The sequence below is a fragment of the Pteronotus mesoamericanus genome, unplaced genomic scaffold (genome assembly GCF_021234165.1).
Source record: "Pteronotus mesoamericanus isolate MK-2021 breed Mesoamerican mustached bat unplaced genomic scaffold, CSHL_Meso_final contig_32, whole genome shotgun sequence".
Lineage (NCBI taxonomy): Eukaryota > Metazoa > Chordata > Mammalia > Chiroptera > Mormoopidae > Pteronotus > Pteronotus mesoamericanus.
In genome coordinates this window covers 11,343,482-11,593,917 of record NW_026555134.1, presented here as the reverse complement: position 1 = coordinate 11,593,917, position 250,436 = coordinate 11,343,482, and the positions used below count along the sequence as shown (strand labels likewise).

The 250,436-nt window shown below is 40.6% G+C and overlaps 2 protein-coding genes across 5 annotated transcripts; one reads left to right on the top strand and one right to left on the bottom strand.

The window, feature by feature from the left end:
* Positions 1 to 54,821: 54,821 nt before the first annotated feature.
* SPMIP2 (sperm microtubule inner protein 2) lies at positions 54,822 to 118,497 on the top strand. Its single transcript, XM_054576098.1, has 5 exons — positions 54,822 to 55,003; positions 71,909 to 72,141; positions 83,283 to 83,341; positions 104,773 to 104,962; positions 118,364 to 118,497. Exons 1-5 carry the CDS (start codon positions 54,895 to 54,897, stop codon positions 118,409 to 118,411), a joined length of 639 nt encoding a protein of 212 aa, XP_054432073.1. The 5' UTR covers positions 54,822 to 54,894; the 3' UTR covers positions 118,412 to 118,497.
* Positions 110,848 to 231,062, bottom strand: FNIP2 (folliculin interacting protein 2). Of its 4 annotated transcripts, none has more exons than XM_054576095.1 (18): positions 230,780 to 231,062; positions 174,254 to 174,380; positions 169,457 to 169,606; positions 167,030 to 167,130; positions 166,869 to 166,940; positions 165,140 to 165,240; positions 164,877 to 164,966; positions 163,257 to 163,328; positions 153,653 to 153,782; positions 146,678 to 146,879; positions 146,290 to 146,378; positions 144,200 to 144,346; positions 143,912 to 144,081; positions 136,795 to 138,115; positions 135,781 to 135,937; positions 119,148 to 119,348; positions 116,503 to 116,618; positions 110,848 to 114,586 (listed from the first exon to the last, which is right to left on the bottom strand). In XM_054576095.1, the coding sequence occupies exons 1-18, from the start codon at positions 230,884 to 230,886 to the stop codon at positions 114,508 to 114,510; spliced, it is 3,432 nt and encodes a 1,143-aa protein (XP_054432070.1). In that variant the 5' UTR covers positions 230,887 to 231,062; the 3' UTR covers positions 110,848 to 114,507. The 4 variants fall into 4 exon arrangements, with proteins under 4 accessions (XP_054432070.1, XP_054432069.1, XP_054432072.1 ...); XM_054576094.1 differs by lacking the exon at positions 230,780 to 231,062 and adding an exon at positions 194,891 to 195,602; XM_054576097.1 differs by lacking the exon at positions 164,877 to 164,966.
* Between the last annotated feature and the right edge of the window lie 19,374 nt (positions 231,063 to 250,436).

Sequence of the window (250,436 nt, the reverse complement as noted above, 5' to 3'; positions counted from 1 at the left end):
TTTAAAAAAACTAAATATAATTTTTATATAACAGGATAAGTGGCGGATTGTTTCCTTAAACAAGGTGATCTCAGCCCTGTTTAACATTCAAGGGTCAAACATTGTTCTGGTTTCTGTGAGGAAGTTTTGTAACGCAAAATACATTTGATAGCTTTGTCCTACATAGATTTTCAAAGTACATGATTGCTCTACCCTCTGTAAAGAGAGTGCATTAACTTTTGTAATTGTGCCTCTGCTCTCAGCACAGCTCCTGATTTCACATGCTTCATCCCCGCTTGTATCCTGACATTTGTAGAAAGCTAACTGATTCGTAACACCCATGGACACAGGACCTAATCCTTAGTTTTTCAACCAAGCAGCCTTGAGTCACTTCAACCTTTCCTTAAATCAAAATACCCCACTAACATTTACTGCACTTACTTGTAACTATGTAGTTAAACTGGGGAACATTGTCCCCTGGGGTTCCAGAAACATTTTAAAATTAATGGAAATTACAATGCACTCTGGGGAGATTTATGAGAATATTAATTAAAATCAACTTGTCCTAGTTTTCATAGTTTTTCTAGAATTGAGAAGGATGGTGTATATGGCAAACTGACATGTTTCCATAATATGACTGCTCCCCACAGCCATGGTTTTAAACAAAGCTGAAAGAATCTTCAGAAAAGAGGATTTCTAGTAGAACATAGCATTTTTACATCAAAAAGTTTACAATAGTTTATACTTAGGTACACAAGGGACTCAACTGAATTAACAAAATATGAAAGAAATAGGCGATTTCTGAAAGTATCTGAGAAATCTGTAGCATTTCAGCTTCCAAGGCATGGCCTATTCATAGCTTTACTTTGATGTACAAACACAGTATGCTTAACATGGACAAGAGTTAAGCACACAGTTTAAAAGAGAAAAATTGCACCGTTTTGAATCTATCTCCCAGATGATTAATAAAAGCCAAAAAATCACATTTAAATCTAGCTTCAACCATTAAAACAAAATGAAGGGGGGTGGGGTAGGGAGAGCCACGAGTGTAATTTCAAACGTTGTAAGCACTTACGCTGTTGAATTGATTATTTACCTACCAATGCAACAGTCAGAATTGTCCTTCCAACCTGGTTTTCTGGTTATAATTCAATCGTGGTAGATGGTTAGATAACAGGAGCAGAGCAAGGCCACGGGCCACGGGCCACGGGTCGCCAAGGTGGAAAGCCCCAGGTGCCTAGCAACTGGGAAAACGAGGACCCTTCCCCAAGGGTAACCTTTCCTCCCCAAGCATATTGCTGGTCATGCGGTTTAGACTCCCTCACCTGCCAGATCACTGGTCATGCGGTTTGGACCCTCCCTTGACCTTTCTTCCCTTGGCATGATGCTGGTCATGTGGGTTAGACTCCTTCAGAGGGGGAACCAAGAAGGGAGTTGGAAAATAGCCCTTAAGCACTAAGACCCCAGGACAAGGAGGTTCTGACCCACATCAAATAGACCTAGGCCTTGCCTTGGCCGGGTGGCCCAGCTGGTCTCAGCACCACCATATTCACAAAAGGCTGTGGTGAGCTCACCCCCGGCTGGGGGCACATGCAGGTAGCAACTGAAAGCGATTGGCATTCCTCTCTCCCATTGATATTTCTCTCCCACTGATATTTCTCCCCCACCCCACAACATCCTCTCTCTACAAAATTAATAAACATATCGTCAGGTGAGGATTATTACAAAAAATACATCTAGGTCTGTTTTGTTTCAGCTCCAGTCCCCGAAAAGCAGCAAAACCAGGCAGATGATGCCTAGATCAACAGCAGTGACTAATGACTCCCTGCCGTGCCCCTGGCCAATCAGCGGGGACCACAGCCCTGAAAGGACACACCTGGAAAGCTGTGTGTCCATTCTGCTGAAATGCTCCCCAGGGGCCTCCCCTAAAATCCCCGCCGTGGAAAGCCCTTAGGCCAGCGGGCCCAGCACACTGCTTTTCTGCCCCACTCTTCCCCTCCCAGCTTCTTACTTTACCTTTCTCTCTCCTAAGCTCCGAGGGCCCCAACTTTTGCCTCTGGAACTTGTTTTCCGAGCCTCCCGTTCCTTCTACCACTCCTTTTTTCTACCTGTGATTTTTCTAAATAAACACGGCTCTTTTTTTTCTTTTTTTTCTTGTTCAAATAGATTTGTCTCCATTGTCCCGCCACCACTTTCCCCTGCCCTACCCTCAGTCCTTCGCCACTTTGGCTTTGTCCATGGGTCCTTTATACATGTCCCTTGACTTGACCCTTCCCCTTCTTTATAGTTTGAGTCTTGACTCTGAATTCTTTCCCAGCCAGAACTCAAGTCCCGAGGTTGCTGAGCCAAGGTCCAGTCCGGTCTGACCCCACTGGTCCGACACCTGGTGCTATTCTCGCTGCCACCAACAAGATTACTTACATATATGAAAATGTTATTAAAACATTTTTGACTAAAATTGCCCATTACTTATTTGCAGATAATGTTTCAGCACTTACAGCTTGTCACCAAATACCATTCCTAATTTCCCAATTCTGGTCTAGAGTCCCTTCATGTTTGCTGAGCTCATAATTGATCAACCTTCCAACCATTTACTCAGGTACAAAAATAAAACAAAATAGCGCGCGCTCTCTCTCTCTCTCTCTCTTTCTCTCGCTGTCATGCACACATAAACATACACAGAGAAAACTTAAATTGTCAGATTTAGATTATCCTTTGTTCTGCTTGTTTTTTTTTTTCTTTATGGCTTTTTTTTCTTCTCAGTTATAGTAGAAGCACAACTTTTAAAGAACACTTATGTAAAACAGGTACGTTAAATGACCAAGTGTTGAATCAATGTGGATTTGACTAGAAAAGATGGAAAAATCAAGATTCCAACATTATATGGACCTTAAATTTCAGGCCCTTCTTAATTCATCATTTTATTCCCGGAAATTTATTACAAGTAAGTAATCAAGATTTATTTGTAGCACTATTTATAATAATTTTTAGTAAAAGTCGAAAGATCTGTTCATTCTGAAGAGAAACAAGAGCATATTTTTTATAATAATTTGTCAATAGTGGTAACAATCTAAATGGTCTACAATAAGGGGTTTATTAAATAAATCATGCTAAAGCAATACAATAGAATACTATGCATCAATTAAAATCACATGTTCAACAGTATTTAGTAACATAGGTATATGCTCACATTATATTTAGTGAGAAACAAAAGTACACTCCAAACCTGAATTTACAATGATATCCCAATTATGTTTTTTTAAAGATATATAGATAGGTAGATCGATATAGACACAGAAAGAGAAACAGGGACATTTGTCATGCAATGGCATGTATGGAACACCAAATTAAAGTAGCACCTAAAATAAAAGTCAGTGTTCCAAAACTCGTGCTTTAAATACACAGTAGAAGTCTGGCTGGTAAAACTATGCAATTTACCAACCAAACAACAACCACAAAAATCTGCTCTTCTTGAATAGAAATCAGTATGTTTCATGGTGTCCAGTTGGATTTCAGATGACAAATTGTTTTATCAATTGAAACTACTGATCTAGTAACTTGAGTCCTGTTTGTGCTGTTACAACGAGCTCCATCCCCACAGGGAAAGTGAGAAATTTTATCTTTTCACTTCCAGGCTTCCCCTTGGTGTCCTACCCACACAATCCTCAAGTTTTTTTCGCCTCCTCACTCTTATCCAGTCTCTGCTCAATACTACCAGGCTTAGGAAATGTTCCCCAAAAAATTTGTTCAGCCTAAGATGAAAAGTGCTGGCTGGCTTGATTGTGTACTTCCACCACAGGTATTGCATTTTATAGGGAATAAGTCATAAAATCCCCAGTGTTTCTCAACTAGTGCACTATTTGCACTTGGGACAGAACAATTCCAGCACCAGTGGGAACTCCCTTATCCCGCACCCTGAAAATCAAATAGTCGATGTCGATTGAGTGTCATCATGTTTTAATCTGGACTGCTGTTGATTGCTCAGGATAGTAAATTCACTTAGTTTATGGACAGTTTGGTGGGACAAGCCAGGCACTGTTCCGGAATTTCAGAGCAGCTTGGTGTTCCTGGCAACACAGGGATCATGAAATAAAACATATAACCCACTGCAAACTTCATTAACTTCAAGGTTATTCTGTGCCACTTATTCAGTCCCCCTCCCCACTTACTCATTAAATTTTGAAACAAAAACAATAAAATAAAATTTTAAAAGGCTAGATTTAGTTTGAAAATACCCATCTCACCGGGCCTCTGTTTACCACCATCCCACCCTCCCCCACCCCGCTTCAAATACTATTTTTATTTATTTTTATTTTTTAATTATTTTAAATTTAAATTATCCTTCATTGTTTATGTTGTTACAGGTGTCTCAATTTTCCCCCTTGCTTCCCTCCATACAGCGCCCCCCACTCTCTCAGGCAGTCCCCACACCGTTGTCCATGTCCATGGGCCATGCACATAAATTCTTTGGCTACTATGGTCCCTAAGCTCTACTATACATCCCCATAACTATTCTGTACCTATCAATTTGTACTTCGTAATCCCTTCACCTTTTTACCCATCCCCCCGACCCCCCTCCCATCTAGCACTAATCAAAATGTTCTCTATATCTATGCTTCTTTTCTGTTCTGCTCGTTTATTTTGGTTTTTAGATTCAGCTGTTGGATGGATATGTATTTATTGCCATTTTACTGTTCATACTTTTGATCTTCTTCTTAACGAAGACCCTTCAATATTTCATATCATACTGGTTTGCTGGTGATGAACTCTTTCAGCTTTACCTTGTCTGGGAAACACTTTGCCTGCCCTTCAATTATAAATGATAGCTTTCCTAGATAGAGTAGTTGTGGTTGTAGGTCCTTGCTTGTCACCACTTTGAATATTTCTGGCTAAGCCCCTCTGGCCTGCAGAGTGTCTTTTGAGAAGTCAGCTGACCATCTTAAGGGGATGCCCGGTAGGTAACTAACTGCTTTTCTCTTGCTGCTTGTTAAGATCCTCTTTTTGTATTTAACCGTTGGCATTTTAGTTATGATGTGTTCAAATATTATTTTTAGAGGCCCCTTGCTTTTTTTTCTTCATCACATATTATGGACTTGAGACTCCTTATTACATCCCCTCTTTAGTAAATGAATAAGAAAATGAAAGTGCCCCCTGCCTGCTACTAGATAACACTGTTTTGCATATCCAAGTTTCAATAGTTTACCTGAGAGAATGATGCTTTGTTCAATTAAATTGGAGCCTCTGGGCCTCCCCCCCCCCCACCACCCACCCCAGATGTTAATCACCATCACTCTGTTATTTAAGAGGTTTTATCTAGGTAATTAAAGATCTCTTCATATCATGCTTGAATATAAAGTCTTAAATGAGTCATGCAGTGAGTGGACTTTGGTTTTCTGAGTATAATAAGGTCTGTTTTAATGTAAGAAGTTATTTTTAGGTAAATTTTAAAACTGAAAAATATTTTGATTGTACATTCTTAATATAGCTTGATTGAAATAGTGTTTAAGCTTATTAAATAATGAGGATAATTTACAAAAACTGATACAAAACTCAAACTTTGGGTCAAAAAAACAAAGAAGCAATGCCCCCCCCCAACCACAAACACACAAAATACCCTCCTAATAGAAAAATTCACGAAATGAAAAACTGTTTAAAGTGTTTATTATTTCTATGACATCTTTTTTTATGGACATTTAGATTTTACCCCAATTTTTCTTATGTTTAAAATAATGAGAGATTCAATTTGTGGATAAAAATAATGTTTGTTTTAAAAGAAACATTTTTCTTAATATACTAGTTGTTCCATTAATATTCTAGTAATCAGATATATATGTATATTTCAATAAATAAAAATAGAACAATCACAAAAATAATCAGAAATAACTGTGTAATGATCATATCTTGCTGTTTTATAATAATATAAATGTATTCACACAGAATTAAAACTGTAGGTCATAAGAGCAATCTCTTCAAATCAATAGTCTATAGCCATCAGGACAAGAATGGAACAAGACAGACCAGAATTTGAAAATGGGTTTTAATGCTTATTAGAAGCATGACCTTTTTTTTATTAATCCTTTCTGAGCTGAAGGTTATTTACCTGTAAATAGGGATTATAGTAACTGAGTCAAAGTTGCTGGAGAAATAACATCTGTGAAGACAGTACATAGTGTTCCATAAATGACATCATCATCATCATCATCATCATCATCATGCCTTTCTTTAAAGAAACTAGGAACCAACTATTGATTTAAAGGCTTAATTAATGGCAAAACTTTCTGACTACTTGAAATTAGTCCCACTAACCAGGTTTTTTTTTCCCCTTGTTATCAGTAGTTAAGCAGAATTTTTAGCATTTTCCAGTGATCATGGATGTTCATAACTGCAAACCCAGAACACCAAAAAGATTTTAGAACTTTAAAAATAAATGAGTCAAATTATATTCTGCTTGATAGCCATGATATCACTATTTTATTGGAGCTAATCATTTGAGTGTGGCTGATTTAGGTGCAGTGGAAATTGTAGAATATTGGGCTTCGACACATCTAGTCTGCAGATACAATTGCTCTGGCCCACTTGGTGTTGGCAGGTACAAAGTTGAAGTGACCAAGATTAGAGCACAGGTTCAAATCCAAGTTAGCTTGCCTCTACAAGCTTTCATTATACCACGTTGTCTCTCTGAATTTCTTTCAGGCAATATATGCAATACATAATAATAGAATTATTATATATTTTGTAATACATTATAATTATTATGTATTATGTAATATATAATAATATTCATTAGACAGTCAATTGCATGGTTGTTTCTATCATATTGAGTGTATATGTATGTGTAAGACTGTGCTGGAAATTTTCCATTTGTCCCTCCAGATTTCCACCCTTTTCCACTTTGGTCTCTGCACTGGTAGGCTGACCTGTGAGGACTACATCAATGGATTTCCTCATTCATTGGCTTCTAGACAGGTTCAGCCAATAGAGTACATCAGCAGGAGTTGGGAGCTAAGGGACAACACCACTTTGGATATATATTCCCAGATTCCTCCATAAAACGGTCACTGTGAGAGAAAGTGGGCTGCATCCCTTGACCAGACTTCAGATGGGAAAGGCCCACACAGGTAAGGCCCTTGCTCCTACAGCCCCTGAGAACTGCATCACTGTGGTTTCCTGGCATCCTCCTCACATCTATGTAAATAGTCCTTTTATTAAGATCTGTTCAAATTGCCTAATATAAGTGTCTTATGTTACCTGTCCTGACCCTCTAATGGATACAAATTCTTAACAGTAATAATCTGACATTCTACATAGGTAGCATTTCCATCTGCCTCCCAGCTGTAATCTTCTTCCAGTGAACGTCCTTCTGCGTTGGGATTGTAAAATACAAGGCCATTCCACACTCCCGCACCGCAGCACCCACCCTAGGGCCATGGAGGGCCAACCTGGAATTGTTAACACTGGGCTGTCCTTCCTGGAATAATCATTAGTTTGCATGATGACGCTGCAGTCTAAGCCAGTTGGTATGGACTCTTCACTCAGATCTTTCCAAATTAGAGGGAAAGTTTGCCCTCTTGAATAGTTCTTGAACCAAGAACTATTGAAAGTAGCCTTGGGCTGTCTGTGGCCATCTTCCCTGTTCTCAAGTAGCGTGATCTGTAGAACGAAGACGAGCAGAGACAAGTAGGAATGAATGAGGGAAAGATGATGCTAACAACAGGTTCCTGGAGTCCTCATGCTCAGCTCCGAACTCCAAGGCCCTGGTCCCCGCAACTCCCTTCAGCAGCTGGCCTCGCTGTTATGTGAACAAATACACTGCATTTTCTTTTTTCCTTGAACTAATTGGAGTTTCTGTTACATGCAACTAAAAAAAAAGTACTGATTAAAACTATGGCAAAAACTTTGGAAGCTGATACGTTTATAATATTTGAATCTAATTTTTCTTGAAGAAGTCAGTGACGCTGGCAAGAAGCGCACTAGAGAAGTCCTGATCCATACATACATCAAAATCAGCGCGGCTTTTACTGCCAGGCGGCTTCAGAAAGCCTCTTCGGAAATTCACTTTGCTTAAGGACGTATTTTGGACATATTCTGAGTCCAGGTTATTTCCCAGAGGGAAAAACACTGATTGGGGAGGTGACACAATGGGGTATGTAAAGAGGGGAGAGCTTTCATTTTCAAATTTTCAAGTATAATTATGTATGAGTGATTAATAGTGGTATTTTGGTTTTACTACTCAATGTGGAATTTTATTTATTTATTTATTTAGGTTGAACAGAGCCTGAAGGGATGTTAGTATAAAAGAAGAAAATGTATTTTTCCTTAACTGAAGGAATCCTTTCCTTCAAAAGTGTGATACTGTGTGGATTCCAGCCAAACACAAAAGCAGCACAAATGACAAGTGGGTATGGCATCCACGACGGTGATTTGTTATGTATTAACAATACCTGTTGCCCGCTCCCCTGGCAGCACCACTGGGGGCCTAACTACGAGAGCCCTTAAAAATGTAGGAAAAGGTCCAAAAGCATTAATTACAGTGTGCCTTCCTTCATTTAGAAGCAGCAAGCCAGCATGACTCACCACTGTTTGTTGTGCCTATCAAAGCACATCTTTTCACTAAAATTCTAACTTCCATCTTAGAACTTCTATACTATTACTGGTACAGTGGTTCTCTGAAGAACTTGGGGCGCTGACATAAGAATTTATAAGATTAATGATGAACATATTTAAAACACCATAAAAGAAAAGATCAAGAAATGCCCACTAACAAGGGTTGAGGAATATTAGAAAAAAATATTCCTCAAGGAGAGGATGAGCAAGGGAGACATCCAAATTCAAGTTGTCCTCAATCTAACAACCGCGGTTGTTCACTCTCAAAACAAGTATTTGTGAATTCATTTGGAACATAGAAGGACATATTCCTAGGGGAACAGTGTTAAAAAATGGCGGATAAAAAAGTTAAGGAGAATAAAAAGCACAAACTGCAAGTTATAAAATTGGGATTTAAAGTACAGCATACGGAACAGAGTCAATAACTATGAATGGCGTCAGCCGGGTACTGGCTTTGTTGTGGTGATCACACTCTAAGTTATGTAAATGTCTAATCATTATGTTGTAATCTAATATAATATTGTATGTCAACTATAATTAAAAAATAAATTAAAAAAAATGTTAAATAGTGGTTGGGTTTCTAGCAGGCTTTGCAAGTCTCCAAACCCCCACATAGCTGCACCAAAGAACTCTAGTTCCCTACTATTCCTGCAGGAAAACAGTGACATTTCAACCTGCAATCCAGGATGCTGGAGTATCCCCCTAGTTCCCAAACCACACCTACCACAACCCATAGTTTGGAAAGCAGTAATCTTCTAGTCTTCTCTCCTATTGGACCAACAAAGAAAAAGAATTCCTTCCCTCATAGTGACAAAGGAGAAAAGAATTCTCAGGTAGCTAATGTTAACAGGAAGGCAGTGACTCACATTTTAGGGATCTTGATGTTAGTTTTCAGGGTTGGGAAGGGCCCACGTGCAGGTACTTGCTTCATTTTCTTTCACAGTAAGTTGGCTATTGCTGCCCTGTGTTTGGTTTAGTTTAATAGAAATAGCTATGTTGCTTTTTGATCATGAGACATGACAGGTGTTTTGAATCTTCTTTCCTGTGGACAAATAATAGAGTCTATAAATCCCAGGCTACTCCCCTGCCTTGCCCTTTGTCTGCCTTCGAGCCTCAGGGGAAGGTCACTCTGGGCAACTTGAACTGAGATGCCAGAAGCCACACACAGATCGTACCAGCCACCTCACAGTATTCTCTGAGGACAGACCTAAGCACAATCCCCTTTATGTTATCCCAACAACAACTAAAGCCAGAAATATGTCTAACATTAAAAAATAATTGAGCCTCAAAACCTTTCTTTTTTCCCCCCAAAAAACATTAGCATGCAAAGAAGTAAGTAGTCACTAGTAACTTTTTTGCTGAAAAATTATTGGCTAATTATATCAATTATTGCATTCTTAGCCTATCAGGACATGCTTTGATCATCCAGAGACAAAAATGTTTCTTGGAACCAGTCCACAGGACAACAAACAGAGCCTGTTTTGACTGTTCTTTCTGAAAACCATGTTGCCAGCAGCATCCGTCATCACTGCTGACCACCGAGGCGTGGCGTGCGTCCAGAATGAATGCTCGCAGCGCACCACGGAAAGTTCTTAGGAGATGAGCCCTCACTTGGCAACCCTCCCTTCTAAAACATTCATAAAAAAGAATAATCGTCACATAAACGTGTACTCTCTGACACACAGTTATTACTCTATCTTTCAAATACCGGAAATTCTGCCCTGGCTGGGTGTGTCAGTGGTTTGGAGAGTCACCCCGGGCACCGAAAGGATGCGGGCTCGATTCCCGGTCAGGACACGCACTAGGCTGTGGGTGTGATCCCCGGCTGGCTGCGTAGGGGAGGCAACCGATTGATGTTCCTCCCTTGTCTTGATGTTTCTCTCTCTCTCCCTCCCTCTTCCTCTCTCTATAAAATCAATAAACATATCCTCAGGGGAGAATTAAAAAAATACTGGAAATCCTGATTATGTGAGTATGCACGCTTGGGTGATAAAAAGCCTGTCTTGATTTTAGAGCCCCCTATCTTATACACTGTACTAGATTACATATTGCCTTATTGACAACAATCTAATAAGACTTACTTGTAAAGAAGCTAAGAAATATCAGTGAAGTTAGCAAGATATTCACATATCAATTACTTGGTTGATATTAATAATTTTAGATTCTTCTAAAGCCTATGGGTATCTTTATGTTTGAAAATGTCCAAGGGCCATGTAGCACTAAAACTTAATCATCATTCAGAAAAGTTTTCTCCACATAGGTCAAAGCTTCGTGAACTATTAAAGCAACATAAGGTTAGAGTGGGATGGTCATTATGCCAGACAACATGATGGTAATATTAGAGCGCACCTTAAAAAATAGCTTAAAACATATTTACATTTGATCCTTTGCCAGGGTCTTTATTACTTTGAATCAATTAAATACTAGATGACTGTTGACGTTTATGATGCCAAAAGTTTTTCTGACTTCACGGTGTTCACTGTATTATAAATGCATTCATCATTACACTGTGGTTTTGAACAGTTCGATGGCACACACGACGATCGTAGATTTCTGATGATTTTCTCCCTCTCAGTTTCCATACCAGCGTTCTGGTATGGTAGGGCGCGGTAGTTCAGGTTAGGGGAGGTCTGTGACAAGAACCACCTGTCCTTTGTCTCATCGGAGCCCTTCTGTCACGATGAATTGTTTTCTTTTAAAAAGTACCATCTCTTTACTGGTACTTGAAAGAGGTTAGCAATCGTTGCCTTTTTTGAGAGAAATGGTGCTTAAAAGGGTGCATGCTTTGCTCTCTGTGGCACTAGCCAAGGAGTCCCTGCTGTTGTGGTTCCAAAGCTGCCCGCAGACTGTGAGAGACGGGGGGAGGCCACACTTGCACAGATCAGAGTCGAACACAATGGAGACAATATTTAAAAGGCTAATCAAGAATGTTGCATTTTTTAAGCATCTCAAGTATTTGTTTCATAGAGAATTTCCTAAAACTGAAGAAAAATATACCTATCACAGTTACACTGATAAAACTGAGCTTCTAAAGAGTATGAGATAAAGGCTTGTATCGCATCAAGGTATATCAATGTTTGATAGAAAATAAGTTAAAAACATAAATCCACATTTCCTAAAGATGTCTGCCATTGCCTGATTTTGAAAGCATCTCAAGAGAAAGTGAAAGGGGCCCAAGAATTTAAATTTTTATTAGAAGGACACGCATTCCAGGAGAGACCAACGTAGGACGTAATCCAGGAAATGAAGGGTCTGCTCAGAGGTGTTCCATTGTTAGCCCTGAAGAGGCGGCTCCTGAAGGATCTACTTCAGTTCAGGCAGAAGTTATTTGTTCACCCAACACTTATTAAGCACCTTCTGCGTATGCAGGACTGGATATAGAGAAGAGGGAGAAGACACAAAAGTGGTGAAGGATAGTATTGTTACTGTTTTTAATCATTAAGGAACTTGAGTCTAGTTGGCAGACTGTGCCATACAGCTCAGGATAGCCAAGAAATAGAGAAAGCCTCTAGTGAAGCGACCTCAGGGGCCACAAAGGCTCCTCCTTTTTGAGAACATCCCTTTTCTTAGCCTCCAAGTTTTCTGAAGTCCCCCTGTTAGGGCTGTCCTTCAAGTTCAGGCTTTCTACTTAGATAAAGACGTGGAACACACACGTACAGGGTGCCTATAAAGCCCTGCATGACTAAGTATGTATGTCATTTAGAAGGGCTCATATAGTTACAAAATGACATTTCAGTTATTACATAATGCAAAACAAGGTTTTAAGGTAATGAGACATAAGACATGAAACAAAAATATACATAAGGAAGGAAAACGAAGTGATCCAGAATAAGATGTGGAAGTAGCTAAGGGGAATTATGAAACTGAGAAAGTGAGTTCAAGCTACAGGTCCAGAACATCAGGGCATTTCAGTGCTAATGTGATAAAGCTAGAGTTTTACTTATGAAGAATAAAGAGCCAAGGGAGGCTCTTACCTGGGAGAAAGTATCGATAACCTAGCAACAGCATTCAGAGTGGATCAGAAAAGATGAAGACTGGGATCCAGAAGATCCCGGAGGAAGCCATTGACCACTTCATGAATATAGAGACAAAATACTTAAATGAGATGATGTGACAATGAGAATAAATTAATATTTTGAATACAAATAATAAGTTGTAGTAACAGACTGGGTATAAGAATTGAGGAAAAGGGGGACAATAATGCCCAAGCGTTAATGTTCAGTAACTGGGAACTGATGATTACATTGAAAGAGATAGGGGCATTGGAAAAGATACCCAATTTGGCCACTGGTGGCAACTTTAAACACTTACAGTCACACAATCACATGGCCATTATGACCCAGGACTAGAGTTTTGGTGAGATATGGGTAAAAGGAACAAAGACCTGAAAACTTGAGGGTGAATGATGAAGGGCAGAAAGCCAAGAATAAGTTTTCTTGGAATTTTCACAATTTAGTTGGAAAGAACAGAGACATTGTAACTAAGAAGTGGATAATCAGGAAAGTAGAAGGAAAGAAGAAGAAAGAACTTTAAGAAGGATAGGATAATCAGTGGTATGAATTGGTAGTCTAAAATATGAATTTTTTCCTCACCCTCAAATGATTGTCTAACTGGGTATAGAATTCTGACAGACTTTTCTCTTAGTACTTTAAAATTATCCACTGCCTTTGTTCCTCTTATTAATGTTAAGGAGTCTGGTATCATTCCAAAGGAATGGTCATTCCTTTGTCAGTAATTTGTCTTTCTCACTAATTACTTTTAAACTATTCTGTTTAAGGCCCGTTGTGAATCATGAATCTGAGGACCATGTCTTTTAGCAATTCTAAACATTTTTCAAGTATTATAGCTTTCAATATGTCATTTCTCCCATTCTCTTGATTCTCTTTTCTCAAGAGACTCATAAGTTTTATACAGGTAGTTTTAAGTTAGATCTTTTAATTTTCTTCTTCATCTTAATTTACCTCTCTTTTATATTTTCCATCTCTTCATCTCTCCAAGTAATATAGTATGGGTGATTTTCTCAGACCTAACTTACAGTTTATTAAAGCTCACTTTTGCTTTTTAAGTTTTATATTGATGTTCCATTTCAGTAACTTTTGTTTTTCATCTAGTTCTATTCAATTATTTTTTTTCAAATTTACATGTTGGTTTTTCCTAGCCTCTTATTATATTCTTGTATTTTAGAGACTTTCTTTTATACCCTTAATCACATTATATTTATTTCATAGTCCTTATCTAATAATTCTGCTATCTGAGGATCTCAGGAAACCTAGTCATCTTGCTTATTGTGTCTCCGACTCTCAGACATGGTTAACTACTTCTTTGTAGGCTTTGTATTTAGGAACGTATGTTTATCTTCAGCATGGGCATTCCTCCCAGCCTGAGCTAGTTGGTGATCCCTTCAGAACACTCTTTGTTTGCCTCTTCCAGGAGGCTTAGGGTTATCATTGGACAGAACCAATTATTATATCAGGTGTTTTTTGGGGACCAAGCAGACTATAAATCAGCATTCAGCAAACCACCATCTTCTTTTGTAAGTAAAGTTTTTAAACATTTTTATTAATGCTAGACATTAATCTGACAGGTGTGAGGTGATATATCATTATGGCTTTAATTTGCATTACTTTGATGATTAGTGATGTTGAGCATCTTTTCATATATCTAGCAGTCATCTGTATGAGCTCTTTGGAGAAGTGTCTACTAAGATCTTTTGCCATTTTTTAATTGGGTTGTTAAATTTATCGGGGTGACACTGGTTAATAACATTATATAAATTTCAGTGGTACACTTTATAATAAAACATCTGTATATTCTACTGGGTGCTCACTACCTGAAATCCAGTCTCCTCCTGTTACCATGTGTTTGACCCCCTTTACCCTATTCATCCTTCCCCACGTCCTGTAAATAAAGTTTTATTGAAACATAAACAAGCTCATTTGTTTACATATTGTCTGGCTACAACAACTGTCTTTCTACAATGGCAGAGGTGAATAGCTGCAACAGAGACTGTATGGCCTTTAAAGTTGATAATATTTACATTTCTTTTAAGGAAAATGGTTCCAAACCCTCCTGTAAATTCAAATCCTAAACCAGAGTGAGAGCTTGAATAAGGTCATAGATGCTCAGGGGAGAGACTGTTTCCTTCCACTTAGAATCCAAACTGACAAGCTTCTTTGTTGACTCATGTGCTACAGAGGAGGGGCTTTACAAAAAAAATAGTTCATACTTTCATTAAGAACATAGCATTTTGAGGGCCCTGAATTCATGCAGATGTATTGATTCTAACTCTGTGTTTTACATGAGCCCAGAGCCAAAGGTATCGCACCCTGAGGGCATTTGAATCCCAACCCCTGGATCTAGGGAAGCACATTTTCCAGCCACACCTGCATCCCCTCCCCAGGGCCGCATCTCCTCAACTAACTGTGTAGTTTTGTCTCCTGCAGATATCACTTAGGAATCAGCTATGTAGTAACTATGTTCTTTTCAGCAATAGTAGGTGTTTATAGCAAAAATTTTTCAATTTATATAATATGTCATATTTCTAAGACTTGAAAGTTGTGTGAAATGTAACTAGAGGCTTGGAGGATTGAAAAATTTTAAATTTGCTAGAACAATTTTAGGATTTTAAATAAGACTATTTATGTGGAATCAGAAAGATGGTAGCCATTTAGGAATATTGAGAAAGAAGTGGGCAATGAGTGAAGTCAAGAAACACAGAGAGCCACTAATGATTGGAGGTCACATAGCAGAGAGGACTCTGATATCAGATTTGTCTCAACTTGAATCTTACCTGTATGATCCTTAGAAAAGTTATTTACCTTCTTATAACCTCAATTTCCTTGTCTTAAAAATGAAGGTAATAAGGTCCAACACACAGCAAAATCTCAAGACTTGACCCTTGCAATGAACACAAATGCATTACAATGTCTTTAGAATGTTACTCGCTCTTCAGATTACCTCCCTCCTGCTTTGAAGGAAGGAAAGAACCACATTGGACATCTATAACAGCAAATACTTCTAGCTGAGTTTAGCCATTGGCATCAATTTTATGTCAGCTACACTCTGAGAGGCAAAACACATAAAGATGCTGTACAAGACTTACAGTCACATATTTGTTAGGATCTTCATGACTCTCAGGGTTATAAGGGAAGGGGTTATCCCAAATATGGGGTAATAAAACTTAAAGTAGTTATCAACACTTGCCCTTGGAAATGTGTTTAGTAATTTTTAATTGTGTAATAACCTGGACTCATTTTTAACTGTGCCTTCACAGCTGTCCTAGGAAGTCATCAGATTGATATAAATAATTTGTCAGAGTATGTTCATTTGGTAGACATTAAGAAGAGGAGAATTAGCCAACAAACATGGTATGAGGAAAAAGGAGAGGTTCAGGTGTGGAGAAAGGTAGGCTGTTGTTTCCGATCATGGAGGCTGGCAGATGTGGGGGAGCCTAGAAATAGCAACATACCTGGGGGGAGAAGGAGACAAGGACAACCGTCAAATGAATAACCCAGCTCACCAGTACTCGGACTGTACCGGTGGGTATACAACCGCTCTGAAGGCCTTGCCTGCATCTTGTTTATTCAGATGTGTCATTTTTTTCTCCTCAAATGAGAGCAAGGACTTATTTCTCCAATAAATTCTTTACATTACCTTTGTTTTCAAATCTAGTGTTTTCCAGCAATATCTCCCATATGATTTTTTTTTTTACTATCTGATGGAACTCACAGAAGACAATGCAAATCTACTTCCCAGTGAGTTTTCTATATTTTACAGTGTTTTTTTAATTAGTCAACAGTTTCCTTTCTTAAAATCTTTGACTCGTTTTCAATTAGAACCTATCTGACTGTAATGAACATAGGAATACAAGTTCCCTTTGGTTATATATTTTACATGACTTCTAAACACATGACAATTGCCATAGTATAATATCACTCCCAACCATGCCAAAAAAAAAGAGGAAAGCAATATAGTGCTTGATTAGCTTACTTTCAGTCTCTGAAACACAAACACCTTCGTGATGTTGTGAAGCCTAGGTACTATAGAGAAAAATAGCTTTAAAAAAATAACTAAAGAAATAAATGCATCAAAAATCTCCAATTTATTTACTGTGGAAAGATATTCTTTCTCATGATTAGGTTATGATGAATTTGTCTAGAAACATCCAGGCCATCTACTTTGAAGGTAGAGAGTAGATTCAACCCCACCCCTCCTTTTCCAAAACAGGTGCTTCAATTGGGTCTCTATTTGTTATTAAATAAACAAAACCAGCTATCAGTTTGCTATAGACTGAAAGTTTGTGCCTCACCCCCCCCCTCCAACACACACACACAAAAGTTTATACATTGAAACCTAATTCCCAGCCTGAGGGTATTTGGAGGTGGGGCCTTTAGGGGGTGGCTATATCATGAGGTTGGAGCCTTAGGGAATGGAATTAGTGCCCTTACAAAGGAGACCCCAGGACCCCTTCCACCAGGTGAGGACACAGTGGACCCTCTAGGAGCCTGGAAGTAGGCTCTCAGCAGACACTGAATCTGCCAATGCCTTAATCCTGGACTTCCCAGCCTCCAGGGAAACAAATGCCTGTTGTTTATAAGCCACACAATCTTGTTATAGTAGTCTGAAAAGTCTATGACAGAGTTCTAAAAGAAAATCAGCTTAGAGAGGAACTAGCAAGACAGCTTTGCTCAGGGGCCTTCCTGAATAAAAGTGCCAATGCTCAGAGCTATGTATTAGTGAGAGTATTAGTGAGCGTATTAGTACAGACGTAGCCTTAAAGCCCCCTGACCAAATGCGTCTTCCTAGGAATGTAAAATTCTGTTTGCAAATAATTGCATGCATTATTAATGTGAAGGTACAGAACCAAATAAGAAACCAATGTTGTGTTATATTAATGTAATTTGAGAGCTAATCATTGCTATAGAGAGAGGAAGCCCTAAACACAAATGTTAGAGAAGAAATTAACATGAAAGCCGACAACGCTTTTTTGAAACAATTCTGCCAGCATCGTTTTTTAGTAAGATAAAAGAAAAGAATATTATTCATCTATATTTCTTTCAAACAGGAAAGGACGAAGAATTCCAAGAAGCTCACTGACATCAACAACATGATGTTCCCTAGTAATTCTTTTCTAGACTACCTGACTTGTCATGTTGCAAGTTAAAATAGAAGAGGAAAGGAGGGAATTTCTTTTAAATACTATATGATCATTGAGAGAGAATAGCAGGGAGGGTACTTATGTATTGCTTTTATTTCCCCACAAGTTATTTTTTCCAGAAAGACTTTACAGAAAATTTATCTGAAATGTTTTTAAATTTTCAGATACATTTTTCTGGTTTTACATGACCCTTTGGCCTTCATAATATTTGAAGAATGCAGCCCACGGCACACCAAGCATCAGTCACTCTACTCTAACCACTGCTCAAACCAATTTTGTTGATTCAAAAATATTCATTGTTCATCTTGCTATTCATGATTTATTCATCAACTCTTATTAATAATACATTTCAAATATCAAAGTTAACACTCTTCTGGCTGTCTTTTGACATTATCCTTGCAAGTATATACCTAAATAAACAAATAAAAATGAAAGCTTAAGGAATACGGTTCAATGAAAAAGAGCAAGAAAAATACCACTGTCTTCGAGATGCTTGTTTATTTTTAGAACACAAAGAAGCTAAATAAGCTACCGAGTCAGTCCAGCTTTCAGTACATGTTGCAAACCCCCTATTTTTGCTCAGTATTTCCCCTTTTGTTGATCTTTAAAACAAAAGCACTGACTCTTTGCTTTGCAAAGATAGTCTAACATGTTATTCTGCAATTATCTTTGTGGGGTTGAGTCATAAGTAGATATACTTAAACCAAATGGTAATGCCTCCATACATTCTTATCAGCTTGTTTTTGGTACAGGCCATTTAAAAATGCAATCAGTCGGAATGAACTAAAGATAAGTGGGTCAGCAACACAGGGAATCAAGGCACAGTTTTCAAGACTAGTCAAGATCGTTGAGACACCAAGTTTTACAGGGTAACCATAAAAGAAAATGGTGGGGGAATAGTGGGGAAAACCAGGGATTGAGTCTCACTTAATCTTCCTGAGTGTCACTTTCCTCGCCTGAAAAAGGGGGATACTGAAGTCTTTCATTTATGCGTAAATTCCTTAGCCTATCATAATCATGGGCATATAACAGTTTTAAGAGAGTGGCTTATTAATAGGAAAAAACACTAAACAACTCAAATTACTTTAATGTGGCAACAAAAGCCAATTATTTTAGTTTCAAATCCATGTAACCCATACTTTCTAGGCCTTAGCAGACTGGCCAGGGACAATCAATGGATAACTGCTTGAAAGGTAATGTTAAAACAGTCTCTGGTTTGCAGTTCTGCACAGTGGAATCACCGAACCTCTCTTTCCTCTGGAAGAATCGCTGGGTGCTCCTGTCTCGTCTTTGTAGCCAGGGAGGTTCTGCCGAGGTCCAGCTTTCTCCACACACACCGGGCCGGCCTTCTGCCACTCGTTCCTGCAGAGGGGGCCTTCGTTTCCCGCCCTCGCTGGGTTGCCTGGTCACCACCAGCCTCTGTACCACCATTATTTCCGGCAGCTGATGTTGACAGCCTCACCCAATGAGGTCCTGCACCCCCTGGCAGCAGCGGGAAGACCTCTGCCGGTTTGCCAGAGGGATGCGCGTCGTTGCCACAGTGCTGCCGCTGTGGGAGCTCTGTCAGTGTCCAGTTCTCTTACAAGCCCATTTTCTGGGTCCAAGGGGTTCACAGAGGACCCTGTGTCCACCAGGATAAGAGCCCCGGGATGGCGCCAAGGGCCCGGTCGCAGGGTGAGGCAAGTGTCTGAATTTGGGGGAAGGAGTAGTGAGGTATCCGGGCACCGGGCCTGAGGGTGATGAGGACACAGGGAGAGACACACAGGCCTGGGGTCCGGTCCCAGAAGCCTAGAAACGGTGAGATTCCCCCAGCAGAGACCCAAGCTCAGGGCCCAGGCTTTTTCCTAGGGATTTCTGCTTCCCCACAGCTTCTCCCGCATAGTCAGTGTATTTGGACACGTTACACATACTTAATGCTGCTCTGTGAGAGAGATGCGGGAGGAGATTGTACCTATGATTCAGGAATCTTACAGGTAGAGGTTATGTTGGTTGGTTTGCTTGGCATAAAGATTAAATCCCAGGGTGACTGCAGTCTCCACCCCTCCCGCTCTCCCAAAGTCCCTCAGAAGCTCACGTGTTAGCAGCCCCTTTCAGATACACCGATTCAGAAAATGCTTTATCTTCCCATTCTATACTACCTCCACCCACCATGCCTTGTTTAAATTACCATTGTTATTAACTCCTTCCCACTGTCTGGGAGAATGAGATTCTTTCTTACTTAGCCCCGAGGTCCACTCCCTGCGCCCATGGTCCCAGCCCCCCGACAGTGGGTTACGTCTGTGGCAGGTGCTGGCCCTCTGGCACCACGTGAGGCTCAGCTCCGCTGCAGTTCCTGAGTTGGGCGACAAGCACAAAGGTCCTCAACGGGAAATTACTGTGAATCTCCTAATGGGACAGACTAGGAAGCAATGCCCCTGCTCTCCGCACGCGGCCTCTGCGTTGGTGTCCTTCCTTGTCCCAGCCTGGTACTCAGACTCCTCCTCACTAAAGTTCCAGTTCCTCTGTTTATTCCTTTATCGGATCTGGCTGGTAAAATTATCAACCTATCTTGGTCCCTGTTGTGGAGACTTTGGTACGTACTGTATTTTTACCGGATATTTACTTGGCCCACCCAAAGCTGGTGCCCTGAGCCCGACGGTCACGTCTGGCGGGCGTCTTGGACGGCCCGCCTCCGGCAGGGTTCGCTGTGTGGGGGCCCTGAGCACCCGATGGAGCCCTGCCACCTCCCTTCAGACCTTCCCTGGACCTCCGCTTGACTGCAGAGTACTCTCACGCTTGCTCTCCCTGCTTTCTCTCACCCCGAAGAATCTCTGAGGTCAGCTAACAGCCAGGCACACAGCATTTGTATACGGTCAGGGAGAAAACCCAGCCACATCAGCCCCCTGCCCCATCTTTTGGAAGCCAGTCAGCTATGTCGTCTTATTTGACCCTGTGACTGTCTCCTCTCCCTGCTTGGGCATCACCTACCCGCCAGCGCTTGCATGTTTTCACAAAACTTATCTGCATTTTGAAATGAACTCTTAACCAACTTCTATAGCATGTTCAAAATATTCAACCCCATATTTTATCACTCTTAGATTCACATTCATGTGTTGGGACAGGGAAGCCCAGGAAAACTTACTTTCTGGTATTTGTGACAAAGAATACCCTCAACCACCAGCTTCTTATAGAACTGCATTGCACAGGGCAGTGTGAGCCGGTATTGTATTTGCAATTCCCATGTGTCTGCTGACAGTACTCTGCAAGTTACGCTATTGTCTTTCCCTCTTTGTTCTTCATCTTCCTGAGCTATCTGTCCTATGACGCATGTCTACTTTCACGTTATCCATTTTAGAACATAAACTCTTACAGATCCGGTTTATGTTCACGACATGTTGTTCTGTAGAGCACCTGTCACAACGACACCTGCACTTAGATTTTTTTAACTATTGTATTTTCATAATAATGATTATCCTAAAATTAAAGGAGGAAGACAAATCAAAGGTATTACAGCCACTTGTGCATCAGTATTGTAGTTTATGTGCAACTGTAAAGATAGTGGGGATGAAAGTTCTTTGTAAAATACTATTTAAATTATTATTTTAGTTCATCTTATATTATTAAATTTTAAAAAATGTGCCAGTTAAAAATAAAAAGTTCTATTTTCCTCCATATTATAATGATTCTTTGAACCAGAAATAAACCACTCTTAGCCATGCTGCCGTTATTTCCTTTACAGATATTTATTTTCTTTATCCTGTAATAGCTGTGAATTCTAGAATGGTAGTCATAGAACTATACATCTAAAAGAGACTACTTAAAAGCCTTTATCCATTTCTTTGCCTTTAGGCAGAGCTGCCCTTAAAAACCTATTCATACAGATGAAGAAATATGCAATTGAAAAAAGTAAAGTGACAGTTTTCCTGATTATAGATATAAGACATACATTTTTAAAAAGAAATTCTATAGCTTCCCTTCATTCAATATCAAATATTTCTGGTGTAACAATATAAATAATAATCAAGGGCAAAACAAAACGAACAACCATATTTTCTTTGCTAGAACTTAGCATAAAAAGCATCAATGGTGATTTGTTTTACTGCTCTTAGTGATAGGTTTTCTGTCCCTTTTCACCTTAGTTGTTTCTGTCTACAACCATGACATTTAGAAAATAATACCATTAGAAAATGTTCACAGCAACAGTACCAGAATTTTAAAGAAAAAAAATGCAAGCCAATACAATGACCATTTTTTATATATTTCTCCTGTAGTTACTAATGCATATACCAATTTTTTAAAAATTATAATCCTATACTCATTTTTCTCATGGAACATTACATCATAAATATTTTTATATTCTGACATGGTATTGTTACACTTCATTTTAATAAATGTATAGTATTTTATTAAGTGAATGCACTATTATTTTTTTATTTTTATTATTATAAAATGAGAAAATAAATATGTTGGGTTACACAGTTTTCTTGAACTGATGTAGTGTCTCAATCGAAATTTCCAAAAATTAACATTTTCAGGACTTCATCTCTAACTTCAAATTACTTTTCCAAATGATTCTCCTAATTCACCCATCATCAGCCACATGGGAGGGCTCTGGTGCTGAATGTTTCAGTGATTTTAATTTGCACTAAGTTTGCAATAGGTGCTTCTAATGTAATGAATCTTTTAGGAAGCAAACAAAGAGGAAAAAAGTCACCTCAGCTGCTGCACACATCAAATTATTAAAAAGCTTAGATTAATATCAGATTATTATACAATGATCTAGAATCTTATATCCCATTATTAGTTGTCAGATGTACCAGACGGGCAGTCAGGAAATGAGAACCACTGCTCCTTGCCTGCTTACGGCCCCATCGGGACCCCTGGCTCGGGAGGCCCTTCCGTAAATGGAGGAATTGAACTTATTAAAGATGATTCTCCTCTCTGATATGATTGTATTTATCCCTTGCTGAAAGAATCTTCATTGGCTTCTACCGCCCACACATAAGTTCCGCATCCTAAGTCCTGGCTCCAAGGCAACAGAAGGGGCACATGGCCAGCCGCGCCCGAGCACTCGCGGGCCGCGGGCTCAGAGCACTCGGCTGCAAGTCCCATCCCTGTGCTGATACTTAGCCCTCCCGTTCGCTTCTCTGCGCCCTGAGAATGATAGTACCTATTTTACAAGGCGGTTCAGGAGACGAGGAGAGAATTCACTTGAACGGGTTTAGAATGAAGGGCCTTGCGTGAATTCCTTTCTTTCATTCCCCTTCGATCTGCGCTCATCCTTCTTCACGCCGTCCAGCGTGGACTACCCATACTCGCTATTGCTTTTCTGTGTCTATGCCCCTGCTCATTCTATTTTCGCCACCAAGTGTTTGTTCTTCACATCTTCAAAATCTGAGCTAAGACCCAAGTAGGAAGCCTTTCCAGACCGATCTCCCCAACTGAAAGGCCTTGTCTTCCTCCGAGCATTCATCATACTTGGCCGTATGTGGTAACTGCCACGGGGCATACCTTGTCTTTTGGAGATGGAACCCGTGTCTCCATGTTCTTTGCAACCCTATCACAATGCCTGGTACAGAATAAGCACCTGTTTATTGTTGGTGTTGTTAAATTCAATCCTATCATACCCCATGCGTTTTTCTCTTGCTCTCCCTTCCCTGCCTTTATTTGTTGTATTTCATAGACAGGGAAATTCCACATTGAACACATCCACCGCGAACAATAGAGATGGAAGGCGGTGAACTTCCCCTAACCTCCAAACAGCCACACCAAAATCCCAATAAGTAAATGAAATGACAGTTCTAAGAAAGGGAGAGAAAAGAAAAAAAACCCTAGCCTGTCAAAGAAGCAGCTTTTGCATGTCTAAATCTGTCTGTTTTGGGATGAAAGCCAAAGTCAGGGGTCCAAGACTTTTCCAATTCTATTGCATTCCATTTATTATTTATATAGTGCATATTGCTGTAGTCTCTAAGCACTTTAAAATGAAATACAACATACCTCTGGGAGTGAAAAAGGAAATGAGGAATGGGGGAGAGGGGGAGGTGTTGGAACATTGGTTATCATCGTGAGCGTGGTGAGGTCTGAGCTGAGATGCGATGCTCCTCCCCTGTCTCACACAGGTGAGAATAATGTATCGTTCAATGTCAGGGGCATAAATTTATAATGGGAGCTGGAAGCCAACCTTGAAAAAAAAAAAGCTTTATTTTTTGCTTGAAAAGTGCAGTCCTGGTGGGCAGGGGGTGGGGAAGAGAGAGTAGGACCCCTCCTTCTCTACTGTCCCCCTGGAAATTCAGAACCTGCTCAGAATATAACTGATATCCACGCTCACCATGCAAATATCACCCTTCAATATTTTTTAAAAATTCTTTGCGACAACAGACACTACAAACACTAAAGCTCCTGGATGCTGCGTTTCACTCATAGGGTTCAATTTCCTATGTCGTTTGGCAGCTGTCAGAGGAGAGAAGGAAGGGAAAGAGCCAGGTCACTCCCTCAGAGCACTGTGGAGCACCCCACATTCTGCCATTTGCCCCAAGGGGAGGGTCATAAGTGGGAGGGTCACAATGCTTGCTTTTCTTTTAACTGAATTCTTCTGATATTTCTTAATAATGTGTCCTTCATTAAGGAGGTCTGAGGAACCCTCAGGATCTCTCCTGAGATAGAAGAACATCCAAATGCTTTTACCCTCGACCTCAACAGTTTTGATGCCTTTAAATGTGGTCTTTAGGCAAACTCCAACTTTATTGGGGGGAGGGGCTTCGATAAGCTTTTTTAGGCATGCAGAGTTTCTAGGGGAAGCCTTGGACCGGAGTTTCTAGTGGAATAAGCTAAATAAAGATGGCTTACTTAGCCTGGGGTGTTCAATATTCTCTTTAATGATTAAAAATGCAGATTCCAGTGGGAGCAGCGCGCATGCTGCAGAGATTATTACAGTTGGAGGCATGTTCTGTGGGGGTGGGGAGGGCAGCATGGGAGGGGCTAGGGCATGAGACCCTGAAAGACAGCAGGTCCAGCGGCGAGGAGGCCAGAGGGCCTCCGTGATTCAGGGACTCAGCGGGAGGACAGAGGCAGGCAGGGGGCCCCCCAGGGGGATGGCCTCTGTCTCCTACAAACAAGGTTTTAAAAACTTCAGTCTCAAGTGGTTTTCCATTATGTGTAAAATGTCTCTCAGTAACTGCCCACCCTTCAAAATGAGACGCAGCAGCTTTCTGTGAGCTGTGCACTGAGGGCGAGGAGGGAAGCCCGTGTCTGAGTTCAGGGAGGGAAGTGGCCTGGAGAGAGGTGTTAGCACAAGAGGGGACTGAGGGAAAGTCTGAGTGTGGTGTGCAGGAAGGGGGACAGCTGCTGCCACATGGGCTCGGGGAACATGGACACAGGATCGCTGGCTTCTCGGGATTGTCAGGAGTCAGGGCTGCGTGGCCTGCATCCTTGTACCATGGCGGAGGGATGGGTGTGGGAGGGAAGATCATTACTCTGTGAATTTTAAAGAAACAGTTGAAATCCCAATGCTGGAACAATGATAAGCTGGAATAAGAACTGCTGAAGTATAGATTCATTTCTAATTGAAGGGGAGAGAGGGAGGGAAGGAAGGAGGGAGGGAAGGAAGGAGGGAGGGAAGGACGGAGGACAAGAAAATCTCTGCTGGCCTGCCCTGTGCCGCCTATGGCTTCTGCTGAGAGTGGGTCCTGGGAAAGACAGCGAGGCCGTCTGTATCTCCCCGGAATGGCTTCAAAGGGTGGGGAGCGGGGAGTGGGACTCGGACCAGAACATGCTTCGAGGTTGCAGGAACCACGCTAGGTCCTCGGAGGCAGCCTGAAACAGGAAGCTGTGGGCCAGGGGAACCCAAGACTGAGCGGCGCTGGGTCCTGTGCCCAGGGGCCCTAACGGGGTCACGGCCGTCCTCACGTTCTCCCAGGGGTGATTCTGCATTCCTCAATCAGTATGGTACCCATTCACATCTAGTTGTATTTTAAAAGATTTCACATAGAATAGAGAACACAACCCAGAAGAATGACCAGTAAAGATATGCAATTGCATAGGTGCTTGGTACTTTCACTTAAATCGTTTTTTAATGAAAAGTTTAAAAATTTTTAATTGAATTTATTGGGGTGACATGGGTTAATAAAATCATATAGGTTTCAGGTGTGCAATTCTATATTCATCATCTGTATAGTCTCCTAAGTCAAGTCTCCTTCCGTTGCCGTTTTCCCCCCCTTTATCCTCGTCTACCTCTCCTCACCTCCCTCTCCCTCTGGTAATCACCACACTGTTGTCTGTGTCTATGAGCTTTTTGTTTGTTTGATTGGTTGGTTTTTTCCTTAATTCCTCCACCTTTTTCACCCAGTCCCCCACCCCTCTGCCCCTAACAGCTGTCAGTCTGTTTGTTTCTATGAGTCTGTTTCTGTCCTGTTTGTTTATTTCGTTCATGAGATTCCACATACCAGTGAACTCCCATGGTGTTTGCGTTTCTCTGACTGGCTCATTTCAGTTAGTGTCCTACTGTCCATGTCCAGCTGTGCTTGATCCCCAGGACAACCTGGTGAGAGCAGACAGCAGCCTCACTACCGATCTACAGAAGACAAGAGCGCGGTTCACCTCTAGGAGGTCACGCAGGAAGTGGAGGGGCTGAGTTCTAAACCCCAAACTCCTTGCCATTTTCAGCCTGCTTTACGCTGCACAGCTGGGTAGCCGCGGTCTGCGACATCTGGGCAGGTAAATCTTTCATTGTGTGCAAGAGTTGTGTGTGTGTTTGTTTTTCCAGGGCCTCCTTGAATCACGGGGCACAGGGAGGTCTGCTCAGCTCTTGCTAATGGCTGCCATGCAGGCAGGTGAGCCCAGGTCTCCCGATTTTTCAAGAGTAGCTGGACATTTATTTATATTTGTGCACAAAGTCTCTTATTTTAATATCGGTGCACTCGACAAGGAAAAGAAAACAAAACATTGTGCAAGCTAAGCACACTGGCCACCAGCATGAGATTTAACTCCTTAACTCCTCCTGGGGTTCCTCGCAGAGAAAGAGGAAAGGCGAGGCTGCCCACATCTGCACCCCTTCCCGTGGCTCTCCCCCCACCCCCAGGCTTGCTTGGCCTGAATATCTGCCCCTTTTGTCTATTTCACTTCATCTGAGTCATTTTCACTTTTCTTTTGGGACATTTAGAAATCAAGTGCTGGCAAGGGGAACTTGTTTTGCTTGCTTGCTTGCTTACTTGCTTGCTTGTTCAGCGCCCTGGACTGGGGTGAGCCAGGTAGGGGATAGCTGGAGAGCTTGGGGCGGGCAGGGGCGAGCAAGGAAGGACTTGAAAGCACCAGGCACAGGCATTGTCTGCAAAGGAGAGGAAATGAAAGAATGGAGCGGATAGCACTCTTAGTAAATATTAAATAATAATGAAATGCAGAGTAACAGGCCACCAAGTAACTATGATAAGCATGCGACTTGTTCACTGTAATTTGGCACACAGCTGGATATGAGAGCTGACACATCTTTTTGACGTTGCAGACAGTTTTACTGTACTGGGAGGAAAAACCTGAGTAATGAACACAAGGCAACTGTGTCTGTTATTATGGAAACAAATACAATAAATTGTAGAAGAAGAATGACAGATTAAAGAAGATATTCTATTTCCGTTGTTCTTAGTAGATATTCTATCTTGTGGCAGATAGGATTTTGTTAATTAGCAGCAGATTTTGGAAGTAACTATGGTGTAAATGGTCTCTGCTCTGCATTTGGTAATGAAAGTGCTTTTGACTGTTATGCTTTAGTAATTCAGGCAACAATATTTCTTAACCCCTATTGTGTACAAAGTAGCAGGCACTGTGTGGGGAGGCAGGGAAAGGATGGATGTAACATTTTCTTTTGAGCAGCTTACAGTCTCATGGTATTAGATTTGCAAGAAGAATGAAGCTCCCCCACAAAGCCTATATAAAATCTTAAACAGTTTTAGGCAATAATAAAAAAAAAATCTATTAGACACTTCTAGAAAATACGTCTCTTTGCATTTGTCTGAACATAATTTAAACCACATTTACTAAAACCCTCTGTTACCCTGTTATATGGCCACTTTATTTTTATGTTTCTGTAAGAAAATGCAAAGAACAGCATTTCTTAGAAGCATCTTTAAGGTTTTAAACAATAAAACAGTGTTTATATTTATGTAACCTTAAGGCTACGTGAGGCTGGAGGATTCAATTACTATATGCAGTGACCCTTTCTTCCCACACTCCTTTTTTCCCATCCCCCCTTTCTTTTTTATTATTATACTTGCACTGCCACGAACTTCATGCATATTTATTAAAAATACTACCACTTCTCTCTCCTACTCAATGCAGCAGGCCAACTCCAAAGTTAGGTACTTGTCTTCCTACCTCTCAAGCCTGCCAGGTTTATCAGCACACACACAGGCAAAAACTATTAAAATAGAACAATGGTCGTACTACTCAGTAAAGATGAATGGAATCCAGATGCTGTCAAAATTAAGAGAGGTTTGACTAATGCCGCATTAACTTTATTTTCACTGCTTCCCCCACTGGGTCAAAAAATAAAAGTGGCACAGGGCCAGAGTGAGGTGCTGACCCTAAGGAGTATTTTTAGTGAAACACAACTTTGAAAATAATGCCCAAGTTACTTGATGTGTTGTCAAAAGATCACCTTATACCTATCAAGATGTTAGTTCTAGGAATCAAAAGTAGCCTTTCCCTCAAGGCCCACTTCCTACCAAGACCTCTCCACTATCAAATTTACTTTTGCCTCTGTGATGGCTGAGTATCAGGATTAAAATGAATGCCGTCTATATTTGGGATCTCTATGCGTCAAATCCTATTTTCCAGGCAGACATAAAATGTGAGTGACTTTTAAATCACTTTAGGTAGATCCTGCCCTAATATTAAAACATTGAGAACAAGTGACCAATATTCTCAAAAGAATCATAAAAATGCACAATGTTGTCAAGAATAAATACGTTCAAGAAAAGTTGTTTGAAAGTCCTATGTTGGGATCAAACAAGTGACTGTGTAAAATCACTTGGCATTCCACCCTTTAATCAGTGTCTGAGAATCTTGATACCATCTACGCATTTCTAGCTTCTTTCTGATGTCCTCTCAACAATTTTCAAAGCTATTTATTGTGCTGCTTTCAGGAAATCAATAAAAACGACTTAGACGTTTGTGTAGTAAAAGAACAGAAAAACAAAACACTTAATTGGTCCAGCTGTACCTTCATATTTATTTACATAGAAAGAAATAAGGTAATCTGTGCTGAATGCAGAATCCATTGAAATGTGACAAACAGATGTTATTTTTCTTGACAGTGATTTTTCAGAAATCTCTATCACTTTTTTGTAAATTTACAATAATCAGAAAGCTCTTTTGTTTTCTTGCTGTGAAAATCAGTGATTGGTAATCTCTTTATAAGTACAATGAATGTTTTTGACATTACCATAAACTGTTGACATTGATATTTAAAAAACTTCTAATCACATTATTTCAACTTAAACACTTGTTTTATATTTTGATGTTAACTTTTAAACTCTTTTTCATTTTGTAAATTATCTCAGTTTCCAAAAGCAATTATTAGTGATCACTGTAAACAAATTTCTTTGACACTATCTTCACAAGTAAACGGATATGCATTGGCAGGCGGAATGTGGGGACAAAAATTCTGCAGCGCCGTCCCCTCCCCCAGCCGCCTTCTCCGTAGCTTCGTGGCCATGGTTCACGTCTAGGTGGCTCGGTGCCAACAGAAATGCCTACGGAAAGGAAAGCCTGTTCTGAACAGAGGGCCGACTGCCTTTGTGAAAGATGAGAAGACAAAGCCTAATACAGTGAAACTTCTTTAGAACATTTTCCAGGGAACTGAGCATTTTCAGTGCTCTACGTGGGAACGTGCGCAGCACAATGACGCATTTCACTGTCCTCACGCTTGCCAGACATTCCAGTGCACTCCGCGTGCGAGGCTAATAAACTGGCTGGACCAGGAGGGGTCGCAGGCCCAGGAAAGCTGGCCTCCCGTCCCCTTTGTGGTTACATGGGACCGTCAATTACTTCCGTCTGAAACAGAGGCCAGGTCTGTTCTCAAATCCCATGCTCTGGAGGAGGCCCACGAATATCCGATGGTTACTCGAGCTTCTTCAGGTGGCTTGCAGAAGGGGAAAACAACCTTTGTGTAGTGTCAAAATCACTTTCAAAATGAGCTAGCGTCTCTGGGAGAGGGTAAGCACACCGACACTGTGTCACCTCTCAATACTGGGAGTTGGAAATGGTTAACGTTTTTTTTCTTTTTTGTGCTTTTCTCCATTAAATACGATTCTGTTACGTGTAATCTGTGATTCCATGGTTCTTGTGTTTGAAAACCCCTCTTCTTATACGTTTTATGTCAGAACCTAGAGGACAAACTCATAGAACACCAGGTAGCAGGATGAGCCACGTTGTGCTTCCTTACTGTCCATGGTGGGGTTCCAGCCTCCTTTTTTTTTTCTTCCTGGAGCGCTTGTTTGGTGGATGCACGAAATTCTATTCACTGGGTTTTTTCAATCATCTAGGATCATTTTGTTATTCAGAATACCAAGAATTTGTTGTAATGTGACTGTGATACAACAGACAAAGAGACCAAGATAGAAGCTGATGGAGACTGTGTTTTCTAAAGAATGAAAGATAAGCTTTAGCAGATTGAAAAACAAAATGTAATCAATCAAGTCATGCAACACGGCAGGATTGAGAAGAAAACTTTTGAATGTAAAGTCTAGTGTATCACTCACATGTGGAATCTAATGAACAAGCTGAACTAACAAGGAAACTGGGGACAGACTCACGGATGGAGAGCAGGAGTGCAGCTACGGGGTGAGGGATGGGGGTGGAGGGACTGAGCGAAAAGGAATAAGGACTCACGGACACGGAACATGTGGGGATTGTGGGGCTGGGGATGGAAGGTGGGTATACGGGGGCTAAATCATAATGGGAAAAATTACAATAAAGATTTTAAAAATAAATAAATGAAAATTAAGAGATATCTAGAGTAACTTTTGCCCTCAAAATTAGAGAAAATCAGAGGAAATTTTTAAAATACACAAGAAAGAAAAGTATTGCTTAAATAGATGAGTAAATGGTTTTAGACATTAAAAAAAGGTACACATGTATGTACATTTGGGGTTTTTCCTTCCCTGTTAGGATTAGAGTAACTTTTAAACTAAATGTATTTAGGAGTTTATTATTTAGTTTGTCAATAATAACCAACTTTTTGTAACTCTTTTAAAAATTACTTGAGCACAAGAACAGATGTTTGTTTTAGAAGAACATGAACAATATTTTTAACATTTTTAAATGCTAGTTTCCAGAATACCAGTGGTCCAACCAAACTGATAGTCAGGGTCGCTAAAGTGGAATGCTCCGAAAGGCCTCGCAGAATACATCGCTGAAAGAGTGAGACACCCAAATAGCAAAGTCTGGATAATTCCCAACTCTCTATTATTCACCACCCCATACCACCTCTTTTGGGTCAGTCTCCCAGCGATTGATGGATGGTGCAAAGGTTGGATTTGATTTTTAAGAAACTGAGGCAGCTCTATAAACAACTGAAAGTTCAATAGTCAACATTCTTGCTCTTAAAACTGCCCCAGCCACACTTCCACAGAGGATTTCTCCTTGGCTGTGACAGACAGCCTCTCAATAACCCCTAATGATTCCTGCCCCCTGGTGTAATGCCCTCCCCTTCAGTGTGGGCCAGGCTGGGTTTAGTGTGTTGATTCCAGCAAATAGAATTTGGCAGAGACCATAGATGTTACTGACAAGATTAGGTTACAAAATGGCTATGGCTTTTGTCTTGGGTACTTTCTCTCACTTGTTCCATCTGAAGAAAGGCAGCTGCTGTGTTGTGAGCTGCCCTATGGTATGAGAAGCCTGCAACACAGCCTGGGAGCCCTCAAGAAACCAAATCCCACCAGTAACTGTGACGGTGAGCTTAGCCTCAGCTCCTCCACCACCAAGTCTTCATGTGAGACCTGAGTTCCACCTGACACTTGGACAGAAACCCAGTGAGAGACCCTGAGCCAGAGACACAGCTACGCAGCATGCGGATTCCTGACCCACAGACGCTGTGAGATAGTACATGTTTGTTATTTTAAGCCACTGAGTTTGGGGATAATTTGTTACACAGCAACAGATTAACTAATACACCACTTTTATCCACTTCCACCCTTCCAAGTTCTTTAGTCCTGCTCTCTTCCTACTTCCTGTCATGTCTCATCACATTCCCCAGCCCCCACATCCTTTTACTTTTTTTGTGGAACAGTTTAAAACTCTTTCACAGGCTCCTTTAGGCCCATGCCCCAGGCCTTCTCCTTCTTCACCTAAAATGACCTAAAAATAATAAAGTAAGTTTTCAACCCAAGAGAAACTCTCATGCTGGCTGCTATGAGAACACTTTTCAGCTTAAATTAAAAAAAAAAACAAAACTGCACGTTATCCAAAATAAATAATGTATAACATATCTGATTTTGTCAACTTAAAAATACTCTAGCTTTGGTACATTTTATAAAGTTGGGATAAAAAACCCCAATGATTCAATAATCAAGTCCCTGGTTACTTAAACTTTTTATAGTAATAAAACATTTTTTTTCAAATGTTTTAGTTATTTTTTGTCCTACCTTTTGATTTTGACTATTGCCATGTGTTAGTGTGAGACACCCGCACCTGAAATCCTCGGGGTTCCCAGCCTCCTGGGCTCAGCTCTCCCTTCAGTCCCCCTAATGAAATGCCTTGTGCCCCTCCTTTCCCTCAGATCGTGGGAGGCCCTCTCTGCTAGGATTTGGGCGGATACCGCAGGTTTATGCGCCCAGGAGCCACCGTTCCCTCTGGAATCCCTCCCCCGCCTCTCCCGGTCTGCACACTGAGGGGCTCCTCCTGCGGAGCTGTGTTCTGCAGCAGGCCCTGCCCTGCTTCCTTTATTCTCCCCGAAAAGCCCACCAGCGCGAGGCTGCCACACGAAACTACAGCAAAGCACGAGAGGACGACTTAACGCGAAAAGTCGGCATTTTCTGAAATCAGACTGCTCCAGCCTCTTGGCAACCAGGGCACAAGGGAAGTGGGCGTGACCGTCCCCCTCCGGGTCCCGCGTGCCCCGCCCGCAGCGGCCTCGCAGGCTGCAAACGCTTCTCCTCCGTCCTGCTCCTCCTCAGTCCGAGATCCGTGCCCTCAGTACCACCTTCATGTTCTCTAATCCAGAGTGTGTGAACTTGGCCTTCTTTAAACCCCTCTCATCTAGGTTGTGTGGGAGTGGGAGGGGGGAGTGGGCAGGGGTCTTAATTTCTCCCACCAATGAGGTCCCAGACCCGTCCCTGTGTCCTTTCCTCGCTGTACCCTCCTTAGCTCAAAGTGCTCCTAGTTGGTTGAAATAACATTTTCAATGTTACATTAGAGTTTAATAAAAAGATTATGTTTAAAAAGTCCACATGAAATATCTTAAATGTTTTTCTCTCTTGAAACCTGCTCAATTTGCTAAAAAATAAAAAGTTACGAAGGAAGGGGAGTTCTTTCTTAAGACTAGGCCACACACCCATACTATAAACCGTTGCATTATCCATTTCAAGTAAAAGGTAACAGCTATTTTTATGATTGTAATTCTAAGACCCAATTTCAGGCTCTACTTCCATGTATTTGAATGCTCATTCTCTGGCATGGCAGATGATTGGCAAATACTAGTGAAGCTCTGTCTTCTCTCTCAATGTCCAAGGCCTGACATTGAAATGAAACATTTCAACAAGGAACTGCTGTAAATTATGCTTTGTCTCAGGAAGCTCGGTGAAAATAAGACACAGCCTCGAAAGTAAAGTTAGAGGAAGAAATACCATATGACTTCACTTATATGTGGAATATAAAGAACAAAATTAATGAGCAAACAATAAGTGCAAATACTTATATTCTATTATGAAAATACATTTCCTCAGGGCAGCAAGAAGGCTTGGTTCTGGGCTATGCCCCGGGGAACATCCCCTCTCTGCTTCTCTCCTGGTGGCTAACTGCATCCAGTGTTGTCAAGGGGACCTGGGAGTTTCTAGGAAAAATAACTTGAGGCCTTTCTGATGAACTGCCTGAGAGATAGGAAAAAGGTCATTGGGTGGAGGGAGAGTGCTGATGAAAGACATTTGCCACAGGTAGATTTTTCGAGGCAGCAGAAAAATTCATCAGGAGTAAAGGTTAAGTATGGCATGGGACACTGGATTCAACTAAAGACCCGAGGGTTAGATTAGTTGGGCTTCCAACTCAGAAGTATCTAACCTGACCTTACCCGGTCAGTGGATTGTGTTGCCCTGTTTGTTGGCGGCCCTCTAAGTGAGGATCTTTTGTCTCCCTTCCTGTTGTGTCAAGAAGTCTGAGTCAGAATGGTGGTACAGAGAATGGAATGGTAGCCAGGGGCCCAGTGGTATTTGGGAGCAGAAATTACCAGAATATCACTTTGGCCAGTGGCCAATGTGGAGAGGCACTCCATTAGTTCAAGAAAAATGTGTCTGAGCAATAATCAAGTTACAAAACTTGAAGAGTAATAAGCCATATGAGAAGATGCTCAGAGTCACTAATCATCAGAAAAATACAAATTAAAATCACAATGAGATATCACCTCACAGCTGCCAGCATGGCTATCATCAATAAATCAACAAACAACAAGTGTTGGTGAAGATGTGGAAAAAAGGGAACTCTCATGTACTGTTGGTGGGCTTGCAAATTGGTGCAGCCATTATGGAAAATAGTATGGAGCTTCCTCAAAACATTAAAACTAGAACTTCCATATGACCCAGTGGTTCCACTTCTGGATATTTACCTAATATCCAGAACACTAATTAGAAAAGATATATGCATCCTTTTGTTCATTGCAGTATTACTTGCAATAGCCAAGATATGGAAGCAACCTAAATGTCCATCCACAGACAACTGGATAAAAAAGAAGTTGTACATATACACAATGGAATATCACTCAGTCATTTAAAAAAAATTGAAATCTTACCATTTGCAACAGCATGGTTGGTTGGACCTAGAGGTCATTATGATAAATGGAATAAGTCAGACAGAGAAAGAGAAATACCAAATGATTTCACTTATGCGTGGAATCTAATGAACAAAATAAACTAACACACAAATCAGAGATAGACTCATAGCTACAGAGAACAGAGCGATCGTTGCCAGGTGGGAGGGGTCTTGGAGGACTGGGTGTAAAAGGTGAAGGGATTAAGAAATAGAAATTGGCAGCTACAGAATAATCATGGAGATATAAAGGATGGCAAAGGGAACATAGTCCTTAGTTTCATAATAACTAGGTATGGTACCAGGTGGGCACTAGACTTATCAGGGGAATCACTTCATAAGATATAAATGTCTAATCACTGTGTTGTACACCTGAAACTAATTTACTATTGAATGTCAAATGTAATTGAAAAAAATAAAATAAAAATTTGAAAAAAATAAAGCAACAGTGTGTAAGATAGCAGAAAAGGAATTATATGGGACCTCCAGAGATTCGAGCTGGTGGAGGGGAAAGAGGAGAAATTTGGAAGGAGACTGATTTTTCTGATTACAAAGGTAGGAAGGGTGTTAGTGTTAGAGAATTGAAAATTGAATGTTCCTGTCACCGCATTTGCATTCACAAGCTTGGAAGTTGCTAGAGTGTCCAGAGAATAGCTTCTACCTATGGTCACTTTTCCATGTGGGAGAATTTCACTGCTATTCAAAGTACCATTTTGACAAATGTGGTTGTTGACAATCAAACTTAGATTTCTGTTATACCAACTCAGAAATAATTAAGCAGGTTTGGGATTCTACATTCTCTGTCATGGATGGGCAATAAGACAGAACGGTGACACTCACCTCCGAAACTCACTGAGCTCGTCACTCAATTGAGGAGAGTAATTCTGTGCCATAGCATTATTGTGAAGATAATGGGAACACTTTTGGGAGAGTGTTTAGCACGGTGTCTGGCATATCATAAGCATTCGATTATATTTGTTCATTGCTCAGTGAGGAAGATTTTATCAGAAAATTAAACTAGCGGCAGAGAAAGAGCACATAAACATTAGAGCAAATCCCCAGGGCTTTGATATCCACAGCACTATGCACGAGGAAAAGAGAGGACAGATTCTTTTGTATCATAGAGCAGGAAAAAAGCTCCCTGGACTGGGGAAAAGAGGGTGGTGGGTTTTTGTCCTGACCCGCTTCCTGCTCTCCGGTGCCTGTGACCCTGTGTCCGGCCCCTCACCTAGCCTCTGCCCGCATCAGAGCGCTCGGCAGAAAACCCGGGGGCTCAGTCTCCGTACCCAGAATTATTCACACATTTGTAAGATGTGACCATTATTGTTGCTAAAAAACCTGCTTTAATTATTTATTGTTTCTTAACATATAGTTTAGCAAGTAGGAGATAGCAATTATGTTTAGTGGTTTTAATTTTTTTTTAATGACTGTGTTTTTATAGGAAAAGTGCTATAATCCCGGATTAAATCAGCTGTAGCCAGCTGTGGGAAGTCAGGTTGCCACGATGGGCAGGAAGTAGCACCAGTATAATTGTGGTGCCATCTCACCCAAATTCTCATTAAATGAGTAGAAGGATACAGATCCTTTTGTGAGCTGGCCTTGCAAACCCAGATATAAAATGTAAGGTCATGATGGTCACACTTTAAATTTGGATTTGTCACGTGTGTTTTCTAAGAGAAGGTCAGGGAGTGGGAAAGGTAAAGGAGAGGTGTGACAAGACTAATATTATAGCGAATATTTACTGAGCATGTACCATGTGTCCTGCAGTGTGACAGCATTTTATATACATTGTCTCCTTTGCCCTATAGGTAGGCACAATACTTCTCATTTTACAGAAAATCCCCTTGTCAATATTATACAGATAAGTGGTTGAAGTCTGAAGCCAAGTCTGTGACTCCATTCCATGTGTTTTCCAGACTGTTGCCTGAAAATTAGAATTTAGGGAAAGGACATTAAGAATGTTTGGTGTTGAAACTTACAAAGAAAGATTTACTAGGACAGGAGTGGCAAAGCTGCGCAGTTTGCAGAGTGTGCTTAGTAATAGGATATTTGAACACAAGTATGTAATTTTAGCAAATCCTGACCTATATTCACCTGGAGATATATAGCACTGCTGCATGAGTTTCCAGTTTGTATCACTTCTATGTCATTAAAATGCAGAATTTAATGCGTTCCAAAATATAAGAACCAGATCCTTTCGCAGGGCCACTGCCTTGTCCTCCGCAGGTGCGCTGTTGAAGTGGTGATCAGTTCTGAAGCAGCTGTGAGATTAGTGAGGCAAGACAATAGCCACAATGCCAAGCAGCAAACCCTGAGTTTCGTCAGAGGAGGCTGCTATTGTTTCATAAACAATAGGGATTTTATCCCACAGAAATGCATCTGGTGGCCCCAGGAGATCATCTTTAATCCCTTATAATGAGTTCAGTAGCTGTCACAACATTGTATGATTATTGGGCTTAATCTTAACTGCTCTATTAGTGTGTTGTGCAACCGTCACAAATTCACACTTAGTTAGCACCATCGCTTTATTGGTTGGCCTTGGTTTTCTTTCTTTTGTTTTTGCTAATTTTGTGGTACGGCTACTCGTCAGTCACTCAAGCAGGGAAACTGGGGACATCCTGACGCCTTATAACCTCTGTTCAGCGCGTTTCCTGAATGTGTCTCACCACTTCTGTCACCTCTGCCTCAGTCCAGGCCCTCATCTTGGCGCTCCTGGACTACTTCAACCGCTGCCTGCTGGGGCCCTTGTCGCAGCCTCTCCTCCTCAAGCTCATTCTCCGCACAGTCAAGCATCTTCTATTTGAACCCAAGACTGACGAGTCTCTGCCTGTTTAATACCCTTCACTAGCCTTCACTGACTACAGAATAAAGCCCAAGCCCCCGGAATGGCTTTGAGAGCCTCTCCAGCCCCTTCTCCCCTTATAGCCATGACCATGACCTCCAGCATTGTTGAACTTCTGGTACTTTTGCTATGCATAGTCCTGCTGGCTGTTTCTTCCTTCTGAGCCTTTTGCTCAAGATGTCTCTTTTTTCCCTCGATGCCCACCCCCATCCCCCACCTCCCCTCCCATTTCTTGCCTAGGCTCTCATCGTTCTTTGAGACACAGTTCGCGTGGCACTCCCTCAGGAGACCCCGCCTCACCGCACTGCGAGCCCTCACCCCCCGTTCCCGGACGAGCCAGGAATCCTCTCTGTTCCCACGTCTCCATGGACACATTTGGTATTTTTAAAAATGTATTACTGTAACCATCATTGCCCTCGCTACATTTTATTGTCTTTCTCTGTTGAGGCATCTGTTGTCCTTCTTTAGAATGTAAGCTCATTCTTTTGGAAGTAGAATAGAAAAAGGTCGATGGCCTGTAGTAAAATACACAAGAGATATGACCAGAAGGCCCATAGAAAATAACTCAGTGGCCCTTACACACATGAAAAGATGTTCAATCTTGCTAATAACAAGAAAAACGTGCATTACTATGTTACTACTACTTACCTGCCAGAGTGACCTAAATCCAGAAGTCGGACAACATGTTCTGTGAGTGAGGCCACGTGGGAACAGTCATTCTCAGACTTTGCTCGTTGGAACACACAATGGTGCAACGCGCAAGAGAGTTGGCAACATCAAGCAAGTTTATTCATACTTTTCTTCTTTGGTCTGGCAGTTGCATTTCTAGAAACTTGTCTCAAAGATGTACCATAAAATATATGAGAAGATGTATGTAGAAAGCTATACTTTATAGTAATTTTTGTGATAGCGAAGGATTGGAAATGGCCCATGTGACCATTAAAAAAAGTACTGGTTGAATAAATTCCGATAAATCTATTCCTTAGAGTATTTTGAGGCTGTAAAAAAAATGAGAGAGATCTTTATGTAATGTCACAGAGTGATGGGCAATGTGTTAAGTGAAAAAGCAAGGCAGAAGAATGTGTTTAGTTTGCTACCGTTTTTCTGAGAAAGGGGAAAATATGATTATAAATATAGACTTATAGTTTTTACAAATTTTCCTATAATAAAAAGGAAGTAACAAGATGGAGATAACAGGATAAAAAGTAGACTTCTCTAAATACCCCTGCTTTTAAGGATTTTACTGTGACCATGTAAATACCATGTAAACACTTTACTTAATTACAAAATAATTTTTTAAATCTCTAAAAAGTGAAACAAAACAAATAAACCTAAATCTGTCTTGAGTTGGTGGAATAATCTCATAGGAGAGAACTAACTTTGATTTTCCTCCACTATTTCACTTCCCTCCAGCCTGTTGCCATCAGAATTGCTGACCCTGAACCCACAACAAATTGTGAGATCTCTGACAGCCTTTAAGGCAAAGCAGAAGCCTACATTTCTCATTATGGGTTCATGCGTGGTCCTCAGCCAAAAGCCGCAATCTCTTTATTTTCTGTCTTGGTTATTCAAAAACTATTTTTCCTCATTGAGGTCCTTCTTTCCTTTCTCTTTTCAGCATCATGAAAACCACAAGTGACATACCTCAAATGGGCAAGTTCCCATTTTCCACGAGGAGGTTTCAACTTGGATGATGTGGAAAATGGCAGTTCCAAGGACACAGATAGGACATTGTCAGAGAGAAGCTTTCACCTGAAGACAGACACCCCTTGACTATAATAACCAGAACATGGTCACCTCAGAAGGAATAGAAAAGCTTCTGAAACTGCTGAGGGCCAGTATGCAGGGACAGAAGAGAGCGTGCAGGGCCCACCTAAGGGAAATGACAAGAAGGTGTTTTCTCTTGAAGATCAGTAGCCAAAGTCTGACTCTAGTCGCCTGTACTGGGAAAATACAACGATTTTCTGATTAGAAGGGATGTGTGGTTGAAATACATTTGAGTAATACATTTGTGGGCTTACATGTAGCCTGTTTAGCTCTCGCGAATTGGGTTTTCTGGAAGTTGGGGGTCAAGACGGTTATTTGGAGTCCACACATATGAACAGAAAGGGGCTGAAGTAAGATCGGCAGAGGAAGAAGCTGAACTGTGAGGAGGGCTCAGCAAAGCCTCGGCCCACCAGGAGAAAAATTGTTCGGTTATAGAGATGACAGGCTGTTCAAGCCCCACCTCGCTTAGTCGCCTGACACAGGCTGCTCCCGGAAGGGCTTGATCTCAGACAAAAGAGGTAGTTCTCTGACCTAAGGCAGACCCTGAAATTGCTGACTGCTGGAGGCTGTGTGCTGACTGCATTTCCTGCAGCTGACATATAGCCCTTCCCTGAAGAGGGATCTGGGTGGTGTATCTCTCTGCCTACCATACTAGCAAACCTCTCTCTACTTAACACAAAGTATTTTTGTCTTAATTTCTCTCAACAAACAAAAGGTATATTGTATTTTCTGGAAAGAATCCCATATACTTAGTACTGAATTTGGAATTACTATCAGAACTTATATTCCATGGATTATCAGGGAGTCAGTATTATATTTCTGGGCAGGCTGGAATTAGCTGTACATTTGTTTATTCATCCCATAAACATTTATTAAACATCTATTGCATTGCAGTCTCTGGAAATTGAAATATGAATAAAAATGCCTTTTCCATAAAGTCATGGGAATTAAGAGCCTAGTGGCGCAGCGGGGCGGGGGGGGGGGGCAAACAAAATAGACATAACAAAGTGGTAAGGATTAAAAAGATAGATATACACAAGATTCTATAGAAGTTAAAGGGGCATGAAGGAGGAAATACTTTGCTATGTCCACAGACATCCCCCTAGAAGAGGAGGTGTGGGCTCTGGCTCTGAGGACAAGAAATATTTACAAATGTTATAGGAAGAATGAAGGGCACGTGTAAAGCTCAGAAGAATGAAAGAGTGTCACACATTATGGGAACCACAGATAGATTGCCGATAACAAAGGCACATATTGTGTTTAAGGGAGTATTGGAATTTGGGGCTAGAAATTATCTTATTCATCTATTAATATAATTTTACTTTATTTTTTAAAAAATATTTTTTTTATTTATTTATTTTTAGAGAGAGGAAGGGTGGGAGAGAGAGAAGGAGAGAAATATCAATGCGTGGTTGCCTTTCATACGTCCCCTATTGGGGACCTGGTTCACAGCCCAGGCATGTGCCCTGACTGGGAATAGAACTGGCGATCCTTTGGTTCACAGGCCAGCACTCAATCCACAGAGCCACACCAGCCAGGACCATTTATTAATATAATTTTATTAAAAATTTTTATCTACCACAAGTTTCTCAAATGCATTTAACCATGGATTTTGATTTTCATTTGTTTTTTTGCAATAACATCCCTCTGCAGAATATTCTTTGGGAAATGCTGATTGAAACTGTCAGGTCATCTGTGACAAGCCTGAACAGGTGTGTTCTCACTTGATATTGATAGATAAGGAAGATATATTATGGGATGCAATTCCTGCAAATGCTATTGCTGTACCTCTCTGGTCTTGGGGATTGGAATACTGAACTCTGCGTGAAGGAACACTATCTCCCTGTCACAATGAGTCCTTAGCAACCACTCAGTTCAGGGCACAGACAGGGAGAGTAAAGACCACAGAATCTCTGGCTCTTGCTGAGGCAGATAAACTGGTCTGACGAAGCCAAGGAAGCAAATCCAGTAGCGCAGTTCAGACCTTGGCCATGGCATCTGTTATGTATCGAGAGCCCCTCTCTACCACAGTGGGAAAACGCATGATTTTTACAGGTAAAGAGATTTCCTGTATGCTTTCACAAGGAGACCTATACTTTCTTCATTCTTCACCCATGTGATGCTCACACATGATATTCACATAATGGGCATAAGAATGGAATAATCACATGCATTTATTTTATATGACACTGCTACTCTGATTCCGCACACCCAGCCTGGGCATCAACGTTGTGCCGCCATCAGCAGATCTATTACATCCCAGTTCTCACTATGTCTGAGCTAACTTTCACAAAGGCATGTTTTTATACCATAAAGTTTGTTTTGTGTAAGAGGAACTACTTTGATGCTAGTAACAAGTATATCTTGATCAAATTTTAATTATTACTGATTAAAGCTTCATGTACTTTTATAAATTTGACGTATTTGACTGATAAAAATTTGAGCAAGATGTGCACTTAACCTAGTAAAATTTTTTGCTTGTGTTTGTTCCTTTAACTTTTTAAAAATTATTTGCGGGGTATGTGTTATGTAGAATTATAATAAAGTATAATTAAATAGTCATGATAAGTCTATAAGAAATAATCTAAATTTTCATCTTATTTCCTTTATACTTTTAAATAACATCCATATTTTATAAGCATATCCCTTTGCTTATATGTAAATTCCCACTCCAGTTACGAGAAATCTGGCCTCATCTATTTGCCATTTGGTTTACTTGTTTAAGTATTACATGTATACAGTTATCAGAATCGTTAGCCTGTAGTCCATGGTAAAAACAAACAAACAAAAAACTATCAACTGGAGTAATGTGCTTCCTGCAGATGCTTTTGTTTGAAACTTACAAGTTCTCCTCAATTTCAAGGTTATAACCTTCGGTGAGGCTGTGTTATACTTTCGAAAGACAGTTCGATTCTCTTGCCACTGTCTGAATTCTCCTTTATAAAGGAATGATCACAACATGGAGTTTCTGTTAGAAATATATTAGAATTGGAAATATTCTCTGGGACATGGCCAAAAGCAATATGATGAATGAAACTATAAGTGGTGGGAGAAGTACATAAATGTGTATGTAATTTTGAAAAGCGTTGCTCCATTAGCCTGGTTCAGACCCATTTGTTCATCTCATTTTTTGCTCTGTGAAACTGCCACACTCACAGTTATGTCTCAAATTCAATTACTTTAAAAATAGAAAATGACTTCACATTGAACTGCCAGTGGTTTCCTTTTTGAAGAAAGAATAAAATAGTCCTAAAATTCAGCTGAAGTCTCACCACTGTAATTCATGAAGCAAATATTTTAGATTTTTAAAAACTAAATTGTGATGAAAGCTTACACATTTTAATGGCACTGACACACTTGGTTGGCTAATCTGCATTTTATTCTATAATCATAGGGTGTGATTTTCCTGAATCCAAGTTTATCTACAAGAGACAGCAGTTCCAACTCCTTCCTTAAATTTTTGGTCATCTAAGTCATCACCAATGTGATTTGCAGGAAAAAAACAGGAGTTGCTGCCACCACTTTGAAAAGCATTTAAACCAAGTTTTTAGAAGAGAACTTCTAAGGACAAGCTTTGTCTCATACCCTAGCTTTCCTGTTTTTGTTTTTTTTAGAATTATAAACTGAGATGGGAAGGAGGGATTATTCGCCTTCCTGGATCTTGATGTAATTTTCCAAAGTCAGTATCTTATAGGTTACATTAATACAGTCTCTTTAAATCAGGGAGAAACGCTGAGGATTAAGTAAAAAAAGCTTTTTATTGTTGAAACAGTGTTTGAAAAAATTCTTTTGTCAAAGATTAATGGATTGTTTACTGTGCAACCTTCTAGGAAACAGAAATAAACTCAAAGATCCTATTTCAGGAAACAAGGACTGTAAGCATAGACATTAATCTTGGCTTTTCCTCTTAGTCTTTCTGATCTCAGTTTTTTAAATCTTTAATTTGGGGACAGTATTGCCTATTTCATAAGGTTTTCTATGAGAATTTAATGAAAGTGCCTGCACAGGCCACAATTTAATAACATTTTTGAATTTTTATTTTTCTTAAGTAGTTTTTTCCTTGAGAAGCTGATTATCTGGAAGAGGAAAGTGTTGGAGAGGACAAAAAAAAAAAAATCATCCTTAAAATTCTGTTTTTTCATAATAAACCAACCAAGTACACTTTATTCCCCGAAGTCTGAAGCCATAAGCAAGTTTTTAAAGGGCTCAGAGAGAGGTAATCTAAGACTATCTAAACCAGTGGTTTTTCAACTGGAATGTGCATATTCATCACCCAGGGAGTCCTGTTAAAATGCAGGTGCTGATTCCATTGGTCTGGAGTGGGGAGTCTGGGAATCTGAATTTCTACCCAATTCCCAGGCAATGCCATGTTGCAGTCCAGGGACCACACTTTGAGCAACAAGGATCGAAACTCGTCTGGCTCCACTGTTTACTACTGTGACCTTGGACAAGACATTGACCTCTTTGTGTCTTAGTTACATCCTCTGTAAAACAGCAATAATATGCACTTCATAGGGTTTCTGGGAATTTTCAGTGAGTTACTGTGCGTAGAATCCTTAGAACAGCACCTGGCCTGTGGTGAGCTCCATATGCGTGTTAACTATTGTCGTCTGACATAGACCACTAGCCATATAAGTAAACTGTGGGCCATGGGCCCAGAAGATGAAGTCATTTGTGATTCTAATAATTAGAACCCACACAAAGATATTTTTGTTACCTGCTAACTATTGACCTTTGGGATCTTCCTATAAATCTGATCTAAATAATACTAAAGAAAAATAAGTTCCATTGGAAAGATACTACGGTAGAATGGCAAATTTTGGAATAGTACCTATAAACCTCATTTAACTTATGTCATCTTGGCTGATGAAAGCAATATGCTTTTCTATGTTCAAGAAGAATAAAAAGATCTGCATAGCGTGCCGTGGGCAAGACGTCTTTCACCACAGACATCACATTTGTATGTTTATCTTGTGCCTGTGTCCCCTTTTTTTTTTCTTCCTCTCCTGCAAGAGGAGAGGTAGCACATGCCAAACTCCAGCAAAAAGCACTTTACCCCTGACACCTGCTGGGTATGATTCTAGTCAATTTCACTCACAGCAAGTGAAAAAAAATAAAGTGCCTCATTGTCTTGCTTACCCAGTTGCCAGCAATTATCTCAGAAAAGGGTGAACCTTTCACAGAGCCTATTAAAATGTCCCTTTGACCACAGATACCATCTTTAAGAAAAATGCACTCCAGGAAAAGTCCGAGGCAGATAGCAGATTATCCGTACCTTTAAGCATAACAAGACCGAAAGAGACGGCAACTCACTTATTTGGCCAAATCATTTATTTGGGACAGCACTTTCTAAAATAAAAGAAATAATTTCTGGAAATAATAGAATTGCAGGAGAGGCAGTCATTTAAAGGGAAGAAATAAGTAGACTGATTCTCCTGTTGTATAATAGGGTGGAACTAGATGGCAGAGTCTGAAAAGGACTGAGTTTCTCTGACAAAGACCTAGAACCACCTGAGGAAATCTGGCAGAGGAAAGCAGAGATTTGGTTTATTCCTAAGCCTCATTCTTGGCAGTCAGGTGCACTGCCTAAGAACGAAGGTGGGGGCACCAGAAGGCAGAGCCAGGGACCCGAAGGGGCTGGAATAAATGCAGCAGTTCCCAAATTCAGCAAACGATCAAAACTCACCAATGCATAATCGGGGGCCCAAAGTGGCTACTGAGGAACAAAGAGCCATGGTGTACCGTGAGATGTGAGCCAAATCCAGTTTTGGGGTCCTTGGTCAAACTCTACTGCCAATAATACAAGAGCTCCCTGAGGGCTTCCCCTTAGCTAACTAACCACAATCCCAAATCTAGGGCACCAATTCCCAACATTTAATATGGATAAGAACTACTTATGAGAATGCTATGAATGCAGAATTGCCAAAATTTTGAGTTAGACTTTCTGGGGCCCTAGAACCTGCATTCTAAATAAATACACTCAGAGACTGTTATACACGGATTCCACGGGACACGCTGTGGGGAGCAGAGTAGATGCGAGGGCAACGGGCTGAGGGCGTTCTGCGCCTGGAGGCCCACTCACGCTCCAGTTCTACTCCTTCGTAAGGTCTAACTTGCCTCCAGTCAAAACAAAAGTCTCAGCTCACAACCCTTGATTTTGAAAAGTAATTTAAAAGCCCACAATCTAAAAAGAAAGAAGAATAGGAACATTTGTATACTTCAAAATAATGTGCATTTTATAATTCTGTAATTGATTATATAAAAATGAAACACATTTTTCAGCCCAATGAATTAGGTTATTGATGACAGGATAATTAGGAGTCTAAGTAGTCAAAACTCATGCAAACAAAGCTATCTAAAGTTAAAGGAAGATTAGTGAATAAACATGGATAGCATTCAAGTTAGAGAAAGTCTTTGAACATAGCAAGAAAATAATACCTCCTACATCTTTTTCTATTACAAGTTTTTCAGATTCTTTCAAAATTCAATTTACAAGCTAAGTAGCTATTACCACCCTCTTTTCACAAAATAGAAGCAGAACAAAGTACACATGCTAGTCATGTGGACTAAATAAAGAAATTAAGAAAAAAAAAAGTAGGATTCTACAATCCTAGGAACTGACATGGTAATTCTATTCATTTCCTTTTCTGAGGCTTGTGTCACCACTTAGAACACAGGATCCACCTCGGAGCCACACTCCCTTCCCCATCGCTGTCCCTCACACCCTACGTATGTGCCTGTGTGGCCTCACACGTACCCTTTCACATGTGGAAATGCCCTGAGGAATGTCAGCTCCTCTTGTCTGCAGGGATACCAAAAACAAACAAACAAAAAGCCCCAAACAACTGAAAAAACCTAGTTCTAGATCTCAGGAATTTCTTCTTTTTTTCTCTCTCAAACCCAAGTGTCTTAGCCTCCCTTGAAACGGTGGGGGAAAAAGATAGCTTACCATTGATCTGGGCGTATACTAACTCAGAAGATCAAGATCGAAATGAGAGTGCAGTAAATCCCCAGCGCTGCGATAACTTTACCTCCGCTTCCAAGGGAGGGGCAGTGCTGTGGGAATGCTGCCTATGTTCGGATTGTTTTGTGTGAGACTATGAAATAGGATGTTATTTACATTAGTCTAGATATAGATCAAGAACCCCATTAATCATTGTTAAATAAACAGCTCCCCACTGTTCCTCCCCCCGAGCACGCTGGGCCTGAGCAGCGGCAGTGTGGGGGACGGAGAGCTTTTGTGAGTTTGGGCTTGAGGACCATGGCCGTCCGGGTCCATGACATTTTCATCTGGCTTTCTCCAATTGACTGTCACAGTTTTAATGGCCTTGGAGGATGACTTTGGAAGAGCGATGTTCATGTGCCACATCCAGCCATTGAGCCAGACTATGTCAAACATTATCTCCAAATTTGGATGAGAGTTTGTCCAGCCATTTTTGTGTGATGATGTCATACAAAACTTAGACAGAAACTACATGTAAAATGTTCACCTCACCCCTGTGAATCACCTAAAATGATGACAGCGTGCCTTAGCTTAAATGTTTTGAAGTTGAAATATACATCTGGGGCTGAGATTGTGCCCAAAGGAAAACTACGTATTGTATACAAAGAGTCAGCTCTTAAAGCAGAGTTCTCAGAAGGTGGGATAGGGTAGCCCCACACATAAATGGAAAGACACCACACCCCTGCCTGGCCCGAAGCCAGAGGGGTCCAAGTCTGGGGCTACTTCAGTTTACTGGCCTTCACTTTCTTCTCAACTAGACACAGTGAATAGACAAAATTTTGTGCGACTCCTACATAAGTCAGCTTCAAAGATAATGTCCACCCTAATGGTTATTCCTGTAGTCTGTTCATCAAAGGGGATCACAAGTGTTTGGATCTTCTGCTCTCTCCTACCTTCACCAAAGGATTGATAGGCCCTTAATCTCTGGGTCTACTATCCAATCTCTCCCTATTTTCTTCTCTCCCACAGTTACCAAATACATAAATAAAAATTTAAAAAGCTGTGCATAGATCATCAAAAACCCTAGTTGATATCTATTCACATTTTTAAAAAAGCCGCTACCAAAGAACATTTAGGGAATCTTGATTAGAGCCTGAAAATTCAGCTCCAGTACAGAGCTGATTCACTGTCCCCACCCCCACTCCCAAGAGGCAAATCCAAAAGGTCCAATAGGCTTGTTCCACCTCCTTGTACATTTATTTTGTTCTTTTTTCTGGTTTTAGCTTCTCCCCTTGTCCAGGTTGAGCCACATCCACATTTTTAGGATGACGAACTGTCCCAGTGTCCCCCGGATGAGGCGTTCCCCAGGACACTGAATTTTCAGGGCTAAGATTGGGATGAGTTGGTCATCCTAATGCTGACCCTCAGTTGCTGCCTTTGCCAGGCCAGCCTCCCTGCCCCCAAGTCATCCATTTCAGGGCGCAGCATAGAACCCATTATCTGATTTCTGCATAAAGCAGGATGGGGAAGTGTTCACAACGTCAGGGCTCTAGGCAAGGGTTCCCTTATATATAAGCCGTTACTAATGTCTTCCCTTGCATTCAATCAGAGAAAGACTCAAAGGTCCATCTATCCCACAGATATTACTAAGTAGATGTCCACCCCTACTCTAAGGAAATCTTGCCCAGTTATAGAAAGATGATAGTCACTGGCCTCTTCACCTCTGTCTGATTTGGAACTGCTATTGCTCTCCACTAAAGACCACTTGCATCAAACCATCTATTGAGTTTATTGTAAACTCAAACAGAAGACCCTGACTCCATCTCAAATTGTTTCCATAATTCAAGATGGCCTCATATTTTGCAAGGAGGGCAAGACTAGTATTCTGGGCCATTACTCTTGCTTAGGCAAAAAAACAAAAAACCAAAAAACACCCCATAAAATCTCCTCTCCCTTTTTATATTTTGAACTTTTTTTGTCCTGTTTAATGATAGCTGCCCATGTATTTGTCCAGTTTCCATCATTAATTTATATATATTATCTAATGTTAGAGTCCAATAAGATATGTAAAGTGCAAATAGGAGGACCACCATAAACGTTAGCGAGGCTGAACTTATTGCCACAACCTAAATGTGGTGAGTTTGTACTGTGTCAACTTAGCTAAGCTAGAACTACATTTCCCAGAATTCTTTTCTCTGCATAGTTTTGTATTAGGCTGGGCCACAACAGACATTTTGTGTGCAATTTGGAAGACAGAAGGGCAGCAGTGGACAAATTATTTCTATGCTCAGAAGGTTGGTGCCAGCCACCAGGTGATGTTGCAGCTCCTGCCCACTGTTGCTGATACGTTGGCTCACCTTGTTGGGGCAGCTGCTCCAGAGCCTTCCGCACTCCCTTCCTCAGCTTCATTGACATCTGGGACAGGCATTTACCACTGTGACAAAAGGCACCAGTTTTCACATGGATCATCAAATTTGGACACTTGGAGGCATGAGAGACCTATTGGGATCCAGTTAATCCTTGTGGATTCCAGTTTATCTTACAACAGTAGAGGCCATGTGAAGTCTGCCAGGAGCATTCCCAAGTCACACATGGGACAGACACAGTAGCTAGCATCCTAGATTCACACGATTCTTTTTTGTTCTAGCCTCACTCCCCGCTGTGTCTTGCCTCCTTGTCTGTATAATCCCCCAAGACTCCTTCTGTACATTTTCAAACCCACACTGGCTTGACCTATTTCTTTTGATCTGTGGCTTGTTTGCCAGCATCTAAATTATTTTCCTGATGGGGTGGGGGGGGACTGCCTTTCCCTGGTGGGTATACAATGGCCAGAGATTTTCTTGGCACTCCAGCAGGGGGACCAGGACTTCTGGGGCTCACCTTCTTTCTGGTTCCAGCTTCAAAGGATAGGCAGACAGCACCAAGGGAAGCCTAATGCAGAACACACTCAAAAACTTTTGTAGAGGAAATGGAGGAATGAGCTGAATAACTGACAACTCCTTGAGAAGTTCACAGCCTAAGGCATTTTCCTTTATCCTATTATTCATAGGAACTAATTTATATGTGTGACCAAAAGTTCTGCTCTCCAGGGAGTCATTCTGGGTATCTGATTGTCTCTAAACTGAGTCACTAAAAAGGACAGTTCAGCAGGAACACATCATTGTTCACTCTTTTTGCTTATATTTTTTTCCTTAGACTAGATTAGTGTGTTGCTGGAAAGGAAAAGAGTCCTCCGGAAGATCTTCCTCTTTCAATCAAAGTGTCTCTAACACTACTGACTCAATGATTTATATAATTTGTTCACTAACAGAGCACTGCTGAGAGCAACATCTAGAAACAGGTTTTAGACAGGGAGCTTCCACCTGCTGCCTCCAATCGATACTTGGTTCACACAGGTGCTCCTCTCTGGCCCCACCCTACATAGCCTTCCAGGGACGTGCTGACTTATCTTCATGTTCCTTTGAGACAGAGAGTTACCTTTTAGTAGAAACGGTAAAGTGAAGATAGGGCAGATGCATTATGGGAAGTAATGGTTGGTGGCGGGGGTGGGGGATCAGACAAGTTCAAAGGGAATGCATTTAACCGCCTCCTGCTTCCAGGGGCCCAGCTGCTGCTCACCCAAGTGTCTCTCTGTGGGAGGCAGTCTGCTGTAAGAAAAAACAAGAAATTGAGAGCACAGTAGGACTCCCCACTTTAGCCTTTTTAACTGACAAACAAGCGTAAGGTAACTAGGCTGCAATTTCAAGGGGTTACCAAAGAAAACATAGGAAAGCAACACTGAAGAGATGACAATCTAGAAAGCCCTTGTAAGAGAGAAGAAAGAAAAAAAGCTAACAATTCTCTCCTTTTTTTTATTAACTAGAAAATTAGACACTAGAAAAAGATCTATAACTTTTAAATTGTTGTATTTTCCCCCACTAATAGTTAGCATTGGATGGAGCGAAGGCAATGCTGTTTTGTAATTTGTGAACACTGCAATAGTAAGTGGGCTAAAGGGAGTTCGGCTGCTTGGCCCATGTCTGTCACTTTCATTTCTTCATCTGCTCTGAGGAATAGCCAGCGTCTGGGGAGGGTAGAGTCTATGAGACTTTTTTTTTAATAAACCTACACATGGCGCAGTGGTCTGTTGGGTGGACACTGGCAGTGATGTTGGAAATCTGCTTTACATTCCATTTCTCTTACACAGAGAGCAGGGAAAAACGAACAGAGTCCCATCCCTGCATTTCACATGTATTTGATTGTATACTTATATTTTTTAAATTATAAATTCTAATTTTTCATACTTATGTGTTGACTTCACTGATCTCCCCAAGTCCTGCTCAAGACCCACATTTTCCATGACTATTTCTTATTGATCGTGCCTTTGAATTAATTTCTCTTTTAATGAAAGACAGCTTCATGCAGCTCTGGTCTAGCTATTCAGAGTGTAGGATGGTTTTCTTAGCTAGATTATAAGCTCTCTGAGGGCTGCATCAAGACTGATCCTATGCCGCCGCCTCCACCCATCAGCATAACACTGTGCATGTAGTAAGCCCTTATATAATTTTTAAATAGCTATAATCATTAGTCTAATTGCACAGAATTTTAGGTGTTAATCTTTTGTCAGTATTTTAATATATTATTAATATTTATGCATAAGTCACAATGCAAGACAATGTAAAAAACTAAATTTCTTCCAACTCTCTCCTTTCTAATAGACTATTTCTCGTTTTGTGGCCTAGCAAATCTTGAAACTTTTGTATTACAATATTTGCAGAAGCATAAAGACAAATGCCCAGAAGTCATACCTTTATTGCTGGCTTTTACTTTACAAAAAAGACTAAGTGATAATTAAATTTCATTCCTAAATGCTTTGCTATACTTGCAAAAAAATTCTTCCTAAGTGAAAAATTATTAGCTGTATTTGAATAACTGAATCATTCTTGCAGGAGAGCAATACCACTTCCAAGTATGCTCTTTAGAGGTCTACACCTGATTGGTTCCCTGAGACATTGGATTTCTCCCTTCGTCCAATAAGGGAATTCTTTCTATAACATGTGTATGACACATGTGTTCATTTATTCTGCAAATATTTAGTGTGTCAGGTCCCAGGCATTCCCTGCATTTGTATGTTGGTTGAGGAAGGGAAAGAGACCAAAGGCTGAACAAATCTGGGACTTGCTAAGACTCTAGTTTAGCATCTAGTTAACATCTAGCAATATTGTTCAATTAATTACATTCTTTTAGAGCTTGGAAGTCCCCATGCTGATTTTTCCACAATTCAGTAAATATATGGTTTTATTACCATCACTGTGATAACAACACTTGAGAAAAATTAAATTGTAATTCCCACTGAAAATTTAGGAGATTCTACAGAAAGATGGATGTAGAAGATATAATGCCAGTCTCATGCATTTGAAAAGGCAATACAGGAAAGGAGCGTAAAACGAAGAACTAGACTGCTGGTTGGTAGACGGATGGCACAGCGCGGTCACGTACCGCTTGTGTTTACATGCGTCTCAGGAGGAATACGCCCAGCAAGAGGGAGTGCCATTTGGTGTTACCGACTAAAGCGTCAATGGTCTAAGAGAGCTTTGCTAATTGTTTTCTTTTAAAAAATTGTTATTTTAAAATAACATAAAATGATAAACTTACAATTTTAAAACATAAACTGGTAAATACTTAAAAGCATACAGTTCCGTAGCAGTGAGCACATTTCCATCGCTATGCAACCATCATGCAGTCCACCTTCAGAACTTTTTCATCTTGCAAAATTCAAAGTCTGTGTCCATTAAACACTGACCCCATTTCACCCTTTCCCGCCTCTGGCAACCACTGTTCTACAATATTTTCTGTCTGAATTTGACTGCTTTAGTAATCTCACAGAAGTGGAGTCATTTTTGTGACTGGCTTATTTCACTTAGCATAATGTCTTGGAGTTTTATCTATGTTGCAGCTTGTGTCAGAATTTCCTTCCTTTTTAAGGCTGGATAATGATTCATCGTATGCTTTTATGGACTGAATGGTCCTCCCCCGACCCACACACAATTTTCATGGGTTGAAGCTTCAATCCCCCATGTGATTGTATTTGGAAACAGGTCCCTTAGGGAGGTAATTAAGGTTAAATAAGGTTGTAGGGTGGGGCTCTAATCCCATGAAACTGGCATCCTTATAAGCAGAGGGAACCCCAGAGCTCTTTTCCCTCCATGTCTGCCCAGAGAAGAGGCCATGTGAGGGCACAGAGACGAGGAGGCCCTCTGCCTATGGAATACAAGGGTCTCACTGGAAACTGACCCTTGAGCACCTTGATCTTGGACTTCCAGCCTCCAGAACTATAAGAAAATAAATTTCTGTTATTTAAGCCACCTAGCCTAGTATTTTGTTATAAAAACCCTAGCAGACAAATGCAGTTATTCATATATATACCACACTTTGTTTATCTGCCCATCCATCAAAGAACGCTTGGGTTGTTTTACCTTTTGACTGTCGTGAATAACGCTGCTATGGCGTTGCTGGATCATATGGTAATTCTATGTGTAATTTTTTGAGGAATCATCACACCATTTTCTACAGCACCTGTACCATTTTACATTCCCACCAGCACCACACAAAGGTTCCGATTTTCCTGTATCTCTAATTTTTCAAATGTTTAATATGACATTTTGGTTACTGTGAGAAAGCTGTGACCACTCACTCAGCAATAACTAGATTTGGAACTGTTGATCACCTGCTCAAACGTGTAGTTAATTTGCTTTCCTGTAAGCAGCAATGCAACAGCACACAATACTGCCTTTGGCGGGGGAGGGGGGGAGGTTCAAAATAAGCCGAGTCATTTGGTGGCATTTTGTATCAACATTATTCCTTTAAAAATTGTTTCAAAATCCTGCAGTGCTAGTCTGGCCAGGGTTATTCCTATTAAAAATGACAAGGGTACCTCCCCCTCCCCCTCCCAGAGCCCTCACCAGTGTCACCTAGAACAGATTTTTAAATCTTTCTCTCTGGGTTGTCTAAAGGTATCGGATCAGAGAGCATGTCAGAATCCCCCTCCTGCATTAAATTATGGTGTCTGTGAGCAAGATGTTGTTTGATTTCAGCTCCACATTTTCCAGAATCACATAGCTCATAAGTGGAGTTTAAAAATATGTTTCTTCATACAGCTTCTAAGTTGTAAATGCTAATAACTCTGTGCAAGCAGGGTATCTTTTTAAAACATTTCTAATTATGTAGAATATTTATAGATTTAGAGTCACTTGAGGAATAATTTTTATAAACAAAAATAATTAACTCAAAGAAAATTGCAAAAATTAAACAAGTTTTGTAGTAACATTTTCCAGTAAGCATAAATATTCTCCAAATACTTCATCTAATCCAGCATCATTACTAAACTTTTTAATTATTCTATGTTATTCTTAAACTGCCTCCTTCTGCACACATCAAAGAATGGGGATATATATTTCAAATATTTAATATCTCTCAGGTATTCTAAATGTTCCCTAGGAATTATTTACAGTGATTGCAGCATTTTCAATTTTCAGGCTGCTTCAGCTGAATGACAACTGAAGTAAAATTGGCAGGTGAAAGTCAATATTTAACTGGTACTTCACTTGAACACTTTATTCTAGTTTCCAGCTTTGATGTTTAATAATTAATTGGGGGAGGGGAGAAGGAATTAGCTCTGTTTTGTTCTCTTGCCATCTGCACAATCACAGTGGCTGAGCCCCTCAGAAAGGCTGCGATCATTCCTCTACAACTGATTCAGGGACAGGCAGCATCTCCAAATGCCAACATCCATATCCTGAAGGAGAAAAGTTGCAAGAGGAAGTTGGAGAGCCTGGATGCCACAACGCCGAAGGAGAAGGCTGGGGACTGACTGTTGAAGCTACAGATCAGCCCAGGGCTACCGGCCCATGGGCGCCAACAACACTACATATGCTGAACGAAAGCTCAGCCTGGGATCTGCAGCGCATTGGCCAAAAGAAGGCCCAGTCCATGGAAGGAGTTCCTTGGCCCTTCAGCCAGGTGGAGGACTTGGAACATGTGAAGGTCAAGTCAGGGAAACAGCTGGAGTCTCTCCGGAAAACAAACATCTTGGGTCTCACCACAGGCCAGCACTGCGGCCCCTCTTGACTGCCAGCTTCTCCCTTTATTTGGCTCTTTTTTTTTTTCAGTCCTTGTAGAACCATTTCTTGTTTAAATACAGTTTTAACACAAACACACACTCCCCTCAAAAAAAAATAAATAAATAAATAGAGGAAGAAATAACTTGCTGTTAGGTTTTCAGAAGGCATAAACATAGGAGAAAGAGAGAGAGGAAACATTCGATGACAATGTGGATTGTAAAAGGTAATATTTTAGAATTAGGGGCTGAACCTAACAAGATAATAATTTAACAGGAATAAATATGAACCTTGCACTCAGGGTTAAAAATCAACAGAATAAGCAAAGGGCAGGTAAGATGCTCATTGTGTAATTGCTTGGTGCAGAGGTTGCAGGCGACTGTAAATTCAAGAGGAGCCCAGAGGGTTCCTGACAACGGTGACGTAACCACAGAGCTCTGTGTTCCACACACAAGTGGACTCTGCCTTGATTAGACTACATTGTAGCATTATTTTTGCTTCTGAGTGACACATTTTAAGGGAGATGTTAAAAAATTTAAGAGCATCAGTATGCAGGATGGTGAAGAGCCTGAGAATCATGTTACATGAAGAGCACTCAAAAGAAGGAAGCCTCCTTTACCAAAGACCTTCGTGTGAGTATCTGCCAGGCTGGCTGATGGGAAAGGGACTATCAACTAGGATTCAGGCTAATGTGAAATCAGCAAAGCAGATCTCAGTTCAGCATATGGAAGAATAATTAGACCTGTCCAAAAATAGAATGTGCTTCTGTGGCTGGAAATATTTTGGCAGTGGGATGAACACCAGCCAAGGGAGGGAACCCTACCCAGGGTACTAGGCTGTACCTGCTGACCTCTAGAGGCTGCACCAATCCAAACCCCCCAGAACACACTGAAAACAAGTACGTCCTGTGAATGCTGTGGATAGTATAACTGGATTTAGAACTGTCTTAATGCAATTTCCAAATAACCAACTGGCAACCCAAGGGGATTAATATGTCTACCAGTGCGACAGGGCATCTACTTATTTTAGCACAGGAAATTTGCCCATGGCCTCTACTGCAGAAGCCACCAGAAATCACAACCACTAACACTTAACTACTGTTCTCAGAGACTCTGAATAGCAGCTGAAACATGGAAATATTTGAAGACGATATTATTAGGTTGGACAAAGAATTCATTTGGTTTTTTCCATAAGATGGCTCTAGCAGTACTTAGTTGTCTTTAACTTCATTCGAAACAATTTTGTTAGACTGTATTGTGACAGCTGTCATATCAGCATGCAGTAAAAAAAAAAAAATCACATTTGGTGAATTTCTGTGTAGCCATTTTAATATTAAAGATAGTAGAAAATATGCAACATTTTTGGCATATTATGCTTTATTATTTCAAGAAAAGTAAAAATACAATGGAAACACACACAAGAAGATTTGTACAGTATATGAAGAAGGCACTGTGACTGATCAAACATGTCAAAAGTGGTTTATGAAGTTTTCTCACACTGGAGATTTCTCATTGGACGATACTCCACAGTCGGGTAGACCAGTTGAAGTTGATAGTGATAAAATCAAGACATTAATTGAGAAAAATCAATGTTATACCATGTGGAAGATAGCCGACATACTCAAAATATCCAAATCAATAAAGTTATTGGTGAAAATGAAAAATGTGACTTACATTTTATTGAAAAAAATCACACAAACTTTTTGGCCAACCTAATAAAGTATCAGTTTAATACACTTTATTGATGCCAAGAATATGTGAGTTACAATTTCAGGAGTCGTAACTAGGTGCTTTTAAGAATCGAAACACCAACATGATTAGCCTTGGTAAACTAATTAACACATGCTAGAGCTTGGCATTTCTGCTTCTTCAGAAAAATAGCAATGGTATAAGGCCATGGTGTCCAAACTCTAATCGTGTGTCAAAATCACATGGAGGCATTGGTAAGGCATGGGTTGCTAGGCCCTACTTTCCAAGTTTGTGTTTCAAGAGACAAGAGGTGGGGCCTGAGATTCTGCATTTTGAATAAGTTCTCAAGTGATGCTTATGCTGTTGGTTGGGGACTACACTTTGAGAACCGCTGATATAATGAATGAATGGACACAGCATAAGAAGCCATGTATAATCAGCAGATTGCTAAGTGTCTATGTGAGTGGTGTGTACAGGCTGGCTTATATCTGTTGATTGTTAGCAACTCTTTCTAACTCTGCATTCAGTGACATCAGCTTGGTAGTTTGAAACTGGCCATGCATGGTAGGAATATTTATACCACAGTTATTGGTAAATGCTAAAATCATATTTTTTTTCCTCTGAGTGCCAGTGTTAAACATTTACCAGTAAACCACTACTATAGATTCAGAGCAGAAAGGAAATAGTGGATGATCTAATGTCTAATGCAACATTGCTCAAGTTTACTTAATTCATGGATTTAATGAGTGTTTCTTGAATCATGGCTATGTAAACATAGTAATAAATTTTTTGAAAATTATTTTTTCAATTATAATGTGCTGAAAGGATTTAATAAGAATGGAGTTCATGAAATAAAGTATACTCTTGGATTAAAGCAGACAATGAAATACAGTTTTATTTATTAGTCATTTGCTGTAAGAAATATTTAACATTTGATTTATTTCATAAGTATGTATTAAAAATATGAAAATGAACATAGACCAGTGATCATTTAAAGTACATATCAGTTCATCTTCATCATCTAATATTAACTGCTTAGAATGTGTCAGGCACTATTCTAAGTTTACATGAATTATCTCATTTAGTTCTTATAAAAATCTGTCACTTAGATATTGTTACCCCATTTTACAGATTTAAAAAACTGAGTCACAATAACAGGTATATGGTACTTACATATCAATGTTTATGGAATATCAGACAGCCATGTATCAGGTGATCTCAGGTGTAATGTCTTAGAAATTGCATATACAGCATTTCTCAAAGACAGTTTACTGACAACAACTACATTATTATGATAAAATCACAAGTCTTAAATATATGTTTAATGATAATTAGAAGAAAATATCAATGGCACCAATACTTTTAAAAACAATACTAGAAGAACACTGTGTTCCAGGGACAACGATGTTAACGATTAGCCTAAGAGTGTTACAACATAACAGCTGGCCATCCTAACTCTCCTCTGTTGAGCTATACTTCTTAAGACACTCAGCCCTCTTCTGCGGTGGGTGGACACAATCTCCATTGGCCAGTCTGACTTCCCAATTTACATCTTTTCCTGAAGTCGACCTACCTATGCTTGATATATTTTTATTTATACATCATTATTATGAGTGCTGTGACTTAAAAACCTTCCGTCTTTAAGGTCTTTTGTATCTATATGAACATAACTAGTATCGATCCTGGGGGTTTCCATTTGTCACCACTGAGCATTGCCTACTCTTCATCTTTTATGCTCTGTGTTTTGTTCAAAGCCATCGTATGGCCTAAAATGAGCATTCTGTGTAGTGAAAACTAAGCAACTCTCAGAGATGTCAGCATGGGCAACATATCATGTAGGGAGTGTACTCTCACTTTAAAAGGAATCCAACTGTGAGCAATTAGCTATAGAAACCTGGGGGGGCAGGTTTCAGGGATGAGTAACAAGTTCAACATTACATTGCAGTGACAGGGCGTGGTATGTTTATCCACACAGTAAAGCCACGAGCATTTCCCTGCATAAACAGGGTTGCTCAAATTAGTTTCATTTGGGTCTACTGAATGGACATTTCCAGTCTGCTTCTGTCTGACTCTTTAGTGAGTTGTACATCCTAAAGACCTCACCCTCTCTAGCAAACCTTGCAACAACTTTTCCCAATCTTAATAAGCCATAGTTATCATCATCTACCAGCTTAAGTATCAGAATTTCACAAGTTTCCAAACTCTCACCCAGAACCATTCAGTAGGAATACAATGCAAACCACATACAGAATTCAAAATTTCCTAGTAGCCACACTTTAAAAATTAAAACAGTCAAAAATAACTTTAGAAATATATGACAATATCTCCAAATTGTTGTGATTTTAATATGAAATGAATATCAAAAGTTATTAAAGAATGTTTTACATTCTTTCCTTTGAACTAAGACTTAGAAATCTGGTATGTGTTTTCAATTGACAGCACATTTCAATGTGGGCTAGCCACTTAACAAGTAAGTACTCAGTAGCCACATGCGGCTAGTGACTACTCCATGGAAAGTACAGCTCTAGGCTTGTTAAAGCTCAGGTTAATACTATATTGGAACATCCAATATGCAAATACCCCAGTTGATGGGTTCCTAACTAAGTTTCTAGGATACAATATCAATTAAACACTCCTGACTTGTAGCTTCTATTCCAGGTCAATTTATAATTAAGGTTATAATTTAACCTTAATTTATAATTAAGTTTAGAAAATAATGAATGAATTATGGTGAAGAACAGCTAACAGCTTATGGTAATAAAAATGAGTAAATGTATTAAAGTTGCAATATAGTGCAAAACTAGAGCAACCATACTAGCTGCCAGAATTACAATTATTTACAATCAGGTAGAATCTCCTTGGGTTGGTGATCTAGAAATTCATGGAGTGGCTCCTTGGTTATTTTTAACATTTAATGAAGAAAACATAACAAATACAGAGGAGGGTCAGACAGCCTCCAGCCCCTCTTCACCGTGGACTCAACGGGCGATAACTCTCAGACAGACAGCGATCCAATCTGAGTCTCTTTTCAATGCCCAGCATGTCCTTATCTGATGTACGTTAGAATATGCTTGCGCCCATTAGCAATCACAGAGCATTCTTATTTTTGGCTTTTAGATTCAAAAGAATGGTAATTTAAGCTACAGCTCTGACCCTCTTAGCTGAATGGTTAGCATTTCTAGTAGCTGTGTTCTCTTTAGAGAGGGAAATTTTTTTGTTTACCTTGACAATGGGCAGGAGATTCTTAAGGTCTCTTTTGTGGAAGAAGAACCTTCCTGTATAGAGTAATATTAAATCTGATTTCCATCTGTCTGGCACTATCATACTCCCTGTGTAATATCGTTCAACATTGCCACTGCAGTTGTTCAAGGGCGTTTAATCAGGCCAGGCCTGATATTGCATAGGCTACAACAGCACTAGCATAGATGAAGGCACAGGCATGGTAGAGGGTGACAGAAATAACAAATGGTTAGAAGTTACATAGTTTGATAATAACAATCAGCAGGTATCTGTTTCGTGCCAGTTACATGTCTAGACATGACAAACTTGTGCTACATACAATATTATCCCTTAATCTTTACAACAATTGTATGAGGTGTGTAGATGTTTTATTTTTCAGATAAAGAAAAGAAACTGAGCCTGAGAAAAACAATAAGTATTTTGAAGAGGGTTACAAACTTATTATGAGATGAAGTACGGTCTATGTCTTCTCCACACCACAATGCCTCCCAATAAAGTAAAACAGATGAAAAAGGAAAGGGTTTGCTGCAAACCCCCAGGAATACTGAATGAAAGGGCAGAGTGTGAATTATACAGAGAGTGATATAAACTTAGTGGAGAAAAATAAAACATTTCATCATTTCCCTGGATAGCAGATAGAAGTGGGAAAAAATGAAGAAGCAATGAATACAATGGTTTCCTGAGGTGATCATAAAAATGCTTCCACAGAAAATGAAGTTTTAAAGGAACAGGGGGACTTGAAAGAGTAGGAAGGACTGAATGTATAGAAGCGACAAATATGATTAAGAGCCCAAATGAGAGAGAGAAAAAGTAATTTGGCTTTCAAACTTTTCTGATGAGAGCCCACAGAAATACATTTTACACAGGGATGCACTTAACTAACAGTGTGCGTGTGTGTAAATACACACACCTATACACATATATTTAGTGAGATATATATTTAGTGATAAATATTTAATGATATATTTAGTATATATACATATATAGTCACTAAAACAGGAACAAACAAAGGCAATTTATTGAAGGAAGAATAGTCTTTTTAACAAATGGTACTAGAACAATTGGCTCTCCATATGCACAAAAATTGAACTTCAATCCATCTCTCTCATTTTATACAACAATTAACCTAAAATGAATCATAGATCTAAATGAAAAATTAACTTGAAATGGATCATAGGCCTAAGTGAAAAATTTTAAACTTTAAAACTTCTAAAAGAAAACATAGGAGAAAATTTTTGTGACCTTAGGTTAGGTATGGTTTTTTCTTTTTGAGATCCAACACCTAAAATATGACCCATAAAAAAACAAATTTATAAATTGGTCTTTATCAAAAATAAAAATTTCTCTTCTCCATAAGCACCATTAAGATGATAAAAAATATAAGGGCAGACTAGAAGGAGCTATTTGCAAAGTACATATTGACAAATGACTTGTACCCAGAATCTATAAATAATTCTCAAAACTCTCAATAAGAAAACAAAGCAATTTAAAAAAGATCAGGACACTTCATCAAAGAAGGTATACGGAAGGCCAATAAGAACAAGATGCTCAAAATCATTAGTCAATAGGGAAGTGCCAATTAAAACCACAGTGAGGTACCACTATACACCTATTAGGGTGGCAAAAATTAGGATCAACTCTACCAAGTATTGTCATGGATGTGGAGAAGCCAGACCTCACAGACACTGCTTGTGGGAATGCAAAAAATTACAACCGCTTTGAAAAGCAATTAGACAGTTTCTTAAAAAGTTGATGCCCACACCATATGATCCAGCCATTCCATCCAGCCATTCCACTCTTAGGCATTTACCTAAGAAAAACAAAAGCATTTGTCCATGCAAAAATCTGTAAAGAAATGTTCATAGCAACTTTATTTGTAACAGCCCCAAACCGAAAAGAATCCAAAAGCCCATCAACAGGTAAATGCATAAACAGGCTGTTGGTATATATCCATACTACTCAGTAATAAAAAGGAATGAACTATTGGTACATGTTATAGTAAGGATGATTTCAAAATAATTACGCTTAGTGTAAGAAGCCAGACAAAGGGGAGAGTACACTGTAAAATGTCATTTACATACAATTCTAGAAAATGCAAATTAATCAAATTGTAACAGAAAGGAGGTAAGTGGCTACCTGGGTATGTGAAAGGGCGGGGAGTGGGAAAGAGAGGACTTCCAAAGGGGCACCGATGGACAAGGTCTTTATCTTGAGTGGGGTGCTATTTCATGGATAGGATTGCCAGGTTTGGCAAGTAAAAATAGGAGGCAATCAAATGTGAATTTCACATGAAGAACATTGTTAGTATAAGTATGTACCATGCAATGTTTGGAACATACTTACCCTAAAAAAAATTTATTGTGTATACAAAATTCAAATTTAACTGGGTGTCTTTTATATGGCAATTCTGTTCAGATGAATTGTATGCCTTAAATATATGCAGTTTATTGTATGTCAGTTACACTTCAAAAAGGATTTGAGGTTAACCAACAAAGTAAAATGACCTTTCAAGTCTTCTTGGCCAACGGCAGCAAGGTCAAGACCAAAATCCCTATTGCCATTCTCCCCATCTACACACTCCTTTTATTATACCACGTTAATTCTAGAAGAAAATGTTTGCTCACCAGGATGGAATAATAGGTCCCTAAAAGTAAAGATATTCACATATGTACTCCTAAGAAAATTTAAGTTAATTTATAATTTATTAATCTCTGCTTTCATGTGGCTTTGTGAGTCTAATAGTTCACCTGCTTACAAATCTATTTTAAAAGCAAAGCGCTGCTGCATAGTGAAATCTATTCTTTGAATAAATAAAGAGTCATTTTATCTCAATCCTCTTACCTGTCTGGGAGCACAGCCGGTCCCCTGGCTATGTAAGTAGACAAGGGCAGAGGTATAATGAAAGATACAGAAATGTCAAGAGTACTTATCTATTGATTGCCACTTCCTTGCTTTTCACAATGAAATATTTCTCAATAATCCAAGTAGCAGTTCACATGTTTTTCTTATAGCATACTTTTAGCCATTTATACTTGTTTATTATATAATTTACAAGGTTGAGAAATACCACTTCCTCATCTAAATGGCTCTGGCCTAAACTGAAGTCACTTCCTGCTGTCTAGAAATAGGCAATCCTGCCCTGATATACTGCTTATCCAGGGACTAGAGGAGGAAATTGCCATATTTCATGTAGGCTAAAAAATGTTATTTTAATAAATTACATTTTCACTGGTCTGTTATTGGGATGTGCCTTACTATCAATGCCTACATGTAAAGTGGTACCTTTCTTTTCTTTTCTCTTTTTAAAGCAAAGCTGGTGTTCAGTCAACAGTACATTTTACAACCCATAGCACCATAGCTCGGGTAGCTATTTCCACACAGGCCAGTGTTAGTTACGTTCTTCTCTAATTACTGTCATTACTCAGAGCACTAATAGAACAACACATTCCCTCTTGGCTTTTTCCAGAGTGTAAAACCAGCGTAATTCCTACCTACTGTTATCATTTCCAATCTGTCTGTATAATTTAGTGTCCCACCCCACTTTTCCATTTCTTATTTGCACAGGCAGGTTAACTGTGCTTGCATCTCCTCACTGGCCACTTAACACAACTCTAATAAGAAAATCAATGATCACAAAGTCAGGACTGAGGTGGGGTCAAATGAACATCAGCAAGGTAGAATAAAGCTACGCTCTCAACTGCGACCTATTGTACAAATAAAAAATGAACTCTCTCATGCATAGCATAGATGAGATGCTTATTTTTGCAGTGACGTAGTCAACATTTGACTCTAAATAGGGAAGCCTCCTATCTAAAATATTCACGGAGGACGTGTAGGGTAAAAGGCAAATATGAGACACACTCTAGATCGGGGGTCAGTAAACTTACAGCCTGTGGGCCAAATCTGACTCAATGCCTGGTTTCATGCAGGTAAAAATGGTCTCTAACGTTGGATGAAAAATTAGAAGAAGACTATCTGTGGACATGTGGAATTATATAAAATTCTAATTCTAGTGTTTATAAATAAAGTTTTATTGCAACATAGGCACACACTGGTGCACATATTGTCAGTGGCTGCTTTGCCCTGCAATGGCAGGGTTGGCTGGAGATGTGACAGACTCAGTGTGGCCCTCAAGCCTAACACATGTACTCTTTGGCCCTTCACAGAAAAGTCTGCCGACCACTGCCCTGATCAAAAGGTTTGAAGAGAGAGAAACACCAGCAGCTGGTCTTTCTCCCTTGCTTATTCTGGAGGAGCCCCTGGCTTGCCTCCATTTCTCTGTGTTGTTTCAGTATAAAGCCACATCCTCAAATATGAGAGCCTGAACACCAAACAAATTATAATTTAGTAGGTCATCAAAGACCACAGGAGAGTGAAGTAGGACTTTAAATAATTTCATATCATCTTAAAAGTAGATGGTAAAGCAATAAAAAGTTGCATTGTGTGTGTGTGAGAGAGAGAGAGAGAGAGAGAGAGAGAGATTGAGATTTCTTGTCTTTCTGGGGGAGATGTTGCCCTCTATGTTTTGTAGCAGGCAGCCCAGAGGCCAGTATACCCTGCTTCCTTTCTAGGAAGCTTGCATTTTGTCTGGGTGCCTGCCCTGGCCTCACATGACTCAGGATTAAAGCCTGATTCATCCAAGCCAGTCACTGAAATCCAATCCTCGTGCCAGTGCTTAGTGTTCGGGAGAAATGAATGACTCAGTCCTGGCCAACAAACGGGGCGAGGAATTCACCTGGGGTTTTCTAGGAAAAGCTTCTCCACTGATGAAAGGCACACCCCCCCCCCCCCGCCCCGGTCTAGGGCATCACAGCATTTGCACATGACACCTGATACTATGACAGCCTCTTGATAGGTCAAGGGGACCTCGCCCGAAGGCAGCCTGGCACACTGAGGATGCTGGGCACAGACATGGGAAGACCTGTGTTTCTGAAGACCTCATTGACCTAGCAAATTAACCCCGAATGCATCCTGCCTCAGATCTTATTATATGACATTATTTTCCTCATTATCTAATTCATTTTGTGACGGATTTCCTGTTACTTGCAGTTTTCTAATGGGTTTTTATGAGTTCTGCACACATAGATCTTATTAATACCCGTTTTCATGGGAATGTCTAGAGTCTATCTCCCTGAATGGTAAACAGTTTCTTAGAATAGAATTGACCAGTTCATGCACACTTATCGGATGAAAACCCCAAACCAACCGCCCCAACCCTGAAACCCGTTTATGATTATGCACTTAGGTCTCCCCACCCGGTGAGATGAAGATGTGGATAGGCGCATGGATGCCAAGTTTTGTCAAGATGAGTCTGTCAGTGTTGTTTTTAAAAGCCCAGAATGTTTGTAAAACTTTTGACCCTGCCTTTTTTTCCTCTACTCACTAGGAAAAATGCAGAATTTTAAGTTTTGGGATTATAGCAGCAACTTTAAGGAAAAACTAGTCCTTTCAACAAATATGACCCAGAATTTGCTTACAGAATTGCATTGCTCCAGGATGCGATGGAAGTTACAGAGCAAAGAGAAGACAGTTTAAGTCTCTAAAGGGCACTAATAAGAGGTTGCTTGATAAGCAGAGCAACAAGACACATTCACGAAGCAGCTGGGAAACCTATGTGCACACATGAAACATATATCAAACTGTGTTTTAAAGTTTCAATGAATAATAACTTCTGTCTTGAGAGCAGACAGGGTTTCCTAGAGGAGGTGAACATGGCCTTCTATAAGCTGTATGGTGTGTTAGTCCATTCAGGGCTGCTATAAAAAAATACCATTGCTTGGAGACTTGTAAACAACAGAAATTTATTTCTCATAGATCTGGAGGCTGGGAAGTCCCAAATCAAGGCATCTGGCGAGGGGCAGACTCTGTGTTCGATGGGAGGCTGCCTCCTGGCCATTTTTTCCACTATAAACTCACAGAGCAGAAGCGGTGAGGGAGTTTTCTGGGTCTCTCTAATAACAACACTAAACCCATTCATGTTAGCTCCACCCTCATGATCTGATCACCTCCCCAAGTCGGCATTTCCAAATACCATCACACTGGGCCTTAGGTGTTAGCATATGAATCTAGGGGCAGGTCATAATCATTCAGTCAACAGCAGATGAGAAACCAAAAAAAGCAGAGGCCATGCCATATTAATCTTTGTTCACATTGAACTAGTGCTGGGGACACAGTAGGGTACCACCAATATTTGTAGAATCATTGGTTGAACTCTGCTTAAGTATCAAGTGAATTCTCTAATTCTTTGTAAGTCTGAATTTCAATTTATTATTCTATGCATAATTATCATATAAAATACATTATTGATTCAATAATCCCATGAGTTTATTGGAGGCAGTTGGGTTTCTTTGAAGCTTCCCCTAATGTTTCAGATTGTCCACAGGAGGTTTATTGCTTGAAAGTAAACAAACGTATATAGCAAAGATGTTTCTGCCTGATGTTTATTTGACTCTCTCAGAAATTTGATAAACTGAAACTTTCAGTCTGTTCAGTGATTAGACCCCTTGAACCATTGCACCAACTTAATTGAAATGCAGCATTTAAAAATGTTCCAGCCCATGAGTCCATTCTGTGGTAACTGGTGAACTGGGGAGTCCTATTCACATTAGCAGATGCAGTCATTAATCTCTAACATCATGTGTCCATTAGAGTTCATTTCAAAGCTTCACACTGCCACCAGCACCTTCAGACCTTTATCTTGCCCTGATTCTCCCATCAAGTCTGGCTGTTCTGCACAGCACATCTGCAATGGCTAATTTATGCCCATAGCATCAACAGATTTTCAAATATATTGATTAAAATACTCACTTCCATGTTCTACTTGATTCCTTTTGAGTTATTTCCTTGGTATGTTTTGTTCTGGCCACTGAGGTGGAGCCCTGGCCTCATGAGGCAATGCTATCATAGAATCATGTAAGATTGCTATAAGCTCTCACCTTTCTCTCTGCCTCTAACTATTAAAAATAAATGTTGTGAAAAAGCGGTTCTTTCTCTGACCTTACCCTTACATTTCATAAAGTCCAGAATAGGAGGATTTAAGGCAGTTCAGGAAGTTGGATTGCTCTTTAGGTATTTCAAGAAGTGATTGTTTAACTTCAAGTATATGAAGTTAAGACTCCATATGCTTCCAGTCTTAAGAAGGAATTCTTTAATTCACTTATGCAATATACAATTCATTTCAACATTCAACACATATTTCATGAGGACCTACTATGTTCAAAGCACTGTGCTGGCAATGAAGAGTTTACAAAGATTGTGCGTGTATGTAATGCAATATTATTTGTCCATGAGAAAGAAAGAACATCCTGCCACTTGCAACAATATGGATGGGACTTGAGGACATTGTGCTAAGTGAGATACGTCAGAAAAAGACAAAGGCTGTGTGATATCACATATGCAGAATCTAAAAAAGCCAGGCTTGAAAAATCAGCGTGGTAACCAGGGATTTGGGGTTGGAGAATAGGAGAGATGTTGTTTAAGGGCACAAACCTACAAAAAGTAGTCAGTCAGTCTTGGAGAGCTGATGCACGGTCCAGTGAATATAGACAGCAGTGTTGTATTATGATCATCAAACTGAAAAGACCAGATATTAATTATTCCAGCTACTAAAAAGAAATAATAGTTATAGGGTAGGGCAAAAGTGGGTTTACAGTTGTATGTGAAACACAAAGATTTTTCTTGTATTATTATTTATTAATTATTCTATTATTTTCTATATGAACAACTGTAAATTTACTTTTGCCCCATCCTGTATGTGACATAATAGAAGTTTTAATAATAACTATAATTGCAGTCAAATTACAATATAAAACTGTATCAACTCACTATGTTGTATGCCTTAAATTTATATAATGTCATATGTCAAATATTTTTCAAGTTAAAAAAATTGTTTTATGCTTATAGAGATAAGATATAGCCTTTACCGTCTAGGAGCTTACAAATAGAGGAAATCCAGTACACGTAATATAAAAAAGAAGATGAAATTAAAAAAAAAAACCTACTGTGAAGGCAGCATGCTGAATGTCTAAGTTTGACTTTGGGGGATTTAGGGATGTCTTCCAGAAAAGGCAGTCCTCACAGTAAGCCTTGAAAGATGAAGTCTGATAACAAGAAAAAGTGAAGGAAGTTGAGAATCAGTAAGTAGGCCAGGATCTGATGATGAAGACACCAGTCAGCAATCTTAAGAAATCTGGATGAAAAAGTTTATAGGCACTGGAGGGAACCATTCCAAGTTATTTTTTAGAAGAGGAGGTATTTTATTTTATCTGAGTTTTAGATCATTCTCGGCAGCTCTAGGGAGGATGGGTTGGAAAAAGCAAAAGCCAGAGCCAAGACTAGTTAGGAGGTCGTATGACAGTAAAGATGAAACCAAATGAAGGACTGTTTAATCTAATTGCCTGTCTCTTAACTAAAATGTAGGCTCCATGAAGGTAAGGCCTTAGTTTTGTTCCTGCTATATCCCCAGCACTCAGAATAGTGCCTGACATAAATAGTACACAAAATATTTGTTCACTAAATTAAGAAATCCGTGTAAGAATATATGAATGAATGAAATAAAACAATGCAAGTGCAGGAAAAATGTCAGAAAGAGACATTTGCCTCAGAGATGGATTCTCTTTGTCTGTTGACACCGTGCCGTAGATGGGTCCTTTTTGAGTGCTGGCAGCAGATGAAGGCTGTTGGAGAACCTCCCAGCTTCGCCTGTCTGTGCTCTTCACAGCATCTGTGGCATCTGCCCCTCCATGCCCATCATCTTCCCACCATCTAGAATGGAGGTTGGCAAACTATGGCTCCTGGACCAATCGGGTCCTGCCACCTGTTTTTTTTTGTGGGGGGGGTGCTTATAAACAGAGAATGAAAGTGGTCGGGGTGGGGAAGCAAAAGAGGAATAATGCTTCTTTGTAAAATACATGAAAATTACACAAAATTACAATTTCAGTGAAAATTACATGAAATCTCATTAAGTTTTATTGCAACACAGCCATGCTCATGTGTTTACATTATGGTCAATGACTATTTTGACCCTGAAGCGGAGGCGCTGAGTAGTTGAGACAGAGTCTATATGGCTGCATAATCAAATACGTTTACGTTTTGGTCCTTTACAGGAGAAGTTTGCCAACCTCTAATCTAGAGGAGCTCTCAGAAAAGGAAATGAAGCTTACACACAATAATGAGTAAATCTTTCATTAGTGAAATCTCCTAAAATATGTATATTTTAAAATTTAATAGGTGAGACAAAGCATCAAATTAAAAAATACCAACAGGAAAGGGGAAAAGATACTACTAATAATATTAGCTGTATATCATGTGCCAGGTTCTCAACTAAGCAATTCTTTAAATAAAATTTTCTCCTTTCCTTCTGACAAAGCTGCAAGACAGGCATCACTTTTCCCATTTTACAGAGAAGGAACCTAAAATTCAGGAGCTGGATAATTTTTCCCTTGATCACAAAGCCAACACAAGACAAAGCCAGCATTTGAACCCACAATAGTTTACCTTCAAAACCACATTCTTAACTGTAACTTTAGAATTTCAGACACTAATGAACAAGTAATGTTGGGCATGCACACAGGGGAGAGGAGAAGTAGGATCTTCCTACCGTCCTTGAAACTGCAGTTTTTCCAGGGCAGGAAGGTGGAAGGATGTGGAACCATGAAGCCTGGCGCCCATTTTAATGGAAGCACATCCCCTTCCCAGCTATCATGGCACGTGAGGCATTAGGGCTGATTGAGCAGCGCTGGGCATTTCTATTTAAGCATTACAGCTGCAGATGATCCCACCAGAGTTGGTGCTTGGACATGAAAGAGAACTCCAGAGAAGATGAGCAGGCGATGGTTTTATTAACCCAGCAGCTGTTGGCAAAATGAGGGCTAGAGTTTTCGGGAAGAGGATGAAAGATCCAACAATAGTTGCCATAGGGTGAAAAACCAAAAAACAAACAAACAAACAAAAACTAAGAACACACCAAGGGGTATAACAATAGTAGTAGAACAGAGATAATTGTTAAAGGAAAAATAAAGAGAACATAGACTGAACATGAATGGGAAGTTTTACTTTTAAGCAGGGAATCAGATCCAGCATAGAGTCTGGGCGCTGAGGATGAGGTTTGGGAGAGGGAAGGCGGGCCATTTAAAGCCAAACACCCAGGGAACTGTCTCATGAGGCAAACCACATTTCTGCGTGTTGCTGGCCGGGTAGTGATATGTGAGTCTTTCAGTTAGGTGACGCTGGGCTGGCCATAGACCTGCCGTGAATGTGGGGCCCACCTCAGCCCCCGGCCTCCAGCTACCTTTGCAGCACAGGCAGATGCCTGAGTCGGTTGCATGGCCGGTGCAGGGTCTTCCCAGGGATCTCCTACGTCATGCTCATCGCATCACTTTCTTTCTAAAGTGCAGATGAAGAAGCGATGGTCTAGAAAAGTCCAGTGACTTGACTAAAACCATGGAGAACTTTGATTGGAGCCACCCCAAAATCCCACCCCTGACACACACTTTTGGCTGGCATAGTGTGTGCGGTTTTCACTTTACACTAAAGCTCAGTGCTTTTAACTTAGCTGTCAAGGAACGGCTCTCTTAAAAAACTTACTGCAGTCCACAGAGTGGACTAACTAAGGAAATAACTGTGTATCTGCTCTAATACTTGTAACAGAATCTGATGATGACAAAATTTTAATAATAACAGAAATATTACACACAGGATCAATATTTCCCCAAATCTGTTGTTGTCTGTAAAATTCACACACATGACCCCATGACCCAGTAGAGAAAAATGTGGCATGTTTAAATATTTGAAAAACTGTAGATGACATAAATGTAAACAGATTTATTTACCATGGGATTTCTCAAAAGTTTTAATATACTTTCATATTCTGGGAATATCTGAAAGACAAATGTAGCAAACAGTGTTTCCAAACATATTTGACTATGCAGCACCCACAGCCATGCCCCTACCCCCGCACACATACATTTTTAGGTACACTCATGGGAGCAGCGTTTGATGAAACATTTCGAAAAGTACTGGCCTAAACATACACAAATCCCAGCCAGACTAACACAGTTTTTTCTGTATTTCTTCCTGTTTAGAGGAGATTGCAAAAATTTCCTTAAGACAAGAGTTTTGTAGGGGCAACCTCAACACCTGTCATATTGAGAGAGAAAAGAGATTTTCATGCTCTGGTCATTCTATACTTTACCAAAGTAACGATGCACAAGTGAATACCTGAAGCAAATAAAATCGAAGCCACGATGTGTTCATCAAGGGAAATGAGCCACAGTGAATACTCAATGCATCATGGGGAGCAATGAAGACTAGGAAGCTGTGGAAACATCTGCCAAAATCATGTGCATGAAGAACAATTTCTCATGCTTTCGACCTCTGTGGAAAGCGTAGATCACTTTTCCAAGCACAGACTTGTTACTGCATTGTCCATGCCACCGGAGTACCCGGACAGAGCCCTGGTGCAGCTGTGCTCTCTGCAAACACTGAGCTCCCTGATCCACAGGCCAGCAGGGGCCCAGGGGACAGACCACGTGACCAAAGAAGCTTCTGACTCTGAGGTTTTTGGTCCATTTTAATAATGGGCATGAAGTTCTTCCTTTGGTCTATAGCATCTCATTGTCTGTTTTTAGTCAGCACCATTCTTCCCAAAAGTCTTAGCTCCCTTTTATATTTGCACATCATTAGTTTTCAACAACCAGTTTATTTCAGTGATCTTTCCCCAGACCTCCTCTTATTTGTGCATGTTTCACCCACTTCATAATTCATTGATTGCTTCTTGTTTAATGTCTTACATTTAAAATACCAATTAAATACCCTTGCTTCTATCATTACCTGTTATGAGCTGTCCTTATCACCAGAAAGTCTTCTCTATTTTCCAATTTCTTCTGATATATTTGGGGAATTTTCTAATTCTTATTTCACATTTTCTCTATTTACATGAAACACCCCCATGTCTGAAGGCCTACATCTTGCACAGGTGACATCGGTGAGCATTTTTAATGAATAAAATACATCTGTAGTAAGCTGACTATAAACAAAGCAGTTCAGTGGGGCAATTAAAGGCTCAGTTTGTGGGACAGACTGTCAGGGAATGACGAGCTCATTAGCTGTAACTCTGGACAAGTAACCAATCTTTCTGTGCCTCATTTCCCCACCTACAAACTGGGGAAAATATATTACCTATCTCTTGGTTATTGTGAGGATTAATTGAATTAACATATATAAACGGCTTATAAGAGCACCTAGAACACAGTAAATGCCATGTAATTATTAGCTGTTATTATTTCTACCATTTAAACTAACAAAAGCATCTTTGCTCTGGCTATGTGACTCAATTGGTTGGAGGGTTGTCTCATTCACCAAAAGCATGCGTGTTCAATCCTAGGTCAGGGCCCTTACCAGGGTTGTGGGTTCGATCCCCAGCCAGGGCACGTACAGGAGGCAACCAATCAGTGTTTCTGTCACTGGATGTTTCTCTCTCTCCCCCTCTCTAAAATCAATAAACATATCCTTAGGTGAGGATTAAAATTAATTAATTAATTAAATAACAAAAGCATCTTCAAATAAAGTGTGGAGATTTTTTTTTTAAAGTATTTTCTCTGTCTTTTGAAGGCCCAGATTATAGAAAGGATCATTTACCTAAAATTCAACTGCACACCTCGTATATAGGAGAGAAGCGTCCAGCATTGGAGAAAACTGGAGATCTCAGATATTTATGGAGGCCTGCCTCACACATAAGCTTACCAGCAAAATACAAACACGAGTATGTTGGTGAAGTTGGCTGGGGGATACCGGAGTATGATTTTATCAACAAAACAAGGCTTGAGAGTGGCTTTCATATCAAGGTATTGCTCTTAAATTTATGTTCTTCATAGTATACTGTTGTATGATTGGAGTCTTCCTGGTTTGGATTCTTCCCGAGTTTGCTTCCATAGGAAACATCATGTTCCTATGGAAACACCATGTTCTTGTTCTGTCATGGGGAAATAATGGCATTTGAGTTTTGCAGAAAAGTAAATGTGTGGAGAAATTTACTTGCTACCGCCCTTCCCGTTTAGGCCCCGTAATCTGCGACAGGAGCGGTGTGAAGAAAACCAAGCCACGGGTAACGTGAAAGCATCGGTGTTTGGCTTGGGGATGCGTTCAATCCACATTTATGCTGCGACGTCCACGCCCGGCCCCCTGCCGGCACGGCTCTGCGAGTGGGTGGTGTGAAAGCGGGCTGTGCTGGGTGGGCAGCGCCCACAGAGCTAACAAACAAGCCCCGGGTCTCTAAAATCCACCATGCGGACAGTGCCTCTGAATCGGGTAACCCGGCGGGTCCTTAGAAACCTTGTCTCCCTTCTCTCGGTGATGCGCATGCTGGATGAGACCCTGCAGGTGCCTCTGTCACGGAAGGCAGCACAGGTGATTTTAGAAGTAAGATCTGAGAATTCAAACTTTATTCCAGGCAGGCCTTTGCATTCTCTGAAAATGGAATGTGTGTCAATTATGCACTAACTGATTTCCTTGAATCTTAAGGCAAGGTAGTACAGCCTCACTCGGTAAAGGTTAACAAAAGGAAAAGCCTTTTTCTGGCCCAATCTGTACAACAGCACAGGGAAGTAATTGAGAGCTCAGTCTCTGACATCGGACAGACCTGGGTTCCAACCCTGGCTCGGAGGTTGGTCTGCCTCTGTGACCCTGGGCTGGGAAATTCACATGTCTCCACTCCCTCCTCTTTCCCATGGAAGGGTGTATTAGGTTCCCTTCCTAAAATCTCTGAATTCCTTTCCTAGTTCTGCCACCTACTAGCTGAGAGTGGCCGTAGGCAATTTCCTTAACCTCGGGGGCTTCAGTTTCTTGATGACATATCTTGGTATTTGCCATATTGGGCTGTTGTGAACATTAAACAAATTAGTATTTGCAAAAGTGCTGGGAATGGGGCCTGGCACATATCAAGCACCCTATGTGTTTACCGTTATTATTCTGTTGTGAGGACTAAATATGAGAATGCAAGGAAAGCACTAAGCATGATGCGTTGCACATGGTTGATATCCAAATTTCAGCTCTCAACACGGTGCTCGTGTCGGTTATCAGTACTGTGGTTGTGGTTAGTGTCACTTTGTGCCAATGAAGCGGAATGAATGCTCAGGTTCTTCAACTGTGCCTTGTTCCACTTAGGCACTAAAGATGAAGATCAGAAATTTGATTAAATATCAAAACCGGCCACCAGCAGGGAGAGTACAGCCCCAGAGCAAGGCAGCTGGTTTGAAAGGAGGCCAGAACTTGCGTTGCCTTGTGGCTTCTCTGTGGCCGATGCCCTGCTGCGGTACAAAGTCCTCAATCTGTCTGCCCATCTTGAGTGCTTATAGCATCTCTTCCTTCTTTGACTTTAACTGAAAAACACAGTTTCTGCTCAAATGAAAGGTCTTTGAATCCAAAAGGGATGTCAGCCACAACTTCGCCGTCCACGAAGGTATTTATCCTATTTCTTTCATTCCTATTTCACAGGTGGCTTTAAGTCACTGCTCTGCTTGGCAACTCTGTCCTCTTAACCCCCGTGGGACAGAGTGTGAGCCATACAGTGATTTTCTCTCCCAACTCATGGCACGCACAGAAGCTGGTCTGGCTTGACACAGCTGGAGGGGCTGCTGTTTCTCATCTGTGCACTTTCTTGGCTGTGCCATTTTGATAATGATATTTTCAAGGATTTACCTGTCGGGTAACAATCTCGAACAATATCTTCAAGGGTTTCTTGGACTTAGAACTTTATAATGAGAACAAAAAGATTCACTGAGAATGACTACGCATATTAGCAAAGAATCAGACATAATTTTCCCATGTGAAGGCCTGGGCTTTGTCATGGAAGCTGCTGATCTTCTCGGTACCCCATATATGGCAGATGGCGATATCTGTGCTTCGGTCTAGCCTCAGACTAGAATTCCTTATCAACCCAGTGCTTTACGCAGCTACCCCATGTCAGACTTGGCTTGAATTGATGTTTGAGCTGACATGTGCGTGCGCGTGCGCGCGCGCACACACACACACACACACACACTCCATGCATAAAAACAAACTCCTAATTACAAGCAACATATGAGAGGAGCTGGTAAACTCCCTCCTGTGAGGTCAGTTAATGAAATGTCTCAGTCCACGTCCTGTTCTCTCTCCGGTTCCCTGTCATTAGTGGACCTCTATCACACCTTCCACCATCTGTATCCTTAATAGTCCCGGTCAAGACAGCACTTGGTTTCAGTCTAACCTCAGAGACATCTCAGTGTCTCTCGCTGCAATTGCTGGAACTTTGATTTTGAGCACAAACCTTTACCTAGTGGATTTTTATAGACCGCACAGACACTTTTCCTAATTTACTGCCCCAGGTTTGCATGAGGCTGGCAGCTAAGGGAGCTCAGGCCTCTCCAGTAGACAAATGGTAGAAGGCCTGGAGCAGCTGCTTCCTACCTGGGATGGTCTCTCCTATTTGGGGCCTTGGGAGGGGATCCGTAGATCATCTGGATTCGGGTAGAAAAATAATAACTTCCAGGTTGAGTGACATGTGAAAGATTTCCGCACATAGCAAAGGTCAGTACAAATCACAATATCGGGTTTCTCTTCTAGATCTTTTTGTGTTTAGCTATTTCCTATTCACTCATATGTGGGTTACAATGCCATAATGATATATGTGGATATATGCCAGGAAACATCACTGCTTTTGTTATTATCTCGATTTAAGAACGGTACATTCTTTTTTAAAATGGATTTGGTCTCTGCCAAACTTTATGTGTTGTTTCTGGAAGAATATATGGAGACCGTTAAAACAATTCCTTTGGTTTCAACCGCATGCTAAACTGAGGACAAATTCTGACTGCTGCTTAGCTGGGCATGTCTCCTCTTTGCTGGCCTTTCTTTACTCCAGATCTGGACAGTATCAGCTGGCTTCCTCATGCCCACTTTCTGCTTCTGCACTCTGACCTGGTGACCAGAAGATGGAAGTCATTCGATTTTCCCTCAGAAACAATGTTATCCTGGACTTGATGACTAACTTTTCATAGGTGTGAGCCCAAGAAAATACTGTCAATTAATCATAACATATATTACAACCGCTGTATCATCATACAGTATAATAACTTGAAAAACCTACAGATGGTATTAAGGAGAGCTATGGGAACCTATAAATATATTTATATGTAGAATAGTATAATATAATAAAAGTAAAATCTTTGAGGCTTTGAAACTTCTGCCTCACTTATAATTGGGTACAAGTTCCATTGTTACAACACACAGAGGGCTTGTTTGTGACAGTTTTATGGACATTTGAACAGACTTCTGATGAGACATTGAGTCTCTTGATGGCTGTTGAATAAATGGACCCACATTTGGTTTTTTCAGCATTTTCTCACTGTGATTTATATAGAGAGAGTAAACATAAAAGAGCTCCCATTGACTGAGCACTTACTATGTGAGGAAGGTACTCAGATTATTTCCACTTTACAGATGAGGAAACTGAGGTATTAATGGGTGAGGTTCCTTGCCTGAGACCACAGAGGTGGTAAATGTTGGAGCCAGGAATTTAACCCAGGCTGTGAATTCAGGACTTAGAAGGAGTGCAGTGTGTGTGAGACAGAAAGGAAGTCAGAATGTCTTGTTATCGTTTATCTTTAAGGCCAGGTCTGGCTGGGGCTGGTTCCAGTTGCCTCCTCTAATAAGGTATGCATCCTTTCTTCACGGTCCCCTCAATTTTCTCCCAGCTTCCCAGTCTGCATTCCTTGCTCACAGTATGTTTCATTTATAATATTAAAATGAATTCCTAGTAGTTATCATCCACATATTTGACATAATAAGAGGTAGCTTAGTAAGAGTTATTTTTAAAAATTTATATTTAATAAAGACTTTATAGTGTTTCAAAATAGATGATTAAATATAATCTTTGGCATTATGGGAAAAAAACAGAGAAGACAGTGAGGACTTCTACCAAAACTTACTGTCTTTCCTCATCCCGGCCTGACCCTGTGTGTCCTTCCAAACTGTTCACCTTCACATGACTGTGTCCAGGAAAATTTTCAAATTCACCTGGAAAAAAAAGAAATATTGCCAGTGTGGAGTTGATTAGTATGTAGACCACTGATCACATATTTCAGAACTTCTGGCTGTCTTTTACCCTTTCTTATTTACCTTTGGGTTCATTTGGATGAATCACAGTCACCAATATTGAGCCTCACACCCCTAGTCTCCAGGTAGTGTAATCAATACAAAAAAAAGTTTCAAAGATAATAAAGCTTCCTTTTTCAACCAAGTTATACAAGCGATATAAAAAAAATAGCCTTTCTAAAATTAGACATGTCTTTGGGTTGTTGCTGTTCCTCCCCAGGTGGGTATGTGTTCAGTTCTCACTTCATACTTATCAGAGTTATTTGCATTCTAACGGTTTGTGGTTTAATATAAAAATAAATAATTAGCACCTTTTGTCCTGAAGTGCTGTATGTACATTTTCTGATACCGCCGGAAGCCTTCAGTAATGGAATGCCACATGCTGACCATGTGTGAGGGAGGAGAAACATTGGCTAAAGAGGACAAATAATCTTCCTCCTTCTTGTAAATAATGTATCAATACCTTTAAGCTCCTTATCCACAGATGTTATATTGTTCCCTTTTCACAAAACTTGGCTCTATAAGATTCCTCAAATAAATAGAAGGAAGTAATTTCCTTATAAAGTTTTACTTGTCTCTGAACTTCTGTGAATAAATTTTACGGCTGATGCTTCCTTTCTCTAACAGACCATGTAGCGACGAGGGAGGCATACATCACTGCTGTGTGCTCCCTGCACTGTGTTCAAAGCAGCTCCGTGGAGAGTAATGTGTTTGGAAAGGGAAGCACCTCCGTGGGTAGCTAGGGACACTGCCACCCCCGTGTTCCGCCGGGCAGCGCGGCTCCTCAACGAAACCAAGGGCTTTCTCCTCTCTCCCTGAGGCTACTTTATAGATAATTATTGGTGAATTGGAAAAAAATAAATACTAATTTTCATATCTTTTGTTAGGATGTAGAAACATGAAAAAGGAAGAAGGAAAAGGAACTCGGTGTTCTTTAGAACCTAATGGGGGCTTTTATTCCTTAGTTAAGGAAGGCTAAAAATACACCATAGCGGTTATTAAGGGTTGGAGATCTCAACATAACATCTTGAGTCTGTGTCTAAATATAAACATCACCTTTTAAAAAAATTATACTTCTTACAGGTAATAATTAAGCATATGTCACAGGTTTTCAACAAGTATTATTTGATGGTGATGGGGAGTTTCAAAGCTATGAAAAAATTGTATACAGTAGAATAATAAACTTGTGGTTTGACTCCATAGTCAGGCTCCTTTAAATGTACTGTCAAAGAATTTTGAAACTTGGGCGTGATTGAATATCCTTAAGCACAGGTGGCTAAAATACCAGAACATCTGTTTTCTAAATCTGGCATTTATCCTGGCTTTTAAAGATCTTTAGGAAAAATTCTAAAATCATTAAAAGTTTAGGCTTATAGTTTTTCCCCACGATTCACATACGACGCTCCCAGAATACCTCAGCTGTGTTGATAAAAATGCATAGACTGCACAGCACATGAGACTAGCAATCTGAAGATCCCCATTCTTTTCCCAGGACTGGACCTTGGAAATCAAGTAATCTTAACAGAGCAAATTGGAAATGATTTATTAAATATAAAGGGACGCTTGCTATATCATCCCAGCTATGTCTCTGGACACAAAGAAAATGGCACTGAATTAAAGTGCTGTAGGAATTCATGTGAATTCCCTCAGTTGAGGAAGAATCCATAGGAAAGTGTTTGTTTGTTTTGTTTTGTTTTTTTGCATTGTTAAAGTTTTTAGTGCAACTATTGTTAGCAGTGAGACTGCACAATGTCAGCCACATTCCCAATGGCTTCAGGCAAACTTGAGGTCTGAGATCTGTTTTATTTGACCTTGTACTGACAGTATTAACTCCACACCTCCTGGTGCTTAGAATGGCATAGACAATTACCAATAAATATGGGAGACAGGGACTGAATTTGCTTCCTTTCTCACACAGTGTCTTTGTTGAGAGACCAGGTAACAGAAGGGGAGAAATGGATTTTTAAGTGAGTATTAGATTCAGAACTATTCTACTCTTAGCTTATTCGATAGTTGTTTGAAACTATTTACCATTTAATTTTTTTTGCTGACACTTAGTTCTACTATTACTGTTCACAATGCCTGAACTACCTTCCCTAGCATAATTCTGTATTTTGAAACCAACTGGACAATTAACTTGGAAGAAGCATACTTTTTAACCTTTGAATTAGCAACAGTGCCAATATATTGGAAAACTCCAAGGGTGAGAACAGTTGCAAAACAGGCACTTGATTATATTTTAGAAACTGTGCACTGAGCACACGTGGGAAGCCTCTGTTTAGCTTTTCTGAGCTTGAATAGTTGAAACTGCTTAGACTTCGGACTCTGGTAGGAATCATCAACCAACTCTAAATAAAGGACTCATAACCGAATGATTGGTTACTCATTACAAATCCTAACAATTCCCAACAGAATGAGCCCTACTCTTGCTTTAAAAAGAAATCCTAGTGTATCTTGAATTACAGGAATACTATTATGAATAATAATAATTCATAATAGATGAATAAGGAAAACATTACTGTCCCTGGAGTAGTGCAGGGAGAAAATAATAGATATTTGCCTTCTCTCAGAATGAAGGAGGCAACAGCATTCATAATGCTTTTCAGAGTAAATCTGTATTTGTGGCCTTAATGAAAAATTGAATGTGACTTATAAATGAAAGTAGCCAGTTGAAAACTTCATTTTCCCCTTCTCTCTTTGCATGCTAGTCTGCCTACTGGTTTTTATGTCTCAGTTTTCCTATCTATAAAGTGGGGATTGTATTAGTTTTCTTTTGGGCATAGCAAATTATCACAAATTTAGCAGCTTAAAGCAACACCCATTTATTTGCTCACATTTCTATAGGTCAGAGATCCTGGGAAGGCATGGCCGGGTTCTCTGCTCAGGTCTCACAGGCTAAAATAAAGGTCTCAGCTATGGCTGTGATCTCATCTGAGGCTAGAGGTCTCTTCCAAGTTCATGTGGTTGTGGCAGATTTCAGTTCCTCATCATGTGGTTGCGGCAGGTTTCAGTTCCTCTTGGTTGTAGGATTGAGGATGCATTTCCTTGCTGGCTGTTAGCCAGGGGCCATTCTCAGCATCTAGAAGCTGCCCACATTCCTTTCTGCACAGCCTCTTCTATCTTTAGATACAGAAAATCTCCTTCAAGTCAAATCCCTCTCACACTTTAAATCCCCTTTGCCAATAGGAGTCAGGATCCTTTTAGGAGCTCACCTGGTTAAGTAAGGTCCACGGAGGATAATCTCCCTTTCTTAAAGTCAACTGATTTTTGGATCTTAATTGCATCAGCAAAATCCCTCACAGCAGTGCCTAGATTAGTATTTGGTCAATGCCTGGGAGAAAGTGTGTATACCAAGGAGTGAGAATCTTGGCGGGGGTTGGGGGTTGTGGGGGAAGGAGGTCTGCACGGAATTCTGCCTGCCGCAGGGATGGTAATAATAATACCTTAGAGGACTGTTAAATGGATTGTGTGTAAAGCACTTAGCATAGCATCTAGTGTAATAAGCCTCAATAAATGGGATCTAAGATCATTAATATCTGTATATACTCTATTTTCCTGTCTTCATGGACTTTTGAATTATATTATTCTAAGCATGTTAGAAACACAATGGAATATGTTGCTCATTATTTGTATACTCCGCAAAAAAAACGGAGATACCGGGGCCACCAGCAACAAATTCACAAAGCCCAATGTTTAGTCATTTGGTGAAAGTCGATGTATGTTTTCAAATTATTTAAAAACACTGCAGTTAAAAACAGAGAGAGACAAGAATATAATTCATATTGGTGCTCATATATAATGTATCCTAAAATGAAGTATGAGTCTCCACATTGTTCACTTTTTGCTTTTTAATAAGAAAAATGCATCACAGGCTCCATGCCTTAAACACTGACATTTTTCAGAAAGAATTGTTTTGTTTCTACTCATGCTCTGAATATAAAATGAATACTTTAAATGCTCCATTTACACAAAGGCCTTTATGCCCCCTTGCTCCCTACAATAGTTCTAGTCTAGAATAGACAACATTATGCAACTTGGTGATCCAGCTACAACAATGAGAATGCTTCTCACAGGCTGTGGGAAGAAAGACACCTAAGGGGTTAACAGTAATATTTTGCAAATTGAGGCAAGTGAAGGCAAAAATCTATTAGCATAAGAAAAGGTAGCCTTAGGGGATTTTCCACTCAAATGTTTGGTACTAAGAACTCTATGTTACCAAGGAGGAGGTTGGAGAAGAGAAACCCTAGTGTCTATGCATTCTTAAAATGCATTGCCATTGTATTTATTCTACTGGAGAGAAAGACCTCATAGTTATAGAGACAGAAAGTGGTACTTTCTAGTAAGGAAAGTCAAAATTGAATATATTAAGAAAAGCATCTTGAGTCATGTACGGCAACAAAGCAAAATGATTCCTCGCTGGTCAGTCCCCAGAAAATGTGCTAAGTACGTCAGGACTAGACTAGAGGGGGTCTGAAAGTAAAAGTGAAGTATAAAGCAATGATTTTAATTGTTAACTAGAATGCGCCACAAATGTCTGCAATTAAGTCAAATTTAACAATTTTTAAGCATCCAGAAATTGTGCCTAATTCATGGTATCTGAATGTAGTTAGCAGATATTTCCCTTTTATTAATGCCTAGACTTTTTGAAAAATGGCTCAATAAGAAATATCCAATTTTGAGTTTACAATTATTTTTGTTAGTTGAAAACATTCAAATTACTATAAAAGATTTTCACTAATTTCCTCAATATAGAGAATATACCAATCATTGGTACCTGTTTCTATGAAGATGTTGAATTTTTTTTTGAATCAGTTATTTATTTACTCTTATAAACAACTGACCAGTGAAAAAATATTTTCAATTCTGAATTTCACTAAATTTAACACCACAGTAAGCATGATTATTCAAAAAAAAAACCCCATGAAGAATTTCATTAATATGTTATGATAGAGAAGGGCCAGCTTATTTTAGATAACAAAAGTTTTATGACATCATATGCTGATATCTATAGGAGAAATGGAGGGAGAGGATCTGTTATTTTGTTTCAAAGAAAAGTCTTTCCAGATTAAGGACATGCAATTTTTGGTTCTTAAAAATGTGAACAGAGATCAAAAAGATTATTCAAATCCCAAACAATTTGCCTAGAAGCTTATAATGAAATTATTTATAAGTTAATCGATAAGGTCAATTTTCAGGGAATCACTGTATTAGAAATCAGTCGAAGAAACAAAATTATACCATGATCTTTCCATTATATACAGATGATAATTTTTCAAATATTCTATGGTATGGTGATGCAACCTTGCATTAAAATCCCATTTGTCACTTTCTTTATCCTATATGTGGACATTCAAGAGAAAGGATCAAGGATCCAGGTCTTTCCCCCTGAGGAGATGACTTAAGGAAATAGATCTGTTTTTCTAGAGCAAGTAACTTTGAAGCATTTGATCAGAAAAGTCATTCTAAACCAAAGCTTGAGGGGGAAAAAGAGAAAAAAGGGAAGATATTTTTAAAAGTACTACATCATTGAAATTATTATAATATGGTTTTGCTAGTTTGTACGAATATAGCATCCCATATCAATGTAAACAAAAACATGCATTTCAAAAATGAAGTGAAGTACATCTGATAATCCATATCATTGTTTTCACACCCTGGTATGGGAAACTTAGAAATGATTGCAAACCAAAACCCTTTTCAGTATAAATCTCACACTTCTATTCCCCATGCTTATTCATAAGATGTGCCATCCATTGGCTAGTTCCTGGGGAATGGGAGGCAGCATATAGAGGTCAGTGAAAATAGTTAATTTCAGTGTACACCAGAGGATGAGAGATTATTATTTTTTTATGTGAGAACTGGTTCTAAGCTAACAAATATTTATCAATATTCCAAATTATGCTTTCTGAAAGGAGTTTTCAGATCTACACTTTACTACAGTTATCTACGTATAACCTAACTCTTCTGTATGTTACTACCACCACATTTTCTAATTCCATGGAGGTAACTCGAAAAGGACTAAACTGTTTGAATCTAACTGATAAATAGTAGTTTTGAAGGCCTGTTTATTTAGATAGGAATCATAAACAGAGAAAGGGGATCAGAGATCACTGACAACACTCTTCTTGCCACTTAACATCTGCCCTTTTACTGAGAGAAAGTAAAGTGCATAGGGTCATATTTATTTCAGTTTCTGTATTTTGTTCCCCTCAATTCAAAACTCATGTTTGCTGGAGGGGAGGGGGGTAGAGGGGCTGCGTAAACAAGGCCAAGGGATTAAGAAGTACACATTGGTCATTACAAAAGAGTCAAGGGGGTATGAACTACAGCACAGGGAATAGACTCAGTAACACTGCAGTATGTGCGTATGATGCCAGGTGGGTACTGGAAGAATCAGGGGGAACACTGTATAAAGCATGTGACTGTCCAGCCACTATGCTGTACACCTGACGTTAATACAAAATAATATCGAATGTAAACTGTAACTGAAAAAATAAAAGATACTTTTGATAAGGCAAATCTTTATAATGCAAATTTAACTTTGTTTAGGAAAAATTATGCCCAAATATAAATGACACAACTGATGATTCTATTTTCTTCCCAAAAGCACAGGTGGTATTGCCATGATTTTAGTTATTTGCTTTGAATTTGTACTTATTCAAAGAATTTGAATGGTGCAGTACTTTTATATAAATAGATAAATAAATGAAAAAAATCAAAAGACCACCTTTTTTTAACTGAATTTAACATTTTCTGTTTAATTGCTCACCCTGATTTCACTTTCAATTAGGAACGTAGACCCTTAGACACATTGGTGCCTATTTATTAGGGTACATTAATTTTCTTCCTTTTACAGTATCAAGAACTAAGTCAAGCTGCTATTGATGAACTAAGCCACAGATACCAAAACCCATGGTAAGCACATATGAATACATTTTTAACTAATTAGTTTCCTTCCTAAATTTGTAAAAGAGATAATTTTTTAAAAAAAACTTTTAAGTATATTACCACTTTATTTCTTTCTTTATTACTAATAAATACAAAATTTCCACTATCTATAGACTTTAATTATGAGGAGAAAATGGGGAAAGCAAGCATAGACTATAAGGGAGAAAAAGAAAACCAGCCTGCAGCAATTAAGAATAGCAACTGAGTGAGTAGGGTAGCTTCAACTATATAAATACTTCTTTTTGTGGAAAACAACAATGTAATTGTTTTTGGTTTAAAAAAATAGCTCATTTCATGCTGTTGGCCTAGAAACCATCATAATGGGTAATCTCAGTTAATAAACGTAGTCCTACTGAAGTCACGCAATGCCTTGAATGCACGCTGTCTTAAGGCAGCCTCTAACCTAAATTAAACATGTCTGGCTCAAGGTATGTTAAATTACAGGAAAAGAGCAAATCTAGGTTTGTCATCTAGATGTAACATATAATTCAGATTCCTCAGAAGGAAGGGAACAACTAGCGCTGCTCTTACAAGACTGCAGATTTGGTAACGTCTTTGTTGGCCTCAGGTGTTTGGAAGCAAAGGCTTCTGGAGCCTATTTTCACCTCATTTTTCATGGTTGAAGGATACAGCATTAGTGTGTGCAAAATTAATGGATTTTACTCTCTTTCTGCTATATTACACAACATAAACTGCACCAAAAAGAGAGACCCTCAACCCCCATGTTGAAAGTTTTAGTTACTGCAACACAATCTTAGGACCAAAAAAGACCTCACAGGTCAATTCTTATATCTTATATATAAAGCATATCCTACATTTAAAACCATAGAGAAATAGTTGCAATTTATTGCATGCAAAATACATGTTCTAATTAAACGATCCCACTTTCTTTGTTCAGATAATATTGCAGGCATCTACCTACAAATCTCTTATCAAATATTTCCAATCCCCACCCAAAGCATTAAAGGCTACTGAAAATCAAACTTCAACAAGCATTGATAAGTGTGAATATTTGCTGCATTTATTTAAACATTAAAAAAACTTACTAGAAAGTATCTGAGAAACAGTGAAGTTTGAAACATTTCCCATGGATGAAAGAATACTGGCAACATTCATTTCTAGGGAATATGATATGGATTGTACCAGGTCACGAGGATTCAAAGCATTATTGAAAAAGACCTTGTATTTAGGAGATTATAGATTCAGTTGGAAAATTGGGTATTTATATATACAGATATAAATGAAGAAAAATAACAAAACCAAGTTGCATATGTTGAGTGACAAATTAATAATGAAGGCAATTATAACTAGAAAAATTATAAGTAGAAAAGTTAAAAAAAAATCTTAGTGTATTGATGACCCCTTGGACTCATCAGTAGCCTCTGGCTCAGGTCCTACTTGTAACTAGTTCAGGTGTCAGTAACCTAAGTGCGACCTCCCTCTAGAGACTTTAAGCACATCCAACTGCTTAAAAGGCTGGGAAGATGCTCCTGAATAAGATTCTGACAGGGCAGGCCCAGGTGTGCCCCACTCCCTTGCATTGCCTAAGTACAATTGCAGGCCTTCTTTTTCCTGGGCAAAAGATTAGTGCTTAGCCTCCCAATTAATTTTCATGTTCTGCCCTTCTCAGTTAGCAGCCATCACTCGCTAAATTGAGTACTTCCTATGTTTTAAGCAATGCTAGATTCTGTGGCCACAGTGGTGAACAAAACAGACCTGGTATATGTCCTTCTTGGAACTTGTATTCTAGAGAAGGAGGGAGACAGTAAACAACTAAGTGACTTTTTAAGGCTATTATACTGTGCTTCATGCTTTTAAATAATTTTTTAAGTACAAATATAATTCATGCTATGGCAATAAATCAAATGATATAAGAGGTACATCAAGAAAAAGTTTATATTCTTACCTATTCCATCTCGTTTATGATAAAACATTTCATTACAAAGGGCATTTATGGGGTATAAAGAAATTTTACTAGGGGCATCTACTTGGACTGATGATCAGAGAAGTATTCACCACACTGACTTTGAAAAGGTGAGTGCAAGCTCTTTCCTGGTAGAGGAAACAGCATGTACAAGGCCCTGCAGTAGGAAATGGTGTTTCACATTAGGACCAGTGCAGCTAGAATACAGAAAGCCATGGGAGAACACGAAATGAAGGTTAGATTTTCTAGAACCTTGTGTCCTGTCCAGATTAAAGAATTTGGATTTTATTCTAGGGACAAAGAGAATTTATTAGAAGATTCAAAAAAAGCATCATGATTCAGTTTTTTTGGTAAGAACAGTGGAACATTTGAGTGCTATGTGGAGAATGAATTGAAAGGCGACAAGAACAGTGGAAGGAAGATCAGCGAGGAGACGACTTCACTTTTAACAGGCCCTTCTTCAGTTTTCAGTTCTGTGTTTTGCAAACAAGCCAAAATAAATAGTGATTATGGGCTGTGGGAAGAAAGAGGGATTTGAGTGAGTTTTCAAAGAAACATGGGTTTTAAATACATAGAAAAAAATTGCTATAATGATGGGGGGTTAGAATGTATTCAATACTGTGATGAAGCAGATTTTAACATCATCTTAACTGGATTTCAGAGGTCAAGTTACATGACCAAGGGTCACAGAACTAATATTTCAGTCCAAGTTGACTGATTCCATTAATATTTGTTGAGATCTGGGCTTGGATGTTTTGAAAGGGCTCTCCAGGTGATTCTGATATACAATTAGTGAAGGATGAGAAAAGATGGGGAGCAGGCCTTGGGGGACCCTGCCCACACTGAGGACGAGGTGAACAAGAGCCACTGAAGGAAGAAAGGAATCCAATGGTAGGGCCCTTAGGACAATAGAAGGTTATAAAAAGTCATTGAAGAATTTTAAAAAAGAGGGTTTAATATAAGAAAATGGAAACCCAAGAAAACAATAACAAATAAATATGAGGAAACTGTCAGTGGCCTCAGAAAAAGCACCATAGGAAGAGTAGGGTGATTTGAGTCAATATGACCAACACTAAAGAATATTTGTCTTCTGCATGATGGAGCCAAAGTGCACGGTGCTTTTGACTTTGGAAGTACAGTAAAGGGCAATTAGAGGATTGTCTTTTATGGGGGTGTCAAGGAGGCTTAAACGCCAAGGTAAAGACAACCTAACCAGATGTCAGCCACAGAAGAAAAGAGCAACATGAGTCTTAAAAGGTCAGAATTAACTACAGCCTTCCCTAACTTTTCATTTGCTTGAGAGTCACAGAGACATAGCTCTCTTTAGAGGGTTAACTCTCCCAGTCTACTTTCTTGTCTGCCTTTGCATTATCACAAGATTTGTTAGCGAGCAACCATTGTCAAGAAGTGCACAGTATGGCATAGTTGGAAGAGTCTTGAATCAAGAAAGCTAGTTTCACTAGGAATTTATCTTTCCCAAAGAAATAATATACAAGATGCACAAAGGCTTAGCTAAAAGGAAGTCCAAAAGTGTTTGCAGCGATTCCTAATATCCTCCAAATAGCGGATTGTAAGCAGTTATGAAGCAGTACCTATACAGAGATCAAGAGCAAGGGCTCAGAAGCCAAACTTTCCAGCTTCATTGCCTAGTAGCTGTGATACCTTGGCAAATTACTTAAGCTATTTATGCCTCAGTTTCCCTACCTTTAAAATGATGGTAAGAGAATCTACTCCACTGGGTTGTTGTATAGATCTGCTGTTACATGTATAGTACTTGGAAGAGCATTTGGTACAGACTAAATACTCAGTAAATAGTGTGAGCATATTATTTACCATCTAAAATAGGACACTTTGGAGAGTGAAACAAGAAGATAACTGAAATGGTCACAAGAACAACAGACTAAACTGAAACTATCCTGACAAAATCAAGCCAACCTATTAATAAATGTTATCTATTAGTTAAATAAATGAAGTACATTAAAACAATGTAGCTAAATGCATCAATTAAAATTCATATTATATTGTTAGCTAAAACCAATCAATATAGAGATTCAACAGAGGTTAGACATCTCATATTGTATAGCCAAGTTACTCTCCTAAAAGTAGAACAAAAAGTCCAGGAGACAGAAAAAAGTAAGAGGAAAAGTATGAAAATACAAAAATCAATTAAAATTAACTTAGTCTAATATCTAACTAGTAAGAGATCAGAGAAAACAGGAGGAAATAAAAAGTACAAAAAAATTCTCAGAAAGGATAACATGAATTTCCACATTGAAATTCTTCACCAAAGTAAATTTTAAATAACAATATCAAGGTATGTCATAGTGAGACTTCATTATAGTGGGATGAAGAGACAATTCTAAAGCCTTCCATAGAAAAACTAGGATATTTAGAAAGGATCAGGAATCAGTGAGGCACCATACTTCATTATATGTACAGCAATACTGGACTATAGAAGGCAGTGGGGCAATGACTCCCACATTTAACAGAAAGTGACTTTCAACCTTTAATTCTATCACCAGCCAAACCATCACGTAGGAAGGTGGCAGAAAAAAACATCTTCAGACATGTATTTTCTTGAAAAAGAAACAAAAACAAAAACAAAAAAACCCTCAAAGCATTTTTTCTTGGAAGGAACTGGAGAATATTATCTAGCAAAACAAGGGGGCGGGGATAAATCAAAGGAAGAGAAAGAAGCATTGATCCAACAAACAAGAGTCACAACAAAGGTGACAGGCAAAGGGAATTCCCAAGATAGAATAAAGAAAAGAACCAAAAACGTGACCTTTCAGGGAACTAGTGAATATCCATGCAGACACGAGTGGGACAAGCGAGGACCCCAGAAGGGACTTTGACTGTGTACAAATTTTGTTTAAATTCCAGAAGCACCAAGTAAGCTAAAAAAAGTGCTTGCATTTGGAGAAGAGAACATTGGGCTATGGAGTAGAGAGAAAGGAAACTTTTTTATTTTTATAAGTATTTTATTACTACTTGCACATATTATGTACATGGACCAAAATTATTTCATTAAAATTGAAAAAAATTAGCACTACATTATGTAAAATGCACAATCATTTTATTTTGATAAACATAACAATTATAAAATGGGAGAAATAGCAATAGTCGACTATAATTTTAATAGTTAAGGGCTCCTAAGTTGAAAAAATTTCTGTTTAAAACCAGGACTTTTAAGCACTAAAGAATTATTCATTGACCTGAATAAACAGGGCTTTCTGTTTCTGCGGAAAGGTGTAAGGTGTTCTTGTGTTTGGCCCTAGTTAGGCGGTGTGTAGAAAATTGCCTGTTTTATTCCATAATGAAATACTGCTGCCAAAGCCTCTTGTTAAACTAGCACGGGTTTAATGACAGCCACGATTTAAAATATATTGGTACGTAAATGCATGCTTTTTTCTTGGAGTTGTTTTCCTCAAAACATCCATAAATCTCGACAGCTTTCTACGGTTAAGGCCATAGTTCTTGGCATGGGGGATGGATTTCCATAAGCAATAAGTAGCAAAAGTCTGCAATTTTTGAGATCTGCAAGCACCCATTCCCACTTTGGCCCTTCAAGAAAACTATATTCATGTTTCCTTCCTCCAGGCCTTCTCCCACCCTAGTTTTTTCTTCAGCTGCGTGCTGAGGGAAGAGGGCTCTCAGGTACAGCTGCAGGTACAGCCAGGCCAGTACAGAGCTCCCATGTCACTCTGTAGTGCCACACACTGTGCGAGGCCTGGAGTTTCAGGAGTGAGCAAGCCAGACCCAATTCCTGTCTCCTTATAACCTGTCAGGGGAGACGCGACACAAATAGCCTAATGTTTGATAATTTCACTGTAGGAGGCACAGAAATGTCTGTTGTTGAATGAATGAATTTTGTTTATCTCAGGATGGAGCACTTACAGCCAAAGGATAAGATGCAACAGTTTTAGAAAGGCTACTGTTTTTGAGAGAAAAACCAGCTAAGGAAGACATAGTGCTGGTATTCTTATGAAGAAAACTTACTAGGCTATCCCCTGCCCAGATGGGGAAAAATTCAATTCGTTTCAGAATGTGGCCTCTTACTGCAAATTACCCTTCGTGTAATAAACTGATATTAGCATGTGTTAGAAAGAGGCACTGTCAGTCCGCTGGCTCATCACCTGTAATTTCTCAGCATTTCACGCATCAGAACTGTAGCAACTGGAGCCTGTTTCAGACCAGGGTTACTGACAGAGCAGATTCTGGACCCAACAAAATTGTTTATGGCGATGAAATCCAAGCATTCATTGCAAACTAAAAATAAACAGATGGGCTAAAATTTTAGGCTCAGGCAAATAGAGTGCAGGTACTGAGAAGAGTACAAAAAAAAAAAAAAGCTATGTTATTACAAGTATTTTGATTGTTTTTTATTCTCTATTACCTATTCAATTTTATAAAGCCACAGACATGTCCTGATCATGGTAATTTCAAACATTCTTATATTACCAAACAAAGGGTTGATAAAGTCGATAATATCATTTAGTTAATACCTATATTACCAAATGAAACAACAAAATAATAATAATCCATTCCATTTAATGCACGTTACTTACTATCATTTTTGCTTTTCGTTATTTTATTTTTACTTTTTCTTTTAAGACTCCTGATAATTTTAGATTTTCATAACTAGAAGGTCCTATAAACAAGACTTTGGAGTTGGACATTGTTGGGTTAATTCCCTTCTTTTATAAGATGTAGATGCTCTCTGCACCTCAGTATCAAAGAGAAAAAGGAGAATGATAATAGCTGCTACATAGGGTTTTCCTGAGACTGAAGTCAACCTTTGTGAAATTCCCAGCACGGACACAGAGAAGTTCTGAGGGTTCAGAGGCCAGGCCGCGGCGTTCAACCACAGTTGAGAGTTCATAAGTATGTTATCACTTTATCTTTTAATCTTGCCTCATACTTACAGCATGATCCTCAAGAGCATCTTGTGTTTTTCCTCTATTAATTCTAATTCCGTTTTCAATAGTATCACTTCTGTTCTTTATTCCATCCAAATTACAGACAAATACAGTAGTAAGGAAATAAGAGACAGTTCCTGCCTTCACAGAGCTTATCATAGAGTGGGAGGAAGAGACACATAGAACAGATAATTATACTACAGTGTATTACAATGCAGTGATCAAAATATTTGGTCAGCCAATATGTATTGTTACCTGAGTGTGCCTGGCGCTCTACTTGGTGCTGGGTTTAGACACTTAACAAAGTGTAACTACTAAGTGCAACGCCTGTTTCAACAGGGAGTATTTGAGCGGGTACAATGGAAATGTGTATTTGGGAATGTAAACTTTGAGGAGGCTTCAGGAAAGCTGCACAAGGTCACCGGAGCTTGAAGGACAGATAGGAATTAGCTCTAGAATTGCTGTATTCAGATTCCAAGATGCTATCATTTTAGAGAAGGAGCTTCACATGTTCAGATGAATTATCTTGGGGCACCACTACCACAAATTTGACAACAACTTCTCATTTCTAGCCTCTGCAGCAATGAATAGAGATGGCAGGGTTTATACAGAACCTGCAGCTTATTTTCTGTCCAGCAGCTTAAAGGCTAACTCATTAAAATTCAAAGACAAATTACATGGTGGGTGACAGAACAAATGTTTTCTTCACTGAGCAGAGCTAAGGCTTTCAAGAGATTTTCTCCCAGAATCAAAGCCACTCTTTGCAGCTACTCTGTAAGACATGATTCAGCCATCGCCACCTCCAGATCAACTGCGACACACCCAACTCTGCCTGCGGGTTAGAGGGTGATGACAAGAAAAACATAGGAAAGTGTGACTGGTTCCACACTGGGTTTCACAACTTACATATAAGATGTACCTTATATCTGACTTCTTGTTTGTAAGATAAATTAATGTAAATATAAAATTTTTAAAAATCCTAAAGGAGTATCTATTAATAGTTGATTAACTCACAGAGAAAAGTTATTCCAAGGGATTTTAAAGCACAGAAATTTGAGTATAAATGTCTAGCGGGATACGTTCTAAGAGCAAAAAGATCTACTAAAAGCCTGGTGGAAGTGTTGGTAGCGTTGCACTTGACTCTATTGAGGGATAAAGCAAATGAACATTATTCAATCATTCTTGGTTGAATACCAGGATTCTTAGAGTGGGAGAAAGGAAATATAGATGTTAAAGTAAAAGAGCTGAAAAACAAATCCTGAATGTGATTGGAAGATATATGTGTACATATATATGATTGTGTGTGTGTGTGTGTGTGTGTGTGTGTGTTTTCATGGCTCTATTCACTATGAAGGCCTAGTGAACCATGGGAACCAACTCAGTAGCTGTGAGCTCCACTAGTATTGGATTCTGTTCTTCAAAAAGCTTGTCTACTAAAAGGAATTCGGCTTGGAGAAATAGTTAATTGCATATTTGGAGGAGGAAATGGAAAACATGGGCCTGGTACCTCTTGCCATACCAGGCGAGGAAGCTTTCCAAGATGACTACAGTCCTATCTAAGGAGCTTAGAAGCCAAACTTGAAGAGACTTCCACTGGCCAAAAAAAAAAAAGGCAACTTGAAGAAAGGTGTAGTCAGTGCAATGGATTCATATACATCTGCCTACATATACATACACACGAGCATTCATGAGTTCATAATGTCACTTAAAAAAAACAAGACAAACTAGTCACATCGGAGAATTCCCATGAACCAACTTATTTTGAAAATGAGTAAATAAAAGGAAGGAATTGAATATTAATATGCCTTTCCACTACAAACTATACCACTGCAAACCAAATAGAAGACGAGGTGACTTTAAAAGAACCAAAGTAATCCAGCTAGCACACAAAGAAGGAATAAAGGAATTAAGACATAATGGCTTGGCAAATGCTAATAAATTAATGAATCTAGGCACCAATCATCAGAGGCTGCCAAAACCAGAAAAAGAGAAACAATTAGTTATTGCAGGGTAGGACAAAAGTAGGTTTACAGTTGTTCACATGGAAAACAATACAATAATTAATGTAAGAATAAACTCTGTGTTTTGCTTGCTCACAACTATAAACTTACTTTTGCCCTACCCTGTGTGTACTTCTTGATGTAAGAGCACATCGCCACTTGGGAAGTAGTTGTTACAAGTTAAATTGTGTCCTCCCAAAATTCATATGTTGAAGTCATAACCCCCAGTACCTCAGAATGTAACTATGTTTAGAAACAGGTTCTTCAAAGAGGTTATTACAATGGGGTCACTAGGGTGGCCCCTACTCCCATATGACTGGTGTCCTGATGAGATTTGAACACAGACACTTGCGGAGGAATGATCACGTAGACACATGGAGAAGATGGCCATCTACGGAGAGAGGCCTCAGAAGAAACCAACCCTGACGACAGCTTGGTCTTGGACTACTGGCCTCCCGAATTGTGAGAAAATACTTTTGTGGTGTTTAGGCCACCTAGCCGGTGGTACTGTGTAATGGCTACCCTAGCAAACTAGACAGTAGTCTTGCCCCCCAAACCTAACTTAGCTCAGGCCTCTAAATCCAATAAACTATGCAGAGGAAGCAAGAAGAGAGCAGAAAATGCTGAATGACAATATGGAGATGTTGTCTGAAAAAATGTATTGTGGGAAATTTTATAGAACAAATGGAAACAAAATTTTTATACAACAAAATTTTGTTTCTTCAACAAATAATGAGAAGAAGGATGAGGAGGAAGAAGAGGAAGAAGAAGAGGAGGGGAAGAGAAGAGAGATGAAAGAGAACTTATGAATCAAAAGAAACTTAAAAGACTAAACCAAGACATGACATTTATTTGGATTCTGCTCCTAACAAACAAACTTAAAAATCATAACATCTATGAGAAAGCTATAATTTTGAAGTCTAAATATTTGATGAAATTATTATATTTTTAAGAGAAAAAATGGCATTATGATTATGTTAAAAAGGTTTTATTATTTTTTTTAGTTATATCGGAAAGAGGAGGATTACTAAGTAGTAAAGAAATTAAATAAGATTGGGTATAAATTAATAATGTTTGAAGTTGAGTAATGAGTACTTAGGAATCTTTAAACTATTTTGTGTATATTTAGATTTCCAGAGTAACTTAAACTGTATCAACTTTATCTTTAGTTAATGAAGGTCAAAATGTACCATTTGGATTGGTAAGCTTGTCCCAAAGCGAAATTGAACCAATACTGTGATAGTCGCCCAGCTAACCTTCACCTGCCTCGCTGCCAGGCTGCAGGCAGCAGCGCAGCTCGCTTCTCGTCCGTTTGTTGTTTACACACACACACACACACACACACACACACACACACACACACACACACACACACACACACACACACGATGCTCAGGAAGCACCCTCACGAAGTCTCAGAAGCCCTGAGGCGCGGAGGCTGTCAGAATTTCCTGGATGTCTTACGTAAACTCTCTCCTATCTCTGGTAACATCAGGAGTCACATTCAACAGTCCTCAGAGGTGACCCTAGGCAATCTAATATGCCACATTTCTGGTTAGATTTTGGACAGCTGCCCCTGAGGCTACGTGCGTGAGTGAGAATCACTTCATATCAATCATTTAGAAAATGCTGAATAGAAGTCTTAGTAAACACCTCTGTGTATTTCTACATCATGGACAAACTCCTGGCAACAAGAACCTTTTGGATTATGTTAATCTGCACAGGAAGATGACATGTTTGATTCAGATTGTGTAAACCCCATCTCAGGAAGCCAGCTGGCGCCCATAAGGACAACCGGTAAGTGCCGGTGACGACATACTGTGGCAAGGACAGCAGTTTTCACATTCTGGAGCTCAGGGAAGACAATCTGGCAAAGTAACAAAGAAGTGTTCACTTCAGGTAATGTGAGGCCTTGCTTGTTTCAGTTAATTCTTTACTTCATTGTGGCACTAGACTATTTAACAAGACTTTCAAATAGAGTGCTTGTGTTTTCTATGAAATAAAAGCAAAAAGTTAAACCAAAATAATCACAATCAGAGATCTGAGGCATATGGTTATGTGATTTCACAAAACCATTTAAACCTTCAATGTTCTCCTAGAGGAAAACCCAAGAGCGGGTCTTGTCTTATCTTTTCCTTTCTTTTTTTTCTCTTCTCTCTTTTCTCCTTCCTTCCTTCCTTCCTTCCTTCCTTCCTTCCTTCCTTTCTTTCTCTTTCCTTCCTTCTATCTTTCTGGATTAATTTTATTTTATTCAATAGTCACAGTGTACAGAGCAAAGGACTCAGTATCCGGGGGCATGTTATAAAATAAAGAAAATGGCTCAAAGAGAGAAGTGATGATCACATTTCATAGTTTGAGTCTGTAATAGAATTAGCAATATTACATCATTGTACAATATTATATAACTAATAGCACAGATGAAGCAAATAAAAAGTGTATTAATTACCAAATATTACCTCCTCAGGTTTTTTAAAAATAAAAATGGCAAAAAAAAAAAAAAAAGAAAAGAAAAGAAAATGATTTAATTAAACTGTGTTTAATGAGCATGTTCAGGGGAGTACCGTGTGTTGAACTCTCCAGTTAACTGGTGAACAAATGGTTATTTCCCCTTTATTTCCCCTTCATAGTAAGGAATACTTTTCTACATCGGAAGAGCACATTTTCTTGCATTACAGAGAAATCAAGTTTAGTAACTATAAGAGACCCATTTCTTTGTGATTAAGGCCATTGTAGCGATTCACGATTACCATTCCAGCATGAAATCTTACATCGGAGGGATGATATAAGCTATTAGATGAGTGTACATTGGACTCCATGTTATTCCGAAATTTTGTTTCTTTTACTGAGCATCACAGATGTGAGCTTGTTTGATCATTCCTTGTCCACCCCTTCTCAGAGGAGCAGAGGAGTTCGGTTAGAGTGTCCCATCAGTTTGATGAAATGTAACTGAGGTTCGGCTCCAGTAACCTCATTGTCAGACATTCTGGTAATGGAGTCTGGTGGCATTTATGTGCGAATAAACTCTGTCACTGCCTTTGGCCCCCACATGTTCAGATGGGGCAGTCAGCACAAAATGTCCAGGAGCTTGTTACAGATTTTCAAATGACAGAATTTGACTGCGGGAGAGCATTTCCACTTCATTCTCTTAATAGTTATTTTATGAACAAGATGTTCCTTTTAAAGTCTCTAAAACGGATGGGAAATCTCTCAACTGTGCTTTAGCTTTGAACCAGTGGTGGGACAGCTGTTCCCTTAGGTAGCATAATGTCTTTGAATGCATATTGGGTACGAGAGCCTAACTCTGACTTCACCTGTGGGAACAGCTTGCTGGAGCCACGTGGCACATCAGGAGCCCTCTGCGAGAGCCTGTGAGCGGTGGCTGTGGGAAAAGTTCATCTCACAAGCTGTTTCCAACCTGAGCTTCTCTTTCCAACCAGCGAAGATTACCCACTGGTATTTGCTGCCTGCTGATCATATTTCCCCTGGCTAATCAGCATTCTTGCTTGAGGAGTCGCTGGCTTTTATTTATTCACTCAACAAATATATACTAAGCATCTACTCTGCACCAGGCACTTCCTAGGTGCTAGATTCTGGGGCCCATTAGTGAACCAAAAAACAGAAAAGGCCCCTGTCCTCATTGAGGTGGTGTCCCAACGGGAGGAGGAAAGACAAGGAAATGAATGAGTGAAGGAGGTAACACGCAATGGTGATCACTGCTCTGGAGAAACTCTAACAGGAATGAACGGGATGTACTGAGTGGTGCTGGTGACTTGATTGTATTCTCCCAAAAGCAGGTCTTCAGACAAGGATTCAAGGACGAGTAGTTTCTTTGGGTGCCAGTCTCTTCTTGGATTATTATTTTTTTCCTTTTACTGTCACCAGGGATGGTGGAGTCAACAGTTTGTCTCAGGTCCTAATTGTGCTATGAAAGGGTGAAAGTGATGGGCGAAGCTTTCCAAAGCCTGAGGAGGCAGGGAATCGACTCATCCCTCGGGGGAGTTCTGGGCCCTGCCTGGCTAACCTAGCTGTGCCCGGGGCCAGGGGAACAACCAGAGATTGGTGCAGCTGGCGAGACTGGCAGTGGGTAGCCATCTTATGGGAGCTTCGCAGGGCATTTCAGCGTTGTTTCAGGTGGAATGTGGCTTGATGTGGCTTGAGTGGCGCAGAAGAAACAAGGGGTGCTGAGAGTACATGTTCAGGAAAACAGGCAAGCTCAGGTGCATCCCAGGCCCCAAGTGCCTTCCATAGGTGATCCAAAAAGGAGAGACAGATATTGGTAGAAGGTCAGTCCTCATCTACCCATCTGGCAGAGTGTTCCATTGTGGAACTTGGCTACAGGGGTCACGAGCGTTTTTCCATTTCAAGCTTCCAATCCAATTGCCCCGGATTCATCAGTTATAGCCAGGGCCAGAAAAATAAAGAATCCTACACTTAGTTTTCTTTTTCTGTCTTTTAAAAGTAGGGTTCAAACAATGTTCTTATGTCTGCAGTAGCTATGCTGGCAATTTGGGAAGACTTCTCTTGTGTTTTCCCAAACATTTCTTTGGGAAGCAATTTCATTTTTATCCTTAATGTGACTCACACGGTTGTGTTTATAAATTAAAATAATACTATCTATTTCTGCAAAAGTAGTTTGTGTCTATAGATAACACCCATTTAATAAATTTTATTTTGAGTTGTTAATGATGTAAAACTGATCGGAGGCATTTTTGATCTGTTGGGAAGGAGGGAACTGCTAAACAAGCATAAAAAATCCAAGCAGGTGTAAAATTTTATCTTCTATAGTTTATCACAAATGGGTAACCTTGGGAGTTTATTGCAGTCAAGTAACTTCTTAGTAGCCCTTTCACTGATTTATAGGCACAGCAGTAAATGAACAATTGTTTAGTCATATACTAATATCTTGATCTGTTTGCCATGGATCTATTTTACACAGACTATTGGCTTTCCATGTGGTATCCCAGGAGACATTCACCATGGACAGACCAGGTGTATGCTAATACACTCTGGCTAAGACTCTCATCTAAAGACAGGATCCATAATATAGACAGCTTCTGGATCTTTGAGGCTATAAATGTCCTCCAATATTGTCCTAACCATTTAGTTGACTATTATTTTGAATCTTTATCTTAAACAGTTTGTTACAACTCAGAGGTAGAACCTCAATTTTCCTAACATCCTGAAGACTGAAAATTAAACAAGCAAGCAGGACACATGCCTTCTAGATAAATCCCTATAAACTTCTCCAGCTATGGGTTACTAAAAATTAGCTTCTTTTATAAGCCTTTGTCTCTTTCCACTCACCAAAAATCTCTTGGACAACAAGTAACCTAGGATAAATTCCATTAGCATTAAAATTTTTCTTTACTGGAATTGCTAAATTTAGTTGTGCACTCATTTTATTTGTCCAAATAGGAAATATCAAGACAATTTCATGTTTTTAGTCATCTCCATGACAGCTGTTAATTCAGAATCAAATAAACGCTCTCCCAGAGGATTAATATGAAAATCTTTTGAAAACATGACACAACTTCATTGCATATGATTTTATAAGGGCAGGGAGGGAAGGAAGATCAATGCATATGAGCTAAGGTTGGATTTAACTAAGTGATGATATGGCTTAAACTGACCTGCAGGACCCAAGTTTCCTCAAGTCCCCCCTTGTGGTACTGTCCCTTCAAGATAAGTTCCCTGGAAGAGGGCCAGGTCATAATACTTTATCGTACCTCTCCCTGGCTGTGGGCACTGGAAGCCTGGTCTCTGGCTGTAGAATAAAAGGCAGCCGCAAGGGAGGGGAGGAGTATTTTCTCAGGCAGCCAGTGTCTCTGAAATTTTACCACATATGTAACTGCCTGTATCATAGAAATATCCACTTCAACGATGTAGAAGGTCAATTCAGAAAACAAAAATTTGATTAAAGACATCTTTAAAGCCCTAATCAGGGCTATAATTCCTTGGCAGATTCTGACTGTAGGTGTAGACTACACCATAAATGGAGAAAGATCTTCAAAAAACAGGGTGCTTGTTTTCCTGCAAATGTTCCAAAGAGAAAATAACAGGGAGAGAAGGGCTGTTCTCTCAGAAAGCACACATCCTGCCAAATGGCTTCTAAATGTGTTTCTCAAAAAATTGCCTTGTGCTGTCAATGACTTTTGAGTCGTTCTGGAAATGGAAGGAGCAGCAATCAATGAAAGCAACCATTTAAGGGCACTAGCTTGCTAAGAAAACAGGTAGTCACGCTTTTAAGTCACAATATAGATACAGCAATAGTCCCCTTCACGGGCTAGAAATACCCAGAGTTACATCACTTCATGATGCTACAAGGGAAATGCTGAAGCCCTAAGGGGAAGTTTCCCTACCTTTCACTATTTGAGACTCAAGTAAATAACCAGATTGACTCACTGGAACTTACACAGTTAGCAATTTGTTTCTTTAACTTTGGAATCCCAAAGACAGTAATCTTACCACTTATTAGAACTATTTTTAGTCAACCAGAGGGAACTAAGAAGATGTCAAAACAGGAGAAAAAGGTTTGCTCTTGGGCAAGACTGATGCTGGGTGGTCAGCCTCCAGAATAACCAGCTACTTTGATGGATTTAAGTCAACATTAATTCTAGCCAGTTCTTTTGCCAACATACTGAGAGTTCATTGAATGGTTCGGTCATAAATCAAAGCGGCTGCCCCAGGGTTCCTGTAGGCCCCGAGTCGCAAAAAGCCAGGAACCCAGAAGGCCAAGCAGAGCACCGCCTCCAGCCAACAGGTCTCCTCTCCAGCTGCCCACAGTATTTTCTCTGGCAGAAGTGTCAAAATTAAAGTCATCTTTGTCCCCTTGGTTTTAGACAGTTATATAAGCAAGGTACAGCCTGTCATTTCCTAACTTAGTGCTCAAGTCTATTTTATCTTCTCACCCCACTTCTCCACTGTCCGGGCTGCTAGGAAAATTTCAACCATTGCCCAAATAACTAATAGTTTTTAAGGAAAATGTGGACATGTTTTATGGTAAAAATAATACATGCTCACAGTTTCAAAAATTCAAACAGCAAAAGAAATGTGTGAATTTAAGAATCAGTTCTGCGTCACTCCAAATCCCCTGTCAGGTGTACACACAGTCTCACTGGCGAGAACCACAGACCATTTTTTGTGTCATCATAGATGCAAGCAAAATTGACCAAAAACATTTTTTTTATGTTCAGAAGCTCTGCAAGACACTGAAAAAAAGAAACTAAGAAGTGGATCCTTCCCTTTACTCAGAGATTTACCGAGGGTGAGGACTGACATGGCAACACCAAGTGCAATGGGCATAAACAACGCACTTTGGGGACCCCGGTGGTTGTGGCTCTGGCCCAGCGCTGAGGTTCAGGTAGCGTTCAGGAATGCTTTGTGGGAGAGGTAACATGAGCTGCCTCTTTAAAGCTGAGTGGGAAATCATAGGGAGAGCTTGGAGGTGGAGCCCAGCAAGGAATTTCAGCCATAGGATTCGCATCATATAAGCACAGGCCTGGAGAAGTGAACCTTTGTGATGTGTTGAGGAAATGGCTCCTTGTGGCTGAAACATAGGATATTGGTTTGGGGGTATGATGGAAATTGCAGGACAGGGGCCAGATTGTGTGGTGTTTTAAATTCAATGCTAAAGGTCTTGTGCTTAGTTCTACAGGAAACGGACTGTTTTAAAATTTTTAGTAAGGAAAAATGATATGCTAAACCTGTGTGTTAGAAAGAATACCTACCATGCCATCGGTGTAGAAAACTGCTGAATGGATGGAGCAGAGAGGAGGCTGCAGGAAGGAAGACCAATGAAGCGCTACCGGCGTAACCGCAATGGCAGGGCCTGACAGTGGGGCAGTTTGGAAAAAGGCTCAGTGAGACTTGGCAAACAACTGTGCGTGGAGGGATGGAGCAGATGCAAAGGTCCAAAGCAACTCTGACGTCTCTTGAGAGTCTGGGCGCACGCTTCTGTCATTGTCCAGAACAGGAAATCGAGGAAGGAGAGGGCACCTGCAGGCAGCTGGGGGAGGAAGCAGTGCGACGGGGAGGGGGGCGGGCGGGCGGGCGGGCGGTGGGGGGCTGGAGGCGCAGCATCCTCTAAGGACACTATCGTCTACAGTTACTGAATTTTTACTACGGGCCAAATACAGTTTTCGGTGCTTTGTGAGTTTTAGCTCATTTAGTCCTCATAACGAGTAGGTATTGTAATAGTATTACCTCCATTTTACAGATGAAGTAATTGCATAAGTGTAGAATCAGACGACTCTGAGTTCAAACCCTAGATTTACTGCTTTTTAACTGTTTGATCTTGGATGAATGACTTATTCAGTTTAAGCTCAGATGTAAAAACTAGGAAATCATACCTATTATATGGGATTATTATGAAGATTAGAGGTAATACATATGAAGCAACTAGTGTAGTGTCTGGAACCTCATATATCTTAATAAATGCCAGAAGTTATTTTTAGCTATGAGGTATCCCAGCACTATGTTCAGTGAGAAGGTGGGAATTTACGTTTAGATTGCAGAGCTTAAAGTAAAAAATTTAAACATCAGTGTGTTGATGTTGGTTGGATCCTTGGATATTAATGCCATTTCCTGCCTAGTTTGGAGGTGGGTGGTAGTGTACCAAGACAGAGAATCACAGGAAATTCTTTGGAATACTAATGATAAAAAAGCCAAAAGCATAGAAGATTCTTCCAAAAGAAATATAGATGAAACACTATGAGAAGCAAGAGAGGGGGGTGGTAGCAATGGGAGACAGGTTATAGACAAAAAGACCGGTTATATAAGTAAATATGTACAGAGAATGAGAGTCATGTTTTCCACTGTAGAAAAGAGTTATGAATAAGAAAACAAGAATGAATCCTCTGATGAACCCTGTGTAATGTTGTCTGAGATGGCTGTGTGTCAGTGATATGCCTAGCACTCAGATCTTGAGTTCTAAATACCATTTTCTAGTAAAAGGAACTAGGGTTCCTTCGAGAAATGGATTTTCCCAGGGATGGGGAAGGGAAAGATGAACCTGGAACTTTATTTTGTGCTAAGAAGTAAGGAAATGTTCAAAGGATGACAAGGATATGTCAAAAGGACCCAGAAGCCAGATTCAAGGGGCTCCCCCTAGCCAAATCTAGGACAACTTAAGCATGAAAATGAACCTTACAAATGGATTATAGCCCACGTACTAAAGTAGGAAACCATGAGTCTGTACAGATATAAAGAAATGAATGAATTGAAAATTTGATGTAGGGCGAGATTTTGACATAGTTTCAAAGTATTTTCTGACAAAATACTATTAACAAAAGGAAAAAGTAATTTTTCAAGGAAGAGGCCAGGCAGACACTATCTTAATCAAGCGACCTGCATGAACCTCACCAGAACTGGGACAAGTCACACCATGGCCATCCTGTGTTATTCTTGCTCGAAGACGTCTAACCTGAATCTAATCAAGAAGAAACAAAATAAATCCAAATTGAGGAGCATTACAAAATAACTGATGTGTGCTCTTCAAAAGCATCATGGCTGAGTGAAAATCACAGGAAGACTGAGACACGGTTCCAGACTGAAGGAGACTGAAGAGAGGAGAAAACTAAATGCAATGTGCGATTCTGAACTGGATCCTTTTGCAGGATGTAAATTGTAGGGACAATTGGCAAAATGTGAATGGTGTCTGAGGATTAGATGGTAATAATTCAAACAAGTGAATTTTTTGAGTTCCTCTGATTTGATGGTTAAATTGAGGTTTTGTAGAATGCCCTTCCTTGTTTGTAGAAATGATACACTCAAGTATTTGGGGATGATGGGTATCATGTCAATACGTACCTTCAGGAAAAGCAGCATTTATAGCGTGCTTCCACTTTTCTGTAAGCTTGAAATTATTTCAAAAAGAGAAAAAACTGACCCCTAAAAGTTAATAGTAAGAATGTTATACTAAGAGTGTTTGGTTGCATTATTTGTTTTGGCATGTATGTGTGCAAGCGTGTGCTGCTGTATATTTGGCACTAACAGCGAGCCATTACTGATGGCCTGGTGTTCCTGGCCCCTCTGGAGTCCAAGCTTCTGCTTCTCAGTTACCTCTTTTGACTCTGGTGGCTTGTTTGTTTATAGTTTAATATAGTGTGCATAATTCTCCGTAGTGTGCATGGCTAGTATTACTGTAAGACCCTTAAAATCTTTGAATTACAACTGATTTTTAACTTTCCATTGCTCCTGGTGATTCGAGATTCAGGGACATAGGGTAGTCTGAATTTAAAATAAAAGATTATAAAATAGCACTTAAATAAAGACAAACTACATGCAAGGATTTTTCTAGACTATTCAGTATCATTACTTCTGTAACATTACTTTTAAGAAAATGTGGCACATTTGCTCTAAATGGTTTTCTTATGAAACATTAATCAAGTTAATATGAACTATAAACAATGCCTGTACCATACATGCTAACCATTAGCTATCTTTGCCCTTTAAATTCTCTTGAGGCTATTCCCAGCTGTTAATCTGTATTTGTAAATAAGAAAACTCAGACAATTCAGGCTGTAGGGCTCCATTCCCACACACCTGCCTCTGGTGGGAGGGGCGGGGGGGCTGCAGGGTAGGCGAGTGGAGGAGAGTGGGAGGGAGAGTAGCTCCCCTGGGAAGTACTGCCAGGTGGGTACTGCAAATACTGGGGAGAACACTTTGTAAAGTGCGTGATTGTCTAACCACTATGCTGTATACCTGACACTAATACAAAATAATTTTGAATGTAAACTGTAATTGAACAAAATTTTAAAAATTTATAAAAAGAAATCCGGCCCTGATGTTGTCCCTCCTACCCTCCCTCCCTCATTGCTCCATCCATCACAGAGTAGTTGAGTGTCAACTATGTGTCAGGCAGGGTAACGGGGCTCTGGGGCCGATGATGAAGGAGACACATTCTGGGCCCTTTAAGGAGCACTGAGTTTGGAGGAGAGCGCCTGCTGCCCTGGAAATTTAATATATTCTAATAGTCTCTACAAAAGAATTCAGATGTCACGTGCTGTAGGAGGAGAAAAAGTGCTGCCTGACGGGGAAAAAAGGAAAGTCTTCACAGAAACAGTGCCATTTAAAGCCTTGGCTGCAGTTTGCCAGGAAAGGAGGGAGGTTGAAAGAAAGAACAGGCTGAAAGAGAAGCTGAAGGTCTGAAAGCCCAGCTCCTTCAGAGCTCACAGAGGGGCACTGCCAGCGCACCTGAGGGGGGGGGGGGGCGTGTGTGTGTGTGTGTGTGTGTGTGTGTGTGTGTCTGAGAGAGAGAGAGAGAGAGAGGTGTCGATGGGCTGCAGAGCAGGCCAGAAAGGTCCCTGTGGGCAGACGATTTAAAAAAACTAAACAAAAAACAAGACAAAAAGCAAACAGCGACAACAAACACCCCTCTGTGCTCTACTAAAGAGTTGGAACTTTATTCTGCAGGCTACGGAGTGTCAGGGGAGGGTGTGAGGCAGCGGGCGGCCAGTCCCCTCCCCTTGCAGGGGTTCTGTGACTCCAGGGAGGGCAAGGGAGTGTCTGACCCCGTGTGCCTTGGGGATCGATGGCCTCTCTCTGTTCCGCTCTCAGCTGTAAGTGTTACCTCCCCCTCATGCTTCCCCTCACAAAAATAGCATGCCCTGCATTTTCTTTCCCTTATCTGGATTTTTCTTCATGATACTTCCCAAATCTCTGACTGACTCCCCCACTCAGTGAACATAAGCTCGATGATAGCAGGAACTTTGTTCCATATTGCTGTCTCCTCTGCCACGTACTGTGCTGGGGATAGTGTGCACGTGTTCTTGAGTGAGAGCGATGCAGACCTGCCACAAATCTTGATCCAAAGGTCTTGGAAATCCACAAAATCAGATTCTAGGAAGGGAAATTTGCAGTGGCCAAGGGGCTCTGAGGTAGAGGGATGTGGGGGTAAGAAGCCCCAAGAGGCTCTCTAGAGTGACAACAGCCTTCCAAATGAGACGGCAGAGCCTTATGCTCCGATCTGCTTTGTCTTTCCCCCCCTGAGCAGGCCCTTTATAATGGGAAGGCAGTCCTCGAATAATATTCTAATTGAGGGGAGTTGGAACCTAGATAAGGATTTCTCTGGGGAAATAGAATAAAGCCTACATCATTCTTCTAATATGGGGTCCAAAGCCAGAGTCTGGAATCACGAAGCTCGTGTTTTCCTGAATTCCCCTGAGATCTCAGCATGGGCAGACGGTGTCCTGCCGTACTGGTGGGTCTCACAGTCTCAGCCTGGGCACTTCACCTTCCACTTCTCAGCATCTTGCATGCTTGGCCAGTAGGACGCAGGAGGGCAGTCACGACACAGGGGTGAATGCATCAACCAGGTTCCTAGGTAAGTGTCCTAGCTCCCCATCTCCAGCAGCTGGATGTCCAGTGGAGTGGGGAGAGTCTGGAACTTCTCAGAACACTGGCCGATGGCTCAGGACATTAGCTTTTTCAAGCCTTGTGGTGAGAAATGGCCTCAAATCACGAAGGGAGACAGACAAATCTCAACTCTTTGAAAACTGGTAGCCTTGTTGGTAGGTCCTTCCAATTTGAGAACCAACTAGTTTGTTCCTGTTTCAGGCAACCAAGACCTTGTATTATGGATATGCTAGGAAGATTCAGCCGTGGTCGAATTGCCTGGAATATGGGCAATTATGAGGACATGGATCAAAGGAATTCCAAAGGGGCCTCCCTCATTAGACAGAGTAAGGCAGGACTGCCAGGAGCTTCCGGACCACCTAAGCTGCCAAAGCCACCGAAAAAGGCGGAGGTATGATCATCTGCTTTTCTGAATCATAGAAAACATCAAGCTCTTTCAATATATACATTAAAGAATGCTATTCGACAGGAATACCACTACTAATGTTTCATAGCTGCTTCTAACTTATCAAAACATTCTGTAATTTATATTGGGTTTCCACAGTACTGCCTATGCTGTGGGTAGGTGGGTATTATTTCCATTTTATAGCTGAGGAAAACAAGAGGTTGTGGGGTTCACTGTTTACAACTGCTCATTGATCACATGGTTGAACCTGGAGAAGGGCCCGGCTCCTTGATTTCCAATACCTGAGAAAGCTCTCAGTCTGTGAAATGGAGGTAACTCTTTAAACCTTCTTAAATCCCTTACAGGTGGCCTAGCAGAGTGAGACTATACCAGTTCAAGTTTTTCCTATTACCATTTTTAGAATCTTGAGCAAGTTGCATAATTTCCCTATATGGACTTTTTTTTTTAAGTATGTAAGATGGGGATATTGGTATCTGTTGTATTTTGTAGAGTTATCATGGGAACCAAGTAAAGAATGTATAAGAATATATATTTAAATTAACAACTATTTCCTAAGGTTCTTTTGCATAATCCCAGAGCAGAATGCACATTATAGTCATGCAGTGTTTCCAGTACAACAGATTTCCATGGCAGGAAAGGTAATCAGCTGGGCTACATTCAGTGACCCATGTCTATACATGAAGAGAGTCTCTTTTCTCCATTGAATCTTGCCAAGTCCCTAAAATATTGTTTACCCTCTGTCACCAGCAATCTGATTCATTAGCAATTAATTATATCTGTTGGAAACATTCCGTGAGGGTGCTGTAGAAGTCCTTGGTAGGTCCTGACTCCAGGGGCACAGTTCAGCTGCTAGTATTCTCATGTGGTCTGAATTTTGGGCTGGGTCCAAATGAGATGATTTACTCTAGTGTGTGCAGGGGATGCTTGGATTAGTACTTTCCATCTCTGAACTAATTTTGTGTAGGACTGGAGTGATCTTAGATTATATGATCCCAAGGGCCTCCTTCTATCATTCACTAGATCAACTGAGCAACCATGTATGGGTTTTTGTAAAGTTAAAAAAAAAATTGTCCATTAAAAAAAATCTGTTAAAAGAGTTTTCATGTTCAAATGATTTCAAGCTTGCAGAAGTGTTGCAAGAACAGTAGAAAGGGAACTCCTGACACATTCTTCACCCAGAGTCATCAGTTGTTAATTTGCTTTAATGCTTTCTTTCTATGTTGTATGCAAATACACACACACCACACGCACACATATATGTTATCTTCCAAACCATTTGAGGGTAAGTTGCAGTCATGATGTTCCTTTACCCCTAAATATTTCAGGTTGTATTTCCTAAGAATAAGAACATTCTCTCACATAACCATAGTACAATTATAAGATTTAGGAAATTTAACATTGATAATTATCTAATCCAATGATTTTCAGCCTTTCATCATGTTGTACACATAAGTTAATTACCAACATTCTGCAGCACATCAAAAAAGATTTTTACATTTTTTGCCAGTCTGACAAAAAAAATAGATATAATTTTGATTCATTCGTACCAATGGCTATGGCTGTGTGTTAGCTGTTGTCATTTTTTTATTTGACAACAGAAGGGAAAAGAGGTCAGTGCCCCTGACTAGTCAGGTACTGCATGTCTTAAAAATTGTTGTTGCAAAATTGTTTAAAATCGATATCTAATCTATAGCTCATAATCCAATTTGATCCAATAATGTCCTTTGTATTTTTCTCTGCTCTAAGATCCCACCTAGGATCATGTATTACATTTACTCCTTATGCCTCTTTAGTCTCCTTCAATTTGGAACATTTCCTTAGTCTTGGACTTTTCATAACACTGATACATTTTGAAGACTATAAACCAGTTCTGTAGAACATCTCTTGATTTGGATTTATCTGGTGTTTTCCCATGAGTAGAGTCAAGTTTTGTGTTTCTGGCAGGAATCCCAGGGGAAGTGATGTTCTGTCCTCCTCAGGGCATCACATCAAAGAGGCACCTGAGGCGGGTTTAATTCGTTGTTGGTGAGAGTAATTGATCACTTGGTCACATCCCTTCCCTTCCAGAGATAAACAATACACTGCATCATTCAAAATAATCTCTCTTTTTATCAACTAGGCTTTCTTCTAAATATCCAGAGATATATTAGAAACTTGTTTCCCAAGTCCCTTTTTTTGGCCCATCCCATAGGATTCTTACAGATAATACTTTAATAAGCACTCAAGCCTCCCCACCCCATTTAATATAAATCCTCTTCAGTGAAAATAACTTGAAGCAAGTGTGCTTATAAATTCAAAAGCAAATAAGGAATGTAATGTGTGTAAAGCCTCCAATATCATGTCTCACACTGGCCACCCATGAGTGGCTACCATTACTACACTTCCTCAGAAATACCAGTGCACTTTCATTCTTATGCTAGAGGATTCAGAACCGTGCACTGAAAGTGGCCTCCGAAGAGGAAAAATATGTCAGCGGTACGGAGTGATCTGGGGGAATCTTAGATGCATAATGCTATACATACTATCACGTTTTCTTATCAACATAGATGGCTTGAAATGGAAATATTTTCTATATATTGAGGTTCTTGGGTTTGAATGTCTACTTATAAACCTAAACTTGGAACATGATTAAAATACTTCTAACATGCTACTTACGGTATTTAACAGTATCATTCTTGTACACATTTACCCAAAATTCATATTTTTGAAAATTGAACAAATTTTTAAACTGTATTTTCTACTACATTTCTCCAAATTTCTTTTTAAAAATCACAAAACATCATTCAAGTTCTATCTTCTAGACTACCTGTTATTTTCCCTTTTTGATTTTTGGCTTTTTTTCCTCCACATAAATAGTAGCCACTAAAGTGTTATCAAATTTATGTGTATGCGACATATTTTTATCATCAGCCATTTGTATTTCGTGGATATAATTTCAGTGATTAATACATTCTTCCCTCATCCATTCACTCCCATTGTATGCAAAAGCAGTAATTCTCAAATTTTAATGTGCATGTGAACCACTTGGAGATCAGGTTAAGATGTAGATTTTGATTCAGTAGGTCTGGGATGGGACTTGTGATTTTGCATTTCTCTCCAGGTCCCAGGCAATGCATTTGTTGCTGGTCCAGGGACCTTGAGTAGGGGCTAGAGCATTTGACAGTGAATTATTGCGTGTTGAGCTAGGAAGAGGAAGCACTTCGTGGAGCAAGGGAAGGGCACAGGTTGGCAAGGCAAAGGCAACAACAACCTAGAGCTTTGGAGGAAGGACGTGTGGTTCAGTATGGCTGGAAAATAGTGTACAAGGAGGTGCGTCTGGTGATAAGGCAGGGGAAGACGGACCAGTGGTGCCATTTGAATGCATGATGCTAGGAACTTGAAATTTACTGGGCTGACTTTTAAACAAAAGTGACAGGAATCAACTTTATGTTGGCAAGATTATTTAGACACTTCCTGGAAGAGTAATTAGAACTGTTCAACATGAAAGGGAGATAAGTTTGAAAGGCATTTTGGTAGCTCAACTGACAAATCAACAGGGATTAAAATAAGGCAAACAGAAAAGAGGAAACGTGATGTATTAGAGACACAAAGAAAGTACCAGATTCAATGGCTCTCGGTGCTGACTGGGTGCAGGGAAAGTCTTCAGTTACCATGGAAAAGAAGAAAGTGGGACTGAACCTCAGTCCGCATGAGAGAAGGGAGGGAGGTGAGGGGGCACATTGCAGTAAGGAGAATGAACCGGAAGTGGAGGAGTGAATGCCAAGAAAAACCTCTAGAAAAAGCTTAGTTGTCAGAAGATGGAGAAACTCAGAATAAAGAGGACAGAAAGAGGAACAAAGGAGAAAAGGTTATTAGGGGTGAAACTTACTTTTTACACACTGAGTAGAAAAAGCTGGTAGACTGAGAACTGGAAAATGAGAAAAAGGAACGATAACTGATGAATTGAGATCCCCACGAAAGCTGCGCGAGGTGCGCAGCCAGAGGGAAGGAACACGCAATGGCAGGGTCCCTCTGTACAGGAAGGGGGCTGTTTTCCTTCCACTGTGAATGGAGCATTACCGCCTTCCTTGCCATCGAAGAGGGTTTTTCTCACTTTCGTTTTTCTTGTTCTCCAACATCTCCTTTGCAGCACATATTCAGAGACCATATGACTTGTATCTTAACCCTTAAAGGATAACTCTGACATCTGTACTGTTCACTGTGTTAAAGATCTTTGCCCCAAAGTCTACTTCCTATACCTTGGTATGACAACATTCTGACCACCCACTTCCATTTTGGGGTCATTATATGTATCACTGGACTGACAGCTTAAGTACCTAAATTAGTCAAGGGTTATCCAGAGAAAGAGAACCAATGGGATGCGTAGATAAATGGACAGATTTTTAGGAATTTAAAAACTGGCTCACATGATTGTAGAGGGTGGCAAATCCAACATCTGCAGGATAGGCAAGGAGGCTGGAGACCCAGGCAAGAATGATGTTCTGGTTGAAGTTAAAAGGCAACCTAGAGGTAGAATTCCCTTTCCGTTGGGGACCTCAGTCTGTTTTCTCTTAAGTCCTTCAACTGAGTGGACGAGGCCCACCTACATTAAGAAGGGCAACCTGCTTTACTCAGAGTCTACTCATTTAAGTGCTAATCCCATCTAAAAAACGCCTCTACAGCAATATCCACACTGGTGTTTGACCAACTCTCTGGGCGTTGTGGTCTAACCAAGTTGACACACAAAACTATCAGTATCCATCACATCGAGGCATGGGGATTAAAATGAAGAAACATACACAAAGTATCTGACAAAACAGTCCAGACACCAGGGAACCAAAAAGCAATGTGGCGTGTATGTGTGTAAGGTCTTTATCAATAGGGAATACAGAAAAACATTTGAAATTTTCATTTGATCTAAAAAGTATTTTGAAAAACCTAATGTTACTTCTCTCTATAGTCCTAAAAACAACAAAATTCAGAATGGTATTGAGGTATTAGGTTGCTACAAAAGTCACACTTAACAGCATATTTTTTCCTGAGACCATGAATATCAATGATCTCATCCATTTCATAGCAAATATTTTATAATGCCCTTTACTTTCCTAAAATAAAATTCATAAATAATACAATCCACTTAAACATATAATTTATAACAAACCAATACAATGCTCTAGAGTTATTATTTAAAAAGTTATTGTAATATATTTTTAAATACATTAAAAATATTGGGGCACTAGATTAAAATAAAAAATATAAGGAAGCAGGCAGATGCTTATGCCTACAAAGTATATACAGTCTTCATAAATGTGAGAGTTATAAATGAAGGCTGACAAAGGTATACTGTACCGGTGACTCAAATCCCATGAATACCGTAGCTGTTGGGAATGTTTTCCAAATTATGTCAATTCTTGTTAAAATTCTGAACCTTACAAGGTAAAATCTTCCCTCAATTTCTAGAACAGTGGCATTTCTGAAAAATTCAGCAATTAAAAATCATTTGAAAAATACATTGTGCTTTTATGTAAAGCAGAATTCAATTCTCAGCTCAGATAATTATAAGCAGGTTTTTTTACTCACATGAATGTCCAGCACGATATTTCAAAGTCACGCAGGAGGTGGGACAATTCTTCATTCCATGGGGTGTCCCACACATGATGCTTCTGCCGTCACCCTCAGCCTCCGACCCCCTTCACCCACCCTTATGCTAAGTGAAAACGGCCCTACATTCCCAAACCCTCCTGTTGAAAATCACTGACAAATGTAATGAATTTGTTTCAGCAGCGTGAGTTAATGGAAATGAGACCCCTGAGTTCTTAAGTCCTAAGATTCAATATAACAAACAAATGTTCAAGATAAATTCAAAAGGTTTATTGCACCAAATGCCACAACAAAATGGATCAAAATAAACATGAACAAGTTTTAAGAAAAATTTTCCATACATTGACATTGATAGTTATTAACTGATCAAAAATATAAAGCCCTATCAATTTGTTTTCATGGAGCTTCCATTATAGCAAATCCCAGAATTTTCTTTTTCTTTTTTTTTTTAACACCGCTTAAATTAGAGCATATTGCAATCTTGCTTCCAAGATATATAGTTAACCAAATTTTGACATTTAAAAATTAACATTCAGAGGGGGCGGCTTGATTTAAGCAAGTATTATAATCAAATGTCCCCTCCCCCAAAGCACAACACAAAACAAATAGTTCACATTACCACGAAAAGCTAAAGACTCGGCTTAATGGTAAAAGTAGGCATTAACTAAATACTTTGCAGAAGTACATAATAGTGGATAAATCCAGACATTCAAAAGAATTTGGGGGTCACTTTATATTCTTTATTTTTATGTACAACCAACGCTAGTGAAGAACCTAAAAAGCTACAGACTAAATTTTTATAAAATCTCAGGACCTAATTATAAGAGCCTAAACAACAGTTTAGTATCATTTAGCAAGCAAGAATTTTCCTTCCTCCAAAAAAGTTAATTTTGAAAAATATGGTAAGTTTAAAAAGTTGTGATGTGTAAACGGAAGTTCCATGGGATGTGAAAAGATTATAGTTATTTTCATTAAAAAACAGCACACTTCAGAAAAATGGATTGAAGCCTGTACAAAAAGCTATTTAACACTGATAAAAATAAAATACTTTGGAGTTATGCACAAGTATGGAAGCTACATTTGCAATTTTCATTGTCACGTTTAAACATACACAGTTATCTTTACATTCGTATCACTCGTCAATCTATTAAAAATAAACTGCAACATGCTAGAAAGAGGCCCGTCACAGTCACATGTACACGCTGCTGCTCTGTCATGCCTCACTAGCTTGCTTAAAGGAGCAAAATGCTACAAAAGTTACACTCAACAGGTAAGACTTAAAAGTTGAAGAAGTCCTAAAGGTGGAATCCTGTCAACTGAGGTAGTTTTCTCCATTTTTTTTTTTTAAGCATTTTTATTTGTTTCTTGAGGTGGGCATGGGAGAGGGTGGGATCCCTTCTTGCCTCTTCGGCTAAGACAAAGTTAAGCCCCTAGGTGGTGAGCGGCAGGTACGTGGGTGTATCTCAACACAAGTCTGTGAGATTGTTTTTCTTTTCCACTTTTGGGAAGAGGTTGAACTTAAGACAGACAAAACTTGAATGCTATTTAAAGGAGGCCTGTGAAAGAGCAGCAGCATTCTTGGTCTGTTCTGGCAGGCAGGAGGTGTGAGGATTAGGTCCTGACCGGAACCCTGAGCATCACTGAATCAGTCCCCACGTGTGACCCACCTGTGGTTCCCAACAGACAGTTTTCCAGAGAGTCTGGGAACAGTAGATTAAGAGGCAAATTAAATCTTCTCAGGCTTTGAGGGGACTGGGTTCAATCTTTTATGCATGAAGTTTAGAATCAGCCTTTTAAGGCTCAATTTTCCCCTATATGGGTCTAATTTTCAACATGCCACATTAGAATGGAACTGATTTTGTGTCTAGTTATTTTCTATGAAACCCTGGAAGGCGGTGAATGAGGAAAAGTGCCCAAAATGTGTAAACAAGGAAAAGGGAACAAGAATGAGGGAATGCTTTAAACTGGTACAGATGGAAATGATGTAACACCAGCTATTACAATTTATTTACATGTAATGAAAAACAAATGATGAGTGAGCTGAGCCACAGGTAAGGTTCCTTCTCTTTGTGGAGCATAAAAACAAGCAGTGATGTCGTGAAACTAGAGAACTTAAAACACTAAACTCAGATGTTAGGCAAAAAAAAGAAAGAAAAGAAAGAAATATCTAAGAAGACTAGAAAACTTAATTTAACAAAAGAAAAACATAAAAATTAAAGAGCGTAAGAGTTTTAATGCACCCATCCACATTTCACATCGTAAAAAAAGAGAGGAGGGAACGCAGCAATTCTGACTGATTCCTAAGGAATAATTCACCCACTTTTCTCCACCGGTACTGCTGCTATTCTCTTTCAAACAAACAAGTAACTTGCATTTGTAAAAGAAGAGACAAACATATGTAACTTGGTGTTTAGAATTTTTTCAGATAGAAAATCTGAAGTCATTTTAAATCCCTAATAGGGAAGTTACTTCATATTCTTAGATACAAAGGAATGGAAAGGACTGAAATTAATTTATAAAAAGTGAAAGGAAACTGGAGCCTGGTTATAATTAGCTGTACTCAAGATCATCAAGATATCCATATATACTATATGGATATATAATTATATATACACATATAACAGTATTTTGCTTTACTAGATTAGCTCCTGTCATGTAATGATCAATTTTTTAAGTCTTTTTCTGTGTCCTGGATGTCAGTATATTGTCTGATGTGGTCATAGTTCTTGGTCGGTAAACTAAGAAAAGTTTCTTTTATATGAACAGAAAATTAAGTTTTTTTTCTTTTTTAAAGTGAGTTATGCTAACAAATAACTCCTCATTTTGGCAGGTTTGATACTATGGGTAAGTTAATTTCTGGAACGGCGTTTTGAAAAGTATGTAGGAATTAGAAGGCACAGAGATGGTAATGTAAAAATTTGGACCATGTACCAATTGTTTATAAGAGTTCAAACTAATTACTTTCATTAGTCATCCTGAACTGTTGGAGGTTTCATTTCCCACCAGGACAGCTGTGCCTTTTAAGTATAAATAGTCATTTGTATTAACTATTACAGGAAGAAAGTGGCTTTGGCTGGAAGAATTTAGCAACAAATACTCCTGCATTTATAGAAATAACTTTGGTAAAAGGCCTCTCTTCAGAGGCTACTGAAAGCTCTAAAGTATAAGGTTAAACATATGGTATCAGATGGTGTACTTTGCTGCTACAAACTCCATCTTGATGGGATTAAGATGCTACATTGATTCTTGGGTTTATTGCACCAACAATCCACCTCTAACCTACCTGTGGCTGCATCTGAGACAAGGTAAACTCCATGATGTGAAACAGTGGGTCCCTAAAGCACTCTCTTCCCAACAATTTTCTTTCATGTTTCACGTCAGACAGTCACACCTACAGCCACCAGAGCTGAAGGACGGCACAATGTGGCTTTCTTTACTTCACCTTTTGTAGAAAGCAAACTCTGACTTGGAATCTGAAGTCCTTTTCCTGACTGTCTTCTTAGAATAGCAAAATAATGCTTTCTCCAGTGTGGAGAGCTCATGCCAAGGTTCTGAAACTGGAATGGTGTGTACGTCGTTCACCTGCTGCTCCAAAGTCACTTGCCATTCAGTCCGAATACACAAGGCAATCTGTACCAACAGCTTAGTGTTTAGTGTAGTGCTATGCTTCCTCCTATCAAAAAGGTCACTCTCTCTGTTGATTCGTGGGTAACAAAAGGCCTACAGTGTTCAGGAAACACATACATGCCATTATGTCAGGTAAACCTAAGTTCCAATGAAGCATCCACTTGACAGCAACAAAATAAAACAAAACAAAGCGGTGGAATGACTATTTCTGTTTGCTCTTCTTATGCTTTTGACGTCACAAGAGCTTATTCTTTTCTCCTTCAGTTGAGAATCTGTTGTTTGTTTGTTTTTTCTTCCAAGGAAGAACTGTCCTGAGCTTTAGCTTATAAGAGTATTTGAGCCACATAAGGAGAATGAGTACTGGCGATCGCTGTCAACAGAGGCAGGTCGTTCGATTCAATCCTGAATATTGAAAAAGAAAAGATGATTACTTTGCAGTTAATATTATTGCTGGGTTCCAAGCTTGCTACATCACTGCCTAAAACAAAAGAGAAAAGAAGAGAGATGGAAGGCTGATGACCCTGTTCATTACTGTGACCTCCCGGTGGACAGGGAGGGGGTGCAGGGGGGCTGGGCGTATGTATGGACACAGGCGGCTCTCCCGATTTTAAGTCCATAACTTTTCTGTGTCCCCTGTGCGATCTCATTATATTGCACTTCCATGTTTTCTCCACTGTCTCCTTACTCCTCCAGTCGACATCCTGCATTCACACTGATTCTGCACCTACGTTACCATTAGTCTGGAAAATAATGAAAGTGGTTATTTCTTCAAAAACCTCGGGGGTTTGTTCAACAGGTTACACAGCTTAGATCCTCACTAAACATTTGAGCCACGACATTCTGAGAGCAAAGTGACACTAACAGATACTGAATCGAGAGACATAGCAGCACCGGATGGACCCGACTTGGGCTGCCTCTCTTAAAGCAGAGGCAGGCACAGCACCGTCCACAGGCTACATTCTGACAAAAGTCCTGAAAAAAAATGCAGACTGCTTCAGTCCAAGAAATACGTCCTCACCTTTCCCTTGAGTTACACAAAAAATGTAAAAAGAAATCTAAAGAGGTAGCTGGCGTTACCTCATGGAGCCCTTATAACTTTCTCCGGTACTGGCCCCCTACAGATGGAACTTCAGGTGGACAAGAGGCCCTCCGGCCCCCTTGGTGCTGCTGGCCCTGCCCGTGGGAAGCAGGGGCTGGAGAGAGGCTGGGCGTGATTCCCACTGACAGTGGAATAAGGGCCTAGAGACGAGAAGCGGACAGAAATCCTACGATCCGTCTAATAGCGGATGGTGGACACCTGTCAGAGTCAGGCACCAGCAAAGTGTCCTAGAAATAGAAGGCACTCATCTGGCAATGGGCAACCTCATGCAGCAAGACGCAAGTACGAGGCTGGTAAACCAAAACCCAGAAAAAACACAACAAAGAGATACTCTGTAAGTCAACTGTAAAAGCAAGTGCCTCAAGAGGGGAAAATACTTTAAAAATGAAATATGTAAGAAAAATGTGTAAGAGGAAATGCGAAGAGCCACACAACAGAGCAACTTCTATCCTGGGTGTGAAAGATGAAGAGTCTGACAAGAATGCAAAGGCCTGAGTCTTGAGACTTTGATGAGCAGACTTAATAGAAAATTTCAAGGTAGACAATACATGTACAGTATTTTGCCCAAACTGGGGGAATCATCATCGTAGGCAGGGGATAAGTCCCCATATACACGATGCCTTTTTGTTAGTGTGTTGAAAAATTTAGCAGAGTAGAACAAAAGCCAGAATTTCTTCTCTAGAGAAGTCATGGCAGAGACTCTCAGGAAGACACTCTGCACTATTAGTAACACAAGCACGTCCCCGCCTCTGGGCTTGTCATCCAAGAGAGCGGCGCACAGTCACCCGCGAGCACGCAGGCAGGCCCCTGAAAGTCCACAACGCCCTGCCTGCCTCCTCCGGGACACGAAATGGAGCCCAGGCTGCTGCAGATGTCTCACAGCGTGTGCCTTCGACATCTTACTGAAATGACTAGAAATGGGCACACAGAGTGGGGTTAAATTTTTCACTTCCACACATAAAATAACCCAGGGAGACTAACATAAAGTGCCACTAGTTTAAAGTGCTGTTTCCTATTTCTGGGCATGAAAGTCCAGTGTCAGATGCCAAGAACATGCCGGTCGCTGGGGAGCAGCAGGGGCACACACCTGATGGTCCCCAGCACGTCAGTGCGGTTCGGGGGCTGCAGGTGTGAGGTGGCACAGGCTAAGCGGGTCAGGGGTACAGTGCTAGGGACAATCCCATCACAGGGAGAAATGGTGACACGTCACACAACTCACCCCAGTACGACTCCTAATTCTTTCACGTGGACTCGTGTGTGTCCACGAAGGTATTCAGACAGCATCTTACTTTTCAGGTACATCTCCTGTAGTCTGTCTTCAAGATGCATGATGCACTGCGAAGACAGTAACATTCACAATGAGGGTAGGAACTAAAAACGCTGCCAGTGTTCTAGGCACTAAGTTCTCTTTATTCATTTCAAAGTACACAATTATAATAAAATACTCTTAAAAATTACAAGCCATCTCATACCTATCACTAGTAGGTATAAGAATAGGTTTTTGTAAAACGAAGTTTTATTTTTTCCAATGACTATTCAGATTTTCCTATATATCTTCTAGTCTTTTCTTGAAAGCATTTTTTTATGTAGCTGAAATCATTCTATAAGTGCAACTATTTCCTGCTTCTAAAAAACTTTATAATAATCCTTTCTCTGTGTTAGTAAAAATTCTTTATCATTGCAATGTTATGGCTAGATGATTTCTGAGAATGTGATTTACCATTTATATACTTAACCACAGCAATTCGCATTTTTGTTATGATAAATAATTTTGTAAAGGATATCTTTGTTGATTTTCCCCCCTATATATCAGGTTATTTTGGCACAATACATTCCCAGAAGTCAAATGACTGGAACAAGGTTATTTTGAAGTTCTTTCCCCACCCCCCGCCCCTCTCTTAAGAGTGTATTTTAACTAGGTCTTTAGTAACAATAAATAAAGGACAATTATTTTCAGAACATCTCTATCCTTGGAATTGTGTCCAATTTCATTTTTGAGAGAATAGCAACCATCTGTGTCTTTCACCAGAGGCAAATGCTTTTGCGTTTGGCAGGCAGAGCTATCCAAGCATCTTCAGTAAGACACCTGACGGCTTTGGCAAGGGTAATTCTATCACACATAATTTTCTTCTAGACCATTACGCCTACTATTTTCAAGGTAAAAAAGATTAACAGATGCATTTGAGAATGTTGATCTTGACCATCTGGGCTGATCAGTGACATGGAAAAATTATCCATTAGAAATGTAATCTTTTCAGTTTTTTCATTGGCTTAAAATTTCAAATGCCTTGTGTCAGATGGATGAAACACAACTGGCAAGTGACTAAGCGTGATAATCATAGCAAGGAGGAGTTCACCAATCCCCATGAAAATGTTCCCCCCAATACCCAGAGTTCAGTGGTGAAAGGCTCTCTTTCCTGTTAAGTTACAGTTCCTTATGGAGTAAATATAAACTTTCTAATAAGAGTGTTATAAAATATTAAAAAGAACATTCACATTACATTGAATCCTTTGTTTGAAAATAGCTGCTCTGCAGTGTTGTCATAGCCTCCATGAAAATTGTATGTTGCAATGTCAAAATAAAAGAACATCGGTCTATACAAAATGTACACTGTTCTTGAAATTAAAGTGTTTAGAATTCTTTTTTAAAAGGCTTGATTATTAAATAGAACTGTGAGTTCTTCCTTCTCCTCTCTGGCATCTTAATCCTGAAATGAATTTATTTGATTTTTAACATCTGAAATTTTAAGTAGCTACTGTCTCCTTTCATACTGAAGCCTATAACAGGCATTTAATCATATGTTTCATTTGAATGACTTTTAAGGAGAATTTTAAAACTTGCAGATGAAATTTCCTCTGATCTTGGTTTTGTGAGGTTAAGTCATTCATATTATTAAGTGATTAAACACATTTCTGTCCAAATGAAGTGAAAAAGAATTAGTAACAGTAATTTATTGCTTGGAAAATTAAGATGCCAAATGTAGTAAGAACTATATACTAGAGACTAAAAAATAAAAGTTTGGTGAATACTTGTAACAGTAAAAAACTAAAAAATCTAATATATCTTCCTTCCCTTACAGAAAAGGAGATTTCAGCCCCGAAATCAGAAGGATGCACCTTGCTACTAGAAAGAAAATCTGCCTTAATATATCGAACAAAAGTTAGTTTGTAGGATCCCGTAAGCTCTTCTCATATTCAGAGACAGATGTCGTGCAGGAGTAAGCTTCAGTTTAAACCCCAAGTAAAGATTCTAGTGAAAAGGTGTTGTCAGTCTTTAAAACCATTAATATTTGTTTATGAAGCTAATATTAACAATTGTACAAATAGTAGCTGCTTCCTGAGTGCTTCTAACACCTATCACCATCCCAAGTGCTTTATGTGAGTTATCTGATTTTGTTTTCTTAATCCCGTGAGTTAGGTTCTACTATTTCTCCAGCTTTATAGATAATTGAGACTTTGAGAAATCACAGAGTTAGCTGAGCTTGGTCTGACTTCAGGCTACTGGACTGTAACGCCCAGGTGGTGGCCACTACTGTATACTGGCTGTTTAAACTCTGCTTTGACAGCTTAAAAAGCAGTATCTTACGCCCTAATTTTCAGAGGATTCTCATAACATGCTTGTTGAACAGGACCTGTCTTCATCTTAAAAATGAGAAAGCTGAGGTTCAGACACCCGGGCTTGTCCACCATCATACAACGAACCATTGGCTAAGCCTAGACTTTAACCCAGTCACGTTCAGTGGTCCCCTTGTCATGCTGTACTGCCAGTACCTTAAATGACAGAGATGTATCTTGAAGTACCTTCTTCAAAGTATTGTTAGAAGTGTTTTTTAACTATATATCTTGATGAGAACAAATACTTACAAAATCAGCAGGAAGGTGAAGCTTGTAAAGCTGTAAAATGGACTGAAGTAAACTGGACACCTGACTAGAGACCAAGACCTCCTGGCCTAGCTTCGTGTTGTCCATCATCTTCCTCTGACTTGTGGCCACCTGGACACTCCACTTATCTGTGTCTGCGATAATACAGACGGCTTCAGCTATCGGCTCATCGAGCACTGGGTGCTGGAAGGGAAACACATCGGGTCAGGTTTTTACAACACTCCATAAAATGTCCAGAACGTCTCTGTTTAGCATTAGACTCACAGTTCAGAAGGTGATGGGAAGAGCTACTGAAATTTAGGGCTTTGTGGGACTAACACAGGAGCATGAGTAAATCATTAAAAAATTAATTTGATAAAAATCGCATTTAATCATTTTTCTTACACCCAAGAGGTACACTATAAATGTTGTTAAATGTTCATAGATAAGTGAAAGATTCATGCCCTCCCTATATTCCAGGATATTAAAATTCATCTCCTTTTGAAAGACTGCACTTTCCTTTTGAGATGGAGAATATTAGAAGAAGGTATAGGATTCTATTGCTATATGTGCAATAAGAAGGCTTGGTAGGGCAAATTAATATTCCCTGAAAGTTACAGCTTTAATCGTTAAGCAGTGTTATAGTGACTGTGTGCCCATGCATAAATCAACTCTGACAACCAATGAAAATCAAGTTGGGGTATGAATTTACTTATCTGGAGTCCAAAAGGAAAAAGTATGGGTACTGATGAACATACTTAAAATACGAAATGCTCCCTCACTGGGCAGTTAGAGATAGAGCAGGTCAACTAGTGAACTATGCCACGGGGCAAACGGTAAACACTGACTCAGTCCCGGAAGAGGGCTTTAGAAAAGGTGAATTTCTCAAAATCGATCCGGGTATAGCTGCCTCATCACCAACACCTTTGACACACGTATTTAGTATCCCACGTGGGTACAAATCAACATTACAACAGGTCTGTCCTTTTAGGGCTCAGACAGAGAGAGAAAGAAGGGGTGGGGTAAGGCGGGTATATAGAGGGACCAAAAAAGCCACACCTCATGGCCACTGTAACATGAGCACGTGCTTCTAACCCTCCTTTACCATAGGAAAACTAGTTCTGGTCTCCGTCTGTCATTCAGTCCTTCCACTGCCTGTGGTGGCCACCTGTTGCTTTTGGCTACTTAGCATAACCTTCAATAAGTTCATCCCAAATTCCTTTTGGAGAAAGACCTTTCTTGGAGAAGACCTGGAGGACCCCACCCTCCCTCCATCGAGGTGCGGTAACATGACAGAAGCTAGGCCAACTGGATGCTCCTTCCCCGTGATTTCCCTGTGATCACGGGAACAGGGGGCTGAGAAAATGGTGGCTGGCGTCACCATTTTCCTGCCCAGACAGCAACAACTACAAATACCTCTGATAGTTCTTGGTTCCTGGACTTTCAGATTTGTCTTGTTTCCTGTCTATTCCCAGACTAGTTCTTTGGCCTTCTTATCAATTCCCTAATATCTTCCAATACAGTTCCTTCTGCTGAAGTTAATGAGAGTTGGTTTCTGCTGCTGATAACAAAGAACCCAAGAGGATACACAACCTTGCCTCAGACAATGATTACCTGCGATTTTTAAGACTTAACACTAGTAGTGGAAAGACCAAGAATAGAAACCCAACATCTAAGCTGTCCCACTGTAACTTTCACAGCTGATCTGGCTCCCTAGCCCTGGGCTTTTTCATTAAAAGGGAAGTTTCTCCAGCTCTGCATGCTTCCTCACAAATGGGGTAGAAATGACTGCTGGGCAGGATGCAAACTTTGTTGGGGCCAACACTTTCTCCTACACTATATTCATGAAGGAAACTTCCAAGGTTAGACTATTTTCTTATTGAAAGAATAGCAAATCAGGCAAAGCTTACTGGTCCAACATTTATTTTGGCATGTATTCAAATAATCTTAAACATGAGATAAGTTGACAGAGCAGACTATTGAATTAATGAAACCGTTTCCCAAGGATGGTTCTCATTCTCTAGACTTGTTAAGCAAATGGTACAAAGGGTGCTCACTTGTGTAATGCCCCGTATTCCCACTCTCACCCAAAGGTTTCTGTGGCCCCTCACCCCTCCCTTCTGAAACACACACGTACACATTCTCCAAAACAGAAAGCTAAAGACAGAGCCTCGGTGACTTCCCTTTACAAATTTCTGAAAGTTCTTGCTCAATGAATGTGTCATTAATTCATAGCAAGATGACAATGACTTGCCATTAATGTACCTAGGTCCTTAAAAACACAGGAAACAGAAATATAGAAACTAAAAAGATTTGTATGTTGCAATCAATTCTCTTTAATGCTTTGCATTTATCAGAAATTCACTGTGTGCTGTGTATAGCACAAAACAGATCTATACTATGAACCTTTCCTTAAACAAACAGATTCTGAGAGTGTATATAATCATTACTGACCATATGCCCACATACTTATAATGAGTTAAATGTATGCCACTCACCTTTCACCTAGATTTCAATCACCTGCCTCTGTCAAGGTGTGGTAATTAATATGACCCAGGCTAGGCCAATTAGATGCTCCTTCCTCACTCTTTCCTGTGAGCAAGAGGACAGGAGACTGAAAATGTCTGTGTAAAACTAGCTTTTTTTATGGATTAATTATTTACAGCAGACATCCAGATTCTAATTCAAATCATTTCCCTAAATGATTCCCAACCAGAGTGGCAGGGAAGGAAAGTGTGTGTCAGTCTAAGAAGAGTGTACAGACTCTAGCTTACAGAACACCGTCAGCACCGCCAACACGCAGCGCTTCACGTTAAGCACTAAACCGCCAGACAGGAGTAACAAGGCTCCTTGGGGTGGAGATGGATGGAAGAGTCTCCAACCATGAGTTACTTCAGAAGGCTGTAGATTTATAGGTGATAACAAAAGGAGACAGAGACAAATAACATTGTCTCAGTTATATAAAAGAAGAAATTAAATGGGCAAGAGTGAAAATCAAACGTGAAAAATGGACACGAGTCATTTTTAATCACTGGAGTAAAGAGGCAGAATCTGAGGTGGAAGCCTGAGGAAAGAATGGATCCAAGGGTTGGGACAAACTGTATTCTTAGCCCCTGTCACAAAGCCTGGGATTGGAAAAATGTTAAAACAGGTTAAGCACAAGCACATGGCAGAATTGACGAGCATCCTACATTCCCTTACACCACAATGTATGGCTGACTTTCTTTTTTTTTTGCAGGGGGGGCGCGCTCCCAATTTCTAAAATATATTTTATTGATTATGCTATTACAGTTGTCCCAATTCCTCCCCCCCCCACCCTTGTCTCCATCTGCCTGGTATCCCCGTTCCGTCCAGCAATCCCTCCCTTAATCATGCTCATGGATCATGCATACAAGTTCTTTGGCAACTCCATCTCCTATACTGTTCTTAATATATCCCTGTCTATTCTTTGTCTACCAATTATGCTTCTTAATACCTGCTCCTTCTCCCTCCCAGCTGATAACCCTCCAAATGCTCTTCAAATCTATGATTCTGTTTCTGTCCTGCTTGTTTGCTTTTTAGATTCCACTGTTGACAGTTGTAAATTTATTGCCATTTTAATGTCCAAAGTTTTGATCTTCTTCTTAAATAAGTCCCTTAAACATTTCATATAATAATGGCTTGGTGATGATGAACTCCTTTAGCTTCACCTTGTCTGGGAAGCACTTTATCTGCCCTTTGATTTTAAATGACAGCTTTGCTGGACAGAGTAATCTAGGTTGTAGGTCCCTGCTTTTCGTCACTTTGAATACTTCTCGCCAGTCGCTTCCTGCCTGCAAAGTTTCTTTCGAAAAATCACCTGACAGTCTCATGGGAACTGCTTTGTAGGTAACTATCTGCTTTTCTCATGCTGCTTTTAAGTTTCTCTCTTTATCTTTAACCTTTGGCATTTTAATTATGACATATCTTGGTATGGTCCTCTTTGCATCTGTCTTGTTTGGGACTCTCTGTGCTTCCTGGATTTGTATGTCTATTTCCTTCACCAAATTAGTGAAACTTCCTTTCATTATTTTTTTCAAGTAAGTTTTCAATTTCTTGCTCTTTCTCTTCTCCATCTGGCCCCCTATAATTTGAATGTTGGTACATCTGAAGATGGCCCAGAGGCTCCTTAGCCTATCCTCATTTTTTTTGGAATCTTTTTCTTCTTGCTGTTCTGATTGAATGTTTTTGTTTTCCTTATGTTCCAAATCATTTTCAGCTTCATCCACTCCACTGTTGGTTCCCTGTAAATTTTTCTTTATTTCACTTAGTGTAACCTTCATCTCTGCCTGGGTCTTTTTTATGTTGTTGAAGTACCTAAAGTTATTGTATTCTTGCCCATCCTGATAACCAGTGTTTTGAACTCTGCATCTGATAGATTGCTTATCTCCATTTTAAAAAAAGTTTTTAATTTTTTTTTTATTGTTCAAGTTCAGTTGTCTCCATTTTCCCACTCCACCCACCCTCCATTTTGTTTAGTTCTTTTTCTGGAGTTTTACTCTCTTCTTTCATTTGGGCCATATTTCTTAGTCTCCTCATTTTGGCAGCCTCCCTGTGTTTGTTTCTATGTACAAGGTTGAACTGCTTTGACTCCCTGTCTTAGTAGCGTAGCCTATTGCAGAAAGGTGTACCTTAAGTTGGATAGGACAGAGCCTTAGGTAATCGCCAGGGTGGGCAACCCGTGTGAACATGGGTGATGGAGTCCTTGCTCTGTGGCTCTGGAGGAGGAGCTCAGAAAGGGGACAATGCTGCTGCCTGGTCTTGGCAGCTTTGCTTGGGAGGAACCTGTCCCCCAGCACTTGTCCTGATTCCAGACACCTCAGTTTCTCCCTGTAGGCCACTGGTGTCCTTCTAGCTGCTGTCCTGGTGCTGGAGCCCAGAGGGAGTGAGTCTTTGTAAGCCCTAGGTCCTCTGTGGGTCCTTTCAGAGGAGATGCCTGAGAATCACACACTTTCTTCCACTGCCCCAGCACCCACCGATTTTTACAACCAGAGGTTATGGGGACTTATGCTCCTGGCACTGGAACCCTGGGCTGGGTGGTCTGGTGTGGGACTGGGATCCCTCGCTCCTGAGGTATCCCTCCTGGTTTTTGTCTGCCACACAGTGGGTGTGGGTCTGCCTGTTCTGCATCTCTGCCCCTCTTGGATAATGTGACTTCTTTAATTCCTTGGTTGTTGGGCTTCCATACAGCTCGGTTTTCTGATGATTCTGGATAATAGTTGTTTTATAGTTTATTTGCAATTTTTGCTATGGTTGTATGAGGAGGTGAGCCATGTTTATCTACACCTCCTTCTTGACCAGAAGTCCCTAGCTATCTTTTATTTTGCAGGCTCAAGGGGCAGAAAAAAACCAGATAAATATTTTCAGAAGAGTACCTTAAACATATTCAAAGAATTACACTTTTTCAGGCTACTAAACACTAACACACAAGTCCCTGAACACAGCCACAGGGCATCCCAACTGCCTCCATCTAACTGCCTCACTCGGCAGCTACCCAGTATTTACTGAAAAACAAACACTTTTTAAAGGCAGACAGAAACAGAGGGAAATGAAAACAGTCAAGAAAAACAGAATGAATGCTGGAGAGAGATAAAAATATCATCAGCAGCTATTTCAGTTACATTTAAGGGGCACCAGGGCTTTTGGGTGCCCATACCTCACCTGGTCTAAACTTTCATTGGGTCACAGCTTAAGTTCCAGTGACTGGAAATTTCTGATGTAATATCTTTTCAAAGGAAATACAACCCCACTGAAGAGCTTATTAGTCAATCTCTAAGCTTTGAGAGCAGTGATTTTCAACCTTTACCATCTCATGGCACACATAAACTAATTACCAAAATTTTGTGGCACACCGAAAAATATATTTTTTACCAATCTGACAAAAAATAGGTATAATTATGATACATTTACAAGAGACAGCTCTTGTTGTACTAGCTGTTATCATTATTTTTAAAATTTGACAATAGAAGGGGAAAGAGGTCAGTGCCCCTGACTAGTCAGGTACTGTATGTTTTAAAAATTCTTGCAGCACACTGGTTAAAAGAAAAAATCACTGTTTTAGAATTTAAAGAACTCTTAATATTCTGACTCTTAAGATTCAGAAGCCCATGTTTGGATTTATCACAGAAACACCGCCCCCCCCCCCCCCCCACATACACCCTATACCCTGGTTTTCAAATGAAAATTCCTCTTAGGAAAGGCTCTTCTTTTAAGGCATACAGAGAGCCACAATAAACAAAGAAACACTCAATTATATGTAGCGTACTTTTTAATACTAAGTTTTTCTTATTAGCCACATCTTAATTGTAGAAGCAATTAATAGTGAAATCTAAACAGATCCACAAACAACAGGTGCTGGCGAGGCTGTGGAGAAAGGGGACCCTAGTCCACTGTTGGTGGGAATGCAGACTGGTGCAGCCACTGTGGAAAGCAGTGTGGAATTTCCTCAGAAAGCTGAAAATGGAACTGCCTTTTGATCCAGTGATTCCCCTGCTGGGACTATACCCTAAGAATCCCAAAACGCCAATTCAAAAGAACCTATGCACCCCAATGTTCATAGCAGCACAATTTACAATAGCCAAGCGTCGGAAGCAACCTAAATGCCCATCAGTAGATGATTGGATCAAAAAATTATGGTATATTTACACAATGGAATACTAGGAAGCAGAAAGAAAGAAAAAACTACTAAACTGCGCGACAGCATGGATGGAACTAGAGAGCATTATGCTAAGCGAAATAAGCCAGGGGGTGAAAGACAAATACCATATGATCTCACCTATAAGTGGACCCTAACCAACAATACAAAGATGCAAGGAAAGTAAGACCAGCAACACTGAAAAGAAAAGAAACCAACAGAGACAAGAGGGAAGCGGGGGGGGGGGCGGGGCGGGGGGAAGGAAGGGAAGGGGAAAGTCAAGGAACATATCGCAAGGACTCATGGACAAAACCAAAGGGGAAGAGTTGAGGGAGGGAGGGAGCAAGGGAAAGTGGTGGGGGGTAGGCAGAGACAAATGTATTTGAAAAAAAAAATAATAATTAATAAATAAATAAATAAATAAAAAGCAAGGGAAAAAATAGTGAAATCTGTTTGGGCTACATTTTTACAATTCACAATTTTGTCACATTCATGTGCACACCAGGGCGTAAACACACACATACTTCTCATCAGCAGTAACATACATGGAACTGTACTTTTAAGAAATTAAGTACATTAAGAAATGCTATAAAAGCTAAGATGGAATGATTAAAACATCTGCTAAATGCCTGACTCAGCCGTCTGCTATACTTAAGGCTTAGAGTTTGGGCAAGGGGGCTAGAATAAAAAAGAGGCAGGTAAGGTCTGGCTGAATCCCAACACTGACACATGAACCGAAGGAGTCTCGCCTCCTATGGATCTTACGGAAAAGGAGATACAATAGAACTATCAGCTTGGCCAGTAAGATTTCTTATATTCAACACCTGCTTTAAAAAAAAAAAAAATAATGGAGGGTTTTCTTATTTTGACTAAGCATCATCAGAAAAACTAAAAAAGACCACACCATTTATATACCCCTTTAAAAGTTCTCTTCCCAACCGTTATTGTCTCAGATTATACAGGACCTCTGACAGTTGATTTTGAATGAAAATCTGAAGAAAAATATTAATATAAAAAACAGTCATTTCCATTTAAAAATGCTTGTTTAGCTGAAAACTCTACAAGCCTTATAGACACATATATCAATTTTCCTTTTTTCTCCCAAGTTGAAAAGAATCAATTTTAAAGTGAGTTTCTTGTCCACAGAGTTTGTTCAATTCTCTCATCAGAATGAGCCTGCAGTATGTTTCTACTTCCTCCACAATCCAAGACTCCCCAGAGTGCTGCCTTATCACTGCGCTCCCACGTGCCCACAGCCCACGGAGCACCCATCTGCAACCCAGGCAGCGCCTCAGAGCTACTAGCCCTCGGCGGCCCCTGATGCCTTCCTGTCTCCTCTTCCAGACCGCAGCCAGCAGTTTCTATGCCTCCGTCAGAAAGAACACTGAAGATCAATAAAGGGCTGTAGGCAATTGTTAGGGTGGATGGCCAATGTCCATAGGAGAAATGAAGCAGTGACAATATGCCATTATTGGTTTTTGCCTTGCTCTACTTGATGTTAGAAACAATCATTTATTTAGCTCCACCTTGTCAATATCTAATTTTTCCAAACTATTTTCCAGTTAAGATTGCTCAAGATAAATTAACAAACGAACAAAACACTTGGTATTATAGATCTTTAAAGGGTTTCTCAAATACTCTTTGGCTATTATATCTTGTAGAATGTCCAGAATAAGTCTGGTTAATTCATAGTTACAAAGGATTTGTGGGTCTGTATCCTGAGAGTATTAGATACCTAAGACATTCTAATTTCAAGGTTCTCGATCAGACCTCAGAGTACACAAAGTATGCTGCTTTGACTGACACACACGTGACTTCTGCTCATCTTAAACTTCCAGGAACAAGAAATGTCTACAAGGCTTGGGTAATCGGAAGAGCTGAGGTTCTGATGTTTCAACAGAAAGCAATGATAACAGCAAAGGCTCTGAAGTCAGACAGGATTGGGCTTGCATGGTGTCTGTCACTTACTAGCTGTGGGACTTGAGCAGCTCAGTCTGGGCCTCAGATAGTATCACATTATACTATCTGTATAATGTGGTAGTACCAGATTCACAGCTCCCACGAGGTTTAATTCACAGAGGCTTTCTATGAGACAAATGTGTATGAAACACATAGCAAAGTGCCTAACACCTACTAGGTACGTTGGATAAGCTTTCTTACACCACATCCTCTCTATATTAATCATGTCCACTAAACCCTCAAACTCCCTAAAATATCACAGCATCATTTCCCTCACTAATTCAAAAAGCGTACTTCAGCACTTAACCCCCAAACGCTCAGTTCAAACATTTTCCTCACCGTGCGTAAAGCTCTCCACAGCCTGGGCCCCTCTTTTGCCTACAAGTATTTACCTCCCAGAGCCCTCAAAGCAAACCCCGGCTCCAGGCAGGGGGGCCCCCTCCTCTGACCTCAGGCTGTGCCCCGGATGCCTTCCCTGCTACCACTTAAATTTCCTGTCCTCCAAGGCCCCAGCTTGGGTCCCACGTCCACCCCACCACCGTCCCCAACAGTCACTGCTCGCTTCATGATTTCTGAAAGTATTGACTATTTACATTTCAGTATTTCATCACACTGTCTTAACTTGTGCTTGATTTTACATCTGTTTGCCTACTCAGTGATTTCGTAAGTAACCCAAGGAGAGAAATCACATTTTGTTTTTCTTCTTTAGCCTCTGCGTTGAGCCTAACGAATTGCTAGGCATGTGCTAAATATCTAATACATGCTGGCTCCATTGAACAATTCTCTACTCAGATTTATTTTTGGATTCAACCTAGTTCTATTAGGTTATCTGCACAATTAATTATATGTTTACTTTCCACGTACCACCTTTAAATGACTAACATTTCACATGATTACCTATTTTTAACTTACAGTCAGAAAATACCATTCTCACATTAAATGCTTCCTGTAGCTACTTATTAATTCACACAGTTTTTTTTCCTGTGGGATCACCAGGAACACAGTCCTGTTCTACAGACAGGAACACAGAAAACAAAACATAGACGCTTATTAAGTATCTTGGCATGTCAGAAATAGAATCTAGGAATTCAGTTAAGCATTTCCAAGTTTTAGCTCAATGAGTCTGCCAAGCACCCGACTTTGAAATCCAAAAAAACCTTCTCATGGTGGAAATCCCTCAGAAGATCACCTCGCAAGAAGTGTGAATAACGGTCTCGATGTCAGTAGGGGAAAACACAGCTGAATCTACGATGACTTTGCCAAGAAACTTCCCCCTCTTTATGCTGCTGGCATTTGTTGCTCTATGACATACTCTAAACCAATCCTTTGTTAATCCTCAAACGTGTCCAGCGCACAGGTGTGTTACAGACAACAGGCATGCAGACAGACAACGGGCGTGCAGACCAGCTCTGACGTCTGCGCAGTGGTTACAACAGTGCAGTTACCACTAGGGACCAGCCACCGGATAGCCTCTTCCAAACACAACGTGAACAGGGTACGGTATAGGATTCAGATAACTGGACGTACCTCCCAATATCTTTTATTTTTCTCTGAAATATTCTGGGTAATAAAACGTAAGATTCTTTGGCATCATTTGTGTATCAATTTGTTAATTATTGTATATAAGGTAATGCTGGTAAGTTTAATATCCCATTCTAGCCTCCATCTCTGTTCCTTGGTTTTCTATATTTTTCATGCCTTTTTTTTGGGGGGGGGATCTCAGCTCCATTCAAAGATATGATTTCATATGTGGCCTCCATTTCACAAACTCTAATATTCACCTTGGCAGTATTTCATCAGCTCTTTAACCCATTCCTTGAGTTTTATTTTCAATCACCACATTTTTCAGTTTTAGAAGCCCTTTTCTAGTCCTTTTACAAACCTAAGATCATTTACCATTCCTTTTCTTTTTGTTCCAATTCCTTTTTTTATGTTCCAATTCCTTCTTTTTATCACTGTAACCATTTTAAACATAGTTACTGAATAGTTCTTTCCGATTGTTCTGGGAGTGTTGATTCTCCTGGTTGCATTTGCTCACTCTCCCTTATCATAGTTTCCTCATACGTGGGTTTGTAATTTCCGAACATGAGCCCATCTTATTGGGAGTTCTTTGTTTTGTTTTATGTGCTATATGTTTTATGTGTATATGTATTTTGGAAACAGGTTCAGTGTCAGTCACTAAAGGCTTAAGAGCTGTAATAAGGTGGAGAGGGAGAGAAAATCAATCCTTTTGGACATTGCTGTGGGATCCTGTTAACCACATCAGGCTGGGGACTCTAGGAAGCCCAAAGACATCATGAAGGTACAGGGACCATGGACAGAGAAAAAGAGTCTAGGAAGGTGGCCTGGCCAGGGTGGGTTTGGTGGGGGGCGGGGGGGAGGCAAAAAGGAAACATCTGACCTGTGGCTATGGTAACTAAGCTCACCGGACTGACACCCAAGTTCAGCCTGTGGCCCTGCAGACAAAGCGTGCAACCTTGGGAATGGCTTAACTGTCAGGTGGTCACTTGCTGAGGAAAGAAACAAGGGGAAGGTGTTCAAGGGAAAAAAGGGTCCTCAGAATACGTGGGGATGTGCATGACTCCAAAATGAAATGTGAGAAGGCTGGTAGCTTTTTTTGAAGAGAATGGTATAGATCTCCAAATATTTTGTACATGGTGCAAAAATCTGGGAAAACGTCAGAATTAGCAATGTGTCTAATATCTACAAAATGCTAGAGAAATGAAGCCCGAGAGACATATAATAAGCTTTTTATTATCCTTTAGGTAAAGAAAATGAACACAGAAAGCCACGGGCATCATGTCTTAAACATGTTATCTCCTTATTTTACTTCAGAAGGAAGAGACGCTAATCATTATAGCTTTATCTGAAGTAATAAGCATACGTTCTATGGGAATCAGTCACATTGATTTCTATGTGTCAGGCACCAGGTGAGGTACTGGGGATGTGAAAGAAACTAAGTCCCTTCCTCTGTTTTCTGCTGCCTGAAACCCTAGTGGGACATAGAACAAAGGTCCAGTGCAGTGTGCAAAGGAGCCCGAAGGGGAGAGTAGTTGAGTTCCACCCTGGGGTGCCCGCGACGGTTTCGAAGAGGCAACGTTTGAACTGGGTCTTCAAAAATGAATAGAAATTTGTTCAATAGTGCCTTAGGCAAAGGAAGCAAATGCACACAAGTGGAAAGGTGGACCATGTAGGATGGCAAACAGTGTGACTGGCGCACAATAGGAGACGTAGTAGGGTGGGTGGGTGGGTGGGTAGGGGTGTATGTGTGTGTGTGTGTTGGTATTTGGAGGACATAAAACAGACCATTTCAGTCAAGGAGTTTCCCTTTTTTTGAGAGTAAAAATATAAACTACCAGAACAGAAGAGTACATGGTCTTATTCATGTGTTAGAAAGAGCCCTCTTGTGGCACCATGCGAGATGTCTGGAAGGGGGAAAACCGGGGCATTCCTAGTCGGGAAGGTTAGGGAGAACCTAAATAAGACAGCCGCCATAATGAGAGAGGGGGAGAATCACAAACCTTCCAGACTGGGGTCAGTCATCCTCGGAGAGCATGACTTTCCTCAAATATTTTTAAATCACAATCCACAACAAGAAATACATTTGAACATCATAACCCAGTGCGCATGCTTACACACACGTGATCATGTGTGTCCATGAATACATGTGTATAAATATATACCTGTATACACACACGCTCACACACACCCACTCCTCAGAGATTTCACTAAACAGTAAGACAGCGCTACAGGCCGGAGGCATTGTCATGCTGATTATCCAGCACAGGGAAATGAAAGCGACAGAGGTGTTCTAAAGTAGCAGACCTGTCCTACATAGACGTTTCCTTTGCAACACTATTGATTTCAAGGCCGTTGTTGACTTGAGGCACTTAATGTTCTCTGTTACTTAAGTAATGATTTATCACTTGATGTGACTTGCTGTTCTTTTGTAATCTCCCTGGTTGATTACACTGCGGGGCTTAATTAGCTATTCATGAGCACATATCACAGCCAAGCTTTTAGCAAAGCTCCTTATCTGTGCTACTGATTTCCGCATGATATTTCTGGAGTCAATCTGTTGCTACTCTTAAAATTAAATGAAAGAGGTTGCCATATCCAACTTTTATTTTGCTTTATAGATTATTCTATTAGATGCCTGAAGCCTGGAACGTGTTTTTTTTTAAACAGCAAATGTGAAGTTAATTTCAGCATCGATGACCCTGCTCTGCAGTTAAGAGTGGCAGGCTTGCCACTTGCGACCTGGCAGGCAGAGGGGACGGAGCCATCAGCGCTGACCAAGCATGGGGCAGGCTCCGCCCTGCCATCTCCACCCGGAGCTTCCTGGGAGGCTCAGTTACAGACCATTTCCCTGTATGTTATTTTAATAGCTACCATTTATTAGGCATTGAGTAATGTGCCAGGCGCTGTGCTAAGCACTTGATCTGCATTATCTCACAGTCTTCAAACCAGACCTATAAATACTATTCATTTTATGGAAGATAAAACTAATGCTTAGAAAATCAAAGAGCCTTGCCCAAGGCTGCAAAGACACTGAAGGGTTGAGCCATGATTCAAACTTAGGTTTGCCTGTCTTCCGAAGCCAAACTCCAAACCACTGGGTTATATTTCATCTGTTGCTCTGAATACATTTTTCTGAGGCTTAGCAATGCCAATGGATTTGCTGGACTACCAGCGAACGAGTGGTAATACTGAGACTTGAGCCTAAGCCGTCAAAGTTAAGTCCGGGTTCCTCCCCAACCCCCCACTGCCCCATAACTAACACTACTGGCACTGACCTGGTCAGCAGCACTCACAGGCAGACAGACGCACGAGAGAGAAAAAGCTACATGGGGGTCACAGGTATGGGGTAAAGCTGGTTCTCTCACTCTCTCCCCCATTTTACCATTTAAAGTCAGAAAGAAAACGGAGGAAAGAATGCACATTTAGATGTGGCAGGAAAAAAATGAAACTAAATATTACATTAGCCTAATTTAAGGCAGCTGTATAATCTATATGTTAGAAGGCAGGGAAACAGTTCAAATGACAGAAAAGAGGTAGTATATGGATTAAACAAGAACATGTGTTCAAATATTTAAAGACCACATCTTGACATGTGAAAGCCAGTAATAAAAATGGGAATATATGAAATAAAGTTAATATACGTCTCTCATGAAAGACTGGAATAAAGAAACATACAGAGAAATGTTCAGTATTGGAAGCTCTGGATTGCAATCCCTCAGTGAGGAAAGAAACCCTACTAACTAATCCACCATAGTTACAAAAATGCACATTTATATAAGATAGATTTTATAATCCAATCATGCATAGGTCTAGAAAATAGATCAATGGCTTTTAAACACTTATTAAAAATCCTTCTCTAAAAGCAACTAGGAATAGCAGAGCCCAATGAAGTTTAGTATGAACACTAAAAATTATTAACATCCAAAAATAGGTTTTTGAAAGCCAGTTGTGATAAAGCAATTTACCCCAATCTTCCCTTCCTCAAAAAGCTATTATTTTTGCTCTAACGCTGGTCATGTACGTGTTCCTGAGTCTTTGCTTCTTTCTCTGGCAATCTACTCAAGAATTTACATAATTACGAGGCTTTATGGAGCAGTAAATTCAATATAATGTTTTTTTTTTAAAAAAACCTCTTGATTTATTTTTCAACAAATATTTGTAAATGGCATTTGAAAGTAAGGTTTTCTTTTTGTTTGTTTGTTTTCATTTAAACGCTGCCATGTACCAAAGTCCCAGTCTGAGAGGCAGTTTAAATAAAACAGTACTTCAAAAGTAAAATTTATGATGATGAATGTGCCAAGTGAAATTAGAAATCCACTCATGCTAATTGGATACATTCTAAATGTATTAAACTTTGGAAGGTATTTTTATGAACCCTTTGCAATTTCCTATCAACACCATGCATGACTGCACTTCTGGATGGGCCCACAATTTGACACAATATAGGTTTATTATACTTAATAACTTTCGATTTCTCAGGGTGATTGCATAGTCTAAAGAAATGAGAAAAGCTACGGTGTGAAAAAACTAGTGAAAGGAAGGGGAAATGATATAATATGAAAAATCTTTAAGAGTACAAATAGAGGAAATATTGTTTTGTTTTTTCAAATGTAAGAATTACAAAGCTAAATGGTCACCATGAAAACCTAATACGCAAAAGGCAGAACTTGTCAGCCTATAAAAAATATAAAAAAGTGTCACGAATGGTCTTGCAGATAAGTTCAAGGAGTTATCAATCAGTGGACTACATTTTCATAGGGGTTGTGAGCGAGTCGGGGGCATTCGGGCAACACCCTCCAGCTGGCGAGGTTGAAGGCCCTGAAGACAGCCCCACTGGCTCACACGCGCTCTCCCGGCGCCTCGGTCAGAAGCAGAACTTGGGGCTTCATGGGAGAAAGGCGCAGCGAGCAACACCCATGTTCTCACAGATCAAACCGCCGGCAGGGCACAAAGGCAAACCCCGCATGCTTTGCATACATGGATGTAAACCTAAGGCACTGACAGAAAAGGAAAGGAGGGCCTCAAGCTCTGGCCATAGTACCGCAGACGTAAGCGAGTATCTAACGTCACTGCTGCTTCATAGATGGTTTAAGACAACCCAGAAAAGACAGCATCGTCCAATGAGGGCTTTGTCCTGATTCTAAGACCACTGATGTAGGCATGTCTAAAGTGATATACAAGTGTGCATTGTTGATTAAAAGTATGCAAATAAAATTTGACATTCCTTGCAGACACAAAAGCAACCTCACAGCTTCCTTCCAGGAGTGTCCTGGTGAGGGGTGGTGTCCCACCATGAAGCAGGGCAGGGCTGGGAATGAGGGGGCGGGGGAGGGCTGGGGGGTTGGGGAGGAAGAACTAAGTGTCTAAGCGTCCAGAGGCCGGCCTTCCAGCTGCAGACCGCCCCTCCTCACCTCTTCTCCCTCCCTGCCCCCGGGCGTTATGAAGACATCTGCTTCGCCACTGAGCTTTTCTTGCTATTATTTCACACAAATCTTCAGCTCGTTTAGCCCAAGTCTGATGTATGTTTAGTCTTCACAGAGGAGGTGCTCAAGGCCAAAGATAACATGCAGTGCCTGTTTCACCTCCCAGAAAATACTTATTGGGCAAGGAGGTAGAAAGGGAGCCAAATTCCAATTTTCCCAATGTAATGAGGACTTTCCCTGTTGCACAAGATACAATGTTTCCAATGCAAAACATCTATTTTTGCACATCTGCCCAATAGCAGCTCAATTAAAAACAGGCCCATCAGACTAACGCAGTTGCCTTCGCGGCTCAGACAGATCCTGCCACGCTGCAGATAGCAGAAAAGCACTTAACGGCAGCCACAAGGCAATTTTCCAGTAAGATTTGTTAATCTTTACATAGTCATCCTCATGCAGCCATCAAAGTAAACTTAATGACAAATCAGTTAAAATAAATTACTTTGAGGAACTTGTGAGGATCGGGTAAAAAGCAAACCATATGTGACATCTCTTAGGTCCTGCCCGTGACGGCATGTAATTGTCACCATCTGTGCCATGTATTCTGTTTGCCCGGCCTACCCGCCCCCACCCGCCCCCAGGTCTACTCTTCGCCCTTCTCTGTCCTCTGTGGGCCCCGGGAGGCTGACCTCTGTGGACCACAGGGCTGTGTCTGCATCAGCTATGACCTTGCGCTCTGGCTTCCAGCTGGGCCCAGCCACCGGGAGGCACCAGGAGAGCTCAGAGCTGGAGGAGAGAGACGTGAAACGTTAGCCCCCCGCCCGCCTCGGTGCTCCTGCAGCCGGCAGCCCCTCTGCATGTGCCGGCTCTGCTCTCACTGCTCACTCCCCTGCTCTTTCGGGCCCAGCTCAGCTAATCCCTGGGGGCTTCCCCAACCCTGGTTGGCTCCTGCCACCCTGCCCACATCTCTGTAAACAGTCCTTCATTACACGTTCTCCAGCCTAGGGCAGCCTAAACACCTGGGGCTGGCCAGGACCCTGGCTGACATGCTGTTGGCAGCCGGCGCCGAGCTGGGATCACTTACATGGACTGTGTGCAGCAGGTCAGCTACCAGGCTCTGCTTCAGCTTCTCATCGCTGCTGGTCCCATGGAGCACCAGGTCAGGCATGTACGTGGGGCAGTAACCCGCCAGAAGGGAGCGGCCGAAGTTTCTTACATTTGGGTTGCTGATGCTCTGAGACCTAAAACAGTACCAGTCTGTTAGAATACACAATTAAAAACCAACTCCCTTCTTGTTGACAGCTGGAACAAAAACCCCAATGACACAGATAAGATTCAGGGCGGACCACTTCACCAATCCTACCATAAGCGGTAAGCAGATCCTCGGTGTGGGACAAGGGAGGGGGTTGGAGGAGTAAAAGAAGTTTGTTTTTCCCTAAAGGTAGCAGGAAGAAAACAGTATATGGATAGCCGGTTACGAGTCTGTTCTTGTAACTCCTATGGAACATGCACCAGGCAGTCTGTGTCAAGGGAGTGAAGAGAGAGAGAGTCTACTGAGGGGGAGCTTGCCAAAAGGGGACTCGACGCATCTGCATGGGGTGGTACCCACAACAGCGCCGCAAAACAGAAGAAGCCTCTAATTAGTGCTTTCCGTCATCACAGACCAAATAATCGACCTGATGGAGTGTTAAGGGAGAGGCGGTGTTTCCCAGCCGCTTCACGCTGCTCCGACCAGCGGGAGAGAGGCTGCCCGGTGAGTGTGACCCACCTCCTCTGCAGCCAGGCACCTGCTGCCAGCCCTGCCGCTCTGTCTCAATGACGGAGCCCTAAGCCCCTGCTCTCACCACGCCTCCATTGGACCCCCAAGATTCCCCCTAAATGTCACAGTCGTTGCAAAGGCACCCACTTGCCTCCTCACTCAGAGAGCTCAGAGCCAGTGGTCTCCTTGGAGAAGGGGCAGGCTGGACACTATTGGTTTGATAACACTTCTAATGCTTGAAGGGAAAAACTGTTACGTGTACAATAGCCAACAGCAGCCAATATGATCATGGCCGTATTTGAACCCAGACCCCTCTGCGTCCCAGCCGGCCAGCATTACCTGGGCAGAGGCAGCTCCACTTCCAAGGACCCTTCAGTGCGGTCACTGCTGTGACCTAGATTCAGTGTGGCTGAAGCACACGCTTCGTCGTCACTGTCTCCGAGAGCGCTATCAGAGCTTTCGTTTCTGGGAATGTCTCCTTCAGTCCTGAAGTCCCCCGTCCCGTCAGCATCCCCACAGGGGACATCTGCAGCAACTGAGACACCCAATTCCTGCTGTACACACCTGCCAGGTGCTACCAAAGGTCCTTCCTCATCCTCCGAATACAAACCTCTGGTTCCCCCCAGCATTTCCTGTCCAGGCCCGGCCGCACTGGCATTAGGGACAGACGAGTCAGCAGCAGGGTGGGGCTGCCCGGCAGCATCTCCTGCAGCTTTGGTTCTGATGCCTCTGTCCTCAGCATAACCCCTGTCAAATTCACCTTCGTCCCTGTCTGATGATGGGTTCTGAGGACAGCAGACATTCTCTTGGAAGCCAGGCGGGAAAAAGCACCTAGAAACCTGCTGGTCCTGAGCCATGTCAGTGGCCACCCTGGATTCAATCAAAGGACAACTGGCTAGCTCTGGATATTGTCTACAGGCCTTTAGCCGCTCCTCCACTTTTTGGGTGCGGCTTTCAAAGTCAGACTCTGGTGATACAGAGCTTCCAATCTGGAAAGTGACCTTTTCTAAGGGAGGCTTCTCCCAGGAAAGTCTGTCTGGGCAGGGCCGCGCCGCTGACCGGTCTGGTAGCTTCTTATGCGTCTCGCCTTTCCACTCCTCATTGATCTTTGCTCCTGCTCCTGGGCCGTCACAGCTGGAGAACCTGGAACAGCCATCTCGTGGGGCCTCTTTTTCACTTTCTTCCTCCTTACGAAATGCACCCTGAGGTTTCCAAGAGCTGCCTGGAACTGGGTCCTGGTAGCCCGGGCTACAGGCCGCAGAACATGCGTTTCCTTCCTTGTCGGCTTTGGGACACAGGTCTCTAAAGTCATTGTCCTCTGAGGTTCCAGCCAAGCCCTCAGGCCCAGGGCTCCTTCCCTCGGCCTTCGTCAGTGGCAGGATAGGGGGAAGGAGGGCGGGCTCGCTTCTCACCGTGACAACCACATATTCGGACTCCTCCACCTCTCCCCTCTCCAAGGCTGTCGTGATGTTGCTCCCATTTAACACCTGCTCCCCTTCTCCGTGATTCCCACTCCAGGTCAGCTGGTTCTCTTGCAGCTCAGAGCAACGGAGAAAGTAGGTCAGGACGTAAAGTATGCGCTGGACCAAATCCTTCTGCTTCCCCACCACCACGGTGCGCGTCAGCCTCACCGGAGAGCCGATGGCCCCGTAGAGATCGCCTACAGAGCAAAGTGGACACAAAGGCAAAGTCGTCTGGGGTGAGCATGCCTTGCATGTGTCAGCTTTTACAAGAGAAAAATGGAGACTTACCGTCCAAACTAGAATTGCTTCTTCACACAAATGACTGAGGCAAAGAGGTAATTTCTAGTAATGACCAGGTTTTAGTTTTGCCTCTGGTGGACAGTCTGGAAAGGCCTGGCATGGGCTCAGCCCGCCGCTCTTGGGGCAAGGGGACAGTGCTGGCCCAGCACAGCCCTCCATGAGGTCTGCCCACGCAGCTCACTGGCTGGCCACCCCCCCCACCCCCGCCCAAGGAAGGCTGAAGCCAGAGAGCCCTGACTATGTGACCAAATCAAATACTGTATCTTGGAAACTAGAATAATGAGACTTTTTTTAGAGGAAATCATGGACAACAGAATAGGCCTTGGGGTGAAATCCCAATTCAGGGATCTCTGAACCAAAGTGCAGTGAATCAATTCAAAATATTTAATGAAATGAATGACCTGTTCGGAATTATCCCAATATACAGACATGTACCAAGTAGAATCAATTTGATTAAGAAGAAGAAAATCACTTAGTCATGAATAATATGAGTCTGAATATAAATGAATCTGAATATTTCTATTAATTCACATGAAAATTCTGCAGGAAAAAAACAAAACAGATCATGTCCCATAGGTTATATCCTGACAAGTTGATTAAAAACTGGCTAATGAGCCATGAACATCTGGCTTAAAGGAAGAAGAGCAAATGTGTCGATGAACACAGCAGTATAAGCTTTTCATCAAAAGTGTTGGTCAAGTAACCTACTAAAATTAGTGCATTTGGTAAGTTATATATTTGACACTTTGATATTAATGATGACAACCACAACAAAAAGCCAGCATTTGCAGACTGTGCAGGTATAGTGCTAAGTGTTTTACACAGATTTGTTTCATTTACATCTCTGCGTAAGCAACCCTGAGTTAGAAACCATTACAGGAATCATCAAAATGTTGAAATAAATCAAAACTTGAAAAGATACTAAACAAAAAAGATGAGAAATATGGTAATTGTTATAAATAAGAACTCGGGAAGTTAGAACCCATCGGGGGAGTGCCACGAGAGAGGAGGGAAGGCATTAATAAGGGCACACAGTAGATATCACTAATTAAATTGATAGATTAAGAGAGAGGGAAAATTTATGGGAACCATCAGGAAGCGCTTCCCCTGGGGAACCCTTCGGAAGTACCTCCTGTGGAAACTGTTCCCTACCGTAAGGCTACTGCTCCGAAGAACTTAAAGTACAGGACAGAAATGATATTAAACAATCTTCTCTACAAAGACTAGATGACAGGCTAATACAGTTTTATCATTGAGGTTTTTGCAACCGACTGAGAAATCATCCAAGAATTCAAAAGACTGTCTCAGAATTGCAGTCTGATGCCAGAACAAAGGCTGCTGTTTGAGAAAACGCTCTTGACTAAGAACTTAGTGTCACTCATTGTTACTTCCCTGGCTCACATCGCCTGTTGCTGTAGGCGTCACAGCTTGTCAGGCATTCATGGGACACTTGTTAACTCAGTCTCAATGTTAATAACGAAGATGAGCATTCCACATCCAAAATCTGGTGTAAGAAAGAAATCAGATGAAAAGCCACTCGGAATGACAATGTTATTTTTCAATGCATTTAACATTTTAATAATGAATTCGTAAGTGGAAAAAAGTAAAACAAAGACAGCTATTGAATATATAATTTATAATCATTTAAACTCTATAAAGTAATGAGAGCAATGTGTGTGGATATTGCCATTACTTTAGGACCAAACTTCATAAAAATAATGCATTAAAATAATAGACCTATAATATTAAAGATTTACTGCATCTTGAACTCTACAGCAATTTTTTGAGCCTGGATTGAGGAAGCTACTAATTTTAGAGTAAATTCCATTGTTCTCTTGAGTATAATTCTGCAAAATGAAGGCAAGTTGCACAACCATGGGAACAGACTTAACAATACTGAACTGTTACACTTAGAAACGGTTAAGATGATAAATGTTATGTGCTGTGCTTTTTAAAGCATAATTTGAAATACAAACTTCAATTTAAGAAAAAGAGAAAATGGAAGAAAGACAGAAAAAAAGGGAGGGGTGGGTAAAAAGTGTCTGCAGGCGAAACAGAGAGGCCAAAGTGTGCAGCAGCAGGGTTGTGAACAGGGTAACCATAGAGATGAGGGACAGGACAACGAGGGGGCCACAGAGAGTGAACACGAGAGCGCGGGACAGAGGGCGGAGGGACAGAGAGAGGGGAACTACGGAAGGGAGAGGGGAAGAACGGACAGAGGGTAGGGAGAGGACAGGAAAGAGATGGGGAACGGAGAGGGGCACAGAGAGGCTGGAGCAGAGATGAGGGAGGCAGAGAGGGCGAAGCGTTTGTAGGAAAAGAAAACACCAAGACAGAGGGGGAGAAAAAGGGTATCGAGGGGAAAGTGGAAAGAGAGGGGAGAGGAAGAAAGGGGGAGAGGATGAGGTAAGAGGCTGAGAGAACTCAGCAGCATTATCAAGGGGACAGAAAGCAGAGGGTGACAGTTGGGGGCGAGAGGTGGAGATGGAGAAACAAAGACAGACAGAGGGAGAAACAGAGAATTAAAAAGAAGATAAAAAGAGAAACTAAGTATCTTAAAGGGCCACTTGTTCATTGATCACATTCTCATAAATGTGCATATGCTAAGAAGTCCCCTTTAAATAGTGTTGCCGTGATGCTAAACATTGATATTTATTGTATCTTTATTACCATTTATTTCACCATTTTGTAATTTCTCTTGTGAAGTACTGTTTGGCTTATGGGGTATTTAAATGTGGGTGTTTAATTTCTGGGCAAGTGGGGATCTTCTCCTTATATATTTCATTGATTTATAGTCTAATTCCGCCGCATTCTGAAATAGGAAATTTAAATTTCTGGAGGAAGAAACTGAAGAAATGCCAGACTCCTTTACTTACATTAATTGAAACCAGTAATCGCAAACCTTTTTTTTCAAGGATTTGAAAAGCTGCTTCTCATTTCCACCAATCCTTGAGGCCATTAGGGTCACACAGACACCCACAGGTCTCCTTCAATCGGTGGTGAATGACAGTGGCCTTCACACTCCGTGTGCCCACCCAAGGAAAGAAATACCTTTCAGACTGCAGCCTCACACTCCCTCTGTGACAGACATTTTATGAAACACAAATGTGTCACTCTGGTATTTTCTATTCTATTGCAGTTTTTAAATACTCTTTTGACCTAGTAAGCAGCTTCCACAGCCCACTAGCAGGCGGTCAGCCACACTCTGGAAACCTGTGTGCAGAGGGCATGCGCCGGGCACAGGCGGGTGGCTATGCTCCCTCGCAGCGCGCCCAGGGAATGCAAAGGTTGTGTTGCTCCCAGCCTCTCTGCTCGTTCTCCTGGGGACACTGAGGAAGCAGGCAGAGCTGGGCACTGTGGGACCTGTCCTGGCAAGCTCTCAGACAGGCCTTTGAAATGATTCAAGATATGTAGAATCTTTTCTATTACTGAGGAACCTGGATTAAAATTGTATCTGCATCAGTGTATATTCCCAGCAATTGATATTTTCTTGTTTACTGTGACTTGGTAAATAGTTAAGGAAAATACAGTAATTGGAAATAATCATCTTCCCCTGTCAAATTATTGGGTCCCTTCGATTTTCTGTAATAATGGAAACACGACCATCATCGACACTTGGCTTCATAAAGCTATCGCCTGGCTCTGCAGCAGGGCCTCGTTCGCGCATCCCCTCCTCACATGGCTTTGCCGACAGCCAACACGGCTGGACTGTTAGGGGCAGGGACCACGGGCGGTTTGATCATGCATGATCTCCTTTGAAAAGGGGCTGTGGAGAGCTCGCAGGAAAGAGCTTGTCTTCCTAAGCTGAACAAAGGAAATTAATGGCTCTCAATTAGTTAAATTTCAAATGAGGAGCATGTCGAATTATAAATACATTTATCTAATTAAATGCAAACTACTTAATTAGCAGTTTTTCAATGGGCGACCTGGCAGCATGTAACCACGTTTCCTTAATATCCAAGCCCCTTCCCTTCACGGCAACCACTTCAGGATAGCACCTTTCTTCAGGGCTTTTGTTCTGTAACAGAGACATTGCTGTGTTCCCCGCTGGAAGAACCGGCTGACCCAGAGTGAGGTGGGCGCACACTGAGCACTTTTCTGAGCTCAGTACTGACTGCTTGTATTAAATCCATTTTAACAGCCATAAACTCTTTATTAATTCATTTAACCCGCATCTAGTATGTCCCTAACAGTGAGACAGGTATTTCCTTTCCTACATATCTCATGACCCAGGGCACAAGGACAACTTTATTATCTATAAAATGAAAGCAGCAGTGATAAATTTGGAATGGGAGTCTAACTAATACATGTAAAAAATACTTAAAACAGTGCTTGGCTCACGGTGACAGCTTTCATTACTGTTGTTAAAACACTCTGTTTTCTAAGATTGGAGTGCTTTTCCGTAGTCTGTGAGTTGTTTTCTGGAAAACGTCATTTTACCAGCTCCCCAGGCACGCCTTCCTGGAACACCCCCTCCACTCTCCCACTTTCTCTCTCGGTGCCCCTGCAACGTTTGTATTTCCATCAGCACACCAGGAGCAAAGGTGCTTTATACGTAAGTGACTGAATTCCCACGACAATCATGAACTATTATTCCCCCTCGTTTCACAGATGAGGAGACGGAGGCACAGAGAGGTTAAGTCACTTGCCCGTGGGCACCGGGCTTGACTCGGGCAGTTCGGGCTCCGGCACCGCAGCTCCCAGCCTCTCCGCCTCCCAGTCTCTCCCGCACCGCTTCTGCATGTCCACATCCCAGGACAACCCACTCGGGACATCCTGAAATCGTCTGACCACAAGTCGGCCTCCTCTCCTAAGCAGATAGTTTGCTGAGAGGCTAAGCAGCTCATGTTACTCAACTCCATATCCTGGCATCTAACACAGGGCCAGGGACAGAGTGCGTGCGCAAGTTTTCCTTAGTCGCTCTAAACGTTTGATAAATGAGAAGTCCTGGAGTACACCTCTCTACCCATGACCCCAACATATGCAAAATTGGTCTCAGAAGTCCAAAACTCCGTCCCCAACTATGCCAAAGCATTTGATTCCTATACCATGCCTCAGCATAAAGGTGTGAGGAAAAAAATGGTACCAACTAACTGCAAGAAAGCATTGTAGAGAAAGGTAAGATTTTGGACTTCAGCTAAAATTAAAAAGGTGGTGAAATGATAGTATGTCACTTTCTCTTTTGCCTTTTCTCCTGTCCAGTCCTTCCTCTAGGGCAGTGGTTCTCAGCCAGGGGGTGTGTCTTGCCTCCCACCCCTGGGGACATTCAGCAGTATCTGAAGAAATTTTGATTGTCACAACTTCTGAGGGGGGTTTTCTGCTGGCAGCTAGTGAACAAAAGCCAGTGATGTTTCTAAACATCCTGCAATACACAAGACAGCTCCCCGAGCACCCACCCAGCAAAGAATGATCTGGTGGTCTGAGTGTCCATAATGCCATTGTTAAAAAAACCTGCTCTAGGGTGATTTGCTACGCTGTATGGTAGAGCACAATTTATCTACACAACTTCAGAAGAGCAGAACAAAGCTGCTAGCAGAGAAAGGAGAGGAAAGTGGTAGCCTTACAATTAGAAATCTGAGGGCCAACGCCTCGTGCGCGTATCACTGGGTTAGACAGTTAACACCAACTAAAAGTTCTAGCATTTTCCCTATGCCATCCCATATTGTCTCTGAATAATCAAACCAGATACTAACCCAGCTGCGCCCAGAGAGGATTATACGGGTGGGTCTTGGCCAGCGTGTTCACTGACTGAGAGGTGCGTTTTTCCGAGAAGGCTTTAATGGGAGGGTGATCGACAGGCATCACAGTCGGCACCCAGGCCAGGTGGTAGGTTAACACTGCAGTCAGCAAGGCCGCAAAAAACCTTTGGGAGATGGAAGAAAATGCAACCGGATGAGTCAATGCAGGAAGAGGCATGTCACACACAGAACACACACTGGCCAGGGAACAGGCACAGCAGGCTCCAGAGGGTGGAAGCTTACTGGTTCTTGTTCATCTGTTCTATCAGAAATGTGAACTCCTTGAGAAAGCGCTGGCAAAGCTGTGTCTTTTCCAAAGTGCTGGACATCATGGTAAGCCACACGGGTTCCGCTAGCCTTGGAACAGAATACAAGCCCCAGATAGTCTCCCTGTGAAAAGAGAAGGGGTGTACAAAACTGTCACAAACATTATTTTGGGTAACCTTTATATAAAGGAATAAAGACGGTAACAGTAACCTGAATCTATGCAGGGCGCAACGGACTTGAGCAAACTATAAAACAGGAGTCTGCAAACTATGGCCCACAGGCCAAATCTCAGTGTCACCTTTTCTGTAAACACGGTTTTACTGGAACACAGTTATGTTCATTCATTCACATATTGCTGCTTTCGCACAATGACAAAGTTGAACAGCTGTAACAGAGGCCCTTTACAGGAAAGGTGTATCAACCCTTGATATAAAATACTGATTTTAAAACAACTTATTTTCACAATGCCTTCAATCAGAATTTATGCCCATTTTTATAGTAAAGATATAAGTATGTTTTATACTAAAAATGTGACTCAGGCAATACAACTCTTGTGATTCCTGGCTAGTGCTTTAATTCCCTCAACCAAAGCACCCTCTTCATTTTAGATGAAAAACCTACATACATGGCCCTTCATTATACGATATACTAAGTTTTTATGTGGACTAACAATCAAATTTATAGAACTGTAAGTTATTAGCAAAAGTAGCTAGACTAGCTCTATCATTTCACATATTAAGAAATGAACACTAGAGAAATACGTTCCTTGCACAGAATACACAAATACTAAATGACAAGGTCAGGATGAGAACGCAGGTCACCCAACTCTTCCAAGAGCTCCATTCCAAGCTACGCGATGCACGTGTTTTTCCTAAGAGCCCACTGACTTGGCTCAGCCTCTCCACTGGTATCTTATCCACTTTTCCAAAATCAAAAGTAGATGAGACATACGCTGACTTGATTTTCTAGGTGCGTGCATAAAAGAATTGAGACCCAACAGCGTTCCTCGTTGGCAAAAAACAGACCTTTTGCCATTTTAGGTAGCAATGGCAAATTAGAATCACATGGAACTGGGATTCATTTACCAAAACCAAGGTCTCCAATTGCTAACACTTTATTTTGTCCCCATTTCTGGAGGGATAGACTGTTGAAATATGAGGAAGAACTCTCTCTGTACACTGTCAGTGAGGCTTTCCGGTTCCATACTTCCAGAGATTTTGCTCCAAGCAGTATTATAGAGTTCACCAGCATATACCTTAAGCATACCCAAAATGTTCTAACAATAAGAACTGTACAACTTCTTATTCCTTAGCTACAGAGTAACAGTTTGTCTCATTAGCTCCTGACCGCTTTGGAGTGGGATGCCATTCCCCTTCTGGAAGGTGGCTCTAAGAAATGGTGTGACAATCCCCGCTCGCCGGAGTAAAAGAGAAGGCCACCTGCTACCCAAAGCAGGTGGCCTTTCCTCCCAGACACTGGGGACAAGGCCTCTAGAAAACTGGTGTCCAGAGTACAAAGATTATTAATTAGAAATTAACAATGAAGGCACACTAGGGTGGTCATATAACTTAATATCCAGACCAGGACACTTATGTGAGGCCACTGGGTATAAACCAGGACTGCCCTGGCAAGCGGAACGTGTACTTCCATGACATACATACTCTCTCCGTCTATGCTGTGGACGAGCATCCTTGAACTCAAGTTTCCACATCTGTACAAGGGGTAACAGAGCCTGCTGCTAGGGCTTTTGTGAGGATGATATGGAATGTGAACAGGCTTATAAGAGACACTAGAATATTAAGTTTTCTCCATTCACTCTGTTAAAAAAAAACAACATATCAAGGACTGTCTGTCAGGCAGTAGCGAGGAGTAGTTTGTGCTGGGTGACTTAGATTTTTTTACTTCCTTGATCTCTGTTTCCATCTGAAAGGGAAGGAGCTGCTGAAGTGACTAATAACGGCCAGCCCCCAGTGCTTCCAAGTCATGGTCTCTGTCAGCCCAGATCCACGGCTGCCACTGCTACTACTACTTATAAATTTGTTGAATTTCACAAACTGCAAATTTACCTGAATTCTCCCAGAGCTTCCATCAGACGGCTCACGTAAAACTGCACCCGGAGACTTGATTCTGCTATCTTCCTACAGGAGATCATGGCCTTCATTAGAAAGAAACAAGCCAAATTATTCTCTGCGAAGAAAGTGCTGTATAACTAGATACTGGGCTTTTTAATCAAAACCCTCAAGGTAGTGGTGCCTGAAGTCATCAGGAAGTAGTAAATTTCTCTCCTAAAGCCATGCAGTATCTGCTGTATAATACCAATGTGCTGAAGGACCTATTGCTGCTGCAGATGATTTACATTCTCTAGGAAAGTGATCTGATACCTAAACAAAGAGTCTACCATCTTCAAAGACCCATAATCACTCCACTATTTGAGTAGGATTACATTCTTATTACCTTTTCGATTGCACTCTTTAGCCTGTTCATGTGAGACTCAAACAGAGGGAAATGAGAAAAAAAGAAGTCCTGGAAATCCCTTTGGGCTTCTTCTTTCTCACACAGGGAAAAGATGATACTTATGGCAATTTTCTTCCTCCGAACTATGGCCGGATTAGAGCTACAGGTTTCTTCAGCCAAGCTGAATGTTTCATCAGTTGACCTGGAGGGAAATAAGTTTGAAGAGTTGCATCAATGACTCACACCTAAGATGAACTCTGACATCCGGGGATGCTATTCAGGTGGCCAATCCAGAACACTCAGGGTCTTAACTAGGAGTTGATCTACCTCTAATTCAGACTCTCCTGTAATTTTCTGTCATGAAAAATGAAAATATCAGCTTATAACCTGATACTATCCTAACATAAAAAAAAAAAAAACAACCTTAAAAACCTGAAAGCAATTTCAAATGTCCCCTTGTTAGACTCTTAGTTCTTTTCCCTTGGATTATTTTGCATCAGATTGGTGGTATTTACGAAAAGATGTGAAATATCTGTACACTCAAAACATGGGCCCTTTGTTCTCTGGTTGACAGACACCAATAGTTAAGAACGTGGGAAGAGAAGGGATCCCATGCGGTATTCCATTTAACCGAGGATCACTACTGACTACTGGTAGTTGAGGCCCACTTTCCCAAGGCTATTCCAATTAGATGAATTTACTCCTGTGAATGCTCAGATCAAGCCATGAGGTTGATTTAGCTCTCTGGGAAATCTCCCAAACACAAAAATCCACCTCTCTTCTGGTACAGTCAAGTTCTCAAAAAACTTAAGATTCTTTTGAGAGACTCTGCTTCTACGACAAGAGAATCATGAAGCCAAAAAATTCTGAACATACATTCAATTTGTCTTTTTCCCCCCCATTACCATTTATCTGCCTTATGGGTAAGCCTCACACATATGGGCTGACCATGTCTTTTATTTAAGTATTCTGAAAAACCAGCATAACTGCTACATAGCCATCAACAGCAAGAGTGAAAATAAAAGAATTAATTTGTTTTTTTCTAAAAAGGAATCAAAGCCAAGGACATAACATTGCAAATAAAAGTGTCTATTCTGGCACATGGTATCAACAGCTATGCAATAAGTTTTCTCTTACTCACTGACTCCACCATTTACACTCATCTCTCTGCCAAATATGGGAGGATACCACTTCCTCCATTTCCTTTATTACAAAATACAACATAATTGTGCTTTGCAGAATTCGAGACAGTTAGCCTCCTACTCTTGGTCTTAGATTTCTTATTTAATGCTCTACTCATGGTCTATAATGTGCCTGTGATTTCAAGTATACCCACATTTTTAAAAACATCCATCAAAGGTTTTATGGTCAGGAAGACTATTTTATGTTTAAAGGACAGGAGACAGACATCTTGGTCTAACCTCCGAAAGATATGTTATTGTTTCTCCTGACTTTAAGCAAGATTCCAGAGATGTAGGTGTGGTCAATAAATCAGTAAAGGATCTCACTAACAGATGTGCCTCTGAAAGGACATGATCCCCAGGTGCTGTCATAAATGTGATGCATTATAATAAAACATAACCTGTTTTCTCTGAGAAATTTCTAGATCCTAATCATCTGCTCATCAGAAAAAAAATTCTTGAGACTCTTAGAATTTTACTTAATTTCATACAATGCTCCCTCTTCTTTTACACAGTACCTGCAATATAATTTGTTTTCCTACACCAGTTTACTTCGACTCTGTACAGGAAATTCTGAGCTTATTAGATACGAATATTTCCTTGCAACCCTTTTTTGTCTACTTCTTATTTCCCTTCTTTTTCAAAAGCAAGATGGCCATATCAGCCCATCCATCTTTGGCCAATGTGGTCTTTAATAATCAAATTGCAATAAATACTGAACTCTATGCAGATTTATGCATCATCTTGATCTCTACTCGGTAATCAATGACCACTTCCACTTTAATGTAGCAGAGGGCGCCCCCTACTGAATTTCTGAAGAACTTCCATAGCTATCACAGCGTGGGTAGCTCTTGCTTCACTGTCTTTCTCTACTGAGTTCTAAAGCAACTGGGCTTCATTCTGTGGTCCTGGATCAACCATTCAAATGGGAATAAATCAGGTCATGTGGTATTATAATTATATTTTAAAAATTACTCCACAATAAAAGGATGTTTCAGAATGTTTTGAAAAATTCAGGTATTGTCTGGCCAGTGTGGCTCAATTGGTTGGAGCACCTTCCCATAAACTGAAAGGGGGTGGGTTTGATTCACAGTGACGGCACATGCCTAGGTTTTGGTTCAGTCCTGGTGGAGGCACGGATGGGAGGCAGCCCATTGTTGTTCCTCTCTCACATCAATGTTTCTCTCCCTCTCTTCCTCCCTCCCTTCCCCTCTCTCTCAAATCAGTAAACACGTCCTTGGGTAAGGGTAATTAATTAATACATTGATTATTTCAGGTATGCATCCAAATTCTTCATGTTATCTTTATCCTTAGTCACTGCCAGGTAAGGTGTCATAGACCATTTTTGCAAATGGGGAAACTGCAGCGTAGTGATTAATCAACTTGCTTTAGTAAAAGAAAACCTCTTAGTGACACGGCTGGATAAGAAGCCGGGGAGGATTTCTGTCTTCTAGGCTGGGATCATTTCTTGGACGCCGGAGACACCCAGGGACTCCGCCCCCACATCTGACCCCTCTGCTGCAGCTCCTGCCACAAGACGCACGGTGCCCGCGGGGGCTCTATGGGGGAGACCTGGGAGTAATCGTGCCAGCTGACGGGCCTTTGGGGCAAGGAAAGACCACTGCTACCCATTTCACTTTTCTCCTTATAAAAAAATCATAAGGAATTTTGTTGACATAACCATTTACAAACATTATGAGTACTTCAAGGTCACAAAAAGAGCCAAAACTCTGATTATTTAAGTGCATCTCAATGATCTATACTAGATATCAGGACTGATGGTCTAATTGTTTATGTCAACTCTGAACTTATGCTGAATCTATGGAAACGGTAAAACATATGAAATTTCCATTTTTATGAGTCAAAGAACATCCTGTCAGCAACTTTATATGGTTGGTTCCATTAATCATTCAAGTCAAAAGCTTTTCCGGGACATTATGCCTTCCTCCTTTAGGGTACCAACAGCCTCACTAAGGGATGTAAGCTCTGCAGCTCTCCCCCAACTACAGGCAGTACCAACCGCTAAACACTCAAGCCTGACCCCCCTCCTCGGCCTCCTGCTGCAAAAACCAAAGCTCACCTCGTGGCACAGCAGGGGGCCTTGTGGCATGGGTGTCAGTGTGGAACCACCAGTTAGGGATTGTGAATATCCTCTCTGTCTACCTTTAACTCTCTTAGCAAGAACGTTTTTTGACTACTGTGAATTCTCCCTCAAAGCCGGAGGCAATATTTTTGGCACTCACTCTTCTGTCTAGCACAAGACACTAATTTTCCCATCCACACACCTGTCAAAAGGGAGCTATCAACTGCAATCTCCTTTCAATGAAAGGATCTTTGCAGGCACAGGGGTCAACTCAGAATGTCCACTGCACTGACATTCTCAGTGCTAAGTAGTGCTGACCCCACGCCAGCTCCACCAGCAGGCGTCCACTCAACAGGGAGCCCTGCCTGCCAGCTCTGGGAAGGCCCCGGGTTTGGTTGAATGTCCTGCGGTTGCTATCTTGAATTCTTAATCATTTTCTTCCTGACCTTGTAAGTGAAGTCTGATGGACAGTGAAGCATGTGTGTGAGCAGGAAAGACACCAGACTACAGAGCAGGCGGGCTCAGGCCCAAGGGCATGCCACCCAGATGGTGGGTGACTGGCCTGGTGGTCAGGCGCACCCCCACGTGCCTGAGCGATCCAGGGTGCCGCAAGGCCCCAACTTGGAAAGGCTGGGGCCTGGGCCCAGGCTGGTGACTGTGGCAGCGGCAGAAGCAGAAGCAGGCACGGCTGTGGGCGAGAGGAAAGACGGGCAGGGCTGTGACCCACGGTGGGAGGCCAGCCTGTCCATCCATCAGCAGGGCCCGTCCCTAGGAACTCTGCACAGACATTTAACTCTCTGACCTGCGCCCCAGGACAGTAAATAACCACATAGTAAGAGCCTAAAGAGGATACTGCAAAAAAGCCTGATCAGGAAGTTACTGAAATTCTTCAAAGAGTTTATAACCTCTGGTTTTGGAAATTGCAGCAGCAGTTTAAATCAAGTATCCACAGACACAGAAATAGAATGTAAAGGTAAAGATCAATGCATTGGACAGAAACACCCCCACCACTATTTTCATATGAAGCTTCAGATGAAGAAATTATTAATAAGGAAGCCCAGCATAAAACTAACTTTTCCATACAGATGAAGATGCAATGATAGAATGCATAAGGCATTTCAAACTATATACAACTCGTGAAGACACTTTCAGTTTCTTTTAATACTTCCATAAGTTACAGGAAATATCAGAGAAAGATTAAAATAATCTTGTATACATTTACATTTAAAATTAAATTCAGACTTACAAAATGGGTTTGAGTGAAGAATTAAATCTTTTTAGAAAAACTTTCCCACAAGAATCAACTGATCTAGATGTACTAAAATTTACATTTTGAAAGTCAATCAAAAATGTATCCCAATGTTGCCATAACTTACAAAGCTCTAGTAATAGTTGCATCAGCAGAAAGATATTTCTCCAAATAAAAAAATTTGCCATCTTGCATTTGCCAGGAGCTACTAACACTGCTTATACATCAATTACCGTATAAATTTTGATAACCTAAACAAATGAACTTGCAGAAAAGTGAGCCAGAGAAATATCATAATAAATGAAGACATCACATGATTACTATTTCTTATGCTATATAAAATTATTACACCAAAGTATTACCTTTCGCAATTTATAAATTTGCTATTATTAACTTTTTTTCTTTTATTGATTCCAGAGAAAGGGGAAGGGAGGGAGGGAGAAAAAAAGGGAGAGAAACATCAATGTAAGAGAGAAACATCGATTAGTTGCACCCTGACTGGGGACCAAACTCGCAATCCAGGCATGTCCCCTGACTGGGAATTGAACCTGCAACCCTTCAGTCTGCAGGACGATGCTTAACCAACCGAGCCACACCAACCAGGGAAACTTATGTCATTATTCATGTGTCACTATTATTCCTATTAATTTAGTAAGTAAAATATTTTTTAAGGGAAAATTTTACATTTTAGTACTCTAACTGCTTTTTGAACAAGGGACGCTGCATTTTCATTTTTGAGCCCGAGGTACCTATTTTCAGTGAGTTCACTAAAGATACATTAATTCCCAATGCCAGGTCTTAATTCAAATTAGAGTTGTTGAAGAATCTGGAGGACTGGGTTAGAGACTGCTATTCAACTTGGGATTCAAACCTGAAAAGGTGGATGGGCATTTTTCATAAAGGGAAGACGTCTGAAGCGGAAGACTTCTAAGACCCATCTATTTCTTCCACTCACAGAAATCGTTGTGATGATACTGAGGACAGGGGGGCACCTCCTCCTGGCAGTTGCAGTAATAACCGTGATAACGGTGGCAATAGCAATAGTAAAAGTAAACCACATTGGCCAATATTTTATTTACTATACCTCGTTCTGGCCTCACTTGATTTGCTATATCCCTTAGAACTTTTCCAACAATGCTGTGAGGCTGATACTAGGACAACTGTCACACGACATGTGAGGAAACAATACTTAGAATCCACGTTAACTCACTCACATTCATCTAGGTGATGGCAGAGCTAGGACGTGTCCCCATACCAAAGTCCACGCTCTTAACCATTCTGCTCAAAGCCCATCAACCAAAAAGCAGTTCTGCAGTGAGTGATGTGGCTATGATTGTTTTTTTTTGGGTTGTCTCACTCCCTACAATCTTGAGAGCAACAGGAGAAGAGACGAGCAGCCGGCCATGCGCCACATACGTACCTTGACTCCTGGTTTCTCAGTGTGTCCCTGCAGCGCCGTCTCTTTCATGACTGGCCCCCAGTCCCCCACACAACCACCAGCAAGTGTCCTCTTCCTTGTCCGAGTCCGAAAGCACTTTATGCCTCTCTATTGCACTTATCATTTAAGGTCTTTATACTACTATTTATGGTATGTATCTTCAATCTCTAAATGCAGGCAAGTACCTAAGTCATCTTTATACCTTCACAGATTCCCTACACATGGTGATTACTAGTCAATTTACTAAGTCAAACAATTTATATGTAGATTTTCACAGGTACAACCTGTCTTAATTCCCTTTTGAGTTTCTGGATTGTAGAAAGAAGAGGTTGGAGGCTACTGACGTAATATCATCATATGCCAAAAATGTACATTTTGCACACAACTAAACTTTCGATCTAAAAGCATGCCAAGTGGGTACTAGAATTATTGGGGGCATCACTTTGTAAATTATGCAAATGTCTAACCACTATGCTATGCACATAAAACTAATGCAAAATAATGTTGAATGTCAGCTGCACTTTAAAAATTCTAAATATAAAAATCAACTGAAATGAAGGCAGAAAATATCTTGATGCCATCCCTATTCATAATCCAATTCATAACTTTAAAAATTTAAGTTTTATGAAGAGAGTATGTCACAATCCTTGAGTTTCTATATTTTCAAAGGCAACGACGGCATCACCGTAAGGAAGGGGTTCATTCCACCCTCCTAATCGTACAGGAGCCACATCTGGAAGGGAGCCAATTAAAACACAGAGCACACTCATTTTAAATTAACAGCAAATGTAGCTTATATACAACACATCCACTCAGTAATTTCCCAGTGTCTTCCAAACCAGGAGATTTGTTGTTGTTTTTATTTTTTCTAGGAAACTTCTAACATGTACTTTCATGCTAACCTGAAGCTCACTGAAAGGTTTCAGCCCCCCTGCCCCCTGGACGCCAGGTGGGCACAGTGTCCTGCGGTCCCAACATACTGCCTGCCCAGCGCCTTCTCAGCAAGAGGAGACCTGCCGCTCACCTCCTGGGGATGATGCCGTTCTCCAAACTGGTGGTCTGACTCCGAAGCCAGCGGCGCTGGTAGCTGCTGGACGAGGACGCAGAGGAGCTTGGCGAAGGGAAAGGTGTAATCAAAAGGCTGCTTAGGGAGGCTGTGGGGAGGAAGAGTTAAAAATCCAAAGTTGTGGTAAATGAGTCCTGTGTAGCTACATAAAAAACTACATGCTGAGTAACCTCAATTTCCAGGTTCTACCGGTCCTATCCAGCAGAGGGACACATAACTTCTCTCTTACTGAGACTTAGGTACAGCAAAGAAACATCCTCTAAGAAAAAGACTGGAAGGACATTATATAAATGTTAATAGTGGTTTCCTCTGCATGGTAGAATTACAAAGTCTTTTTATATGCATTTTATATAAATAAACACCAATTGCTTTTGAGATAAGAAAAATAATTAAAGGCATTTTAAAAGACAAAAAAAATAAATAAAGTCTATTTGTCTGGTATAAAAAAAAAAAGGAAAACAAATGAAAAGAAACAGGGATCACAAACCGAGCAAGTGTATCAATTAAGTTGTCCCGTGTTACAAATGCAAAGTAATTATTACTCATTCTTTCAGAGAGTAGATTTCTCATTAAATGGTCCAGATAACATAACCGTTTGTGATACTACCCTAGTAACAAACACCATGCACAATGTTTACTTACACACATCGCCTCCTCTTGACTACTTCCTCATTCGCCGTTTTGAGGTGAAATCTAGGCAAATGAGTAGTTGCTCCACATAATATCCTCTTTCCTGCTCCCCATCTCCAAATACACAATATTTATCCATCCTACCCCTATCCCCAGACTCTAACCTTAAATCTGTTTTCTGCTTGGATTACCTATTTGCCTCCCAGCCTCTCTCTCTGCTTCCTCCTGCCACCTAGTATCAGGTCCCTGCACTTGGGTTTGCGTAAGTGTGAGCTGACGTGTAGCACAGACTTCTCTCGCAGGCAGGGAAGACTGGTCCCCTCAGGTAGGTGAAGGGTGTCTTTGAAATCACAGCTGCTTGACGGATGTCTAATGATTTGGACAAACTGGAAGGAGGAGACAGACTTTCTCCTTTTACTTCCCTAGGGCAAAGGAATTTGACACCGAAGTGTCACTCAGTCCAGTGGAAAAGGAAATGGGGTGTTAGAGATGGCTGGTCAACATTTTCAGAAGCAAGTCACAGGACAAAGGAAAGTGACTTCGGGAAACACAGTGTAGTATGCTCACAAATATCACTTGATAAGGCAATTTCTCCAAGGGACTATTACATTTTTATTTACACTTTTACAGGCACATAGAAATACCTTGACCCTCTGACCTCAATTCTTAAATACTACAAAAGTTACTTGGCTATTAGCCAATAATCAATAAGCTAATGCTGAGTGTCTACCATGTGTTGGTTCTTGCGCTACGCAACAGGGATAGCGTAGTGGACAACACACATGCACATCGGCCTGCATGAAGCTTCAAGTCTAGAAGAAGAACGGTGAACCTCCCAGGCTATAAAACATAGGTATTTACACAACGACTCAAGGTTCTCCCCACAGCAGAAGTCAATGAGATGCCTTGAGCCCCCTGTACCCAGGACAGTGCCCTGAATACCTACAGCAGGCAATTAATAAATGTTTACTGAACATATAGCACTTCTACACGAAAATGTTACCCAGGTGTGGCTGGCCCCAGGAGATGGCCTCTGTTCTGATCTGGTTTCAGCCTTGATTTATGCCTGGACTTAAATCTCCAAAATTAAATCCACATTTCAAATATCAGTGAGCTGACAATTTTATTGAGAACTTTTAAAGGAGGGAGAAGAAAGTTTTTCCTCAAAGCCACGCAAAATTACTTAATAAAAAACCCCAATTAGACATTTCTGTCCCCCCCAAAAAAGATCTCAAAGTCCCCTGTAAGATCCAGATGGTCTTTGTTCCCTACTGCCAAATCTACAGGGCACCCTCTCTCCCCTGATCTTCTGCTGAGCAAATCAGTTTTGGCAGGTGGAGGACACGGCTAAAGGGTAGTACCTGTATTATAAACATTTTTCCCCATCACAGAAGCAAGATGGAGGTGCCCCTGAGGTCCAACTTATTCTGGAAATTATTTTGCTGTGTCATTCAGTTTAGTAAACTGGGTAAGAGCTCAGGCTTCTGGTTCAAATCCCAGCTGTGGTACTTGGGTAGGTAACTTAACCTATCAGCTTTCTCATCTGTAAAATGGGGACAATATAGTACCACATCTCAGGTATGAATTGGATCGAAATGAACATTTTAAAAAAGAAGAAAACAGTATAATACAATGTCAATATTAATTAATAAAACTATTATTTGTAATATATAAAGATATTTGTTACTGGATGATGATGGGAAAAGCATTAGCATGTGTCACAAGACAAAAGAAAAGTCTGGAAAACACTGATCCATTTCCTAAGGTTCCTGTGAGGCTTAAAGAAATTACATAAAATGTTTAGCCCAGCACCCCATACAATGAATATTAGCTATTCACACTCTCTCTGATAGTTCTTGGAAAAGTTGGACTAATTAAGACATTTTGGAGTATAAATGGTTAATGCTAATTAGCTAATTAGGAAAAGAAACTAGGGCTTATAATACATAAAAAGGCAAAAATTTAAATAAAAAAAGAGAAGACACTATTTCTTTTCTCCTCATTAAAAAAATGCTGAGTAAGAATTTTTATGGCATACAAATGAAATATTAAGCTAAAGTGCTGGCTTAGAGCTCTCCAGCATTTCCTCATTGAAAATATCTTAATACTACTTACGATTTTTATGGAAAAGTACTATGGTGTATGTATTGTCAATCAGATATTCTAAGAAACGACTCAGTTACAACTCCAAATGCAAAACCAGGCCTACTTTCGGCCCACAGCCTCTCGTCATCTTTCATGAGGAAAGGGTGGATTCAGCTATCTGTTCCGCCAATGTCAGCGCATGTGATTGCTCGCGAGGTCCGCGGTCTGAAAGGCAGTGCAGAGCGCTCCACCGCCGGAGCTCTGCCACGCACCCCACTCACCCGAGGAGCTTGTTAAAGACACACCTGCGCTCCAGGGCCGGGCGCCTGCTGGACACGGGAGGGTTTCTGCACAGGAGTTCAGCCCAGCTACGTCCCCAATTAGCTCAGTGAGCTGGTAGAGAAAATCCCCAATTATGTGAGACTTTTAAATTATTCATAGGCTCAGTTTCAGCTTTAAAAGTGCTGTGTCTAACACTCCTTAATATTTTTAGTATCACTCTTCTTCTTAGAATTTTTTTGTAATTTAAAAGTTGCTGCAGAGATGGATTGCAAAGACTTTTGCAGTTTTATGCACTAATCAGAAAATAAAAAATAGCCAAAATCCTATCACCAGATTACTGTTAACATTTTGTACCTGGTTACCTCTCAATTTATAAATTTATGTTTTCTTCCCCACCCTCTTGCCTGAGGAGGACTCTTCAACTAGCATCACCTTGTTCCTAAAAAAATGTCCCATTTTGGTGGTGACGTTGATAATAAGGGAGGCTCTGCATGAAGCGGAAGGGGACGCTATACGGGAACTCACTGTACCTTCCACTCGGTTTTGCTGTGAACCTAAAATTACTCTAAAATATAAAATCTGTTTTTAACAATTAAAAGGTTTTGAAATCATGGTGGCAAGTCTAGAAAGAAAAAAATGAAGTGAAAGAAAGTACAAATTTGTGAAATTGAAGAAAATAAATATCTGTTCCAAGAGAGTACCCAAGGTCCGCCTTGAAATATGAGCAGTTTAAAGAAATGAAGAAACTGAGTTCTGCCCAAGCTACAATACAGATGGCCAAGTTCACACATTTTTAAAACAAGGCGAAGGCCAAGGTTAAGAGTTGACAGTAAAGATACAGGACATGTTTAGATTTGGAGAGTTTATCACTTGCACGGACAGTGAGAAGCAGCAGCAGCGGAAGGTGCCAGTGCCCAGTGATCCTCGCCCCCCACACCGAAAAGGACGGCACTGACACAAAAGGGGGCGGATGCCTGCAACACGAGCAGTGGGAGCCCCTGCTGCTGGGAGCAGCTGCTCCGGACTCCAGCTAATAAGCAGTTTTATATCCTGCCATTCTGGGCTCTGGTGGGACGGGGGCTGGGCAGCAAGCTCCGCATCTCATCAGGACCCGGGAGGTGATGAGAAACCATCTCATGTCACCTGCCCAGGAGAGATGGAGAAGTGAGCGGCAGATGGCCTGCTCGCAGCTCCTTAGAGGACCCCCACTCGCTCACGTCCCCAGAGGAGCACAGGTTGTACTGCCCAGACTCCGGTAAGTGGCAGGTCAAGCCTTTGCCCACATGGATGCACGCAAGGTCACCAGGGAGCCACGGACTTTTCCCTACACAGACGACAAACAGGAACAGAACATTCCTTGACTCCTGCTACTCTCTACAAAGCACTGTATCAATTAAGTCAATAAGGTTCAGGCACAAATGAGACGTAATTTTATATTACTCAATGGTGACCCCCCATTTCTTGGTGTTTTCTGACAGCTTTTAAGCTTCACCATCACCTTTTTTCCTGCCCTGTTTCTGGGCAAGCCGATGAGAAAGGCTGGGTGCTCCCTCCTTTGGAGCCAGTGCGAAGTTCACATGACATGCAGGACTCCTCGCCCTGGCCCTGCCCCCTAACCACCGTAAAACCCCCGAAACAGTCTCCTTTCCGTGTATTGCAAGTCGTTTTCTGGCAGCTGAGAAAGCCCACCCTGCTCTCACCCGAAAGCCTCACTGCATGGCGTCCTCCTGGTGCAGGTGTGGTGTCGTCAGCCTTGACACCCAAACCACATTCCGGGTGTGGGGTTCACCCTGTGCCTGCCCAGCAGCCCAGACACGGCCTATTTAACCACTGCGATGACGTGCGTTCTTACCCCGAAGGTTCGTTAGAAAACACTTCATAAAAATGTTTGAGAGTATGTATTAGAAGTTTTACACTGATCTTCAGTTTATTTTACTACTTTCAAGAACAGAGGAAATGAAGTTGCACAGAAAATGGGGAAATTATCTTCGTCACTGACATGAACATTTTGATGAGGAACAGAATCTAAATGTGAATTAAGGTGACATTTCAACAAGGCTCAGTGAGACTCTGGTCTCAATCCTGGCCCTCTGAATCTTACTCATGCACCCAAGACTTCCAAATTTTAGCTCCTGCTCCCCTCCATCTCTTTAGAGCCAGCTTCCTACTTCTAAATTATAGTTGGCTACTTATATATAGCTGGAGAACGTACAGACACTTCTAACAAAAAAAAATCTCAACATCTGTCTCCTCAGATGGCCTCCTGCCTTCCCTATACTACTCAGCGCCATCGTCCTCTGCTCCTGTCCTCAAGCGAGAAACTGGGCAGTCGCCCGTGGGGCCTGGTGCCTCCCTCCACCCCACTGCCCGTGTCCCATCGGTCCCCAGCCCTGCCAGCGTTACCGCAGCATGGCTGAAATGCAGCCTTCTTCTCCCCTTTTTTGAAAATTGTCTAACTGCAACCACTAAAAGAACCTCTTAAAAATAACTTGTATTTTTTATTTATATATGCACAGAGGACACATTTCAAATATCCAAAAGAGGATTCAATGAGAATGTATTTCCCCCTCCATACCTGCTCTGGCTTGTATGCCTTCCACAGACATCCCATGATCATATTTATCTATCTTTATGTGTGGTAAGATCTTGCATATGCCTTTTTATGAAACATAAATGATACGCCCGAAGAGAACCTCCCTATTTCAAGGCACACTAGGCCGCCTCAATCCTTTTAATCGCCGCATGGTAGCCCTTTCCTGGGAAGTATGTTTTTTAACCAGTCCTTATGGATGAACATTTATGTTGCCTCCAGTCTTTTGGTAAGCAACTCTATTTCTTCTTGTCTCCCAGTTCTACTTCTCATCTTCCACAATGACACTAGAAAAACAGTTCTCAACCTGCTATGAGTAAAAGTCTATGATTATTACATTCTAAGAATTCAGGGAGTAAGGCAAAGACCTTTGAGTACATTGCTAATATTACAATGTAAAAAATACGGTGAGCTTATTATTTAGTTTGCTCCTTTACTAAAGAAGTATCTTTAAAAAAAAGTCTTTCTAACTAGTTAAGTCAATAAACGAGTTGGATACTCTTGTTGTCGCTCCATTTCCCATTCTGTGTGTGTGTGTTACACACTATGCAAAGAGGCATTGGAGTATATATTATAAGGAGTAAAATGCATTAAGGATAGATCAGAATTAAGATTTCCTTTCCTCTGTTATGACGAAAAGCTACGGGATACCCCAGGAGGGAAAAGAAAAGCTGTATATATTTTTCTAAGATACTATGCCAAAATCGGCTGAAGAAGAAAAAAACAATGGACTTCTTTTCAAAATTTTATGTTAAATCAAATAAATCATTTTCTACTATTTTATATACACACGCACATGCACAGTAGCAAGAAGTCCCATAAGTTTGAAAACATTGTGTTGAAATAAAGTTAATGGGGGGAAAAAATCTATCAACCATCTCCTCAGCCACTTCACCCCTGTTAAATTAGAAAGTATCACCATTAATCTATTTTATCAATAACTATGTTGGTCCAGTTTTCCCTGGAGCAGAGTTTGTGAAGCACCACATGGATCTAAAATATACAATCAGGTTACATCTCCTTAGCTGCTCCGCTAACAAGATTAAATCCAAACTGCTTAGTGTGGACCTAGCACCTTCAAAACAGCCTTTCACAGCCGGCCTGACCTTCTGACATTCTGACGTTCTGACGTTCCCAAGCCTGTGTTCCAGCACAAGAACAGTGCATGCTCAAAAATCCGCACCGTTACACAAACTATTTTCAGAAACGCTCTTTTCCTAAGCTCTCGTGCAGTCTTTTTCTACCTACAAGCTGTCATTCAAATATCACATCTCCTATGAGGCCATTGTCTGACTTCCCAGACAAAGGCACTTGCTCTTCCTCTTTGTTCCCACAGTGTTCTATGAGGCAGTACTTATCACACTGTATTTTATTTTAAAGAAAAAGAGTTTATTTGGAAAAACCACTGTACTTTAATTCTTGGTTTACATATAACTCTTGATGAGAGCAGATGCTATATTTTTACTCTTCTTCATAAACCTCCCAAATACTGGCAGAGCCTGACAACACAGGAGGCTAGAAAATTGTTAGTCCACAAACAAATGCGGCTTGATGGTTGGCCAGTCAGAAATTGGTGCTACCATTCTAATTCCTTCCCTTAATTACAACTGTATCAAATTGGTCTTACAGTAGAAACCACCAAAATAGTTTAGTTCTCTGACAACAGAGTAAACTCGTGTAAGAATTTAAAACCACATTGGTTCTTTGTATCCCCAGAGCATATTATGCACAGAACAAGGTGCAGCTAAACATGAAATAAGTTCTTCCAGCCATTCCCTCCTTTGGAGGTTGCCTGCGGAAGGGAATATCTACAGAAGGAACCAACAGGCCCAGACAAAGAACTTCAGTTTTCTTCTGATAAAGAATTGCAAAATCTCTATTTACAGTTCCTTTTTTATCCTGGACCATTTCTCCCTATAAGCAATGATTTAAAAAACAAACAACAACAAAAAAAACTTTTCTAAAGATATTTTTTACTAGATTATTGAGAGAAGAATTTTAAATCCTTAAATTATTCTTTAAAACTGATTCGTGCAATCAGAATTTCTGGCCACATGTAGCAAGCCAGGTGCAAGATGAACTGGCAGCAGCTGTGATGTCAGAGACGCCTCTGCGCTGGCGCGCATCGCCGCGAAAACCCCTCAGGAGGCACTGGCCTGGGGGCCTCTGGAGGTGAGTGGGTGTGTGAGAGACGAAGGTAAAAGGAACTGCACGTGACTACTCTACTCCAGTTAATGAAGTCCTTTCTTTCAGGGCTCCAAGTGAATAATTCTGACATTGTTATTTATGTATACTGAAGTGAAACAATTAAATGGACGGCAAAGGGTGAGAGCCTGATTTCCCACGGTTGGAGTGGGAGTTCACAAATAAGCAAGGGAAGGAAGGTAATGGGTTATTAACAATGGGGGTATCGGTACAAACTCATTGTATGTTAATATAGATAGAAATGTTCCATTTGGCAATTTTATATACATGCCTATACACAGTTAGCATAAACTCCTGTTTCGCTTGCCAGCTGAGAAGGCCTATGAGAAGTGACACTGAAGGAAGCATCAAGCTCTGCTAGTGTCCAAATCTCAGAATCTAATACCGTTCTCCAATGAAAGGACAGGGCTCCACTGAGAAACAGCTGATTCTAGGACTGGGGTGGGAAAAAATACAAGACAAGTCTGGGGTATGTGGTAGCGCCAGAAATAAGGAAGTGCTCAAAATACATGCTCACACACAACGATGCGGGTCCCACACACACAGACACACACTGATGGGGTGTGTTAAAGCAACACAGGAGCAAACTGAAATGGCTTCATGGCTTCCATGGTCAAATCTGGAACAATATGAGCAACTAAGTAAGAATTGGGTTATAACCCAAAGTATAAGATATGTATCTATGAGTCCATATTGATATAAATGACTGACCGACTGAATGAATGGATAAGGGAATAGACAAATCTCCCATGCAGAAAAATTCCCAACAGTTTAAGTACACCAAAATGATTCAACTATTTTTATTTAACCATAGATAAAATGCTAAGTACTTCACATTATGTGATACACATAAACCAGAGGGACTCGGTAAGAAATTACATTTAATGACTTGGGAATCAGGTTGTACCAAGTATGGTACAGGACGCTGGTCCTACACAGAAAGAACACACAGACTCCTTCACGCTCCTTTGGAGAGCAAACACGGGCAACCGAAATGACCGAAAGGTCAGGAGTGAAGGCCCCGAGGCCTGGACCCAGTCCTAGCGCACGTGAGCACCGCCTGGCTGGCCTGAGTGGGGAAGGTGGCATGTCGACACTGGTGAGACCAGCAGGTGTTCCTAGTCTTCAGGGGAAGGTAGAGGCTGCATGTCTAATGTACGTTCATCAGGCAAAGCCCCGCACAGCTCCAAGTCCTCAAATTCCAGGTCATCAGTTCCCTACCTTTCTTTTACAGCACAAACTCTACCTGAGGTCAGAGCCACAAACCAAAAATCCTAAAGCAGAAACCAAGAGATCTTAAAAGCAGTAGTAGAAAAGGTCAAGGCCTAAGGTAAAGAGAGCAGGGACACCTGAGATAAAGTCAAGAACAGCCTGACTCAAGGACAGAGGGAAGGGTGACCAAGTCAGCTGGCAAGCCCTCCCTTAGTCATGGGTAAATTTACTTCCACAGACACATTCCTTCCTCTGATTTCATAATCAATATACAGCAGGCAAAGTCCCTGTCCAAGTGGCTTAAGGAAGCTTCCCTCCAAAGAGAAATCTCTCAGAATACATTAGTCTCACATTAGTTTGGATATTAGAAAAAACTGGCCCATGCTGTACAATCACTACTAGGTGCTGAGCATCAAAGTTCTAGATCTTCAGACATGTGAGGCTTTAGACATGGAGGAAGAAAACCAGAAGGTGAGGCCTGTCTTCTACTTTCCCAACTACCTGACCATTGCCGACAGTTCGCTCTGTTAGCTAACCCGAGAGAAGAAGTACAAATACCTGAGCGAGCAATGCCACTGTCCCTGTCTTCATTCTGTCCTCTGCTTGGCATGTCAACTGGAGTACTGTGTGCTAAGAGAAAGGCAAAAGGAAAACCACGTTATCAGGCTCTTCAAAGAAAAACTTGTTTTAATATCCATTGAACTTTTACATTTCAAAGTAGATTACTGCTTTTGGCGATTGGCATAAATTTATATATAGATTAATTAGAAATCAAAATTAAATACATGAAAAGACAATAGGGAGAGTAAGAAGAAAACAAAATCAAGTAACTGCTTGCCTGCACTATCCTACTGTACCATATAAACTTTTTTGAGTGATGCTCATCTCTAAAAAACTGAATGAATAATCAACTATTCCTGCAGTGGATACAATGAACAAACATTCTCAGGCAGATACTTTTAGGCACTTTCCTCATTATTAGTAGCATTTAAATAGCAGTGTATTTTTGAAAGGCTTTACAATCAGTTTCAGTAGTGACTATAGGCAACTCAGGGAAGAGAAATACTTGAAAATCATTTCATAAATTTAAAAAATATTTCTCTGTTTGTAACCCACTCTCTTGGAAGATAGAAAACACTTATATTCATTTTCAAATATTTCTTCCTCCACTTCTTTTCCACATACACTCATACACAGTATTATTGTAAAGTTACTTCGCAAAACTCACGTCCCGGCATGAATTTTAGAAAACACTACAGAATTACAGCCTTCAAGGAATGCTTCGGCTTGATTTAAACTGCACACTTGCTGAGCGAGAGGGCAGATCACGTGTTGCTACAGTAAACTTTAAGCCCAGGGCCCTGCCTGATTAATATTCTCGCCAGCTATTTCTTGAAGCATGTTTATCTTCACAATTTTAAAGAGTGTATATAAACATGCTGTCCTCACTCTGAGTAGGTAGGAGGGTGTCAGTTTTATTAGGGTGTCAGTTAACTATGGTGCTTAGGCATATTTCAGGCTACAAAGAAGAACAGAATACCATTTGGCATAAACACGACCTTTAATGTTAGTAATGAAGGTCCCCATACTTGTTAATCATGCCAGGCTACAACAGCCATTCAGCAGTCTCAGCCAGCAAGGTGAGTTAGAGCTCAGACTTTACCTATCCACGGAGACCAAGATGACTGTACCTGCAAAGAACCTAGAAACTGCATTGTATGCTATTTAAATGCGCGTGTGCGCGCAAGAAAGAGAGAGAGAGAGAGAGAGAGAGAGAGAGATGGATGTGTCTCCCATGCTCATTAGAGTGGCTTCTGAGGAAACGCTGTGCAGGCAAGGATGCAGGTGAATAAATGGATAGAACATACCATGGCAAAGGGACACGATTCATAGTAGCAGAAGAGGCTTACAAAAATCAGAAAACATAATCCTCTTAGAAACACTAAGGGCTCATTTCAGACCAAAGTCAGCTTACCCTGGGGTTTATCAAAGGCATTTACGATAGAGGTTCACTGGTAGAATTTTCAAAACACCATGAACTTGGCTGCATTTGACCTTAATATCTCAAGAGCCCCTGGGGTTTCTAGAGAGGTAGCAAACAGGATTTTTTGCTAAGAACCTGCACAGGATTTATTAATATGTGTGCGGGTCACACTGTACTCAGCATTCCACACAAACCTGCAAAGAAAGAAGCGCTGCGGGTGAGCCGGAGAGGTCCTCCTTCTGCCACCCCCGGCAGCAGCTTGCTGCCGCATGCCTGCAGCAGACCTGGGGACGGAGACACACAGAGGAGGGCGAACAACGGATGCACAAAAAAATAAACACAGATTAAAGATAATGCGAACAAAACAACACAACACAACACACTCAAAGAAAGCAAAACACACACCCACAACGGTGGTATTCAGAAAGAAAGAACCCATTCATGTGGCTGACTTTACCTAAATTACTTCCAGTACGGCAAGGACCCAAATTATTCTGATTTGTGTTCAGTTTTCCCAAATTGGGATCTTGGTTGATGTACTCAAAGCTGTCTTGCAAGCTAAATCCAGGGAGGGAGAAGGAAAGAGGGGAGAAAAATGTCAAGAGACGAATAAAGTTGTTTTCTAACAGACTCTCAAATACAGACAACTTCATCAGTTGCTCAGACTTTTCTTTATAAATGAATAAAGTCTCATATCTACCAAAGGGAATTAAACTTTAGGGGGATTTCTAAGAGGAAAAGAAAAGAAAAGCTTTTTGGAGGCAGTCCAACCTATATAACTAAACAATGCATTCCTAACAGTCTCACATCACAGAATGGGACAAACTCTATTAATTTTGAACAGTGACTAACACCTTGGATATTGCTATTCACTTCTAAATTTTGCTTTAGTGACTGACACCAAAGGTGTTACTATTCATTTCAAAAGTACTTTTATGTAAACCTTCAAAATGAAGTTTATTTGAACTCTTAGTTAACATCAATGAGTAATTCGGCAACTTTTTTTAGGAGGAGGATATAATAGAAATTGATATAATTCCTATAAGAGTCTGAGTTCACAACAACCAAACATTTACGATTACTAAAACAAACGTGAGTGAAGCAGGTTTCAATAATTTGTTGTATTTATAAGAAGTAAAATAAATATAAAGATCTTGAAAATAATACAGAATAATGAGGCCAAAATGATTTTTAGTGACATCTGAGCTCAATATTCTATTACAGGGAGTTAGTGTAATAGATGTTTAGGTAAAGAGAATCTCTCACAAGAAACAAACATCACTTCCCTTACTGGCTTCAGGCATGATGGTCCAATGTTGAGTGCTCAAAAAAGTAAATTTGTGATACTGCTGAAGAGTCGGCAGACTTACTCAATGGGACCCAAGTCTACAAAGAAATGGATTTCTAATTTCTCAGGATAACAGCCTTCATCTGACTCGCAGGAATGCCCCTTTCATTTGTAACTAACCTTTCTTTCAAACTTACCAAAGAATAACAAATGTTTTATTTTTTAAAAGTATACAAACTATTTCTGCTTGCGAAGTTCAAAATATATAAGCAAATGTACCAGAATGAGAGTTCCGTTAAGATATTTCAGTAGTTTTCGTTTACAGAGAAGTATAAAAGTAGAGGAAGAAAAAACTCCAGAGTGCAGATCTCAACATCGCACGGCCCACGGGCCAGCCGATCACAGAGGCCAGGCCGGCAGCGGACGAGACGGCCAGTCCAGACAGCCCGCCCCGCCAAACAGGTGTCCAGCAGCCTGGAAAGACTGCGCACTTCATTCCTTACATAAATAAGCGAACACAGTAACAAACAAATTTTCAAAGGATAAAATAATCTTGGGAAATTCCATAAACTCATTAGCGTGGCCCCTCCTTTTCCCCCTTCACTGTTCACTTTCTAGGGAATGGGAGCTCGGTGATGGCAGGAAGAACACATGGGTAACAGAGGGACCCAAAAGATACACTGAAACTGTCATTTGTCGTTAAGGCCACCTGATACAAAGTCAAAAAGCTTTTTATAAGCACTATACATAGGAAAATAGCCACTTTTAAGATCCCTGTGTTCATGTGGACTCATCCTGCTCCTCATTTCAAAATGCATTATGGCCTTGGAGAATGACTCTATCCGGAAAATAGCCACTTAAAAAAATGGGGGGGGGGGGTGCAAAATCCCACACTTACTTATTTGTACTCCCACAGAAGCTGCCCATTCTAGCAGAGAAAACTTTACTAATCATCAGTTGTGGAGGTGAGCTGGGGAGGAAAAAATACATTTTCGAATTAATGAGCCAGTATCACCATTCCACTTCTCACCACCAGTAGAAAAGGAAGCCCAAACTCACCGTATATAGTGTATCTTTAAGGTGGAGCCCTTGTAGCTCATTGCAACGGAGCCAAACATCATCTCCCCAAGCATGTTGACATCCGAAGCTGGTCTTGTGTACTGCCACACACGAAAGAAACCAAAATCAAAGTTAGCACATGGCTCACAATGTGCGATGCAATAGAAAATAATGTTCATTAATCTCAGGGTCCCTCTTCAGTGTAGTGGGTAGTTATTTCTCCAAGATGCAATTGGTCATTTTACAATCTTAATGGTGATAGGACTATTTTTTCTCAATTATTGCTAATATTCATGATTTCTTCCTTATCCACAATATCTTCATAAGGATCTCAGTGTTTTATCTGTTTATTTTTCGTTTTCTCACGAGAAACAAATATTTTTATTTTCTCCATCAATAAACTCTAAATAGAAAGAGTAAGTTATGAAAAAAACAGGGTCACTCCTTCCTTGGTACTAAGAACGCATTCTGGAAAGAAACGTGCTTCAGTATTATTCAGTCAAATAATAAACAGTGTTGAACAAAAATCCTAACTGGTGCAGGCAGGGTTTATGAGGGTCTAGAAAGTAACAGATGGCTTGGTACCTCTGAAGTTTTACAAACCTGTTTTTTAAATATTTGACTCCTCTGGCTTCTGACCACTTTTTATCATCCCTTTTGTCACCCAAAAGGGTGGACTGCACCGGTCCCCCTCTGCCCACTCCTATTTGCTTGTTAACCGACTGCGGCCTCCTCCAGTCCAGTGGCTCTCATGCTGACCTCCGCCTGCCCGACAGTTCCCCGGACACTTTCTGGTTTGCTTTCTTAACTGTCTTTCATGGTAGCTGATGCTCTTAACAATGCTCCTTTTGAATGTCTCCTTTCCCAGACCATCCCTTGATAGGGCTGTTCCTCAGAGGGCCCTCCTACTCACTGTCTGCATTCTCAGCCACTCTTATGATTTTGATTATTCTTTATATAGGAATACACCCCCCCCCAATCTTTGGCTCTAGGCCCAAACCTCTCCTTTAGTTCTAGAATCCTATCTCCAATGCATTCCTTTACATGTCATATTTGAATATTATGAGCCTACTATGACATGTGAAGGAATGCACTGGAGATAGGATCCTAAGCACGTATTCTAAATGCTGGTGACACACTGATGAATAGGAGAGATGTAACCCACAGCTTGACCAAAACAAAACCATCTCTCTGTGACCCAGCCCACTAGCCAGCTTCTCTGCTAGTATGCTTTCCACCCAAGCAAAAACATGGGCACCATCCTTAACACTCTTTTCTCAATCCGTTTTTTTTTTAAACTCCAAATACACACATGCATATGTACACACACACACAAGCATACACACAAACACATATACACACCTACCCATACATGTTTGCAGAGGAGGAAAGAGAAACATAAATTCGCTGGCCTCACTTAACGAGGCTCCTCCCCAGTTACAGCTCACACTAACCTCTTCTTACCACACGCAGACAGAAACCACCTGGCTTTCGCATTCTTTATTAATAACCTCCACCCACGGCTTCCATTTTATAATCTGCTTTTTCTTGGGCTACAAGGTCCGCATGCCAACTGTAATTCTCAACTAGTCTGACAGCCCATTCCATGCTTCTTTAACCAGACTGCTTTGAGACCCAGGAGCACTGCAAAATGAAGGGCAAGCACGTAGCACAAAGCCCATAAATAAAGTTCTACAGATCTGTGCTTTGCTGCTCCAGCAACATGGCAGACAAAATTCTACATGGATCCAACAAGAAAAACATGGATGTAGCTTCCATCAATTAACAGCCTCCTAGTATTCAGTATTTATAAAACTTATATCCTTTATATCTAGTTAGCCAGTATATTTCTCAACAACACTAATCCTTAGCCTCTACTGACACACATACACACAAATGCGCACGCATGCTCACGCGCGCGCTCGCTCTCTTTCTCTCTCTCTCTCTCTTTCTCTCTGTATAAAAAATGCTCCCAGCCCTCTGTCCTCCACATGCAACTTAGGTCTTGACCTGTCCTTTCTTCTCCTATGCAAGGTTTTCTTCCTTCATTGGCAAGTGCTATTTTCTTCGAAGGCCAATGTACCCACACAGAATACTTAAGAGTTCTTATAACAAAGCTGGAAAATACATGTTTATCAATCTGCTTCTGGGAACAACGGAAGCAAAACCAAAGTTTACCTCATTTGTAATATTTCTCCTTACTCTGTATGTATTATACTAGATCACCTCTGCTCGACTCCAGTGTTCAAGAGATAAAAGCCACCATGTGAAAACAGCACTGATGTGAAACACTTAAGAGAGCACATTATGTAACCCTGATTCTCCATTCCTGGAATGGAATCCTCCACAGGCATTACTCCCTGTGGAAAAATTACAGTAAATGACTTCAGTCCCCTGGGGTATCCCACACAGAAGGGATGTGGTTACCTGGTACTTGGGAAGCTGCTCCTTAGCGTGTTGGGAGGATCCCCCAGAAGAACTGTGGAAGGAAATGCTGCTGCTGCTGCTGCTGCTGCTGCTGCTGCTGCTTCCTTGACAGCACTTGGCTGACATTTTAATAGGCACATCCTCTGTTTTCTGGGTTAGGAGAGAGAGACAAGGTACAGTATTGCTAAACCTATCAGGCTTCCTCAACACATCCTTCTCTGGGAATTCCTTTGTTAAAACATTCTCTTACATTGTACCTGAGGTTTTTTTCTTTTACTGAGGCCAAAAATGTGGCTCCTGTGAGCCTATGACATTTGGGAGGGGAAATGCTGGAGAAGAGTATGGGACAGAGGTGGTGGGTTATGTGTTAGGCTGTTATTCTCCTTAAATAATGCAACTATGACTTCCAGTCAAGATGGAGGCATAGGAAAATATGCTTCGCCTCCTCGCTCAACCACAAAAAGAATTACAACTAAATCTCAAAACAAATAACACCCAGGCCGTCAGAAAAGAGAGCTGTATGGAAGTCTGACAACCAAGGATTTAAAGAAGCCACATTCCCACATTCGTCCAGAAGGGTAGGAGGGGCAGAGTCACTGAGATGGGCGGAGAGGCAAGCAGGCCTGGAGAGGCGGCAGCGGCAGTGGAACGGGCACAGGCGGTCCCCCATTCATGCGGGGTGGACAAAAATCAGGAGGGATATCTTGGGAGCAGGCGATCCCAGCCCCAGGCCAGACCGCACAGCCCAGCATTCCAGTTGTGGGAAGATAAGCCCCCATGACTTCTGGCCATAAAAAACAGTGGGGTTTGGGGTGGTAGAAGAAATGGCCAGATTTTCAGGAGACTCTGCTTAACGGGCCCACATAGCTCTAAAACATACGGAAACCCACCTACTCTGGGAGGCAACACCAGGGCAACAGCTGGAAGGGTGCTAGTCACATACAGAGAGTGGGCGAAGAGACTGGAAACGAGGCAAGGGCTGGGCAAACCTCCAGACGCCAGGCAGCAGCACAGTGCCCTCTCCAAGCCCTCCCCTGACACAGAGCCACAAAATGGTGAAGTGGGTTGCCCCACCCTGGTGATTACCTAAGGCTCTGCCCCATACAATTTATAGGTGCCTTTTCAACAACAGGCCATGCTACTAAGACAGGGAGTCAAAGCAGCTCTACCTAATACACAGAAATAAACATAGGGAGGCTGCCTAATTGAGGAGACAAAGAAATATGGCCCACATGAAAGAACAGGGAGGAAAAAAACAGAAAAAGAACTAAATGAAACGGAGATAGCCAACATATCAGATGCAGAGTTCAAAACACTGGTGATTGTGAGGGTCAAAAAACTCACTGAGTGTGGCAACAACATAAAGGAAGAAATGAAGTTTACACCAAGTGAAATAAAGAAAAATCTACAGGGAACAGTGAAAGGAGGGAAGCTGGGATTCAAATCAATGATTTCAAACATAAGGAAGAAAGAACTTTTAACCAGAACAGAAAGAAGAAACAAGAATTCAAAAAAACAAGGAGAATTTAAATCGGCTCTGGACCTCTACAAAAGGGCCAACATTAGAATCACAGGGGCGCCAGAAGGAGAAGAGGAAGAACAAGAAACTGAAAACTTACTTGAAAAAATAATGAAAGAAAACTTCCCTAATTTGGTGAAGGAAATAGACATACAAGTCCAGGAAGCACACAGAGTCCCCAACAAGTTGGACCCAAAGAGGACCACACCAAGACACATCATAATTAAAATGCCAAAGGTTAAAGATAAAGAAAGAATCTTAAAAGCAGCAAGAGAAAAGCAGAGAGTTACCTACAAAGGAATATACATAAGACTATCACCTGATTTCTCAAAAGAAACTTTGTACACTAGAAGGGACTGCCAAGAAGTCTTCAAGTAATGAAAAGGAAGGACCTGCAACCTAGATTACTCTGTCCAGCAAAGCTGTCATTTAGAATGGAAGGGCAGATAAAGTGCTTCCCAGACAAGGTAAAGCTAAAGGAAGTGATCATCTCCAAGCCATTATTACATGAAATGTTAAAGAGACTTATTTAAGGAAAAGAAGATCAAAACTATGACCATTAAAATAGCAAAAAAAAAAAAAAAAAGAGGAAGCAGCAGCAGCAGCAGCATTATTGGCAGGTCCAGAATAGATGGGAGAGGTTAAGAATAGTATAGGAAATGGAGAAACCAAAGAACTTATATGCACAACCCATGGACAGGAACTAAGGAGGGGTGATTGCTGGAGGGAAGGGGGGGTACCGGGAGGAGGGGGAGGGCAAAGGGGGAAAGATTGGGACAACTGTAACAACATAATCAATAAAATATACTTGGAATAAGTAAATAAATAATGCAACTGTTATTTATTTTCCAATTCATATTTTAAAAATCACCAATAAACTCCTTTTTTGTTATTAGAGGATTTTGAGTACTAAAGAGTCATAATTTATAAAATCGATAAGAAAGGCATTGCATCAAATTCAAATTTTTACAAAATGGAACTAAGCCAAAAATACTAATTTGGAAAGACTGGGTTTGTATTTTTAATGACACACCTCTTTTAGAACTCCTTGAGAAGTAATCTGAAAAAAAAAATCATGAGGTTGAGTTTGTGAAAGATGAAGCCAAAACTCTGAAACAGGAGCTACTGCAAATTACACAGCATGTGATAAATCTGGCCTTTAAAGGTCAGCAGTAATAGAAGGTTATCTGCTATACATTCCCTAACCAGAGTTCACTGCTGATTTTATGACATAAAGGTATAAGGATACACTTTTATTAAATTTTCCCTTCTTCCTACACCAAAATATATTACTTGCTACAGAAGCATCCTGTGCCCTCTATGATAAGTTGTTGCTATTCTGAGCCTTATTTGCTTTTCTGTGTGTGGCTTTTGCTTGCAAAACCATGAATGCAACTGCAGCTTATCTAATCTCCAATGTGACAGTCACACTGGGGGTCTAATGCAAATGCCTGCAGTCATGTGCTGGATACAAACTCATGACGTTCCGTGCTTGCCAAGGGGGTGGAGGGCTGAAAATGGGAAGAGAATGTAAGGAAAACATGAACTGTGCTGGTCCCTACCAGTCGCTCCAGCAGTGACGGCATTCAAAGTTGTCCTTAGTTATTCCCGAGCATTTGGCACTCCATCAACGCCCTCTTCACGTCTAGTTGTTACTTAATACCACTTAAGCCACAGACACAGCCCCTCAGAGGACCTAGAGGGACACAAGGGCTACACCCACCTCAGACTGCTAGACCCCTTGGCTGGGGGCACAACGTTCTGAGCCATCTATCATTGGAGACAGCACCTGGTACAGTGGGTACAGCACCCACTGCACTCTTCCTGTAGCCATGAGCGTGTTGCGAACTTCCCTGGACCTAACTGTGTTTTTGATTAAATGAGTGCTTCTAGGAAAGCTTAAGTTCCAGACTCCAGTGTTACCATGGCTCTGATATACCGAGAGATTCCAGCTGCTTTTTGAAAACCAGTGAGAATTTTTTTCCCCCTCCACCTGTTACGGCCATTAGGTGCCCTCAACTAAACCATCTGTGCTAGATCTTCAAGGGAACAGGAAATGATGTGGGAAATCAAGGGGAAAACATATCCCAACCACCAGACAAAGGGTCTAGTGCTGGCTCTAAGTTTTGATACAAATCTAGCATTAAAGCTTACAGATGAATCATCTGAGAGATTTCAAGCCCCTCCCCCCACAACCTACCTAACAAGCCCAACAACTACTGTAATGATTAGCTACCTGGCAGACTTCCACTTTAATGCACTACAGAATCCACCCAGCTAAACTACCTTTTACCAAACACTTCCTTCCTTGCAGAAAGGATCGTTATCGAGAGCAGGAAATCAGCCCCTTGGCCGTGATGAGATAAGAATGTGATATAAACTATTCATTTACTTAGCTATACATTCTATAAACCGCCAGAATTATATCTGTATAGGTAGCAAGTTATTGACATGAAAAGAATGAATACAAATGGATTTATTTAATTTGCCGACAGCTGAGTAACTACTGAAAAGAGAATGAAAGGTCTAAAGGTGACAACTGACAAGTACCCTGGACTGACATCCAGAAGACTCAGGGAGGACCCGACTCTGCTCCTCACCGGGACGCACGGCTCTACCGTCCCCGTCCTGGCTCCAGGGGTCAGAGCTGCTCTGCCTTCACTGGGCCCTTCCCCAGATTGGCCCATGCCCCGCCCCTCAACACCACCACCACCTCCTCCCTGCCTTCCACTCAGAAAAGGAATAAAAAGTTCCCCGGACGGACAGGTTTGAGACGCAGTCGCTTCGGAATGGAACTGACACGGTGTGTTGGGGTACTGAAGCTCCGCGCTGAGGAAAGCTGCGTAATTTTGTTTGACCCAGTGCTCTGTAACACCTTCTATGAGAAATACTAGACAGAATGATTTATTACTTTCCCTTCAGGCTAATACTTCATGAATTTTCGAGTTCTCAGATTTCCCATTACACTGCACATATTTGGTATCGAAATCCTGCTAGACTGCAACTCACCAGCAAGTTCACCTCTAGTGGTATTTACAGTATACTATTTAGCATCTGTCACCATCATTTGCTAACAGTTTCACCTGTGTATTAACAAGACTACAAATGCAGCTGGGGGGGAGGGGCGCAAGGCATTCAGGGAGCTTTGCTTATGTTTCTTCTGAACTATCAATGGCAGTGTGCAATATATCCCAAAGAGACAATTATGATTAATAAATGACTGATCAGATGGTTAAAAACACAAACGAAAAAGATGAAAGCAAATCCGCATTTCATACCTGAGTTGCCACCTCTTCAATCTTGTGAACAGCTTTAGAATCAAACAAGACTTGTCTGCCTCGCCTTTCACAGTCCTGGTAAACTATCAGGCGAATCTCGTTCAGGTCAAACTCCGAACATGACCAACTACGGATTAAAAAGGAAGAAAGAAGTTATGGTCTCTGCAACACTTGCAATAATCATGGAGAAAACTGTTTCCCAACCAGTGTGCCTGGGTGCATGTCAGAGGGCCACAGGTACGCAGAAACAGTCACCCCTCTGGACCCAGGCAGGCAGCCGTCTGCAGACTCCAGCGGCCCGTACAGATATTGCCAGTGTCCATGACAAAGGCCTGGAAGACTGCTTTAAATAATGAATCATGGGTGAGAAAGCCTCTCTTTCCTGAGCCACCTTGGGCAAAGGTGGTAGCCAGAATTTCTAAGGACATGTTGGGGAAACTGAACCTGGACATCTGGGTTCCGGGGACGGCGCACCTGAGGCCTGGGAGTGTTCACGCTGTTGTGTCACTGGGCTGGGAACCATTCACAGCAAGTCAGTAGGTCCTTCTCTCTTCCTCTCCCACCCACCCATGTTCACATGGAGTGGGGAGGAATGACATATCCTAAAATTTAATATTTTCCTCTATTATGGCTGGCTCTGATAAGGAAGTTTTGAAAGGCAAGTGCAACAATGCATAGTATCTCAATTGCTAAAACAATCAAAAGTAAAGGAAGCCTGGCTTATTCCTAAGCAAACCGACAGCTACTGGGATAAAACTGCTCTAAACATAGGTTTGTTCTGAATAAAAAAAATGAAATCAGAATGTGAGAATTATAGAAAGGCTACTCATTTAAAATGCACTGCTTTGGGGTATATCCCATTATTAGTCTGTTAATGCATTCAACATGTATTTGAGTGCCTACTATGTTCCAAGCGCTCTGGTCAATGTTAGAGATTCAGCAGTTAATTAACTAAACAGACTTGGTCACTGCCCTCATGGAGCAAGTGCATGGTTTAGTGGGGAACACGGGGCTAATAATCAATACATAGATGTATACCTATATACGGTCACGAGTGCAAAAAAAAGCAAAGGTTGAGACAAGAGTCTCATATTTTCAGATTTAAGAGGTGGGGAGAGGGGTAGGGAAGTCCCTAAAGGATTTAAGGAATTGACATTGATTGACTGATTGATTGGGGGGGGGAGAGGGAGAAAGGGGGCGGAGAGAGAGAGAGAGAGAGAAAGAGAAACACCGGTTTGTTGTTCCATTTACTTACTTGTCTGTGCCCTGGCTGGAGATAGAACTGACCTGGGATCAAACTCACACTGGCTTATGGATGTGCTAACCAACTGAGCTACCCAGCTACACATTTAAGGAGGTGACATTTAAACGGAAACCTTAAGAAGAGTTAGAGATAGAGTGTGAGGATAAAGAACACAATAGGAAGAGGAGGGGAGGTACATGGTATAATGTTAGAGTGATGTATCTGAGGAGAAAACTAGCCAGAGGGAGAAAGAGGGCTTGCAAGGTAGGCTGGGAAGGCAGGCAGGAGCTCTCAGGATCATGCCCCAGGTGCAGGGGGAAGCCAAGGTAAACAGAGGTTGATAAACTCAGGTCTTGCTTTTTTAAAGTTCAATCTGACTGCCCTAAGGAAAACAGGGGTGGGACAGATTAAAACTGGAAGCAGGAAAGCAAACAGTTTATTATGAGTTCAGGCCCTCCATACGTGAAGGCTAGAGAGATAGCAATGGAGGTGGAGAAAATGGGACAAACGCTGGAGGGATGTTCAGGGGCAAACTGGTGAGATCTGCTGGTGGGCGGGATGGGTGCCTGAAGCAAAAGAGGTGCTCACTGCTTCGAAAATGCTGGAAGAGTTGTTCTGAAGGGGCAGAGGATGGACAGTTAGGTGGATAGACAAAAGCAAAGCAAGCTGTGAAACTAACAGACAGTATGACTGAAGTGAGGTCAGGCAAGTCTGGATTCAAATCGTGACTCTCTGAGCAACCACGTCCTCAACGGCACAATGGGGGCACTGCTGCCCCCTCCACAAAGCTGCCGCGGGAACTGAATGCATGCGTAACGTGCTTCACACAGACGCCGATGCACAGCGCGTGCTCCAAAATGAGGATAATTAGGAGAGCTGGTAATGTTACTATTTTTTTTAATTGATATAGTGTCTAGGACCCAATCTCAAACTGGGCATTACTGGTCTTTCTGTTCTCAGGCAATGGTAGCTAATATTGAACATGTTCTTTTAGGGCAGCAGATTTGTTTTCTTAAATCCCAGCACCAAAATACAAAGTTCTGGTTGTACCTTCTTTTAACTACCTAAGCTCCCATGTTTCTAAGGTACCATGTCCAGCCTCTCTTCCTCCTAATTTTCATCACAACATGGCAACAGAAATCGTTTTCCTATTACTCTGTCTAGAGGTAGTCAGTCCATGGGGCAGCCTGGTGATCAGACAGAACCGTATGCCCTCCAGCTAGGCTGTGACAGCCAGTCCCCACAATCGGGTGCTCCGCTGACAGAACAGGAGTTGCTGGTGCCTATTTTTTTTTTTTTTTTCCCATTATGAGGGGAGAGCCTTCCTGGAAACAGAGTCAACATGGAGGAAAGCACAGGTGAGTAATGGGATCAGACAGACTCCTGTTCGCAATCAAAGCCAGCTATTCCTGAGGGAACACTATTCCTGTAGTTAGTTTTCTGTCATTTGAAACTGGAAAGTCCTGATGACTGTTCCCCAAAGCACTAAATTTTAAAATTTCACAAGATGACTAACAACACCCTCTGAAATGATCAAAACAGTACACAGGTTAAAGTTCTTAAAAGTGAAAACTCAACAAAAATTTAATTACCTTGTATTTTCTTATTCATGTATTTTGCCCCAACAATTACATTTTGTCAAACTAGCACTATAATTTACAAAGCAAGCGGTTCAATTCGTATTTTTGAGGGGTGACACCAACTCAAATATCAAACTGAGGATAGCCTGTCTAGAAGAGCTAAAATATAATAATGATTACAACACCTTATTTAAAATTTTATAATATTTTTCAATTTTAAAAAGATGGAAATAAAAGATGTGGGAAAAGAAAAGTATGTATGTCAAGACCGTCCAATTTTTTGACCCAAATACCTTACAAAATATTTTATAAAATACTAGGAAAACTCTATTCACATTCTTCTATATTGATCCTGCCTTTGATTTAACACCAAATTATAATTTTGACATTTACCATCATTAGTATTAGTAGAGAAAATTACAGTTGAGTAATTTGGTGGAGGAAATACAAGCAGGAAAAAGGAGCTTCAATGAGAGCTTCAGAATGAGACAACCCCGGATCAAATCTCAGCTTTGCCTCCCACTGGCTTTCCAGCCTTGGGAAAGTCCCCCCAAGATGCACTGCAGGGCCTGTTGTGAAGATTAAAGGAAATAGTGTGGGGAAATCTCCCAGCACACTGCCAGCTCTTTTCCTTCCACACACACACCTTGAGTTACTCATAATCACATACCACACTTATACTTTCCATGTTCACATTCGCTTCAACATTCAACTGGCAGTTACTGTGGGGCTTCTATGAGCACCAACCATGGTTCCTGGTACTTTGCTGAGGGCAACTCAGTCTGATTCAAAGAGGTATACAAAATAGGCCTTGAGCTTTTGCCTTAAAGTATATGATTAATTTTAAAGGCATTTATTCTAATCAGAATTACCTCATTTTAAAATTCTATGATGCTAAGATTTGCCTAGTTGGAAGTGAAGCCAGGTGTTATTTCTGGTCTTATATCATCAAAGTCAGGAAGCAAGTGACCACAGTCTAAATCACTTACCTGAAAGGTGAGCAATAGTTCAAATGATTTTAAGTACAGAAAGCAGAATTATCTATAAAATATATACAACCACGTATTGGAGTTACATCCCCTCAAAAGATCTGTTCAATTCCTAATTCCTGGTACCTATGAATGTGACCTGGTTTGGAAACAGGGTCTTTACAGATGCAATCAAGCTAAGATGAGGTCCTACTGGATGAGGACCAGCCCCAATCCAATGACTGGGTTTCTCACAGAGAGAGAGAGAAAAACCTGGACACAGACACAGAGGTAAGGTGGTTATGTGTTGACAGAGACAAAGACTGGAGTTATACTTCTGCGAGCCAAGAAGAGCCAAAGAATCCTGGTGCTCAAGGGAGATACAGGGAGTAAAAAGTGTCTAAGTCCCTGTTCTCAAAGAACCCACAATCTAGACAACACAATCATGTAGATAAATACATGAAAATAAGAGGGCAAGGCAGAATATAGAGAATGAGAGAGTGAACAAAAAACATTCCTGGAAGAAGTAATATTTGAACTAATGAAGTTATGAAGGATGGGCAAGATTAGCCATGCAATGATGAGCAGGGGACAAAATCACTGCAGACGGCACAAACACAGAAAATTACAAGGTGCGATGTCAAAGTCCTGGGTATTTATTTGGAACATGTCTAACTGCAAAAGAATTACACAAGAAATGAGGCTAGACAGTTTAGGACTACCTGTGCAGGAGAGGGCCTTGAGTGCTATGCCAAGGACGATATGTGTGTCCCACAAGCATTATTATTTCTCAGAAAGTCATTCTAACTTTCTGAGAAAGGAAATGATGTGATCTCACCTGTGTTTTAGGGGGAACTAAAGCTGTTTGAGAAAACCATTTTCATGGCAAATGGAGAGGTGGTGCTGACTCATATACCCAGGATTTTAAGGAGCCATGGCTAATAAGGATGAGAACAGTGGCTGCACGATTTGTTGCAGGGTGACTTGCTACATCCTCCAAGGCCAATTCTAGTTTTGGTGTTTGATCCCTCCCCTGAACTTTCACAAGAATCAGGCTAGAAGTGGGTTCATATACGACCATGCTGAAACATGATCTATGAAAGACGACCACTTCAAAAATACTTACCTTCCTGCTCTTACAAAGAAACAACCCTATATAGTCAAAAATAAGTTCACAGGAAGAGTCTTAAGAGCAGCTTTGTGATCCAAGATTGTGAATGTTTAAAGAGTCAGGCATGATAGGGAACTATAAATGATCCAAGAAAGGGTAAATAAAACAAAACAAAACCAACAATAATGATCACAACAAACACTGGCAGATACCATCCGTTTAACAAGTAGTTCCTACATGCCTACCATGTGCCAAATATTCCTCTAGCACTAGATAAAACAGCAAGCAACCATAACTCCTGGCCCTATGAAACTCAGTGTATTTACAAGGATATTTTCCAGACACTCTTAAACCCTTTTCTATGTTCTCTTTTCTTTCAACTCCCACTGCTCCTCTTCTCTTTCAAGGAAGGGAGGGAGAGAGGGAGGGAGGAAGAAAGAATCTAAATACAAACAGAAACCCTCTTAAAGGGTTTGCTCAAGAACAGTGAGGAGCCCCTACTGACTGCCACCAGAAAACAGAGGAATGCTAAGGGTGGAGCAAAGGGAAGACTGTGCTTGAGATGGCAATCAAGAGTTCACCCAGTCAGTGCAAATGTACATTATTTTCCATCGATTTACAAGCTCTTCATTTTAATCAAAAATTATGTAAATAGATGGCAGTAACAAATTTGATTTTTTTTTTTTTTTTGGCTCGGTTAGTATTCTCCGAGGATGGCTAACAGGAAAAGGAATTTGCAAATGAGTTGACTTTCCTTTCTTCCCCTGCTTTGTACTGACACAGCCTTAGCCACACAAATCTCCAAATGCAGTTTCAGAGGAACTACGAAAAGATCCACTACTGAAAAATTGCTGTCCTGTGGTCAAGAGTATAGTAACACGGCGCTTAAAGGTTCCCATTCTCATCAGAAGCTTTAATACATAATGCTAACCTAAGGAGATAATTTCTAAATGATTGCAAAGTAAAATAAAATTAAAACTAAAATGACTCCAGTTGTGTGTATTCTTCCTATTTTATGAAAGAAATTTATGTTGAATGTTGGCTGTAACTTTTTCTGTCTTCAAGAAAGTAGGGGATATGTAAATCCTTTATTCCTTTTGTAAAAGAAATGTGTGGGACGAAGTAAGAAAGCCCTATGATTGGCAGCATGTCATGGAAAGAACACTCACTGTAACGTGAGTCCAAAAGCACACTCCTGCACTCATTCCTTCCACACACTGTTAAAACCTGGCTTGACCCAGAGACCGTCACAGATGCCAGGACTAGAAATTAACTAGATCCAGTTCCTACCTCAAAATGCTTACAATCTGATATGGGAAGGCCAACCCATAAATAAATAAGTAAACTATACTGTTACAGGTACAAAGATAAATGTCTATATGGCTCACTGGGAATGTGCGAATCAGAGAGCACATGATGTTTGGGATAGGACTAGTATTCGCCACGGTACACATGGCGGCTAACTCTAGCTCTGCCACTTTCAACCTACTCCTGGGCTCAGCATCCCTGAGATGTCCCTGCCTTGTCTGTCGCACACGGCTGTCAGGAAGAACAGAGAACGAGTATGAGAGTACTTTTAAAACTGCAAAGCATAACTCAAAGATAAACCCAGATATACAATCCTTTAACTGAGATCCTTGGGTCCAGGTGCTCCAGAATTCTATAGATTACAGAATGCAGTTTACACCACATATTATATAATGCTTCCTACAGGGTCTGAAGTACAGTCAAACCCCAAATCAAACAAATTTAATATTCACCAGCCCAAGTTATGTATATTTATGCTAAGTGGATTAGATAGAGACTATAAACAGCCTCACATCAGTTTATGTCAGTTCCAAAAATATTTTGAGCGATTTCAGGATTTTGGAATTGTAGCATAAGAGATTGCTGACCGATAAAACGCTTACTATGTATGAAGGAAGGTCAAGACTGAAGAAAGTAACATTCAGGTCCCCTCCATTTTTCTAATATAAACCAACCCCTAACAGAGATGATTGTCAAAGTTTATGCGTAAGCCGGTTGCAGCTCAGAGCCTACTTCTCCCCCAGTGAAACAATGCTATATATGATTGTGAGGGTCACACGCTAAAACCGCATGTCTTTATATAATGTGTTCACACAGCAATGACAGAATTCTGTTACATGAGTCACAATACAGCCTGAGGTACAGCTGCTATGCACAGGGAGCTCTGAAGCACAGAAGAGAAGACAGAATTCCTTCCTTCTTTCCTCAGCTCAGGATCATGTCAGGTAAAACTCTGAAGCTGGTTAAGTTTATGTGCTGCACTCATGCACCACATCCCCACACCCCACCACCCTAGGGCCACCTTGGCATCAGCAAAACAGCAGAGCCTGGTGCTCCATGTCAGGATGCCTGGGTTCTAGGCAGGACTGGTAGTCTAATCCTAGTAACGCTCTTTCACCTCTGAGTACAATGTTTCTTCCATAAAACAATGGGTTGGGACTAAAATGATTCCTCAAGGTCTCATCCTTCCAACTCTAACACACTATAATCCCAACTTATCTATTAAGTGTGCACAGTCTAATTTAGAATAAATGATCCAGGTACTGAGAGGAAAGCAATCTTAATGGATTAATCACCATTTAATCAACATTACTGCACTGCATACCTTTAACCCTTCCAGATGTACTTTATACCCTGATAGGCAGGCTTCTTAATATAAACATATTTTCCACTGATAAAACTTTCAGAAGGCACTAACAAAATTTGAAGAGGAAAAGTACAAATTCTTTTAAGGCAAGAGGGACACTGAGTGGGTGGTCATTGTGCCAACCAAGATCCAGCCCCTGGCTAGCTTTCCTAGGTTTTGTTGTTATATTTAATTATCAATAGTCTCTTCCCTTTCTCCCCTTTAAAAACTCACAGAATCTTTAAGTATGACCCATATTTTCTAAAATGATTCCTTTAATTCTTAAAAGAGCACTACTCATCCTTTTCTGCTAGCTATAAACTAGAAACTACCTGCACAGCTCCTCAAAAAAAAAAAAAGCTTTGCTGTTCATCTCCATGTGTGCATTTTTCAATATTCACTGAGCTAATTCTTTCATACTGTTGTGTGCACAACCCAAATAGTCAGCATTCATGACTATATTCCAGGACTGCTGAACTGTATAATGGCTCTGCTGAAAGCTAACTTGCATCCACATGATTTCATCTTTTCTTGAATGTACGGTGTTCCCATCCTCTCCGCCAGGGTAGTGTGTACTAATAACAGATAGAGGAGTGAATTATCAACTAAATATTTACAACATTGCCTTGTACATATATTCATTCTAGGTCCATTTAAATTGTACGCAAATAAGGTAATACTTTTATTTCCCCAGAGGTTTTCAGAGGTCAAAAGCATGATCCTCTTTGTAAGGGCTTTTGTTTGCAAAACGAAAAAGCCAAAATAAATAGAAACTGTATTTATCTTTGGTTGTAAAATATCTCTAAAAGAGATGGGTACAGATGAGCACGTGGGGAAGTGGTGGGGCACAAGTGGGGCCAAAAGAAGAAAGAGAGAGAGAGACACGTCCAAAATAATTATGTACAAAAAGGTATTCATTACAGCACAGTCTGGAATAGTGAAGGACTGGAAACCACCATGGGATGGTTAAATTATGGTACGTCCACACAACATGGTACTATACTGATACAACAACAAATAAGGAAGTTCCCTATGTAATTATATAAGCTCTAAGACAATAATTTTAACTAAAAAAAGAAACACAATGCTACTATACATATTTTTAAAAAGGAAAATTGGGGGAAAATTCTGGATTTTATTATATATGCATAGAGTGTCTCTAGAAAGATGTATAGTCTAAAGAATTGGTAACATTGGTTGAGTCTGGAGTAGAAAGCTGGGTTGTTGAAGAGAAGTAAGCAGACTTCAATGTATATTTGTTACACTGCACAGGGAAAGGCTTTCTCTCCACTGTTTACTAAATATCTGTCAGAACAGCACGATGAGAAAGAGTATAGACTCTGGAGCCCAGCAGCCTGGGTTCAAGTCCTTGCTCTGCCTCTTCCTAGCTATGGGACTTTGGCAAGTAACCTCAACTCTTTGTTCCTTAGTATCCTCACCTGCAAAATATGGGTAACAATACCTACCTCCTAAGTGTCCTCTTGAGTATTAAACCCAAAGTGATTAACAAAGAGCCAGACACACATAAATCAGTGCAAGTACTCGTTTGGACTTTGTATCTTCTGAATATTTAACTATATGACTGTCATATCTCTTATTAAAATTAAAATATTTTAAAAGATTCAGTAAAATTTAAATTGAAAAATTAAAAATAAATAATGAAATATGAATACAACAGAAATACCCTATTCCCCCCTCCAGGGTTCTAAGACAAACAACCCTAAGACAAACAACCTTAATTACTGTTTGCTTTAAGAGGCTTCTTGGTAGCTGAAGCATGTGGCAGTGGGTGAACTCCTACAGGGGAACCACCTTAATGCATTCAAAGAATTCAAATTCCATTTCAAATATGTAGTGTGGCCCTTAGACAATGACATTTATTGAGCTTTCTTCTCAGCATGCATACACCACATTTTCCTGTCCTTCTTCATTCCTTGCCTCCCCCAGGGACAGGATAAAATCTCTAAAAAAGTAATTCCTCTTCTCTTTTAGTAAACCTATTTATGGCTTTGAGTTGGTTATTGCTGTTCTATTATTGTATCAAGTTGATTTCCGTTGTGTTAAGTAACTGCCTTTTTTTATGGCATAATCTCCCAGAGCCTAGAGACACCAGTTCCAGGAGGGCTGATGTTTGGCTGTAGGAAGGGAAAGACAGTGATCAGAGCTCCATGGCACACACATAAATAATTGCCTAACATGTTAGAGTCTGCCAAACACTTTTACAAAATTCACCTGAGCTGACCTTCGCAAATGTCCTGTGAGAACCTGTATTACATAATCAGTTTTACACAGAAGTTAGGAAACTTTAACAAGGTTATAACCATTAAGTGGCAAAGTCAGGACTCCAACCAATGTCTCCTGACTCCAAATTCTGTGCTCTTCCAACTCCGCTCCACCAACACCTTAACATCATTGACAAGCAAGTCAGGGTACATCTGCATTTCAGGACCTCCCCTCTGCATTCCTTCTGAGGGGCAAAGACATGCCACATTTGAAAAGTAAAAATTCTCGTTATATAATGTTAAGACTTAAAAGCAGAGCACCAAACTATGTATACTACAATGTGTAAAAAACAAAACAAAAAACAGTTAGCAAAGCCTTTTTAAAAAGTTCACAAAAATTTAGCAGCTCATATTACAGGCAAAGAGTTAATTTCCCTAATATATAAAGGACAAACAGAATCAATTAAGAAAGAAACTGGCAAACCAATGGAAAAGTGGGCAATGGACCCAGATGGTTCACAGGGGGAGGGGTAAAATGGTCTTTAAACACATGAAAAAATGGCAAACCTCACTCTTAGAAAGAGAAGAGCAACGTAAAATCACACACCTATTAGGTTGGCAAAAATACAGAAGTCTGACATCCCACATGAAAGAAATAAAGGCACAGGCACAACATGGTATGACCACATGTATGGAGAGTAAGTTGTCATAGGTATCAGAATTATAAATAAATTATAAGTAAAGTATTTTTAACATTGGACCCACCAATCCCACTTCCGGAACTTATCAGGTTTTTCAGAAAAAAATCATGTGATTGCAGCATGTTTGGTAAGAGCAGAAGACTGGAAGAACTGGGAAGGGTGGTAATAGGGGCAAATTAAATTATTTTAATTCACTGATGATTTATGTTACATTCACAAAACAAAATACCAGGTAGCTGTTGGAGAGAGTGTGTTAGAATGAGAGCAAGACTCATAAATTCTCCAGATTATACTGGGAAGCCCAAACAGCAAAGAGCAGATTCTTGGGTAGAACATGCTACTTTTTGTGTAAAAAAGAAGAATACATATTTACATTTGCTTATTTCTGTACAAAATTAATATAAAAAGAATTTTAAGAAACTGGTAAAACTGATTACTTAAATGACATTGAGGAGGAATAAAGAGGTGGGAGTAATTCGTTTCGAATGTGTGTGTGTGGATGTGTGTGTATATATATATATATATTTTATTGAATTTGTTACTGTCGAACCAAGAGAATACAGTATCTCTGAAGATTTATAGATAACATGCTTTTTGAAATATTAGGAAAAAAATTCTGCTCATATTCACATTCTTTTAAAAGGTGATTTCACCTGTAGAAGGGCTAGGGGCCTCCTTCCCTTTGCTTCAGGTTTTCTACGAATAGAGACACAATCCCGAGGAGTGCACATTCCTGAGTGCTCTCACCTCCACATGCTCCTTCCCGGGGGAGAAAGAATAAACTCTGAATGGTCGATCTCCCTCTGTTGGCGGGCACCTATCCACCTGCAGAGCACATGCGTGCTGATAGGATCACCAGCTCCTCCACATCAAGTCTTTTAGTGCAAGGCCCTCTGTGGAAAGGCCTATGGGTACCACGCTGCTCAAGACGGGTGGACAAACTAGTCCAATTTTGAGGTTCGTTATTAGGCAGGCCATTGTTGTTACACATGCTAGCAATTTTCCAAACGCAAGTCTTTTACTTTCCATCTACCTGACCAATTTCTCTCACTCAATTTTCAAATTCCATTGGGGAAGAAAAATGGGTTCCCTTCACATTTCCTACCAAGAAAACTGCCAGGAATTTGAACAAAAATAGGGTAACTCTGCGTTGTAACTGGAAATCTGAATATCCATTTGCAGAAATACTCTGTTTCTGAAGCCATTTAATAAGATTTTACAACGTCATTATAAACTGTTCCCAAAAAACATTTTAATAACATGGGGAAATGGTGTGGTATCATACCGAGTAAAAAAGCAGATTATATAGCTTAATATACAATATGATTCAGTTAACACAATGTAGCTTACATCCGTATCAAGAAAGAACTTCAAGGGAATAAACAAAAATGTTTACAGTAGTACAATTTGTGTGACGGCATTATGGGTGATTTGAGTTTTCATATTTTTTTTATATATTCTTGCATTCTCCAAATGTTTTATAATAAAACTGTATCATTTTGATAGTCAGAAAAAGTATTTAAGAAAAAGAAGACGGCGTTTAAGAGGAAACGGGGAAAGCAGCCGGCCTGACACGACTGCAGCCATGCTCTGCAAAACCCACATGAGGTGCTTTTGAGTTTATACCAGCAATTAACAAGTGGGATTTAAAATGAAAAAATGCAATGTCATTTCTAACGGCAACTCCCGCAAAACATTTACATATAAATCTAACAAAATGTGTACAAGATCTATATGAGGAAAATTTAAAAACTCTGATAACAAAGAACTAAATAAACAGATACTCCACATGCATGGGTAGGAAGACTCAAGACGTCAGTTCTTCCCAACTTGGATCTATAAGATTCGATGTAATCCCAATTGAAATCCCAGCAAGTTATTTTGTGACTATCAGCAAACGGATTCTGAAGTTTAGCTGGAGAAGCACCAGACCCACAATAGCCAAAATAATAATGAAGGAGAAGAGCAAAGTCAGAAGACTGAAAGTACCCCATTTCAAGACTTACTATGAAGTTACAGTCATGAAGACAGTGTGGTAGCAGTAAAAGACGGGAGAGATCAATAGAAAAGGAGAGAGCGCCCAGAAACAGACGCATATGCACAGAGTCAAATGATCATCCTTCGACAAAGGTGATGCAACAACTGGACATCTGCATACAGAAAACTGAACCCAGACACGGACCTTAAACCCTTCACAAAAACTTAACTCAAAATGGATCATAAACCTAAATATACATTGAAAAACTATAAAAAATTTCTAGAAGATGACAGAAGGGAAAAAAATCTAGATAATCTTGGGCATGGTGATGCCCAAAAAATACATATATTTTTCCTGCCAAAGGCACAGGCAGGAAAAGGAAGAACCGGTGAGCTGGGCTTCGTTAAAAACTCCTGCTCTGCGAGAGGCAGCACCAAGAGAATGAGAAGACAGGCTCAGACAGAGCGAAAATATTTGCAACACACATATCTGCATTAAGGACTGGTATCCAAAATGAACAAAGAACTCATCAAACTCAACAGCAGGAAAAAGAACAACCCAATTTTAAAATGGGAAAAAAGATCTGAACAGATACATCAGAAAAAAGATACACAGGTGGCAAATGAGTATATAAAAGGATGCTCCACATTGTCCATCATTAGAGAAATACAAATTAAAACAACAGTAAGATACCACTACAGACCTATTAGGATGGCCAAAATCCAGAACACTGGCAGAAGCAAATGATGACAAGGATGTGGACTAACAGAAGCTGTCATTCATTGCTGGTGAGATGTTTGGCAGGTCCTGAAAAGACTAAACAAACTCTTACCTTATGATCCAGCAATCACACCCCTTGATATTTATCCAAAGGAGTAAAACTTACATCCACATAAAGACCTGCACAGGAATACAGCAGCTTTATTCATAATTGCCAAAACTTGGAAGCAACCGAGATGTCCTTCAGTAGGTAAATGAATAAAATTAATTGTGCTACATCCAGACAATGGCATACTATTTGTTGCCAAAAAGAAACTAGTTATCAAGCCAGGAAAAAAAAACACGTAGGAACCTTTAATGTATATTACTAAGTGAAAGACGCCAATCAGAAAAGGCTACATACTATATGCTTCCTATCAAAAGACATCTATAAAAGGCAAAACTAGGGAGGCAATGATTGCCAAGGGCTAGGGAGAGCTGAACAGGCAGCACACAGAGGATTTTGAGGGCAGTGAAGCTACTCTGTACGACACTATATTGATGGATACATTTTATACATTTGTCAAAACCCATAAAATATACAATACCAAGAGCGAACCCTAATGTAAACTACAGTTTTGGGTGAGTATGATGCGTCACCGTAGGCTCGCGTGGGGCAGCCGCCGCGCCGCTCTGGTGCACGCGAGGTGCTGGGAGCGGCGGCGGCTGTGGGGACGGGGGGGGGGGGGGATGTGGGCCAGGGCGCAGACGGGAACTCTGTTTTCTGCTCAATTTTGCTGTCAACCTAAAACTGCCCTAAAAAGCCTTTTAAAAGGAAAAAAATTTAATTGTCAATTAAAATACAGGAGCTTTGAGTAACAAGCACTAGATTTAAAGTCTGTGGTAGGGTCATTCTCCCAGATCACTTTGGTCTGTCACGGTCTGTTAGAGAATTCCCTGTGAAGACGAAAACGAAGGACACGTCATCTGAGCTTTGAATACAGGCATCACAAGTCTGTGCCCCAATGACAGGCAGTGTCCCCTCAGTCCTGGCCACCCAGCTGGAAAGGATGAGGTCTGCCCTACGGAACACGCCCAGTTCTCTCATGTGATCTTGTTCTCCCTGACAGAGGAACAAGTTCTCTTTTAGTTCCCACTGAGGTATCAGTTACTGTCGAGAGAGAACAAGGCCTGAATACAAAAGAAGTGAGGTTCTAATAGCAGGAATGTTTGTTATCCAGCAAAGGCCAAGAGGAGAGATATTAGGGGGCAGGCCACCTCCACCTCCCTCTCCTATCACAGTGTGACAGCCGTTGGCCAGCACACCGCAGCCTCCCCGCTGTTCCCACAGAGGGCCATGTACACTCTGAGCCCAAGCCATCTTGGCCTTTAGGCAACATTTTCCTTTTTGGGGTGATAGGGAGCAGAGTGTGCCACCTCAAAATACGCCTTTTTAGGATATTGATTATTTTAAGCTGGTTATTTTTAAGAAATTAAAAACTCCAGAAAAACCTCTGACCTTCCCCCCAACTCCCCAAAAGAATTTAGGCAAAGGAAGGACTTTCTCTAGAAAGGTGGCTATCATCACAGACAACTCCATTGTAGTATCGACTAGGTGTGACAGACAGGGAGGAACCTCGCAAAGCCCATCTGACCAAAGTCCTCTCTGTGTCCCACTGTTTCAAGGTGACCAATGTGTTTGCTTCCTGAACATGAACCCTTGTCATCTCCTCGTGAACTGCCTTACTCCCCCCCCCAACCCCTTAATTCTAAAGGACATACGTACTTCAGGCTCCCTAAATGTCTGGAATGTTCATGCTTATTGAATTCCCCATATGCATGGGTTAAAAATTTCATTTTCTTCTGTTAATCTCTGGTATATCCCTTGAATTATTTGGCCAGCCAGAATTTAGAAGGGTAGAAGGAAAATGATTTTTCCTCCCCTAAAAGAACAGACCAAGTGTATTCCTGCCTCAGGATCTCTGTGCTTGCTATTCCCTCTGTTGAGGATACACTTCCTCGAATGGCCACAGGGCTTGCTTCCTCACATGGAAAAAGATTATCACTGTTAAAGGGAAAACCACAGGCCCAACATGGGGGCACTCTTGTGCTAAAGCTCACGAGACCAAACCTGGACTTAAAACCTGACCTAAACACAGTTTAACCTTCTCCAGGAATGTAATCTAATTGGTCAGTCTGGAATTTCCTGGTCAGCACCAATGACTTGTCACATGGGTCCTCTCCACCCTCCCCACAAAGGAAGCTAAGGCCTTCTGTCTGACGAGGCAACCCCCACCCAACGGAGGGTAACCCAGCCTGAAACAATCCTGTCTTTTTGTTTGCCAATAACTTTCTTGCCCTGCCCAGTTTCTGCCTATAAAAACCATCCATACTATACAGCTTTTTGGGCCTCTCTCTACTTGCTAGATGGGATGTTGCCTGATTCAGGAAGTGCTTAATAAAGCCAATCAGATCTTCAAATTTACTCGAATTTAACACCACTGGGATAGTTCTGATTCCCTTGATTACCCCAGGTCTTTGCATTTTTCTTACATCTTTGGGTCTCATTAGTCAGTAACAGACAATCATATTAGAGCTATAAGGGACCTCACACACCATGTACCTGGAGATTCCGATACTTAACTTTTCATCAAAATTACTCAAGAAACTCTGTGTTTGTTTCCTTGTTTGCTTGTTTTTTTCAATCAACAAAGCTTCACAGGCTACACCCCCTGGAATTTGATCCAATGGATCTGAATTCACTTCACGCTCAGGAACTTGCACTTTTTAAAAACACGTCACATATTTGGGGATCAGTGACCCAATCCACCACTTCTGTGTGTTTGGTTTTTTTAAGAAGAGAAAACAAACACAGAGACATGAGGAAATGTTTCCAAAGGCACAATGAGTTCAAGGCATAAATAACCCCTCAGATCATGAGATTACGAAGATCGAATATTTCCCTACGTCAAAGACGATTCTACCATATCTGGTATAGGGTCCCATTTGTTAGAGTTGAACTTAAAAAATAAACTAGTAAGTGGAAAAACTGTCTTAGCTCAACTAAGTTCTTTCCTCCTTCCCTTCCTCCCTCTCCCCCCCTCCCCACCCGTTCCTTCTAGGCCTTCAGGCAGGGTAAGGCACAAAAGTAAAAGGAAATGGCATAATGAGAAGACAGGATTTTAATTCACATCTGTTCTGTAAAGACCTGAGAATAGTTTTTTTAAACTTTCTAAATTGATGAGAAAGATTAAATCCTTTGATACAAAAACATTAATGGCTGAATAAAGTACCTGACAGCCAACATTTCTTATAAACTGGGACCCCATAAAAGGGGAAGAGAGATGCCAGGAACCCTGGTGTTCCTAGAACCCACCGGCTGCATTCCCTCTGATGAGTTCTGACTGGGAGCTGAACTATAGTCTTAGATGGGTCACAGGTTATTACTGCTCTCACCAGTTCGCACCAGGGCCTGCTACGTCACTATTCAGCAGTTGTTCAGCTTTTGTTACTATAACAATAAAAGGATAAGGCTAAGCCACAGCCTGACTCACAACAGGAGTCAGAACAGGAACGCCAGGAGCGGGGGAGGGGGGCAGTGCAGCAGGTACTCCAGCTGGGCCCACAGCGAGCAGGGACGGGAGGGGAAGGCTTCAGACGCGGCCCACTGACGGCCGGTGGGCCCCAGGGTTGGAGCTCCCTTGTCTTCCATCTGGAACCCCGTCATTCTGGAAACACCTATGGAGACTAACAACAAGGACTTTACCCTGTTGTGTCATCAATACTTAAAATAAGACCTAGACAAAAGTTTATGTCAGTTGTCGGTTTCTATGAAGCAAGTTCATGCTCCGTTCAAAAATTACTGTAGTAAGACTGCTCTGATTCATTCCCAGGTAGAGATGTGGCCTCAGAGGGAAAAGATAAATGTTCTTTTAACCTAAATCCCATATAATTTTGCAACAATACTAAGTGACCACTGCATTCCTTCATTCATTTACTCAGCCATTATCAAATTACGTATCTAAATCCCAACCACCAACTAGTAGAAATAACCTTTTTTAACTGACCAAAGAAAATTCGTCATGTTCCCTAAAATCAGTGAAAAGGGAAAGAATGCAGAAAGGGTAGAACTTTTGACAGCCCAATGCATCTGAAAGAGTCACACCCAGCAACTGACAAACTCCCTGTGAAGCTTGTTATCAAGCACAAGACCATCAGCTGACCAGTTTGTTTTTCCTCCCTACCCACTTCATTCAACCTGTCCAACAGCTACATTTTCTAAGTAGTATCAAAGCAGAATGGTTTTCACACAGTGTTTCTAAGTGAAGAACACAATGGGAAACACTTTCCCCACCTCTGCAACCTGCACCAGATTTTCTTGTAATAATAGCCCTTTACTGAAATCATGAGAATTCTGTGGTCTGTTGCCTTAGCGTCTCTCTCTCTCTCTCTCTCTCTCTCTCTCTCTCTCTCTCTCTCTCTCCTTTTCTATTTCCTAGTCAGTACTCCTAACTACTACAAATAAAGACGGGTAGTAAAATCATGTTCGGTTGATCTCTGTGATGCAGTTCAGTAGGGGAAAAATAGATCCTGGTTTCCAGACTTAGTCTCTTGTTAAGAAACTATCTCAATCTACAGCTCCCACCGCCCCCCTCCCCCTGGTAGAATCAGTTCATCCAAAATGTAGATGGATTGATTAATTCATTAATTCTCCTGCTCCTTCCATTCTGGTGGTCCAAAGCAGTACATAAAATTTCTTCTGAACCCAAATTTAAAGATATGAAACTTAAAGGACAATTAACTCTGAAGTGCTTTGTTTCAGTTCCTCTTCAGTGTGCGTAAGGTATACATTTTTAAGGCATGGCTGGGAGATTTTGTCTTGCCATTAGAGAAGCAATGATCACAGATAAACTTGAGAAGTATTTCCATATTCCTCATATAAACACCTCTGTGTATTTACCTAATTTGTTGGGAAAGTTTGAAAAACCGAGGTGTTAATAACTCTGCTATGGTTGATATTTTAGAAAGAAAATTGGAAGCAATTATATGAAGACTATACAATATACCCAGCATCAGATTTCAGAGTTATGAAATCTCAACTGAGTTTTACCAAGAAATGTTTTATTGACAAACCACTTAAGATGCCTCATCAAACTCTTTAGGTTTTTGTCGATTTTATTATTTTGTGAAATAAACTCAACCCCCATATCTGTCATTGACGAGATTAAGGAGAAAGGAAGTGAAGCTTCAGAGGACAAACTTCTTTCCTAAAATGTTTCCTTCCACAGGAACCATAACTGGGAAGATTAAAATGTTTCTTTCTGCACTGAACTGTGTCAGTTTTACACTGTGGCGACTACTTGGTATCCAACCAGTATGACTCCACTGCATTTGTGGAATTTTTCTCTTCACCTTTGAATAACTGGAAAATCATTAGGAGAGGGGGGAAAACTACAATTAACCTCTGAGGAGGCAGGGCTAGGGAGGCCCACCACCAGGCAGCCAGCCGACAGTCTGCTCTCGGAGTCAGCCCACCACCTACCAAATTTCAAACTGCAGGCTGACAATACACTGATCAGTGCACTCGGCTAAGACAATGACCTAAGGCTGTTGATTTAAGATACCTAAGATCAAAGGAGCTGGAAGTCACACCTAGCTGCCCGCCCACTGACAAGGGCAGGCAGGTAACTCAGAGTGAGCACAGTGGAGCCAGAGCCCTACCGTACAAGCCCCTGTCAGTAATCCACTCTACCCTCAAGCGGGCCCAAATTTTAACGCAGGACACCAATAACAAGTACGATTTCAAGATTGTGGGAAGGGGAAGAGAAAGAGAGTGAGGTCTGCCAAGACAACTGGTCTGACTGTAGCTGAATTCCAATTAAATGACAAGTATGTCATCACTGTTCAGAATTCTAAAATAATGTTAAGCATCAGAGATGTAAATCTAAAAAAGTTCAAATGAGGTAAGGAGATAGTAGGTGTGAACATGCTTTGTTTAAGATTAAAGTGTTGTTTAAATGGAAATGATTAAATCCCACCAAAGAACAGCAAGTTCACTGGAAGTGAGAAGCAGAAGTACATCCCAAATACTGTGTATGTTTTTTAAATAATTGGGATGGCCCTTCATATTCTTATGTGGATGCCACCCCCTCCCTGTCAAATAACCTATTTGGAGAGCCTAGAATTGTATGAATAACAAAAATAGGGAATAGAGAAGGTCCTAATGCGGCATTTTAGGCTCTCAGAGGAGGAAAGAATTTTTTTAATAATCTGAACCAACTACATAGCCTATCGGAGACCCACAGAAGCCAGGAGACTGGCCCAGCGTTACCAGGCTCTTGGGCAGCAGAGCTGGGCACTGAGATCAGAGTGTGGATGAAGGTCCAGATAAGCTGAGTGTCGACCCATTGCTCTTTCATTTCACTCAGCTGTCCTTTCTTGATAATAAACAGATAAAAAATAGATAGTATAAAAGTGAAGTTTTCACTGAACACTCATATATATATTTTTAATGTAACACATCATTCATTACCTCTCCCTGTACAAATGTGTCTCTTTACTTGAGTGGAGAGCATGTGTCCCAACACCCATAAAATGATTTCCACACTTCTCCCTAACTCTCCAAACTACTGGGTTCTTACACGGGAGCAGAATATTCACTGCTTTATTAAATTTGTACTAAAGAAAGACAAAGGTTTTTATATGACAGAAACTGTATCCTGAACCTTATATTTTAAACCAACCAAGAAACAGGTTTATGGCTTTCTTTATTATCTATCTATATACTATTTTGGAATGAAATGTAATTCTCCAAGGATTTTTTTTCCTTGTCATTGATAGGCAACAAAATTATTTACAAAGAATGTTTAAGAGCTACTACCAATAAAATTAAGGAATTCTTCTAAAATGAATGAAATATTCAACCTAAAAGAATATAGCAAATACATTATTCTTTTTAGATAAGTGCTATTATTAAAATAGCTCATCAAAACACCTTCCTTCCCATGAAAAGGATTTCCCTCTCATAAGAGGAAGATTTGGCTCACTGTGTCCCCTACCAGCAAAGCACAACCATCCACCCGCCATTCAAACAAGAAGGGAGAATCCTCAGTCTTGTGCCCATGTACCAACTGTAGTGGAACTTCAGGTCTGCAACTCTTTCTTGATAATCACTGTGAACAGCATAGTTCAAGATGCAATGCCAGACAAGGATGTAAGCTGGCTCCAGGCAGAGGTAATGAAAGGTTAAGAAGAAAGCAGACGGGTAAGAGAAGTAGTCACAGGAAAAGTACCCATGCCTACATCTTCTCTAGAGAGAGAACGACTTGCTCCTGCACACCCACCAACCACCCCAGGTCTCCTACTGAGAAACACTCTGGAAACAAAAACAACTTTCAGATCAACACAATTTCACCTGCTTGGTACCCAGTGAATTAAAGAAGAATTGCATGTAGATTTTTAAATAGAACTAGAATTTCAAACCTGTTGCCGAGCTCCGTGTCATCAGTGCCCCTTCCGACCCTGGCACATTTTCGAATCTTTGCATATAAAAGTGGCTTGTAAGTCCTCCCAGCACCAGAAGCAGCATCACCCACACAGCTGGCTGAATTCTGCTGGGCCCCTGGCCGGCTTGTCGACTTGGCTGTGCCGCCACACATCTCTTGGGCGTTTTAACCTTCTTCTGGTTTATCCTGACTATCAACATGGACTTGGACCCAAGTGCTGACGAGCCTTTGTTGTTTGAGGGATATTCCGCAGTGACCAGCCACCCTAAATGATCGTTGCAATCCCTGTACAGTAGGTTGAGACAAGCTATTTGGCAGCAGCCTATGAATTTCCTCTTTCAAAGCTTTTTCTTAAGAAAAAAAAAAAAAGTACATTCATTTGTAATGTAAATTACAACCTCCACTGGTTTAGGAAGTCAGATACACCCATCAGTTATAAAACATGCTCTCAGCAAACCCATTATAAACAGACAAGTCCAAATCTCACTTCCTACTTTTGTTCCTAAACTTGTGCTCCTGTTCACAAAAGAAAAGCACTCAACAGGTTGAGCAGCTTGGACTGACTCACTCCATCTGAGCTCCTCTGTTAGAAATTACGGGGTAGTCAAGCAATGGGTCACAAGACCTATTCATACCGCTCTGAGCAAACACAGTGGCTTGCCTTCAGCTGCAAGGTTGTTCTGACATTGGCCACACCACCCTGTTAATGGCTCTCATGTGAGCAAGTGTCAGCTGACAGGTGTTACTCTGCAACCTTGCAAAATTCTGCCCATGGCAGAGCTTTGGTTACACACAACAGACAAATGTAGGGCTTAATGTATAGGGAATGATGTGGGGCAGAGAGAGTACGGACATGTCTTTGCTTGAATACCAAACACATATTTTAAACTGCTATATAAATACATATGTATGTGTGTCAGAAAAACAGTAATAAGTAAGAAGCCATAAATTCTCAAAACTCTTGCACTGAATTCCTGATTCCTGGGCATATTCAAGCTGGAAAAGCCCTGAACTCTCAGAACCCAAAGACAAAAGCAGCTCAGTTTTTACTTCTGACACTAAATTCTTCATCTGTAAAATAAGAATAATGTTATAGAATCAGTATGACTTTTCTACAGTACTGTGAGCTCAAGGGAAAAAAAAAAAGGTTTTTCTTTTAGAAGAAATAAAGCATGGGTCCCCCAAAATACAGGTCAAATCTTGACACAATAACTAAAGGACTGTCCCAATTCCTTCCCCGCTTCCTTATCCCTGAATGTGGCTGCAGAAAATATTAACAGATCCCTAACATCTGATTAACCTTGGCTGAATATTTAGTTTCAGAAGATTTTAAATGCATCTTCATACACAGCAGCCATATATTTCACTTCACAAGTGTGAGAAAAATCTCATGCTACCATGGCGGAAATCTCAATTACCTTAAGACTTTATTATGTATGTTACCCTAACGTTCCTCTATAACAACCCCAAAAAGATCTTAAATCTATCCTCCTCTGAGAAATAAAGATGAAGACACACCTACAACAGCGACCAGACTTTTCTGTGGAACATGCTAAATGCACAGTGCCAACATAAAACCAGATGAGGAAAAAATGAGTTCATTTTTCCAGAAAGGAGAGAACACATTTTAAACTTAAAGCTGAACTGCATGGCCATCGTACAATCATGGGCTCTTCTTTTTCCCCTTGAATTGTCTCTAGCGGAGACGCAGAGATCACTTCGGCAAGCACTATAAATGTTTCATGTTAGGTACAGGGCAGCTCGGTGAGCAGAGGCTGAGGGCAAAGCTTTTCACCGCCAGCAGGCCCACCCAGCAACGCCTGGCCCACGTGAAGCCCCAAATCGACCCCCCACTTCAGCTAGGGTTTACCTCGTCTAAGAGTACAGGAGAAATAAAAGTAGAGCTCAATGGTGATGGGGTGGGATCTTTAAAAATGCCAATAAACTGAATTTTATCAAATACATAGAGAAAACTCTAGAGGGAACACATCCCACTTTTTAGGTATAAGATTAAATTTTAGTTTTAAAACTTCAGTCTCTAAAAGGTATTTATCTAGGACTTGATGAAAGGATATGAAACCCTCTTTAAATATGTATTCTGTATATACACTTATCTAGCAGGTATCCACGAGACTCTTCAATAATTCTGATATTTTACGTTTTCCAAAGACTTCAAATACTGCTATAAAAATACAAATTTTATTCCCTGTCCAGGTGATCAAACATTTTAAATGACCAGAATAATAAGAGGTAAAAAGGACAACATGCATACAAAGGACATTTGGATGACACGAGGATCAAACTGCACTGGGGGAAAAGTTTCCTTAAACAGACACCGAACGCACAGGAAACCCTACACTCCTGTGTGCTTCCTTCGCTCAGCCGGCCACCTTCAACTCAGCACTCGCTGCGTGCAGTCACCGCTTCTCCCTCAGCTCAGGCAGCACACCTTTTAGCCACCATTTCCTTGGTAGAGCGAGGCTAAAACTTCAGCCTGCTTGTAAACAGGACTGTCTAGGCCTGGCCCAGGGTTTATGATTCAGCACTTCTGGGGCAGAGACTGGGAATTTACATTTCCAAGTTCCCAGGGTGCTGTTGCTGCTGCCCTGGGAACCACACACTCAAGAACCACTTCCTCAGTCGTAATTCCATCTTCCCCAAGAAGCCTTCCTGGGCTGAAAGACCTTTTTCTCTCTTGAATTCCTCTTTAATTTTTTTAAGCCACATTTTTAACACAACACCTAACTGCTTTGCTAAAGAGTCGTGTACATGTCTTATGATCCTTACTAGATCATAAATTCTTTGAGTATCAAAACTGGGTCTTGACGTTCATCTTTGCACCTCAGATCAGTCTTGCGCGTGGTAGCTGCCCCATATATATAGCTTTTTGGTTTGTTTAATGCCACTGGATATTTACATTAAAATTATGACCTGAATCTGCTGCAACAAAAAGTGTGCTTCTTTTTGCATATACTCTGACCAGGAGGGTGCTGGTGCTCAAATACACATACCTTCTCTTTCTCTCACTTACTGCTACGGGGGGAAGAGTTCACCACCCCAACATGTGCCTTTTTGGGATACTGATTATTTTAAGTTGGTTATTTTCAAGAAAGGATTCAGACAGAATACCCTGCTTAAAGGAAAGGAGTTTCACCTTAACATATATTATGAACTAAGTGTGGCAGACAAGGAGAAACCCAGCAAAGTCTGGTAGATTCCACTCTGTGTCCCACTGTTTCCAGGCGGCTGACAAAAATTTGTTTACTCACTGTTTTGCTGCTTCTCGTCTACCTGTGAATTACCTAACTTTTCTTTGAAGTCCAAACCACTTTCTCCTTAGCTCAAGATGGCACGTAAGCCTCAACTGCCTGATGTGTCCTCGGCCTCATATTCTTATGGAACCCCAATATGTACATACATAATAAATTTGGTTCTTTTCTCCTGTTAATCTTCCTCATGTCAATTTAATTATTAGACCAACCAGAAGAGCTATAAATAGAAATGAGGGGAAACTTTTCCCTTCCCCACAGCTATAGCAAAAGTTCCTTTAAAAGTTCTAACAACCTACGTTCACTCCAATCGATATGACTCATGTCACCTTAACAGAAAAGACTTTAAGATTTTTAAAAAGTAAAAATGCTATTTGCTCTGCTCCTCCCCTTAAAAACCCAAACATGATAAGATGTAATAAAGTAGTGATGTATATCAAAAACACAACCATTGTACACTGGATGGCTCCAAATTTACTTATATTTAAATGGGGATTTTAAATTTTCTTCAGTAAATTAAAAAAAAACAAGTAATAATCATACCATTGCAACTACTCTTCTGAGGTATTAGGGCAACTCACAGAGTAGCTAAGAGAAAGGTATGTTTAGACCTTCTGCCCTCCCAAATCCTGTTTTCTACCTCAATCCAATCTCCATTTTCCTCAGTCTTCTCTTTCCCCGAATGGAATCATACTCTCATCTAGGTACTTACACTATTACTCATTTGCATGCTGGACACCCTTCTCTTAAATATTAAATAATATGCATATTAAACTGATCATCAGCCCTATACATAGCCCTACTCATGACGACGTTCTTCGCACAGCTCAGCCGTGCCTGCACGTTTAGAGAAGCCTGTCTGCCTCACTGACTGGGCTCCCACAATCCCCCTGCAGTTCTGTATGTCGACTTGAAACTGCTGCTGTCACCACTGGCACTTTCACAACACAGATGATCTCTCCCCGAGGTTGGACCTTGTTGGACGTGAGGAACAGAGGAGTGTGTAAGAAAGGGGGTCTGCTGGTTTAACTGTTTAAGCTGTATCTGCTTCCAGCCTCACAACCCAGGCACTCACTGGTCCTAGAGAAGAATGCTAAGTTCATGGGTCAAGAAATACCCTCAGTATCCTTTTAGACCATCCAAGGCAAATATCTGGGACTCAAGACACCAGTCTAGTCTCTTTTGCCCATGACCATAATCTCTAATCAGCAAGAACGCTCCTGTTGTGCCCAGACTCCTCCCAAATCCTCCCCATGCCAGTGTTCCGGGCACCCATTTCCAATCCAAAACATTTGGCATTGGAGAAAAAAATCCATTCCAATGACTAATTCAGAGTCAAGAGAAGTCAAGTCAGGAAAGTTTCAAGGTAAGTAAGTATTCATGCAGTTTTGCATTCACTTGACTTCACACTCTTCAGGTGATTAAAAAAACAAAAAACAAACAATCAAAAACCAGTGATCAGTGTACATAATGAAAAATTAACTCAAAGCCACAAGTGAAAGAGATGGGTTTGAAGCAAGAAAAAAAAACAACACAAAAACCAAAAGCCTAACACAGTTCTCCAAAAAGCCCAGTGTAATTATTTTTAACTGATGAATCTTTCTATAAAGAATATTTCTCTACCTATCCATATTGCCTTAATGAAAAAAAAGGAAAAATAGATGAAGGAGAGGCTGTGGCAGTTTCTCTTACTGGGGTACAGTAGTCACCTCTTATCCACAGGGCATAAGTTTCAAAAACCCCACTGCACTGAATGCCTGAAACTGTGGCTAATACCAAACCCTATGTATATTGTTTTTTCCTGTACATACATACCTATGATAAAGTTGAATTTATAAGTTACACATAGTAGGGATTAACAATAACTAATAATGAAATATAACAATCATAAATATATATTGTAATAAAAGTTATATGAATGTGGTGTCTCTTAAAATATCTTTTAAAGATTATTTAATTTATTTATTTGGGAGAGGGGAAGACAGGGAGAAAGACAGAGAGAGAAACATCAATCAGTTGCCTTTCGCGTATACCCCAACCAGGGACCTGGCCTGTAACCCAGACATGTGCCCTGACCTGGAATTGAACCAGTGACCTTTCACTTTGCAGGACGGTGCCCAGCCACCTAAGCCACGCTGGTCAGGGCATCAAAATATCTTACTGTGCTAGACTCACCTTTTTTCCTGTGATGATGTGAGAAGACACAATGCCTGCTTAATGAGATGCAGTGAGGCGAATGACCCAGGCATTGTGACACAAAGTTAGGCTGCTATTGGCCTTCTGATGACAGGTCAGAAGGAGGACCATTGAGCCATGATGATATAATTTCTTCCACCTACAAATTTAATGCCTTTTCCATCTTAACTAAGCATTTATCTATCACCCACTGTGGCTATAACTTTTGTAGTTTGACGTACAACAGCAAAACTAGCACAAATTTTCTTTTTCCTTCTTCACATGTTCACAGAATATTCTTACCACAGATTTTACCAACCTCACCATATGAGGTTTTATTTTTTTCCTTATTAAATTGAGAACTTTGACTTTTTCACTTAAAGGAAGTACTTTAGAGCTTCTCTGGCAAATCCGAATTGCCGGCACCACTCACTCCTCTTGCACTGTGGGTCAATATTAAGTAAAATAAGAGTGACTTAAAAACTGGCACTGCAATACACAAAGGTCCGTCTGACAGCTGAGCTGGCTGCTGAGTGACTAACGGTCAGGGAGCATCTACAGCGTGGAGACACCAGACGAAGGGCGACTCACGTCCCAGGTCGGGTGGAGCGGAATGATGTGAGATTTTGTCATGCTACTTAGAACAGAGGCAGTTTAAAACTTTATTATTGATTGTTTCTGGAATTTTCCTGTTAATATATTCAGACTGCCACTCAGCAAAGTGACTGAAACCATGGAAAGCAATACCATGAATAAGAGGGGACTACTGTGATTTCCTTTCTTGCATAATGCCTTTCCATATACCTGTGAACAACTAGTTGATCATAATTCTTTCTAGCCATGGTTTTTAAAGCACAATCCCAGAAGGAGACACAAAAAAGATGTTGGTAAACTACTGTTTCTTGTTCAGGGTGCTGGTGGTATGCTCTCGCAGCAAGCAGAACATGTGCACTCTCCTGTCCATGAATTATAGTTCAATAGAAAGTTTTAAAAAAGGTGCTCATGCTAGGCTAAAGCACATGGACAAAGGTAAGGGGAAAAGAAAGCTTTCTTGAAACTGTAAGATTTAGGGGAATGGGTTTTGGGGACAGATCCAGGACGAAGATCAAGTCTGTCGGAAACATAATCATGAAGAGCCCCAAATACCTAAACAGCGTCCCGGCCTCATACACCATTTCAGCGTGCAGTGAGAAAAAGACATGCCTGCCCTCATGCCGTCTGAACTTACCAGACAAGCTTGGCACTCAGGAAATTTGGCAATAGGTGCAAACTCGGGCATACAAAGTAGATAATAACTAGCTAGATTCATCAAGTGTTTATTCTTCATGCCAGGCATTGTTCTAACAGTGTTTCGTTCATTCACTGGAAGTCGGTAGAATATCTTCTTTTACGAGATGAAGAGAATGGAGCACAGAAAGGTTAGGGAACTTGTCCCAATAATGTAGTCTGTCAAAGGCCGAGCCAGGACTTAGGTCCAGGTGTCCTGTTCACAACAGAGCCCGCCACTCATCCTCACTCTGTTCTGCCGGGAGGTGTTCATCAGCACCTGCCCACCGGAGGACGGATTTGGGAAGAGGTTAAAGAGGAGGCAGTAAGTATCACTGTCTGATAACCTGAGTCAAATTCTTTCTCTTATGCCTCAAACCCTGGGCCACTTACAACGTTTAGATTCTCGCTCCTTCAGTCCTGTGTGAGCACAGGGCTCCAGTCACAAGTTCTGTGGGGGACTAAGTCTCTTACTGGACACCTTCCCACGAACCCTGCGCTGCTCTTGGGAAACAGTCCCTGTGCAGGCGCCCAGCACAGCAGCCACCCGGCAGGATGCCTGCTCTGCCTCCTCCCTTGACCCTGCTCCACCCAGCACAGCAGCTAAGGGACAAACTCCTACGCAGTGATTTTTTTGATTCATACTAATCTAGCTTAAATATAGAATAAAATCAGCCAGTACTATTGCTTTGACTTAAAATGAGGAACTATCTGGGAGATAACGTAGCTTTCAGGTTCAGATAAAAGTTACACAAAAATTCAGGGTAATGTAGCTGCCGTTCCTAATTATAATCCAGATTATTTTCCACTCCCACAGGCCTACACTTTGAAGAAAACAGCAGTTAGCACCCAGCACAGGACGGGCACTCAGTAACTGAAAGAACGAATGAATGAGTGCCATGTCTTCATGAAATCTGTGAAACATAGAAAAATTCTCATGTTATAAAATGAAATAAAAAGAACAGAATACAGAATTGTATACGCACTTTGGTAACAAGTGTACTTTTTAAAAACCCAACATGGAAAAAAGTGTCCTTTTATTATTTTCTATTTTCCATTTTTTCAACAGTAGGTATGTATTATTTACAAACAAGGGATGAAACTGCTTTATTTTTTTTTTAATTTTTACTGCCGTACAGTAATGTTCACTTGATTTCTTTATTCGGTAACAATTCTGCAGGCTTTATTGAAAGGGAATTGTCAGAGTCAAAAGAATTTCAGACAGCTGGAAAGAAAAGAAAAGCTCTCACACTGTAAGAGTGCAATTCTACTCACACTGTTTTTCCTTCAGTGTAATTGCTATCATTAATATTTATATAAGCCAGCAAAAGTATATACCTACAACTATATACTTTTTAAAATACCTAACTAAAATCAAAACTCCCCAATTTCCCTTTATTTGAAGACTTAGTTTAGTACCTAACAGCAATACAACACACATACCAGTGAGAGGATTTTTAAGCTACACACATTATGCTTTTATTGAAAAAGTGCAATTCAGCCCTAGCTGGCGTGGCTCGGTGGACTGAAAGCCAGGCTGCAAACCAGAAGGTCCAGTTCGATTCCCAGTCAGGGCACATGCCTGAGTTGCAGGCCACGTCCCCAGTTGGGGGGTGTGCAAGAGGCAACCAAATCATGTTTCTCTTGCACATTCATATTTCTCTCCCTCTCTCTGAAAGTAAATAAATTTTTTTTAAAAAAACAAGAAAAAGTGCTCATCAAAGGTTATCTCACCAAGTACTAACATGCTGACAATGGAGATAAGGAAACGAAAGATGAGACTCCATTAGACCCCCAACTGAATAAATGGAACAGTGGCCCTCAGGAAGAGAGTTACCATTGAAGTGCAGCTGTAACTACTTCATACCTAACCTTTAACAAGGAAAAGCAGCCAGGCCAGGCCTGCTGAGGCGAGGTTTGTAAGGCTCGGCAATGTAACTCGCCGCCCCCAGGAAGGGGCACTGCTTATCTTTTTGTCTCAGTGAAAGGGTTCACTCTTTCTGGAATCAGTTAGATAGCCGGTAACTTAGATTAAAATAACTTTCATCATTTTTTTTTAAGGTCTAATATCACACCTCAGTCGACAGTGCTTTTTCCCTGCGCATGAGTTTTACAACCCATCTCCATGTTTCACTGAAATGAGTAACAATCACACCATTATTTTCAAGACTTCCTAAACTTAGAAACACATTAGCGACAAAATATTACACAACTTTTAAAGTTTAACTCTGATTTCAAGACAGACTATCACTAGCATTTGGACCTTAGCAAAAGTATCAGTAGTCCAGAGCTGCTTGAGAAGTTGGAAGCTGAGCTCCTGGGTTGGGGTCATCATCTCTGGACTCCTTCACAGGCTTCTCGTCCCCAACAAAGCATGTGATCAGAGCACTCAGTCACAAAGTAAAGTGGAGGTCGCACTGAAGAGCGGCTACAGAAATTCCCGTCGAACACACACTCATCTATCTATTGGATGGAAAATGGCTGCAGCACTGCCAGTTTCCAGTGCTCCCACTCTCCCCACCAAAACTAGCATTATTCCTACCAAAACTGTATAATTCAGGAGAAGCATGTTTCAAAAAATACCTACAGGGAAACTCTCAGCTACCTCCAGCTCCCTTCCGCTTGGATGCAGAGCTGTGACATAATTAAACTTCTCTGCTGATGCGCTGAAGCAGATGCAGCCTGGATTACTCGAAGTGCAATGCAGAGCTACACAGGTGAAGTCACAGGCTGAAACGCTGTCAGTACTCAGACACAGCAGATCACAATCCCAAGCCACAACTGACGCTTTAGCTCCCTGAGCGGAGCACTGAGACTCTCTGCAATAAGTTCTGCACCTTCTCACTCACCTTTTTCCATTCAGGTAAACTACACACCTGTGCCCCACACCAGACTGGTCTGAGTCTTCCTGGAGGAGAGTTTTGCTGTCAAAAGGACTTTCTCTCACGCGCTCTCTTACATGTATAACAGTTTTAAAAACATAATGTTTAAGCATTTATAATTTTTTAACATTTATAACACAGGAATACAACTACTTATCTCACAGAGTAATAATTCAATCCAATTACTCTAAATGGCACAACACAAACAATGACTATTATTGTAACTATTATAGCCATTGTGATAACTTAGGAACTATTGGAAGTTACTTATTAACCCGTGCAGTAACTAAATAAGCCAACAAAATAAAAAGCATTCAACAGTCTTCTACAATTTATAAAGATACCTCATTGGCTTTTCAGAATAATTTACAGACCTGTCTTTAAATAGCATGTTATAAAGTCTTTAAAACTTTATAACATGCTATTTAAAGACTTGGGGCTTCATTCACCCTTTCGAATATTTGATGCACCAGGCCCTGTTCACAATGCCGACGATACAGAGGAAAATGAAAACAGCGCGCTAACAGGGTCAAGGCAGATGTGGCGACGGTGTGACGGAGTGTCAGTGCTGGGAAGTGGGAGAAGGGGGACAGGCTCTCACTAGAAGTACCCAGAGTACTAAGGTCCTCTCCTTTGCTCGCCACTAATGATATGAAAGCTGGAGAAGGGAAGAAGTTTAATCTAAAACACATGGCCCTTCTGGCTCCCTCTTGACCCCTGCCCATGGAGATACAGCAGCCTACGTGACAGCGTCCGCTGCTACCCACCCTAGTCCATGCTCTGGATTTTGACAGGACCCTTGCAATCACACTCACTCCTGGCCGGCTACAAAGCCAAAGGAAAAGGCAAGGTAGGGAGCAGAATAAGGTTATGAGAGTTATTCAAGGAAATCTATGTAGAGGTTAGATTAAGAGATAAGTTTGTGATGACAGAAGATGCTTCTCTCCTGTTCTCCTTCAGTTTTGGTTTGACAGACAAAATATAGCTGAAACTAAAAACTCCTCATATAATAATGTCTACAACTGGCAAATTGAGAAAGACTATTAATAGTGCTTGCAGAAGCTCTGGCCGGTATGGCTCAGTTGGTTGGAATAGCGTCCGATAACTGAAAGGTTGTGGGTTCGACTCCCAGTCAGGGCACATACCTAGGTTGTGGACTCAATCCCCAGTCTGGGCACATACGATCCCTGGTCCAGGCACCGTCCAGTCACGTAAGGGAGGCAACCGATTGATGTGTCTCTCTTGAATTGATGTTTCTCTCTCTCTCTCTCTCCCCCTTCCTCTCTACCCTCTCTCTAAAAGCAGTGAAAAAAATGACCTCTCATAAGGATAAAAAAATAAAAATAAAGTGTTTTAAGAAGTCTAAACTACGGAAAGCTGCTTGGGAGTGGATGGACATCAATTTATGAGAAGAGAAAGCTAGTAAATGAGAGGTTGGGAAAGGGATATTCAGCTCTGAATCAGCAGACTCTCATTTCTCTGAGTCAGTTCCTCATGACAAGGCTGAGTACTAGGAACTCAGGAGCAACCAGACGAGCAGTCACCATCAGCGGTGTCCCTGCTGAGAGAGGGTGTCACACAAGGGAAAGGAGCACTGGACTAGAAGGCAAGAAGAACTCTATTCTGGCCCAGTCATTCCCTAGCCACATGCCTGTGGGGAAACACTCTCTGAGTCTATTTCCTCAGCTGCAAATGCATAGACAATGACGACACTACGCCTTTCTTAGAAGGGTGTGAAAGTGTTAAATGTGAGCATATGAAAGTCCCTCTGAAAAATGGTATAGCTTTAGACAAATGTAATGTGTATTCTTTTCTTAAATGCACACATCCAAAAGTACTCACTGTGCTATTTGACCTGTTCAGCTCATAGTTGACTGCATTGTATTTACACAACATGGAGCCAAGATAAATAACTCTGGCCACAATGACATCTGGCAGATACTAATTTTATCTAAGAAAGTCAGTCACCTCCCTAGCTCCCACCCCCAAACACGGCCAATACTCTGGAAGCTCCAGACAATTAAGCCCTCTAAAATAAACCAACTGCAAAGTACCTTGCCAACAATAAACTCTAGAACAAATTAGTGAAACAGCTAGAAAATTATATCTACAAAATACTTAGCTTTCACACTGACATAAGGCATTCTTTCTTCCACTGATAAATGCCTCTTCCACCTCCTCTTTAGCTTCAATCACAACAGTTCCCCCTCCTAAAGTTCCCTTCATTTAACTCTCCAAGTCAAGTCCTCTTTTTTCAGGACCCAAACCAAGGACCATTGAACCTGTAAAAACTCCCCACAATGGCCCTTTTCCTCAGATGTTTCAACGTCTTTAATGGGAAGGCAGAATGGACTCTCTACATACAATGCCTCTGAAAGATTCTCTACTTGTTTATTATAGCTCAGAATCTCCCCAAGAGCCATAGTTCAACCTTCCCCCTTGGCCACACCTTAGAACAACAGTCCCTGTGTCTTCCACACTGTGACAGTAACAGTGTAGGAAAGAAGGGCTGCAGGTCATGCAAAATTCCCATAAACGAACACACATGGAAGCCATTTTGATTCACAGCAACCTTGAGCCTGCATATCTGTAAGACACAATTTTCAGACTTAGCTACTATTATAATGTGTTACTCTCTCTAATTTCATGACATACATCAGACTGTTAGAATGTCCCTAACAAACTTCTACAGCAGATCATGAACTTCTTGAGGTCATGGGCACTACTTTAATTTTTTAAACCACTTTTGTGTTTTGCTTGTGTAGCTAAAGTAGTGAAGGCACTTAGCAAATGATCCTTGAGTTAAATATAATCTCTTTTCTCTCCTATTTACTGAGGCTCTCACAAATAGATGTTCACCTAAGTTCTGGAAATATTCTCTCTTGCAAGGACAACAATACCTTATTATGCCTTAGTGACATAGATTCAAATGTTCCTTTGAAAAATAGTTACGCATTTCAAAATCTGACTGTGTCTGATTAGTCCAAAACACAAGCTAATGCTAACCTTGATACCAATTCGTAAAGAGATTCATTTGTATTCCATCCAGTAGAACTGCCATGACTGCTGACTTTATTTTATTTATCACTGAAGGATTTCCAAAGAAAAAGAACAAACTTCTTAGGGAAAGGTTTTCTTAGCAGAAACAATTTTTACTATTCATGACAGTGCTCCACTTGTTTAAAAGGGCTACATGCAGGTACACTAGCAACTTCAATCACATTACAAGTATAAGTGGACCCAGCTATTTGGTTTTTAGAAGTAATACCATCTAACAGTCATTTTCAAAGTATTCTCTGGAAAGTAAAAGAGAACAATGAAACTGTCCAACAAAAATCTATTGTGAGCAATAAGCATACATATATAATTTAAAATTTTCTAGTACTCATTTTTGAAAAAAAGCAAAAAGAATCAGGGAGAAAGTTTTAACTATTTTGTTTAACCCAACATATATAAGATCTTATATCAACATGTAACAAATATAGAAATTATTAATAAAATATTGCAGTTTGGTTTTGTTCATACCGCCTTTAAAACCCAGTGTGAATTTTACACTTTCAGAACATCTCAATTCGGACCAGCCACATTTCAAGTGTTCACCAGTCACATGTGGCTAGTGGCTACCGAACTGGGTAGCACAGCTCTAGAAAACTCTGAAGAAGAATCACAGTGGTAGTGCACGTGTGATTTACTTCTCCTTCATTTCCAAACCCCATCACGACAACTAATGAGAAAAGACACAAAACCTAGTTCAGTGGCCAGTGGAAAAGTTCGGAAGGCTAGACTCAGAGTGTTCAGAGGTTTGACTGAAACCTTTAAGTGAGCCAAGAGGAAGCTGACTATCTCCCCAAACCCCATGCAAACAGAACTGAGAGGAATCATTACCTCTATTTATCAAACCATAAGTATGCACATTGACCAATCTCAAATGACATAATAATGAAAATCACATGACAAGGGAACTGAAATTTGAAGAATTACGGGCACCAAGAGATAACAGAAAATTCTGGAAGTATAATATCAAGTTAGCTCTCTGTAGAAGAAAGAGTATCTCATGACAATTAGTCAACACTTGGGAGCAACTGTTGACCATTCACTTCCCTTCTCCCCTCCTGCCCCTGAATTTAATCAAGAAACAATCTTGTTGACTCTTCCTCCATGTCCTTCCCATGGTACAAAGGGGGTGTATGCCAAAAAAGTACATTGTGCTCCGTGCAGTGAAGAACCTTGCCACTCATCTGATACTTTACTTAGGCCTCTTTATACTCACTTCTACACCTCCACTCTTAAGATTCCTGGATCATGTCTCAGGGCTCTTAAAATCTCTGGAAACATGAACGCAGCTGGACTCAGTGGGCACGGAACTGTCTTAGTTAACTCCCTGAACCCTCTGATCTATCACTACATTGTCCCTGTGAGCCAGCGTTCCTGTGAATGATTGATCTGACAACCAATGACATGCTGTTCTCTCTTCTTTCACAGCCTTCATTTCTACTCCTCCCATTTTCCAGTATGACTTTGACTACAACCTCCTATCCTTAGATCCACCTTATTCTCTCCAAGCCTGACCTCTGGATTTTACATAACCGTTCAGTGTCTTCCTGTATCAAACCCATCCTGTCTTTCCTTCTTTATCTTTCAAGCCCTATCAAATCATCACTTTGATTTTCCGCCGTATCAGTCATTCAGTTGGAAAAGCCCTCAGAACTCCTTCTGTGATGAGCTGACCGTTTACCTTCCTTCTAAGGCGGCTGAGTGCTGTACAAGTGATTCTGGTTACTCGCAGTGCTTATGCTCTATAAAGTCTCAGAAACCTGAATTGTTGAATTAAGAGCTAGTGCTATTAGGAGAAATGCAGGATTAGGTTCCTGCAAGCCTCTGGTGACATTTCCATCAACTGAGTTATACTTACCCATGTTTTATGTGTGTTTCTGTTTAAAGGCACTTTATTTAATATACATTGATTATTGCTTCAAAAGATTGAAATCAGAGCCAACAACACTGTAACTCATGCCCAAACGAAGCTTATCTAACAGATATTTTCTTTGTAAGGGACATCACAGCCTTCTTGCCTTAGGAACACTAGACAGCACTTCGGCGCTATGCTTGGAGCCATTTTAAGCAGCAAAATTACCAAGAAAAAGAACAAAAATGCAAAAAAAAAAAAAAAATTACCACCCAACACTAACTAGCCTGTGAAAAGGACTCTGTTTACAGTATGAAAGCTGATCTAAGAAGACTGAGTGCCACCTTGTCTGACCTCAGCAGGACACGTGCGCACGGGCACCTTCCATCTTCTGCCCGGCTGCCCGTGTCCCTGAACGCCCATGAAAGCATCACAGGCATCGACTGCGGGGTTGTGAACGAATTTTAGTGAGTAGATAAATTCACAAACATGGAATCCACAAATAAAGAGGATGGACTCTACTTGGTATCTGACAATGGTTTTTGGTGACCATTTCCTCTACTAAACTCTAAGCCCCCTGAAAGCAGGTAGCTTAGTTCTCCGTTTGTGCCCAGACACTAGCACAGGGCTGGGTGTATATAAGGCACTCAATAAATGTCTGTTAACCAGAACCTCAACCACATCCACTTTGCTTCCTTCCATAGGGAAAAGCTCTGCTGCTTCTTATCCAAGAAAAAGCCTAGACAGATCCCCTTCTCCAGGTCTCACTGTCCCTCACCTGCGCGGGACACGACTCTACAGAAGCTGCCTCACCATCACTACCTTTTTACCTACTTTCAACCCGTCTGCATGTGGCACATAATGAGCTCGAAACTACTGACTTACATTGCCCTTATTATTTATTCGCTACAGCGCAGAGAACGTGTAGGAAAGGAAACACACAGGGCGGTTACCAGCAGTCCCTAGAGCAGGGAGGCGCTGCACTCTGGAAGCCTATGGAAAACAGTGACATTCCGCAAGAGAGTTTCCTGCGTTTTAAAAGTGGCCAGTTGTAACTTGCAAAATTCCTAGTATCACAACTATATCAACATGAAAATTCCTAAGGGCTCTGAATGCAGAAGAAACATCTAAAGCCTAGGGCACCAGTGGAAACTGTGTAACAAGGGACTGGGAGCAACACCGGCCTGAGAGCGTTTATGGAGAAACTACAAGTTCCCATCTGAAAACCCCACCTTCTCAGTTGTTGCTGCCCCTCCTCCACCCACCTCTCACCTTCAACCCTGTCCATTCCACTGAGTTAGGCTTTCAAAAACTAGTAAACAAATTTTAATCATGATAACCTGGTCTTTATTTTTAGAAAAGCATCTGCAGATAAAATGGAAAGACAACAAGAAATTTTAAATTATGACCTCAAATATCAAAATGACTTACATACACATATTTAGCCTCTAACTCTCCAAATGGAAAGATAAGCACCTAAGAAAAAACGGAAAAATAAAGGAATCCACCAATTTCAGAGGCTTAAGTCATTTAACAAATGCTTACGGAGCACTCCTGAAGTCCTCCTTGCCTCTGCATTTCGGTGCACCGTTAGCTCCAATTACACACTACAACAGAACAGTATGAACGAAACCTTCATGAACTGAACTGCTCAAGGGCAGGGATACGTCTTACTTATTCTTATATTCTACCAATCCATTGTAATTGGCCTATGGAAGATATTAAGTAAATGCTCTTGAGTGAAGATTTATTGTATGAGGTCCTATAGGTTCATTCCTAAGTTTACTTTCAGAGATCAGAGCACTTGTCAGAAACATAAAAGAAGGTCAGAGTACCTGGCCATCCAGGTTAAACCTATATTATAGTCATTGTTCTAATAAATAAATGACCTAACTGTTCTTCATAACATAATAACATTTTAAACACCTTAACTGTAAGAAATGCCTTCCAAGTGATAAGAGCCTCATAGTTTATGTAGACACAGCCACACCCCCCAATCCCACTCCCATACAGAGGCTCAGAAGGGAAGGGAGGATAGCAGGAGACTGCTCAAGAACCTACGGTATGTTGAAGGAAAGTACAGCTTAAAGAAGAGTCATCTGAAGTAGCTGAGACCCCATGAACGCAACGCAGTCCCCTCTTGCTCTGGGCAACAGAGTGGTTCAAGAGGCACCTCTGCTTTCTAGAGAAACACACTGCTCCGATATCGTCTGATTCTGCAAAGAAAAAAGGGGTGTGACTGCAGATTGGGAAAGACCTGGTAAGCCTGGGCAGAGGCGAGATGGTTGCCACCCTTCGCTGGCAGACAATGGCAGCACTGTTAGAAGCACTGATCGATGCACTTAACTGCCCAATCGGGGCCATAGAAGAAATACTCTGAAATTTTTCATATATTTCCCTGGATACCAATCACAATCAAAGACCACACCCAGTAGAAGATAGTGTAACAAATGGTTAACTGCTTACCTAGCTAACAACTGTGCGGCTTACTATGAGCTTAGTACAGTACTTTGTTCTCACTCTCTCATCTAATAGGGACTCTATTTCAATGAAACCTGAGATGGAAAGTAATTTGCCCAAAATGACACAGCTAGTGGAAAAGAGGTGGGATTCAAATCCGACACAAATACACATATCATCTTAATTACTATGGATCCTGCCTTGCTTCCCTTAAATAGAAAAAATTAAATTAAAATTTAAAATGTAAACAAACTATAAATACTAAACATAGACATACATTGACTCTATGTAGAAAGCGCCTGTACATGGTCGGTGCTCACTAAATTGTATTACTGTCAATTTTCTAGTAGGGCTGACCAGATATAGGAAATCAGGAGCAAGCTCAAGAAGTGGAACTTGTTTTTAAAATTATACTACTGTGAAAGTCCAGTCTGAGTTAATGAATCTTGGCTTTTCACTACTGCCCCCTGACAATCCAATAGATGCTACAGCAACCAACTGCCAGTCTCACTCTTCTAGTACCCCGAACCGTTAATGGCTTTAAACAAAGAAGTCACAGCAGCACAGCAAGCCCCTTCCTCATTCCTCCTTCCCATTAAGAAGGGCATTATTTTCATCTAGAACATCCCCGCCACTCCAGTAACTGTTAGGATTAAGCCAAGTCACCACCACCCCTAGAACATGGAAAAAAAAAAATTCTCATTACTTTCAACCAAAAACTATTCTGTTTTTGCACAAGCCTTTCCTTTTACATTGTTTTTATTCTTGACTAAGGACCGAGCACGTAAGGGGAAAAAGTCAAGTGGCTCTGACCACTACACATGGCCAGAACACACCTGACTGCCAACAAAAGCTGAATGCCGGGAAATCCTGTGAGTGTGTGTTTAGGGAACTGGGGCACGGAGGGGGACAGTTGCATGATCAAGTCCAGACTGCTGTCACCATCAGCTGGCAGTCCTCGGGCGCCTAGTCTATTTGTGTGGAACCCCCTTTAACCTCCCCTTAACACGGCAACGTTTCAAGAGGCCTGTCCATGTGTACAGCCTCTTTTACACTAGTCATGTGTTACAACGCCAAAAGCTACCATAAAGAAACCTAGGCTGAACTAGGAGATGATCTTTCTCCTGAAATTACTCCTATCAAAAACCCCCAAAAAAGCTAAGATGATCTCCACAAAAGGAAAGGAAAGCTGAGGTCAAAGACATAAAGACATTAAGCTCCCACCCGTGAGCTAACAGGTCCCTTGCTTATTCATTTATTCAAACACTTCCCAGGTACCTAGGGACGCCAAGCGCTGTATCCCAAAGTGAAAAATACAGCCACGGCCTGGCCCTCCGTGCCCTTGCAGTGCAGGGGTAGAATCAAGCGGAGGCAATCACAACGCAGCAGGATAGGGTGCTAAGTGCAGTGATGAGTGTGAGAGAGAGCAGACCTATCTAGTCCCGCTTGGGAGGGGGTGGTGGAGTGGTGTGGGCACTATCAGCAAAGGCTTCCAGCTATCAGAGCACTTAGCACGTACCAGGCGCTGCTCTGTCTTTGCAAGAACAAACACATTTAAATCTCATAACCACACCAGGAGGTAGTTACTATTATTCCCAAGATACCCAGAAGAAGACAGCCGCACAGCAAAGAGCAGCTCAGGAGATCACACGGATCATACAGCCATGAAGCAACGGTGTCAGGACTGGAAGTCTGGAGTCTGGCTCCAGAGCCCACACCCACTCCAAACCACCCCCCTAGGTAGGAGTCAGTAGGTTAAAGGCGGAAGGGAGGAGGCGAGTTCCAGGCAAAGAAATCTTTGTAAAGGGAAAGCTCAAAATTGTTTGAGGAACTAAGAAGAGTTCACTTTGACTGGTATAAGGAGTGGGAGGGGAAGAGCAAAAGGAAATGCGCCAGGGGCAGCCACATGAAGGAGTTTGGAGGTGATTTTTATGAACTCTGTGTAGAGTCCTGAGCACCGCAGTACCAGAAAAGGGCAAAGATCTAATGAAACAACAGAGCTGCAGCAACACATGAAAGAATGCAGATTTATGAACATCAAACACCAAAAACTGCACTCTGCCTACATATTCTTAACAGCTTTTTACAAGGGCAAAACAAGGTAACTTGCCAGACTCATAGGACTGAAAACAGGCCGAAGCCTGATGCAGGAATTAAGAGGTGTGTGTTTTAGATCTGGCCCTACCCATATGGACAACTATTTCTGCGACCTTGGCCAATGAGCCTGTTTCCTAGTCTATAAAATAAATATAACAGTTTTGGAAAATATAACCTGTGTAAATGCAAGTTATTATAGCTAAGTCCATCTTATCAATTATACTTTCTCTGAAATACTGCTCTTTAACAAACAGCACATTTACTCAATATGCACCTCTCTCTCACCACAATTTACAGGAAAGAAAACCATGGGAAAATTGGATTGTATCACATGTAACTCCTAACTTCAGCATCCTAAACCTCCAGCATGGCTTGTTTCTGCTCTGAAATCGCCACCACAATATTTCACAGGCTAACCAAATCTTTGTTTTTTCTAAAAGAAATGATTCAATTAAGAGGGCTTCTGGCTAATTGCCCCTATGGAGTGTGGGGAATATTCCTAACTTTCTCAATGACATCTTAAGTGTGAGATCCTCCAATCCCTGACGAGTCCCCTCCTAGACTCCTGGGAGATGGCAGCAGCCACCTGGAGTCACAGGTGCTTCTGCCTCATGTAAAATTCAAATCACAGACTTGGGGATTAAAAGAAACCTTAGGGCCTTGAAAAGCAAGACTCAGAAAATAATCTCTCTCCCTTGTGTTTCTTCTCCCCACCCCACTAAGAAATTACCTCATCTAAGTCCATTAAAGTGACAAGTAAAAAGTAGAGAGAGCACCATGAAAAGGAAATCACAGAGTCCTGACCAGTGTGGCTCAGTTGGTTGGGCGTTGTCCCGCAATGCAAAAGGCCACCAGTTAGACTTCCCGTCAGGGCACACGCCTGGGTAGCAAGTTCAGTCCCCAGCCGAGGCACGTGCAAGAGGCAAACAAATGATGTTTCTCACATCAATATTTCTCTCCCTCTCTTTCTCCCTCCCTTACCCTCTAAAAATAAATAAAATCTTAAAGAAAAAAAAAGAAAAGAAAAGAGGAAATCACAGTCATCAGAGAGAAACCCCAGGGGATCAAAATCACAATACCTTGGAGACTGGTTAATTTGCTGCTACTTTTTTAGGAAACAGGGAACAAGAATATCACAGAATAAAGGTTATAGCGGTGACTGTCGGAGCCTCCTCACAAACTAAGCTGTGTTGTTTGGAAAATAAAAACCACCATCAACTCTCATTACCCTTTGAGGACAGCCACAATTTATGGATGAAATAAATATTTTCAAGCCCTAGTTGGTCCAGTTAATTCAAAATTGATATCCACAGACTTCAAATGGGAGAAAAAAAATTCTGATAGTCCCTTAAAGCTGCAATAGTATAAAAAGTATGTACTAGCAAACTTAGGTTGTTTTTTAAAACTATGGCCATGGGAAACCAAAACAAGTGTTCCTTTATTCATCTGAATCTCATCTGCCATTAAAGTTTTCACTACATGCACTGCATTTGTACACAGGTATCTGATCACTTGTTTTTATGAGGATAAAACAGCGTGAAGCCAGTAGAATATTTATCTTGGACAGAGAACTGGATTAGGACCAGAAAACAAAAGTAGGAATAAACAACCATTTCTCTAGAAGGAGAAGTATAAACAGAGTGGCCTTTCAGTGATGGGTGTAAAGACTGAATTTAACATTTTCATAACTAATCTGAGTGACAGACTGGCTAGAGATAGGGCCACATTTCTAAATAGCACTAAACATCTTTACCAGGAAAATGCCCAGTGAGAGGGAACACACAGTAAGATCTTTCAGGGTTCTTTGAAACCTGAAGTAAGTGATAAATTAGTTCCAGGTCTGGTCAGTTTAAGTAAAGATGGCACTCAAGCTATTCTTGTAACAGACCAAAGCTCTAAAAACAAGCATATTCTTAATAAAATAAGTCATGTATTTCTTTCTGAGGCCATGAATCTCAGAAATCTACACTGGAAACAGTATATAAAAAAATAAAATGATGTATTAAAAAGAAGTCTCTTTTGTTTTTTTTTAAAAGAAGTACATAACCCTGTAACTGAAAAGAAAGAACAAAAGCAGGTAAACACACTAAGAGGCATGAACAAGATAAACACACTTACTGATTAAATTCTGAAATACAAGCATTGGGAGATGTTCTTAAAGCTTCAGAGACAAATCTATGCAAAACTGATAAAGGAACTTTATATAATGGCTACTAAATGTAATAATAAATTTAATATTTCTCTAAGTAGTGGTACTAGTGGAAAATAAAAAGGTTCAAATAAATACACTTAAACATTTTCTGAGCTCCTATTAATGTACTCAGTGCTATGCTACGAACTTCAGGGACATACATATCATGCTCCTTGCACTCAAAGTATAATTTGGTAGTGTTTGGATAATTAGAAGAATAACTGGTAGAATACTGTGCCATAAAAAGAAAGAACTCTAAGTTCATGAATTCAGAGGGCCTTCCCATTTGGGGGCAATCAGCAAAGACAATCAGAGGTGGAATCTGAACTGACTTTGGAAAAACAAAAAGAATTTTGACAAAAGTAAATCTGGGGAAGGGAGTAGGAAAAAAAGTCTTAAGAGCAAAATATGGATTTCCTGGGCCCTCGGTCAAATAATGGCTTAATATCTCCCCTGACAACCAATGCCTCATGAACATCACTACGTGGAATATCCAACTGCACCTCAAATTCAGTCAAAACCAAACATATATATTCTCTTTTTTAAAAGACATTCTTCTTATAACTGTGTTATTTTTGTTAATTATGCTACAATTCTCCCAAGTTACTCAGGCTCAAAATCTTGAAGTTATTTTATATATTACTACTTCTTCAGAATTATTTATTCTTTTTGTTAATAATTCCCTTTCACTCACTTTCACATCCTGTCTGGTTTTTCCTTTGAAATATGCCTCATGTACATTCCTCCACGCATACCAGTTGGGTCCCCAAGGAAACGGCATTCAGAGAAAGCAATAGAAGATATATAAACCCCTAATTACTTGCTCAGCTTTGATGACAAATCTCAGCCTCAAATCCTAGTAAGTTAGACTGGGCCAGTCTCTGAACTGGATGGGACCAGATGGAGAATTCCAGCTGTGAGGATTTTAGGCCACCCAGAGCCTAAACCAGTATAGGTCAAATGACCTCCGCCTCTGCCCCCATAAGGCCACACAGGAACTAAACTGATGGACCTTTACTGAGAAGGAAGGCAGAGAGGAAGGGAGAGGGGGAGGGAGGGCAAAACGTGAAGCCTGCCCGCCCCAGTGGGCCACCCCGTCAGTGTCTCACATCCCAACTATTTCTAGGACAGGAATAAAAGGGAAGTCCTCTCAACAGTGGGGAGGGAACTGGTAGATTAGCAACACTTTGAGATTTGTTTTGAAGAAGAGAAACTCTATTAATTTATCCTTGAGGACAACTGCAGCCTTCCTCCACTAAAATTATCTCAGGGTTCCTAGAGGCCCAGTACCTTGCACATACAGGTTTCTAACATAAAGGGAGAGAGCACAGGTCTAACACATGATTAGCAATACATTAACCCCAGGGAAGTTACCTACTATGGTCTGCTTATTGGACCACAACAATTCTGACAATCAGGTGCTAATTTTAACACAAATCTGAAAAGAACCTTCCTCTTAAACAGCTACTTAACATGCTAGCAGGGTCAAGGCAATCTCAAAACAACTCACGTTGCTACCGCTGTGTTAAACACAATATTGACTTTAACGGTCCAAGCTGTAAAACTCAATACTGGCTGGAATAAAGAGCAGCGCGGCACAGTAGTCAGCTGTAAGAGCAAAGTCCAGTGCAACCTAGATTTGAAGGGAAGATTGAAAGAAGACAAAATGATGAACAAATTAAAGCAGAGGTTTGCACCTAATGGAACTACACTCCACTGCCTTTTTTTTTTTTTTTTTAACAGCTTTATTTGGAGCAAGCAGAGGTTGCATACTCTCCTTAGCACATTATCTAAACTAGCATCCCCACGCAATTAGGGGCAGTACTTAGCACTTTTGCAAGATAAGATTACTGGACAATTGGAAGTTTTCCCTTTTTCTAGCTTCTCAGACAAATGCCTTTCTCTCTTTCCAGCACCCCACCCCAACCTTTTGTGTTGAAAAACTCTACCATGACTAATGGAATTAATCAATCTTCAAATACAAACTTCTCACCTTGGCATAAGTCTGGAATTTGAGGATACAGCCACAACTGGCTCTTCACAAATGTTTGAGAAATTAATCAATACCAATCAATACAAGAAACAGACCTATCAGGAAACTACTTAGAAAAAATGAGCTCCTGAAATAGAGAAAGAGATTCTGGGGGTGGATGGCGAGAAAACAGGCAGAACACAGAGGATTTTTAGGACACTAAAAATACTCTGTATGCTATTATAATGATGGATATATTTTATTACATGTTTGTTCAAACTCATGGAATATATAACACCAAGAATGAACCATAAGGTAAACTGGACTTTGGGTGATTATGGCGCATCAATATCAGTTCATCCTTGGTAAATAATACATCATTCTGGTGAGTTATCTTGATAATGAATAGGGAGGCTATGCATGTTTGGGGGTTTTGGGTGTATGGGACATCTCTGTACCTTCCCCTCAGTTTTACTGTACATCTAAACCTTCTCTAAACAAATAAAGTCTTTAATTCTTAAACAACTACTTAACATGCTAACAGGATCAAGGCAATCTCTGAGAGAGAGAAAGAGAGAGAGAGAGAGAGAGAGAGAGAGAGAGAGAGATCTGATAGGTTTACCAAGTATGAATTTTGCTACAGGCTGGAAGGGAAACCATAAAGGTGGAAGCAGGATATTTGTTGTGCAAGTCTGTTTTTCCCGCCCTGGACAGATAAGAGAGGTCCGGGATTGTGGGGCAGAGGGAAAACTAAGGCACACAGGTTCTGCTTCCTGATACCATCTATAGTAAAACTGCACTTCCTTGGATCCCAGCACCAAAGTTTAAGTTAAGGTGCTTGTGCTGAGCCAGCTGCTTCATCAGCCCACTACTGGAAAGCGCAGCGGCTCCCCAGTGGCTTCAGAGAGGGAACTCCACCTTTTGATAGAGACAAGCTACTTGTCATTTCCCTACAATCTGAGATGGGATTAATATAGGAAAGTAGCTGAAGGAACTGGAGGGAGGGACAAATAATATTTAAGAGAGGGAAAAGAATCACCATTTATCAAATGCATAATAAGTGCCAAAGGCTGTGCAATAGGTATGATTAGCATGTATTATTATCTCTAGTCTTCAGAACAACCTGTAAGAAAAGCAATTTTACATCCCTTTTACAGGTTAAAAAAAACAAACAAACCCAAAAACAAAACCTCAGAAAGGAAAATGGGCCCAACACTGCATGTGCGGGAGCCAAGTGTGGTAACAGGAACACAAAGCCCTAACAAAGTCCCTGCTCCATTACCGTCAAAGTATAACTGAGGACAACCCACCTGCTCTTTGGGGTTACCTAAATTTAAAAGTTAAAATAAATAATGCCTGCAAGGTCCTGCACAATCTGGTCCCAGGGGATCTTGCCTCACAGGTCACTCTGTTTGCAAAGAACTGGTCCATTCACTAACCCAGGGGCATCTCTAAGGTAAAAAAAAAAAAAAAGAGAGAAGGTCTTCGTGCCCCTTAGCTCTGAAGTCCTCCTGCCAGATGGCACCTCCACAGTGAAGCCGCCCCAACCAGCCAGGCTAAAAAGCTCTCACTCCTTCCTTCCATCTCAATCTGACTTTAGAGATTTGGTTCTGCGCTACTGCTCTGTATTATCAATTAGTTTTACACTTAACATCTATTGTTTGTACAATTAAATGGGAAGCTCCCTAGAAATAATGCCTAAACTTCCTATTTCCTTAAAAACTTCCACAGAATCTTACCTCTTAGGTACTTCAAATACATTAACCTGCAGAGGGGGACCACAGGACACATAATTAGGAAAGAATTCATCGACTTGGCTTTAATTCCCAGCATCATTAGTTAACTACTCAGTAATCTCCAGCAAACCTCAATTTTTCATCTATAAATTATTTAACCTCATAATCTATAAATTAGCTAATACCCACTTTCAAAGGATAACTGTGAGACATGTAAATAAATAGTAAAATAAATACATGTAAGTAAATAAAAGCATCTGAGCACAGCGCCCAGCACGTGATAGATGGTTTTATTTTCTACAGATATTAGAGGCGTCTCCTTTAACGTTCTTGAGAAGTAGCTATTTACAGGCATATTAATCAAGAGAATCCATTTACATACATATTTTATAATATGTCCATTAATTAATGAGGTTTACAATATGAAAAGATATCTTTAAAACTGTAAGTGGCTATCTGCATTATAAAACAATTTTTCTCCTAGTTTTATTTTTTGCCCATACAACTTTATAATAAAAGAAATTTTAAAGGATATTTACCCACAGTTCATTACTGCATCACATCAACTGTTGAATTTTTCTGTTTTCCTTTGTAGCTCTTGGTCATATGTTTACATATTTTGGTAACATATTCATCTTCTACATGCTAATTGGCTTTGGTTTCTTTCATTTGACATATTGAGCATTTGATTATATTAACATTATGTTAAATACTGATGTGTTAATTATAATATATTGAAAATTATATATAATTAATGTAATAATTATATATATTACAATTGAATCATGTTATTATATTAAATACATAATTTGATTACATTAATTCAACACTCATATCATTTATCATATAATATCCAATGAAGCTAACATCACAATTTAGCCACTTTCCTATTGTTAGAAAACTATCGTGATTCTTTTTAGATTTTTATCATTATAATAATAATGTCTAAAGAACACCTCTATGCACGAAAGTTTTTTTGCTTTTTCTTAACGTCTTCATGCAGAGAAATTTTTCTTTTAAATCATTGGGTTCAAAAAAAGTACGCCATTTTTAGAACAGCCAAACTGAATTGCAAAAGAGCTTAAAACAATCAGCACAGACACTGAACTAGACAAGTGACCGCAAACCACCAAGGGTGCACCGGGTCTGAGTTTCCCCGCCACCCCACCAGCACTGTTTCACTGGGGCACTTTAAATCACCTCCACTAAACAGCCAATATGTTGTTGGCAGGAACAAAAACTGGAACGTCTCTAAAGGGCAACTGGGCAGAAACTCCATCCTGGGCCTTCATCCTAGACATATACTTGAGCTTATCCGTAACTATCTTCTGATCAAGAAGTTCACCATCTCCAACAAAAAAGCCTAAAAACGATACAAATAACGACCAACAGGGAACAGGTTAAAATTTAGCGCGCTTGGCTGTGCATGAGGAGGGCTTCATGTACCCACACGGAAGGGTTCTTAAAGATAGACATGTAAGCCCCCACCCGGACCAACTAAATCAGGACCTCTGAGAAAGTAGTGTGGGCATTTAAAATCTCTCTAGGTAACTTTAATGTCCAGCGAGACTTGAGAACCACTAGGTTAAAGTATACACATGCATTTATCCATTGGAATACTGGGCAACTATTAGAAAAATGCTAAACAGTGTGTATACCAACATTTTGAGTGAATGAAAGAGAATTTTTTTCTTGTATTTGCACAGAATATTCTTGGAAGGATAGAAAAGAAATGGGTATAATAATGGTAGCCTTTGGGGGGAGAGATTAGGAGTGTTAAATAAAATTTATATTTCAATGTATATCATTTTACATTGTTTGATTTCTTATCAGGTGCATTTAAAAATTAATAATGTTGAACAGAATAGAATAACTTAATTTGTAAGCAATTTTTCGCGAACAAATGGCACTAAGTCATGTACAGTAATACCCCACAGCAGGGGCCTGGTTCACAGGGTCACCATGGAGCTCCGCACACTCGGAGACAACCAAGTGTCTACCAAGGGTCCTTCTTCGCCCTTTGGGCAGATAGTAGTTCCTGCTACCTCCTTCTGCCCTAGCAACTAACTTATTCAATGTACCATTCTAAAGCAAACAGTCGTTGCCTGATATTCTTAGGGAAAACGTTTACTCACAGTTCCCTCCCTCACACAGTGTAGGGCATCATGAATATGTTAGTCTAGACTATACTCTTCTTAAAGAATGTGTCAGATTTATAGGCCCATTTTTAAGTTATTTCTGAAAATGAAAAAAGTATACATAGAAAGCAGAGTTGGGCTCTCTCTTTTGTCTAAAGCACTCACTGCATGTAACGTGCATACTGTCTCTGCAGGGTCCAGAATACCAATACTGCTTTTCTAATTAAGTGTGCTACATTTTAAATTTGAAAGAACCAATTGGCTAATTTCACTCTATAATGTATTTCGGTTTTACCAGGCCACACAAAAATTCAAATAAATCTAAAAAGTATAAAACAGAGTTTTATATTAATTACACACAGCTAATGATTTCAGAGTGCAGGTTATTTACTGTTTTCAGTAGCTGTGGGACTTTAAAACTGGATTGCTTTTATTGTTTTTGTTTTTGAGGTGGCAGCAGGTCCCTTATCCTCTGAATCTGATACCATAAAAACAATTCATCAATATAAATGGAAAGGATTTTCATATATTCCTTTAAAAAATGTTACAAGCATGCCAGAAACATCAAGAAAGGCAGTTCCCTACTGAAAAACATTAATAGTTCAAGATATCAGGGCCTGGAATACCAGAGAATCTTTAAGCATCATCGGTCTCTTATATTTATTCACTTGCCAGGCATTTTATTAAATACATCTCCCTGCCAGGCACTGCATTAAGCACTACAGACACAAAAGCAGGGTTGGGATTTAGAACTCCCACATGGTTCTCTAACCATAACATGTGATTTTCTTGTTTCTTTCAATTACTTTCAAATGTATGCTTTAAAGTGGCAAGTTTTAAAAATATTGTCACTATTTCTCAATCATATTTTATAAAAGATCTTGAGTAAATGCAGATGGTTAGTTAAGAGCTAAATGAGAGCAAAAAGACTGAATTTTTCCCCATCACCTCTAAGCTTTCAGCTGTAAGATAGAAAAAGAGAAAATATCCAACCGTCTGGGTACACCAAGGAGAGAAAATTGGCAATCTGAAGTATTTATGAGGTGTTAAAGGCAGAACTGATCAGACTGTTGATTCTGCTGCTTCTTCCTAACACATCCTAAACACCTGTTTTGTCTCTTGAGGAATGTGCCGCTTAACATCTAACTTGTCCTCAAGTTGTGAAGAAACAGAGTTGCCATAACAACAAAATGAATAGTTTAGTTAGTAGAAGTTATCCAATGAAATGCAAAAATCCACTCAATCCCGTTTAATTGATATGTGTACTTGCAAGCAAATTCTAGTTTTCTGTTTGTAAAACTGTCAAAGTAAATGTCAATGTGTTCTGTCGAAATATATCATGAATAAAATATTAAACACAGATACACACATCTTTTGGTCAGAGTAGGCCACAAATAAATAAAATTAAACAATAACTGTTTGACCATTAACTCTTGGTGATGCTGCATTTAGGATTACAGGGTCTCAAATATACCTAAATCAAGGAAAAGCAGACACTTCGAAAGTTAGTTTATTTTTTAGGTTATGTTAAACTGCCAAGTAAATTCATGTACATGTTTAATTTCTGCTAATATCTATATGCACAATATAATGGATGGTGCTTTCCAACAAGTAGGTGATCCATTTCCTAGAAAAATATTTGTCATAAACACACAGAGTTAAGGCTGTTGACATATGTGCTTAATTAAATTATTAACTTCCAACATGCAGCTATCTTTACTGGGAACCAGACAGGGCTCCACCAGCTACGTGGGTTCTCAATCCATCTCCCACAGCTTTTGGGGAATGACTTTCTACTGCCCTAACGACCGCTGCCACTTAGACGCCCTCCTGGATTTGGTGCTTGTTTTCACTTAGACATCAGTGGATGGATCGATCACCAATGATCACTTATTGAAAGATGTAGTATATGAAATACAGATATGTGCTCGTTTATGAATAAAAAGTCTTAGATGTCATAATTAAACCATCTTCATAAAGCAGTACATGTTGTCTCTTTATAACACTATGCTGGCCACATATTCTAGAGCACAATCTACAAATTCAGCAAGATTCAAGGGCAAATAACCAGAAAAATATTCTAAATATATACAGAAATGAAAGGCATACAGTTAAAGAGAGTGGACTATGATAGTCAGGGATCCAGACTCATGCTAATAGCAAAATCTATGTAAGAGAAAGAGCACTGTGCTACGCCACATGTATCCACAGCACTATAGTATTAATGGCTGCATTTATTGCACTTATTATGTTGTATTATTTTGGCACAAACAGAAAGTGCAATAAAAAAAGATATGTAGCATGATGTGTGAGAAGGCACTTTGTCCTTTTCAGAAGTCCATTATAAAGGCAGCTGGGCAGACTCTGGACGAACACAAGTGGGATGCCAGCCCATCTCCTTCCATCCCCATCCCACCCTCCCATTCAAGCACTGGTTACAAAAGTGCCTGTGTGGCCCTGAGAAGTGAGTCATGGATGTTCCATTTACAGACCGGGTGGAGTTGAGGGAAATCACTATTTCATGCCCAGTTAACTGGAAAAGTCCATCCTGTTTTTCCTCTTTTACATAAAAATCATTTTTCACAAACCTGAGATAAAGACTGCTTGCTAAGTAGAAACTCACCAAGTATTTTAGCACTCTTACATGCAAAGGGAAAGGCTGACTTGTACAGCCAAGGACATGATCTCATAGTGCAGGCTTAACAATTCACACTAGGCAAGGGACTTGTACAATCAGGATAAAACATTTGTTCCTTTTCGCCCACACCAAGAAAAACAGTGGCTGGAGAAATAAGCACAGCACCAGTTCCCAAATCAGATTCACCCACCAGGAGTTCACGCTGGCAGCCAAAGTACTCCATGAATGCAAGGACAATCTTTTACAGCTTCCTCTGCCAGGGAAACACAGCAGCAAAGTGGTTTCCCTAAACTGACCTCACAAGCAAACCATGAGAAACACAACCTAAAGTCACAACAAAAACCAATACTCTTTTCAGATCTACACTTGCACTGAAAGACCACCAGATCAGACCATCTCTCAAGACCACCTACTATGGCAAATAACAATGTGTGTAACATGATCACTTCAGAACTTAAAATTATAATGCATGTTTCAGTTTTAAATACATCCAAGCCAAACCCCTTAACTTACCCGAATAGTCCCAAAATCTAAGAGAGTGTGTGACTTTTTTATAAACATATTTCAAATAAATATTAATTAGATCTCTCTTGATCACTAATTTGAGACCTGTGTGGGTGAAGACTACACTGGGCTCTAAGGCTTGGGGGAAGCAGCGACCCTGCCTGACTAGTGAAAATTCTGCACATGTAAATTGCCTACAATTATCAGCATAACCAATTAAACTGGCCTCCTAAGGTTCACACTGAACTTAGGTTTTAAGTAGATTGAAACTCACAGCATATTACTTTTAATAGCAGGAACTACTGGTTATTTTAACAAAGAGGAAAAATTCTGAATTTTTATTCAGATCAGGTTTCTCACATAGTGTAAAATACCCCAAAGACTATTTAATATTTAAAGCAATTTAAATCACAGAAATAACAAATTTATTACAGAAAAATCCAAAATACCAGGAAAAAAATAAAACACAAAAGAGTAAAATAAAATTTTCACCTGCCTCTTGACAACCACTGCTAATATGCTTGTGTAAAGTGTTTCTAACCCTCATCCACATGTGCATAATCAAATTATACTACTGTTTTTAAATATTATTCATATAAGTTGGTATCTTGTTTTCACTGTTTCTATTGATTACATATTTCCATGTGTGCACATATACACAAATATATGTGTATATGTGCATGTATGTGTGTGTATATATGAATGTATATATATTTACAAATGTATTTTTATATATGTAAATATGTAAATAATTATTTGGCTCCTGCAGTGTATCATCCATTGTGTGGCCACACCCTTCTGTTTAACAAGTTCCTCATTTGGCTAAATAAAATTTTATTCTTGATTTAAAAAAAAAAACTTGCAAATAATTCTGAAAAACTAATACAGTAGAGTTTCTAAAATATTTCTGAAAACCCAGTCACCTCCATCTAGGTCTGAGCTACTGCCTGCTGAGTGCCTTTAATACTCCTCTGAAAACTTAGGGTCTCTGTCTCATCACTGGCAACAGCAAGGTAAAAATAAATAAATAAATAAATAAACAAACAAACATGTCACCTAAGTTCTATATCAAGTCTCTCATCTATAGAAAGAAAACAGATTCATATATATTTAATGAATATATAACCTGTTGTCCTTTAGAATGAATCATTCTGAAAAATGATTCAACTTTAGTAAAGCCTCAATACAGATAAATCATGCCTGAACTGCATGACTTAAAAAAGGGCTCTTGGAATACTTAAATCATTTTGTATTGCATTTTATTCCTTTCAAGAGATCTCCAAACTCATTGTATTACCTCCTTTCCACAACCCTATGACATACCACTGCTACTGTCACTTCACAGATGAGGACCAGAGAAATGGAGAGACTTTTTGGGCCTCACATGGTGCATGAAGTGGGATTCAATCAACAGCCTTCATTTGCCTGGTGCTTTGAAACCGCGCCCACTGCATTAGATGGGACAGTCAGTCCCTTCTTTCCCTCTGCCAAAAATCTCTAATAACCCCCATGGTGCATGGCACGTTTCAGGGCAAGGAGATACAATGTGCTGAGTGTGCCAATAAATCCAAAACGGTGGTCAAGCAAACACCCAGGAAGACATTCAGAAAGTAGTCAGAAGACATCAAAACTATGTACGTGTCACGTGTTTTGTTATGGGCATTAAAAATAGGAGCCTAGTGGAACTGACCCGGCAGTGGAAGGGGAGGAGAGGAGGCGCTTCTGGGCAACGTCCCTCTGTGAGAGGGAAGAGTAAGTCATGGCCCCGCCCTCCGTCATACCAAGTATGAGCGCAGTGAGTTCTTAATGCTGTACTTAATGTAAAGATTAGCTCTCTATCAATGTTTGGATTATCTTCTGGTTATAGTTGCCAATGTGTTACTTGCTGTTTATTCCTCTTGGTGTATAAGGTGTGGTCTTTGAGACTGCAAACTCCGACAGGCAGGGCCAAGGGTGTCTTACCTGGAATTGCACAGGTGGAGCACAAAACCCACAAGCATGTGAGCGTCAGATGCTATTTGATAACGAAGATCAGTGGATTAAGTTATATTTATACTACCTGGTAACAGATTACTTAAAGGTCTTCTAACACAACATGGATTAGCACTAACTAGGCCATTCAGGACTGGAGGGGAGGAGTGGAGTCTACTCTTTCTAGCATTTACGCAGCTGGCTACCAACCAGCCGAAATGCTTTTTATTTACTCCTCATATCCAGGTGACATAAACCCTTCATCTAACTTGTCCAAATTAAAATATGTGATTGGCTGTAATCTTTTTCACCCCACTGTTGCATACACATTTTAGATGGAAGCTAGTCTATAAATTCATCAGAGACATTTAAAAAAACTTTTTTTTAAGATAAAACTTCAAAGTCGAACCAGACATACATGTCACTGAGCATACCTTGGCTTTTAAAAATTCCTCAATGAACACGCTCACCTTAAATCCAAAGTAACCAAAAACCTGACTCTACTTCTGACTTGAGCCACTAGGCAAATAATCTCTTTTTGTACTAATTTAGCCTTTTTGGAACAAAGATCTATTCAAATATATATTTATGTGTCACTTAATTAAAAGTGAAAGCATTCTGAAGACCAGCAAATAGAGAATTCTCTCAAATATCAAGACCGCAATGCAATTCTATAACTTTAAATAAAGCTTACACTTCACAAGCACCATAATCACATAGTGTTCCTAACTACTCCCAAACATGTAAATTCAATCTCTTTTGATTTCTTTTGTTTGCTTAGCAATCTCTTTCCTCAAAGCTATGAAAAAAGCTTTTTGTCAAGATCCTAAAAGAAATACACTTAAGGAAGGAATCTTGACTCTGATGATTCTCTTTTTAAATGAAAAGCCAGAAAACATGAAGATCTGAAAATGACGGGTGATATAAGCTGCTTATATTGGACAAGAAATTTCCTTTCTGATCAACCACAGTATGTGAAAACAGGAGGAATTAGAGAACAGTAAGAAATACAGGGAGGTGAGTAGGAAGCGCCTAAGCAGGAACAGAGTAACATCCAGGGAAAAACTTGATGAAGGGCAAAACTTCAGAGATGAGGAGAAAAGTTTAAAATAACTAGTTCAAGTCCATCACAGAAATAAAAATATATAAAAGGCATACACAAATTCTAAAACAAATATATGTATATGATATATACCTATATGTGTATATGATATATATTATATATATATTTTTGAATCTTATTTGTACTTAAGTTTCTCATAAAAATATATACCAATATATGCCACAAAACTACTCAGAACATCTGCCTGAATCTTCAGGGGAACTTTCACTCTCATGATCTACAAGTTACATCCTGTATTTAAATGCACTGAAGAAGAGAAACTCAAATTCATATTAAGAATACTAGATTTTTAACCTAAGGATATTATCTTAATTTCTCAAAATCTATTCAACGATAAAGCTAATATCCTGTATGAGGCATCCCTTCTCCAAAGAGCACATGCTAGCTCCTACCTGGTTAACCCTGGATAAAATGAAGCACAAGGTCATTATATTGAAGGACAAGAAAGGGAAATTTTCCGGGAGGCTTTTCCCCAGAGCACTGCACAGCGTCTACAAGTTAAGTCAGGTAAAGAGAGCAGGAGAAAGACTTGCTTGGGTGCTCTGCGTGATTTGTCCTCGTCTTCCTGGGTCTTTACTGACGTCTGCTGCTTCATGTGACCCCTAGCAGGGACAATGCTGGAGGACCATCATCAAATGAGATGTTCAGCTGAGATCTCCAATTCTCGGAAAGATATTTACCACAAAAAGTTGTAGGAAATTCTAACGAGGTCAATTAAAAAAGAAAAGTCCTTGACACAATTTTGTGTTCTTCATCAGACACCAATGGAAAGTCAGAACACTACTACACTGAAAATGTTCCCACCAAGTGCGAATCAATTTCCCTAATATGGGTAGGCCCTAAATATAGCCACCTTTTTTTTTTCCAAAATACACTCAAACTTGTGGATGGAGGAAATAATGGTGGGCAACTGGGCAGAGAGCACGGGAAACAATGACGATGTCACTCAACTATCTCTACTAGCATTGAAATGGCTTCAAATGCCCTTGACAAATGGCTGACAAAGTAAAGACACCTGTAACACACATGCCCTTTTCTCTGCAGGCTTTGTTCCCCTGATGGAGCCTGGGTTACTAAAAGGGAAGAGAAGAAATTACACACCCTGGGTCTCAAGTAATTCTACCATTCTGAGAAGGAACACAGCATCACTAGTACTGAAAGCAGTGGAAGGAACAGAATTCCCTACTCAAATTATAAGGATTCAGCTAGCCTAAAGAAATATGAGAATTTAACCAAGGCAGTTTCAAGTCCTCACATTTTACCTTCCAAGCAACACCAAATACCCACGCCCACCCCACAAATACAAAACACTGGTATTTAATGTTCATATAAATGCAATAAGAGGCAGTGTGTTTTAAATGAATGGAATTCAAGGAAAGCAAAATCTGGAATATAAAACATTACAAAATTTACTCAAACACCTGAAACTTTTAAAAGGTTTATTATGATACTGGGACTACGCTTGTTCAGTAATAAACTTCTGCAAGACATTTTGGCCAAAAAGCACCTAGCAGAGTGTTACAGTCAGAAGTAGATGCTCAATTTAAAAAAAAAAAAAAACACTGGAAAAAAAACCCCTCCTTTTTGGAAGGTAAATAAATGAACTTCCCAACCTAAGTGTGCATTTTAAGGCATCTTTTAGAAGTTGGCCCTTGAAAGCAGAGGAGCACGGACATTTTAAAGACTGTATTCTGTGGTCACACTGCTTGGGTCAAAATGCAGGCTCTGCCACGTACAGCTATGGATTTTGGGCAAACTGCATTAAGTTCTCCCTGACTTTAAGTTTCCTCGTCTGCAAAATGGGAATTACAATAGTACCGACCTCACAGCGCTGTTGAAGAAATAAACAAGAAGTCGCAAGAAACCGACATAAAGCATTTCAGATGTTCAAGACTCCATAAAGGCTATTACTACGCTCAGGGGTCGCATCTCTAAACTATATGAAACAGCTTTGTTAAGCTAAAATCTCGGCCATTTCATAAGAGCATTTTACTCCCCCTTTCCCCACATCATGCGGCATCAACCTTCCGAATGACGTTGAAACTGCATACTTTTATTCATCCGTTTGCGAGCTTGTCATATTCAGTAAGAAGGAAGGTGCTCGTGACTGTTGCTCCTTCGCAACTTCAAAATACTGTCACGCACACAATAGGTTGGAGCTGCCCTCAAAATGACAGCTCACAGCTTCGCAGCGCCCGCAGAGGCTCCCAAACGGCTCTGCTGGAAAGAGGTTCACCCCAATTCCCAGCCAATCCCCCACCTCCACGGCCAAGCCAGCGCACGCCCGGGAACCCCAAGGAACAACTCTGAAAGGAGGAGGCGACCCCAATGAGTGGGTAGAGAGAGAAAGAGAGGAGGAGGGACCCTCCCAGCTACACAGAGGTTTCGGGACCACACTCGGATGACAAACCCCGAGACCCCTCGCCGGCGATGGGCTGCGACGTCCCAGGAGGCCCACTCCCCTTCTCTTTCCCATCCCCGGCGGGCGCCGCCGCCAACTCCGGTCCCGCGCCAGCCTCGCCCTCGGCGCCCCCTCACCTAAAGGCGGGTCCTTCCTTGGGAGCCCTGCCGTGGGCAGACGCCGACGCGGAGCTGCCGCCGCTGCCCTTTTTGTTGAAGAGCTTCTGGAGCAGGGTCGGGGCCATGATGCTGCCGCCGCCGCTGCGGCTCCGGCGGGCCGCCGGCTGGCACTCCGGGGGCCGGCGGCTCAGCGCGCAGCCGGGGGCGGCGGCCGCGGCGGCGGGGCCATCGCGGCGGTGGCGGCGGCGGCGCGGCCGCCCAGCCTTGCGGGAGAGCGGGGCCGCTGCGGCTGAGTAACTCTGCTCAGTGCCGGGGCCGCCGGCGGCCGGTCCTAGGAAAGAGCTGGCCCGCCGCCGCCGCTTCGCACGCTGACAGTTATCTCCTGCGGGAGGAGCCCGCAGCTCCTCCGCGGCGGCAGCGGCGCGGGAGGAGCGCGGCCACCCCGGCGGCGGCCATTGGCCTGGTAGTTGCCCGCCCCGGGCTCACGTAACCCCGGAGGGAGGCGCGGCCCGGATCGGGCGGCCCCGTGCTCGCGGCACGCGGGGGGCGGGGGCGAAGGCGCACGCGGTGCTTAAAGGGGCCCGACGGACGGGGGCGGGCGCGGTGCAGGCGGGGTGGGCTGTTCCGGGGGCGCAGCTCCGGTGGCTGCCGGGGTTCCCGAGGCGGAATCGTTGTTTCGAAACAGCCAGAGAGCCGCCAGGCCGATCTTTGTTCTATTGAGACAAAGCCCGTGAACTTGAGTCCTCGCTTTGTGCAGGTGCAAGGACTCGTTTATAGAAAGCGTGGGTTGGGGAGGAAAGGGTTTAATGCACGATGTTGCTGTTAACTGGACTGATTTGAAATCCCGCGACCACCAAGGTGTTGGCCTGTTTCTACCATACCCAGATCAAATTTGTCCGGGTTGGTTGCCCCCCCCCCCCCATAACTTTTTATTTGAATCATTTGCTCTATTTGGCATCTTGGGCCACCATACCATAGATATATAAAAAGTTGCATGTGAAAATGAACACATGGAATTCGCTACATAGATTTAGAAACTTGAGGGGAGTTATTTTATAACAAGGGAATGCTTTCCCAATACAGATTTAACAATCTAGGCACATGATAATCTGAGATCAACTGCAGATATTATTTGGTTTGGGCAAAAGAGGAGTTGTATTTGAGTTCACTCTAATTCTCAGTCCCACCCAACCTCCGTGAGAACATCAGCCTCTGGTGAAGAACTCTCCAAAAGCCCATGGTGGTGCAGGACCCTGCCAGACTCAAAGCAGCTTCTCAGTCTATGCCTTAGTTCCCCAGCTTTTCTGATGATGGGAATAAAGTTGGTAAGATTTGGATCCTGCCTCTCCTGGTTCCTTCTTCACCAGCGGTGAACAGTTTTTCACCTGGATTCTTAGATTTGTTCAGAGGAGAACGTGTGGAGACTAAAAGAGACTGTAATAATATCTCTTCTCGGCTTATTTTAATTTGCATTATCAGTTTTTATTGTGTGGGTTTCTGGCTTTGGTAGTAAACTATTGTGAATGATGATATGTTGAAATTTCACAGAGGTAAGGGAAAAATGATAGAAATTGAAACTCATTTTTTTCCTTCAGATTTTTACTGTTAAAAATGGTGGACTACCAAAAAAAAAAGTAAAATGGTGCATTAAGTACTTAATGCAGGTAAGCAATCACCCTTTTACAGAAGAAGTGTACATGGAACTCTGATTTGCAAATTTGCTCCTTCTTTCCATCTACTGGGAACATCTACCTCATAGGACTCAGTATCGGTCAATACCCTGTAAAGCAGGTATTGGCCTAATCTGTTGTGACTTTATTAAGTCCCAGGTTATATGTCCTGGCAACACAGTGCCCTCCCTTACCCCATCCTTGGGGTATATAAACAAAATAATGTCCTTAATTCTCCAAACTAAAATCTGCATACTCTTGATGTGCCTAGCAAGCTTTTGCAACTTCACACTGAAGAGGATTTTGACATGGTGTCCCTTGTTCCTCACCTCCAAGGACTGTTTCAGTTCCAACTCAGTCCAAGTGGGCCGGATCATCCAAAAGAGACAATAACAAACACAGCCTACCTCCGCCATCATCCTCAATTTTGGTCTTATTGGGCAACTCTAAAGGGAGAGTGTGCATTTGAAACGATTAAGGACAGACTTCAGTTAGGGGAGAAAAAAGGAACCGAAATAGTTCCCCTTTCTCCCTTTTCTCCCTTTGCTTCCTCTCAATACCACATTCTTCCTCATCCTAGTTCTGGCCAAACCTCCCGTTCCATATTTTAAAAGTGTACAAAAATCCTAACCAGCAAGCCACAAGGTTCTGGTAGACAGCTCTCCTACCCCGGTCTCATCATTTCTTTTCTTGGCTGCTCAAAGGCCTCTTCAAAACCTTCCCCCCACCCCCACCCCTTCATCTGTTGGTCATTGCCTCATTCCTAAGGCTTGTCAAAGTCCCAGTCTCCAGCACTGGTCTTGTGGCTTACCTCCCAGTGCCATACATTTCATTCACCTCATCCTACTCACTGCATATTAGAAAACCTGTACGCAGCTGTCAAGGAGGAGGGGATAAATCAACATCCTGAATGCTTGGAGATGACAAAAGAACACTAAGATGAGAAAGGGGGGGTTGTAAAAGGGCTGACTTAGCCTATTCTGAGTTCTGGTGGCAGCTCCAATTAGTGCATGTGCTATCAGTTGTTTTAGGAGTTTCGCTCCTACAGTTGGCCTGCGGTGGCCACTGTAGTGTGCCTAATTTCTGTTACCCCCTTCTCCCTAACAGAACCGTAGTTTTGTTCACTTGTCTATCCCTCCCCTAGACCAATGTGCCTTCAGGGTAAACTGACATTATCCCAACCTCTAAATTTGAACAATCTAAGCATAATCCCATTCTTTCCCCAAGGTATTAGTTCAGGAATGAGCATGTGAGGTAATTCTAGCCAAGGAGGCAAGAGGGAAAGAAGCTGGAGGAGAAGGGGTGATTCTGGAAAAAGTTTTCTCACTCTTAAAGAGAAATGTGGTGTTTTGGGGGGTTTTTTTCCTCCTTTGGATGTCTACATGTAATGCTACAACTATCTTGCTACTAGCCTGAGAATTATACCAGGACTGCAGATAGAGAGGTGGAAGCAAGCTGTGTCCTTGATAACATTATTGAGTCACAATCCCTCTGCCCTAAACTGACCTTTCCCCATTTGATGAGATATGTCTATTATCTGAAGCCAAAAGCAGCCTATGAGAGAGGGTCCTGTTTTCTGTCTTTGATGGCTTGTTATGTGAGATAAATAAATTCTCTCTGTTTAACCTTGTACACCAGGGAAAACAGTCATCACTGATGGACCTGCTCTATTTTTTCCTATCGTTTAAGTCATTTGTAAATCATTTACAAGAAGCAAAGAATAAAGGAATAGTAAAAAATAATTTTAAGTAAATTTTAGTAAGAATTTAAACACAGCAAACTCAATACATTTGGAGGAAAATTACACTAATAGGTCATGTCCTTTGAATACTGCTATTGGTCAATCAACACGCATAAACCAGGAATACAATTATCTGGTAAACATGAACTCCAGATTTCAAATCCATCTTCAATGGTTCTAGCTCACTATAATTTTTGCTTCTTCTTGCACTTGAACCAACAAAAGCAATACATTTTAAAACTTTGATGGTTTGTAATTTTGTTGAAGAGAGGGTGGCCATCTTCTTTGCTTAGCCACAAAACATTTTCATTTTTAGACTTATAAACACCAATTAGAATTAGAAATGCAGCCCTGACTAGTGTGGCTCAGCAGGTTGGGCGTCGTCACACAAACCAAAAAGTTGCCATTTTAATTCCTGGTCAGAGCACATGCCTGGGATGTGGACCAGGTCCCTGGTTGGGGGCATGGGAAAGCCAACTGATCAATGTTTATCTCACACATCAATGTTTTTCTCCCTCCCTCCCTCCTTTCCCCTCTCTCTAATTCTTTTTTAAAAAAAGAATTAGCAATTCAAACACGTTGTACACCTTAAACTTACACAATATTATATGTTAATTATATATCAATAAAGCTGGGGGTAGGCAGAGAATAGCAATTCAGTGACCTTTTTATCTATACTTCATGTATTTCCTTCAAGTCACCTTTGTATATACCCTGCCTTTAGCATTTGTTGACTTACAAACTATAGCAAATATATTTGATGCAAAATGTCCTAAAAGATGACAGAGTACACATCTGTTTAGGATCAATTAGGTTCTTGCTGCAAAATATTGAATAGTGAAGCCATTACTGTTGAATGGCTAACTGGATAAGAATGCCATTATTTCCTTTTTATTTTTAGATATATATTGTTGAATCATTGATTCTTAGGTTTGAGAACATTTATCTAGGATATCACCATCCAAAGACTCATTGTCTACAATTTCACTTGAATGATAAATTTCACTGTTATCATTAATATCTAGAGTGCTTCTGTCTGTCTTTTTAAATTTATCTTCTGATTTTTCTAATTCAAGGTCTGGCACATATACTGCCCCTTTTTTATTACAAGATCTTTTATTACAAAATGAAGCACACCATATGACATTTTAGGTGAAATGTTCAAATTAAAACTATAAAGTATTACACCCATATTATTACTCTATCAACCACACTCAAGCACGCATTACTTCTGTTGGACCCTGTACTTTTGGAGTGTTTTTCTCTATTAATTTTTTTGCCATTTTGAAGAAAATGAAATTTCTGAATTCACATCAGTGATTAGTAAAAGTTTTAATAAAAAAAAAGACAAAGAAAATGTCTCCAGGTCTTTTATATCTTCTTAAAAGATGATGCAATATTTGGGCAATACAATAAGATAATAGAAGGATGATATAATAGTATTTTAGTACCAAACCAGCCTTCTAGGTGATCCCAAATTCTTCTGTTTTCTTATTATTTTTGTCTTTCAAATATAGTTTGGAATGATTGTTGAATAATGTTGAAATAATTCCTACAATGATAATATAACAAAATGTTTAAAGCTAGAGGGAATTAAATCACTCAGACCTGGTAAATTATGCACCCACGTGGTAATTTCAAGATAAAATGAGTTTTATTCCATTTCTTTAAAATACATTTACTTTTTGTTCTTTGGAAAAAATAAAAGTCTAAGAAAGAATAAAAGTCATGAAATATCTATCCTTGTAAATAGTTAGAACCTCTCAGGAAAGAATGAAATTGACTCTAATGGCTTCTGATGGTACAATGGTTAATCTACTACGAATTGATTCCCTGATATTTCAGTAGAACTCAATTCACTTGGCAATCCCACCATAGCAATAAATGACCTCCAAGGTGTGGAAATCAAGAGACACGCTCCTGTCTTTCCAATCAATACAATTGACCAGGTCCTCCTTTTTGAAACTCTCATTCATTTGCACTATAGGCCTCCCAGTGTTAACTTACCAGCTACTCCACCAGCCTCCTCTGGAGGTTCTTCCTCTCCCCAGCCTTCAAAATAGAGATTTCCTTAGGGTTTCTCTTCTCCTCTCTCCCACTCCCTAGACAAACCTGTCCGTTCCTGAGGCCTGTGACTCAAAATACCAAGATACAGGTTAATGGCGTCTGGCCGTTTACCCCTGACCCTGACCTCCCCTAGACTTTCATAACCAGCTATCTACTTGACGTGTCTAATCGGCTGTCTGACAGGCATCCCACAGATGTCTTGATCTTGGCTTGTTTCAATTCCTGCTCCTCTTGTCATCTTCCCCATCTCAGTAAACAGTACCTCCCTGTACACACATGTTTAAAACAGAAACCTAGGAAACGTTCTCGACCTTTTTCTTTCTCTCATCATCCAAAATATTTCTCACGTCCATTTATCTCCATTGCCGTCACCCTTGTCCAAGCCACCACTATCTCCTGCCTGGACGTCTGTAATAACGGTAATTGGTTACTTTCTGGCCCTATCTCCAATCTACTCCATGTGCAGCGGCCATAGGGCTCATTTGAAAATGTAAATTGTTTTATGTTACTTTCTTGATTAAAATGTTCAGGGGCTTTCTATGGTACTGAGTAAAATCCAAAATTCTTAGCATGGCCTACAGAGTTCTATATGATTAGATCCCTCCCTCCCTCTCCAAACTGTTCTCACATCGCCCTTCTCCTCCCTTGCTATCTTTCAGCCACACTGATGTGCTTTCATTTCTATTAGAATTCTTCTGCCAGGGATAGTCCCACCCTCCTACCACAACTTTTGGTCTGATTAACTCCCATTTATCTTTCAGTAATCAATTTAATGTCACTTACTCGCACACTGCCTGCCTGCCTCTTTCCATCTCCACACTTAGTGAAGGACCCCACCTCCCTCCCGTGTTTCTGGTATAGCACCCCTTTCTATTCTTTTAAAGCAGTTACCATAATGTATAAGTAACCAATAATTAAATATGTAACACCCTTGTTCCCACTAGACGTATATAGTCCTTTAGATTAGGGACTATGTCTTTGCCTGACACATGATGCCTTCTTAAATATATATTTGTTGAATGAACGAGTCAATGAACGGATGAAGTTCACAGTCCTCACTGCATGTAAGCTCTAGACCATCACAAATAATTCTCTGGACTCATCATTCGATAGGGAAGACTTCTTGAACTTTTTCCTGTTATTTACTTTGGGAGGAAAAAGAGGTCACTGATAGCCAGTTACAAGTTCCCATTAGGAAACTCATTGTAGGTGGGGCTCAGACTTTTGTTCCTAACTTCCTTGCCTTGTCGTTACCCAAGTAATTCTGCAGAGAATGCTGACCAGGTGTGAATTTTGTCTTTCTGTATCATCTAATATTTAATAGTACTATCTGCTTTTTCTCTCATCAACCCCTTACACCAACAAATTTCAATTTTTTTCATCTTGTGGCACATAAACTAATTACTAAAATTCTGCAACACACCAAAAAATATACTTTTTGCCAGTCTGACCAAAAAAATGGGTATAATTTTGATTCATTCACACCAAATGGCTACAGTTGTTTTGGCTGTTGTCATTTTTTTCATTTGACAATCTAAGGAAAAGGAGTTAGTGCCCTGAACTAAATAGTCAGGTATTGCATGCTTTAAAAATTCTTATAGCACACAGGTTGAAAATTGCTGCCTTACACTAAATCCTCTTCCTGAGACAAAGCATACTGTATCCATTATGATGCCTTTTGCTACAAGTAGTAGAAGCTCTAACCCCAAATGGCTTAAACAATAAAGGGATATTTCCCCTCATAAAACAAAAAATCCAATGGTAGGACAGAGTCTACGCACTATATATCGGAACTCTGATTTTACTTCCCTGGGTTTCTCTGGGCTCTACTTTTCTGTGTGTCAGACCCTTCTTCAGGTTAGTGGCAAGATCGTCACCATAGTTCCTGGAATTATATGCAGATGCAACAGTGTCCAACAGAAGATGAGAGTAGTCTCTTCTCATGTGTCTGATTTTCTCAGAAGCTCTGCAGTGTTTAATCACTGGCGAGGGAAATACTGTGTTACCATGACTGGCTTTGACTAATGAAGGCATTCTCTGAATCACTTGAGGGAGGGGTAGTCACTGGAACAGAATCAGAGCTCTCACACAAAGAAGGGCATAGGGAAAATGTTGGCTAAATAACCTATAAAATCTGCCAAACATATGTTAGTTTATAAATTGTAAAATGCCAAGAGCTCTATTTTCTAGTGTTTTTCAAGAACCCACTATACCTTTACAATGGATTCTTTTTTAGCACTGGGATGGGACAGGAGATTTTGAATTTTTGTATCTCCAACTCTGTATCTAGATTCTGTGAAATGATAAGCACCAGATACGGTATTTTTTTAAACAAATTAAATGTAAAGATGTTGCTGTTCCTTCTCAGTTTAAAAAAATTGCACACATGACACTTCTTCTGACTTATTTTTTAATAGCTTCTTTTCAAGGTATGATTCAGGAAATATTTATTAATATTTATTAATGCCTCTAAAGTATGTAGCTTTGGTGTAGGCACTCAATAAAAGTTTGTTTAATTAATGTATATATTTCATACCCTATGGACTTTATTTCACCTGCATAAGTGAGGTATGGGGATCAATACACAAACTCTCTCCTACACACTCATTCACATTCAAACAGGAATGATCCACTCTGTGTAAAATTTAGAAAATCCAGAGAAGTACAAAGATCAATATAGTAATGTGTCCATCCCACAACCTAGGTAGATAGAAATAGCTATAGTTAATGTGCCTGTGACATTTCTTTCTTTCTTCCTTCCTTTTTCTTTTTTGTTCATTTGTTTGTTTGATAGGGATTTTTATTTCAGGGTTTTATGACCCTCTAGGTCAACAGTTGAACAAATAGTATAGTTTATTTTTCTTAAATCATTAATTCTACATAAATCCATCTAGTTCACACATTTAGTTAGCAGCCATTCAGTATTCCAGTACCAACTATGTTCTAGCCACTGACCTGTAAGTGTTGCACAATTATTACTCTGGAATTTAAAATTACGATTAGTGTACAAGTGAACTCCTTTTCACACCCCACTTCTCCAAAGCCTAAGAAAATGACAGCAAAAGAACCAAAGAAGGCATTCACCTATAAGAAACACAGACAGGGAGGGTGAAACAGAGAATCAGAGATACCAACAAGGGTTTGACCAAGGACAAGTGTTTGGAAGATGGAAGGTGGATGAAGGAGTAGTCATTAACTGAGCAGAGAGGGAGAGTTCAAAACCCAAGAACAAAGATGAGAGCTAGTTCTCTTCAGTGACTCTCTAAAGTCCCAGCATTTGGGAGGTGCCAGGTGACTGAAAGGGAGGTCAGGTGCAGGCTCAAAATATGAGGGAATAGGTGCTAGTCTACCTATGAAATCGTTAGACTTCCTGTTGCTTTCTGTGCTCCCTCTACCCCAGCAGGCAACTACTGGTCAGTGGACCAAGAGAGGAGGGTTAAGTGAATGCTCAGGTTCCAGAGAAATAGAAATAGCAACAGAGAACCCAGAGACAAACTGGTCACTGCTAGAGCGTTTACTTGTGAATTTCAGAAATCAGTACACCACACAGCGAATTTCTAATAAAAGGTTTAGAGTCTCATTCTTAAATACGAAGTGCAAGACTCACTAAATATTTGATGAACACCTCCACCATGGTAAAGAAAATGCAGAAAGGAGAGGTATCTGGAGGAAACAGACAATGCAAGGAGAAAGGGGCTTCCAAAAACTAGAATTAATATCATCAAAGAGACTAAAGTAGGTATGCTTATAAAACAAAAATGAAAAGCAGCAAAAAAAAAAAGGGAAAACAACAAAAAAGAGCTCTTGAAAATTAAATATATGTGATGTAAATAAAATATTCAACTAAAAAAGACTGAAGAATAAAGTTGGGAAAGATAGAAGAGGAAAGATGAGAACATTAGAGAATCCATTCAGTGATTTACTAATAGGAGTTACAGAAAGTGAGATCAGAGAAAATGGAAAGGAGAAAATAACAAGGAAAAAGTTCCAGATCTGAAGGATAAAAGTCACTATATTGATAGGATGCACCCAAAACAACAAATTATTTTAAAAGCCCACTTCAAGGCATATTCTCGTTAAATTTCAGAACACCTTAGATTAAAAAAAAACAAAAAACAAAAACCAAACGTGAGAACTTTTTGGAGGAAAAAAGCTGATCACAAAAATGGAAAAGGACCACAATAGTATCCAAGTTGTTGGTAGCCACTCTTGATGATAGAAGACAATGGAGTATTACCTTAAAAGTCAGGAGGGAAAACTGTTTTCATTTTAGAATCCTTTATGAAAATAAACTATAACTCAAGTAATACAGAATACATATATTTCAGATACGCAGTTCTCAAACAGTGTACCTTTATACTTCCTTAGAAAGCTGGAAGATGTCCTTTAGCAAAATACAGGATTGAAACAAGAAAATGGAAGCTATAGGAGAGAAGATACTAGGGGGAAAAAAAAAAGCAGCAAGGACAGCTGTCATGGGGCAAGAAGGGCTGTCTCCGAACCTGTAGAAAACAGCCAGAAGCAGGAGAAGGGAAGAGGGCTCTAGAGACAGCTCAGAAAAATGGAACCTAAGTGCTCTATAATAAAGAATATACTATTAGTAAGTACATGGCAGAGATGCTGGAATGCTGCGGAAAAAATTAACACTAGGTATATGGAAAACCAAACAAATGATAAAATGAGACAATTATTAACTCCAGAAAAAAAGAAAGATAAAAAATCTTGTGCAGGAAAAGAGGTGTGGCTGCCATGCATTATTTGGTTCAGTGAACAATATTTATGTAGTCTGGGTAATGTAACATTAACTCTTGATTTAACAAGAAAGTTATATATAACTATATTGGCGAATCGGAGAAGAGAAGTGGAGCTGGATTAGAAGAGCAATATTCTAGTATTTATTTGAGTGGTAGGAAGTCAACAAAGGATGAATATATGTGAATCAAGAAATAGTAATATAAGCATGTCATTTTTAAAGTTACAAAGGCAAATTTCAGTGAAACTAGTTAGAAAGTTGAGAGTGGTAACCTGTAGGGCTGGGACTCAGTGTGGGGAAGGTGAGGTAGGACACTGCTGGTTTTTATTATAAAACTTTTAGGGCTATTTGACTTTTAAAATGGTACACATGAATGTGTATGTACGGGTCCTCCTTTGAAAAAAAATAAAGTTTATTTATAAACTATCTCACCTGTGGATGTTGTTAAATACCTTGTTTCTAGGCCTGATCCTGTGAGATTGCAACCCAGCAAGTCTGCAATGGGACTCAGGGATCTTAACTTTTAACCAGAACCTCAAGAAATGTGTATGCAGATGGCTTACATCACTCAGATCCCCTGAAATTACATACAAGGCACTGTGTAAATGCGCAGTGTTTTGGAAGAGTCCACAATTTCCAGATTCTCTTTAATGCCCCAAGCATAAAATTATTACAAAATTGCTGCTTTATGTCTGCCTTCCTTCCTTTCTTCCATTAACTATTTAAAGTCAAAAGCAGAGCTAATGATTATTGTAGTAAGTTAGACACCTTATAAAACTCATTAACCATATAGACTAGAAAGCACAGGCTAAATTTCAGTTCATTGCTTAGTATATTGCCAAGGTGAATACCTGTGCGTTACTACTGCAGTGTGCCAAATATAAATATACCAGTTTGAAAAAGTTAACATGATCCCTTTGTCATCTACCAGTGATGTTGGCCAAGCCCATAGTTAAATCTTATTCAGTAAAAAAAGTTCATGTATAGTCATTCAATTTTATTTTTAATGGTGTAATAGTGCCAGAGTCCAACTAGCAAATTTAATGCACATATTTTGACAGTCCTTTACTTTTATTCAACATTTTAGAAATTTTATGGTGTGAACTAGGCTTTCTTGAACTTACTTAACCTTTTAGTCTTTTAAGAATTGTGTTCATTAAGCATTACAGGAGTTCATGAGTTGTGATTTCATTAGACAGCAAAATGTGATTTCAGATTAATTGTCGGAAGAAATTCAATTTTCATTCATATGTTCTTCTTTAAACCTCATACATTAAGAAGTTAAATAATTTTTTATTTTAGTGACCAAAAATTATAAAACATTTTAAAAGATACATCAGATAGGTAGATCAGTACAAACAAGTAACTAACAAGTTAATATTTGTAGACTGAACAATAACATATAGCATAACAATTAGTTATTTAAACTGAATATGTACCAACTTACATATCAGATGTCCCTTACTTATATATCAAGTTATCTCTGACGTTCTTGGGTATGGCATAACTTGTCTTAAAAATAACGGAAAGGCCATCAACAGCACTTACTGTGCCCCAGGCCCATTTTTCTTCCATTATCTCATTTAATCTTGGCAACAACCCTTTGAAGAAAGTGATATTATTATTCTCATTTTACAGATGAGAAACTGATACACAAATTTAAGTAACTGTACACAGCAATTTGAACCCATTAACAACTAGCTATACTCTCACAAGGCAAATTATTGAAAAATATCACATAAACAATTATATCAGTATATATGGTAATTTCTCACACAGATTTTTTTAAAAGCCTCATTTTAAAAGACAAATATCATTAACAATTTTTTTTTCCTACAAAATGACTTTCAACCAACTTTGTGGAAAGTTCAGGTTTCAGGGGACATGTTTTCTGAAGTGATGGCCTAAATAATGGTTTGAAATTTCCATTTCCTCTTTTCCTTTTTGGCTGTGGTTTCTTCTTTCTTTGAATTTACTTGCTTCCTTGAGTATCTTCACTTTCGAGACTTAGTAAAGACACCTTCATGCAACCCTCTGGCTATCAAAGAACTTACTTAACAAAGCCTACACTTCCTTTCTCCAGCCTCTAATTCAATGCTTACTCTTTGAGCTACAGTTTCAATTAAATATTTCTAATCAAAGTATAAGTGGGATTTAAATATCGCTAATGTGTATGTCTTTCTTTCTTGTTAAACGATGTAACATCATTATAAATACACACACATATATAATGATATCTCACTGTCCCAAAGGTTTTATATTATTCTCAGATATCCTTGAGCTAATATTTTTATTCCACTTTTCCCACATAATTTATCTTAACATAAAACATTTTTTTATACTTGAAAATATTTGAAGATTCAATTACTATGCTCTGTAATGAAATATGTACATGAATTAAATTCATTTTTCCAGACTAATAAAGCTCTAAATATTAGTCTATCATTTTAATCATTAGTAGTATGAAATTATCAATATAACATAATTTGTAATTCTTTACCATAAAAAAAAAATTGTGTTGTAAATGTATTTCTCAATGACAACAGACCTAGATGAAGATGACTCACTAAAAAATGAGACAGGTTCAACATTAATTTATACCTTTTGTTTATTTTTATAGTTTCGTAAATGCTGAGAAACCTTATTTACATACACAAATAGATGAGAATGGAAGGAATTCAATTACAGCATCATAATTTTTCCCTTTTAAGTTATAGTTTGAAAACGACTCTGTTCTATCTTCAAATATTAGACTGATGTCCAGCATGTAAAAAACTCTGTATAAGAAGGTAGCATTAACTTTTGACTCTTTTTAATAGACTTCCCATTCTCTTCCATTTGTCTTTTTCCAGTCAATTATCACACTTTAATTATTATAGATTTAGAAGGTATTTTGATATCTGTTAGAAGGCAAGTCCCTCACTCTTATTTCTCTCTCTCTCTCTTTTATTTCTTGTTTTCTTATTCTCTTAAATATCTATTCTGGGGGGCTCACATTTACCTTTCCCAAGAGTTTTTATGATCAATGTGTGAAGTTTTAAAATTTTGAGTTAGGACATTTATGGAAGTGCCCTGAACTCTAGATTAATTTGGACATATTTGGTATTGTTCCAATGTCAAGTCTTCCCATCTGGGAACTCAGCAGGCCTCGCCACTTATGCAAACCTCGTTCCATGTCCCACAATAACGTTCCATAGTTTTCTTTTTATGGGTTTCACGTATTTCTCTTTGAATTTAGATAAAAACAAATACGTTGACCACTTTAAATGCATTCTTTCTTTGTCCTCCCCCCGCCCCCCCAACACCGTTCTCTCCTTTCTCTCGCCATCCCAAATAGATCGTAAACTCTTGCAGGACTGGAAATGAATTGCACTTATAATGTCCTAAGTGCCTAGAATAAAGCTATGCTAGAGTGGTTGCTAAGGAAAGAAATGCTTGTTGAATAAATAAATCAATGAAAGGCTTGATTCATAAACTAGAAATGCAACAGGAAGACTCTGGGGAGACGCCAGGAAAGAATTCAAAAGAATTATAATTCCTTAAAAACGGCTGATAAATTATGGCTTGGTTATACCACAGGGCAGATTTAACAAGTTGTTGGGTTATTTTTTAAATAAAGAGACAAATATCCTGGATATTAGGCTAATTCTCCCAGGGCAGATTCACTCTGAGGTCCAGAGGAGACAAATATGTGCTTCTGATTTTCTCAGACATTGAGAAAAAAGCCTGAGTTTTTCTACCTGTAAAGGTCTCTGAAACACCATTTTCACTGAATATCAAGGATAATTGAAACTTTTCTGTTAAAAAGGATGTCTGCTGCCTAAATGTCACAGATTAAATTGGTCTTTTAAATAAGGAACAAGTTAAACTTAAAGGCTAGCTGGTACCAGGGGTGGTGAAGGGAGTTTTGAGTGGAGCCCTCTGCACATTTAGCCTGTGGCCTAGAAGGATACCATCACTGCAGACTGCCACCATGCTTCCCTCCCCACCTATCGCCCTGCAGACAGGAGCAAGGAGTCCTTCAGCACTCGGCACTCGGGGTGGCCTGTGTGGCAGGGAGGGGCTCATTCCTGAGGCCCTGGAGAGGTTGCAACAGCAGAAGCCGGGCCCTCTGTGCTCTGAAGTCAGAGGCTGAAAGTGGAAGAAAGACTTCTTCGAGCAGGAATTCATTCTGACAGGAATTTCCCCTGAAGTGAGACTCCTGTCACAACAGAGCCTGGGGAGTGTGGGGGAAGGACTGATCTTGTTGCTGCTTGTCCTGCGGGCTTCCCAGTTGTGTGGTTCCGAAGTGAGGCCTGGGAGAAGCCACTGAAAACATCAGAAGCTTTAATCCAGAAGCCTGAGGACAGCCCTGACCTTCCCCTCACAAGGGGGAAGTCCTTTGCAAATGACAGCTGTTTTCCTCACTCTGTGCTGGAACTCAGCCGGCAGCCTCCCCTCCCTTTGAGTGCGGTAGCAGGAGCAAAGAGGTGCCCCCACCCCGCCGCCTGCCACACTTAGAACCTTGCAAACGCAATCCACCCTGAAACCATCAGTACAATCACATGAGCCCTTTATCTCTGGTTACAGCAACACCCCAAGAAGCCAGTAGGCCCCAGGGCATGCTCCATGTCATTTACTGCTGTCCCCACATCACCGTGATCTCATTGGCTCTCACCCCTCTCCTGCTCCCAAAGCAGCCCCCTGTGCTCGCTGTCAGGCCTAGTCTGGCAGCAGCAAAACTCCTACACACTCTCATCCTGCTCTGTGAAGGTCCGCCGCCGCACTGTCTTGCTCCAGCTGAAACCCGAATCTTCCCGAGATGACCCTTTCCCCTGTAACTCTCCCTAGGGGTGGCAGTGACCACTCTCCCATCCTATGAGACATTCAGGCCTGGAGACGGAGCTGGGGTTCCCTTGGCTCCTCACTGCTGCTTTCAGACTACTCTTCCCTCACAGCTCCCCGGCTTTGAATCTCTCTTCGTCAGATTTACCACCTACTATCCCTCTTAGTCATTTGCTCTCATTTCTCAAAGATTTTAGCAGTTGGCTTGCAGTCACTTTTTCCAAGAGCATCCTAAGTAATTTCAATATCCATCTGGGTCAGCATTCAAATATCCTGATCTCACTCCCTCGACCGCTTTTCTTCCCTACGATTTTGCCTTTTGCCCTATGTAGTCCCTCACTCTGAAACCATGCCCTATCCTAGACCTTGACATTATCTCTATCAGTAACTCCTCAAATTCTCAATGTCATGCAGTCCCCTGACACCATCGCTACCCTCTCTAGTCCCCCATTCCAACAGTTCTTTCATTCTGCTGAGGTCTACAGTCCCTGGACTCTACCTACACCTTTTCTTTATGGTCCATCCTCCCCAGATCCTCTCTTGGAATTGTCACCTAGCATGAACCCTTTGGTCAGTTATTGGAATTGCTGCCTTGCACAGAATTCTAATTGTCTACTAAACTCCACCCTTCTTTCTTCAAAATGGTAGAATTGCAGCAAAGCACACAGCTGACCATAGCTGCCCATTTCCCAGGCTTCCTTATATTTTACTGTAGCCACAGGACTAAAATTTTCTAATGGAATGGAAGCCTAAGTAATATGTAGTACCTGTGGCTATGTTTAAAGGCTAGGCCTTTACAACATGGGTGAAGCTTCCTCCTCAGACTTTATTTCCCCCTCCTGATAACTAGTAAAAGATGTGCTTGCTACCCAGTTGCTATGAGTTAGAGGAGAAAAAAAAGCTCCAGGTCATGAAAGAGAAACAAGACAGAAGGCCCCTTCCTTCCCTAAATGATCATGTGAAGCTGAGACCCAATGACCTGGAATGGTTGCTTCTGCCTCTTACATAAAACCCACTGTAAGTCACAGAATTAATGCTGGGTTGCTTTGTGACAGCAATCTAGCTCCAATCTAAATAATACAACTCAACTCCAGGGAGCTCTCGAACTTCCTAATTCTCACCTGGCAAAACCTAAACCCTGGTAAAAACCCCACCTCCTTCTCTCCTGCACTCATTCATGGAACCTGGAAAGACACAACTCCTTGCTGAGCAGGCTCACTTTCAGGTCTCAGCCACCAAATTTTGTGAGGCTTTTAATGCAGCCTGGCCATCGGCACTATGGAGATGCCATATCTCCCTTGTACGTGCACTCTTCTGCTGGCCTAAGCAAACTTTCTGCTCCTTTCTTACCCAAACCTCACCTGATAACCCTGCACAGATTTCATTGAGGGAATTGAAGGTTTCAGAAGAAAATGTCAGCAAGCTCCTATCTTCTCATCTTCCTGGTCTCTGCCATCTGTGCCCACCTTCTCTGTCCTGTCTCGCCTCCTATTGCTGGGTAAATGGTCCATGCTATTTAAGACAAATGCTCCCACGTTTGCATCAGATCTCATCCCTTCTTGTTCAAAGACTTTGCCCAAACAATTGATTCTGCCTTCCCTGATGCATCACCCAATTTTCTCTTCCTATACCATCCTTCCCAGAGCATACAAATGTGCATTTATTCTTCCCATCTTGAAAAGTTAAAAAAAAACAAAACCAAAACTACTTCAAGCTCCCTTCCCTTCCAGCCATCCCTCCATCTCTGTTCCTGTGTATAGCAAAAAGCCTGAAAGAGGTATCTGTATTTCTTGAAATTTGCTTTTGTCTTATTTTAAAAAATTATTTTGGAAAATTCCAAGCATACACAAAGGTAGAGAGACAGGATAGTGAACCTCTATATATCATTACCCAACTTCAACAATTATAAACTTTTTTGTTATAAATTGGGGTGATTACTTTGTTAGGTAACAATTATAAACATTTTGTCAATCTTAGTTCATCATCCTTCCTTCCCTGAATCTTCTGGAATATTTTAAAGCAAATCCCAGACATCTTGACACTTGTAAATACTTGTATTCACCTGTAAATACTCCAGTGTACAACTCTGACAGATAATGACTAAAAAATGCCCAACACATGACCAATATCGTATCTAAAAATCCTAAGTACATAATCAGGGGTTAAATTCCCTAGATTGTTTCAAAAACACATTTTTATAATAGATTTGCTCAACTCAGGCTCTAAACACATAGACTAGCATGTCCTTTAGGTCCTTTTTCATCTCTAACAGTTTCCCTCTCTGCTTTTTTCAAGCCACTTTTTTTTGTCTGCTTGCTTATTTTTTAGGTGATTTTTCCTGTACAGAAGTTCCCACATTCTGGATTTGGCTGCTTGCATCCTCATGGTTTTGTCCAGCATGTTCCTCTCTCTCCTATAGTTCTTGTAAATTGGCAACTACGTTTTGATTCTCTGCTCTCTTGAATCTGTCCAGTCATGAATTCACTCTACTACTGTTCAAAACCTGTGTGTGTTCATGTCACTAACGACCCACATCGCTCGATCTAATGGCCCATTCTCAGCCCGTTTCTGCCCTGATCCATCAGCAGTGTTTGACTTCCTCACTTCACCTTCTTGGTACATTTGCTGTATCTGGCTTCCAGGACACCATACTTTTGTGGTTTTACTTTTACCTCATTGGTTGCTTCTTTCTCAGTCCCTTTTGCTGGCTCCTCTTTATTATTCCTGCCTTTAAATGCTGGAGTACTGTAGGATAATTTCCTGGTTCTCTTTATCTATACCGGTGATCTCATCCAGGTCTCAGACTTTAATTACCACTTTTTACATGCTGACTTCCTAATTTATAGCTTTAGCCTGGATTTTTCCCAAGAAGTCCAAATTCAAGAAGCCAGCTGTTTATCTGATATATCCATTTGAGTGTCTAACGAGCATCTCAACTTGGTCATGTCTAAAACTTGACTGCCTTCCAAATGTGCTTCTCTTTTAGACTTCTTTAACTAGGTTGATGGCAACTCCATCTTTCCAGTTTTTCAGGTCAAATCTTTGAGACTCATAGTATACTCTTTCTTTCTCTCTATTCCAAATAGAACCTTTCAGTAAATCCAGGTGGCTCTACCTTCAAAATATATCACAACCTGGTCACTTATCACTACTTCTACTGATACCTTGATTCAATTTATTGTCAACTCTTGTTCCATACCATAGCCTCCTTACTGCTCTCTGACCCACTCCTTTGTTTCAATCATAGCAGCTAGGGTGCTCTTTTAAAAATGTGGGCCACACCCTGATTGATGTGGCTCAGTGGATTGGGTGTTGTCCAGCAAAGCAAAGGTCACCTGTTTGATTCCTGGCCAGGGCACATGCCTGGCTTTTGGGGTTGGTCCCCAGTTAAGGCACATGCAAGAGGCAACTGATGTTTTTCTCCTTCTCTTTTTCGCTCCCTTCCTTCCTCTCTAAAAATAAAATCTTTTTAAAAAATGTAGGTCATATCAGATCACTCCTCTGCTCAAAATATCCCAGTGACTTCCCTATTTCCTTGGAGAAACGATGAAGTCATTAAAATGACCTATAGGACCCCACATGTCCTGCCCCACCGATACTTTTCTGACACATTTTCTAACATGGTCCCCCTCTTGCTTATTCCACTCCAGCCACACCCGATTTTGCTGTTTATTACATGACTCACAGTCTCTAAACCCACCTTAGCATTTGATGTTCTGTCTGGAATGTCAAAACAGCTCACTCCCTCACCTCTTTCAGGTGTTGTCTTGTCAGTGAGTCCTTTCTTGAGCACCCTCTTTAAAATTATATTCCCCTGGAAGTAGAATTGATGGTTCAAAGAGTATAAGCATTCGTTTCTAATAAATATTACCAAATTACTTTCACCAATAATGTATGAATATACAAGTTTCCCTCATAGCCTAGCCAGTTTAGGCTATTAATTTTTGAATTTTTAACAATCAGAATGTACTTTTCATTTGCATTTCTTTTCTTATGAGGGACTTTTGAACATTAGTTTAAGAGCTATTTGTATTTTCATTGCCGAAAATTGTGAATCACTTTTCTAAAAATATTGGCCTTTTTCTTATCTGTAGAAGCTCCTTGTACATTATGAAAATGAATACTTGATCTGTGATATGAGTTGGAATAAATTTTTGTTCGTCATTTGTCTTTGACTCCATTTTTGGTGGGCTTTTCTATGCAGAATTTTTTTAAATTGGAAGTCTAATTCATCAATATTTTCCTTTTATGGCCTCTGACTATTGTGTCATATTATAAAAGGCCTCTTTCACCTTAAATCATTTTTATCACGTTTTTTTCCTTTACCATTTAAATCTTTTTTTACCCATTTGAAATTACTGGTGGTACAAGCTGCGAGACAGACTTCCAACTTTGTTTCTCCAGACTGCTACCCAATTGTCCCAACACCATTTATTGAATGCTCCACGTTTTCTGCATTAAGTGCCACCCAGGAGATTCTTAGGCAGACTTTGATGGGTGTGCACGTAGGCTGAGGTAACAGTGTTTTCTCTTTGTGAAACCTCTGCTGGCTGGCAGAGACCTCAAACACGCCACTGCGAGGTGCAAACAAGTCAAACCTGTAACATGCTGAAAAGCCCA

Coding starts and splice junctions, on each gene's coding strand:
- FNIP2 (XM_054576094.1), bottom strand. CDS start 195,066: ATGTGTGGCGGCACAGCCAAGTCGACAAGCCGGCCAGGGGCCCAGCAG. Junction 153,783..163,256: donor CAGTGGCATTGCTCGCTCAG/GTATTTGTACTT, acceptor TCCTCCCCACAG/CCTCCCTAAGCAGCCTTTTG. Junction 135,938..136,794: donor GTGGAGCTGCCTCTGCCCAG/GTAATGCTGGCC, acceptor GTACTGTTTTAG/GTCTCAGAGCATCAGCAACC.
- SPMIP2 (XM_054576098.1), top strand. CDS start 54,895: ATGTTAAAAAATTTAAGAGCATCAGTATGCAGGATGGTGAAGAGCCTG. Junction 83,342..104,772: donor CACAGATACCAAAACCCATG/GTAAGCACATAT, acceptor TTCCTGTTTCAG/GCAACCAAGACCTTGTATTA. Junction 104,963..118,363: donor AGCCACCGAAAAAGGCGGAG/GTATGATCATCT, acceptor CTTCCCTTACAG/AAAAGGAGATTTCAGCCCCG.